This window comes from Cervus canadensis, chromosome 25 (genome assembly GCF_019320065.1).
Source record: "Cervus canadensis isolate Bull #8, Minnesota chromosome 25, ASM1932006v1, whole genome shotgun sequence".
Taxonomy (NCBI): domain Eukaryota; kingdom Metazoa; phylum Chordata; class Mammalia; order Artiodactyla; family Cervidae; genus Cervus; species Cervus canadensis.
In genome coordinates this window covers 22,943,008-23,231,365 of record NC_057410.1, presented here as the reverse complement: position 1 = coordinate 23,231,365, position 288,358 = coordinate 22,943,008, and the positions used below count along the sequence as shown (strand labels likewise).

At 40.6% G+C, this 288,358-nt stretch overlaps 2 protein-coding genes, 1 long non-coding RNA gene, 1 other non-coding gene and 2 pseudogenes across 13 annotated transcripts; 3 read left to right on the top strand and 3 right to left on the bottom strand.

Annotated features, from left to right (window-relative positions):
• Window positions 1-18,597: 18,597 nt before the first annotated feature.
• LOC122427744 lies at window positions 18,598-29,268 on the top strand. The gene is made up of 3 exons (XR_006265534.1): window positions 18,598-18,683; window positions 23,464-25,686; window positions 27,225-29,268. It is a non-coding gene; the product is annotated as an uncharacterized LOC122427744 (long non-coding RNA).
• A 23,689-nt stretch (window positions 29,269-52,957) lies between these two features.
• On the bottom strand, window positions 52,958-55,783 carry LOC122427837 (annotated as a pseudogene).
• A 31,202-nt stretch (window positions 55,784-86,985) lies between these two features.
• On the bottom strand, window positions 86,986-267,246 carry PCED1B (PC-esterase domain containing 1B). Of its 9 annotated transcripts, none has more exons than XR_006265421.1 (8): window positions 266,945-267,074; window positions 242,643-242,719; window positions 240,430-240,502; window positions 155,737-155,875; window positions 142,561-142,731; window positions 129,965-130,167; window positions 91,328-91,450; window positions 86,986-87,584 (listed from the first exon to the last, which is right to left on the bottom strand). XR_006265421.1 is itself a non-coding variant. In XM_043446969.1 (8 exons), the coding sequence occupies exon 8, from the start codon at window positions 116,949-116,951 to the stop codon at window positions 115,635-115,637; it is 1,317 nt and encodes a 438-aa protein (XP_043302904.1). In that variant the 5' UTR covers window positions 116,952-117,002; window positions 129,965-130,167; window positions 134,377-134,530; window positions 142,561-142,731; window positions 155,737-155,875; window positions 240,430-240,502; window positions 242,643-242,719; window positions 266,945-267,074; the 3' UTR covers window positions 115,363-115,634. The 9 variants fall into 9 exon arrangements, 8 of the variants coding, with proteins under 8 accessions (XP_043302904.1, XP_043302905.1, XP_043302902.1 ...); XM_043446969.1 differs by lacking the exons at window positions 86,986-87,584; window positions 91,328-91,450 and adding exons at window positions 115,363-117,002; window positions 134,377-134,530; XM_043446970.1 differs by lacking the exons at window positions 86,986-87,584; window positions 91,328-91,450; window positions 266,945-267,074 and adding exons at window positions 115,363-117,002; window positions 267,157-267,246.
• LOC122427461 lies at window positions 208,979-210,324 on the bottom strand (annotated as a pseudogene). The gene is made up of 2 exons (XR_006265422.1): window positions 209,682-210,324; window positions 208,979-209,452 (listed from the first exon to the last, which is right to left on the bottom strand). The product of XR_006265422.1 is annotated as a dnaJ homolog subfamily A member 1-like (transcript).
• On the top strand, window positions 266,395-270,123 carry AMIGO2 (adhesion molecule with Ig like domain 2). The gene is made up of 2 exons (XM_043446966.1): window positions 266,395-267,214; window positions 267,591-270,123. Exons 1-2 carry the CDS (start codon window positions 266,453-266,455, stop codon window positions 269,217-269,219), a joined length of 2,391 nt encoding a protein of 796 aa, XP_043302901.1. The 5' UTR covers window positions 266,395-266,452; the 3' UTR covers window positions 269,220-270,123.
• Window positions 270,124-280,755: 10,632 nt separating this feature from the next.
• On the top strand, window positions 280,756-280,863 carry LOC122427925. Its single transcript, XR_006265615.1, has one exon. It is a non-coding gene; the product is annotated as a U6 spliceosomal RNA (small nuclear RNA).
• The last annotated feature ends 7,495 nt before the right edge of the window (window positions 280,864-288,358 follow it).

Here is a 288,358-nt window from a genome sequence, read left to right as displayed (position 1 = left end):
GCAATTTACATTCCATTAGCAACATGTGAGAGTTCATGTTTCCCATACCCTTAAGTATGAGCAAAGTTTTATTTCTGCAAGTAAATAAGTAAAAATGTATCTTGTTTCAACCTACATTTCTTTGATTATTTAAAAAGCTGGGGAATTTTTTTATATGTTTGCTATCTATTTGCTTTTTTTTGCTGCACACTGTCTGCTTTTTGACTATTTTTCCAGTGAATCATTTTTTGGTTTTTTTTTGCTAATTCTTAAATCTCTTTGTTATAGTAAAGAAATTAATCCCCTTCCTTAGTTTTAGAAATTGAAATTTTTTTTTTCTATCTTGTGGTTTATCACTTGATTTTGTGTATGGTATTCTTTGTCTTGCAAATTTGTGTAAATTTCTTGATGTTATCTTATATGACTATTGGACCTTCCCCAGTTCAAAATTATGAAAAATTTTTTTGAAAAAAAAATTACCAGTGATTTTTCTAGTATTGTAATTATTTGTCTTACTTGATAATTATTGATCTACAGAGATATTATTTGGGTGTAAGAAGTGAAGTACTTCAGCACTTTTTTCCTAATGGCTTGTTTGTCACAACATTTCTAAATTATTCATATTCTCCCATTGACCTAAAATACCAATATATTTATATTCTAACTTCTCAAAAGTATATGGGTTTTGAGAGAGTCATTTCCTAGGCAGGTTGATAAGAAGTCTAGGGGTCCCCAAGGAGAGAGGGGTCTGGAATTCTCAACGAGGAAGAAAGGACAAACTTTTTCTCCCTCTACATTCCTTAGGATTATATAACAATAATGTATCCTGCTTGAGGACAGTCTCTGGAAAAAACCTTCTGGCTAATCCTGTTATCTTAAGGTGTAAATAATGGGAGTAGGTCTAGTGAGGTCTTTACAACCTCCAGACATTCTTTTGATTCACTGTAATAACTAATTAGAGAGTATATAATTCCATTGCTAATGCTAGCAAGAGGGTACTCTTTCTGCCCCCTTCTGATGCCTATGTCAGAAGCTTTCTCTCTCTCCTTTCAGTTCAGTTCAGTTTAGTTCAGTTGCTCAGTCGTGTCCAACTCTTTGCAACCCCATGAACTGCAGCACGCCAGGCCTCCCTGTCCATCACTAACTCCCGGAGTTTACTCAAACCCATGTCCATTGAGTCGGTGATGCCATCCAACCATCTCATCCTCTGTCGTCCCCTTCTCCTCCTGCCCCCAATCCCTCCCAGCATCAGGGTCTTATCCAATGAGTCAACTCTTCGCATGAGGTGGCCAAAGTATTGGAGTTTCAGCTTCAGCATCAGTCCGTCCAATGAACACCCAGGACTGATCTCCTTTAGGATGGACTGGTTGGATCTCCTTGCAATCCAAGGGACTCTCAAGAGTCTTCTCCAACACCACAGTTCAAAAGCATCAATTCTTCAGCACTCAGCTTTCTTCACAGTCAAATTAAAAGACGCTTATTCCTTGGAAGGAAAGTTATGACCAACCTAAATAGCATATTAAAAAGCAGAGACATTATTTTGCCAACAAAGTTCTGTCTAGTCAAGGCTATCTCCTTTATACTTTAATAAAACTTCATTACACAAAAGCTCTGAGCGATCAAGCCTCGTCTGGCCCTGGATTGAATTCTTCTCCTCCGGAGGCCAAGAATCCCGGCGTCTTTGCGTGTTCAACAACAACATTTCAGTTTCTCTGTGGGATCTCTCTTCTCCACTAACACCTTTTTTATTTCCTGTACTTTCTCTGTAATGTCTTTCTGTTTTCCCATAATTTTTCTATGTATAAAATGCCTTAATATTGGGTAAAATTAGTTCTCTTTCATTTTTCTGTTTATGGTTGTAATGACTATTCTCACTCTTTTATCATTCCATATTAGCTTTGTGTCATTTTGTCAGATTCTCCAAAAAATCCTACTAGTAGTTGGATTAGAATTACAGTTGCTTCAAGGAAAGTAAGCCATGTTGTTTCATTTATCCCATTTTTTTTAAATGTTCCTGTATTAATCAGGATAAGATGGACCGTGCTGCAAGAATAATTAAATCTCTAAATCTCAGTGGATTAATTCTATAAAATTTTGTTTCTCAATCATACAAATTTCAGTGCAGATCAGCTGCTGTCCAGAATAGGTCCTCCCTGTAGCAGCTCCACTGTCCAAGATATTTTGATCTTACAGCTTTGCTCTCTCAAGAGGGGCCTCCATGGACTATGGAAGAGACATTTAATGTCAACAGTTATCCATGTTCTCACTCGAATTTCCAGCCCTTTTGTAGTCAGTGGGGCCATATGATTCTGGCCAACGGGAAAAGCTGAATTTTTCTCTGTGATCTCGTCCCTTGTTGGCTATAGCTGAGATCATGAGCTGAGGTGACAGAGCCCAAACAGACACCTTCTCGATAACAGTCACCTCGTGGGAGGCAGCTGCCCTGGAGACTCATCTGGATCACATCAGAGCTGGGGTGCATATGAAATAACTTTAATTGTATTAAGGTCACTGGGACTCTTAGGGTAAATTGCTACTACAATGAAACAGTTAAGATGGCACTAGCAATAAAGAACCCACCTGCCAATGCAGGAGACAAAAGAGACACTGGTTCGATCCCTGGGTCAGGAAGATCCCCCGGAGGAGGGCATGGAAAGCTACACCAGTATTCTTCTCTGGAAAATCTCATGGACAGAGGAATCTGGCAGGCTACAGTCCATGGGGTCCAAAGAGTAGGACACGACTGAGTGACTGACCAACACCACCACCACAATAAAACAAACAACTCTATCCTGACCAATATAAAAATTAGTACCAAAAGTGATATGCTGCTGAAAAAAAATTATAAAACCCTTAAAATATCAGTTTAACAATCTGTAGTAACATCGAGGAATCTGATATCAGAGGTGGGGAGAAGGCAGAACATCTGGTAAAGGTGCGACTTGTGATTACCTTGAAGGCAGATTGTTTTACTTATTGAGCTTGTAGTTCAGGGAGGAGATGATGGAAAACAGAACCTTCATTCTATATGTGGTTGCTACTAGTTGTGTTTGGCTAAGTATTAAAAGAGAGAGAGAGACAGAAGAGTTGGAGAGGATTGGTGACAAAAAAACAAAGGCATAAAGCTCATTAAGTCCCTCAAAGAGAATATTGAATGTTTCCTTGCTCCCAGAAATGTCTGAAAGCAGATGGACTGGACCTACTGTATGTTTGAGAGAATTATGAAGTAGTGACAAAGAAGCATGAATCTGGTCTAAAAGGCCGGAGGCACCAACCTCCATCCTGGGCAGGAAGTGGCTATGTAGAGCTGTGTGGAGAGGCAACACCCACCATACCCATTTCAGGTGTGACCGAGGATGTAATAGAACAGGAAAGACTTCTCAGAGAAAGTCCCGTTGCCAAGAAGCTCTGGGACTGCCCCATACCCTGGAAATGAACTCCTGATATCAAGTCTGTACGGATGGCCTTGTCACCTGTTAGAGATGCTTAAACCAGCATAAGGCAATTGTCTTAAATTTCACTAATCAGATTCAGTTGGATGTTTGAGGCTGGGACTGACATGTTCCTGTTAATCTGAGATGTTTTCTTGTTCTGAAATAATGAGAACTAAGGGTATTATGGGAGTGGCCACCTCTCATGCATCAAGTTGCTGAGAATTCTGAAGAGAAAGCTGATCTTTAAAAAAAAAGAAAGAAAGAAAGAAAGAAAATGTTTCTCTTGCAGTAGTAGAGATAAGAAGCCATATGTATAGGAGGAGAAGGGAGAGAGAGAAATATGCTTCTGCCTCAGTCCCTTGGAGCTTTCTAGTCCTCTTGGCTACCTGTGGTTCACATCCCTTTGAGGACCAACTGCATTCCTGTGAATTCCAGAGGACACTAGTTATCTCTTTTTCTTATCTAAGTTTGATTGAATTGGTTTCTATTTCTTAAAATCAACAGAACCTTGACTGAGGAAGTTCCCATACCTTATCACAGCAAAACATCTCCAGGAAGGGACCTCCCCTTCCTTCCTGCTGTGTAGGTAGGTTATGGTTGTGGTCACAGCCACGGCAATGAGATTTCTCATCATGGTCAGATTTCAAAGTCATGACGAGGGAAGAAGAGTAGCTGGAAAATTGGCTCAAGCTTCCATGCCCAACTACACTGGCCAATTCTAGAATCACCTTTTAGTAGCAACACTGAAGAATAGTAATATTAAAATGAAATAGAATGATTCCAATTTTTCTTGGAAGAAGCTGCTCTTTATTTCTGTTGTCCGTTTATTCTCCTGCTCTCTGGAAAGGTTCTTTGCTTTCTTGGTTCCATCTGCTTTCTTTTCACACCTGCAACAACCCCTCTCCTTTGACACTCTCAGTTGATGATCTCACTTCCTTTTCCACCGAGAAAAAAGAAATAACCAGAAGACAACTGTCCTATCTGTCCAAAACCAAATCTGCCAAATAACCAACAACTATACCCATTCTCTCTGCACTCCCTGCCTCCCTCCAGTGCTGTCCTACAGAGAGTTCTGCAATGACAGAGATATCCTGACTCTTTGTTCAATGCAGTAGCCACAACCCACATGTGGTTATTAAGCACTTGAAATGCAGCAAGAGCAACTAGGAACTGAATTGTACATTTTACTGAATTTTAGTTAATTGAAGTTTAAATAGCCACATGTGGCTAGTGGCTGCTGAATAGGACAGTGCAGGTATGGAGAAATCCTTTGAAGGGTTTTTCTATGAAAGGAACAAAGAAATGAACTGGATAGTCACAGAGGAATGGGGGTCAAAGCTGCACTTTTAAAAAAGGTGGATAAGTGATACTTCGGCATGGCTGGTGGAAATGATCCAGTTGTTGTTGTTGTTCACTTGCTCTGTCATGCTCCACTCCTTGTGACCCTATGGACTGCCGCACACCAGGCTGCCCTGTCCTTCACTATCTCCCAGAGTTTGCTCAAACTCATGTCCATTGAGTCAATGATGCCACCCAACCATCTCGTCCTCTGTCACCCCCTTCTCCTCCTGCCCTCAGTCTTTCTCAGCATCAGGGTCTTTTCCAGTGAGTTGGTTCTTCACATCGAGTGGCCAAAGTATTGTGGCTTCAACTTCAACATCAATCCTTTCAATGAATATTCAGGGTTGATTTCCTTTAGGATTGACTGGTTGGATCTCCTTGACGTCGAAGGGACTTTCAAACAATGATGAAGCAGGAGAAAGAAGGGTCAATGAAAAAAGTTGGTCTTAGAAGCAGGCCACTATGTACACCTGCAGTGTCTCATATGGCAGCCACCAGCCACGCACGGCTGTTTAAATGCACATTAATTAGAACTTAATAAAACGGTAAATTCTGTTTTCAGTCACACTAGTCACATTTCAAGTAGCTTCCATATTGGATGTACTTTCCATCATTGAAGAAAACTCTATTAGACAGTGCTACTCTATAGTTTATCTTCACTTCATGCTATCATTCTCTTTTTCTAATTAAAGATTATTAAAATCAAATATGAGCTTCCCTCATAGCTCAGTCGGTAAAGAATCTGCCTGCAATGCGGGAGACCCAGGTTTGATTCCTGGGTCAAAAAGATCCCCTGGAGAAGGAAATGGCAACCCACTCCAGTATTCCAGGACAGAGGAGCCTGGCAGGCTCCAAGGGATCACAAGAGTCGGATGACTTAGTGACTAAACCACCACCACCAAAATCAAATACATGTGTGTGTGCATAGTTTTAGACAGCCCAAAAGCTCTGAAACCAGCTTCTCGTTCTTTTCCACATTTTCTACTCTCCAAGCAATCATGTTCAGTTCTTTCCATGTTTTAAGGAATATTTGTATCTGTAATTCTAAATTTTCTAATATGGTTTCTTTTTTTCCAAGTTTTGGGCATGATCATGATTTGTTTATGGAATATGTGGATTTAGTGTTTCTCAATACTACTGGGTGGGCTTCCCTGATAGCTCAGTTGGTAAAGAATCCAGGAGTCCCTGGTTTGATTCCTGGGTCGGGAAGATCTGCTGGAGAAGGGATAGGCTACCCACTCCAGTATTCCTGGGCTTCTCTTGTGGCTCAGCTGGTAAAGAATCCGCCTGCAATGCGGGAGTCCTGGGTTCGATCCCTGGGTTGGGAAGATCCCCTGGAGAAGGGAAAGGCTACCCACTCCAGTATTCTGGCCTGGAGATTTCCAAGGACTGTATCGTCCATGGGGTCCCAAAAAGTCGGACACGACTGAGTGACTTCACTTCAATACTACTAGGTGGCGCTAGTGGTAAAGAATCTGCCTGCCAATGCAAGAGATGCAGACTTGGGTTTGATCCCTGGGTTGGGAAGATCCCTTGAAGGAGGAAATGGCACCCCACTCCAGTGTTCTTGCTTGGAAAATTCCATGGGCAGAGGAGTCTGGTGGGCTGCAGGCCATGGGGTCACAAAGAGTCAGACACAACTGAGTGACTGAGCACAGTATTCCTCCCCCATCACACTGAACACATGTGTACACTTCCTGTTTCCCTATCTCCCAATAGAGTCAAATAATTTTATGGTTAGATCAACATTCAGCATTTTCATTACTAAGAAATACCATTGTTCACCAGTGGTCCATATGATATGTCACGATTATATTTTCTTTCAGATCTTTTTGCTTTCCCTAGAGTTAATACACTTAAAAATTGGCTTAGTTGTGTCAGAATTTATCTTCAGTTTGATGCCAGTCTCTTCCCTAGAAGTGTATGTGTTCTTCCCATATGGTCAGACACATCAGTTTCCTCTTCTTGGAGTCCTTCCTCCCTGCATCTTCTGACCTGCTCCATCTGTTCAGGTCACTCTCTGAGCTGTTGCTCAGTTTGCATCCTGGGATCTCCCACTACCATCCTGGATGTTCTCTTCTCCTCTTTCTGCACTTGGCTCCCCTGTTTCCTGGCTATGCTGTCGCCTATCTTCCCATGCTCCCTCCTCTTGCTATCGCTGTAATAGTAACCATGAAAAGGAAATGTTTGAGGATCTGTGTGTCTGAAAATGTCCTTAGCCCATCTTCCCACTTAAAAGCTTTACTCTATATGGAACTCTGAGTCAGAAATAATTTTCTCTCAAATTATGAAAATGTTTCATTAACTTCCAGTTTCCACTGTTGTTGAAAAGTCCAAAGTTATTCTTACTCTTGTTCCTTGTATATAACCTGTTTGTCTATCTCTCTGTGACTGACATGCAATTTCTTCATGAGACTCCTTATTATGAGTCTATTTTTCATCCATTATGCTTGACTTTTAGTGGGCCTTTTTAATGTAGAAATTCGTGTGACTCAGCTTTGGGAAGTCTTCTTGAATTGTTTGATTTCTTCACTTCTGTTTGTTCTGTTCCATCTTTCTGGAGCTCCTATAATTCAAATATTAGAACTCTTGGACTGATCCTCTGATTTTTCTTTTAGATTTCTGCTCTGCTTTTCTCAATTTATCTTCCAATCCTTTTGTAGAGCTCTCATATTCTTAATTTCCAAGAACTCCTTTGTTTTTATTGTTTTCTTCTTCTTCTTTTTTTTGTGTAGCAACCTGTTTTTGTCTTGTAGATCCAATATTATCTCTTACCTGTGATAGTTTGTTTTCAAGTTTTTTGTTGCTGTAGAATCTGAACCTCCAAGTAACTTCTGTTTGATGATTTTATTTCTATCTTTCATGTTAATAGTTTTCTTCAAATGTTTAGTAGGCCTTGGCTATCTACTCATATTTAAGACTAGGGCACTAAAAGGCTGGCTGGAGTCTTGGTGTGTGTACAGGAATGGGTAATGGGAAGGACTTACTGAGGTTATTAAGGTAAGTTTGGATCTTATCTCTTGGCCTAATCAGAGTCCCCTGAAAACATCATCCTGTTTCAAGTCTGGCTTCCAGCATTTGGGAGAGAAAGGTTGGTGATAGAGGAAGAAGCAGTAGGTATCTTCCCATTGACTATATTGATGTTCATGTAATCCCAGTATCTCCCTCAAGGCTCTTTCCTCTCACGATAAATCCAGTATGTATCTAGTTTATCCTCCTACAGTGTTTGGGAAGGTCTGTTTCCCAGCTGTGGGAGATGGTGGGGGAATTAGGTGTGGAACTCCTTTTCAAACAGCTCTCAGACCCACATTTAGCCTTCACACCCAGTTGAACCTGTAAGAGAAATTCCTGAGCCTTTTAGGTGTCCTATCATGGCATTCAGAGTTAGCTAGGCATTCAGCTTTCACAGATCTGAGTCATCCTATTTACATTTATATCCATGTTTTCCAGCTTCTAAATTGTATTTGGGGAGAGAGTATGTGATTTAAAATTCCCCTTATTGTCATTTAGTGAGATTTTTGGAGGCAAATGCACATATTGGGTCAGCTATCTGTAACCAGAAGACTCCTTATTCCACGCCCTAAAGAGAATTCATCAACCCCCATAACCTAAACTTGCCATTCCTCTTACCTTCCTTTCTTTTGTCAGTGGTTCCACCATCTACAGTGTTGCCCAAACCAGAAACCTGAGAATCGTGGTCTGTTTGTTCCTCTCTCTTACTCTTCACATCCCATCAATCATAAAATCCTTTTCCTCTGACCGACACCATATCACCCACAGATTTATCCTTTCTTTCCTGAATTATTACCTGACTACTTGCCCCTCCACCCATCTTTTCTCCCACCAATTCATGCTCCACCCACCACCAGTGAAATCTGCCTACAATTCGTCAGTGGCTCCTGTTTGCTATAGGATAACACTCAAACTTTTAGGCATGGCATACAAAGCCATTTAAAATTAAATTCCTATCAAATTCCTAAAATTTACATCTTGCCATTTCTCCTTCTTTCATCTCCACCTTGCTCTGACACCACGATTCACACTAGCAACATCACACTTGCACAATGATATGCCAGACATAAATATTGAATAAATATTTCTGAGTCACATTCTCAAAGAAGTATGTTTTTCATGGTTATGCAGGGTCCTCATGTTTCTAGATAAAAGGAGGGTCCTTAGAGTCAGCGTATCTGACGATGACCTCACTTCGGCTAAGACCTCGTCTGAAAGGGGTAGAGCTGTGCATTTTAAGGAACCTATACAGACGGAAAGGATCCTATTTGGTTTTGGGTTCACTGTTTCCAGAGAAGAGGTAAACCTTCATTTTTCAGTCATAGGATCCTCCTGGCACTGAGAACTTCCTCAGGTCACTGGGACTGCCACTGCAAAGCTGACGGTGCTTCCATAAAGAGAGGTCGTATCTGTTTTTTACATTGCTGTAAAGAGTTTTTCAAACAGAGTAGGGAATCTAGTTATTCTTTATAAATCTCAATGGAATAATTAGCACCTATGAGTAGAAGCTACCTTCATGCCTGCTAATTCCTTGGGTTCAATGAAAGGGATATATTTCTGGAACTCCAGGCTCTCCAACAAATGAATGGATTGACTGGAAAGGTAATGACTTACCTATTATTGAGACTATTCAAATATAGCATAAATATCCACTCTATGGTTATCAGACATTTCGAAGGAATCATATATTGCACTAGGTATTAAATCAAAGGAGCACAGATGTCCCTTCCCTACTTTGATATTCTTATTTGTCTCTGAGTCAAAGGATAATTGCACAATCTTCCATTTTGCTTTGGCTGTGTAGACCTAGACTTTGGATAACAGATGGGACAACAGACTTTGAAACTAAAAGCCCAGGAATTATAGTGCCTATTTTTATCAGGTGGTTTTGTATAATCCAAAGATTAAAAAAAAACACTCTGAAGAAAGTTGTTTGTAGAATAAATTTCATCACAGTCAGTATTGTCATGATAAAACATTTTCGTAACCAGTACATTGTCAAACAACAGATGATGAGCAGCTATTATGAATACTTTTCAATACATTAACTAATTTAGATCCTTTCTTGAAGTTTATTGGAGTTTGAGAAGAACAATTTTTCTCCCCCTTACATTCTGTTGGTTTGATTCTATGAAATGAGCAGCTGGGTGTATCCAGATTTTTAAAGCTCTGGGCTTCAAAATAAAGATCATAGAGTAGCTTTAAATTAGCTTAAGGAGTCAAGTGCTGAAAAAGTGTATGTAGTATTGGTCAAGGTCCATTTAGGAAAAGAGAAATCATTTAGGTATTTCAAAAAGAGGGAACTTAACACAACAATTGGTTATGAGGATATTGGAAAGGCTGAAGGAGCAAGAAAAAAGAATCAGGTTACTGAAAGATTAGAAACTGCAGGAAACAAATTTCTCTCTGAAACAATGCCCCTGTGACTTGGGAGTCAGGAGCAGAAACTCCAGGGCTGGCCTGCTGGGCCCTGTGACATTGCTGTGAGCTGGGGCCACCACCCCATCACTGTCCTGGTGACAGGCTGCCCTATCTGCTGCCACTTACCTCCCAAACTGACACCCAACAGGGGGAAGGTCACTTCTCCCTTCTCACCTGCCAGTTCTCCCCAGTGGCCCCCATTGCTTGAATCCAACGGGAAGCCAGGGAACAAGAAGGCCTGGAAAGCATGCCTGGCAGAACCACAGTCTTTATAATCCAGAGCAGTGCTCAGTGGAGAGCACATAAGCAAATGACCAGAGACTGCTCAACATGGTCCTAGTTTTCCAAGAGGAGAGAAAAGTGCTTTCTGTAAACAGTGAACCAATCAGACTGACACCAACCTCTAGCAAGATTCTAGAATGGGTGACTGAGAGGTTGTTTATGAGTCCTTACATAGGGAGGAGATAAGCAGTACAAGCCAGCAGAAGACTACTGATTTATAGTGTTCAATACCTCTGAAAATCAGGTAATTGCAGGGGCTCAATTTTAGCTATTCAGAAAATAGCAAATATGGAATTCCTTTGGAATAAATGTCTGAGAAACTTGTCCAAAATCAGAGAGAGCAAATATTTTAGGTTTGCATAGAGCCAGTCACCTGTTCCATCAAAGTCCTTGTATACACTACATTGCCCAGATGGAGAAGACTTTATTGACCTGAAAGGACCACAGAGATCTCCTTTTTCTCTGTAAAGGCCACTGGGATTCAGAATCCCTGAGTGCCTCGGCTGCAGTCACACAGCTGGTAAATTGCAGAAGAGGATCTGCAGTTCAGATCTCTGAACTTGCGGTTCATGCTTTCCTGGCACCACACCCCACAAAGGACTGACTGTATTATACAGCCTTGGATCATCTTCATAAGGATGACTATTGTCTTTCCTGTCTGGATGGAAGATTTGCAAGGAATCACCCAAACGCTCATCCTCTGGATGCCATGCTTCCAATGGCTAGCCTCTGTGAGCACCGCAGGAGCGAGGCAGGGAGCTGAGTGTCCTTGGCACCAGGCTTATGCCTGGGCACCCTTGAAACTGCTGGTTTCCCTTGCCTCCATATCCTCTTTGTAGTTAAAGTTAGAAACTTTTTTTGAAACTACTGTTTACAGGAAAGGTATAGCTTCCTAAATTTATTGAAGTTTACCTGAATCACTGTTTTAAGAACCTTGTTTACCTCTAGGAAAATCTGATTAAATCACAAAGAAATTTGAAAAGAAAAATGACTATGTCCCACTGTCTTAGTTCATTTGAGATGCTAAATCAAAATACCACCGACTGGGAAGCTTCTAACAATAGCAATTCATTTCTCACAGTTCTGGAGGCCGGAAGTCTGAGATCAGGTACCAGCACAGCCTCTTCTGGGTAGCTGACATCTTCCTGACATGGGGGAAGGGACCACAGAGCCCCGTGGGGTCTCTTAAAAATACATTAACTCCATTCAAGAGAGGTCAACCCTCATCACCGAAGCACCTTCCAAAGGTCCCACCTCCCAAATACCAACACATAGGACATTAGGATTTCAACATATGAATTTGGGGAGTGAGGGGAAACAAACATTCAGACTATAGTACCTATTTAACTCCCAGGTAAAGAATCTGCCTGCAATGCAGGAAACCCAGGTTCAAACCCTGGGTCCAGAGGATCTCCTGGAGAAGGGAATGGCAACCCACTCCAGTATTCTAGCCCCAAGAATTCCATGGACAGAGGAACCTGGTGGGCTACAGTCCATGGGGTCACAAAGAGTCAGACACGACTCAGTGACTAACACTTTCACTTTCAACTCCCATTCACTAAATTACCACTTGGAAATCTGCTGTGTGTCTGGCTCTGATGGTGCATTTTAAATGCATTATTTAAAATCCTTACTACAATCCTAGTATGTATGATGTAGGGATTAATTCAATATTAAGGTTAGGAAACTGAGGTTCAGAGGGCTGTCACACACTAGTAGGAGGAGGAAAATCTGAGAGTTGAACCCAGTCCCTCTGACCCCAAAGGACATGCTCTTCCCACTCTGATATGTACTCTTTGTTTATTCAACATTCCTGCCAACGTGTGTCAATTTTTTTTTTCTAGAAAAATCACAGAATTATACCTCAAGTACTTGTAAAGACATTGGTTAAAGAAATAAAAATCTATTTTCTTTTATTTACTTATTTTTTAAAATTTTTTGTTTGCACTGGGTTTTCATTGCTGGGCGTGGGCTTTCTGTAATTGCAGCTAGTGGAACCTACTCTTTTGTTGCAGTGCAGTCTTCTCATTGCTGTGGCTTCTGTTGTTACAGATCAAGGGCTCTAGGCACACAGGCTTCAGTAGTTGTGGCTCATGAGTCTAGTTGCTTTGTGGTATTTAGAATCCTCCTAGATCAGAGATAGAATCCGTGTCCCCTGTATTGGCAAGCAGACCTGGGGAGTTCTAGAATTTCATTTGAAAACACAGACCAGTGCCATATTCCAATAAAATAAAATAAACTGATAGATCCATTACATGAACTGCTACTTCTAAAATAACCATGTGTTTCCCAGAGAGAAGTTGTTCCTCTAACCATTGATGATGTCCTGGGACTTCATTAGCTTTAATAAAATTAGGTCTGGCTCTTTAAATGAAGCAAGAATAATGCAGAACTGAAGTCAACCTTTGGCCCAGAGTAGGATGTTGCCCGTGGCTGGTGAATGTGTCACTGTGATGACATGAAGTATTTGGAAGAACTAGTGACCAGCCTGAGGTTAAGCGGGAACCAATTATAAGGCTAATAAATGGTTGCTATACTAGGAAACTATCTTATTGAAGACATACTAGGAAACTATCTTATTGAAGACAAATGATTTCTTTGGCTAGATATTTTAAGGATGGAGATTGTATTTTTTTCTTGCTACATTTTTTCTTTGCTTATTCTCCAAAGTATCCCAACTGCCTGCAGCAGAGGAGGACAACCTTTGGGTAAAGGACTAACTAAAGAGTAACTGTGTTTGATGCTGCAGTTCTCAGGGTCTCTGTTGCAGCCATTGGAGCATGAAGCAGCCTTAGACAACAGGTAAGAGAATGGGTTTGGCTGTGTTCCAGTAAAGCTTTATTTGTTCACCCCTGGGCTACAAGGTCAAAGGCACCAAATAATAAATATTCCTTCTACTTATATGCCCCCAAAATCTTGAAATCAAAGAAGCCAAGTTACAGTCATTAATTTTTTTACAGCACTACGAAAGTTGCATCATTCACAGCCAAGACTGAATGTGACATTTCTTTAATGTGAATGTTTACCAGACTTGTTACAAATGATTTGGATGAAATCTTTGGTGTTTGCCTATCTGCTTATTTCTTAGGGGCTCTGCATTCAAGCAGAGAAGGATCTGGATGTGGGTGATGGGAGGGGCCCAAGATGAGCCTCCTGGCATCCAGAAACACACAAGTGGCAGTGCTAGGGTGGTATTTGATGAATAGGTGATGAGTATATTTCTAAACCCGCCATCTCTGGTACTCTAAATTAGTTCAGACTAGTAGCAGGGTAATTTCACTTGAATAAGTTACTGGAATTTTCCATGGTCTAAGTACATGATATGTGTTCTAAAGTATGGGGCTTCCCTGGTGGCTCAGATGGTAAAGAATCTGCCTGAAATGCAGGAGACTCGAGTTCGATCCCTGGGTTGGGAAGATCCCCTGGAGAAGGAAATGGCAACCCACTCCAGTATTCTTGTCTGGGAAATCCCCAAGAGTTGGATACGACTGAGTGACTAACACTTTCACACTTCTAAAGCATTACTTATGATTAAGCAATTGGTCATGAGTGAGTGATGAGTGATAGTTGTTCAGTCGAGTCTGACTCTTTGTGACCCCATGAATTGTAGCCTGCCAGGCTCCTCTGTCCATGGAATTCTCCAGGCAAGAATACTGGAGTGGGTTGCCATTTCCTTCTCCAGCGCATCTTCCTGACCCAGGGATTGAACATGGGTCTCCTGCACAGCAGGCAGATTCTTTACCATCCGAGTCACCAGGGAAGCCAATTTGTCATGCAGATTCCTGATTTTGTTTGTTTGGCTGTTTGTGTGTTTGAACACTAAATGAAATATCATTTTTTAGATAGCGAATAATAGCATATTCAATATGGTTTATGAAGCTAATAAATTAACTCAGTTGCAGTTCTTTTCCCTAGAGATTTTTTTCAGGGTTATGTTCCTTATAAAAGAAGACACTCATTTACATATTTTTCTTAGTTATGATGATAATATGCTAATATGAAACTTTAGTCTCTAATGATATAGAGTGTGTGTGCATGTGTGCTCAGTTGTGTTTGACTCTTTGAGACCCCATGGGTTGTAGCCTGCCAATTCCGCCTCTGTCCGTAGAATTTTCCAGGCGAGAATAGTGCAGTGGGTTGCCATTTCCTACTCCAATGATATAGTGATATAGTACCTCTATGATAATATGAAAATCCAATAATGTATCATTCCTTACAATCTTGGTTATCAATCACATTAGGATGTCATAGCATATTAGATTTTGGAGCTCAGCTTCTTTTTAGGGAAGAGATAGCATTAGCAATTTAAAAATTATTTTGAAGGAAGTCCCTGGTGGTCCAGTGGTTAGAACCGAGCTTCCACTGCAGGGTGCCTGTTGTCAATACCTGGTTGGAGAACTAAGATCCTACAGGCCTTTCGGTGCAGCCATAAAAAAAGAAAAAAGGAAACATCAAACTGTGAATCAACATTAGATTTGTTGCTCAGTTGGTTAAATACAATAACAGGAGAGAACTACCCAGAACAACGGGGGCCTCACAGTAAACATTAGTTTCTAAGAGCTTATTTCTATTATATAAATATTAGCCATACTGTATATTGTGAGGTTAATTGTTAGAAACTGTGCCTGAACTGCCATCAGAGTTAGGAATTCTGTTTTCTAAATGGAGGAACATAGTCTATTTAGAAAGGAAAACAGAGGCAAATATGAATAAAATTTACTTACTGTCAACAAAGGCCTTCAAAGATTGAGGATTTAAAAACATTTTTTAATTTGATTTGTTTATTTTTGGTTACACTGGGTCTTTGTTGCTGCATGTGGGTTTTCTCTAGTTGCAGGGAGCAGGGACTACTCTTTCGTTGCAGTGTGTGAGCTTCTCATTGAGGTGACTTTTCGTGTTGCAGAGCACAGGCTCTAGGCATACAGGCTTAATAGCGGTGAAAGTATTAGTCACTCGGTCGTGTCCAATTCTTTGTGACCCCATGGACTGTAGCCTACCAGGCTTCTCTGTCCATGGAATTCTTAGGGAAAGATTACTGGAGTGGGTTGCCATTTCCTTCTCCAGGGAATCTTCCCGACCCAGGGATTGAACCCAGGTCTCCTGTGATGCAGGGAGACTCTACCTACTGAACCACCAGGGAAGACCTCAATAGCTGTAGTGCATGGGTTTACAACATGTAGTTGTCCAGAGGCATGTGGGGTCTTCCTGAACCAAGGGTCAAACCTGTGCCTGCTGCATTGGCAGGCAGATTCTTAACCACTGGATCATCAGGAAAGTCCCAAAGATTGTTTTAAGCTAAAAACAAACCCCTTATTCTGTATTTATCGACATGCCCATTGCTTTATCTGATTTCAGGTAGTCAGAAATACACATATTTGACAACATCCCTTTGAGCAAAACTAAAAAATAGTACTAGTGGTTGTAATCTGAATGGTGAAGGTGATGGTGAGCAATGAGATTCAATAACAAATGGATAACAATGGATTGTATCAATGACATGTTTGTTGAGAGATTTTAATGAATGCTACAACTGCACTCATCTCGCACTCTAGTAAAGTAATGCTCAAAATTCTCCAAGCCAGGCTTCAGCAATACGTGAACTGTGAACTTCCAGATGTTCAAGCTGGTTTTAGAAAAGGCAGAGGAACCAGCGATCAAATTGCCAACATTCACTGAATCATCGAAAAAGCAAGAGAGTTCCAGAAAAGCATCTATTTCTGCTTTATTGACTATGCCAACGCCTTTGACTGTGTGAATCACAATAAAGTGTGGAAAATTCTGAAAGAGATGGGAATACCAGACCACTTGATCTGCCTCTTGAGAAACCTGTATGCAGGTCAGGAAGCAACAGTTGGAACTGGACATGGAACAACAGACTGGGTCCAAATAGGAAAAGGAGTACATCAAAGCTGTATATTGTCGCCCTGCTCATTTAACTTATACGCAGAGTTTCATGAGAAACACTGGGCTGGAGGAAGCACAAGCTGGAATCAAGATTCCCAGGAGAAATATCAATAACCCCAGATGTGCAGATGACACCACGCTTATTGCAGAAAGTGAAGAAGAACTAAAGAGCCTCTTGATGAAAGTGAAAAAGGAGAGTGAAAAAGTTGGCTTAAAGCTCAACATTCAGAAAACTAAGATCTTGGCATCTGGTCCCATCACTTCATGGCAGTTAGATTGGGAAACACTGGAAACAGTGTCAGACTTTATTTTTGGGGGCTCCAAAATCACTGCAGATGGTGATAGCAGCCATGAAATTAAAAGACACTTACTCCTTGGAAGGAAAGTTATGACCAACCTAGATAGCATATTAAAAAGCAGAGACATTACTTTGCCAACAAAGGTCCGTCTAGTCAAGGCTATGGTTTTTCCAGTGGTTATGTATGGATGTGAGAGTTGGACTATAAAGAAAGCTGAGGGCCGAAGAATTGATGCTTTTGAACTGTGGTGTTGGAGAAGACTCTTGAGAGTCCCTTGGACTGCAAGGAGATCCAACCAGTCCATCCTAAAGGAGATCAGTCCCGGGTGTTCATTGGAAGGACTGATGTTGAAGCTGAAACTCCAATACTTTGGCCACCTCATGCGAAGAGCTGACTCATTGGAAAAGACCCTGATGCTGGGAAAGACTGAGGGCAGGAGGAGTAGGGGACGACAGAGGATGAGACGGTTGGATGGCATCACCGACTCAATGGACATGGGTTTGAGTAAACTCCGGGAGTTGGTGATGGACAGGGAGGCCTGGCGTGCTGCGGTTCATGGGGTCGCGAAGAGTCGGACAGGACTGAGCGACTGAACTGACTGACTGATCAATGGTATAATTTAGTAGGATAATTCTAGTGATTTTTAAAAATTTATACTTTCAAGACCTATAAAATGCCCCCCCCACCTCTTTTTTGCCTCCCAGTTTTTGCAAACTCCTACACATGCATGTGGCTCAAAATACCAGGTATAATTGAAAGTTCCCACATGAGGAAAGAAAAAAAACACAATGCTATTTTGCCGGGAGCCAGCACACGAGATCCCACCCATGACAAGGTCATGAGGAAAAAACCTGACAGGCAAGGCAGATCATGTTTTCAGGGATTCCAAAAAGCTGCCCCCAGCGCTCACCTTAAAGATGATATCTGTCTTTCTGATGCTTGCTTCAATAGACTACTCCCTAATTTCTGTGACACAGGCAGAAGGCCTTCCCCGATCTCTTCCCAAATAAGAATCAATTTAGAACTTTAATCAGTAAGTTTCCTGGGTGGTGGCATTTTATGAGATTATCCAGGGTGAAAGGAGTGTTTCAATTTAAACTCCTTTGCTGGTATTTTAGTTTGTTTGGCAAATGCATTTATGCCCTTGGTACTAATATGCATGACTGCTCATAATACCCTAATCATAAAATAACATAAAGAACCTGATCATATAAAGGCCCTAACAGACATAGAGCCCTTCAGGGGGTGAGGAAGCCCTATTAGAAAACACAAGAAAAATTATTCTAAAAGTAGCTATTGGGTTAACATTTGCTTGCTGTGTTTTTGCTCTTAATGTGCTAAGGTTGTGTTATAGAAACCATTGTTAATATAGTTATAGATCTAGAAAAATAAGAGCTTAGCCCTCGTGTGGAAACAATGAAATGGTTGTTAATTGTCAGCCAGGAGTGCTAGGCAGAGGCTGCCTCACCAAAGTCCCAGAGTCAGTGTGGGGCAAACTTCTTAGATAAACGCAACTGATAACTTCTGCAGAAGGATTAATTTTTGTGTTAACAAGGTTGTACTTCTACTCTGTACTGTTGCCCTATGAGACTGCTACCTTTCAGTTAAGGTCACCATAGAAACAGAAAATAGGTTTACATTCACCTGACTTGCATAAAATGTTAATAGGCCTCAAGGCCAGAAGATAATGTACAAGACCCTCATAAACAAAGAAGTATGCAGAAAACATCCTGGTTTTGTGAAGGACAAGCTGATGTAATGTTAAACTATCCTCCCCTCAGAAATGTACTAACTTAGGGTATAAAAGCTATGGTAAAAAATAAAGCATTGCCAGACTCTGCCAGACCCTGCAAACACCCCCGTCTTGTCATTCTCTCTCTCTCTCCCTCGTAGACTTGGCCCTATCAAGGCTGGTCTCACGTGTCTTCTCTCTCGCTGACGCCGTGCATCCTGAGGGTACCCCCTGGATCCTGCCGAGGCTGGACCCCAGCACTATTTAACACTTATTAAGGTGAAAAAAACAGTAACATGCTTTTTGTTTGTTTTTTGGTAGGTTGTCCTGTGAACTGCTTCACAGTAATTGTTCCTTTCAAAGAATTAAAAAGATAAGGTTTGAAATTCATCTGAAAGGCAGTGCTCAATGATGTGAGCTTCCAAATAGGGGAAAAAAAAAAAAAAGAGAGCCAGTACTTTGTGCTGAAACAGGTCCAGAGTACAGAGTTCTACAAGTGTTCGGTGCCCATGCCTGGCCATCTGGCACACTGGCCAACCCTCTCCCCACACCGGCCACTGGTCATGGGATGAACAGGAGCACTGGAAGGCTCAGCTTCAGGAAAATCTTTCACTCTGGCTGCCCTGGGTCATCTCAGGAATGCAGGGCTTTCCTCAAAATTTTTAACGTTTCTGGGGAGTCCTGGGACCCACTGGGACTGGCGGTGCCACTTGGGTGGAACATCTCCAACCTAGACAAAGGTCAGTCAGTCTCCATCCTTCAAGGCACTGTTTAACGCCTGACCCTGTGTGTGATGTCCCCACTAGCTTCAAGAAGCTCCAGGACTCATGCTGTTGGAGTCAGTCCCTGCCCATGACCTGGACTGCTTCCAGGAGGGTGGACTTCTGAGTTGACCACTTTTTCAGGCTGGTAAAATATTTCTTTCATGAGACTGTGACCCCTCCCAAAGGGGCTGACACTCTGAAGTGAGATGGCTTACTCACACTGGATACAAGAGATGATCAGGACTCTGGGATGCCAGGACAGAATGCCCCCCACACCTAGCTTTAGACTTGAGCTCAAGCAGCATCAATGCTTGCCTGTGCCTGTCCTGACTGTGGTCTCCTCCAATCAACACCCAAGGGCAGCAGGAGGCTGCAGGCATCTCTTACCCTGTGGACCTTTCACTGCTGGACACCCAGGGATAACCCTATCCCTCTGTAAGTTCCTTGCCCAGCTGGGCAGTCCTCTGCGGTGGCCAAGCCTATCTCCTCCGAAGGCTTTCAGATCATTGCTTTAGAACATTGATAGGCCCTTCTGATTTGGATTCTCCTTTGCCCCCAGGGAATTTGGTGGCCTCATGCTCCCCTGGGATAAAGGGAGAACATTTCTTACAGTTTTACTAACTCTACCCACGGGCCCCTGCTGGCTGGTGGCGATGGGTGGAAGGAAGGGGTGGGGTCAGCAGGGAAAGAAGTCACATTATGGGAATGTAGTGAAAGAGAAAACAGAGTTGGAAGTCAAGTTGCTCTCCATGTATCCTATAAAACTCCACTCTGTAAACTGGATATGACCCCCAAATAGATTATTGCTCACATTCTGTGGTATTCTCTGGATGAGATTTGCATTTGTGGTTGTCATCAGTGGAGCACAGTTATTACTTTTGAGAGAGTCCTTGGAAACCAGTACTCACAGCCTACATGACTGATGAGCCAGTATCATACATAAATGATACAAACAGGATTAAATACATGCAGGGGTTAGGAGATCCGTATGGTGTCAATACAAACGTGTTCCAGAGAGTGATGACATTGTGAGTAATACCATGCTACATTATTTTATTGTTGTTCACTTGCTAAGTCGTGTCCTACTCTTTGAGACCCCATGAACTGCAACATAGGCTTCCCTGTCCTTCACTATCTTCTAGAGTTTGGTCAAACTCATGTCCGTTTAGTTGGTGATACCATCCAACCATCTCGTCCTCTGTCATCCCCTTCTCTTCCTGCCTTCAACCTTTCCCAGCATCAGGGTCTTTTCCAATGAGTCTTCTCTTTGCATCAAGTGGCCAAAGTATTGGAGCTTCAGCTTCAGCATCAGTCCTTCCAATGAATATTCAGGGTTGATTTCCTTTAGGATTGACTGGTTTGATCTCCTTTCTGTCCAAGGATTCTCAAGAGTCTTCTCCAACACCACAATTCAAAAGAAACAATTCTTCAGCAGTCAGCTTTCTTTATGGTCCAACTCTCACATCCATACATGATTACTGGAAAAACCATAGCTTTGACTATATGGACCGTTGTTGGCAACGTGATGTCTCTGCTTTTTCTTTCTTTCTTGTTTTTTAATATACGTCAAGGTTTGTCATAGCTTTTCTTCCAAGTAGCAGGTGTCTTTCAATTTTGTGTCTGCAGTCACCATCCACAGTGAATTTGGAGTCCAAGAAAGTAAAATCTGCCACTGTTTCTATTTTTGCCCCTGCTATTTGCAATGAAGTGATGGGACTGGGTACCATGATCTTCATTTTTTTAATGTTGAGTTTTAAGTCAGCTTTTTCCACCTTCCTCTTTCACTGTCATCAAGAGGCTCTTCAGTTCCTCTTTGATTTCTGCCATTAGAGTGGTATCATCTGCATATCTGAGCTTGTTGATATTTCTCCTGGCAATCTTGATTCCAGCTTGTGAGTCATCCAGCCCAGCATTTCAAATGGTGTGCTCTGCGTTTAAGTTCTTCTGGGGGGGTTGGGGGGAGGGAAGGAAAATATGAAATTATCCAAGAATAGCAGAGTTGATGACAAAGAACATGAAGAGAAGATCTCTGGACCTAGACAGAAAAAGAAGGTCCTTGGACATTTGCCACAACTGGACGATAAATACATATCAAAGTATCTCTTGCACCTCTTTCTATCCATTATTCTGAATCTTCATCAATGAATCACTGTACTTTCCAGGGACCCACATGTTTTGTAAAACATATTTTAATCACACTATTTAGTTAGACAGGGCCTTTTAAAAAATAAAGAAGACTGGGACCCCATATACCCCATATAGGGGCAGCTCTGCTTGGCTGTGACATTTTCTTTGAAAGTTAGTATAAATTGACTCACTACATAGTACCATGTTCTGTATCGAATGCCTTGAGGTCATACCAAAAAACCCATGTGATGTAGCCACTGCCCTGGAGAACCACACTCTTGGTGGCTACACAAAATTCAGACATATGAAACACATCAGGAAAAATATAACAGTAGACATTGAATGGTGCTTAATTAGACACATCTGAAAATAAAGGGCAGAAATGGTTACGGCTCAGGACTTTGCAAAGGGCAAGTTCAGTTTGGGCTGGTGTCCCCAGAACCGCTTGGTGGCTCTGGATTCAGGCACTGAAGTTCCAGCTGGACTTGGACTGGCTCAGAAGTATACAGACAGTGGGCTGGGCGGGGGACAGTGGGAATCCTTGAGTAGGGAGACCCGAGGATTCTCTGAACTGAAGAAGGCACAGCCTCCATTTTCTTGGAACTAGGCTCTCCCTGAAGAGCATTTGACTGCCGTGGAATGCGCATAGCGAGTCATTAGGGAACCCTGCCCTGCCTTGCCAACAGGTGATGTTGATGGAATACCCTCTGGAGTAGAAGTCTCTCATTGGGAATAATCTCGGTGGTTTCTTCAACACCAATTTCTTGACATAGACCTAGCCCAACAATCACACTCTTTCCTGTCTCTCTTGCCATCCTGTTGCCATCCTCCTGCCACCCTGCTGGCCCTGGTATGGTTTCTGAATTTGCTGTCTACCCTAGTGTCCAAGCACAAATGTTGGTCTTTTTGTATTCCTAACCCAGCATCGACTCAGTGTTACATGTTGGCAGGAGCCTTGGACTTGATGTCAGAAGACCTAGGGCTGAATGAAGCTGGCTCTGTGACCTTGGGCAGGTCACTGCATGACTCAGAACTTCTGTTTTCGTTCTTTAAAATGGAGATAACGATGCTTCACTACTTACACTATGGGGTGTTTTGAGGAGAAAAATGAAGTGCTTTAGCTTAAAAGAGTAATGTGCTGTGCTTAGTCATGTCAGACTCTTTGCGACCCCATGGATGGTAGCCCACCAGGCTCCTCTGTCCATGGAATTCTCCAGGCAAAAATACTGTAGTGGGTAGCCTATCCCTTCTCCAGGGGATCTTCCCAACCCAGGGATTGAACCCAGGTCTTCTGCCTTGCAGGTGGGTTCTTTACCATCTAAGCCACCAGGGAAGCCCAAGAATACTAGAGTGGGTAGCCTGTCCCTTCTCCAGGGGATCTTCCCAACCCAGGGATTTAACTGGAGTCTCTTGCATTGCAGCCGAATTCTTTACCAGCTGAGCTACCAGGGAAGCCCTAAAAGAGTATTATCTAATACTTAAATAAAACTTATTTTGTGTTGGGCAATTGTATAAGTGTTTTAGATATTTTGACTATTTTAATTCTCACAACAACCCTATGAAGAAGAAGCTGTTAATGTGGCCATTTATGGTGGGGAAGTTTAGGCACAGAGAGATTAAGTAATTTCCCAAAGAGTAACACATTTATTAAATGTAGGACCTGGGGTTTTAACCTGGCACCCTGATACCAGAATCCGTCCTTTGAACAGCCGTGTTATATTGTTTATCTAATTGTTGCTATAAGAGCTAACACTTATATAAGGCTTAATATATTCCAGTGTGTGGGCTCAGTCACTCAGTCATGTCCAACTCTTTGTGACCCGATGGACTTTCGCCCGCCATGCCAGAGATGGTTCCAAATGTCCGGTTAACTCACTTAAATCTTACAGAAGTCCTTGGAGGGATGTGGAGGCAGGTATTGTTGTCATCTGTATTTAAGTCATTTGTAAAAACTTCCCCAATGGGAAAGTGGAATAAGTAGATGTAACTTTCCCTGTTCCTCCCACTAAGCGTAACTGAAAGCCCTGTACATTATGTAAAACAATATGTAAAACAGGAAGGCTCAGAGGGGTGGAGAGAAGGCAGGCTGACAAGGGACTCAGAATCCAAGGAACCATATGATCATGAGTTCCCTGTATTTTTTTTTTTTTTTGCCTCATGTATCCCAGACTTGGAGCTGAAGAAGCTGGCAACTTGGAAATGCCAGTGAGCATGGACAAAAGAAGCCCCAGCAGCCACCTGCTCTCTCCAGCCAAAGGAGCAGCCTAGCAAGACGGAAGCTTCTTAGACAATAATTGCTCTTCTCCAGTCAACCACTACAGCGAATCTGTGGCCCCATTTCCACCCCTGCCAGTGGCGAGACTAGATCCCTGCTCTTGTGAGGCTTATACCAGGAGCCCCATTCTCTCTGCCAGCATGGTGTCAGGAAAGGCAGAATAGAGAGCCAGGACATTCATCCATAGCCCTGGGAGATAATGAAGCCTCCTCCCGTGCTGTCAGTGGAGGTCAGCAGACAGCCATCTGTCACCAATGGGGTGCCCTTCCCCCATCCCCACCCCCGGGGAAAGTGTCGAAGGAGGTCTAATGGGGTGTCAGGATTTCCCCCACTGCCTGGCAGTAGTGAGGTCCTCTTATGTCTGCAGCAACATGTCAGTGAGGCTGTGAGAGGAGCAGTCATGAAGACCTCCAAGCTGCCCACCCAGAGAGATAACATCACTACTGGCCTAGTGCAGAGTCAAACTCCCACCCACACCCAGCAGTAAAGAGGAGTCCCACCTCAGGGGTCCACGAAGGCCAAATGGAACCCTGTGCTACTACCCCCAACTAACAGTGAAGAGGTGGTCCCTGCTTCCCCAATGCCCCCCGCCCTGACACAGTGATGCCACAGGAAGCCAGAGACAAGGAAGGCTTAAATAAGATCAGAGTCTCCTAACAGAGGCTTCCCTGCTTGCTCAGTGGTAAAGAACCCCCTGCCAGTGCAGGAGACGTGGGTTCCATCCCTGGGTTGGGAAGCTCCCCTGGAGAAGGAAATGGCAACTCACTCCAGTATTCTTGCCTGAAGAATTCCATGGACAGAGGAGACTGGTGGGTTATGGTCCATAAGGATGCAAAAGATTTGGACATGACTTAGAGATGAAGCAATGACAACAACAGTTCCTCACAGAATGCCCCATATGTTTTGCTGGAATCAATTTTATTTTATTTTATTTTATGGATTCAATTTTAAAAATCGCTCATCACACCAAGAACAAGGAAGAACTCAAACTAAGTGAAAAAAAGACAAATCGATAGATACCAACACCAAGATGACAAAGAGGTCAAATTATCTGACAAGGATTTAAAGCAGTCATCATAAAGAAGCTTATTTCACTTAACAAAATGCCCTCCAGGGAGGCCTTTCTCAGGAAGGAGAGTAAAAATAAGAAAATTAGGTCCATGTGTGCTCATTTTTTCTTATTTTTCCTTCTAATATCTTAAAGAACTCTTTGACAACTTTCTGAAATACTGCATCCGAAGTGTTCCCTATCATAATGATTAGAATTTATCTAAATCTACTAACTCTTTTAACAGCTTAGAATGTGTGTTATAGAGACAGTGGTTGAAAGATATTTCACCGTTTCTCATATACTGGCTTTTATTTTATCAACAACTAATTTCACACAGTTTCCCTTGCTTATTTCCCCAAATCTCTTTTTCTGACCTTTTTTAATCAAAAAGCAGAATTTAACTATAACGTTGTACTCCTGAGATTTCTGATCATAGTGTCAACAAATTTTCATCCTTTTGTTGCTGCTGTTACCTCTGTTTATATAGATTAATTGGTATCTTTTATCTTTAAGAATCTTTGTTATCACTAAGAAGCTCCTATTTTCCTTTCTGGTTTTGTATCTTTTTCCCACATCTTTCTCAAACTATAATCTTGCTTTGTGTTCTCTTTTCTTCTTTATTTCCATCTGACATTTTACCAATACTTTGTCCCTACACTGGAAACCTAATATTATTTATTATTATTTTTCTTTCTTGCTCTTGTGAATTGAAAATGATAGATTTCAACAGTAAACTTCTTTCTTTTTCTAAATTACCTTAGAACTAGAGGTTTCACATCAAGTGCTTTACACAACAGAAACCTCAAAATCAATTTTCTTTTTTCACTAAAATGAAGGATGACAGAGCGATTATACAAAATCTTTTTTTCCTATCCTCAGGTACTTAGAGAGAAGATCCTTCTGAAAAGGAATGAAATTCAGAAATATCTGGGACTAACATGGGGTCTCTACAGAGTCATGTATCATGGAGTCAGCTGGCCAGACACTCTTGTAATAGATGATTTCAGTTCCCCAACCAGCGCCCGTTGTCAGCACTAAAGCGTGTTGGGCAGTGTGTGTCCCAACGTAAGTGATCTTGTCCTTCATTTTCCTGATGAAGCAGCCTCAGCCATGAGGTGTCTTGGGTAACCACCATATCTCAGGCTGGGAGGGCTCTGAGGTATTTATTCGTGAGCTCTGAGTTTATTCCCCAAAATCCAAGTCAAATCAGCCTAAGTGTAAATAACTCATTGATCTAGGGAGCTTCTGGAACCCAAGGGAAGGATTAGTGTTCCTCCAGGATCTTGGCTTCTTATTCACCCATGGCTGGGACAGCGAGCAAGATAAGATTAGCTAAAAAAAGATGGAGTGATTCTTTTAAAATACTGGTGTACTCTCTGAGGATATTTGTTTATTATAGTCTGGCAATACTTTTCAACAAAGCTTAACATTTGCTCTGGAGGAAAATATTGCTCCCTCACAATTCAGTCTGAGCCAGATGGGGACACTTTATTCCCCCTGGCAATAGAGTCTGTGGAAGCTGCTATGAAATTATGAGAATTGTGGTATTTGGGGGGTGGGATACTTGAAAGAACAATGGGTTGGTGGGTGGGAACCCAACACGATCCCAATTCAGTCTGTGACACTGAGCAAGTCCAGCTTTTTTGTTTTTTGTTTTAATTTGTAAATGGAATTAATCAGTAGTTTTCAGATTTTTACAGTATGAAAACTCTTTTAAATTTCAAAAAGTTGTGGGTAGCATGTGTAAAGGCATCAATTTTGTTGCCTGGTGGGGGGCAGAAAAAAATCTGTAAGTGTATATTAGTTTCAAGACTTGCAGCAACTCCAGTCTCGATAAGTTCAAATGCCACAGACCAGTGGTCTGATTGACTGTGATCCCTTCTGGCTCTGATATTCTGGGATTCAAGTCAGAAGAATTTGGACTCCTTAGAAAACATTCAATTATTCAAGAAGAAAGCTGACATTAAATATTACCAGACTCAAGAGCAGCATTAGAAATTTTGAGAGAGGTGAATTAAGGCAGATTTCAGGGTCAAAAAATCTGAGCTGAGAGAGATGCTGGAAGGAGGGACCAATACTAAGAGCAGTGGGAGGCATTGAGAGAATGGGGAGCCTGTTACATAATGTGGTTCTATTTTGTGCCCATCGAAGCTTACTAAAAAACACTGTTGTGGCTGGACCAGCCTTGTGGTTTTATGATTGCAACACACCCTTCAGAAATAATTATCAGGAAACTTTGAAAGAATAAAGGATTATTACTTACAAGGCCTAGAAATTGCATAGCACATACCTGGGCTCCTACAATGAGGTCCTAGGTAGGAAGAGAATGCTTTTGGGCCTGGGCTTCTGCTTTTATTGGGGGCCTAGGCTTTTGTAGTTCACTTATTGAAATCAACCAAGATCTGTAAAACAAAGGAATCTCCTTGGAGGAGGAGGCCTGGGTTCAATCCCTGGGTTGGGAAGAGCCCCTGGAGAAGGGAATGGCTACCCATCCCAGTATTCTTGCCTGGAAAATCCCATGGACAGTGGAGCCTGGTGGGCTGCCATCCAGAGAAGTCACAAAGAGCTGGACATGACTGAGTGACTAACACTTTCGCTTTCAGGAACAGAGTCAGATGGCATGATGGCTAACCAAAGGAAGCAGAGGAGAAGGCAGTCTTGACTCTCTGACAAGGTGGACCAACTCTTCTGATCTTAAGCAAATATATTATGTAATAATATTTAAATATAAAATAATAATAGAATTAATTATATGTGATAACATTTGTTCTATTAAATAGTGTTTGCATATAAAGGCATCAGGACAGTGGGTAGTATAAAGTAGGCTACTTTCCCTTCTTCTCCTTAATCAGAATAACAGTTGATGTGTTACTTATAGCCTTCTAGTTGTTGCTTAGTCACTGTCACGTCCAACTCTTTGCGACCCCATGGACTGCAGCTCGCCAGACTTCCCTGTCCTTTGCCATCTCCCGGAGTTGACTCAGATTCAAGGCTAGCACCAGTTGAGCTGACATCAAGAAGTTACTGGCAATGTTTGGGGATAATTTCTACAATGTACGTACAAAAGATATGCTCACAGAAAAATACGTCTTTGTAACTTGTCTCTTTTTTATGTTTTCAGTGTTTTGTATGCTTCACATAAAAAAAGAGATTGATTCTCAAAGACATTCTGCCTTACAGCACTCTTCCTGAAATTTTAAGGACATCTGAACTTGACTGTTTTTATTTCCCAGAGTTAAACATAGACTGGGTATTAGGTTGAGGATATCAAGTCACATTTCTACCCAAATAGTCATCTAACTGATGAGAAACAAGACAAGCAAATAGGGACAATACTCAAGAATTTTTTTTTTAATGTTATATATTGCGGTTCATAATTCACTGTTTTTTTAAAAAAAAAATTTGTTTATTTATTTTTACATTTTTGGCTGTGCTGGGTCTTTGTTGTTGTGCATGGGCTTTCTCTAGCTGTTGCTAGCAGGGGCTACGCTTCTTTGAAATACACAAGCTTCTTATTGCAATGGCTTCTCCTGTGATGGAGCAAAGGCTGTAGGCACAGGAACTCAGTCTTTTTGGTGCATGGGCTGAGTTGCCCCGTATCATGTGGAAACTTGCTGGACTTGGGATCAAAGTCCCCAAGTCCTTGGGGCCCCAAACTTGGGATCAAACCTGTGTCCCCTTTATTAGCAGATGGATTCTTAACCACTGGGCCACCAAGGAAGTCCCTTGAGAATTTTTAAAGTTAACAGTTGTCAAGATTTTTAAAGGTTATTAATATTTTTATTCCTATTTTCAAGCAAATATTCCCTTAGAAGAATAGAAACTCCCTCTATTTCTCCAGCAAACTCAAGTAGAAGCTCTAAGAAAAACATATAGCTTAGAACAAAGTGTAGATCCAAATATGAATCAAATTAAATGTGGTAGTGTTCTGAGAAGTTCATGCAATGTAAGGAAAGTAGATCCTTTACATTCTCTTTGAAGTTGTAGAAGTGTACTGACAGAGGAATCACATTCTCTTTTTTCAATGAATCACGTTACTTGATTCTTCAGTGAATAATGATCATATACTCACGTACTGTGGGTGATGTGCTCTGTTTTCACTTTTCAGAATCAACCTTAAAGGCAAAACATGTTTAGGTAACAATGTAAAAGTGTTCTAATCTAAACCTTGAAATCTGTAAATTGATATATAGCTGATAGAAATTGAAAGTGGATACGTGAGAAAGAGGAAATGGAAGTTCCAAACAGAGAAAATAGTTGGGAGAAATCCATCAAAGAAACAATAGAAGACATTTTTCCAAAATAAAGCACACATCTCCAGGTTGAAAGACTGGGCTGATTGCTCAGCTCAATGAATGAAATGTATGTCCACCATGAAGCCACATCATCGTGAAATTTCGAAAGCCCAAGGATAGAGAAAAGATCCTGAAAGCTTCCAGATAAAGAGAAAACCACTTTAGAAGTAAGTCAGACAGAGAAGGAGAAATACTATATGACATCCCTTATGTGTGGAATCTAAAAAGAAATGATACAAATGAATTTACTTACAAAACAGAAAGAGACTCACAGGGTGAGAGAATGAACTATGGTTGCCTATACACACTGCTGTATTTAAAGTGGATAACCAACAAGGACCTATTGTTTAGTACATGGAACTCTGCTCAATGTTACGGGGCAGGCTGGATGGGAGCGGGATTTGGGGGAGAATGGATGCATGTACATGTATGGCTGAGTCCCTTTGCTGTTCGCCTGAAATTATCACAACATTAATTGGTTATATGCCAATACACAATAAAAAGTTAATTCCAGGAAAAAGTAAAAACGGAACAAAAAATGAAAAGAAAAAAAAAAGAGAGAGAGAGAAAGCCACTTTACATACAAAGGACTGGTTTTAATGGCATTATTTGTAGCCTTGTTAATCTTGCCATAGAGATTTTTTTTTCTTCCACTCAAGCCAATATTACTGTTGTCAAACCCTTTCTCCTGAAAGCCTGTCTTCTGAGTTTTACCTCTGAGCTCTTCACTCACTGCCCTTCTTGTTCCACACACTGAAACTCTTCCTACAAGGTTCTACCAAATACCCACAACAATCTCATCTCTCTTTAACCCATTTCCAGATCTGACACTGGGACAGACTAAGTGAATACTGCCCTAGATCTATCTGCCTCTTTGCTGGGAGAGGCATCTCTTCAGCTGTCTTCTGTTCTGGGCAGTACTGAATGTGGATTTCTCACTCCAGGCCAGCTGGCCTCAGCAAGGTTGAGGAGATTGCCTCCAATCTGCTCTTGCCACACCAAGATATTGATAACTTCTTTTTTTTTCTCCTGCTTGGAGCTGGGTCAATCTATAAACACCGTCACACCATCACTAGAATTCTCTCTCCTGATTCCGAAACAGACCAATCTACACAGCATTACTATCAAGTGGAGAAGGTGAGTAGCAAGACTCTGCTTAAACTGACAGCAAACACGTGGGTGGGTGGGCACTGTGCCTTCAGGATTCATGCTTGAATTTACATATTTGTACAAGATCAAAACCCCTTCATTACTTTGTTCTGTCTCTGCTCTCCCCAATTTCCCTGTATTTCTCGCATGAAAGTTGCACAATACTACACCCCCAGGGACCTATTGGCCTCCACACATCTATACACATTCCATTGTGTATGTTAGTTGCTCAGTCGTGTCCAACTTTTTGCTATCCCAAGGACTGTAGCCTGCTAGGCTACTCTGTCCATGGAATTCTCCAGGCAAGAGTCTAGAGTGGGTTGCCATTCCCCTCTCCAGGGGATCTTCCCACCCAGGGACTGAACCTGGGTCTCCCATATTGCAGGCAGATCCTTTGCTGTCTGAGCCATTGGCTTGTTCCTGACTTCCATTACCATTTCATTATTCCATGCATTTTTAGGTCTTCCTGTGTCCTTATAGCCTGCAGATGCCCTTATAGCTTTCTTGTATTTTTTAGTTTTTGATGAATAGCAAATTACCACAAAATTTAGTTACTCAAAATAGCTGTTTTTTAGTTCACGACTCTGCAGTTTGGTCATTTGGACTGGGTTCATCAGGGTAGTTCTGATCAGGTTGGCTGAGGGTTGGCTGGTTGGAGGACTTCAGTTGTGATGACTCCTCTTTTACTTCAAGTGGTTTCTCATTTTCCAGCAGGTTCTTCTGGGCATGATCACCTAGTGACTGCATGGTTCCAATAACAAAATATAGGAAGCTGCAAGGCATCTCCCCCCACTCAATTTTATTGAGAATAATTAGCACATGTCACTGTATAAGTTTAAGTTATACAGCATGATGGATTGATTTATACATGTTGTAAAATGATTATCACAATACATTTGGTTAACATCTCTCATCTTCTATAGGTACAATAAAAATATTTGATAAAAATTTTCTATAGGTACAATTCTTATATACTTTACAGCAGTATTAACCACTACACAGCCATCATGCTGTTCCTTACATTCCTAGTACTTATTTAAATTATAACTAGAAGTTTGTAACTTTTGACCAGTTTCCTCCAACTCCTCTCCACTCCCTTTCTACCTCTGGTACCCACAAATCTGATGTCTTTTTCTGAGTTTGACTTCTTCTTATTATTATTAGATTCTACACATATATATAGTATTTGTCTTTCTTTGTCTGACTTATTTTTTTTTCATTTATTTTTATTAGTTGGAGGCTAATTACTTTACAATATTGTAGTGGTTTTTGCCATACATTGACATGAATCAGCCATGGATTTACATGTATTCCCCATCCCGATCCCCCCTCCCACCTCCCTCTCCACCCAATCCCTCTGAGTCTTCCCAGTGCATCAGCCCCGAGCACTTGTCTCATGCATCCACCCTGGGCTGGTGATCTGTTTCACCCTTGATAATATACATGTTTTGATGCTGTTCTCTCGAAACATCCCACCCTCACCTTCTCCCACAGAGTCCAAAAGTCTGACTTATTTCATTTAACATAATGCCATCAGGGTCCATCCATGTTGTTGCAAACGGTAGGATTTCCTTGTTATTTTATGGCTGAGTAATACTTCATGTATATATATAAGTCCTCAATATATCCTTACTTTACCCATTCATCATTGATAGACGCTTAGGATTTAGGTTGTTTCCATGTCTTGGCTATTACAAGTAGAACTGCTATAATGCAGCTGTGAACATAGTGGTGCACATGTTTTTTTGAGTTAAGGTTGTGGATATCGTCCCAGAAGAGGAATTGCCAGATCTCTTAACCTTATTTTTAAATTTTTAAGAAAGCTCCATTACTGTTTTCCAAGGTCTGTACCAACTTATAATCCCATCAATAGTGTACAAGAATTCCCTTTTCTCCACATTCACACCAGCATTTGTCCTCTCTTATTTTGTGGATCATGACCGTTCTAACAGGTGTAATGTGATGTCTCATTGCGGTTTTGTTTTTCCCTAATGACACGTAATGTTGAGTATTTTTTCATGTACCTGTTGGCCTTTTGTATTTCTTCCTTGGAAACATGTCTACTCAGGTTCTTTGCCAATTTTTAAACTGGACTCTTTGCTTTTTTGCTACTGAGTTGTATAAATTTTTTATAATTTTGGATATTAACCTCTTACTGAATATGTGATTTGCAAATTTTTTCCCCATTCTGTAAGTTATCTTTTTGTTTTGTGATTGGTTTCTTTTGCTGTGCAGAGACTTTTTAGGTTTATGTGGTTCTATTTGTTTATTTTCTATTTTGTAACTGGTACTTTAGGGGTGATTTCAAAAATATCACATCATGGAGTTTTTTCTCCTGTATTTTCTTCTAGAAGTTTCATGGTTTCAGATCTTTCATTTAAATCTTTAATTCATTCTGAGTTTTAATTTTTGTGATTGGTGTAAGGAGTCAAGTTTCATTTTCTTACATGTGAATATCCAGCTTTCCCAACACCATTTATTGAAGAGACTATCTTTTCTCTATTGAGTATTCTTTAGTTCAGTTCAGTTCAGTCACTCAGTTGTGTCCGACTCTTTGCAACCCCTTGAATCGCAGCACACCAGGCCTCCCTGTCCATCACCAGCTCCCGGAGTTTACTCAAACTCATGCCCATCAAGTCGGTGATGCCATCCAGCCATCTCATCCTCTGTCGTCCCCTTCTCCTCCTGCCCCCAATCCCTCCCAGCATCAGGGTCTTTTCCAATGAGTCAACTCTTCACATGAGGTGGCCAAAGTACTGGAGTTTCAGCTTCAGCATCAGTCCTTCCAATGAACACCCAGGACTGATCTCCTTTAGGATGGACTGTTTGGATCTCTTTGCAGTCCAAGGGACTCTCAAGAGTCTTCTCCAACACCACAGTTCAAAAGCATCAATTTCTCGGCGCTCAGCTTTCTTCATAGTCCAACTCTCACATCCATACATGACCACTGGAAAAACCATAGCCTTGACTAGACAGACCTTTGTTGACAAAGTAATGTCTCTGCTTTTTAATATGCTATCTAGGTTGGCCATAACTTTCCTTCCAAGGAGTAAGCATCTTTTAATTTCATGGCTGCAGTCACCATCTGCAGTGATTTTGGAGCCCCCAAAAAATAAAGCCTGACACTTTCCACTGTCTCCCCATCTATTTCCCATGAAGTGATGGGACCAGATGCCATGATCTTAGTTTTCTGAATGTTGAGCTTTAAGCCAACTTTTTCACTCTCCTCCTTTGTCAAATATTAGTTGACTGTATATACTTGGTTTTATTTCTAGTCTCTCAGTTCTGTTTCATTGGTCTATTTGTCTGTTTTGATGCTGATAATATACTTTTTAAATTACTATAGACTGGTAGTATAACTTGAAATCAGGAAGTGTGATACTTCCTGATTTGTTCTTCTTTCTTAGGATTTCTTTGACTATTTAAAGGTCTTTAGTGTTTCCACATAAATTTTAGGAGTGTTTTTTTCTATTTCTGTAAAAAAATGCCTTTGGAATTCTTGATAGAGATTATATTGTGTCTATAGATTATTTTTGGTACTATTTACATTTTAATTATATTAATTATTCCAATTCATGAACATGGGATATCTTTCCTTTTATTTGTGTCTTCTTTGATTTCTTTCATGAATATCCTGCACCTTACAGAGTAGAGAGCTCCAAGTCCTCTTGGAGCCTAGGTTTGGAACTCAAATGTTACTGCTTCCAAATGTTCTATTACAGTAAATTTCAAGGTCATCCAAGATTCAAGGGAACCCTATATCTTGGCAGGAGGAACTACATAGTATTATAGTCACTTTTATAGCACACTGTATTTCAGTGGGAAAAAAAATGGGAGTAAAGGAGGAAAGGGATAGACAACTTTTCATTTATACCATCTGTTTTGTTTGAATTCTTAGAATCATGTATACATACACATTATTTCTATAATAATACTTAAATATAACTTCAAATATTTATTTTATTAATTAAAGTTACATGCCAGTATAATAATCCAGACATTTAGAAGGACTCATGATTTTGAGTCACAACAGCTAATTTAGGATATGTCTTCAGATTTCCTCTGATTGTAAGGTCAAGATTTCCTGAAATCTGCAGCATGGAGCTCAGTACATGATACATGATAAATGCTTAATAAATGTTTCTTGAATCTGAATCTGAATGAGAAGATGGGAGCAAAAAAGATGTACGTATCAGGCAAAAATAGCCTTAAAATATGTCTTAATAACTTAGTTTATATCAGCTTTTATCTTACATCTTAGAATTTAATGGGGAAGAAAAGAGATTTGATTTAACTTCCATACAGTTGCAAGCACGGGCTCCTGGATGAAACAGCAGCATGTCCATTGCTGAAAGTCTCAGTAGTTGGGAATTATAACCTACGGCAGAATCAAGGGAGCTCTTAAATTCTAGTCCTAAAAGTCGCCAGTCTGATTAAAGAAATAATGTACCTTTGCAAATGCCAAGAATGCTCTCAACTATTTCAAGCAGGACCTTGGAAAAGCACCCAGAAGCGCTATTAAAAAAAAGCAACAACAAAATACCTTTCTTTAGCAGCTACAATACACGTTACTAAGAAGCAGAAAGTGACCTGTTAATTTTAACAGACACCGTATTCAGTTTGGTATGGTGCTGTTACTAATCCTCCTGTTTCCTCAAATGAAAAATTGATAAATAAAAACAATAAGAACACATTTGAGAAATTATTAAAGATTCCTTCTTGGCTGATTTTCAGTGTTAGAATGTATTTCCCTAAATCCTACTTATTAAGCAATTGCAAGAGTAGGTTGGTTGGTTATTCATTTAATTACCATTTTGAAACCATCCTTACCCTTCCCAGGAAGGTCAAAGACTAGCCTGTTATTTGAATGCCTAATTTAACTGGAAAAAGGAAATTGCTTTCATCATTTTTACTCTGCCTTTTCTAATTGGATCGAATGTCAGCTTTCCATGCAGTGTTCCCTGACACACACTCATGTTTCTAGTGCAAACAGATTAGGTCCATCTGCATCTGTCTCCATGTACCCTGGGACTGCATACGCTTTGGATACATATTTATTTTGTGGATTTCATTTCCATGTTAATTAGAATGTAGGTTCCTGGAATTTCCATTCTGAGTATGATAATCTTCTTACAGTCAGCAGGATGGAAACAGCTGCATGCTGTTTACTTTGTGAAAGATGGTGTTCCTTGCTCAGATGATCACTAGATATTTACTTTCTAAATCAAAGATTGTGCCTCCATTTCTTCTTACAGATTTATCAGAATATGTCACTTTATTGAGAACTTTTAAACTCAATTATGTTAGGTCATTGTGGTTTTTTGGGAGGCATAATGAACTAAAATTATTGGGAAATCAAATTTACTAATATGCATCTCATTCCTTTTTCTTCTACTCTAAACTCTGCCATTTCTTGAAATAGATTTTTAAAGATTATTTATTTTTCTAATTACAAAGGTTATATATGTCAAGTGAAGGAAATCTGGAAAATAGACAGTCACACTACTGTTAAGATTTGATGGCTTTCTTTTTGCATAAATACTGCAGATTTTTGTAAGATTTATTACTATGTAGATAAGTATGGTATTGGTACCAAAATTCTTTTTTTTTTTTTTTTTACCAGCCATCCTTCTAACTGAATCAAGAATTTGTTATATAATAAAATACAGCAAATTATTCAATTCAATATTACATATGTACTAAAGATTTATTATGGGCCACCCACTTTCCTCTCTCTGGGATGGGTGGGAAGGGCACAAAAATAAATAAGACATAGCCTTGCTTTGAAAAAGCTTATAACTAGAGGGATAAAAACACAGTTAAAAGTAATTATAAGGTAGACTGTGATACTATTAACCATTACCAAGCACTGATTATGTACTTTTATTCCTCATACAGCTCTATGATGGGGGTGCTCTTATTTACCCCATTTTGTAGAAGAGGACACTCAAGCTGAGAGATATTAAATATCGTGCCCAAATCACATAGCTAGTAAATGGTAGAACTGGGATTTGAATTCAGCAATATGGTTTCAGCCAGGTTCTCCATCACTGTGGGAGAGCACTTTAATTATAACATTTCTTTGATTTATAGAAATATATAAAACACTCTCAGGATTTTCTTGACATAAACTATAATATTCCACAGGGTCTCTCCAGTGGTCCTCATTCTAACCTTCTTAAATGAAAAGACCAACAGTGGAAAATTTATTTTTGAGCTTGTAGGTCTATGAAAGCAGTATTCTCATGACAGCAATGGAAAGGATAAGAAAATCAAATAGTTTAAAATTTGGCCATACTTATGTTCTAGGATTATTTTCTCTGAGATTAGAGTGAGTGCAGCTCATGAGATAACTCCTTGACAAAATCCAAAAAGTAGCAGGTGCTTTTCAATGAGGGATTAAATTTGGCTGTATATAAGAGAAAATCCAGATAACAGTGGCTTTTAAAATATAAATGCTTATTTATTTTTGTTGCATAATAAAATTAAAGTAGGCCTCCTGGAGTGGTCTGATGTTTCTTTGATATTTTCAGGGTCCTTGCTTCTTCTATCTTTTCTCCTAGTCATCATGTGCTTGTGGTCACAGGTGAGCTGCTGGAGCTCCAGCCATCACATTCAGGTTCCAGGCAGATAGAAGAGGAAGGGCAGAGGAGAATAAGGGGCTTATGACAAGTGAGTCACTTCCCTATAAAGAACTTTTCCAGAGGTTTAATTTTAAATATGGATGTTTATTCGTATGAATGAATGTTCTACTTTTAAGAAGGTTAAAGTGGGGTACTGAGGACAGACCTTGTCGAGTACCTGGATCTGCAGTAGGAGAACTCTTTATTTTTCAAAAGAATGAGTATATTCATACTACTGTTCCTAGAACTAAGAACTATGGAAATTTTGGAAAAGAATGATGCTAAATAGTGCAAGTTCTATTTATAAGGGACATAGTTCCAAATGTTCCATGAGGCCAAGATAGATATTTCTTTGTAAAGGAAATCTGAAGTTGTCACAACAGATCTTTTTTTGAGTGGTTATAATAAAAAAACACAATGCTCTTGTATAAAAGAGCCTTGGCTAATGCCAGCCGTGAAGCATGTGAGCATGAAAGACACATAAATTTATGCTGAAATTTCTGATTTTAAAAATAAGGCTATTATTTAGCTTTGTTGTAGTCAGTCATTCAGTCATATCTGACTCTTTGCAACCCCATGGCCTGCAGCACAGCAGGCTTCCTTGTTCTTCACTAACTCCCAGAGTTTGCTCAAATTCATGTCCATTGAGTTGATGATGCCATCCAATCATCTCATCCTCTGTTGCCCCCTTCACCTCATGCCTTCAGTCTTTCCCAGCATCAGGGTTTTTTTCCAGTGAGTTAGCTCTACGCATCAGGTGGCCAAAATATTGGAGCTTCAGATCCAGCATCAGTCCTTTGAATGAATATTCAGGGTTGATTTAGCCCTGTGAAAGTGAATTAATATACTGTGAAAGTCTAAAATGCTTTGGAGATGTCCATTGATCAAGGGGCTTTGGGCGACCTGTGAGTAATGATTTCATAACTTGCAAATCTATATTCAACCTGAATATCCAGTAATATTTGACAAAGCCACCAAGTACTTCCTACAACCTCATCCTCCCCACACACTTCTCCCCAACACACATATAAAGTTGATAAAACTGAGGCAAGGTCTGTGTTATCACTAATGTATACCTCTGATTTTCTTTCATTTGACCAACATCACAGAACATCTCTCTTTCAGGACTCATAAAATTTAGTCCTTCTCTCTTGCTATGATCAGATTCGTAACCCATGATGCCAACCAGAGTTCTGTGGGATGGTTACTTATTTATTTGTATCAGTTCAGTTCAGTTCAGCTGCTTGGTGGTGTCTGACTCTTTGCGACCCCATGGACTGCAGCACACCAGGCTTCGTTGTCCATCACCAACTCCTGGAGCTTGCTCAAACTGATGTCCACTGACTCGGTGATGCCATCCAAACATCTCATTCTGTCTTCCACTTCTCCACCTGCCTTCAATTTTCCCCAGCATCTGGGTCTTTTCCAATGAGTCAATTCTTTGCATCAGGTGGCCAAGGTATCAGAGCTTCAACTTCAGCAACAGTCCTTCCAATGAATATTCAGGACTGATTTCCTTTAGGATTGACTGGTTTGATCTCCTCTAGTCCAAGAGACTCTCAAGAGTCTTCACCAACACCACACTTCAAAAGCATCAGTTCTTCGGTGCTCACCCTTCTTTATGGTCCAACACTCACATCCATACATGACTACTGGAAAAACAATAACCTTGACTAGACGGACCTTTGTTGACAAAGTAATCTCTTTTAATATGCTGTCTAGATTGGTCATAGCTTTTCTTCTAAGGAGCAAGCGGCTTTTAATTTCCTGGCTGCAGTTACCATCTCCAGTGATTTTGAAGTCCAAGAAAATAAAGATTGTCATTATTTCCATTGCTTCCCCATCTATTTGCCATGAAGTGATGGGACTGAATGCCATGATCTTAGTTTTTTGAATGTTGAGTTTTAAGCCAGCTTTTTCACTCTCCTCTTTCACTTTCATCAAGAGGGTCTTTAATTCCTCTTTGCTTTATGCCATAAGGGTAGTGTCATCTGCATATCTGAGGTTATTAATATTTCTCCTGGCAATCTTGATTCCAGCTGTGCTTCATCCAGCCCAGCGTTTCTTAGTGTACTCTGCATATAAGTTAAGTAAGCAGGGTAACAATCCACAGCCTTGATGTACTCCTTTCCCAATTTGGAACCAGTCCATTGTTCCATGTCCAGTTCTAACTCTTGCTTCTTGACCTGCATACAGGTTTCTCAAGAAGCAGATCAGATGGTCTGGTATTCCCATCTCTTTCAGAATTTTCCAGAGTGTTGTGATTCACACAGTCAAAGGCTTCAGTGTAGTCAATGAAGCAGATGTAGATGTTTTTCTGGAATTCTCTTGCTTTTTCTATGATCCAACAAATGTAGGCAATTTGATATCTGGTTCCTCTGCCTTTTCTAAATCCAGCTTGAATGCCTGGAAGTTCTCAGTTCATGTACTATTGAAGCCTAGCTTGGAGAATTTTGAGCATGTGAGATGAGTGCAATTGTGTGGTAATTTGAACATTCTTTGGCATTCCCTTTCTTTGAGATTAGAATGAAAACTGACCTTTTCCAGTCCTGTGGCCACTGCTGAGTTTTCCAAATTTGCTGGCATATTGAGTGCAACACTTTCACAGCATCATCTTTTAGGATTTGAAATAGCTCAACTGGAATTCCATCACCTCTACTAGCTTTGTTTGTGGTGATGCTTCCTAAGGCCCATTTGACTTTGCACTCCAAGATGTCTGGTTCTAGGTGAGTGATCACACCATTGTGGTTATCTGGGTCATGAATAGTTTCTGTATAGTTCTTCTGTGTATGCTGGCCACCTCTTCTTAATATCTTCTGCTTCCGTTGGGTTCATACTGTTTCTGTCCTTTATTGAGCCCATCTTTGCATGAAATGTTTCCTTGGTATCTCTAATTTTCTTGAAGAGATCTCTAGTCTTTCCCATTCTATTGTTTTCCTCTATTTCTTTGCACTGACCACTTAGGAAGGCTTTCTGATCTCTCCTTGGTATTCTTTGGAACTCTGCACTCAGATGGGTATATCTTTCCTCTTCTCCTTTGCCTTTCACTTCTCTTCTTTTCTCAGCTATTTGTAAGCCCTTCTCAGACAGCCATTTTGTCTTTCTGTATTTCTTTTTCTTGGGCAGGGTTTTGATCACCACCTCCTATACAATGTTACGAACCTTTGTCCATAGTTCTTCAGGCATTCTGTCTATCAGATCTAATCCCTTGAATCTATTTGTCACTTTCACTGTATAATCATAAGGGATTTGAGTTAGGTCATACCTAAATGGTCTAGTAATTTTCCATACTTTCTTCAATTTAAGTCTGAATTTGGCAATAAGGAGTTCATGATGTGAGCCACAGTCAGCTCCTGGTCTTGTTTTTGCTGACTGTATAGAGCTTCTCCATCTTTGGCTGCAAAGAATAGAATCAGTCTGATTTCGGTGTTGACCACCTGGTGATGTCCACGTGTAGAGTCGTCTCCTGTGTTGTTGGAGGAGGGTGTTGCTCTGACCCGTGCGTTCTCTTGGCAGAACTCTGTGAGCCTTTGCCCTGCTTTGTTTTGTACTCTAGGGCCAAACTTGCCTGTTCCTCCAGGTATCTCTTGACTTCCTACTTATGCATTTCAGTCCCCTATGATGAAAAGGACATCTTTTTTTTTTTTTTTAGTATTAGTTCTAGTAGGTCTTGTAGGTCTTCATAGAACAGTTCAAATTCAGCTTCTTCGGCATTAGTGGTTGGGGTATAGACTCAGATTACTGTGATAGTGAATGGTTTGCCTTGGAAATGACCAGAGATCATTCTGTCATTTTTGAGATTGCACCCAAGTACTGCATTTCGGACTCTTTTTTTGGTAACTAATAGAATAAGGCGAAGGTGATGGAAGGAATTACCTTACATAATCCTGCTCCCATTTCTCTGACTTGTTGGCTTTGAGGGTCACATTGGGAAGGCCCAGGTAGCAAACAGCTGAGGGCAGCCTCTGGCCTGGTCAATATCCACGAAGAGACTGAAACCCTCTGTCCAACAGCCCGTGAGGATTGAAGCTTGCCAATAACCACATGAGCATGGGTCCTTCTCTAGCCTAACCTCAGCTGACTGCAGTGGTGGGGGACCCCAAATTGAAGAACCCAGCCTAGCTTAGCAACCCAGCCTCATCCTGACCCACAGACATGATGAGACAATGTGTGTTCCTAAAGGCTGCTAAGTTTGTGGTAATATTGTTATATGGCAATAGATAACTAGTATAAAACACTTGATAATAATGTCCAGAAAAGAAGAGCAGACAGTGAAATTTTTGCTTTGTCAGACTTCATATTTATAATCTCATCAATAAAATAAATAATAGTAATAAAAAGTAAAATAAAGAGGATGAGATGGTTGGACGGCATCACCAATTCAATGGACATGGACTTGGGCAAACTCTGGGAGATGGTGAGGGACAGGGAAGCCTGGTGTGCTGCAGTCCATGGGGTCATGAAGGGTCAGACACAACTTGTGACTGAACAACAACAACAAAAACTAAAGATAATTAAAAGGTAAAACAGGAAAATGTACTAAAAAATCAAAAGTATATTAATATTTATGAAAAAGAGGACATATTGTCCTGTGGCAGAAATGAATAAATTTGTGGTTTCTGTTTTTAAGCCTTAATATCTGCAAATTTGTCAATGATTTCCTCAAAGTAGGCCTCTTTTTCATATTCATGTTCAACAGAGTATAGGTAGATTTGTTAACTTATCATTTCCCATGATTGATCCTTACATAGGAATTTGTCTATACCACACAAGGATTGGGATGACCAGCAGCACCCAAAGCAAGCTCAGTGACTCTGAACTATATTACAAATTTACTTGCAAACAACGTGTATCATCCTGTCTACTTGTGTCAGGCTGACTGTATAGCTCAGATTTCTCTGAAGTAACTTCCAAGTAGAATACCACGCCCAAGCACTTTCAAGTAGAAGAGCATATTTCTGGAAACAACCAAAATATCCATCAACAGATGAATGGATAAAGAAGTATGGTACATAACATACAGTGGAATACTACTAAGCCATAAAAATGAAGTAATGCCATTTGCAGCAACATGGATGGACCTAGAGATGATCATACTAAATTAAGTCTGAAAGAGAAAGATGAACACCATATGATACCACTTATATGTGGAATCTAAAATATGACACAAAAAGGAGCTTACCTACAAAACAGGAGCAGACTCATAGACATGGAGAACAGACATGTGGTGGCCAAGAGAGACAGGATGGGGGAATGATGGATTAGGATTTAGCAATTACCAGATGCAAACTAGTATATATAGCATGAATGAACAATAAGGTCCTACTGTATAGCACAGGGAACTGTATTCAATATCCTGTGATAAACCATAATGAAAAAGAATATATGTGTGTGTGTGTGTGTGTGTGTTTGAGGAGGACATGGCAACCCACTCCAATATTCTTGCCTGGAGAATCCCCATGCACAGAGGAGCCTGGCGGGCTACAGTCCATGGGGTGGCAAAGAGTCAGACATGACTGAGCGACTAAACACAGCACAGTATGTATGCATATATAACTGAACCACTTTGCTGATTAGCTGAAATTAACACAACATTGTAAATCAACTGTGTCTCAATTTTTAAAAAAGTAGAACACCATGTTTGTGAAAGAATAAATGATTAAAATGTGCTAATTTCAAGTGTGCATTTTAGATGTTTAGAAAAGTAATCATGGCAATTGTCGAGAACTTAGACCAAGGAAAGGTTTTTGTTTTTTTCTTGGAAGAGTATTCCATCATTGATATTTAGAATTCCTGGTGCATAGTGATAATAAAAAGCAGACTGAGTTTGAGTCCGTTTTAGTACTGCTGGTCTGCGCCTGGGGCATATACTTCGCCCCAACCTCAGGGCATGGGTTAAAGAGTAATGAGGGCGCTATTATGCGTGGGGTTTCCAGGAAAGGGCTTGCTGATGACATCATATTTGGGCAGTACTCTAGGGCTTCCCTAGTGGCTCAGACGGTAAAGCGTCTGCCTACAATGCGGGAGACGTGGGTTCGATCCCTGGGTCAGGAAGATCCTCTGGAGAAGGAAATGGCAACCCACTCCAGTACACTTGCCCGGAAAATACCATGGATGGAGGAGCCTAGTAGGCTGCAGTCCATGGGGTTGCAAAAGAATCGGACATGACTGAGTGACTTCACTTCTAGGGAAATGAGGGAATGAGCCGTGCTACTATCTGGAGGAGGATTCTAGCAACCACAACAGTTCTGAGGCCAGAGTGCAGCTGGTATGTTCCAGGAACAGCAAGAAACCGGAGGACTGAAGCAGAAGTCAAGTGGGTGTAAGAGCTGAAGAAGTGAGAGAAGCAGCCAGTCAGGGGGCGGGGAAGGAAGGCACGACTGCTTGAAGCGTGTAGGACTTGTTCCCATCACAATCCTTTACCTTGGGTGAAGGTAAAGGGTCTGGATTTCCAGTGCCCTTGGGCACTTGGGTCTGGATTTCCAATTGAAAACCCCACTTGAATCAAATTTTTCCACTTAATAGAACTGTTGCCCAGTGTAGAAAATGAGGATAATAAAACCTGTCTCGATAGGGCTATTGGGCTTATTAAATGAATTAAGATGATGGTTGGCAAGTGTAAATCTCTGTGATAAGAACCACTCTTTGATGGTTAAATGCTCAAGAATCAGGGAGGTGGAGGCATTCCAAGCTGAGTGCTCTGGACCCTGTTATCCTCTTCCTTAACTGACCCCATCCATTGATTTCCAGCACCCTCTCCACACCTCCCGTCTTCAAGCAGGAGGCCTTGGTGAACACAGCCAGGCAGGCACGCTTCTCATCAGCATGACAGGAGGAGTATAACCACCCACGGTGATAACGTTTAAATCAAGCTAAACAGTATAAGATAACCTTCATTTGCAAATCTGACGAGCAAAATTACAGGGTTTAGCTCTAGTAGAGGGGGAAAATGAAGCTCAAGATCATTATTTCCACATCTAAGATTAGCAGCTGGAAAATACAGTACATCTGTAAAATGACAGTGTCAAAGATACCCTAGTTTTGCATAACAACAGCCTCCACACAGAAGAAGAATCACTTCAGAGAGTAGAAATGGAGACATAGTTCTCCGAGAGGTCATGTCAGATGGACATTTCTGAGTGCTTGCCACATACCAGACCAGGCTACCATGACATCATTTGCTGAAACGACTGATAAAGGTCTTTGAAAAATAGCTGCTTACCCAAAGGAAAACACGAGCTGTCTTTCCATTCTTTATCTCTTTCATGGGTCAGAAGAAAGTGTTCTTTACTTGGAGAAATACTCCTTCATATAAATCAAGTAGGGAAGATGAGGATGGAAGGATTAAATGCAGGAGTAAGAGGTTGTCCCAGGAGAAACTGAACATCTCCCTTACATTTCCACAGGGTATTTATTTCTGCATCATAGTCAGTAATTTACTTGAGTTCTTGGCCCCCAATAGACCTGGGTTTAAAACCTTGTACTCCATTGACTTACGGGACCTGGAGCAAGCTACTTAACATTTCTAAGTTTCTGTTTTCTTAGTCAGTAAGAGGAGATAATAAGCATAGTAGGTAGGTCTGTGATGAGGATTAAGTGAGAATAATAAATGTAAAGCACAGCACAATGTTCAATAAATTCTGGCTATATTGGTACTAGAGGGAAATTATATAAAAGCCATATCAGAGGAAAAAAGCATAAGAATGGGGGGAAAATAATCAACTTTAAAAATCACTGTAGTTTCCTACAGTTTGTTTAACATCCATCCACTGTAACGTTTAATATATGTGAATTGTTTTTTTAAGTCCATATTCTACTTGCTGCTGGTATTAGAAATACAGTTTTTCTTTCCCAAACATTTGCTTATTTATTTTCAAAAATTTCTCTCTTTTGGCTGCACTGTGCAGCATGCACGATATTAGCTCCCCAACCAGGGATGGAACCCATGCCCCCTGAAGTGGATGTGTGGAGTCCTAACCACTGGACCATGAAGGGTTCCCTGTTGTTTTTTTAAAAGGAGATTTTTCAATGTGCATTATTTCAGAATACACTTGGTTTAAATGTCAATGTACGAAGATTAACATAATGTGAATTTAAATTTAATGATAAAGTTAATATTTTTAAAGAAAACATTTAAAAATTACCAGTAGAAATATTTATTTTCAGTACATCTTCTTTATCTGGAGCAATGAGTAAATGAAATATTCATGACACATAAGTAAAATTTCCAAATTACTAAAACCAAATCCTTAAACATCAAAACTTTGAAAATATTTCCTAAATGTATTTTATGTAATTATATCTATTATTTATTAAATGTAAGTATACACATATGCATAAAAGTAACATTTTAGGTGGCCATATTGAACAATTTTTCTTATTCTTGGTATTTTCTTATTGACTTTGCTTCATTGATCTGAACATCATTACTCACAATGCTGAAATATGAATTGCCCTCAGGAGCTCATAAAATAGAAACTCACCAATCTAAATGGCTTTGCACTGAAGAATTCTTCAAAAATTACAATTAGAGTTCCTTTTAAATATTTTAGGAGAAGGAAAATTTTCCCTCGACCCCTGGCTGGGTCTGAAAATTAAACTGACAAAAACAGATTGACAGGAGAAAAGCATACAAATTAATTTAATATAAGTTTTAAGGGACATATGTGCTTTCATAAGAAAATGAAGACCTGGAAAAAAGGTTAAGCCTGAGCGTTTTTATAGCAGGTTTAATGAAGAGTAGAAAGTCGGGGAAAAGCATGGTAGAACAAAAGGTTTAAGCTAGGCTAGCAAACTGGGGGGAAATCATCAAGGCCTGTTTGTTTGGATTCCCTCTCCCTTTGGAGAAGGGAAAATCAGTGTGACCTTCCTATACCTGTTATTTATCTATATTCCCTTAGCTTAAAATAGTCAACTTGCCAAGGTGCCATGTATTGGGGGAACATGTTCTGAAAGCCACCATCATCCTTATCTTCTGGCCAAAAGGGGAGGAAAAATAGAATTTTTAAAAAAACAAAAGGAAAAATGAGTCTCACAGCAGCCCACTCTGTGTTACTCAAGGACAGTCACACCTCTACCCCAGTTTCTATGATCCAGAACTAGAGGATGGTATGTGACTTCCAGGTCACCCCCAGTTCTCATTTCTGAGCTTCCTCCTACTTAGCTATTTAGAGGGGACTTCTATGCTGAAGACTCATTCACAGGGAATGCAGCTGGACCTGAGAGAGGATTCTGACTTTCTTTCCAAGGATTCTGACTTTTCTTTGCCTATTTGAATTCTGCCAAGGTAAAAAATTTGAACTAATAATCATAGACCAGCAAATCATTGTTTCCACGGCCATACACCACTACCACCATCAATAAAGTGGCTCTGACTTTTTAATGACAGCAACATAACAGGTTCTCAATGCATCTTAGTTGAATTGAGTTAGAGAGTGATCTTTCTTTTTAATAAAAAGAGAACATACATAACAGCATGTCCACTTATATAGAACTTACTATGTATTAAGCATTATTGAGTGCCTTACAGATATTAACTATCTGTGAAGTAGACAGATGATGTCACTCCTATTTTACAGATGTTTATTTATGATTATCTTATACGGGAAGATTTTGTAGTTTGCTCAAGATCACACAAGTTATTTTTTGTTTGTTTAATTTATTTTTTCCGTTTGTTCTTTTTTTTTTTTTATTATTAAACTTGTTATTTTGTATTGGAGTAGAGTCAATTAACAATGCTGTGATAGTTTCAGGTGAACAACAAAGGAACTCAGCCATACAAATATACACATCCTTTCTTCCCCAAACTCCCCTTCCATCTGAGCTACCACATAACATCAAGTAGAGTTCCCTTTGTTATGCAGTTGGTCCTGTTCGTTATCCATTTTAAAGATAAAAAGATTACATAAATTATTAACAGTAGAGAAGAAACTTAAATTAAGCAGCATTCATGTTTTTACCACTAATCTACACCAATTCCAATTTTACATATTAAAACTAATGTATTTGTATATAAAATATCTGGAAAATTGTATATGCCAAATGCACAGAGTAATTCTATTAGAGTGGTGAATTTCCAATGTTTTTCTTACTTATTTTTTGATTAAGTGAATTTTCTAATTTTATACTTTTTCAATTAAAATGTTTTATTGTAGTTCTGGGTAAGATGAAATAAGCATACTCCACCGTATGTCGCTATTAAACGTAACTACAGAACCTGGACCTGGACAGAATGCGTGGTACAGCTAGTTCATGATTCTGTAACATAAATAGTGGTAGAAGGATCAGGAATGAAGGCCAGAATTTGAAAGTGCCACCGAATAGACAGTTTGCTGTTTTAACCCTGGTTTCTCCTTGGACTCGCGTAACGCTGAACTTGGACGAGCACAAATAGAGAGAGCTCTAGAAACCTTCTTGCAAGAGGGGTTCTCATGCTCAGAAAGAGCGGAGGAACTCCTGAGGTTTCTTCCTTTTCTTGCTCCCCAGCCCCCTAGTAATCCTGCAGCACTGACAGGGACAGGAACCTAAACTCTTGAGGAAGACAGAATTTCTCTCCAAGGGAGAGGGGTTTCTCTCCAAAAACCCCTGTTGTTTTCTTCATTCTTTCTCTCCCTCCACCAACCTGCATCTTCCTTCTGTGCCAAATTCAGTACAGTCATGGCAAGGGCATGGGGGAACAGAGTAACTGAAGTTCCAGGTTTCTGGCCTAAGGACTGAAACAGAGGCACTTAAGGAACTTAAAAGTACCAGGGAGATTGCAAAGACAGGAGTTCGGAAACATAAGCCCATAAAAGTTCTTTATGAAATCCTGGACTTACCTCTGAACATGGATCCAATCCTGAATACCACCAAAGACTCTGAGAATTGAATTAAAGGAGAGACTCTATCCAAATCCCAGACCAGCTGCTACATGATGCATCCACAGGACACACCTGAACAGCAGCAAAAGCTTTGAAAGTAAAATTGATTGTGAAACCATAACCAAAAGAACCTACAGTCTTTTAAAAGTTGAATCATTTAGGTCAGTTGTCCAAAATAAAAATATCAACATGATCTACAGGATTTAGAAAAGACCTAGAGTCTAATAACACAACATTCAAAACATCCAGTATACAATCCAAAATTACTGAGCATATGAAGAACCAGGAAAATCTCAATTGATGTGGGAAAAAATGATGAGTAGACATCAAAGCCAAGAAGACAAAGGTGTTGAAATTATCTGACAAAGACTTTAAAACATATTTTAAAATGCTCCAAGCAATAAATGCAAATATCCCTGAAATGAATGAAAATAAAAAGTGTCTACAGAGAAAACAGAAAATATATAAAAAAGAATTAAATGGAAATTTTAGAACTGAAAAATAGAATAACCACAAAAGAAAATCTTACTGGACACACTTAATAATGTAATGGAGGCAACAGAAGAAGGAGTCAAAGAGTCAGTGGAACTGAAGATAGAAATTATCTATATATGCAACAGAGATAAAAGAAAAAGAACAGCACCTCAGGGACCTTGCTGTCCTCAGAGATAATACCAAAAGATCTATCATTTATGTCATCAGAATCCCAGAAGGAGAACAGTAAGAATATGGTGCAGGAAAAATGTTTGAAAAAATCATGGTTGAAAACTTCAAATTTGGCAAATAACAAACCTAAAAATTCAAGGAGCTCACAGAATTCCAAGTAAAATAAATGCAATGATATGCTCAAACATCATAATCAAACTGCTGAAAACTAAAGGTAATGAAAAAAGTGTTGAAAGTAGACAGAGAAAAATGATGCCTTACTTACAGACAAAAAGCAATTTGAATGACTTTGAATTTCTCACCAGAAATCACAGAGGCTGAAAGGAAGTAGAACATTTTAAAAATGCTTTAAAAAAGGAAAAAAAAAAAAAAAGAAGAAGACTTTTATATGTAAATATCTTCCAGAAAAGAAAATAAAATAAAGATATTCTCAGATGCAGAAAAATTAAGAGATTTTATTGCTAGCAAACTGACTCTGATACCCAAAGAAGATCAGTATTTAAAAAAGAGCAATATAAGTGATAAATGTCTGGGTAAATAAAATAGACTGAGTTATTTAAAAAGTGTTTGAAGTTTGAAAGCAAAAATTATGAAATTATCTGAATAGTTTGAATATACGTTGATATGTAAGAAAGTGCCAACATAAAAGCAGGGGAGATGAAGGGACTCAAAAGATGGTAGGATTTCTACATTCCATGAAAAGTGGTACAATACTATTTCTAAATGTGTCAAATGTTAAGTATGCCCTAAAGCAATACTTAAAAACTATGCAAATAAATATAGACAAAAAACAGAGTAGACAAGTTAAAATGGAATACTACAAGATATTCAAATAGCTCAAGAGAAAGCAGAAAAGGGGAAACAAAGACACAAAAAAGAAGAAATAAACAGAAAATAAATATTAATATGGTATACTTAAACCCCAACATATCAATATTTACATTAAATATAAAGGCTCTAAATTATAGAGGTTGGCAAACTTTTTCTGTAAAAGGCCAGATAATAAATATTTTCGCTTTTGTGGCCAGGGTGTCACAACTGTTCAACTCACCCACTGTAGCACAAAAACAGTCATAAACAAAGCATAAATAAGTGTTTTGGCTGTGTTCCAGGTATACCTTATTGATTAAACACCAAAAACAGGCAGTGAGCTGCATTTGGCCCATGGATGGGCTGTAGGTTAGTGGTTCCTGTTCCACACAAATTAATTAAAAGACAGATTGTCAAAATAGATAAATAAGCATGGCCAAAGTGTATGCTGTCTGTAAGAAACTCACTTCAAATATAACAGCATAAGTCGACAAAAAGTAAAAGAGTGGAAAAATTATACCATTAATCAAAATGGAGCTGAGGTGGCTACATTATTATCAAACAAAGAAATCTCACAGCAAAAAATTTACCAACAATAAATAGGGACACTACATAGTGATAAAAGGATCCATTCACCAAGAAGACATAATGATCTTCAATGTCAATGAACATTACAATGGAGCTTCAAGATACATGAAGTGAAAACTTGTAGAGTTGAAAGCACAAATACAAAAATGCATAATTATAGTCAGAGATGTAAACACTTCTTAATAAACAATGTAATTATTATAGTAAAATTACCTAGGATGTAGAAGAACTGAACATTATCAACTAATTGCATCTAATTGATGTTAATAGAAACATTACCTGACAGAAATATTAACAACAACCAATTGAATATAGCAACACATAAAAAGAATAATCCACCACGGCCAAGAAGAATTCCAACAGTTAGAACCGGACAAAAAACAATGGACTGGTTCAAAATTGGGAAAGGAGTACGTCAAGGCTATATATTGTCATGCTGCTTATTTAACTTATATGCAGAGTACATCATGCAAAACGCCAGGCTGGATGAAGCACAAGCTGAAATCAAGATTGCCAGGAGATATATGAATAACCTCGATGTGCAGATGACACCACCCTTATGGCATAAAGTAAAGAGGAATAAAATAGCTTCTTGATGAAGATGAAAGAGGAGAGTGAAAAAGCTGGCTTAAAACTCAACATTCAAAAAACTAAAATCATGGCATCCAGTCCCATCACTTCATGGCAAACAGATACGGGAAAAAATGGAAGCAGTGGCAGACTTTATTTTCTTGGGCTCCAAAATCACTGCAAATGATGCCTGCAACCATGAAATTCAAAGATGCTTGCTCCTTGGAAGAAAAGCTATGAAAAATCTAGACGGTGACGTCACTCTGCCAACAAAGGTTCATCTAGTAAAAGCTATGGTTTTTCCAGTAGTCATATGAGGATGTGAGAGTTGGACCGCAAAGAAGGCCGAGTGCCAAAAAAATGATGCTTTTGAACTATGATGCTGGAGAAGACTCTTGAGAGTCCCTAGGACAGAGATCAAATCAGTCAATCTTAAAGCTAATCAATTCTGAATATTCATTGGAAGGATTGATGCTGAAGCTGAAGCTCCAATACTTTGGCCACCTGATGCATAGAGCTGACTCACTGGAAAAGATCCTGATGCTGGGAAAGATTGAGGGCAGGAGGAGAAGGGGGTGACAAGGATGATATGCTTGGATGGCATCATCGACTCAACAGCCATGAGTTTGAGCAAACTCTGGGAGATAGTGAAGGACACACAAGCCTGGTATGCTGCGGTCCACGGGGTCACAAAGAGTCTGACGTGACTAAATAACAGAACACCAGCAACAAGCAGAGTTTATCACAGAAATGCAAAGCTGATTCAATATTAAAAATCAGTCAATGCAATCTACTATATTAACATCCTTTCCAAGAACATTTTGAACATTCACCATGGTAGATTATATTCTGACTGACAAAAGAAACCTTAAGAAATTTTTAAAAACGGAAATCATAAAAAGTATGCTCTCTGACAATAATATGATAAAGCTAGAAATAAATAGGAGAATAATAACAGGAAAATCTCCAAATACTTGGAAATTAAATGATGTGCATCTAAATGAGCCACAGGTCAAAAGGAAGTCTTCAGGAAGATTAGCGAAGATTTAAAACGGAACAAAAATAAAATACAACATAACAGAAACTGTGGGATGAAGATAAAGCAGTGTGTGTGTGTGTGTGCTAGTCACTCAGATGTGCCTGACTCTTTGCAACCCCATGGACTGTAGCTCCCCAATCCTCTAACCATGGGATTTCCCAGGCAAGAATACTGGAGTGGATTGCCATTTCCTTCTCCAGGGGATCTGCCCAACCTGGGAATCGAACCTGGGTCTCCTTTGTTGCAGGCAGATTCTTTAACAGCTGAGCCATCAGGGAAACCCTAGTTAGAGGGAAACTACAGCATTAAATGCTTATATCAAAAAGAAAGATCTTCTATCAATAATCTAAGCTTCCTCCTTTTATATTTATTTATTTATTTATTTTTTTATTAGTTGGAGGCTAATTACTTCACAACATTTCAGTGGGTTTTGTCACACATTGATATGAATCAGCCATAGATTTACACATATCTGAAGAAGCTAAAAAAAAGCAAAATGAACACAAAGCAAGTTAGAGGGAGAAAATAAGGAAGATAATGGCAGAAATCAATAAAATTTAAACCAGGAAAACAATAGAGAAAATCAATGAAACAAAGAGCTGACTCTTTGGAAAGATCTATAAAATTAATAAATGTCTATTAATATTAACTCCCCCAAAAGAAAGAGAGAAAACATTATTTACCAATTGGAGGAATAAAAAAGTTACCACAATTGTCACCAGATATCTCATAACTATTAAAGAAATTGAATTCATAGTTTTAAAACTTCTGCAAGAAGTCTCCAGGCCTAGATAATTTCACTGGAGAATTTTACCAAACATTTAAAGAAATAAAAGCATTCTATGTAATCTTTCTAACAAGTTAAAAGGGGCAAAACATTTCTCAAGTCATTTTATGAGGCCGGCATTACATTGACATCAAAATCAGACAAAGACAGTACAACAACAAAATGCCTACAGACCAGTATCACTCATAAACAAATCCTCAAAAATATTAGCAAATTAAATCTAGCAAAATATAAAAAGAGTAATACACCATGACCAAGTCAGCTTTGTCTCAGGAATGCAAAGCTGGTTCAATGTTCAAAATCTATCAATGTAATTCACCATATTAACAGTCTAAAGATGAAAACTCTTATGGTCATATCAATTAACATAGAGAAATCATTTTAGGAAGTTCAACATTAAGGAAACGTCTTCAGTGTGATAAAGGGCATCTGTAAAAACACACAGCTAACATAATACCAAATGGGGAAAGGCTGATTATTTTTCTAAGATCAGTAATAAGAAAAGACAAGCATAATTTTAGGCATGCATATTAGATGACTGAAACTCTAATGCAAAGCAAGGAGTCTATTATTCAAGCCAGGATAATGGTTACCTCTGGGAAAGGAGATAGAGAAGTGGTTACAATTCAAAGGGGCACAGAGTGGTCTTCCCAAGGTTGGCAATACTGTTGTCTATTTTTTGACCTAATGGTATTTTCATCAGTGTTTACATCACAATTTGTTAAGTCGTGTATTTATCTTTTGCACTTTCCTGTATTTCCATTATATTTTCCAATGACGTGTTATAGAAAAAAATTAATATTTAAAAAATTTAAAATGTTACTTTCTTTAGAATGAATTCTTTCTTTAGAAAGAATAATTTAGTACCTTAGTCCTCATAACTTTATATTTTTATTTTGCTTGGTTTTTTAAAGCCAGAACATTTATTGCTTGACTAATCATTGAAATCCTTAAGATGAACTGGATACTGGGACAGCTGCCCTCTGGGGTTTAAGTGTTGCTCCTCACGGAATCCATGCCTGAATCTGCCGTATACAGATTTTAGGTGCTGCATTCGACCAGTCCCGGTGGTATTTCGTCTTTTAGCTTTAGCACTCCAGCTATACTTTCTCTTTCGTTTGGCAGGACAGCCACATTTGCCGCAGGTTGACTTCTGAAGGTGGCAGGCTTTACGGCCACAGCAGCGGCACAGCGCGTGCGTCTTATTCCGATGCTTTCCAAATGATGGCGTTCCCTTCTGCCCAACTTTCTACATTTTTAATATTAACGCTAACAATGTATAAACACTTGAAGTAAAAAATTGCCCTCTGGAGATTTTATTGGAATCAAACCATAGTTTTGATAGTTAAGCAACTCCTGAGTTTTAGTTTTCTCACCAGCACAGTGAGGGGTGGACTCGAGAGCCTCTTCTGGTTGTGGGTGGGGCCCCCGCGAAGGAAGAACACGGGGGATCAGCTAGTAAGCTCCTTAGTCTGTCCTCAGCCTCAATACAAACCCTTTCTGATTGAAAAAGTGTCAAAACTTGGTCTTAATTACCTAAAAGCTTTTTATATAAGTTCCTTAAAAGATTATTTATAGTAAAGCCATTTAATATCATTAAGGTAATTCCATGTGCATTAAAAAAAAAAACTTATTTTAAACTCCAGCGATGGCTCAAAATGTCTGTCCTACTTTTTTAGGTTTCACTTGCTTAAAATAGTATTTAAAATAAAAATTTGAAGCAAAGGGCCAATAGGAATTTAGAAAAACAAGCGTGGATAGAAAATTAAGAATGTGTAAAAGTCCTGTAACTAAATCCTAATTTCTATCAGTATGATGGAGAAAACAAAGTTATGTAAGCAGCCTTTAGCAAAAGTGCAGATAATAACCTCAATCCTTTTTTTCTAGAATTGGAGAAAACGACTTAAAGCTTGAATTTTTATTATGAATGTTCATGTATTTTAAATTTTTAAAAGGTCTTACTTTGGGAGAGATACGGGGGTTTTCTAAAATATATAGAATAATAGCCTATCTTTGTTTTTTATTATATATGATAAAGTTTTAAATTTGTATGTAGTGAAATGTAGCATTCCCTACTCTGTGATTCCTTTTAATCTTTGCCTAGAAAGTACATCCTCATTCATTTCTCATTCATTTAATTAATCTCTTTCATTTATTTAATAAATATTGAACAGTTAATATGTGAGAGTGTTCTAGGTATACATCAGAAAACAAAATAGACAATATTTCCTGCCCTCTTGGACCTTACTTGTACAGGAAGTAGACAAAAAACATAATTTTTTTTACTTTATTTATTTATTTTTAATTTAAATTATTTATTTATTTTACTTTACAACATTGTATTGGTTTTGCCATATATTGACTTGAATCCACCATGGGTGTACATATGTTCCCCATCCTGAACCCCCCTCCCACCTCCCTCCCCATCCCATCCCTCTGGGTCATCCCAGTGCACCAACCCCGAGCATCCCGTATCATGCATTGAACCTGGACTGGCGATTCATTTCACATATGATAATTTACATGTTTCAACGTCATTCTCCCATATCATCCCAGCCTCGTCCTCTCCCACAGAGTCCAAAAGACTGTTCAATACATCTGTGTCTCTCTTGCTGTCTCGCATACAGGGTTATCGTTTCCATCTTTCTAAATTCCATATATATGTGTTAGTATACTGTATTGGTGTTTCTCTTTCTGGCTTACTTCACTCTGTATAATAGGCTCCAGTTTCATCCACCTCATTAGAACTGATTCAAATGTATTCTTTTTAATGGCTGAGTAATATTCCATGGTGTATATGTACCACAGCTTCTTTATCCATTCGTCTGCTGATAGGCATCTAGGTTGCTTCCATGTCCTGGCTATTATAAACAGTGCTGCGATGAACATTGGGGTACACATGTCTCTTTCAATATGGTTTCCTCAGTGTGTATGCCCAGCAGTGGGAGTGCTGGGTCATGTGGCAGTTCTATTTCCAGAAAAAAACATTATTAATAAGTATATTATATGACATGTTAGAAGGTAATAAGTGCCATGAGGGGAGAAAAAGGTAGCGCAGAGCTATGGAGATCAATAGTGAGAGGAGGTGGGCGATTGTGATTATAAACAGGGGAGGATCAGAGTAGAACTCATTTAAACAGGTGATATTTGAACAAGATACTTAAAGGAAGTGAGTGGATAAGGCACACAGGTATTTGGGGGAAGAATTTTCTAGGTGAAGGGAAAAACATGCACAAACAGTTTCTGAGATCAGAGGTTGCCTGGATTGTTGAAGGAACAGAATGGAGTCCACCATGGCTGGAGCAGAGTGACAAGGTGGGAGATTAAGAGGGGTAAGGGGACTCTCATGAGACACTGTAAGGAGGTGAATAAAACGGGAGCCATTAAAAGGCTCATAATCTAACTTGGGTTTTGACAGGGTCACTCTAGCTGTGCTTCTGAAAATGACTGTAGGGAGACAAGAAGAGAAGCAGAGTGACCTGTTAAAAGATGACTACAATAATCCTGGCAAGGTGTGAGGGTGACCCGGGTCATAGTGTAACAGTGGAAGTAATAACAAGTGGTCAAGTTGTTATTATTATTTGTTATTGTTATTATTATTCCAACGGAAGAATGGATTTTTTATCAGCTGAGATGAAGAAGACTATGGGTGGAGAAGAGATGGATAATATTAGTTCAGTTTTTGACATCTTAAATGAGTTGCCCATTTGATATTACAGTAAGTCCCTTTTGTACACACAAACCTTCAAGTTGAGGACTTTCAAAAATGTGAACATGCGTTCCGTCAGTGCTAGGCATGAATGAAATTGCAGCTTGCCCTCCATGAACTTCCCTGGTGGCCAGCTGGTAAAGAATCTGCCTGCAATGTGGGAGACCTGGCTTTGACCCCTGGGTTGGGAAGATCCCCTGCAGAAGGGTACGGTTACCCATTCTAGTATTCTGGCCTGGAGAATTCCATGGGCTGTATAGAAAGGGGTCTCAAAGAGTCAGATATGACTCAGCGATTTTCACTATTCACTCTGTCTCCTAAGCTGACGATCCTTCAGGTCTACCATCTCCCACCTCCTCTCCCTCCTCTAGTCAGGAACTCTTCTTGCCTGTTCACTTGATGCCAACCCATATATGTCAGCGGTTGTACTATACTACTGTACTTTTTAAAGTCCTGTACTATAAGGTTAAAAATATTTTCTTTACTTTTTGTGCCTTTTTATGTATTATTTGTGTAAAAGTATTAATAAACCTATTAAAGTACAGTACTATGTGTTAGTTGGGTACCTCTGCTACCTTTATTTGACTTACAATTAAGCTGGATTCACGAACACACTTTAGGAACTGAACTCTTTGAATGTAGGGGACTTACCAAAAATGACAATGTTGAGTACTGTACTGGACTGAATAGCATCCCCTCAAAATCATGTCCACTCAGAACTTCAGAATATGGCCTTATTTGGAAATAGGATCTTTGCAAATGTAATTATTTAAATTACATTCATCATACCGGATTAAGATCAGTTCTAATCCTCTGACAGATGTCGTTATATGAAGGTGAGGTGAACACACAGGGACACACAAGGGACAGTACAATGTGAGGACAGAGGCAGAGACTGGAGCGACGTGTCTATAAATTATTAATAAGATATGCCCGAGATTGACTGCAAGTACCAGCTGCTCTGAGAGAGACACAGAGCAGCTTCTCTCTCAACACCTCCAGCAGCCAACCCTGCTGATACCTTGATTTTAGATTTCCGGCCTTCTGAACTGTGAGAGAATAAATTTGAGTTTTATGCCACCCAGTTTGTGGTAATTTGTTAAGGTAACACTAAGTGAGCAAGTGAAAACCTGAGTAAAGTTTAGGGAAAAGATCTGGACTGGAGATATAAATTTGTGTATTGAAATCATATAGATAATATTTAGAGCCTTGAAATTCAATTTCAAGTAAATGATATAATTAGGCTGGGGAAGAGATCCAATTCTGAGCCATGGGGCCTTCAACATTCATAGTTTGAGACGATGAAGAGGAACCAGGTAAAGAAAGTGACCAATGCAGTAGAAGGAAAAGCATGAGTGTGGTATCCTCAAGTTAAATAGAGTCTATTTAGGGACTTCCCTGGTGGTCCATTGGTTAAGAATCTGAGTTGCAATGTAGAGGACATGGGTTCAATTCCTGGTTGGGGAACGAAGATCCCATATGCCTCGGGGCATCTGAGCCAGCATGCCACAACTGCTGAGCTTGTGACCCACTAGAGAGTCTGCACTGCAATGAAGACCCCACATGCTGCAATAAGACTGGGTGCAGCCAAATAAATAAACAAAAGAGTCTATTTAGATGGAATACCATCAGCTAAAACAAGCAAGATGAAAAATTGGAAATCAGCATTGAATTGATTAATACAGTGGTCATTTGACAAATTTCATAAAGAGAGTTTTGTTGAAGTGCTGGCAGATAAAGCCTGATTTGGAATGGATTTAGGGGAGAATGTGGGGAAAAAACTGTAAACAACGATTGTAAACAAGACAAGTAGCAAAACAAAGTAATTTTGTTTTAAAAAAGAAGAGTCAGGGAATGGGTTAAGACTCTGCCCTTCCACTGCAGCGGGTGTGGTTTCAATCCCTGTCAGGGAAGTAGGATCTGACATGCCTCCTGGTGCGGTCAAAAACAAACAAACCAAACAAGAAAACAACAACAAAAAAAGATGAATCAAAATAGAGTTTATGGGAACATGTCAATAAGTGGGGTCATGAGAGGACTATTTTAAAACTGGAAAAATAACAGCATGTTTATATGAAGAAGAGAGTGATGCAGAAGAGAGATGAAAACCCATCCATATAAGAAATGCAGGGAATGAGTGATGTCCTCGGATAGGGGAGAAGGGATGAGATGTGGGACAAAACGGTCCAAAATGGTAACAAGGAACCACAGCTGGCTTCTGAGCACTTGAAATGTGGCAAGTCCTAATTGAGATGTGCCGTAAAGCACAAAATACATACCAGATTTCACAGACTTAGTATGAACAAATGAATGCAAAATATCTTGTTAAAAACTTTAATGTTGATTACACATTCAAATTAAATGAAAGGTACTATTAAAATTATTTTCACATATTCTTTTTACCTTTTTTATATTGGTACTAGAAAATTTTAAATTCCACATGTGACTCACATTACATTTCTTTAAAAAAAAATTTTTTTTTTTTTTGGCTGCAGTCTGTACATGTAGGATCTTAGTTCCCTGACCAAGGATTGAACCTGTGCCCCCCTGCTTTGGAAGCATGGAGTCTTAAACCACTGGATCACCAGGAAAATCCCTCACATTACATTTCTATTGGATGAGCTGCCCTATGGCCCAAGTGAAGGAATTGCCCCTGCAGAGAAGCAGGACAATTTGTCTCAAATAACAAGAGGGAAAGCAGAGTATGGGGGAAAACTGTTGGCTGGTGAGTAGAGGGGGTGGTGGGAAACTGAAATAACTTCAGTTTTCCCAGTGAATGAAGAAACAAGAGTGTCCATAAATGGAGTTCTATTAATTTGTATTGAAGTCATTTTGGTATAGAATATAAAGCAAGAATCTAAATAGATTTTTTTCCCCTCAATAATGACCATTTGTTCCACACCACTTATTGAGTAAGGTTTCTTCCCCATTGATGTGTGATACCCTGCTTTTCATAATATAAATGCGATTTGTTTGGGAGATATCTGTTTCATCAGTCTGAATAGGCTCATACCCATCCCATATTGATTTAATTATTATAACTGTTGAAGGGATTCAGAACATGACACTTCAAATATACCACTTTGGCGTATTGATTACTTTGAGTTGAAGGCACTTGAGAAACACAGATACATAAGGGGTTCTGTGCTCTCCTATTTTCTACCTAAAAGCAGGTCACAAAATTTCCCAAGAGAAAGGTGCCCTCACTGTACCAGGAAGAGAAGCTCATTCATAGACTAGAAAGCCAACACTGAAATGGATCTGTATAAACCTACCGAAATAACCCTGATATTCCATTAATTTTCCCCATACACTTCCTAGTCACTTTCTCACAGCTTATTGTCCCCTAACCCACTTTGTCACTTCCCCACAAATTTCTTGTTTCTTTGTTTAAAAGTATACAAGTCCTCAGTTCTATTTCTTTTTCTTCATGAGACTCCCAGGTACATGCAAAAACAGTGAATACAATTGGTATGTTTTTCCTGTCTGTGCCAGTTTAATTTTCAGGTGCAGGCACAGATCCTGAAAGGGTAGATGGAAGTTCTTCCTCCCCTATACTGTATAATATGCTCTGTTTGTTAGGATTGTCTCTATCCTCCCTTCTTTTTCACAAAAGTATATTCTTCAGTATACTTGCTTGTTGTATAATTCCAAATGAAATTTTAAGATGTTTTTCCAAGTTCCAAAAATTGTAAAGTAGAGATTTTGCCTCAGTTCAGCTCAGCTCAGTCGCTCAGTCGGTTTCGTCAGTTTTGTCATGGTGGAGAGTTCTGACAAAACGTGGTTCACCAGAGAAGGGAATGGCAAACCACTTAAGTATTCTTGCCTTGAGAACCCCATGAAGAGTATGAAAAGAGATTCTGCCTGAAATTACTCTAGTTTAGAAAAAGTGGCATCTCTGCAATGTCCTGTTTTGCCATTCAGTATCTTGGCATACCTTTCATTTTCTTCAAATTCATTTTCTCTCTCTGTAGTTTTATAGTTTCCCTCATATAGGTGCTACACATTTCTTTATATTTCTTGGGATTTTGATTTGGTGCTTGTTATGACTTTTACAAATGTATCCTTTTTTCCCCATTATGGTTTCTATTTGGTAAGTTCTGATGGACTGGAAAGTGCTGAACTTTTATATCTGAAGCTTCTATTTACTCCCTACCACTTGTCAATGACCTATTATGTTCCATGAGGAAACTAAGATTAATTAAAGTACTATTTTAATAGTTTTTTAGTTGATTTCCTGAGGTTTTCTCTATATGCAAATAAGTGATCAGCATAAAATGATAACCGTGTCTCTATCTCTTCAATAATCACATCTTTTACTTCCTTCCTTTGTCTTCTTTCAGGGCAAAGTGAACATCATTTAAACCTCTTTTAATCTCTGGGGCACATCATTATGGAGATAGCAGTAATGATAAATTATATTGGGCTGTTCTACTCCGGGTTGAAACTGCTGCCACTACTGTTAATTTCTCAGGTATCACATCTGTTGTAGTCCCCAGCTACTCTACCTTGCTTGTTCTGTAGCTTCTAACCTGATAAATAATAAATTGTTAAAATGATAGGCTTAATTTTAGACTACTTTCCCATCTGGGTGGGTGGAGTGTTTCACTGGAAAGTGGTGTCTCTGGCAGCAGTTTTATGTGCAGAGACACCTTCCTGCTCACGCTAAACACTTGAAGTTATCAAAAGCACGCCCTCTGGACAAGGGAATGTTCTTGTACGACTATGTTTCATTAAAAAATCACCAGCATGTGAGTTAGGAAACATGGATTCCCAGTTTATTAATTTGCAATAATTTGTCACTTCATCCTCTGGGTCTCTCATCTATCAGATGGCTATGAGTAGGATATAGTATTAATGTTGTCCATTTGTACAAATAGTATGTCACAGGTTTCTAAACTTTTTTCACACACATTATTCATTTTTTCCTTCTAATAACCTGTAAGTGATCAGATCAGGGACTATCATTCCCATTTTACAGATGGGAAGACTGAAGCACAGGAGACTGGGTTATACAGACTCACAGGGGACTGGGTTGTACAGGAGACTGTGTTGTACAGACTCTAGGTTTCTAGATATTGAGCCTGACCGAGAATCTGTTTTCTAGTTCACTGTGTTCTTTGGATGAAAATCCTTAAAATCCATCAGAGCCTATTCCTTTAGTATATCTAGTTAGCTGGTAAATCTACCATTAGTAGATTTGTCAGACTTGCATGGGGATATGCAGGACATAGTTCCCCCTCCAGTACCCCAGACTGGGGTACTCCTAATCTCAGTATAGATCCTTTCCAAAGCACAAACTAGTTCCTTATTCTCTGGGCCTGGGGTGTGGTTTTACTGGGAGAGTGTGTGTGAGGAATTTAGGGCCAACTGAAAAGTGGGAAGGCACAGTCCTCAAGATAGTCCTCACTTCTGACACCAACTGCAAGTTCAAGGGGCTCCCCCAAACCACCCTCTGGTCTGAAATTCTCTAGAAAGATGAACAGAACTCACTGAGAAGTGGTAGATTCACAGTTATGATTTATAACTGGGAAGGGATACATATATTAAGATTAGCCACAGGAAGATACACAGAGAGCAGAGTCTAGGAGGTTTGAAATGCAGAGCTTATGTGTTCCTCTTTTCTCTCTGGGAAGCCAGAGGCATAATAATATCAACATGTGATGATATGCACAGTGTATTGCCAACCAGGGAGGCTGAGGTGTCTGGTTTTTACTGAGGTCCATTACACAGATGGTAGCTCAAATGATAGCTCAATCGGTAAAGAATCTGCCTGTGAGTCAAGAGACCAGGATTCGGTCCCTGGGTTGGGAAGTTCCTCTGGAGAAGGGAACGGCAATCCATTCCAGTATTCTTGCCTGGAGAATTCCATGGACAGAGAAGCCTGGCGGGCTACAGTCCGTGAGGTCACAAAGAGTCGGACACGACTGAGCGACTAACACAGTCCACAGTCCACATTACATAATGGTCAGTGTCCAGGTTCCTGATCCTGGGAGACCCAAAGCCTCTGCTCTGAGTCCTGCGGTTGGTCGTTCTGGTGCGGCCTGCCCCATCCTAAATCACTTTATTGGATGATCTACTGCCCCCAGAAGAAGAAAGACATTGGAAATCACTTCCCAGCAGTTGAGGACAAAGGTCAGACCTCTTGCAATGGAGGTTAATTCTTCACTACACGGGGCAGCTGACAGCTCTTTGCTTCCTGTATAATGAAGAAGAGCGCTCAAGAGCTTCAGCTCAGGGGATCAGATATTTTTGAAAGAGAGTTTGCTTTGGCTGTGCCTGAAATGCCCTGCTCTTCAGTTCTCCAAGGGAAAATGAGCTCACCCCTCATTGAAAAAGCCCTTAACCAATCAGTAGCACAAACAGCATACCCCAGGAGGCCTCAGTTCTCTAATCAGCAACCTGAATCACACTGAGGAAATTGCCCTTAATGTGTCATCCAAATTTTATGTAGACCCAAATGTTTCATTTAAATGTAAAACAAAGATAACAGAGTGTATCTGAGTGAAATGTGCCTCTCTTCCAATAATGCTGCTCTTTCCCTAACACTCAAAATTCGAACCCCACTGAGAAGTTACCCTACATCACCTTCCCAGCCTGCAAAACTCCCACCAGAGAAAGCCAACTCTCCTTGAAATATTTTTCTAGCACGTATCTCCAGATATAAAGACTGTCAGTCAATGACAAATAACCAACTTGGTAACAGGCCCTAGACTAGCACTGTGGAGAACACAGGGGTGAATCAGTGAGGCATCCTGCCCTCTGAGATCTGGCAGTCTAGAAAGGCAAGGAAACACACAAAAATGGCCTGAGGGTGGAGGGAAAGGTGTTGCCAAATAGACTCACAGGGAAGGGAAATAACTTCTCCCTCAGAGCCTGGGACTCAGGCCCATGTCTTGTCCTTTATAAGGCAGAGAAGTCTTTCTCTGTGACCTCGTCCTGGAATATCTATTTTTCTTTGCAACTGAAACCAAGCCGTGGACCTCACAGGACCTGATACTGAGCAGGGCCCTGTGGGGCTCCTGGGCACAAAACCTTTCTGTGTCCCTCATTTCTTAGATTATAGAAAACAGTCTTCATTCAGCTTCCATGACCTTCCCTGAGTTCTAACTGGTAGATTCAAGCAGTTGTTAATTAAGGAAGGGAGGGGAGGAGAGACCAGGAAGAAACAGTCAAGAGCAGTCCTTGGGTAAGATCCTGATTCTCCATCAATGCATACACATATAACAATATCTTTGCATTATTTTGCAAACACTGAAACTCCCTCCAGGTGGGAGAAGTTAATGATTAACGATGGTATGCTGCCCACAAGTATATAGACCAGTTGGACCTGAAGGTTGAAAATTCTCACTCTTACCTACCTCACCACCAACCCATCAGAAGAATGTCCACCATCTGATCACTCCCTCTTTGAACAGTTACTATAAAACTTCTTTGTGGCTGAGTCTCACTATCTTTGTGGCTTTGCTCTGCTAGCCACATGATAGGCCAATAAAATAGGAGAGGAGGTATTGAGGCAAGGAATATAAGTTTATTTGGAAAGCTGGCTGACTGAGAAGATGGCAGACTAATGTCTCAAAATAGCCATCTTATCAAGGTCTGGATGATAGTTTCTTTTATAGAACAGAGAGAGAAGAGGTGAGAAAGTAAAGTAAAAAGGCCATGTATCTTGCAAAATTGGAGGGTGTGTGTTAATTTCTTCTTTTCTGCAGCCATTCACAAGTGGGCTGGGTCAGACTGTCTCTAACAAAAGCACTTTAACAGTCAGATAGAGGTGCTGGGTTCTCTGAGGCAGGCCATTATGTGTGATTAAAATAACAAAAGCAACAAAAAGCAAAGATTAAAGTTAAAGAAACAGATTCAACATGGAAGCAGAATTGGCTTTTCCCAGCAACATCTTCTCCAAACTGGGGCACACAGTTTTGAGGGCATTAGCCTGCTTTGGCTGGAAAGTATATTCTTTTCTACCTCACCAAAAACTCTGTCTCTGAGATTCAATTTGACATCAGTGTAAAGAGAAGTTGAGTTTTCAACATCAGGCCTCACTGAGGTGTTTTTCGACAAAAGTACCTCAGTGCCCCCTGTTTCTTGTTTGAAGATAAAGGCTGTAGCCTTCTTGGTCTTTCCTGAGTTTCAAAGAGCAGACTTAAGCAGTTGCTAGTTAGGGACTAAGAGAAGGCAGAAACAAAGGAAAAGCAGTCAAGAAACAATAGTTCAGTGATAAAAAGGGTCCTAGTTCCTCCTCAGGGGAGGAATAACAATTTGACACATATCTGAATTGTTTTTCAGGAATGAAGGCCCCTACATTCAGATGGGAGGATGGTGACTTCCTGCTAAGCACAAGTAGAGAGACCCCAAACTGGCTGAAATCAGGTTGATGATTAAATAAGAGTCCCATCACCAACAACCAATCAGAAAAAAGTCATGCTCCCTGAATCCCTCACTCCAAATGTTCTTTTTAAAAGTCCTTCCCTGAAAATCATCTGGGAGGTGGAGGCTTTGAGCAAGAGCTGCTTGTTTTCCTTGCTTGACATCTGCAATAAATGCTGTGCTTTCCTTCACTACAAACTGGTGTTGGTAAATTGGATTTTCTGTGCAGCATATGAGTGGATCCAGGTTTGCTTTTAAATCAAAAGCAGGCTTCTTTTTGGAAATTCCAGCCAAAAAGTCCAAGACACATGAATTCTATTAGCTGGAATATGTTTCCATTGGGAGTAGGAGTGAGTTAGGTTTTCTTAGCCATGCATTTCTTCTGCATCTTCAGGGTGTCAACAGTGCCTGTGGTAGAGGGCTTAGCACACAAATGCAATAGGACTAGGGTTGAATGTGATGCTGAAAGCCTAGCTCCTCTGTATGCTGGTGCCAAATCAAATCTTGGAGACAGAGTTTTGGGTGAAGTAGGAAAGGATAGCTTTATTACTTTGCCAGATAAACAGGGGCCACAGTAGGCTCGTGCTCTCAAAACTTTGTGTTCCAACTTGGAGGAGATAGTGAGAAGTTTCATATAATTGTTCAAAGAGAGCATGATCAGCTCATGGACATTCTTCTGGCGGGTTGGTGGTGAGGTAAGTAGGAGTCAGCATCTTCAATCTTCAGGTCCAACTGCTCTGGAGTCTACATGCTTGTGGGTAGCATATCAGTTCAGTTCAGTTCAGTTGATCAGTTGTGTCTGACTCTTTGCAACTGTATGGACTGCAGCATGCCAGGCTTCCCTGTTCATCACCAACTCCCATAGCCTACTCAAACTCATGTCCATTGAGTTGGTGGTGCCATCTAACCATCTCATCCTCTGTCATCCCCTTCTCTTCCTGCCTTCAGTCTTTCCCAGCATCAAGGTCTTTTTCAATGAGTCAGTTCTTCATATCATTTGGCCAAAGTATTGGAGTTTCAGCTTCAACATCAGTCCTTCCAATGAATGTTCAGCATTGATTTCCTTTAGGATGGACTGGTTTGATCTCCTTGCTGTCCAAGGGACTCTCAAGAGTCTTCTCCAACACCACAGTTCAAAAGCATCAATTCTTCAGTACTCAACTTTCTTTATGGTTCAACTCTCACATCTACACATGACTACTAGAGAAATCATGGCTTTGACTAGATGGACCTTTGTCAGCAAAGTAATATCTCTGCTTTTTAATATGCTGTCTAGGTTGGTCATAGCTTTTCTTCCAAGGAGCAAATTACTTTTAATTTCATGGCTGCAATCGCCATCTGCAGTAATTTTGGGGCCCCCCAAAATAAAGTCTCTCACTATTTCCATTGTTTCCCCATCTATTTGCCATGAAGTGATGGGACTAGATGCCAAGATCTTTGTTTTCTGAATGTTGAGTTTTAAGCCAACTTTTTCACTCTCCTCTTTCACTTTCATCAAGAGGTTCTTTAGTTCTTCACTTTCTGCCATAAGGGTAATGTCATCTGCATATCTGAGATTATTGATATTTCTCCTGGCAATCTTGATTCCAGCTTGTGCTTCATCCAGTCCAGCATTTCACATGATGTACTCTGCATTTAAGCTAAATAAGTAGGGTGACAATCTACAGCCTTGATGTACCCCTTTCCCAATTTGGAACCAGTTTGTTGTTCCATGTCTAGTTCTAACTGTGGCTTCTTGACCTGCATACAGATTTCTCAGGAGGCAGGTCAGGTGGTCTGTTATTCCCATCTCTTTAAGAATTTTCCACAGTTTGTGGTGATCCACACAGTCAAAGACTTTGGCATAGTCAATAAAGCAGAAGTAGATGTTTTTCTGGAACTCTCTTGCTTTTTCAATGATCCAACGGATGTTGGCAATTTGATCTCTGACTCCTCTGCCTTTTCTAAATCCAACTTGAACATCTGAAAGTTCATGGGTAGCCTACAATTTATCATTAAATTCTCCCACCTGGAGGGGGTTTCAGTTCCAGAAAAATAGCTCAAAGATATTTTTGTGTGTATCCATTGATGGGGAACTAGGATCTTGCTTCAAGGCTGCTCTTGACTGTTTCTCCCTTGTCTCATATCCCCTCTTTTCCTTATTTAACAACTGCTTGAATCTGTCCGTTAGAACCCAGGGAAGGTCATGGAGGCTGAGTGAAGGCTGTTTCCTGTAATCAAGGAAATGAAGAACACAGAAAGGCCTTGTGCCCAGGAGTCCCACAGAGCCTTCCCAGTATCAAATGAAGCCCTGAAGCTTTCTCAGTTGAGCTGCCATCATCTTTGGGGAGTCGTGGGAGACAGAGAGTGTGTGTTTCTAGAAAAACAAGATGCAGCACTGAGCTGTTAGCAAAGACACTCACTTCTCTGTTTGCTTAATGGATGATAAAATTAAGTTCAAGGGTAAAGAGAGAACTGTTTTACTTATTAAATTCCTCATTAAAATTTGCATGTTAGACGACCTTTCTCAAAGGCCACAAAATGGTTTCATTTTTCTAGTAAAATAAAATGTGGTTAAGGTGGGTCTGAAGCGGTGAGGAGCTACTGCTACTATTAAAAACAAGAGACCCAGAAGCCCTGTCTCAGTCCATAAGCAAATTGTGGGCAGTCGCTTAGCTGCTGCCTCAGTTTCCCCATCTATCAAAAGCAGCCCAGAACTCTGGACACCTACCCCATCCCCACATCAACCAGCCACAACTTTTCAATGCTGTCATTTCCCTCCAGATCAGTCTTTGTTCTTTTGTTTCTTTTTTCTTTTGTCTGTGATTAACATTGCTGTGGACATGTGCTCAGGTGCTCAGTCATGTCCAACTCTTTGTGACCCCATGGACTAGAGCCCACCGTGCTCCTCTGTCAGTGAGATATCCTAAGCAAGAATACTGAAGTGGGTTTGAAGGAGGAAACAGACAGAGCTGGACTCTGTCTTAGGCCAGGCTGCGAACATTAGGCTACACGCATGGTCACCCTCCCAATGGACTCTGAACTTTGTCCCCGGTGTCTATAGAAATGGCCTACCAATGGAAAACCAGACCCCCTGGATAAAAGAGCCTCAGGACTTGTACTTGGACTCTCTGTTGCCTAAAAGAATATGCTAATTATCTCTGTAACAGAACAAAGTGGTAAATTCCATTATGTTTATCGGGATATGACCACAGGCCTATTGATAAATATCCACTGTTTATCTAGTCTTGTGACACATGAATCATGGGTTAGCTTTGATCATATCTCTCTTTTATCTTGTCCAGACTAGTTTCAAGGAATTTGGGGAGTTGGGTTTGAGCAAGTACACTTAGGGTATATAAGGTTTTCACAAAAACTGGTCGGGGTCCTTGGCTAAGAGGAGACTCTGCCTTGGGCCCGCCAGTGTAATAAACTGCACTCCACTATCTGCATTGTCCTTCTGAGTGAGTTTGTTTCCCGGAATGCGTGGCTACAGCAGGTTGCCATTTCCTCCTCCAGGGTATCTTTCTGAACCAAGGATTGATTCTGCATCTCCTGTGGCTCCTGCATTGGCAGACAGATTTTTTTCCCCACTGAGCTACTGGAAAGCCCTTAACATTGTTACTACTGCTTTATTTTTATTAACATTTGCCTCATTGTCTTTTCCCTTCCCTTTATTTTCAGTTCTAAGACATGGCTGACAATGTGCTTCCTTCCCAGGGCTTACATTCAGCTTTCAAGGATGAGCTGCCTACTCACTCAACCCTGTAAATGAACTGGTCCTGTTATCTAAAAACTAGGTTCCTCTCGGTGGGTGAGGAGCCAAGGGACACAACCAAGCTAAAGCACATGAGAAGGAAGGGTTTATTACTATTTGTAGCAAGTAAGGAAAACACTGAGGATCTTTCCCAAAGCAATGTCTCCCAGACAGCAAAACTAGGGAAGTGTTAAGCTAAGAGAACATCCATATTCATGAAAGGGCCTGAGCAGAATTGGGGCCAAGGTCAATAGAATCCAGCTTTAGTTGACTGAAGTCAGAAGGGTCAAAAAGGACTTCCCAGGTGGTGCAGTGGTAAAGAATCTGCCAGCCAATGCCGAAGACATAGTAAATCTGGGTTAGAAATCCCTGGGTTAGAAAGATCCCCTGGAGGAGGAAATGGCAGGTTACTTCAGGATTCTTGCCTGAAGGATCCCATGGACAGAGGAGCCTGGGCCATTTTCTCCTCCAGGGGGTCTTCCTGACCCAGGGATCAAACCTGCATCTCTTATGTCTCCTGCAATGGCAGGCAGGTTCTTTACCACTAGCACCTGGGAAGCCAAAGCTAAGTTTGTTACTATTACCTTGAGCAGGGAGAGAACATCTGTAGGGGTCCTGGGCCTCAGTCTGAGGAGATGGAGAGAGGGAATTCTGGAGCTTATGCTTGCTGATGTTGGGAGCGGAGCGATCCAGGGAGCTGGGCTTGCTGTCAGGAAGCTGGGGAATTCTCTGATGGTTATTTCAGTAGGGCAGGCTAAAGGCAGCCTATAGGTGAAAATGACAAAGAAGCACCATCCCTAATATTAGCTGGGGGCAAGGATGTTTGTATTTTGTCTGTGTTCACACTTGATTGCTGAAGGATCTTGTCCATATCTTGATCCATCACGATCACAGAGGAGCCTTGTCTGATGCCGCCTTTTGGTGTGGTTGTTGGCCTTCAGTGGGAGAACAGTAAATCCTAGCTGTCATTGTGGCCAGCTGAGAGCAACTCTAATTCCACTCCCCAATATAAGGGACTGCTTTCTCCCTTCTCAGCCTGGAGGGGCTTTGTGTTGTCTTCTGCCCAAGTTCATCCCTCCCCATCCTCAGAGCTGGAGAAACAGGAAGTGAACAAAATGGAAGGTGGTGCTTATGGTCAGGAAGCAGCCGTGCCCTTGCCCGACCTTGGCTGGGGATGCTTCCTTACCTGTCCCTCCTGACTCTCCTAGGCTGCCTCACTTCCATCTTGCTCCAGCAGACCTCTGCCCTTCCTTCTTTTCTCAACCTCAATCCTACCTAGACTTCCCAGGTGGCTCAGTGGTAAAGAATTTGCTTGCCAAGGCAGGTTCGATCTCTGAGTTGGGAAGATCCCCTGGAGGAGGAAATGGAAACTCACTCCAGTATTCTTTCCTGGAAAATCCCATGGACAGAGGAGCCTGGTGGGCTACAGTCCATAGGGTCACAAAGAGTCGGACCCAACTGAGTATACACACAAACCCTATCCAGACCAGATAGAGACATACAGAGACCAGTGATGGGGTTCAGGATGCCAACATAAAAATATTGCTCCTTCTTATATTAACTATTTTAAGCTGAAAAAGTTTGAGAAAATGGCCCAAACAAGAATGTTACTCTGAGCTCCTTTCCACCTCATCCTGCTTCCTTGAGACAGGCAAAAAACTCTCCTGTAAGACATTCCCTCCCTGTACCTGGAGGAGAGGAACACGCTTGTCTCCAAAACAAGACAAAAGGATGCCAAAGAGAATCCTAACAAACAGGTCTTGCTAAGTTTCCCCAGTTAGTACACTTACCTCGCACTTCTTGCCCTATCCTATCTCCCATGACTGTCCACTCTTCTCAAAGCCGGCACTGAAATACTCAAGTCTAGCTCTTTCCTCAAGTCTTCAATTCCTTACAGAGACTTCTGTGTCCCATAAAACTTATACTAAATACATTTCTATATGTTTTCTCCTGTTGATCGTCTTTGCCAGTTTAATTTTCAGACCCAGCCAAGGACCCTAAGAGGGCCCGGGAGAACTTTTCCTTCCCTACACCAGAAACAGCTTTCTCCTCTCTGATTGCTGCTGAAAGTTTGGCTTCTCTGTACTCTGGTGCTGTATGGAATCTCAGAGACAGAGTTTTGGGTGAAGTAGATAGAGTTTATTACTTTGCCAGGCAAAGGGGACCACAGTGGGCTAATGCCCTCAAAACCATGTATTCCAACTTGAGGAAGATAGTGAGAAGTTCAATAATAATTGTTCAAAGAGGGTGTGATCAGCTTGTGGACATTCTTCTGATGGGTTGGTGGTGAGGTAAGTAGGAGTCAGCATCATCAACCTTCAGGTCTAACTGATCTGGGTTCTATATGCTTTTGGGCTGCCTGCCACTCATCCTTAGCTTCTCCCACCTGGAGGGGATTTCAGCATCTGCAAAATAGCTCAGAGGTATCGTTCTGAGTATTCACTGATGGGGAAATAGGACCTTGCTCCAGCGCTGTTCTTGACTGTTTCTCCCTGATCTTGCATCCCCTCCCTTCCCTAATTAACAACTGTTTGAATCTGCCCATTGGAACTCACAAAAGGTCATGGAAGCTGAATGAAGGCAAACCATCAAAGAAATGAGGGACACAGAAAGGCTTTGTGCCCTGGAGCCCCACAGGGCCCTGCTTGGTATCATAACTGTGGATGCTGCATGCTTATTATGGCATTCATCCCATAGTATAGTCCCTAATCATTTGCTAACTGCTCTAAAGGATTGGTTTTTCCAGTTGCACTGTAGGTCTTAGTCGGACTGGTTCTTTTTCATCATTCATGTCTCAACTTAAATGTGACCCTGAGGAAGGACTTCCCAGCCCACCTTAAGAAAAATATATTCACCCCTAGGCATTCTCTCTTTTAGTGTGTGCATTCAGTTCAGTTCAGTTGCTCAGTCATATCTGACTCTTTGAGACCCCATAGACTGCAGCACGTCAGGTCTCCCTGTCCATCACCAACTCCCGGAGCTTCCTCAAACTCATGTCCATCGAGTCAGTGATGCCATCTAACCATCTCATCCTCTGTCGTCCCTTTCTCTTCCTGCCTTCAATCTTTCCTAGCATCAGGGTCTTTTCTAATGAGTCAGTTCTTTGCATCAGGTAGCCAAAGTATTGGATCTTCAGCTTCAGCATCAATCCTTCCAGTGAAAATTCAGGACTGATTTCATTTAAGATTGACTGGTTTGATCTCCTTGCAGTCCAAGGGACTCCTCAAGAGTCTCCTCCAACACCACGGCTCAAAAACATCCATTCTTTGGCTCTCAGCTTTCTTTATAGCCCCACACTCACATCCATACATGACTACTGGAAAAATCATAGCTTTGACTAGACAGACCTTTGTTGGTAAAGTAATGTCTCTGCTTTTTAATATGCTGTCTAGGTTGGTCATAGCTTTTCTTCCAAGGAGTAAGCACCTTTTCATTTCATGGCTGCAATCACCATCTGCAGTGATTTTGGCCCCCCCCCCCAAATAAAGTCTGTCACTGTTTCCACTGTTTCCCCATCTATTTGCCATGAAGTGATGGGACCAGATGCCATGATTTTAGTTTTTTGAATGTTGAGTTTTAAGCCAGATTTTTCACTCTCTTCTTTCACTTTCATCAAGAGGTTCTTCAGTTCCTCTTTGCTTTCTGCCATCAGGGTGGTGTCATAAATGTTTGCGTGCTCAGTCGATAAGTCGGGTCTGACTGTTTGCAGCCCCCAAAGACTGTGCCTGCCAGGCTCCTCTATCCATGGGATTCTCTAGGCAAGAATACTGGAGTGGGTTGCCATTTCCTTCCCTATGTGACATTTTCTTCATTCATTGATCACTATCTGAAATGATTTTTACTTATTTATTTTCACCAGCCACCTGAATGATAGTTGTTTATAAAAGTACTATTTTGTCTGTCTTGTTCATCCCTATATCTCGGAGATCTATTTTTAAATATATGATTTTCTTTTCTAATTTTACCAAATTTGTAAAGTTTTAAATTATAAACTGGAAAGAATTCTATACAGGGTTAAATTCCTGATTCTACTGTTTTCTGAAGAACTTAATCTGATGAGGCTGAAATGAAAATAACAATTGTGGGGAGAGGAAGCACTGTCAAATAAAATTTTCATTTGCTTATTTAGGTCTTCCCTTTCCTATTACTGTCTAGAGTGATTTTTTATAGTTTTTTCTGGTCAGGAAGTTCCATTTTCATCAGCTGACCCTGACCTCTATATTGATTCAATTCAACTGCTATTTATCAGGAAAATGTGTACAGAGTTCACAGCACCAAACCAGGCAGGGGCCAAACCATGGACAGAGTGTCTCTGTTCCTGAGATAAGGGGTCTTATCATTCATGGGACTCTTTATACTTTCAACAAATGATTCTTTTGGCCTTTCAATTATCTGCTTAATTGTTTAGCTTTTATTGGCATTCAGTATCTGTGAGTGGGGAAATGGTTGCAGATAGTTTTTTTTTGTTTGTTTGTTTGTTTGTTTTTAATTAGTTGGAGGCTAATTACTTCACAACATTTCAGTGGGTTTTGTCATACATTGATATGAATCAGCCATAGATTTACACATATTCCCCATCCCGATCCCCCCTCCCACCTCCCTCTCCACCCGATTCCTCTGGGTCTTCCCAGTGCACCAGGCCCGAGCACTTGTCTCATGCATCCCACCTGGGCTGGTGATCTGTTTCACCATAGATAGTATACATGCTGTTCTTTTGAAATATCCCACCCTCACCTTTTCCCACAGAGTTCAAAAGTCTGTTCTGTATTTCTGTGTCTCTTTTTCTGTTTTGCATATAGGGTTATCGTTACCATCTTTCTAAATTCCATATATATGTGTCAGTATGCTGTAATGTTCTTTATCTTTCTGGCTTACTTCACTCTGTATAATGGGCTCCAGTTTCATCCATCTCATTAGGACTGATTCAAATGAATTCTTTTTAATGGCTGAGTAATATTCCATGGTGTATATGTACCACAGCTTCCTTATCCATTCATCTGCTGATGGGCATCTAGGTTGCTTCCATGTCCTGGCTATTATAAACAGTGCTGCGATGAACATTGGGGTGCACGTGTCTCTTTCAGATCTGGTTTCCTCAGTGTGTATGCCCAGAAGTGGGATTGCTGGGTCATATGGCAGTTCGATTTCCAGTTTTTTAAGGAATCTCCACACTGTTTTCCATAGTGGCAGATAGTTTTGAGATGTGAAAAATCTCACCTACCTACATCAGTTTAAATGGTTCTAGATTGCAAAGTACTAAATATGGCTGTTCATTCATAAAAAACAATAAAATAGAACTCTCTGTACACAGAGAAATGGGTCTGGAAGTTACCCAGAATGCTCTCTGGGAAAGAGGCAAGACTTGAAAAGGAGAGTGAAGGCTTTTCCTGTGAAGTGTGAATTTTTTTCATAGTCAGAATACTTTTGTATGTTATTTATATAATTAAAATAATTTAAAAAAATAAGTTAGTGAGAGGAAAATTCATGTTCAATGTCCTATTTTCAGATTCTATACCAAGGTTGAAAGTGAGAGAAGATCTCAACTCTCAATGAGATAGTACACAGTTCCATGAAATTCACAACCAGGAGAAAGGAGCGAAGTGATCCTGGTGGTCTTTAGTGATTCTTTTTTTTTTTTTTTTAGTGACTCTTTTGTAAGAAGCTGTGTGTTCCCAGGAGATGTTTTATTGATGACTCATGGTCCGCATCTCATTCCCCAAGCACTTTCAGTTCCCTGCTGAGACTTTCCATATCTTCCCCGATGCTGCTTTCCCCTACTCTACAAAGCTACTATCTTGTACCACTGCCAATTTGTGACCTTTACTACTGCTGCTGACCGGACATTAATGGGAGGTCAGTTTTCATTTTTGTCAGTCATCCTGCCAGCCAAGCCCCTAGGATAGGCTAAGTCACTTCAGTCATGTCCGACTCCTTGTGATCCTATGGACTGTATAGCCCACAAGGCTCCTTTGTCCATGGGATTCTCCAGGCAAGAATACTAAAGTGGGTTGCCATTTCCTCCTCCAGGGGATCTTTCACAGCCCCGGGGATTGAACCCACATCTCTTATGTCTCCTGCATTGGCAGGTGGGTTCTTTACCACTATCCAAGCCCCTATCCCCTCCTACAGACACTAGGTGTACCCTCAGCTCTTCTGGTGACTAGACCAGCCTGAAACCTTAACTCAAGGGTGGTCAAGACATATAGCCTAGTTCACTGTCCATGACACTCTGGCATGAAAAGTCTTTCTAAACAAGAATCAGTTAGCTTCAGCTATCTAACTTCCAGGAATTAGAATTAAGAAACATTGAGAGAAGGGGCAGCTTGCAGTGAGAGCTGTTCAGCTTATGTAAAAACAGGAGGCTTTGAAGTAAAGCAGAGGCTGTGAGAAGCCATGAGCAGGCTGACCTCGAGAGGAAGCAGAATCGATGGGCACACGGATGCTTTAAGAAAACAACAAAATTCTGTAAAGCAATTATCCTTCAATAAAAAAAATAAATTAAAAAAAAAGAGAAAATATTGTGAGCAAATGTGGGAAAGGCAATCAACAGTGAAAGAGAATCAGAGTTGCCTAGAGGAGCAAATCTGCAGACAGTAAATGTGGCATGTTCCGGAAGACACAGAAACTCCATCACCTGACCTCCCAGAAGGCTCTTGGCATGTCCATGAGTTTCTCGTCGCAGTCTCCTCCAGCCTGGCTCTGACACTATTCAAACCTTCCTGAAACCTGGGTGTTCTGCTTTTCTGGGGTTCTCTGAGACTTGACCATGAGGCTGAGATCACTGTTTCCTCATTTTTATAGGATTAAATATAGCACATTGTTCATGACTTGAGGTGATCTGAGTCTTTGGAGAAGGAAATGGAAACCCACTTCAGTATTCTTGCCTGAGAAATCCCATGGACAGAGGCGCTTGGGCAGGCTACAGTACACGGGGTTGCAAAGAGTCAGACACCATTTAGTGACTGAGCACGCATGTGTGAGTCTTATTCTTCAAATCTAGAGAACCTAACTCAAATGGTCCCTTTGCCCTGCAGGTGTCCCCTCAGCACAGAAGGTGGAATGAGCAGCATGGAAAAGGCATGGTTTTCCAAATTCATTGGTCTGAGCTGCAGGCCAGCATCTGCCACAGTGTGTGCTGTGGAGGCTTTGGGTTGGTCACTTACCTACTTTTAGTATTTGTCCTTCCTACCTGGAAATGCCTGTGGTTCAGGATTGCTGTCAGGCCCAAGAATGGTTATGTCAGAAGCTGGCATGATGCCCCACACCGTGCTTGGTACAAGTTCATGCCCTTCCTTCTGTCTAAATGCTTCCCTTCTTGCACAATAAAGCCCCACCCACCCATGGCCCTTCAGGGCAACAGCTATAGTTAAAATTGTCTGCTTCCTGTCTTCCTGGGTTCTGCGGTTTAACTCTTTTGTGCTCACACACTTAAAGAGTGAAAGTCAGTCTGGTCCAAGCCATAAACATAAATTTGAGGTCAGAGTTTGGGCCCATTTCATATGAGAGCTACCGAGAGTTCATTAGAAGAATATGGTTGGAAGACCACTATAATCTAATCAGTTTCACAGGGTATTGGGGACAGGGAGTTACCTTTTTTATACCTACCCTCAGTCAAGCTGCCGTCAACAATTTCTGCACAAGATATGCCAAGATCAGAGGACCACAGCACTGTATGTGATGAACTGTGGCACAGAGTGATTAAATCACAGTTTAGTTCAAATTTCACTTATTTAGGATTTATAAACATATGATGATTTTTGAACAGTGTGATTAAATATTGTAAAGATGGTGTTTAACTCACTTGTATGTGTTGGGGGGTGGGTGGGTGGAGGGAGTCAGTCATGTTTGGCTCTTTGTAACCCCATGGTCTGTAGCCCTCCAGGCTCCTCTGTCCATAGGATTTTCTTGGCAAGAATACTAGAGTGGGTTGCCATTTCCTTCTCCAGGGGATCTTTCAGACTCAGGAATCAAACCCACTTCTCCCAAGTCTCCTGCATTGCAGGCAGATTCTTTACCACTGAGCCACCCAGATCTTAACTAGGACTAATTAAGATTTAATCTAGTGTCTCCTGTATGGGGCCATACTGTCCCGCTCCTAGACAGGGTTAAGGATTTATGGGCAAGTGACTCAATAGCTGCTCTGGCTTTCCAGAAATCAGCAAACATCTATAAATCTTGCTGAGCTCCACCAGAGTATTACTATGTAGAAAAATATACGGTGGTATTGTGTTTATGGTATAGCCAGATTACCCTAAAATCATAACATTCAAGACAAATCTAAACATATATTCTTCCTGAGAAACTAATCTGCCTGTTTTCCCTGCTTGGACCTGTTTTTCCTGCAAACTTTCAGAGTGTAATTTTTTTTAAGGGACCTGTATAAATCTCTCTGGAGCTGTTCATTCTAAATTCTTTATTTTCTAGCAATCTCAAAGAAGTGGCTTTCTGTGCCCTGCTGACCTCCTTCTCTCAGAACAAAACAAAAGAAAACATAGGCCAGAAAACTGAGCATCCTCAAGAATCTAACTAGGCAATGTGAAATATGCACATTCCACAAGTTCCATCAGTTATTTCTTAGGCATAAAAGACAAGTGCAAGTATTCCACCAACTTAAAGACCTGCCTTAAAAAATACAAACCACAGCATCAATAATTTTCTAAGGACAATGAAATGAGGAAATCTTTTATGACAAACCAATGGGAGAACTTGGTAGATTGTTCGTTGTCCTTCCTACCATGCACAAATTTTCCCCCTAAATACATGCTGAGTCAGGGTAAATCCCAGTTTGAAAAGACAATAGCACACCTTCTGCAGGAAGTCCACTATGACTCTCAGCTAAGTGATGTAAAATTAGACAGGGTAGAGATAAATCTAGAACCGAAAATAATATTTCCATCCTCTAGGAAACTTGTCATCTGCCATGTAATATACACGTATGTTCTGTGCCTTTGTCTAGATAGTTGAGCAGAACTTGTATAAATCAGTAAAAATGTTAATTTAATAAATAAAATGATGGACTGACTTTTCAAATGGAAACCTTTTCTGTGACAAGTCTCGTATCAAGGACAATCCAAAATAGCTTGCTTAGGTTGCAACACAAATGCCAGTACTCAAAGGGAGAATATGCCTCAAGAAAAGGTCAAGTTAAACTTGAAGAGTTAAGACATGGCATATAATTACCGTCTCCCCATGTGACATCTAGTTGTCACAGAACTACCATCAGACAAGATAATAGATGGAAAGGAACACCTGAAGGGGAAGAGTCAAAATTAATGAAATTGTTCAATAAATAGAATGATGAGAATGCCGTCTTTAGCAGTGTCCATGAATCCAGTGTCACACCTCGAATCCAGTGTCATTATAATGTTATGCTATATAAAATCCAGTTATTTCTCATGATTAAATGACTTGGGATGGGGACTAAGACATACCATTTTCTCAATCATTTATAAGACATTTTTCTTCCGTCACTGTCATCATTCAACATTGAAGACATAACTGTGTGTTTCATAAGAGGAGGAGCCAGGGGGGCTACCTTCTAGCACAGTAAGAAGTGTGACCCTACTGCTTCAGGCCAAAGTGTTTTTTATTTTCTTTGAGAAAAGACCCATTCTGTTCCCTTTGGCTATCTGTCTTGTTCTGTCCTGGGTTTGGTGTGCTTCATGGGACTCTCATGCCTAAAGTGATTCCTGACCTTACATATATTTTCAACTTTTCTCAGTTCCTCCAGGACAGTGCTGAGCAGGTCCCAGACATTGACGGAAGTGAAATCAATCAAACATCCCATCACTCAGGCTCTCCTTTCATGATTAAGGATGTTTTCCTTCCAGAATCCTGACTCTTCCTTTCCTGTGTCTCAGGAAATGGTAACATCATCTTTCCCATCAAGAATCATTACAATAAACATGACGGATTTTTTTTTTTCTCAGACAAATCACCCTGAGTTTTTCTCTGAAGTCCCTTTGTTTTCTTAGAATTCTTTTGTGTTCCTTCAAGTAGCCTTAAATAACTGAGTGGTGTGTATGCCTGTTTATTGTGCTGTCTCTCTGGCACTCATCTTGTTTCTTCTTGGAGTTCCTTTTGAGCTCAACAGAGTCTCTATACAGAAAGAGTCATTGTGTGTGGATACACACCCTGCCTGGCATGATGAAGAGCTCTCAGAAAAGACAGCCTTTATTTTTCCTCGGAAATTAATCTGTTTAATTGTAATGCCATCATTTTTAAAAAATAGCACCTCCAGGAGACAAACAGAATGAACTAAGTACTGCTTTATGGAGTTTCAGAGTTGCAAAACATTCACAAGACTGATTATAATCTCCAGAAAACTAAAGTTCAGAAAGCAGTTGTTGGCCTCCAGATTGCTTTACTTCCCCTCCATTGGATCATGTAGACCTTGCCTATTCCTCCTGAGGGTCCTTGGCAAGACCCTCTTGTTCATTCTTCTCTGACTATGTGTGGTTATTAATTAATTAGTTCTATTATGTATTAATTTATTCACTCAACACCTCCTCCCAAACCCTGCTGCTCTTTCCAGAAAGGATTTAAGGTAGATTGCCATCATTCTTGTGGGAAAACAAGACGACTGCTCTGTTCCTTGGCGTTTTTTCACAAAGCCCTTGTCCCCAAGCTGGCCTTCTGCTCCTCATCTCTCTCACCTAAGAAGCAAGGCCTGGTCTTTGGAGAAGGGCCCTACTTTTCTCCTCTAAGGCAGTTTTGAAGTATCTGGTTGAACAGTGGCCAGAATATGACTTGCTCTCTGTCTAATACTTCACTTGGAAGAGAAATGGTTTGTATCTCCTTTGAGTTTAAAATCCCATATACAAACTATCTAATTTTTTAAAAAATTGAAGAAGGACTTCCCTGGAGGTCCAGTGGTTAAGACTTCACCTTCCAACGCAGGGTGTGTGGGTTTGATCCCTGGGTCAAGAGCTTAAGGAGCAGTCAAAAAACCAAAGTACAAAACAGAAACAATATTGTAACAAATTCAATAAAGTCTTCAAATTCAGTTTACATAGAAAAAAAATTCTTTGGGAAGAAACTAAAAAGAAGAAGAAATTTCAAGTAGCTTCCGTTGCATAGAGGCAGATTAATTGTCCATGCATTTAAAATGAATCCAAATCATGACAAGAAATATCACGAACTGGGCCCATGAGAGCTTGTTTCAGAAATGGAAACTGATAACTAAAAATGTATCCATACATTTTCTACTTATATTTGTTCATTTCATATGTGATGCTTCTAGAATGTCTGCCATTACAGAAATAGGTGATTTTTTTTTCAGCCCTTTCAATTGTCATAGTGAATTTTAAATTCCTCCCATCTGTGATCCAGCCATACCATACAACTGTTTCTCACGTCCTTCTGTCTGCTTTAGGAAAATGCCTCTAGTTTTCCTGGGGATGTTTTTCCTATAGGAAGAATTCAGAGAGAAAATAACTCAGTTGATAAACGTGATCAAAATGGACCTAGTCTTTGCCATATGGTGGGAATTATGGAGAGATTCTTTATCATCCTATTATACTCAGCTGTTGTTTACTTTTTGTGAATTGAATGTTGACAGTTATAGTTTGAGGGTTTTTTTAAAAACAGCATATGCTGAACAAGATAAAATATTTAGAACAACTTACTCTGGACTTAGCAATTATACTACATTCTTCCAGCCCATGTATGACTAAATTAGAACATTTAGTAATGTTTGGAGACAACTCCTACACTTTGTAAGCACCAAGGGAAAAAAATATAATTTATTTAATTGGTTTTCATTTGAAAGGGAAATAACCCCATTTCAAGCATCTCAGTGTTAGAAAAGGCACTGTGTATTCCCCATGAAAATACACAGATGCTCATACATTTGGGAAATTAACATATATCTTCCACAAGAAAACATATGAAGGTTATTTCATTACATTACAACCATCCCTTTCACCCACATGTTTTTGCAGAATCACTGCCAGTCACCTCGTCTTCCCCTCATATACTCTTTACAGAAGCCCTGAACTTCAGACCAGAGATGAGGCTTTGAAATTATCCTTGGTTTCCAGTGTCACCATTGACAGACATCATTGATTCAACAGGCACTTAAGGAAAGCCTCCTCAATTGTGCCAGGCCTGTGCTGGGCACTAGAAAGAGATAAACTCAGTGTGATCCCTTCTTCAAAGACCTCCTGACTTAAAGGCAGAGTCAAGGAAGAAAATGCACAATTACAATGCTGTAGTGGAGAGGGAGCACAGACGGACACCTCAATCAGCCAGAAAGGGAAATGATGGCAGTGGGATAGTAAGAAATATTACCAACAGCAGGCAATGTTTGGGTGAGCAAGGTGGAGAGAGAAGCTTCATGCAATGATACTCCTGACTCAAAGGCTCAGGGGCAGGAGAAAGCGCCCTGAGTCAGTGATCACTAGTAGTTCATCGGTGAGCTGAGGGAAGAGGGGAATCAGACTCAACAGTTAGGCGCAGAGCAGATGGTGTTGGGTTTTGCATTTGAACTTTACCCTGAAGGCAGTGGGGAACACATGAAGAATTGTGAAATTTCTCTGGTGTTCCATCTGGGACGCCGGTGAGGAGCTGAACAGAGGGCAGTCTATGCTATATGAATCTGAACCAGCACTGTGGCCAAGGACCTGAGTGAGTGCTCAGGGTGGATCACATGTGTCTGATGTGTGGGAAATCTTGTTTGCAGGAGAGCTTAGGTAGAAACACTGGAGAGGAAAAAAAAATTGCTGTGTCTCTGTGGACTTAAAAATGCACACCGTGAGAGATGTGAGTTAAGTTTTTTCTGGGGCAAAATGAAGACTGTAGTCTGGGAGACAGCACCTCAGATAGCTCTGAGAAACTGCTCCAAAGAGGCAGGGGGGACGGACAGTATATATGAGATTTTGGTAAATGGGGAATACATGCAATCCAGCACATATTTTTTTTTGTAGAAATTTCTGCTCATCTTGTGAAGCTTCTGCTAGTCATGAAAAATAGTCATCACCTTGAAGGATTTTAGTGCTTTTTTAGATATGAGAAGATATAAGAATTGAGCTCATAAAATCAGCTTCTGAGAACATCTAATTATCTGAAGACCTGTTCTGCCAGTTTTCTTCTGAGCAGAGGGCTTCATTTCTACTTTCCACCCTGAACTCCTTCAGGGGGTGTTGAAGGTCAGCAGCTGCAGTAGCACATGATTTAATCCTTGTAGATGTAGATGGTAAGCACCCATGGCAAGTACCAATTTGTAGTTGACAAGGCCCCCTCATGGTCATAAATTTGACCATGCTTTGGGAGGTATTTTACGACCATTTTATCCTATAGTGCTGGGAAGGCTCATTTTTGGGTTTGGCAAAGGTTTTACTGAGAAACCACTTAATGTTTGTTATTGGACTAGGCTTTTATAGTCAAAGATATTTGGACACCTGTCTTTCAATATGGTCTAGGAAAAAATTCCCTTTTGCTTTATCTTTTTATATTTAGAGTTATATTATTACATTCATTGATTGCATACAGAACTGTGTATTTGATTAACTGCTTTAAATTGGCTAGTCATCATTATTTTCATTGGAGGTTTAGTTATACATTTGGCAATGAAAGAAACAACATTCATGAAAAATAGGCAAAGTACAAATAATTTAGCTAGCAGTGTTATTAAAGTTATAAGTAAGAGTTAAGCCAAAAACTTTCATTAGGTGTAACCCAGTATATTCTTATGTTATTTGACTTAATCCAGTGGGAAATTATATACTGGCACTGTTTATAATGTTCTAGCCCAATTTTTTAGTGTGCTAGGCTGTTGATTCTTAGTATAATTTAATTGTTCCCAAGATAAAAGAAGCCTTAAATTATAAATGACCATAGCCTGGTGTTAACTACATAAATCTATTCTATAATTATGCAATCCAGCACATATTTTTTTTAAACCTCTATGTAATTGTGAGAGGTTTTATCTTTTTGACTGAATTTTTGCTTGTTGCTTTTATTGAGCTTGAGTTACTTAGAAGAAAATTCATAGTATGGCCAGAGTCAGAGCAGGTATTAATTGGCCAGGTAGGAGGATTCCACCTAGTAATATTAAGAGTCACCTGAACAGGACTGAGCTTTTTTGTAAAATAATTTTTTAAGGGTGATTTAATTAGAGCCTTGGAGTAGAGAAATCCATCAAGGTAATCTAGAGGTACTAGATGCAGGTAACTGTCCAAAAACCAATAATTGGGTTGGTTTTTAAAACTAGCACAGGATCACATCCATGATAGAAAAACATCTGATTTATATGCAAAGGTCTAAGAAGTTAACAAAACATTACGAGTGATCATACAAATCAGGTTCAGCATTTTGGGTAAGGTGCTTACTTTTGATGTCTTTTTTTTTTCCCCTCTGTTCTGGTGCAGGTGTAGCTTTCTTTGAACATTATTTTAAGGTAAGTTTGAGATCAGCAGTTCTCTTTTATAGACCAGTCTGGGATAGTGGCCTTTAGAAGTGAGAATTAATTCAAGAGTCAAGTTCCCTTCAGTTTTACTGTGCATGAGCTAGTTAAGAGCACCTAATAAAGTTTTCTATCCAGGTTGGATACAGCCCATTTGGGTATATATAATTCCCTGTTTGCAGGTCATGGGCATCTGATTTTTATACAAAGATTATTGACACAAGCTTTAGAAACAAAAGAGTGTTGTTTTTTTTCCCAAATAATTGAATTAACTTTACATTAATATAGCATGATAGCAAGGAACTATCTGGGAAGTGAGTTAGTAAATACAGATCTTCATTAACAAAACTGGAATTTAACATTTATTGAAACAATCTTTTTTAAAATTACCCTTATTTTTAGCAGATATATTCAACAAATTAAGACTAATTTGTTGCAAAATAAGTTTGGCTTACAAATTTAATGTTTATTGAAATGTAATTTTATAAAAATAACACTTTTACCAAATATATTTAAATTAAGACTAATTTGCTGCAAAATAAGTTTGGTTTAAAAATTTAACATTTATTGAAACCTAACTTTTTAAAAATAACACCTTTACCAAACATATTTAATTAAGACTAATTTGTTGCAAAATAAGCTTGGTTTAAGAAAAAAACTTGACCTGATAATCTATATAAATATAATTGATTATATAGGCTTTCACCATATTAAAATTTTTAATAAGGAGTTTTAAACTGAAGCTTAAAAAAAAAAACCTCTTAGGGCTAGGAAGCTTACACCAAGGGCTTATTACATGTTTTACCTACAGATCTAAGTGAATTTCTCCCTACAAAGTCCTCAAAAATACCTTGAGGTTTTTGTACCTGTTGGTGAGGTAGCTTTCCTAATTTATCTGAGAAAGTTGCTGAAAACCTAAGAGTTTACAATCTTTGGAGGGAGCAGATAGAGAAAAAAGATTAATGTCTTAACTTTGCTTACAAAAGTATGATTACCAAATTACTATAAGTCATAATTAATTTGAGGGGAAGTTTTTCCTTACATCTGGAAAACACAGATTCAACCCAGTAATTATTTAGGCAGAAACCATGAAAATTATAACCATCTTTACCAGTGTACTCAGCCCTTTTGTTAACTTACTTTTTCTTAACAGTTTATGAAGCCATCAGGTTTCTCATTAGGATTTTTAAATTTCTTACCCAGTTCAGCATTATGGTCTGAAAGTTAGAAACTTATATTTATTTAAAAGTTTTTTTTTGTTAATCTTTTTGAAGAGGAAGCATTTTTTTGCAAAGGCATCAGAATAAAACCATAACTGCATATCAACAAAAGACTTAAGTCACATTTAAATTTGATTACAATACAATCGACAAAATAACTTGGTTACTGCTGTGATATACAACACTTGCAGATAATAACTAGAATTATGACTGATAACATTTTACCAGGATATGTCAGCATTTTAGGAACTCCGTATAAATTTTAGAATATTTATATTAATAACATTTACCATACAATATAACCTGAGATTTATTACTCATTTTATAATACTTCCCATGTAATTTAACATAGCAAATGAACCTAATTAGTTGAATATCTCTCATTGGGATGTTTCAGGAGCACTGTGAAGCATCCCAAAGTTAGCTAGAGGTCAAAAAGACTTCATTAGGATTTGATTTATGAAATTTTGTCAAAGAATATTAAAAGGATTTAGAACAATTAGTCAGTTAAGATCATAAGTTACTGTAAAACAATAGTTATTTACTTAGCCAAAGTAACAATAAGAGATTTCAAAGGTATATACAGAGCAGCTAGCTTAAAAGTAAAAAATTTAAAATCTGATATTAAAGGCAGTTGAACATTTTAAGAAAACTTGTACCATGCACAAAATTTTTTTTTTCGGGGTCCACTTTCCACAAACCTTTTTTCAACCATCACTTAATTTGCCCATCCAAAAACAGTCACCTGTAACTCAGATCTATTTCCTTCTTTTAAAATAAAATGCAATTCCACTCCTCACACCTTCTTTACTGAAAACACAAATCCTACTTTACTTAAGGAACCATGAACTGACCTTTATATTAGCATTTATATTAGCACTGTGAGCATAAATACCAGTGATAGTTTAAAAAAAAAAATTTGCTTTCTTACAGAGAACATCTTAGGATGGCACCAAACATATTTATTAATAGTTGAAATATCTCCAGTTTTTCTGTAAGAGGAAGCCAGTATATAGTTATTAATGTTTTGTATCTTATTTTATTTGGGAGTGACCTAGATGTTCAATGGGCTTCCCTGGTGGCTCAAAAGGTAAAGCGTCTGTCTGCAATGCTGGAGACCTGGGTTCGATCCCTGGGTCGGGAAGATCCCCTGGAGAAGGAAATGGCAACCCTCTCCAGTACTCTTGCCTGGAAAATCCCATGGACAGAGGAGCCTGGTAGGCTACAGTCCACGGGGTCGCAAAGAGCAGACATGACTGAGCGACTTTACTTACTAGATGTTCAATAAACTTCCTTTACTTAATTTAGCACAGCCCTAGAAATTTAATTTAGCAAAATTTAGAAAGACTAAATAGAAATCTTTAAAGCACAATTATTTTTAGTAGAAGTTATTTAAAGCTTTTATTTTACTTACATTTTCTGTCCTTAAAAGTTTCTTTACACTGAGTTTCTTTCCTTGCTAACAAAATTGCAACAGATATAATAAGATTTTATTTAGTTATGCTAAACCTAGGCACAATGAAAGTATTATAATGGATTATTATATTGATGACTTTAAAATATGTTTATATTAGATTGACAAACTTTAACATTAATACCAGGTACTAATTTAATATTGGATATTTTTCAGTTTATATGAAACTGAAACTTATTTAGTTTAATTTTCTTTTTTTTCTTTTTGGTAAAGATTTTTTATTTTTTCTTAATATATATTTATTTTATTGAGGTATCGTTGACTTGCAATGTTTCAGGTATATAGCAAGGTGATTTACTTAACGTGTGTGTGTGTTAGTTGCTTGAGTTGTGTCCAACTCTTTGCGACTCCATGAACTGTAGCCCACCACGCTCCCCTGTCCATGGAATTCTCCAGGCCAGAATACTGGAGTGGGTTGCCATGCCCTTCTCCAGGGGATCTTCCTGACCCAGGGATCGAACCCAGGTCTCCCACATTGCAAGCAGATTCTTTACCGTTTGAGCTACCCTGGAAGCCCCAATTCAGTTACACATATACACATATATTATTTTTGAAATTATTTTCCATTATAGATTATTACAAGATATTGACTATAGTTCCTTAAGCTATAAAGTAAACCTTTGTTTCTTGTTGCATATCTAGTTTTTTAAAATGAGAAATCTAGCATTCTATTCATACTTTGTCAAACAAGTGGGATCAAAATGTCATAAATTTTTCAGCTAGGCAAAAATTCATAGTTTTTTCTAAAATATATATTATATACATACTTTATATATATATTTGTATACAAAAGCTTTTTTTACTATTCTTGATAAAGGCTTGAGTAAGAACGTTAAAAAAAAGAAGAGATGGAGAAATTGAAAAAAATGAAATGGGAGCACTGAATATGAAACAGGAAAAGTGAAACAAGCTAGATAAAAGTAAAAGATCATCATATAGTCCAGTTGTTTTTAAACATGGTTGCTCACTAGAAACACATCTAGAGCTCTGGAGAAAAAGAAGCAATACCCGGGCATTTGTATTTTTCAAAAAAGTTCTGATATGCATATGGGTTTTAAAAAGTGATTATAAAAAAAAAGTGATTATAGGTTTTTCCATTAGATCCTAGTTTTGGTGATATAGAGGTCTATTATTTTTCTGTTGACCAATCATGACACAATGGTCTTAAGAGATTAATAGTTACATAATCACAATAGCAAAAAATGCTTATCGGTTTTCACAATAGCCAGACAAAAAATAAAAAATAATTATGATTACAAGCCATAATGGGATAATGATTAACCTAACAATATAAAATACTTGCATACAATTTGGGGAGTCAAGCAGAGTGATGTGGTAAATGGAATTGCATAAATGCATGTGTATTCGTCTTCCCAGCCAATCTATGTCTTTTGGTTGGTGCCTTTGGTAATTATCAATGTGTATCTCATTACAGTTTTCTTAATTGTCTTGGGTTTATTTTCTGTAGGTCTTTTCCATCTCTTGTGTTTCTTGTCTAAAGAAGTTCCTTTAACATTTGTTCTACAGCTGGTTTGGTGATGCTGAATTTTCTTAACTTTTGCTTATCTGGAAAATTTGATTTCTCCATCAAATCTGAATGAGAGTCTTTCTGGGTAGAGTGTTCTAGGTTGTAGGTTCTTCCCTTTCATGACTTTAAATATATCATGCCATTCCCTTCTGGCTTGTAGAGTTTCTGCTGAGACATCAGCTGATAGCCTAATGGGAGTTCCCTTATATGTTATTTGTCGTTTTTTCCTTGTTGCTTTTAATATTTTACCTCTGTCTTTATTTTTTGTCAGTTTGATTACTATGTGTCTTGGTGGGTTCCTCCCTGGGTTTTTCAGCTTGAAGTGAAGTGAAAGTTGCTCAGTCATGTCCGACTGTTTGCGACCCTGTGGACTACACAGTCCAGGGAATTCTCCAGGCCAAATACTGGAGTGGGTAGCCTTTCCCTTCTCCAAGGGATCTTCCAACCCAGGGATAGAACCCAGTTCTCTCGCATTGTAGGCAGATTCTTTACCACTGAGCCATAAGGGAAGCCCACTTTTTCTTTTATTTACAATTTTCTTATATTTTTTTCAGCTAAATTTTCTTGTATTTAAAATTGTTTGATTTGTAAATGTTTACTTTTTTCTGGGCCAATAAAGTTGAGCTCATTTACAAATTAACTTTGGCAATACTGTCCAAATGTTAGGGGAAGAACACTAACTAAAACCGCCCACCTTGGCCAGGCACCATAATAACCATTTACATGAGTTATTTTATCACAGGAGTTCCTAGTAAGGAACATGGAACTGATACGCCACCACCAACCAGAAGAGTTCAGGAAAGGTCAAAAGGAGACACCGTGTGTCTGACCACCTCCCAGAATCCTTCTTGCTGGCATCCATCTTGGCTGAGCAACGCATGTGCCACCAGGAAGGACTCTTGAGTCAGAATGACTGGCCAAAGAAAATCCAGAAACTAATTCCATTATCATCAAACCCGAGACTGTGAGCCATGAGGCAGAGCAGTTCTCCTAGGTTCCCTTACCCCACTGCTCTCCACCAGGGTGCCCTTTCCAATAAAATCTCTTTCTTTGTCAGCTCATTTGTCTCTTCAGACAATTCATTTCTGAGTGTGAGATGAGAACCCACTTCTGGGCCCTGGAAGGTGTCCCCCATCCTGCAACACAAAGACAAAGAAAGACACATACTGAGACATACATATATTCAGACAGACACGGCAAGAGATCTGGCTGTATTTTTTTAACTTAGTTTTGAATTAGGTATCTTAATATAAAACTCACTAACTTATAAGAAAGATTTTAAAATGCTTTCTCTGTTCTGTTTTGCTTTTTTCAGTTTTAGGATTTAGAGATGGCCTGGGTGGCACAGTGGTAAAGAATCTGCATGCCAATGCAGGAGACACAAGAGATGTGGGTTCAATCCCTCCCCTGGAGAAGGAAATGGCAACCCACTCCAGTATTCTTCCCTGGAAAATTCCATGGACAGAGGAGGTCTGGTGGACTGTAGACCATGGGGACATGACTGAGAACACATGCACAAGTCATAGATAAGGTAAGTGATCATGTTCTCCTCATTTGGACTTATTCCTCTAGGCGTCTGTGTGTGGGTGTGTGCCCATGCTCAATGGTGTCTGACTCTTTGAAATATTATGGACTGAAGCCCACCAGGCTCCTCTCTCCATGGGATTGCCCAGGCAAGAATACTGGAGTGGGTTGCCATTTCCTCCTCCAGGGGATCTTTCTGCCCAGGTACCAAACCCACACCTCCTGCATTGGCAGTTGGATTCTTTATCACTTGAGCCACTTGGGAAGCCCATATTCCCTTAGTACATACATATATATATATATATATATATATATATATATATATATATATATATATATATATATATTTTAAGCCAACTTTCTCTACTGGTTGGTTCCAATCAGTAGAGAAAGTTAGCTTGAAAAAAAAAAGGAGATCATTCCTGGTTGTTCATTGGAAGGACTGATGTTGAAGCTGAAACTCCAATATTTTGGCTACCTGATGCGAAGAGCTGACTCATTTGAAAAGACCCTGATGCTGGGAAAGATTGAGGGCAGGAGGAGAAGGGGATGACAGAGGATGAGATGGCATCACTGACACAATGGACGTGGGTTTGGATGGACTCCGGGAGTTGGTGATGGACAGGGAGGCCTGGCGTGCTGAGGTTCACGGGGTTGCAAAGAGTCAGACATGACTGAGCGACTGAACTGAACTGAAACTGGTTGGGGGTTGGTTAACCTTTGACTGGCATTGTGCACTTATATTGGTGCAATTAAAGGTTGATAACTTTTATAGATACCCCCTTTTCTTTCTTTTAATGGTTCTGAAAAGTTGGTCAGCCAGTGTAACAAGCATTAATGTGTAACACAGACAAACCTAGATTGTTTTCTTTTGACTAGAGTAGCCAAATCCTCATCTAAGCCTTCTAAGAGGCAGACTAGTAGAGGTGATGGAATTTCAGTCGAGCTATTTCAAATCCTAAAAGATGATGCTGTGAAAGTGCTGCACTCAATATGCCAGCAAGTTTGGAAAACTCATCAGTGGCCACAGGACTGGAAAAGGTCAGCTTTCATTCCAATCTCAAAGAAAGGCAATGCCAAAGAATGCTCAAACTACCACACAATTGCACTCATCTCACACACTAGTAAAGTAATGCTCAAAATTCTCCAAGCCAGGCTTCAACAATATGTGAACCGTGAACTTCCAGATGTTCAAGCTGGATTTAGAAAAGGCAGAGGAACCACAGATCAAATTGCCAACATCTGCTGGATCATCAAAAAAGCAGGAGAGTTCCAGAAAAACATCTACTGCTTTATTGACTACACCAAAGCCTTTGACTGTGTGGATCACAACTGTGGAAAACTCTGAAAGAGATGGGAATACCAGACCACCTGACCTGCCTCTTGAGAAATCTGTATGCAGATTAAGAAGCAACAGTTAGAATTGGACCTGGAACAACAGACTGGTTGCAAATAGGAAAAGGAGTACGTCAAGGCTGTATATCATCACTGTGCTTATTTAATTTATATGCAGAGTACATCATGAGAAATGCTGGGCTGGATGAAGCACAAGCTGGAATCAACATTGCTGGGAGAAATATCAATAATCTCCGATATGCAGAAGATACCACCCTTACGGCAGAAAGTGAAGAAGAACTAAAGAGCCTCTTGATGAAAGTGAAAGAGAGTGAAAAAGTTGGCTTAAAACTCAACATTCAGAAAACTAAGATCTTAGCATCTGGTCCCATCACTTCATGGGAAATAGATGGGGAAACAGTGGAAACAGTGGCAGACTTTCTTGGGGGGGCTCCAAAGTCACTGCAGATGGTGATTGCAGCCATGAAATTAAAAGACGCTTACTCCTTGGAAGGAAAGTTATGACCAACCTAGACATCATATTAAAAAGCAGAGACATTACTTTGCCAACAAAGGCCCATGTAGTCAAGGCTATGGTTTTTCCAGTAGTCATGTATGGATGTGAGAGTTGGACTATAAAGAAAGCTGAGCACTGAAGAATTGATGTTTTTGAACTGTGGTGTTGGAGAAGACGCTTGAGAGTCCCTTGGACTGCAAGGAGATCCAACCAGTCCATCCTAAAGAAGATCAGTCCTGGGTGTTCATTGGACGGACTGATGCTGAAGCTGAAACTCCAGTACTTTGGCCACCTGATGTGAAGAGTTGACTCATTTGAAAAGACCCTGATGCTGGGAAAGATTGAAGGCGGTAGGAGAAAGGGACAACCGAGGATGAGATGGTTGGAGGGCTTCACTGACTCAATGGACATGAGTTTGAGTGGACTTCGGGAGTTGGTGATGGACAGGGAGGCCTGGTGTGCTGCAGTTCACGGGGTTGCAAAGAGTTGGACACGACCAAGCGACTAAGCTGAACTGAACTGAAGAGGCAGACTTAAGTAAAGGATCATTTTGGTGGTTAGAGAATGACTTAGATGTCAAGTCAGAATATTGTTTCAAAGTTTTTGTTTTGTTTTAATCCTCCTTTCCTGGGGACAGGGGAGCAGCAGGAGGTAGAAGAGTTGGGAGAGATAAAAGAGAGAGAGACAGCATCTGGCCAAGCAATTCAGATTGAAGAAAATATGAGAGTGAGAGACAGAATCAGTGACAGACTGTTAGCAGCCTTTTTTTGTTCTGCAGTTTTAAGAGAAGCTTCTAGATACCAATCAAAGTAAGCATTCCATCCAGTCTGTTTGACATTATGACCAGCTTTTTCTAACTCTGTGCCCGTAAATATTAATTTTGGAATATCAAAAGAACTCCAATTTGGTCATTTTTGGTTGGGATCTCTTTTAGTATAATTTCCCCAAATAAGTAAGTACTTGCAAGTATAAGTTTTGTACATACATAACCCTGGCTGAGGTTTTAGTTAAGAGGCTGGCTGTCTGATGCCCCTTGTAAAAGCATCAGATCAGCCTCTTAAGTGACCATTCAGCACCGACAAGTCAGTCTCCTACAGCTGAGCAAACCCTGGTATCTTTCAACCAGCCCCCACCAGTATATTTTAATGGAATGTGTATTCCTTGGCCAAGCCCAAGCCAGTATCTTTCCCCTGGATGATGGGTGGGGGTGGTATTCTCCTAGTATCTTTCAACCAGCACCCGCTCAAAGTGTCTTTCACTTCCAACTGGTCATATATTCCTCAGTATCTTTCTACCGAGCCCCACTCAGTGTTTCCACACTGAGTTTCCACACTGGATTTCCACACTGAGTTTCCACACTCAGTGGGTATGCCCCAGTATCTTTCAACTGGGCCACCTGCAGTATCTGTCAGCTGAGAAGAGGGCAGGTTATCTGCTCCACTACCAAATAAAACTCAGGATCATCAACCAATACCGGAAATCTGAGAGCCAGGAGATACTTACCCAATTTGTCTGGACTGTCCAAGGAGGCAGATGGGCAGATGGTGCCAAGGCTCTAGTTCCTCGAAGAGTTTAGGTGAAGGGAAGTCCATTCTGGGTCCCTTCGTCAGTTGCCATAACTGTTCACTTAAAGGAAATTGCAACATGAGAATTGCGAGTTAAGCTTTATTTGGGGCAAAATGAGGACTACAGCCTGGGGGAGCAGTTTCTCAGGGCTATCTGAGATGCTGTCTCCTGGACTGCAGTCCTCATTTTGCCCCAAATAAAACTTAACTTGCAACTCTCACATTCTGCATTTTTTAAAAGTTGACATTCCCTTTCCTTGCTGCTATGGCTGGGCTCCAGGACTACAATGGAAGGATATATTTTGCTCTAATAGCAGTTGATTATCTAGCACTTACTGTGACCAGACCTGGTGCTAAGCACTTTTCATCGAAGGGGATCAGAAGATGCCAGTTTGGTATAAGGATTATTTTGAGCTGAAAGCAACTGAGATGTAGCAGATGTGGAAAGACTTCTCTGTTCTTCCTTGTCTGCCTGAAAGCAGGGCACCAATTTCCCATTATGAAGGTGTCCTCCCCCACCAAGAAGGGAAGAGTAACTCTAATCTCTGGAGATGGAGAGTGACATCAAGATGAGTCTGCATAGACAGACCTTATTAAAACACCCTTTATCTTCCATTAGTTCCCCCATATATCTCCTAGTTACTTCCCCACAGTTTATCATCCCCTGAAGCTCAAGTCTCCTTTCCTTTGTTAAAATGGGTGTATAAGACCCCAAGTCTAACCAATTCTTTGAGTTTCACTTCTCTTCTGTGAACTCATATAAATATTAATAAAAAAATTTTCTTTTCTCCTTTTAATCTACTTTTCATTAGTTTAATATTGCACAGCCCCAGGCAGTAAACCTAAGAGAGTAAAGAAAAAGGTTTTCCTCTCTGACAAAATATATCATCATGTCTTTGAATCCTCATCCCTCTCAGTAAAGAAGGTTCTATTATCCCAGCATGAAAAGTGAAAGTGAAGAGTGTTAGTAGCGTCTGACTCTTTGTGACCCCATGGACTGTAGTCTGCCAGACTCCTCTGTCCATGGAATTCTCCAGGCAAGAATACAGGAGTGGGTTGCTATTCCCTTCTACAGGGGATATTCCTGACCTAGGGATTGAACCTAGGTCTCCTGCATTGCAAGCAGACTCCTTACCATCTGATCATCTGAGCCACCAAGGAAGCCCCAGCATACTGATACAGAAACTGACCTAAGAAATGTTAAGGAACTGATCCAAGGTCAAGTAGCTAATAGGGAGCAGGTCCAGAATTAAAAGACTCAGGTCTATATGACTACACAGCCTCTTCATCTAACAATTATGCTGTAATCCCAGCATGATGGTAAGATAGTCTAACAGTGCCAGTAGACACAGATTAGGGTGCCAGGAACCCTGTAACCTAATACTGTCCTGCCACTATCAACAATAAAGGTAATCATGTAAATGTTTGTGCTGTTTTCTGTTCTGTTATTGTTCAGTCACTCAGTCGTGTCCAACTCTTTGAGACCCCATGGTCTCAAAGCATGCCAGGCTTCCCTGTCCTTCACCATCTTCCGGAGCTTGCTCAAACTCACGTCCATTGAGTCGGTGATGCCATCCAACCATCTCATCCTCTGTCATCCCCTTCTCCTCCTGCCTTCAATCCTTCCCAGCGTCAGGGTCTTTTCCAATGAATCAGTTCTTCGCATCAGGTGGCCAAAGTATTGGAGTTTCAGCTTCAGCCTCAGTCCTTCCAATGAATATTCAGGACTGATCTCCTTTAGGATGGACTGGTTGGATCTCCTTGCAGTCCAAGGGACTCTCAAGAGTCTTCTCCAACACCACAGTTCAAAAGCATCAATTCTTCGGCACTCAGCCCTCTTTATGGTCCAACTGTCAAACCTGTACATGACTAAATTGCATGAGACAAAGTATGGCTTTGGATTATGGGCTGAATTTTATTTCCTCCAAAATTCTTATGCTGAAGTCTTAACTCCGAACACCTTAGAATGCTATTTTATTTGGAGATAAGATCTTTAAAGAGGTAATTAAATTGAAAGAAAGTAATCGGGTGAGTCCTAATCTAATCTGACCAGCATCCCTTTAAGAAGATGAAATAAAGACACAGATTTACATAGAAGAAAGACCATGTGAAGACAACCAACTATACACCCAGTGGAGAGGCCTTAGAAGAAATTACTCCCGTAATACCTTGATCTCAGGCTTCTATCCTCCAGAATTGTGGGAAAAGAAGTTTCTATTGTTTAAACCAGTCCATCTGTAGTACTTTGTTATGGCAGCCTTAGTAAATGAGCACAATCATATAATCTATCTGCCTTATCAACACACACTTTTAAAATTCCTGTTATGTCCTAGGTGCTATTCTAATTTCCTTTATCTATCTTGAAATAGCAATGATTACTACCTTCCAGTAGTGAGCCCACAAGCCAAACCACAGATATTTAAATTCTGTGGTTACCAGAAAATGAAACAGAGGTCCTTTCAGTTCTGTTAAATGCAAAACAAATACCTATGCAACCAGGTGTGGACTGCAAGGGCTGCATTTGACATGAACCAAGTTGGTCAACTGCTTTAATTTGAAAAAGGAAAAGTAAGCAGCAGATCTCCTGCTGATGGCCTTATTTTGAGCAGGTGAATACTCTCTTCTTAGTGTGTAACTCAGCTGGCTCAGACTTGACAAAACTGCAATGACCAACTTACTGTTTGCATGCATGCTAAGTTGTTTCAGTTGTGTGTGACTCTTTGCGACCCTATGGACTGTAGCCCTCCAGGCTCCTCTGTTCATGGGCTTCTCTAGGCAAGAATACTGGAGTGGGTTGCCATGCCCTCCTCCAGGAGGTCTTCGTGACCCAGAGATCAGATCCACATCTCTATATCTATTGCAATGGAAGGTGGGTTTTTTTAAATCACTAGGGCCACCTGGGAACCACCCAACTTACTATTTACCCAATCTCAAAGCACTAAGCCACTGAAGGAGGCCCCATGGAGAGCCATCTCTGATAGAGAAGATGAGAAGAGGGTCAACTGAACTCCCCAGCTTATGTGGAGAAGGTTCAGGAGAATGTTGTGGGTGAGATGAGGTGGGAAGAAAAGATGGAGAGAGACACATTAGCTATGGCAGGAGAGAAATGTAAAGAAATGGTAGAGACATTTAGAAAGGTTTTTTGGTGTGCGATGTTACAGCCTAGAGATCTCTTCAAGAAAATTAGAGATACCAAGGGAATATTTCATGCAAAGATGGGCACAGTAAAGGACAGAAATGGTATGGACCTGATAGAAGCAGAAGGTATTAAGAAGAGGTGGAAAGAACACACAGAACTGTACATAAAAGATCTTCATGACCCAGATAACCATGATGGTGTGATCATTCACACTCACCTAGAGCCAGACATCCTAGAATATGAAGTCAGGTGGGCCTTAGGAAGCATCACTACAAACAAAGCTGGTGGAGGTGATGGAATTCCAGTTGAGCTATTTCAAATCCTAAAAGAGGATGGTGTGAAAGTGCTGCACTCAGTATGTCAGCAAATGTGGAAAACTCAGCAGTGGCCACAGGACTGGAAAAGGTCAGTTTTCATTCCAATCCCAAAGAAAGGCAATGCCAAAGAATGCTCAAACTACCACACAATTGCACTCATCTCACATGCTAGTAAAGTAATGCTTAAAATTCTCCAAGCCAGGCTTCAACAATATGTGAACCGTGAACTTCCAGATGTTCAAGCTGGTTTTAGAAAAGGCAGAGGAACCAGAGATCAAATTGCCAACATCTGCTGGATCATCGAAAAAGCAAGATAGTTCCAGAAAAACATCTATTTCTGCTTTATTGACTATGCCAAAGCCTTTGACTGTGTGGATCACAATAAGCTGTGGAAAATTGTGAAAGAGATGGGAATACCAGACCACCTGACCTCCCTCTTGAGAAACCTGTATGCAGATTAAGAAGCAACAATTAGAAATGGACGTGGAACAACAGACTGGTTCTGAATAGGAAAAGGAGGACGTCAAGGCTGTATACTGTCACCCTGCTTATTTAACTTATATGTAGAGTACATCATGGGAAATGCTGGGCTGGATGAAGCCCAAGCTGGGATCAAGATTGCCGGGAGAAATATCAATAATCTCAGATATGCAGATGACACCATCCTTATGGGAGAAACCAAAGAAGAGCTAAAGAGTCTTTTGATGAAAGTGAAAGAGGAGAGGGAAAAGTTGACTTAAAACTCAACATTCAGAAAACTAAGATCATGGCATTTGGTCCCATCACTTCATTGCAAATAGGTAGGGAAACAGTAGAAACAGTAAGAGACTTTATTTTTGGGGGGCTCCAAAATCACTGCAGATGGTGATTGCAGCCATGAAATTAAAAGACGCTTGCTCCTTGGAAAAAAAGCCATGACCAACCTAGACAGCATATTAAAAAACAGAGACATTACTTTGCCAACAAAGGTCCGTCTAGTCAAGGCTATGGTTTTTCCAGTAGTCATGTATGGATGTGAGAGTTGGACCACAAGGAAAGCTGAGCACCGAAGAATTGATGTTTTTGAACTGTGATGTTGAAGAAGATTCTTTAGAGTTCCTTGGACTGCAAGGAGATCCAACCAGTCCATCTTAAAGGAGATCAGTCCTGAATATTCATTGGAAGGACTGAGGCTGAAGCTGAAACTCCAATACTTTGGCCACCTTATGCGAAGAGCTGACTCATTTGAAAAGACCCTGATGCTGGGAAAGATTGAAGGCAGGAGGAGAAGGGGATGACCGAGGATGAGATGGTTGGATGGCATCACTGACTCAACTGACATGAGTTTGAGTGGACTCCATGAGCTAGTGATGGACAGGGAGGCCTGGCGTGCTGCCACCCATGGGGTCGCTAAGAGTCAGACATGACTGAGTGACTGAATTGAACTGAACTGTGACATACAGATTCCTCTTTAATCTGTGTACAAAAACATTAATAAAGCTCTTCCTTGTTGAAGGGTGCACTGGCTATCAGCCTGTTGACTCTGGACCCATTCCCTGCCTGTGCTCTCTCTGACTGTCTTGAGCTATGAGGTCCAGGCGCTCTTGACCACCAACTCTATATTAGGTTTGCCAGTGAGAGGCACTGGTGGAGACTGGAGTTTGGGAAGAAAGGAGAAGTTAAGGTATTTCTCATCTTTTCGTCTGTATTGGGAGGCATGCCTGGCAGCAGCTGCAACTCCTATATATTAATAACTCCAGCTCTTGCCCTAATAGAGCCCTGATGATTCTAGGGTTTACTGAGTGGTCCCAGCTCCTGGGCTCAGGTAACACTACCTTTTCTATTTATTCTTCTAGCCCAAAGACTGGGTAGTGGCTTCCCAGTTGCTGATTTGGGAGCTGCCTCATCTACCTAGGTTGATCTTTCAACTCCTCTAAGACTTTTATAACTAATTCCCTCTGTTTAATGCCCTCTGTTTAATAACCCTGGTGTGGATTTTGTTTTCCTGGCAGACCCTGGTTGATACAGAGGAGAGACATCTTTTCCCTTGGTTTCTATAATGAGCATTTCTCTAAACACAGGCTTTGTCTCTTGTTGCCCCTTTACTTATTCCATTCCTGGGACTCTGGAGTGAGTAATCTGATTATAATTTTGGAAGAGTCACTGGGCCCGTCGGATCAGTTCTGCTTATTCCTTTTCCAAGTGAGTCTTCCAAAAGAACACAATGTCTCTCTGTACTGAAAATCTTGCCTGTGCAGGCCTGCTCTGGTCCAGCAAGTGTCTGCCTATGGGCAAGTCTGTCTAGTTTCAGCCCATTTGACCACCTGACCTAAAGCCTTGTCTTCTAGCCTGGTCTCTAGAAGTAACAGAGGTGACTCCATTTGCCTTAACTTTATTTCCTCAACTTGCTCCACATGGGAAAGAGGAATACTGTTTATTGAAGCTTCTTCTGAGACCCTAACATTATTCATCAATTGTTTCAGAACTGAGTTTATAGAGTTTTTTATTTTTTTTTTCTTTAAAGATGCTACAAGAATAGGGCAAGACCCAGAGGTGTGGGCACCTGGGCTTAAGTGATTGGCCAAAGTTCCCCTCCTCAGCAATTTTTCTGAAACTCTCCAGCTGGACTCACATGTGTTCCTGAATCAGCCCTACTTCTTGCTCACTTTCTGACTTTGCAGTCCCTCACCTGACAGGTCTAGAGCTATGCCATTGAGCGAGAATATATTTCCTTACGCCATGTTGGTGTGTCTGTCCATGAAGTTGGAATCCCACCATATGTTGTTGCTGTTATAAGCGGAGTCCTGCTGTATTTGGGTATCAGTAAAGCTGACATCTAGTGTAGGCTTCTCCTGATTTCTAGAATCACCGGTACACTGAACTCCCAATACTAGAGTCCTGCCTCTCTTACGACATGTTCTCCTGTAGTGGTCCCTGTTGTTCTCCCTGTAACCTAGATGCTTTGGAACCATCAGCACACTTTGAATACATACACACATGCACATACACCCTTAATCCCATAGGGCATACTTTGTTCAAGTCTTTTTCTTCATAGGCTTCTCAGCTCTCATGTATATCAAGGATGCAAATACATGAACCAGGGAGTATAATCTCCAAAATTCACTCTCCAGAACTATCTGAGCCTCAGCCATGACCTTGTGTTTGTGTATGTTTTAAAACTTGAGCCCCAGGAGAAATGTCCTGCCTTCTGGATACCCCTTGGACTCTTTGTCCATTCCCCATTTTATTTGATTAATTTACAGGAGTATAGTGGAAAAAATATGAGCTCTTGGAATAAAGTCAGAAAAGACTATCTTACAAAAAGAGCATATTTCTTCACAGTTCTATTTAAGTCCCATGGTGGGGCTAGCCTTCCAGGTCAATAGGTAGCTAAACTGAGGAACAGATTAGTTAAGGAACCCTTGTGCACCACTGGTGGGAATGTAAATTGGTACAACCACTATGGAAAACAGTATAGAGAATCCTCAAACAATTAAAAATAGAGCTACCATATGATCCAGCAGTTCCCTCCTGGATATTTATCTGAAGAAATGAAAACAGTAATTTGAAAAGATATATGTACCCCTATGTTCATTGTAGCATTATTTATAAGAGCCAAGATATAAGAGCAACCTAAGTGCCAATCAATAGATAAATATATACAATGGAATATCACTCAGCTATAAAAAAGAATGAAGTACTGCCGTTTGCAGCAATGTGGACACTTTTAGGGAGTATTATGTCAAGTGAAATAAGTCAGACTGAGAAAGACAAATACTGTCTGATTTCACTTATATCTGCAATCTGAAAACAAAACAAATGAAAAAACATAAAACAGAAACAGAGTTTTCGATACAGAGAACAAATTGTTGGTCTCCTGAGGGGAGGGAGGTTGGGAGAAGAAAAAAATATGTAAGGGAGATTAAGAGGTACAACTTCCCAGTTGCAAAGTGGGTGAATTACTAGTATAAAATGTACAGTGTGGAGAACATAGTAATATCTGGGTAATATCTTTGTATAGTGACATCATAACTAGACTTACTGTAGTGATCATGTTGAAATATAGAGTAGTATCAAATCACTATATAGTGTAACAAGAACTAACACAGAGTTGTAGGTCATCTACACCTCAAAACAAAACCAAACAAACCCATATAAAAGGAAATCAGATTTGTGGTCATCAGAGGTAGTGGGTAGGAGGTAGAGGGAAGGGGAAATGAATGAAAGCAGTCAAAAGATATAAACTTCCATTAAAAGACAAATAAATACTAGGGATGTAATGTACAACATGATAAATATAATGAACAATACTGTGTATTATATATGAAGGTACTGAGAGAGTTAATTCTTAGGTAGATTGATAAGAAATCTGGGGTCTCTGAGGAGGAAAAAAGGGTCTGGGGCTCTCAAGGAAGAGAAAAGGACAAACCTTTTTTTTCCCTCTAAGCCCTGAGCTAATGATTCCACAACAAAACAACTCATCTTGCTGAAGGATATATTTTTCCTTAAACTCTGTACCAATGATTATATAACAGCATGTATCCTGCTTGGGACATGCTTCTCCTTCTTAAGACCCTTCTGACTAACCCTGTCATCTTAAAATATATATTATGGGAGTGGGTCTGGTAAGACCTTTACAACCTTGAGATAGTCTTTTGATTTACTGCAATAACCAATTGTAAAAGTACATAGCCCCCTTGCTAAGACTAGAAAGGGGGGCACTCTCCATCCCCCTTCTGATGTCTATGTCAGAAACTTTCTGTCCCTTTTTCACTTTAATAAAACTCTGCTACACAAAAGCTCTTGAGTGATCAAGCCTGGTCCCTGGTCCCGAAGCTAAAGCTTCTTCTTTGGAGATCACAAATCCAACACTGTAAGCTATCAGTACTAAGTAAATCCTAAGAGCTCTCATCAAAATGAAATTTTTTTTTCTATTTCTTTAATTTTATGTCTGTATGAGATAATGGATGTTCACTAACTTATTGTGAGAATCATTTCATGATATAGGTAAGTCAAATCATTATGCAGTATACCTTATACACTGCTCTATGTCAATTTCATCTCAATAAAACTGGAAGAAAAATATGCACAAAATGCCAAAAAAAAAAAGAAAATCCTCCCAAAACAAAACCTTAACCACAAAATAACTATCACATTAAAAAGAAAAAGATTTTACTAACATGAGATATCTAGTTAATGTTTAAATTTCTCCAAATTTAATTTTTATAGGTATTTGATCAGATTAGGATCCAAATATGATGCATTACATTGCAATTAGTTTGTATGAATCTTTTAATGTATAGTTTCCATGTCTCTTTTTCTCTTTCTCATTTTTCTCAACTAACATATGAAGGAAATTAAGGCTTGTATGTTCATTTCCCCACAGTCTGGATTTTGCTGATTGTGACCCCATTGTGTCATGTAACATATTCCTTAGGTCTTCTGTTTTCAAAATGATTTGATTTAAGAATCCTGAAAAGACTTGATTTTTCTAGCAGAGAACACTTCTTAAGAGGTAATAAGCTGTACTTCTATTAGGAAGAGCCTGTACATCCCTTTTTGAGAAGTTTCATCCTTTGATGACCATGGCTTAGATTATTTCCTTGAGGGTGTCAAAATTATAATATTCTATCACTCATTCAGCTTCCCAGGTGGCACAGTGGCAAAGAATCTGCCTGCCAATGCAGGACACATAAGAGATGGGGGTTAAATCCCTGGGTCTGAAAGATCTCTGAGAATTAGAAATGGCAACCCACCAGTATCCTTTCCAGTATCCTTGCCTGGAAAATCCCATGGACAGAGGAGCCTGGTGGGCTACAGTCCATGGCGTTGTAAAGAGTCAGACATGACTGAGCATAGCACAGATCACTCATTCATTTATTAGTTGAAGTTCTCCTAAAATGAGACATTTCCCCTCATCTGTTATCCTGAAGTACAGTTTATACATATAAAGGCAGGATAAATGCTTGATTCTTCTTTTGCCATTAAAAACAAAAATAGAAGCCTGGTTCTCTAGCACTGTCCAGAGGTTACCAGGGAGGGTGTCTGTTGTGGTTGTTTTATTTGATAGGTTGTTTCTGAGCATAGACTCTGAAGCCCAATTCTCTGGGATCAGGATTCCAATTTAGCTGTGTGACTCTAAGCTAGGCATGTACCCTCACTTTCCTTATTTGTATATTGGAAACTTAAAGGTGTCTTCCTTCGTCACGGGGTTGTTCTGAGGATTAAATGAGAATCTACATAGCACTTGGAAAAATGCTTGTCAGCCCAAATATAAGTGTTCCTGATCATTAGTGCTGTTCTTATTATATTTAAATAGTCTTGAGTGGATTCTAGGCAATGGTATTTTGTAAAAGGTCCCCAAGTAAAGCCAAGTTGGGAAACCACAAGATGGTGAAGTTTAAAGAGATAATGTTTACAAAGCAGAGAAGATGACTGTATTTGTTTTTGGGTGTTTTTAGAGTTAAGATTAGGCTCAGGGTTAGAGTTCTGTTTCTAATTTTAAAAGACAGCCTAGGAATTAATGCCCTGCTCCCGTCCTCACTAACAGTGTGAGGTTTGACAAGCAAATTAACATCTCCAAATCTCCAAGTTCTCATGGGAAATAAGATTAATGACAGTGCAGGGCTCATGGAGTGGCTGTGAGGATCAGTGATCCTGCACAATGCCTGGTTCATAGGAAGTGTTAGCGGTGATGTCAGAAAACTTCACCAGAGACCACTGTCTGTGCCCAAATGACACTCTTCTCGCTGCCTAGATGTGTCTCTCCATAGAACTAGTTTTTCTGCCTTTTCACCATTTCTTTATTCAAACAAAAAAAGCAAGCATTAAAACTTTGACAAAAATATATTCCACACAAATAGTTATACTAGAAACTATTTCATGTTCAGGGCAATGAAGAGCTATATAAACTTATACTCCAGTAATTCATAGTAGAACATTTTAATTTAAATGATAGTTTAAAAGAAAGAATCTTCAGGGCTTCCCTTGTGGCTCATGGTAAAGAATCTGCCTGCCAATGCAGGAGACACAGATTTGATCCCTGATCCGGGAAGATCCCACATGTTGCAGAGCAACTCAGCCCTTGCACAACTATTGAGCCTATTGAACCAAGAGCTGCAACTATTGAGCTCACGCACCTCTGCTCTGCAACAAGAGAAGCCACCACAATAAGCCTGAATATTGCAACTAGATAGTAGCCCCACTCGCTGCAACTAGAGAAAAAGCCTGAGCAGCAATGAAGACTCAGCACAGCCAAAAATAAAATAAGTAAATAAAATTATTTTTTTTAAAAAGAGAATCTTCAAATCGGCTAAACACATAAATGAAGGCCCTTTGAACACAAGTCCAGATGGATTTTCTGTTACCTTATTTATACTTCCTGACTTATCAGATCTTTCTTCCTTCCGCCTGTTGCATAGCTTTATTTGTTTTGGTTATCTACACACTATAAACTTGGCATTTCATTTGAGATGCTGTGTGCTTTAAAAGAAGGTATTTTGTTTTAAAAACAAACAAAAAAAACAAAACAAAAAAATAAAAGAAGGTATTTTGTTTTCCCAATATCCTAACTTGTCATCCATAAAGACAATAAACAAGACAGTCTTTAAGAGACAGATGTTAAGGGATGAATTATTGATCAAATCATAAACAAGTTAGAAGATGAAATAATTTGCTAAATCAGTTTTACTTGAATCTTTTCCAAACTTTTCATCCTCCAACCCTAGAGATGTATCAGTAATAGAGAAAAATGCCATAAACATAGGTGGAACCAACTAAAATAAACAGAGGCCCTATTTTTTTAAGGCAGTGGTTTCTAATATGGAGATCTCTTTTACAGCTTTCCATCCCCATGAGTCCTATGCTTTGAAAAAAGCAAACACACCAAACTGCACTTATCAATATTTAATTTATCTTCCCATTTTTTATTAATCAAAGTCATCTATAACTGCCAACCAGAACATCCAATTGGTATGAGACAACCTGGGTTACTACACTGAATTGCTATAATTCTAGCTAAGAGCAAGAAATTATTTGAATGGAAAGCATCTTTAATATGAAAACAGACATTGTGTTTTCTCCCCCAGCACGAAGAATGGAGATAGGAATCTTGATATTTCAGGTTAATCTTGATATTAATCTTTGATTCCAAACTCTGATAGGCAGAATGGCCCCCAAAATGTCCCCATCATATTCCCCAGAACTTGTGAATGTTAGATTTAGTGGCAAAAGAGAATGAAAGTTGCAGATGGAATTATGGTTACCAATCAGCTGATTTTGAGATAGGGAGATTATACTGGATGATCCAGGTGGGCCCAATGTAATCACAAGGGTCCTTAATTAAATGTGGAAGTGGGAGTCAGAAGAGACAGTGTCAAAGTGCTGTGATGTGTTATGAGGTGAGAGACTCAATTGGCCCTGAGTCTTGAAGATACATGGGGCCAGGAGCCAAGGAATGTGAGCAGCTTCTGGTTGGAAGAGGCAAGAAAGGCAAAAAACTGCGAGGACTTCCCCAGTGGTCTAGTGGCTAAGACTTCAAGCTCCCAATGCAGGAGGCCTGGGTTTGATCCCTGGTCAGGGAACTAGATCCCACATGCCACAGCTGAGTTCGCATGCCACAACTAAAAGCTCTTGCATACTGCAACAAAGATTGAAGATCCTGCAGCCTCAAGTAAGACCCAGCAGAGTCAAATAAATTAAAAAAAAAAAAAGGCAAGAAAGTGGATTTTCCTTTAGCACCTCCAGAGAGGAACACAGTCTTGCTGACACCTTAACTTTGCCCAGTGAGACGAATTTCAGGCTTCTTGCCTCTGGAATCATAATATATTTATGTTACCTTAAACCACCAGTTTGTGGCAATTTGTCATAGCAGCCAAGAAAACTGCTACCTAATCTCTTAAATGTGGAATCTAATCTCTTTCCTCAAATTATTGACCTCTACTCTCCTTATGAGGCCTATGTTCTGGGCAAAGTGACCTCATCAGCTGTGTGCCTGGGCGAGGTTTTCCATCCCCTCTGGATTCTTTTTTATGCTCTCCCTCATAAGGATGTCACTCCACTTCATTGCAGCAGAGGCAAATCCTGTCCCTCCTTCAGGATGCATTTCAGATGCCTCCCCTGCTGCAAGCTCCATTGTCTGCCAGTTGCCTACAATCTCTCCTTCCTTTGAAATCCTGCAGTGTTGTAGTTGTCTCTCCCTGTCCTGGCACTGACTGCACTTTTTCCTGAAATAAACTTATTCATTCACATACTGTATCTTCTCCACCAGATTTTAAGTTCTTTGATGACAGGGCTAGTGTTCGACTCATCTCTAAATCTTCTATAATATTTAGCCCAATACTTTATGTCCTATGAACTTTACATGTAATCACAGTCCTGGTACTAGGGGTAAAGAATTCACCTGACAATGCAGGAGATGTAAGAGACCCAGGTTCAGTCCCTGGGTCAGGAAGATCCCCTGGAGAATGAAATGGCAACCCACTCCAGTATTCCTGCCTGGGAAAGCCCATGGACAGAGGAGCCAGGTGGGCTACAGTCCATGGGTCACAAAGAGTCGGAGTACATGTGGCTGAGCACACACACACATACACACGTGTGTGTTTTTAGTAGCTCAGTTATGTTCGAGTCTTTGTGACCCCATGGACTGTGGCACACCAGGCTCCTCTGTCCATGGGATTTCCCAGGCAATAATGCTTGAGTGGGTTGCCAGGACCTGTGCATATATGTTCGTATGTATTTATGTGTGTATATACATGTATGTGTGTATATGTGTATGTACATATAGGTAAACGACATTATAGAATGTCATATAGGACCGTATGCCCTCATAAGAGTAAGAGGAAAAAGAAAACTAAGGTTTTTCACTAGCTGCCACCCAAATGGCAAGCATCCCAGACACATCGTTTGTAGGAATAGCCTAAACCCTTGTCCCTTCACAGAACGGTTATCAAAGAATGGATGAGTTACTCGAAGTTAATCCCCTGATGGAGGCGATGCAGGGTAAAAATGGAGAGCTGTGCCTGAGGGACCCCTGCGTTCGGGAACTGGATCTGAACAAACAGAGGAAGGGGAGGTCCATGAGCAGGAGTAAGGTCTTGGGCCAATACCATATTTTTACATTTTATTTGGGATTCAGCTATCCTGAAATTGCATTTCAGAAAAAAATGCAAAACGCTGTTTTTTCCCCCATGCAGATGTTGATCAATATCTTTCTAGAAAGAAAGAATCTAAGAATGAAACTAAAAAGCCACAACATCAAATAGCTGATGATGCACTTGGCTTGTACATCTGTGAGACAGGGCCATTCTTTTAAAAATAATAAATGTTCGGTTTCTAAGATAAAGAGGTAGCTTTGTGGCACTCTAAGTTCCAGTTCTGTGAAAATAGAAAATTGTTGTTGTTTATATTTTGCCTACTAAAGCAATTACTTTAGCTATTTTTTTCCTAGCTTTTGCCCTTCTAAAATAAACATTAGGCCCAAGAATACACATCTCTCCAAAGACTATTCTAATTCTGGTACATTTTTAGTTCTTTTCCTCTTAAGAATCAGGAAATGATAGATCACAAATGCACTTTTAATTGTTTTTTATTCCTATATGTCAGATATTATGCTGAGTGTTTATAGATATTCTGCCATTTAAAGCAAGCTAACAATTGCTCCCTGTGTTCATAGCAGCATTTTTTCAATTGCCAAGATATAGAAGCAACCTGAGGGTTCAGCAACAGATGGATGGATAGAGAATATGTGGTATATAAACAAAATGGAATACTATTCAGCCACAAGAAAGAACAAAATTTTCCCATTTGCAGCAACATGGAGGAACTTGGGAGGGCATTATGCTAAGTGAAATAAATCAGACAGAAAAAGAAAAATACTAAATGCTATCACTTATATGTGGGATCTAAAAAACACAATCGACTAGTGAATATAACAAAAAAGAAGCAGACTCAGAGATACAGAGAAGAAACTAGTGGTTACCAGTGGGGAGAGGGAGGTGCAAACTACAGCTGCAGGAGAGGCTACTAGAATGTATTGTACAATATGGGGGGTATAGCCAATATTTCATAACTGTAAATGGAGTGTAACCTTTAAAAACTGAATAAAATTTTTTAAAATTAAAAAGAAATGAGCAATTCTGTGAGGTAGGTATTATTATTCTTATTTTAAAGTTTGGAAGTTGAGCCATAAAGAGTTTAGGTTCTTATACAAACTCTGATCACCAGTAAAGGCCACGAGACTCCATGTAACTCAAGGTGTCTACCCCGTCAAGCCCATGTTCTTGACCTCAGTCCCATCCAGAACCTCCCTGCGGGCTACTTACCAGGCAGAGGAAGCAGCTACATCCTTCTTGTGCCCAGAGGTCAGTGTCTAACCTTAGATATTAGAATTTAATGAAATTCCAGGGCAGAACTTTCCAAATTTTTGGACAACAATCCATAATAAGAATTAACTTTTAACACCTAATCACAGAACACACACATTTTGAAACAATATTATTACTACTGCATAATGAGCTCTGATATATTTTATTCTGCTCTTACGTTTTAATAATTTTGGTCAGGTACCACCAGATTGTTATCATAATTCACTAATAGACTATTACCTTTATTTTAAAATATGCAGTACATAGATAGTTTACCTTACACAACTAATTACCTTTATAAAAATATATGTTTATTTTTGGCTGTGCTGGGTCTTTGTTGCTGTGCACAGGCTTTCTCTAGTTGCAGAGTGGGGGCTACTCTCTAGTTGTGCTGCAGGCTTCTCACTGCAGTAGCTTCTCTTGTTGAGAAGCACAGGCTCTATGCCTGTGGGCTTCCGTAGTTGCAGCAATCAGGCTCAGCAGTTCTGGCTCATAGCCTTAGTTGCCTGGTGACACGTGGGATTGTCCTGGACCAGGGATGGAACCCGTGTCCCCTGCATTGCAAGGCTGATTCTTAACCACTAGACCACCAGGGAAGCCCCACAATTACCTTTCTGAAGAGAGATTTATCATCTTAGGCAAGTTACTTAATTTCTGAGTCTCCAGTTTCCTCATCTGCAAAATGAGAAGATTGGACCAGATTTGTGACTCTTAACCCTGACTGCACATCAGTAATGTTTAAGAGCTTTTATATACACTTTTGTCCAGGTTTTTGACCCCAGAATCTCTCATTTAATTGTTTTGGGGTGGGGGCCTGTGTACTGGTTTTTGCTGTTATCTTATTTTTGCTTTTTAACTCCTCAGGTTATACTAACTAGCCACCAAATTTAGGAATTACTGAATTAGATGATTGCTAAATTTTCTTTCAGCCAAAAATGTTAGACTATCTCACTGGTGAATGGGCCCACATCCAGCAGTTCTGTGTACATCAGGGTGGGGCCACACACTTTGTGCATTTTTAACAAATACCTGAGTGATTCTGATGTGAGTCATCTCAGAAACACTGCTCTGAGTCATTATCTCACCAACTGTTTATTGTTTCCTCAGGCCAGCACTTACCAGGGCCTGTGGCCGGTGCTCTGATATGTCTGCTAAGTGGCTGCCTCACCAACCTGCCTGGCCATTCCACTGCCCTCTGCCAGGGCCATGGCTTCATGCCCGTTTTCCTCTGTTCTTTGATCTCTTTTCTAACTTGGGTCAAGTAAAATCACATTCTCCTCTTTCTTCTATTCCAACCATACTTATGTCTTTCAATATTAAAAATACAGCAACTAAATGCAATATTTTGTATTCACCTATAATGATACTGAGCAGGGTTCTGGGGGGCTCTTGGGCACTAAGTCTTTCTGTGTTCCTCATTTCTTTGATTACAGGAAACAGCCTTCATTCAGCCTCCATGACCTTCCCTGAGTTTCAGTGGGCAGATTCAAGCAGTTGTTAATTAGGGAAGGGAGGAGTTGCAAGACCTGGGAGAAACAAATTCTCCAGGGCAGCCCTTGGGCAAGGTCCTCTTTCACTACGGAGGTGAAACACACAATATCTTTGAGCTAGTTTGCAGATACTGAAATCCCCTGCAGGTGGCAGAAGTTAAGGATGAATGATGGTAGGCTGCCCACAATCACGTAGACCCCAGACCAGTTGGACCTGAAGTTTGATGAAGCTGACTCCTACTTCAGTTCAGTTCCATTCAGTCAGTTAGTCGTGTCTGACTCTTTGCGACCCCAAGGACTGCAGCACGTCAGGCTTCCCTGTGCATCACCAACTCTTGGAGCTTGCTCAAACTCATGTCTGTCGAGTCGGTGATACCATCCAATCATCTCATCCTCTGTCATCTCCTTCTCCTCCTGCCTTCAATCTTTCCCAGCATCAGGGTCTTTTCTAATGAGTCAGTTCTTCGCATCAGGTGGCCACAGTATTGGCGCTTACCTCATCACCAACTCATCAGAAGAATGTTCATGGTCTGATCACACCCTCTTTGAACAATTACTATAAAACTTCTATCTTCCTGTTGGGACCCATGGTTTTGAGGGCACTAGCCCACTGTGACCCTCTTTTCCTGCAAAGCAATAAAGCTATACTTTTCTGCTTCACCCAAAACTGTGCCTCTGAGATTTGATTTGGTACCAGTGTCCGGGGAAGCCGAGTTTTTGGTCTCAACTGGGGAAAAGAAGCTGAAAAAAATAGATATATATGTATGTATAACTGAAACACTTTGCTGTATATCTGAAACTAGCACAACATTTTAAATCAACTATACTTCAGTTAAAAAACAATACACTCAAACTAGGTTACTCATACCCTGAAGGTGATTATACAGTGGTAGCTAAAATAGTAGGATGAACTTGGACAGATCTTTAATTTTATCTAACAAATAACAATCACAGCTCTTAAGACTTTATAAATATTAACTTTGTTGATGTACATAATCATCCTATGAGGTAGGTGCTACCATCCTTCTATATTACAAATTAGGACCATAAATCCCACTTCATTTTTGTAGCACTGATACTTATTTTGAAGAGCATTATTTTTTATTTTAAATTATACAGACTTGAACATAGTATTTCAGTTAATATTTTATTTTTTAATTTTTATTGAAGTTTAGTTGATTTACAATGTTTTCAGATGTACAGCAAAGTGATAACTGAATGTATATATATCTATATATATTTTTTGTTGTTGTTCAGTCACTAAGTGGTGTCTGACCCTTTGTGACCCCATAGACTGCAGCACACCAGGCTCCTCTGTCTTCCACTATCTCTTGGAGTTTGCTCACATTCATATCCTTTGAGTTGGTAATGCTATCTAACCATCTCATCCTCTGCTGCCCCCTTCTCCTTTTGCCTTCAATCCTTCCCAGCATTAGGGTCTTTTCCAATGAGTGAGCTCTTTGCAACAGGTGGCCAAAGTATTAGAGCTTCAGCTTCAACAGGAGTTCTTTCAAAGAATGTTCAGGGTTGGTTTCTTTTAGGATTGACTGGTTTGATCCTTGCAGTCCAAGGCACTTTCAAGAGTCTTTTCCAGATTTTGATCAATTCTTCTGAGCAATATAATGATATCAATATATATTAATCCTGAGAATACACACACACATATATATTCTTTTTCAGATTCTTTCCTATTATAGGTTATTACAAGATACTGAATATAGTTCCCTGTACTATACAGTAGGTCCTTGTTGAATGTTATGTTTACTAGGGTGTATCTCTTAATCCCAACTGTAAATCTGTGAATCTGTTAATCCCAACCATAACTGTAAGTTTGTTTTCTATGTCTATAAGTCTATTTCTGTTTTGTAAATAAATTTATTTATATAATTTTAAAATTTTCACTAATTAATAGTATGAGATATGAAATTAATTTAATTTGGGGGGTAGCCTGCTGCAAGGAGATCTCCTATAGATAAAGATTTAGCCTCTTCCACTATTAGAGGTTTTTAAGTGGAAACATGAAAACATAGTATTAAGGAATTACTTAATAAAGCATTCTTAATTCACCCAGTAGTAATTTCCTTGAATAACTTTACAGAATATGACTTTTTCATCAAGATGTTTATCTCTAGTCATGAAAATTTAACGTATTGTCCCACAAACATTTTTATTAACAAATATGTATTTGTCAATAAACTAATAGTGTATCATTTGTTAAGTTACATAGACAAGTGAACACCCTCACTCTGATGTGTAGTCATTTATTGGTCAATTAAGTAAGATACAATATCAAAATGAAGATGACTTTACATGCAAAGGAGTTATTGTCCATTTATTAACTAACACATTGGATAGGTTGTATAGTCTTACAAACTAATCCCCAAACTTTGTCTCCCTTCCATCTGCAAAACCAGAACCATTTGTCCAATGTTTGCAGTTTCATCTCCACCTGGTCTATATCCTTGGTGTTGTTCTACCCTGAGCTCATTTTCCAATGTTGATATTGGGGCTTTTATTGGGTTGTTTCAAATACCTGGCTTCCATCTAGAATCACATTTCCGAAAATGTGATCATCATTTCAGATGATCAGTGTTACGGCTTCTCCTGTGCAGACACAGGATCCTTGTCAACAGAGCTCTAGCTGATTGATGGAAGGTGGGGTGGGCAAAGGGGTCTGAGAATAAAGTCCAGTTGTATCCATTATCATGTCTTATGGTGACCAGGCTTTTCTGTAGGAAATGTATCTCAGAATAAGCAGATAGCACCCGTGGATGGAGAAAATCTCTTCTTTACAAAAGAATGCTGAACTAAGAAATGTGTAAGCAATGGTAAGACTAGAAAAGTCACTATTTTTCTACCCCTAATTAAATCTCCTTTTCATGTAAGAATCATCCACGTGTGCTAAAACCATTTAGTGAAAGATTGATGAGGAACTGGAATATTGACTTTGTACCAATTCATCACTCATAAGACACTTGCTGGTTGCAAGTGGGAAAATATAACAATTTTTTGGCCACACCTCACAGCATGTATGATCTTAGTTCCCTAACCAAGCCCCCTGCATTGGAAGCACAAAGTCTTATAACCACTAGACCGCCAGGGAAGCCCCTGAAAAACAGAACTTTAAAATGAAAGCATCCGACTGTCACTTTTTACTTGGTGCTCAATCTCAGCATAGAACCCTGGGAACCATCTTATATGTCCACTGTGGCTGTACAGTTTGAAGCTCACTGCCTTGCCTGTGAACTATTCTACCAAAAATACTTAACTTGTGTCTAAATCAAGCCTTTGGATCTAACATTTACTTTATAGGAAACATAGGAGATAGAGTAAAAGTTAAATGACATCATGAAGAAATCATTAGACTACCTCAGATAACGGAATATTCTGTAGGACAAATGTTTTCAATGAGTCACTGCCATGAAAAAAACAAAAGAAGGGAGTGTTTGGGTTCTCTTCTAGATTAAAAGAAATTCAGAGACATAATAACTTAAAGCAATGTTTGATTCTTAGTGGGTCCCAATCTGAATAGCTATCTCAGTTCAGCTGCTGTAACCAAATTCAGGAGTTCCACCTTGCTGGCAGGGCATGCGTTCCAAGACCCCCAGTGGATATCTGAAATTTTGGATAGTCCTGAATCCTATATATACTATGTTTTTCTCTATTCATACCTATGACAAAGTTTAAAAATTGTAAGTTTACAAATTGGGCACAGTCAGATAATATCCAAATTGCTAGCAATATTCCTTTTGTAGTTTGCGCCATTGTTAAGTAAAATAAGAGACACTTGAACACAAGTACTGCAACAGAATGACAGTTGATGTGATAATCCAGACTGCTACTAAATGACCAACGGGCTGGATACACTGGACCAAAGGATGACTCACGTCCTGGGTGGAGTAGAGCCAGGGGAGTTGGGGTTGGATGAGAAACTTCATCATGCTAATCAGAGGGGCACACAATTTAAAACCTGATTTAAATCTTTAAAGACCTGCAGTGCCAGGTCTTAGCTGCAGCACATGGGATCTTAGCAATCTTTGTTGGGGCATGTGGGATCTAGTTCCCTGACCAGGAATCAAACCCGGGTCCTCTGCATTGGGAGGATGGAGTCTTAGCCACTGGACCACCAGAGAAGTCTCCCACACATGTTTTTTAAAGATATGAAAATGGTCTGTGGTTAAATAAATCTTGGAAATCTATATTAAACACCTTTAACCAAGTTTATTTCATACAGAACTACTCAGAGCCTCTAATATATTAAAAGTCATTTCACATGGGCTGACTATAGAATGAATTCTTTTGTAAGCATCTGTACCCATAGAATTCATGAGGAGTAGAGACCATGGCTCAAAGGGACATGTTTTAGAACATGTTTCTTTAAAGATTTATCAGTAAAGACTTGTGAAAAATTATATTTGTAAATTAAGAATGCAGTGATAATGGCTTTCCTTAAAGTTGTGACATTGAGAATATTGTTTCTAGTTTATAGCAACACACATACGGGAGTAGAAAAATAAGGGTAAATTCTTTCTCTGATATGATCTAAGGTTTCAAAACAACTCACCTTGGAGATCTGTGAACTGAAGTTTCCACAGATGGAGCTGCTGCTACGTATACCTCCGGAACCTAATATGAAACTTGCCTCAGGCTGTCAGGCAATGCAGGCGGTGGGAGGTGGGGAGGTGGATAGGGAGTGGGGTGGGCTGGCGGGCGGAAACAAGAGCTCTGTGGCTGACCAGGAACAACCAGGCTGATCCTGATCCTACAGGAGAATGTAAGGTTCCATTTGTTTTCAAATGCTGGGCTTTGCTTTGCTTATATTTATGGGAAAATAGAGTTACAGCTTTCAAGTTTTGGCTTTTGGTATAATGTATTACTATATCTTATTATAGAAGATTGTGAGAAATATGCTGCATGGATGTTAATTTCATCATTAAATTTCCTTTTTTTTCCCCCAGAAACCTTGAGACAAGAGTCAAATATAAAAAGCTGTCATTTCTGGAGACTAAAGATTTGACCAAATGCACCCTTAATTCTAAGTCTTAACAATAGAGCAATAATTTCTCTCATAAATGTTGAATAATTTTGGCTCTTTTCACCAGACAATAGCTTGATTGCATTGCATTGCATTTCTTGTCTTAAGGAGTAGGAGGACAATAGCAAAAAATGGGCAAAGAAAAAAGCGCTAGGCTGGAAGATAAGGCTAGGGTATGTATGAAATTAACTGCAAGCACCCACTGAAGGTGCCCAGTGGGGGTGGGGAAGTCCCAGGGGTGTTAGCTTTCCAGATGACTTAGGTAAAGCTATGGGAGAGTTCCATAGAAAAGTAATCAAATACAGCCTCAATTCTGATTTAATCACATTATTACTTAAGGATACAATGTGAAGTGATTGTATTCTTGAACATTTAACTAAACATGCTTGAACACCTTTGTCAGGTAACACACTAGTAGCCATTTGGAATTCAACAGGTGAAAAAGACTCCTGCAGAAGCTAACAAGCAAGCAGCCACTGATGCCCGTGAGTGGGGAGCAAAACAAAGGAAGTAAGAGTGTGTTATGATGGTCTCAATAGCACTTTTAGATTAAATGGTCATGGACGACCTCTTAGGAGATGACTTGGAAGGTGCAGGTGGAAGAATGAAGAGTTAGATATCCAAAGAACTAAGGGGTAGAGGATGTAGAACATTCCAGGCAAGTGCAAAGACCCAAGTTAAAGAAGAGCTTGACATGCTATATAAACAGAAAGAAGTCTTGTGTGGTTGACAGTGGAAAGAACAATCAGAGTTCTGGAAGATAACACTTCAGGGACAAACAGAAGCCTGATCTTGTAGGACAGCACAAGACATAGTAAGGATTTTACTCTGGGATAATGGATTTGGACTTTTGAGCTCCAGAACTGGGAGGGAATAAATATGTGATGTTTTAAGCCACCATCTTTGTCATATTTGTTACAGCAGCCATAGGAAATACAGGCGGGAAGAAGATTGAGTTTACGTGCTCTCAAACGTCTAAGAGAAATAGGACTGTTAAGCAATTGATGTCATTTAATTCACAACATAGTGGATTCATCACTGAGTCAGTGTCTGGTGCTCAGCATTGTATATCTAAGAACTCATTCTCCTTGATTCATCAGTCATGATTGGATTAAGGAGAATGAAAAATATTAACTCACAAAAGAGATATAAACCATACCACCAACTCATTGGCTTATTCATGGAAGTAGAAATACTAAATGCATCAGCTTACTCAGATCAGCAGCTAAGTGCTGCTTGACTTTGCTTGGCAGTTGTAAAGCCAGAACGATGGCAATGAGCTCATTTTATTGCTTAAAGTTACCAAATCTCATAGCCTGCTGCACTCATCTCTATGGGATGAGAACATTTACACTGGCCAGACGAATCCAATCTCTCCTGACTATGCTGGGACATTCTGACAAATTCTGGCTTGTAGAATTTTCTTTGTAAAGAATTTGTAGAATCTTCTTTGTGAAGTCCTCAAAGATTCCTTCTGAGTGCACCACAAGGATTAAATGTCAATTTACATCATCTCAGGTAGTCTCACCAGGAAAAAACATACTTCACTTCATCTTTCACTCACTTATTCTTTCAAGAAATAGTATTCAGAGCTTACTAAATGCCAGATACTGCACTAGGATTTCAGACACAAAGTAAGCTAAAAGCCCTATTTTTATTTCAGTGGATTAAGAGTTTCTATATATTTCTTCTGTAAATAGCAGGTCTCACTCATGTCTTAAGATTTCATGAACTCCATTTTTGCAGAATAATGTTTCCTTACCCTCATTGCCAAATCTAGGGATGATTCAACTGAGTACCTATAAAGCAGTCAAATCAATTCAATGAAAAACCCTATAATCTGGACAGTTTTAGTTATGTCCTATTTTGATCATTTTATCTAAGTAGTAATATTTCACTATCTAGAGTGAAAATTTCAATCTCAATAATTTTTGCATTCCTACAAAACAGAGAAGAGATGGTTGTAGCCACCTGTGCAATTTGCAAGAAAGGGATGTGTACACTGGGTGGTGCCTTGCACCTCCTCGTTTTACTCGTGATACACTGCCACTGAGTGCAACTTAGTTTTTTCAAGTCCCAAACTAAAGACTATTAAAGAAATCAGAAAGTCACAACCATGCCATCCACTCTGGTTTACATACAAAAATTACCTGCACATCTAGCCAATAAACCTCTGGTTATGGAACTGTAGGGGTTTTTCATCATCTCTTCCATAGGAAGACCATGTTTGGTAAACTTCCCTTCTTGGTTTGCTGTGGTATAAATCAAGTTTGAAAATTAATATAAACTTGAAACTAGTATAAACTACAAAGGAGTAGTGGAGAAGTGATTTTTCTGGGTGACCTACAAGAAATCACTCAGCTCCTGGCCTCAGTTTCCTTGTTTGTAAGTGTTAAATTTTATGTCTTTAGTTTTCTCAGTTCTAAGATTCCATGATTTTTTGAGACTCTCTGGTAAATAGCACCACAAAAAGTTAAAGTTATTTCGTTTATTTATAAGGAATCAGATCTATTTTATGGAAACCCTTTGGTGAAATTCCATTTTGAGTAGTTTTGAGGCCATAACCATACAGTAGATATTGTCCCTGCTGTTATGAAGTGTTCAATAGAAGGGAGAGGCATCATTAAATACAAACTCAGGAAATCCACAATGACTTTTATGAAACAACTTTTTAATTTCAATTGTATATTTACAAATAGACAAAGAATAAGCAGCAGGAAGGCAGGAATGACGCCTGGCCACCTCCCAGGCATCTGGGAGTGCAGAAAGAGGCCATGGACAACATATATGTGTCAGACTGATCTTCCCTGCCATCATTGATAACAGCAGTGGACAAAAGGCTTCAGTGAAGGAGGTCAGTCTATTTGGGAAGAGGCAGACCATGTTCAGTCCATGTGCGAGAGGAAGAAGGCCCAAGTCAGTCTATTGAGGTCTTGGCTCTTTATAGGCTGAGGCCCTTCTCTTGGAAGTTTTAGGCCGCCTTCTCCAGGGCATGTAGGGGTCAGGGGGATGATACCTGGGAAAACCCCTATGGACCTCAGGGACCCGTTGCTCATAACAGGGTGGAGGGAAGCGGGGCATAGGCGGCTGGGGACCATACCGAAAGTCACCTTGGGCAGCAAATTCTGTTTGGGTGGATGGGGGGACATCTGAATATAAATAGTTGAAGGAGGATTGATCCGATTGGAAAGTATGGTCTGAAGAAAAACCGGTATCCTGGGGGCAGAATGGGAATGGGGGCATCACCTGGTGAAAGGGTCTGGGATGAGGTTGTGGGGACAGCAGTGGAAACAGGGGTGGGCGGGGAGACGGCGTGGGGAGCAGGGGTTGGCGCCCCGGGAGAGGCAAAGGTCTGGGCGGAGGGCAGGCCGGCTGATCTCCGTAGACCAGGGGCTGCCTCTCAAGCCTCCGGTCAGGTCTTCCTCTCCCAGGGCCATCCGTGATCCACTTGCCCACTGGGTCTCGCTGGGGCAGCTCTACCCCCCAGGCGTCGGCCACGTGGGCCAGCAGGAGCTGGGAGAGGTGGCGGTGTGCGCGCTCGTTCCAGTGCACTCCGTCCGTCTGCAGGAACTTCCCCGTGTGGCGGCGGAAGTGGAAGTGCAAGTCCAGCACATCGAAGCCGTGCTTTTGGGCCTCGGCAGAGCTGTAGAAGTTGGCTTCGATCACCCGGCTTTTCACGGAGGAGGACGCTAACCGGATCTCGGGCGGGACGAAGCGGTTGGTGATTCTGTCGCCCACGGGCATGGCCGTGTTCCACACCAGGAGGCACGACTCCGACAACACCTGGCGGAGGTGCCCGAAGAGCCTCTCCAGGTTCCGCCGGTAACTAGGCCAGAAGTCCTTCTCGTACCTGGTGATGTCCCAGAGGCACGAGTTCATGATGACCAGGTCCGGGTGATGCTCGCCGGCCTGCAGCTCCTCCAGGACGTCCTCCAGGTAGTCGTTGTACACGCGCGTCAGGAAATAGAAGCGCACCAGGTGCTGGCCCGAGCAGAACTGGCGCACCTCGCGGTAGTGGGTGCCGTTGTGCATGCGGCCCAGCTGGCCCCCGCGCACCAGCTTATCCTGCTCGAAAGTGTGCTCCCCCTTGGCCTTGAGCTGGCTGGGTGTGAGCAGGCAGTCCTTCTGCAGCAGAAGCACCAGATCCTTGTACACAGCCCTCTGGACCGAGTCCCCCAGGACCACCACGAACTTGTTGTGGAGCAGCTGCCGCACTTCGGAGGCCAGTAGGTGGACCATGACGCCAGTGCCGCCTAGCTCCTTCCTTTCACTCAGCGGGTCTGCGGAAGGCTAGGACAGAAGGAGAGAGCGCATGGGAGGGACCCACCTCCCGCAGGACGGAAGCAGGAAGGTGGGCCCGCCCCGGGAGTGGGCTGGAACTCTGGCCTGGGGCGTCTGAAAGGCGGGGCTCCACTACCCTCCGCCCAGAGAGAGGGGAGCCTGGAGCCAGAAGCCCTGGTTGGCCCAGAGGAAGTTTCTGCCTGAGACTTGACTTTGAATACCCAGAAAACCCAGGTCCCATGGCCAGGAAGGGCCCCGCCCTCCCCGGCTGGAGGTGCCACTGCCAAAGACACCCCATCACCCGCTTGGAGACATCCCGGATGCCTGACAAGTGGAGAATGGTTAGGTAAACTTTGCAGAGGTTAAATAATGAGAATGATGATCAAGCAAGAACACAGAGCGTGATATACTGTCAGCTGAGAAAGTTACATACCATATATGTGGCCGTATCACTGAAATGGTGTAAAATAGATATGAATGCTAAGCTGCTTCCCACCAGGCTCCTAGGGAATTCCCTAGGCAAGAATACTGGAGTAGGTTGCCATGTCCTCCAATAGATATGCATAGATAACATTGAAAGAAAATACACAAAACCAGCTTTAAATAGGATAGTAGGATCATGGGTGACTTGCTTCCCCCCTCCTGTTTTTTGTAAATATATTTTACATAGTCTTAAAATCAATTTTAATAATAACTTAATGTTTCTTATCAATGGGACTTGTAAAAAATAAAATTAGAAATAATTTACAAGTGCTTCAGCTGCAATATTCTTTGTTTTTCATTTGAAGGAAATTGGCTTTGGCGTAAGAAATATATTGAGCTAAAGGCCAATGAGACTCAATAGAAGAGTTCTCTGTCCTTCCCTCATGTACCTAAAAGCAAGATATAAATTTTCTGAGTAAGGTGACCCTTCCCCCACCAAGGAGATAAGAGTCAAGAAAGAAGACAAGGAATTGTCAATACAAAGATGAGTCTGCATAAACAAACCTTACTAAAATAAAATAGCCCTTATTTTCCTTTAGTAACCCCATATATCCCCTTCTCTACACTTTATTATCCCTTGAAACACAGTTCCCTTTGTTCTCTGTTAAAATGGTCAAGTCTAACTAGTTAAAAAGCCCAAGTCTAACTAGTTAAAACTTTGAGTTCCATTCCTTTTCTGTGAACTGTTGTGCACATTGATATTAATTAAAAAACTGTATGCCTTTTCTGTTAATCTACGGTATACTCTCTAAGAGTATAGAGAAAAAGTTTTCTTCCCCAGAACACTGAATAAGCTGTTAAAAGTTGTGAAACTTGTCTTCAGAACTTCAGATTGAGTTTATTTCAAGTTGCCATTTACAGCAATATCCACTAATGAATAAAAGGTGGAAACACATTAAAATACTACTAAGTGTCACATGGGGAGGAACATGGCATGCCCTTCACACACTTACAAAGAAGCTGTTAAAATCTGCTGTGGCTTGATAGTTGTAGGCTATCATGCATTAGAAAAAAATTTTAATAGGCGTGGTGGACAGCTATTAATAAATTACACATTTGGTTTTTAAAAGCTATACTCATGGTTTTAAATGAGTATGAGCCCAAAAATAAAAACATGAAGATGGGTAGAATACAAAAGTGTTCCCCTAAGAACAGTTACAAATATTGCCTTATTTGAATCTTCATTCAAAAACATTTGCTATCAAATAAAAAGCTTAAAACCAGGATTTTGCTCTTTGTGGTACAACAAAATTAAACATAATTAAACTCCAAATCCTACTGGGGCTCAGGCATATTCTCTAGTTTATATTCACTTTTTTTTCATCCAACTCACACTTACTAAGCACTCACTAAATGCTCCACATGGGGCTTTCCTGGTGGCTCAGAGGTAAAGAATCCGCCCACCAAGCAGGAGACATGGGTTCCATCCCTGGATAGGGAAGATCCCCCGGAGAAGGAAATGGCAACCCACTCTAGTATTCTTGCCTGAGAAATCCCTTGGACAGAGGAACCTGGTAGGCTCCAGTCCTGCTGCTGCTGCTAAGTCGCTTCAGTCATGTCCGACTCTGTGCGACCCCATAGACGGCAGCCCACCAGGCTCCGATGTCCCTGGGATTCTCCAGGCAAGAACACTGGAGTGGGCTGCCATTTCCTTCTCCAATTCGTGAAAGTGAAAAGTCAAAGTGAAGTCACTCAGTTGTGTCCAACTCTTCGCAACCCCATGGACTGCAGCCTACCAGGCTCCTCCGTCCATGGGATTTTCCAGGCAAGAGTACTGGAGTGGGTTGCCATTGCCTTCCCTGGCTCCAGTCCACGGAGTCGCAAACAGCTGGACACAAGAATAACAAATGCTCCACATGGGCGATATAAAGATGTGTAAAACCTGGTCTTGCCTTTCAGGAGCAGATCAGATATATTCATTGATAACTGTAAGACAAAGTTGAGAATGCTACAGTGTTAGTCGCTCAGTCATGTCTGATTCTTGCAACCCCATGGACTGTAGCCTGCCAGGCTCCTCTCCAGGCAAGAATACTGGAGTTGGTTGCCATTTCCTTCTCCTGGGGACCTTCCTGCCCCAGGGGTCAAACGCAGGTCTCCTGCATTAGCAGGCAGATTCTTTACCATCTGAGCCACCAGGGAAGCCCATAGACAGATAAACAAAGGATGTGAAACTGGTTTGTAAACAGAGCTGGGCTGCTGGGACGATAAGGAATCATGTCTGTGCACAAGTATGCCAGGGTGTCTGTTCATGTCCGGGTCAGGATGTGGGTCTGGAGGTCTGCCAAGGCAGAGTGAGATGCAGGCAGAACGGAGCACTGAGGCGGGCAGTCAGGAGGAACCTTTGTATCTGTATCTGTCTTTGACTGGCTGTGTGACCCTGGGCTAGTCCCTGCCCTCTCTGGTGCCAGGGTCCTCTCACGTACGCTGACAGCCCTGGATTTCGTGTAGCAGACACCCCAGTTTCACCTTCTAGGCCAGGCAGGGCTGGTCCTCTGTGCTCCCTGGGATTCAAGTGTGCAGTGAGGAAGAGAGTCGAGAGAGAAGAAATCATCAGAGAAGGGTTGGAGTACAAAGGAAATGTGCAAGAGGGGGTGTGTCAGAGCATCTGGAGGAGCAGACCCAAGGCCCCGAGCCAGGACGGGAGGCGGCCAGAGGCTCTAGGTCGGCTACCTTCAAGTGCCATGAAAACAGAATGAGCAGGTACAGTGGACTTTTAGGGATCTTTGCAAACAGGACTCCTCTATCCCAGACCCAAGTCTCCAAAGTGTAAAGTGAAATCTTTTCCCAGTGTTTTCAGGGTTCCCGTGCTTGCTCTCTGGAAGAAAAGCTATGACAAACCTAGATAGCATATTAAAAAGCAGAGACATCACTTTGCCAACAAAGGTCTGTATAGTTAAAGCTATAGTTTTTCCAGTAGTTGTGTACAGATGTGAGAGTTGGACCATAAAGAAGGCGGAGCACTGAAAAATTGATGTTTTCGAATTGTGGTGTTGGAGGAGGCTCTTGAGAGTCCCTTGGACAGCAAGAAGATCAAACCAGTCAATCCTAAAGGAAATCAACCCTGAATATTCATTGGAATGACTGATGCTGAAACTGAAGCTCCAATACTTTGGCCACCTGATGTGAAGAGCCAACTCATTGGAAAGGATGCTGATGCTGGCAAAGATTGAGGGCAGGAAGAGAAGGGGGTGATGGAGGATGAGATGGCTGGCTGGCATCACCGACTCAATGAACATGAGTTTGAACAAACTCTGGGAGATGGTGAAGGACGGGGAAGCCTGGCATGCTGCAGTCCATAGGGCTGCAAAGAGCTGGACACGACTGAGTGACATCAACAAACGCTACCCCAGTTCTATGTGCCCTCTCTGGGTTGGACTCTGGTCATACTCTGTCCTAGTCCCCTAGGGTAGAGGACACCATTCCTTTCCATTAGAATTCCCTCCCCTAGGGTGGCAGATGTGACAACCGAGTGCTGTCTCCTTCAGCGGTGCTGTGTTTACATGGCCCAATACATTCCTTCTGAGTGTGAAGTGCCCTGGACTTGAACTCATGGATGTGAGTCAAATTCACTGCTTAAAAAGTTGTGGAGAATGGAGGCACTTAAGTGTATTTGTGAAGAACAATGCTTTTCATCTGTGATTTTCCTCATCTGTAAAATGGGACTTTTAGCACCCACTTCAGAGATTTGATCTGAAGAAGTGGTTAGAACAATGTCTTGATAAATAGGGTGGATATGAGTTACTATTTGTAAAGCAAGTTCAAGAACACTCGGATAATCATCTGTAAATGAGGGTTACACTATTCATGCTGTAAAGATCAAATGACAAGTGAGATTTAGAATAAAACAAAACTAATGTTATTTGAACAGATACGGATGCCAAATACTTTGCAAATGTTACCCGATTTGTGAGATAAGAAGGATCTTCAAGTGATGGATGTGAAGTGAAGTCACTCAGCCGTGTCCAACTCTTTTTGACCTCAGGGACTGTAGCTTGCCAAGTTTCTCTGTCCATGGAATTCTCCAGACCAGAATACTGGAGTGGGTAGCTGTTCTCTTCTCCAGGGGATCTTCCCAACCCAGGAACTGAACCCAAGTTTCCTGCATTGCGGGTGGATTCTTTATCATCTGAGCCACCAGGAAGCCCACCAGAGAAGATTTAAAGCTACTGATGGCAAACCGTCCCTGTGGGAGATAGCCCTTAGAGCTGAACCCCCTGCAGTCTGAATCCAAAAGCTCAGGCTGAGGTCAGGGAGATATTTGAGGGCGAGATGGAAGAAGAGTGTTTCAGTGTTTCATAGACAGGAAATCCTTTGGGCTTCCCAGGTGACTTAGTGGTAAAGAATCTGCCTGCCAATGCAGGGGACTCAGGTTCAATTCCTGGGTTGGGAAGATCCCATGAAGGAGGGAACGGCAACCCACTCTAGTATTCCTGCCTGGGAAATCCCATGGACAGAGGAACCTGGCGGGCTACAAGCCATGGACTCACAAAGAGTCGGACACAACTCAGTGACTCAACAGTAGCAGCAGCAACAGGTAATTGTATTTATCTGCCTGCTCAGGGGAGATGATCCATGTGATCTTAGGGGTTGGGGGGCTGCAAGTGAGGATATAGATGTTGGGTTGATCAAAAAGTTCCTTCGGGTTTTCCAAGGCTATTGTGGATAAACCTGAAGGAACTTTTTGGCCAATTCAATAGATATAGATATGATCTCAAGCAAGAGACCTGCAAAAATTAAAAGACCTGGGTTCTAGAATAACCAAAACAAATTTCTACAGATTTCAGAGCCTCACAGTATTTGAGAAATTTTGGCTGCCTTATATGCTGACCAGTGAACCTAATCTACCCAGATACTGTTACAAGGGCTTAGAGCCAAAATCAAGCAAAAATGTCCAGCTGTTCTTGCTGTTCTTCTGCAATGTAACATGCAGATTGGACTGTAAGAAAGAAGGGAGGAGGAAGTGACTGGGAAGAAACATTCCAGTTAGAAGCTGAAACTGAAAGGAAATTCATGAAATTCTTGATAAACTTCCTGTCACAACTGTAACAGGATTAACAAATCAGACCTCCTCAGGACCGTGGGAAAAAAATCATTTAAACTAAGATGTCAAGCATTAAAAACAAAACCTAACAAAAACAAAGTAATTTTTTCGGGGGTGGGGTGAATGAAGAATAATTTGGAGAGTCGAATCTTCTCTGGTCTAAAAAAAAAAAGTTGGCAAGTTTCATTTTCAAAACTCCTTTGATTTATAAAAATGAAACAAAAAAGAGATTTGAAAACTATCAGTTCAGTGATTTTTTTGGCCTAAGGGTTTTTCTTTGCTTCAAACTTGCAAAAACTTAACAGCTATTTTATAGATTAATTGACTCATCATTAAGGAATTTATTGAGAACTAGATATAATGCTAGGTGCAAGGAGTAGATATAAAAAGGCAGTCTCTTTCAAGAGGATGGGTAAGAGAGTGGACACATAAAAATATCACTTAGAACTGACATATATAAATGAAATATCAAAGCTGGTATGAAGAGTCAAGGAGGAGGGAGGAGGAGATAAATGGATGATCAGTGCAATCTGTGAGTCCAGCCTCAAATTAAAATCGATTTTTAAAAGTTTTATGATCATTCCTCAAATTTTAATTGTAAGTAGTTCCATGTTTTTCTGTTTTCAAAGTAAAATTTGGGCTTTGGCTAATGCTCTGACAGAAATATACATTATTAATGGCTACTATTGATGCTACAATAAATTATTTTGAGACATCTTGCTTGGATTTCTGTTCGGGGATAATTAATTTTTAATGGCTTCATAAACCATCATTTATAAATCATTGACTATTGCTTTATAACTATCACAAACCGAACACACAGCATTTGGTTTTTTATTAATCAGTGTGTTGTAGAAATTAGGTTAGTCTTTTTTCTTTTCTTATTGATTTTTGGTAACAGGAAGAGTGGCAAAGCTATATAGGCCAGTTACTCCAGAGACCCTACGAAGAAGTCTTAAATCACAGAGGAAATCACTAACAATTAGGATGCTGTCTTGATTAGTTGTAGAAGTACTTTACCTAGTTCAGAAGTTTCTTGCACATGACCAACCATCTTAATGCAACATTGTACTAGGCATATTAAATAGATCATTTCCTCCTAACTGCATTTTTGGTGATCAAATTTATGTTTGAACTATCCAAGATTCCCTTAAATGTTAATAGAACAGATGGTGCAAATAAAATTATTTTTCGTGAACTCACCAGTACAGTATACCAGTTCTTGATATTTGTTTAGTTTTCTAAGTGGAATTTAATGTTGTCAAAAATTAAATTGGTATCATGTCAAGTTTTCAAAGAAAAGAGAAAAGCAAAAGATTCAAACTTCTCTTCTGAGGACGGGGATTTCTCAAGAGACTGACCTTTTGACTTGGGGCAAGTCACTCCTCTATAAACATGAAAATGGAAATCATGCCGTCCTATTATTTTAAAAAGTGCTTTTAGGTGAAAATTTTAAAGATACATGAAAGTACTGTGAAATACTATGATAAATAAAGCAACGGAAAGTTGTTTTCCAAATAGTAACCATTGGAAAGACTGATTTTAATGCCCCACCCCCACCAACCGAATGTCCAATATAGGCCTTAGCTCTGCAGTTCATTAATTCAGAAAAAATACAGAAAACACTTTGTATACCTTGGTCTGTGAAGTTGTCATTCTGTAAGTTTGGCCACCCCCACCAACCGAATGTCCAATATAGGCCTTAGCTCTGCAGTTCATTAATTCAGAAAAAACATAGAAAACACTTCGTATACCTTGGTCTGTGAAGCTGTCATTCTGTAAGTTTGGCTCACATCCTCCAACAACCCTCATGGCTCCTCTGCCCCATCCCAACACATGTCATATGACCCATATTTCTCACTTGGCTATTAGTTATATACCACAGCCAAAATCTCAGAAACTTATGGTATAAATGGAAAATTGAATTTAGACTAATGATCTTCAAACTGGGCTCCACATAACCATTAAATTCTCCTTGTGGAGGCAAGAATCTCTGTGGACACATTCAAATTTGTATCCATACCGTCTTCACTGTGCCACAAACTTAATTTGTGATTTTTTGTAATAAAATATCAACAGAATTGCACACATTTGAAGAGTTTGAAAATTGCCAAGTTTAAAAATCCTTAAGGCAGCATATTTTTCGCATAGTAGTAGTCTAATATAAAAAGTTTTCTATGGACTATACAAAGAAATGCAGGAAACATCCTTTATGCATGAAATCCTCACTATTAGGTTCATAGTACCTGATAGGCAGGTAACTTCTATAAAATTCTATAAAAGCAAGAAATAAACTATGGAGACTTTATTCAAAGAGCCCCATTAAACAAACAAAAAGCAACAAACAAGCAAAACCCACAAAACTTGTGTTTTACCAAAGACTAGTCTAAAAGCGGAAAAAAAAAATCAGAGCAAAAAAAATCAAAGCAATTCAAATAAACAAAATATGGTTTCAGTCATGTACAGCCATTGACAAACTTCCACATTCTGGTCTCGAACCATTATTTAAACCACATTTGCTAATTCTCTACCGATTAGTCCTTGAACAGGAATGAGAGATACTGAAAGCCAGTGATCCCGCTTTCACTTCCAGGAGAGGACAGTCAGAAGTGGACTCTGGCCTTGAACGGCTGTGTGCTCTGGGATGGCTTCCCCCTCCCCCACCCCATCCCCCCCACCCCTGCGCCACGATTTTTTCTGTTGTCAAAACGGGGTAATAGCCCCCCACTTCACTCCATAATAGTGAAGATGAAAGATCCACGTCAGCGTCCATCAAGGGCCTAGGACAATACCAGTCTTGCATTAGGCACCTTTCAACCCTTAGCACACCTCCTCCCCTGGGGAGAACTCTAAACCTCTAAGGACAGCAGGCGCTGGCTCCCTGCCTCACACTTCAAACCCACAGCCCCCTTCCTCCCTCCGGCAGGGGCCAAGGGGTACCTCCTCCGGTGTGAAGGCGATCCCTCAACTCAGCCGGTCTCCTACATCCTCGGGCACTTTGCTCCAGGAGGTCCCTCAGAGAGGGGAGAATTATGCATTCCACGTTTTCTTCCCTCTCCCTGGGCTGGCTCCTTTCTTTAAACCTTAAACATAGTCTAGTTTCTCGCTTTAAAAAAGAAAGGAAACTTCTTTGACTCCACCTCCAGGACGGTCCTATCTTTTGTTTCCCCTTCAAGGCCACTTTTTACAAAGTTGTTTGAACTGGCTGCCTGGGTCCTCACCTCCCACTCACTCCTCCGTTTACTTGAAATTTGGCTTCCAGCTCCACCAAAGCGAAGAAACGTTTGTCAGCAGATCCCCAACGATTTCCTTGTTCCTTTCAGCGGCTGCTTCTTGGGCCTTATCACATCTATAGCCTTCCTAGTTCCCCGGGGCTGGGGCACTGCGGAAGATTCCCCTCTGTGACCCTGCCCGAGTCTGACACCGTGGCCGCCCGTCTCACCTCCCCCAGTATATCGTTTGTGAGTTTCTCTTTCTCTGGCGATCCCCAAAGGTCGGTCTTTCTCAAGGCCCACTCACTGGCTCCCTCCTTCTTTTCTTCAGCATTCTTTCCCTCGGTAAATTCATCCACGCTCTCAGCGTCCACCCGTAAGGTGAACAGAAAGCCCCCTTTGTCCCCACAGTTCTGGTTTACCTCTGTTTCTCCAGCCTAGTTGTTTGTTAATCGCCACCCTTCTCCTAAAAGTCCTAGTTGGGATGGAAACAGACGAGACAGTCCCCGTATCACTTACTATTTGTATGCAGATGACTCCGAATTGGGGCCTTAAAGCACAGAGGCTGAGAAGGTGGGCCCTTGAGTCAGCCCCCTGGGTTTAAACTCTGCTCCACTCCATTAGCCTCTGAGACCCTGGGGCGATAGTGTAATCTCTCTGCACTTAAGAAATCTTACCTAAACAGGAATACTACAATGGACTTCTTTTAGAGTCGAGGGTTAAATGAACACATGTGAAGGCCTTTGCATAAGGTCTACCATATTTTTAAATGAATAAATTTATCTATCTCAAACTTGTCCTGAGTTCCTGACGTTCTATCGAGTAGAATAAGGTGAGTTCAGGTGAGATTTCCTAGAGGGGGGTGGGGCAGGGGAGGAGCAAGAGGTGACTTAGTCTGTGTGGGCCTTTTATCACTGGTAAATTCTCTGGATACCACTATCCTCCCATCAAACTGTGGCTGAATTCCTCAGAGAAGGCTCCTGTGACCTTTGAACAATCTTTCCAAAGGTAAATACCGATCATCCATGGGAAGGACGGTGGTCTATTTTTCTGTGCACTTTCAGAGAACTGCTATATAATTTATGCTTAACATTGGCTGGGGATAATTTGGTGGAAATAAACTCTGCCTCTAAAATGTTTGGGTCAAGTCATTTTTATTTTTCATGACTGTGGCCATTTCCACCATTCCTAAAACATTAAAATCCTTCAGTGAGTGACAACTTGGATATGGATCAACTCAACAGTTTCTTGGCAATTAAAAGGAGGAAAAAAAAGATGTAATTTTAGAAAATAGGAATGAGAATGTTGCTATATATTTTATGAAACTGAGCAGTTTCACCTCTTTTAGATTTTATGGCTAACTTTTCTACTTTCCATAGATTTCTGATAATCCTTAAGGAAGTGTGTCTTACTTTGAAACTTTTCAAAATAGGAGAGATTTTATTTTATACATGTTTTCTCATATTTCTCAATTTCATATCTTCATTTTCATATGATACACTAGCCTAACTACAACAGTTTGCATTTATAGACTTTGTTTTTTAACCCAGGAGATGATCCTTCCTTCTGTGCATCTCTTCAGAGCTTGTGGATGAATTACAGAGCTCATGTATACCCAGAGGGCTTTTTCTTACCTGTTCCCTGCTTGCTCTGTGACTCAGCATTGTGTTCCCTAACCCCCTCCTCTCCTGAAATTCTGTTCCTTCTTTAAGACCCAGTTTAAAATACAGTTCTGTCTGAGAGCCTTCTTTAGTCCCAGAGAGAAAAATTCCCCCCTTCCTCTGACAGACATCTCTGTTTAGCCCTTGGTTCTGACTTCCCTGGTGGTTCAGATGGTAAAGAATCTGACTACAATCCAGGAGACCAGGGATCGATCTCTGGGTTAGGAAGACCCCTGGAGAAGGGAACGGCTACCCACTCCAGTATTCTTGCCAGGGGAATTCCATGGACAGAGGAGCCTGGCAGGCTACAGTCCATGGGGTTGCAAAGAGTCGAACATGACTGAGTGACTTTCTGCCTTATTGTATAATTAACTGTCCATATGTCCTTCTACTCCAGTACATCCTAGTCCTGGGGGGCAGCAATGGGTCTCAACCTATCCTTGTACCCCTCATGGACCAGTGTCTGAGGCAGAATATGGTTATTACCCATTGAGCATTTACCCTGTGCAAGGCCTCTTCTATACTCACAACCTAGTGAAGAAGGAACTATTATACCCATTTTACAGGTGAGTAAACTGAGGCTTGGAGAAGTTATGTCAATCATCCAAGGTTGTACAGCTGCTGAGAAGAGACAGCACTCATCCCTTATGGACAGTGAATCTTCTGCTTGATTAGATAAGCATAAGATTTTGTTTTGCTTGGCTCAGATGGTAAAGCGTCTGCCTGCAGTGCGGGAGACCTGGGTTCGATCCCTGGGTTGGGAAGATCCCCTGGAGAAGGAAATGGCAGCCCACTCCAGTACTCTTGCCTGGAAAATTCCATGGACTGAGGAGCCTGGTAGGCTATAGTCCATGGGGTCACAAAGAGGCGGACAACTGAGCGAGTTCAGTTTCACTTTCACTTTCCATACCTATTTAGTGAAATCAAGAGGAAAAAATAATTTTATCTAAAAAAAAGTTGCATGTAGTTTTCCTTTTTTATTCTCTGTTGATAAACAAAACAAAGCAATGCTGGGTGCACAGCTTTAATTTTTCTTTGTGAAAACAGGACAAGTATGAAGTCAACCTAGTTGTTTTTTACCACTTAGAGTTAGCAATTCCTCTGAGTGAGTCGGTGGGAAAGTCAGGGCCGCACTAAAGCTACATTTCTGTTTCCAATGTTTCTATACTTATATTGACTACTCTAGATTATAACTACTCTAGATTCAATGGTTGAGTAAGAAGTTTCCATGATTGTAAAGGGTGGGGGTGGGTTGCTAATAATGACTAAATTACTTTCAACTGATGAACAGGTTGGATATTGAAAATTCTGTCTCCAGGAAGGGCCACAGAAGCCCATTTAACCAACGATGAGAGCACTGGTCTGAGTCAGCGGGCCAAAGGTTTCTGCCACCACCAGTGCTGACTTTACCTCTGTGTGTTTGAGCTTGAAATAGAAGAAATGGCCCCTGTGTTCCCCTAGGGAGATTGTCCGGAAGAGCTTTTAAAATGATATTATTTTATTATTGCTGTTGGTATTATTTTTTAACAGTATTATCTCATGTTCAGATACTAGGTTTCTATGGGGAACAAAGGTTTTGAATGGGAAAATGGCATTCTAAGAGCCAGATTCTGTCTGCTTCCTACCAACACTATTTGGTAGAAGCTCTGGGTTCCCACTGCTCTGCGTGGGATTTCCCTAGGTTTCAAGCCCAAGGCTGGGAACAAGAGGAGGGACCAGGTGCAGAAGGGGAGAGGGCCAAGGGAACTGAACCCGCCACCACACCAGGCCTTTCCCAAGTCCTGCTTCCCTCCCTTCAGAGCTGAGTTTGGGCCTAAGAGTTTGCTCCCATTGTGTGTTCAGCAGAGCTTATCCCTTATTCCTCGGTAACAAAACTAATCCAACGGCACTGCCTACCTCAGGGTTAATTGTGGAAATGAAATGCTCTGTAAACTCCATGGATGTTAAATGTTATTCTGAGTCATCTCAGCATATTTGGGGGATGGGACTTAGCAGTTAAAGAAACTGTCCAGTGATATGAAGTTTTATTACTTAAAAACTTAACTTATTATTTAGTGACATTGTTTAGTACCCTCTCAACAGTATGCTCAGTGTTTTGTCTCCTCTATTTATTCCTCTTAAGACCTGGATAAAATTGGTACTTCATTTTCTCCATTTTACACATTCAAAAATTAAAAGATTGAGTCATCTGCCCAAGGTCATCCATTTTATAAAAAAGCAGAGCTAGGAGTCATAACTGATGCCAAGCCTTTGTGGTCAACCACAACATACAAGATTACACAGACAATAGAAGCCTCGTCTCTTTTCTCCAGTTCACAGCTCACTGTTTCCGTGCACTGTATGCTTTTAGAGATTTAGTAGCTTATCAGTCACGCACCCTTATTAGACAATATTACAGTAATAATACTTGTCTCTTTAGGACTCTTCAGTTAAGTGGAGGTGGGGCGGAGTAGACTAGGATGGTGATTCCTTCCTATACATTAAGTGCCCCCAAAATGAGGATCCTGAGAAAGGCTGGTCAGAAATGTGAAATAGTAATGCTTAAAATAAAATGGGAAAACTGAAAGTACTTACTGATTAAAGTATCTGGTGATTTAGAAATGTGCTTCTCAGTTGGTCCTAGATCTTTTCCCTAGAGAGACTCCTTTTTCGGCTGGAGGTTGAAGTGTCAGGTTGGAGAGACCAGAGCCTGGGCTGCAAGGCAGATAAATTCACCTCTGGGGGCTGCTCTGTTTGTGAGCCAGCGGCTGGGGAGAGGAGGCCATTTCCGGTGGCATCTGGAGCAAATGACACAGATCAGCACTTTCTTGCGTTAGGAAGTGGAAGACTAATGACAGAAGCTTTAAGAACTGGGCAAATACGGAAACAAACTGATAAGTAAATCAAACTAGAGCTTCTTCCTGAAATTTGGCTCTTAGCTTGCTTTCATTTCACATTTCTAAGTAATTTGGGTGCAATGTCTATTGACTCTTGCTTTGTTTCATTTTAACAATTCAAACTCTGGGTTCTTATCACCCTTATTTGTGTGGTTTGTTCACAGCTGGGACAGCTATTAGAAGGGGAAAGGGGGAAAGACAGGGGACTGGAAGCGGAAGTGAGAAGAGAGATATGAGAAATGATGAGAGGAAGACTGGTCCCTTTTCTAATTAATTTTTTAAAGTCAGAATCCTGAATTTTTGTATGGGGGCATTAAAGAGTTTACAAGCCACTTTCAAATCACTTCCCTTGCTCCTCCCACCTCCTGTGGGTGGAAGGATAGACCATTCCGGAGCTACAGAAAGCAAGGGGTCTCAGCCACAGGCCTCTGGTAAACACAAAAAGGCAAAGCCTCCTCTCCTGCCTCACTGGAAACCAGCAGGTGACAGGAAAGGGAAATGGGAAGTGGTTCTCTGATTGATTAGATAAGCTCAGAGCTTTGTTTTGTTTGGGAAGGATCTGACTTGGAAGAGGAGGAATATCACTTCTCCTACAGATGCCAAGAGGAAAGAGAAGGAAGAAATAAATCAGAAAAAAGAAAACAAAAAAGAGGAAATGAAGTTTTAGAAGTTTTCTCCCAATAGCGAACCTTATAAAGTATGTCAAACACTTTAGGATAAGGTATCTCTCCATTGCTTTAAATGGTGTAAGATACCCAAAGAACAAGAGTAACAGATTCCAAAATAGTGCTGAAATAATGTCCTTCATCCCTAGATTTTTTAAATTCTATGTTTCAGGTAAATTGGCCTATTAAGTGATGCATTTATCTTTTCTTGAAAAATACTACTTTACTTCACTGACTGCTCAATGTATGGCTTAAAAATTAATCTCACACATTACACTTTGTTTTTATCCTGTTTTCTATAGCCACAAATCAAATTATTTCACACTTTTCCCATGAATTTAATTAGAATCATTATTGTGTCTCAAGGCAGGGCTGTATCTAGAACCCACCTGATAACTTTTGTATTTTAAACTTCAGAGTGGCTTATGACATCACTTTGAAAATGTGCCATTATTTGATTCTAGCTATTCTACAAATGAGTTCCAAATCTAACTTTAGTATTTTAAAATTCAGAGTAATCTGTGATATAACTTTGAAAACTTGCCATTATTTTGAGTCTAGCAATTCTGTAAATGAGTTGCAGATCTTTCCAGTTCTCTAAATTCCAGCTAGTGTGTACATGGTGAGAATAAAAGAACAATTTAGAGGATGACTAAAATTCACATAATCATCCTAAGACCAGAGAACAGAGGAGCTGTAATAATGCAAATGCTAATCTCACTTGCACTCTTTAAATTCAAAATGAATTTTTTTGAGACCAAGCAACAGATTATTTCCCACAGATTTTCTTACTTCCAAGAACTTATTATGATATATGGAGAGAGTTACAATTGCTGTTCTGGCCCCATTTCATGTTCTGTAGCTCAGTGAGCTGGCTTTCTCACCCAGCTTTTTCCTAAAAGATAATGAGAACTATGCATGTATAATGTTTTACACTTAAAATGTGCTATCTCACAATAAATCCTGGTTTACAAAGTAAGGCAAGCTCTCATTATCTTCACTTTGCAGATGGTGAAACTGAGGCGCTGGGAGAGCTGAAATGACATAAATCACCTTGATGGATCAGCACAGGATAGAGCACACCTGACCGCAGGCGGTCGTCTTCATGGCCCTCTGGGGGGGGAAGTCAGACAGGGCATACTGTCCTCATTGTCATCCTTACATCATTTTGCTTGTTTCTAGAAGCTACTTAATGCACAGCGTGCAAAAGTTCAAAAGGTGTATGAGTGAGAAGTAAGTTTTCCTCCCTTCCTTGTTCCCTAATCCCTTGCTCTTCTTTCTAGAAACAATACTGTCACACCTTCTTGTCTGTTCTACCAGAAATATTCTATACAGATATTCTATATCTCTCTGAAATATTTTATTCTTTCTTTTGAAAGAGTCAACTTCCATTTTTATTAAAGGCTCTGGGAAAAAATACAAACGCCACTTAGAACCGATGGTAAAATGCAAAAAATCTGGTAAATCATAGATTGTTGCAAGCACTCAGATGTTTGAAATGCCATAGAAAACTCGAGATTCACAACAGCCTATAAAAAGAGGTGGGCTACTGTCCTCTTGGGTTTGGCCCTGATATCCCATCTGGGGACCACTCAGAAACCTTGATCTTGATTTGTGATGTGGTAATTGCATGTCTTTTGATGAAGAGGACTGAAGCCAGAGCGATGATACTATGAAATAAAGTGAACTGCTGGATGTCTGACTTTGAGGCCAAACAGACTTGGGTTTGAAACTTGATTCTTTCACTTTGGGAGTCACTTAACTCCTCTGTGACTCTGCAATTTTCTCATCTGTGAAATACGGATAATAGTAACAACCACTACATAGAGGCATGGGTTTAATGAGAAAATAGATCCAAGTACCGGGTACACTGCCGTGGATAGTAAAATATATCTATGTCATTAGCCATGGCTCATTTTATTCAGTCTTTCTTTCGCTCATTCATTCAAAATAATTGTGGTAGGCACTGTACAAACTGCTGGGAAGAAATCACTGTGAATAATACATGGGGGGAAAAAAAAACCCAAAATACCTTGCCCTTATAGAGTTGATCTTTGTGTTGGGGGAGGCAGGCAACTAAAGAGCAAGTGAAATAATATGTTAGATAAAAGAGAATAGGAACATGATTTCTGGATGGGGCAAAAGTAAGGACTGTGGGTTGGAATTTTAAATAGGGTGGTGATGGGGTTCATGACGCTCTACCCTAGAATGCAGCACCTTGACATGTTAAATATTTTAAGCGAAAGAATGTGAGAAACGGCAGGTACTGGAAAGACTCTGACCACCACCCCCACCCCTCCCCATCCCACCCTGAAGCAAGTCTTAAGACCCTGTGTGGGAGAAGCCCTCTCCATTTAAGAAAGGAGCATCCTTGGACCTCCCTGATAGCTCAGGTGGGAAACAATCTGCCTGCAATGCAGATCCCTGGGAAGATCCCCTGTGGAAGGGAATGGCCATCCACTTCAGTATTCTTGCCCGGAGAATTCCACAGACAGAGGAGCCTGGGGGCTACAGTCCAAGGGATCAAAAAGAGTTGGACATGACTGAGCATCCTACACGTACACAGCATCCTTATCTCTGAAGACAAAGGGACCCCAAGGAATTCCAATAAACAGGGCTGGCTAAGTTCCCTCAGTTCACTGCCCTTTGTCCTATTGATCTTCAAATCCAGTTTGAAAACATTCAGGCCTATTCTGTGGATGTGAGTTCAAACAAACTCTGGGAGATAGTGAATGACAGGGAAGCCTGGCAGGCTGCAGTCCTTGGGGTCTCAAAGAGTCAAATTGACCCAGTGACCCGAACATCAGCAATCCTCCCTTTGGGTCTTCATTTCCTTAGAAAGGCTAATTTGTAACTTTTCTCTTGTTAATTTGTCTTTTGTTATGGAGATCCTGCTAAGAAACTTGCAATGGAAGTAAACAATCTTGGTCTGGAGGAGGCTGCCTTGGGAAGTTGAGGGTGGGGATGGGGGGATGGAGCAAAACTTGTGAAAATCTGGTGGGAGGAAGCTCCAGGCGGAGAGAACAATAAAGAAGTGAATGTGACTGGGCTGGAGAGAACAAGGGAGGAACATACAGGAGATGGACTCTCTTCACACTGAGAAGAAAGAGAGGCAGATGGTGATGGAGTCCTTGGGCCCAGAAAAGAAAACAACGGTCTCAAAGGCCCTTGCTGAATCATCTAACTTCGGGGAAAACAAACTGCTCCGGAACTTATCGCCTCCTGCCCAGGGGACTTACCACCCCCTGCCTAAAACCTCCCACCCCCTGTTCAACTACAAATGCCATCTCAACTAAAGGTTACTGAAAAAGTCCCACCTGTCTAACATTTCCCTTATCGCTTCCACAAACATCCCTTTAAATATGAAGCCTCCCTATCCCTTTCACACTCAGCCTGGTCCTTAGGCCGACTGTTGCCCCTCCTTGCCTGAATAAAGGTAACCTACCTCCGTTGAGGTCGTCTCCTTTTCTGCCTTGGCCCGAACTATACCTCACAGATGGGAATTCCCTGGTGGTCCGGTGGTTAGTTAGGACTCCATGCTTTCATGCTGAGGGTGCGAGGGAGGGCTTGGGCTCCATTCCTGGTGGGATCCTGGAGAACTAAGGTCACATAAGCTATGTTGTGGGGCAAAAAAAGTCAGGGAGGGGGGCAGATTATGAGTCATTGAAAGGACCTGGGCTTGTTATTTGAAAGCCATCGTAAGGGGCTTGAGCAGAAAATTAACACCCATCTTAATGAGACTGGGATGTGAGGGAAAGCAGGAAGACCAATTAAGGAAGTTACCAAGTAATGCAGGAGTTGAGGCTTAAATCAGAGTGACATTAGCCAAGGAATAAGAAAGGATCAGATTCTGGATATATTGTGAAAGCAGAGGTGACAGGATTTGCGGAGAGCGGATGAGGTGTGAGAGAAGGGGGGAATACAAAGCTAGCTCCATGCCTCTTGGCCTGAGCACAAGAGGGATGAAGTTACTGAGATGGTGAAGCTCTGGGAGAAACAGGTTTGGGGGGGCGGTGGATGGCTTGTTCCCTTTGAGATTCCTTGTACACATCTAAAGTCAGATGTGGGGTGGGGATTTGGCACTGGGCAGAGAGGACTAGTCCAGGGAGAACAGTTTGGTTTGGGTTTGGATGCCGTCTCCAATGGAGATGGTGAAGCTACAGAAGAAAAGAGGTCTGAGAATTCCTGGGAGGTCAGGAAGAGGAGAAGGAACCTGGAAAGGGCCTGAGAAGGAAGAGTCAGTGGCAGTAAGAAGAAAGTATAAGGTCCTGGAAGCCAAGAGGAAAACGTGTTTCAAGGGAAGAATGGTCTCAGTCAGAGATAGGTGATAAGTCAAGTGGGATGTTTGACCATTGGCAGGACATTGGGTGACCTAGACAGCGTTGGGGACAGCTGCTGATTAGAGTGGTTAAGAGAATGAGAGGAGAATTAGTAGCAGTACCACCCTCGAGGAGTTAAACTATAAGTAAAGGGAAACTAAAGATGAGGGGAAGTGGGGGATGAGAGATTTTGTTTCTTTTAAGATGGGAACAACAGTAGCGTGTTTGTACACTTACAGGAGTGATTCCTTAGACAGGGGAAAAGATGCTGCAGGAGGAATGGGAGAGAATTCTGGAGCCATTCCCTTGAGTTGGTGAAAGGACTGGTCTCTAGGGCCCAAGTGGAGAGGTTGGCCTTGGATAGGACGGTGGACATTCAACCAAAGAAATGCCAGGAAAGACCCAGGATGTGGTGAAGGCGCCAGCGGGTAGGGGTTTTCCTGACTACTCTTTTCTCAGGGAACTAGGCAGCAGGGGCCAGGTCACCAACTGAGAGTGAACCTGGGGAGGGTGGTATTAGAGGTCTGAGGATGGAGAAGTGAAAGTGAAGTCAAAGTCATTCACAACTCTTTGCAAACCCATGGACTATACAGGCCTTGGAATTCTCCAGGCCAGAATACTGGAGTAGGTAGCCTTTCCCTTCTCCAGCGGATCTTCCCAACCCAGGAATCAAACTGGGCTCTTCTGCATTGTGGATGGAGAAGACAGTATGAAATAGTCATCTGGGGGATGAGGAGGCTGTCTTCTCAATAGCATGGGGGCCCACTCAAAGCTAGGAGCCCTTACTTGAATGGACTTCCTTGAGTGGCTCAGACGGTAAAGAATCCACCTGCAATGTAGGAGACACAGGTTCAATCCCTGGATCAGGAAGATCCCCGGGAGAAGGAAATGGCAACCCACTCCTGGTAAATCCCATGGACAGAGGAGCCTGGAGGGCTACAGTCCATGCTCAACAGGGGTGTTTGGTTTTCTCTAGTCTGTTTCAGCCACATGGGTGCAGGTACAGAGTAGGCAAAAATAATATTTAGTCAAATTGGAGTTTTGCCTTTCAGTTTCTGTTTATGTTAATGTGTCATTACAAATTTATAATTTGTTTTAAACCATAATTTATTTAAAAGCAAAGTCACAAAAGCCCAATATTATAATTTAGTGAAAATATTCTGAATATAATGGCAGAAATGATCTTTCTTTAATAGGTCTGGCTGCAGATTTATTTAGACTTAGCTCTAGATGAGCTGTTATCATTTTATCTACATTTTCTATTTTAAGGAACACTTATTTTTCTTATCTTATTGGAACGGAGTGTTTCAAATGGGCTAGAAATCAGCCCACTAAATACTTACTTATAAATGCACTTATTTCAGCCAACTGGCATGGCGTGTGTTTGTGTACAAATCAGTGACTGGCTACCTTAAAAAAGAGGACCAAATTTGGCAAACCACAACTCTATGTGTTTTCTTCACTTGTATGATTTGAAACAGTATACATTTTTGATCATTTCTCTTCAAATCATTTGCATTTAGCGCTTTCAAGCACATATGAATAATTTGTTTCTTTGGGGGCACAAAGTCTTCTCAGAGTATGTTAAGAATTTTGAGACTGGATCAAAACTTCTCATGAGTTGAATTTAGTAACTGAACTAAATTCTGCACTAATTCAGTACATGCAAGCTTTTGCATTATAGAGGAGCAAGGCCAGAGTTGCTAGAGTTTGGGAGCTTACAGGTTGACAAGAGCCCAGTTGGTGGTTTCACCAGGATGAGAAAGGAATGGAATTTATAAAGACCTCATCCTGTCAGGATTGCTTTAACTTTTCTGCAAACCTTCTTTAGAATTTTTGTTTTATGCAATTTCTCTATTCTGCTCCAGTGTAGCTTCATAGTTCAGAGCATGGCCTTTGGAGGCCAAAGAAATGAGTTCAGAGTCTGAAGTTTGTAATCTGTGAGCTGAGTGACTTTGGGAAAGTTACTAACCTCTCTGGCCCAGTTCTGCTTGTGGAGATTGAATAGACCAAGGGCTAAGCAGAGTGCTTAGCAATTAGTCTATGCTCAATTTATTCTAGGAATTAGTATACATACATCCATGCTTTAGTAATACAAAATAATTACTAAGTTATCCTAATAAATTAGCAGTATAAAAATAGGTTTTTAAGTGGCTAACCATGGAGTTTGGACCAAGGACTTGGCCGCCTGAGTCTTGGTCCCCTAGTCCCAGAGCCATGGTCCATAAATTTCAGGAAAAATAAAAGGTCATAAACCTTTTCACAAAGAATAATTTAATACACTAGGAGGATTGTATCTTGAATTATTTAGCAATATGCCTTACCTTTAAATAGTATTAAACTTGATTAGAAGATCACTGACTTAGTTTTCTGACTCTAGTGTTTCTCCTTCCCCCACCCCCCTCCCCCTCTCTCATGTTACCATCTTAACCATTTCCAAGTGTACAGTGCAGTACTGTGAGGTATATTCACACCGTTGTGAAATAGAGCTCTAGAACTTTTTCATCTTACAGATCGGAAAAACTCTATCCACTAAACCATATCTTTCATTTTGCTGCTCTTCACAGCCCCTGGGAACCACCATTCTACTTTTCTGTTTCTGTGAATTTGGCTGCTATAGACACCTCATGGGCTTCCCAGGTAGCTCAGCTGGTAAAGAATCCGCCTGCAATGTAGGAGACCCTAGTTCGATTCCTGGGTCAGAAAGATCTCCTGGAGAAGGGATAGGCAACCCACTCCAGTATTCTTGGGCTTCCCTGCTGGCTCAGCTGGTAAAGAGTCCACCTGCAATGCAGGAGACTCCAGTTCAATCCCTGGGTTGGGAAGATCCCCTGGAGAAGGGAAGGGCTACCCACTCCAGTGTTCTGGCCTGGAGAATTCCATGGACTGTACAGTCCATGGGTTTACAAAGAGTTGGATACGACTAAGCGACTCTCACTTTCACTTTCAGACACCTCATAGAAATGGAATCACACAGTATTTGTCATTTTGTGTCTGGCTTATTTCACCTAATATAACATCCCCAAGGTTCATCCATGTTGATGTAGGTGACAGGGTTTCCTTTTCAGGGTGAATAATATATATTTCAGGGTGAATAATAAAATAATAATATTTCCTTCACCCTATTATTCACAAGGTGAATAATATTCCACTTCCACTTTGCTAAAGTTCACCAGATCACCATATCTGTAAAAGCACAGTTTTGTCCAAACCCAGGCCAGCTCTCAAAGACACTCATTTTGAGATGTTTAAGTCAGTTGACTTAACTATTTATTGGTGACAACAAAATTTCCTTTCCACGATCCATGTTGGCATAAACTATGCAAATAAAGAAGCTATATTTTAGACCTGCAAAATGCTAGGAGCATCATTTTTTTTCTCACCCAGAGAGGCTGGCAGAGAGTCCTCTTTTACCTTTCACAATCATCATCTATGTTTGAAAATTTTCTCTTTAAAATGGCTTTTACTTTTCAAGTTGTCATATTGGAGGGGGCTATTCACAACACTGTCAGTTTAAAAATACCTGGGTATTTTGGGACTGTAAGCTGGTGCAGTCACTACCATATGATTCAACAGTCTCATTCCTGGGCATATATATAGATAAAACTATAATTTAAAAAGATACATGCACTCCAGTGTTCACAGCAGCACTATTCACAATAGGCAAGACATGTAAACACCCTAAATGTCCACTGACAGATGAATGGATAAAGAAGATGGGGGACAGATACACAATGGAATATTACTCAGCCATAAAAAGGAATGCATTTGAGTCAGTTCTAATGAGGTGTATGAGCCTAGAACCTATTGTATAGAGTGAAGAGAGTCAGAAAGAGAAAGATAAATAGCGTATTCTAACACACATATATGGAATCTAGAAAAATGGTTCTGAAGAATTTATTTACAGGGCAGCAATGGAGAAACAGACATAGAGAACAGACTTATGGACATGGGGAGAGGGGAGGAGAGGGTGAGATGTATGGAAAGAGTAACATGGAAACTTACATTGCCATATGTAAAATAGATAGCCAACAGGTATTTGTTGTATGGCTCAGGAAACTCAAACAGGGGCTCTGTATCAACCTAGAGGGGTGGGGCGGGGAGGGAGGTTCAAAAAGGAGGGGATCTATGTATACCTATGGCTGATTAATGTTGAGGTTTGACAGAAAACAACAAAACTCTGTAAAGCAATTATCCTTCAATAAAAAAATAAATTAAAAAAAAAGACTACGTGGTACAGCTACAGAATGGAATACGACTCAGCCATAAAAAAGATGAAATAATGTCATTTACAGAACCATGGGTGGACCTAGAGATTATCATACTAAGTGAAGTCAGAAAGACAAGGACAAATACCATACGGTATCACTTATATATGGAATCTAAAATAAGACACAGACAAACTTATCTGTGAAACAGAAACAGACTCACAGACATAGAGAGCAGATCTGCAGTTGCATCAGGGTGGGCTGTGGGGAGGGATGGATTGGAAATTTGGGATTAGCAGATGCAAACTAATATATAGAATGGGTAAAAAGGGAGATCCTACTGTATAGCACTATATTCAATATTCTATGATAAACTGTACTGGAAAAGAATACGAAAAAGAATGTATATATATGTATAACTGAATCACTTGTATAGCAAAAGTTAGCATAATATTTTAAATCAACTATACTTCAATAAAATAAAACTTATTTTTTTAATGCATGCTTTTAAGTGGTGTTATATGTTAATTCTAAGACTGGTAACATTATTTGCTGAAACCAAAATGCTCACCCTTCATCTGTGTGCATGGAAGATTATGGATGCAGTAATTTATTTTCAAAACTATCTGAAACTTGGTCATACCACATTTATAGAGGCAAGCTCTAATATCTTAAATATTAGATATTTAAATATTAACTGCAAAATTCCTGACCATGAAATTGTCTTCTTATGGAAGGTAGAAATTGCTTAATGTTTGTGATGCATGCTACTCGTCCTTTCCTTTTTTTTTTTTAGATAAATCTCGATGAGTGCCTCCAGAGCCAGGTGCAGGGCCTGACACCAGTGGGTACAAGGTTGAGGAAAATATAGTCTTCTTGTTCAGGAGCTCCCTGTCAGCCAGGGAGAAACACAGAAGCAGAGGATTATAATTCAGTGTTGGAAATGCGGTTACAGCCCTATGTTAGGGCATCACTTCTATCACTGAAAAAGGATTTGAAACACCTTAATGAAGACATGAAAATGACTGAAAATAGCAGTGTGAAAAGTGGCTTCTGGTTAGACTCTCTTCCGAAAGACATTTGCTTTGTAAGATAGAGTGCCCCCAACAGCATCATTTGTTTCGTATGTCACTTGTGCATCACTGTTCCACTCTACCAGTAAAATGGTAGACTTTTAAATATTTTCCCAAATTATCATTCACAAAAATCACGCTACTGGTTACTTCTCCTTGCCTTCCTTTCTTTCTCCTTTAGGCGGTTTCTTTCCTTAACACATTTTGTTGTTGAATCTCTGAAATACATTTAAATAAATGAAAACAGAGAACTACAAATTGCTCCTATTTCTCTGATGTTCACCAGTTTAACCTATGAGTCATATGTCAACATTCTGTTTTCTTTGTCATGATTTCTAACTGTTGTATAACTGTGGACTTAGTCACTTGGTATATTGGTATCAGAAGAAAAAGATTCTGTGTTTATGTTCCATATATGCATTTATTCTTGGTAATGGAAGCTAATTAAATCTCAGAGTAGTTTTAAAATACAGGACAAAAATTGCTAAGAAGAAAGAAATCTCTCTTTGCTGCTGGTTGAATAAACTTGGAGACTATGCAAGGATCCAATTTAAAATCAGTTCTAAACTAATGATCTTATTCCCCAAGTGTGTTGTTCTTTTCAGTAAGTGAAGCCAACATTCACTTAATTGCTCCACGACAGAAATTACAAGGTCATCTGTGATTTCTCCCTTGCCTTCATCCACCCAGAATAGAGTAGATTCTACCTGTTGAACCACACTTGGGTTAGTCTCCTGCTCTCCCTACAGCCTGGACCTCAGCTCAGATCTGCAGTCCTGCTGTGGCTTCCTGATTTATCTTCCCAGCTATATTCTTTTCTTCCTCTGCCCATTCTCTGACCTCCTGTCTTTGCTGTTTCTAAGATGTAGATAATACACTTTCACTTCCCTTTCATAGGCTGAATTTAACCTGCTAAATCGTGTCAAAATTTTTCTGAAATCAGGCATGTTAGCCAAATACATAGTATTACTTCTGTGAGGCATGCAGATCCCAAAGTGACAAGGCATCTGGGTTTCCTTAGATCACAAGAATAAATAATAAGGGACACTTCCTGAGTATACTATTCTGAGTACTTTGAGTGGATTAATTCCTTTTACAAAGTCAACAATAATAATCACTGCCATCATTTATCAGGAATCTACTTTCCATCCAGACATTAGATGTCCATTAGCTGTCACCTTTTACCTTGCTTTTTTGGCCATGAGACATAAGGGATCCTAGTTTTCTGGCCACAGATTGAACCCATGCCCCCTGAAGCGGAAGTACAGTCTTAACAGAGGAACCACCAGAAAAGCCCCAGTTGTTCTCTTTTAAACCACTCTGCAGGGTGAGTTCCTATCTCCGGGAAGAAGATGAAATGAGGGGAAGGATTTCTTAGAGGGTCAGGTGTTGCCTCCAGGCCAGTCAGCTAGGAAGTAGCAAGGTCCAGAGTGAGCCCACACCCCCCAGTCCCTGCTCCCTGCCCACCCTCTGCCCTGGGCACCGCACCACTTACATGCTTGTAGTGGTGTCGCATCAAGGAGGGTGATGGGGATGGAAATTAAAGCACTGTGACCAAGACAGGCAGGCTGTTTTGACTTAGGACCTGCGGGGAACAAACCTGGCGCTGAACTGACTTCACCAAGTCCCTCACTTAACGTGTCACTGTTTTGGTTTTGGGCTTGTGTCTGGTTACGGCAGGCTCAGAAGTCCCGGACCTTTGGTGGAGTCATAGAATGTTAGCCTCCAGGATGAAACTGTCTCTTGCAGAGTGTGATTAACCACAGACAAAATTTTAGGAGGAAGTAGGCTAAGAAAAATCTGCACATCTTGCCTGTCGTCTGCTGAGGCTGTCAAACAAAACTAGATGAGGAGCTTATCATGTCTTTAAGTGGGAAGCCCCCCGCCCCCAGATGTCTTGTCTGAATAAACTCTCTCGGTGGATGCCTTAAGAACCAGTGGTGTATCCTTCGTGGCGGGGGACCAGCTCACCAGCCTGAGGTAAGTTTTACCTTGGCGCTGTGTCTGCTGACGAGGAATGCGTACTTACAGGTTCAGGCAAGGACGAGTTCCTTATTGTCATGTCCAGTCATGGCTTAGTCCCAGAGGAGGAAGGAAGAGAGGTCAGGGGGCATACCACACTGTCACGCGTGCTAAGAGGAGAAGAAGACAGTGGGGAGCTCCTCTTGGCCACTTGCTGATCTGCTGGGTCATCCTCCTCCTATCAGGAGAGAGACGGCACTTCCGTCAGCGGGCTTGGGTGGGGGCAGCACCTCAGCCAGCTGGAGAGCGTGGCCCTGTGGCCTCAGGCTGCTGGGGAGCTGGCTCGGGCTTCCTCTTTCGTGGAGCTAATTACACAGAGTCCTGACCCTTTTCTGTGCTCCGGGTTGAGCCCGGCTGCCGGCTCCCCACTTCATCTCAACCAATCCCACCCACTTCCTCAGACCAACGCTAGGATTTCCTAATCATTTCTTTTACATTTGGGGACAAAGATCTAAACTAATTTAGCCCTCAGTCTCTCACTTTCTGCTTTAAGTCATTTTTCTTGGTGTTTGGACCACAGGAGACCATTCAGGACCTGAAGAGATTTTTCCCTGAAGGTTCTCAGCCAGAGAGCACCAGGGTCACCTCGGTCTACACCTTTTCATCATGAGCTTTGGGTTCTCTGTTTGCTGGCATCCCATTCAAAGTCCTTGCTGACCTGAGCCGGGAGACATTTTGTCCGGATGCAAATGAAGTTGGCTCCAGTTCTTCAGGATGAATCTATCAAAGTCCCTGGCCATTAGGACAGACATCTAGTTACAGGGGAGCAGACACTGCTAAGCTAGCTAGTCCTCTGGAAAGTGCTGGCATCTGGGGACATCGAGGGGAAGGATGATGACTCCACTCAAATCTGTTTTTTCACTTTCTTTTCCAACATACCAGGTCCTTTAAAAAACTAGGATTTTTAAAGTAATTAATATAGAGTGCAGAACATGAAAATGCAGTTTTGCCTTGTCTCCAGGAGGCTAACGGAATGACCAAGGAGAGAAGATATAGAGTAAAACACCCTAGGGCTTATGCCATCTATTGATCATATTATGGTTCACATTTACTAAGACCTGTTTCTGTTCCTCTTCCTGTCTGCTCCCTCCTCTCTGATCTCCCTTTCCTTCATTTTCATAAAAAAAAAACTATTGGCTAGGGAAACTTCCCTGGTGGTCCAGTGGTTAAGACTTCACACTTCTACTTCAGGGGGCATGAGTTCGATCCCTGGTCATAGAACTAAGGTCTGTATGCCACACAATGTGCCCCTCCCCCAAAAAACACTATTGGCTAAACGAATTGCTTTTTATAACAACCTATGCTGTGCCGTGCTCAGTCACAGTCAGTTGTATCTGACTCTGTGCATGCTCAGAGAAGCATGCTCTTCTGTCCATAGGATTCTCCAGGCAAGAATACTGGAGTGGGTTGCCATGCCCTCCTCCAGGGGGTCTTCCTGACCCAGGGATCGAACCTGTATTTCTTATGTCTCCTGCATTGGTAGGCGGGTTCTTTACCACTAGTGCCACGTGGGAAGCCCATAACCATCTACATCTAACCTCAATTACAAGGAAGGTGAAATGATTAGGGAGGTAACTGAACTGGGGCTCAGTATTTTGTAGATTCAATAGATAGTATTCACTATATAGTATTCAACATATAGTATTTACTGCTAAATTAGGAGGAAATGTTATGGCTTGACTGTGGAAATTAGCTCATTTGTAGACAATGAGGCGAGTAAATGAGGAAGAGAATTAGAGCCTTCAGAGCCTTTACCTTTAAACGTCTGACCTGCCTGTCTCAGTCTGTAGGCTCTGGGGGATTAAGGAAACTAGGCAGCAAGTAAGGACAGGCTAATCCAGAGCCTGCTACATACTCCAGGAGCACTTCTATGCTTGAGAGGTATAAGCTCCAGTGGCTATAGGGATCAGATGTGAGATGGAAGAGGATGAATGAGCAGGGCCTATTCTTTGGATGGACACCCATTTTGCATACTAAACATGTGGGAATAGTCTTTGTTTCTTCTAAGAATTGTATAGCCAGCCCTCTCGTTTCATGTGTTCCATCTACACCCATGGATTCAACCAACTAAGAATAGAAAATATTATTAAAAAAATAAGAAAGAAAGAAATTCCTGAAAGTTCCAAAAAGTAAAACTTGAATGGCCCATGTGCTGGCAGCTATTTATACAGTATTTACATTGTGTTAGGTATTATAAATAATCCAGAGCATTTAAAGTATATAAGAGGATGGGCATAGGTTATATGCAAATACTATGCCATTTTATATGATGGACTTGGTATCTTCTGGGGGTCTTGAAATCAATCCCCTGTGGATACCAAGTGACTATACTGTACTGAAAAAAAAAAAAAATTCTTGAACCTCTTAGATCTCTTATTTGCCACTTCTGATAAATATATAGGCTCAGAGAAATACCCCTCTACCATAAGGAAAAAACAGAAATGAAAGTATAATGGCAAAGTAAAAACTTAATATGTAGCTTCACTGTTGGAGACATTAGGGAATAGTGGGGATTGTGGCATGGAGAACACAGGTATCATCTAAAAGGGCAGAAGCCACTCTGCTCTAGCAGATTGCTTCATGAGAGAATAGGGCTCTAGTATCCTTTTTTTTTTTTTATAACTTCTGTCTAGATAATGAGGGAGTCAAATTTGAGAAAATATAGAATCAGACCAAACAGGAGCAGCAGGTAGAAGACACAGGAACAGTGAGGACTGCAGGAGCTATAAAAGGGCCAGAGAGAGAGAATTTTGGAAATATTCTTGCCTTAGAAACAGACACTTTACTTTCCCTTCCAGCTGTAGCAGAAACCAGTGACAGTTTCCCAGGCAACATCCAGTCTGGCATAGCCTGATAACTCGTGTACTTTTGCAATGCAGAATAATTTCTTGATAGGCAAATTCTGGCACCATTTCAGAGTCCTACCAACCCAAGAATGGAAGGTGAGATACTGCTATTGGGTAGCAATTCCCTGTCATGACAAATTTTAACCCTTCTGTTAAGTTTAGAGTTCTTAATGGATTCTCATTTCTTTGTCTTTGTAGTTCACAGAAATCAAATTCCCAAAGTCTGACTGCCACATAAGAATCTTCTACATGTTTTTATTTTATCTGTGGTGCTTAAAACAAATATATATATATATATAATTAGATATTTATAATACCAATATGCTGATATTGTAGTAGATCTAAATGGATTTTAATATTTCTTCACAGTTGGGTACAACTCAGTGGCCTGTTTTCAGGTAGAGGGTCAAGTTTACTCAAAGATGAACTTAAAAATATCTGTTTTCTTTGTCAAGGAATAATAATGGTAATAAAATACTGTTATGTGCTTGTGGTCAGTTGTGTCCAACTCTTTGCAACCCCATGGACTCTAGCCCACCAGGCTCCTCTGTCCATGGGCTTCTCCAGGCAAGAATACTGGAATGGGTTGCCATCTTCCCGACCCAGAGATCGAACCTGCATCTTCTGTGTCTCCTGCATTTCACGCAGATTCTTTACTTCTGAGCCACTGGGAAAGCCCTAATAAAATAGTTAGGGTAGTATTAATAACCATACTATCTAGGACTTTAAAAAGCCTTCCAAGTAACTTCAAACAAATCTATACTTTGTTTTTAAGAACACTGGGGAAGTAGAATTTAAGTGAATAGCTGTGCCTTTTAATCTACATCTCATGGGCCCTTTACTGTTTAACTGTCCTTATTATTTTTTCTACCTACTCTCTAACAAGCTGAACTGAGATGGACTAGAGTTATTGGTCTAAGAGCAGGGGAAAGCTATAGGCATGTTGTTTCCTGAAGTCAACAAGGCATTTGGCAACACCTATCTTTGTAGCATTGTATATAAGAGGGAGAAATATGCATGAACTAGATGATCGCACATTTTAGGGCATTCACAGTCATCTACATTCAACATATCATGCAACAGTGATTTAGAAAATAGTGAGTGTGCCTACAGACTAGGCACAGCTCTAGGTCCTACAAGGATAGGAATGAATATGAATTTTTTTGTAGAGGACATTGAGAAGCAAACAGAGGTTTCAAAGAACCACACATACACACACACAAACACTATATGTATAAATACATATATAATTAAAAAACAGATAACTCTAGACTTGAGTAGAGAATAGACTTCATCCTCAGTGGATAATGCAATATAAAAATAATTTTGAAATGTCATAGGTGAAAAAATGTTAATTATATATAATGATATATCAAAATATATTCATAGGCTATTAAGTATAGAGTTCTCATATACACTCCGCCCATCCCCAAAGATTCCCCTATTATTAAATTTCACATCAGTGTGGAACATTTGCTATAACTGATGAACCAATATTGATATATTATTTTAATTATAGAAAGAGAAAAAGAAAGTGAAGTCGCTCAGTCATGTCCAACTCTTTGCCACCCCATGGACTGTAGCCCATCAAGCCCCTCCATCCATGGAATTTTCTAGGCAAGAGTACTGGAGTGGGTTGCCATTTCCTTCTCCGGGGGATCTTCCCAACCCAGGGATCGAACCCAGGTTTCCCACATTGCAGGTAAACACGTTACCATCTGAGCCACCAGGGAGTTTTGACTAAAGTCATTACGTTACCTTAGGGTTCACTCTGTGTTGTATATTCTATGGGTTTGGACAAATGTTTATTTGCATCCATCATGTTTCATGGTGTCATGTATTATTATGTATCTTCATATCATGTATGCATCATTACAGTATCATATGGAATAGTCCTAAAAATTCTCTCTGCTGTACCTAGAGCACATCCTCCTCTCCCCCAGAAGCCTTAGCAATCACTAGTCTTTTTGTTAGCTTTATAATTTGCATCTTCCAGAATGCCATATATTAATAGTTGTAGTCATTCAGTAGGTAGTCTTTTCTAATTATTAGGCTTCTTTCACTTACCAATAGGCATTTAAGGTTCATCCATGTCTTTGTGGCTTGATAGTTCATTTTATCGCTGAATATTACTCCATTTTATAAATGTACCACAGTTTGTCTATCCATCCACCTACTAACAGACATCTTGGTTGCTTCCAAGTTCTGGAAATTATGACAGAGCTATTATAAATATTCAAAAGCAGGTTTTTGTGTGGCCATAATTTTCAACTCATTTGGGTAAATACCAAGGAATATAAATAATGGATTGTGTGGTGAGACTAAAAAAACTAAAAGTTTAGCTTTGCAAAAAACTGCCAAACTATCCCTGAAATGGTTGGACCATTTTGCACTCCCACCCAACAATGAAAGTTCCTCTAGTTCAAGGTCTTCTCCAGCATTTGGTATTGTCATTACTTTGGATTTTGGTCATTCTAATAGGTATCTCATTTTTGCTTTAGTTTGTCATTCCCTAATGACAAATGATATTCCCTGGTGGCTTAGACAGTAAAGAGTCTGCCTGCAATACAGGAGACCTGGGTTTGATCCCTGAGTCAGGAAGATCCCCTGGAGAAAGAAATGGCAACCCACTCCAGTATTCTTGCCTGGAGAATCCCAAGGACGGAGGAGCCTTGCAGGCTACAGTCCATAGGGTTGTAAAGAGTCACACACGACTGAGCGACTTCACTTTCACTGACATGATGTTGAGGATCTTTTCATATACTTATTTGCCATCTATAGCTTTTTTCTTAAGGTGTTAGATCTTTCGCCCATTTTTAAAGTTAGGTTGTTTGTTTTCTTATTGTTGAGTTTTGAGAATTATTTGTACCCTTTAGATACAAGTTCTTAATCAGATACATGTCTTGTAAATATTTCCCCCTAGTCTATGACTTGTCTTTTTAATCATTTAAGAGTATCTTTTGAAGAGCATACATTTCCCCCACTCCCTAAGTTTTTAATTGTAATGAAGTCCCAGTTAATTTTTCTTTCATGGATTGCACTTTTGGTGCTGAATCTAGAAAATCATTGTCAAGCATAAGATCACCTAGATTTTCTCCTTGGCTTATGACCCATTTTGAGTTAATTTTTTTAAAAGGTGTGCGGTCTGCATCAATTCCTTCTTTTTCCCCTTTTCCTGTGGATGTCCAGTTTTTCCAGCGCCATTTGTTGAAAAGCTTATCCATTGTTCACTGAATTGCCTTTGCTCCTTTGTCAAAGACAAGTTGACTAGATTTGTGGGGGTCTATTTCTGAGCTATTTATTTCATGCCATTGATATATTTTTGCCAATTCTTTTGCCAATTCCACATCACTGTAGCTAGAGTAAGAATTAAATTTAGATAGTGGCAGTCTTCAAGATTTGTTCTTCTTCAGTATTGTGTTGGCTATTCTGGGTCTTAAGGTTCTCCACATGAATTTTAGAATCAATTTGTCACTAGCCACAAAATAACTTGCTGGTATTTTTATTAGGATTGAGTTACATCTATAGATCAAATTGTAAAGAACTGATATATTGACAATATTCACTCTTGTATCCATGGAATATGTCTCTATTTATATAGATCTTTTATTTCTTTCATTAGAATTTTGTAATTTTCATCAGGCAGATCTTGTATTTATTTTTAAAGACTTTTCCTTAAGAATTTCTTTTTTTTTCCTTTTCTTTTGTAAATGGTGCTAATGTGAATGGTGTTTGTTTTACCTTTCAAATCCAACCATTGTGAATGGGTTTTGGATTTTTTTCAAATGTGTTTTCTACATTTACAGATATAATCATATTATAACGTTTAGCCTGTTGATGTGACAAATTACATTAATTGATTTTCAAATGTTGAATGAGCCTCATGTACCTGGAATAAATCCTACTTCATCGTGGTGTGTATCTTTTTATACATTGTTGGATTTGATTTGCTAATATTTTGTTGAGAATTTTCACACCTATGCTTATGAGATACATTGTTTTCTTTAATGTTTTTGTGTGGTTTTGCTGTTAGGGTAATGCTGGACTCAAAGAATGAGTTAGGAAGTTTCCCTCAGCTTCTATTTCTGGAAGAGATTGTAGAGAATTGGTATTATTTCTTCCTTAAATGTACGGTAGAATTCACCAGTGAATCCACCTGGGCCTGGTAGTCTCTCTTTTTGAATATCATTAATTACTAATTCAATTTCCTCAATCAGTTCAGTTCAGTTCAGTCGCTCAGTCATGTCTGACTCTCTGCAACCCCATGGACTGCAGCACGTCAGGCCTCCCTGTCCATCACCAACTCCCAGAGTCCACCCAAACTCATGTCCATTGAGTCGGTGATGCCATCCAATCATCTCATCCTCTGTCATCCTCTTCTCCTCCTGCCCTCAATCTTTCCCAGCATCAGGGTCTTTTCAAATGAGTCAGCTCTTCGCATAAGGTGGCCAAAGTATTGGAGTTTCAGCTTCAACATCAGTCCTTTCAATGAACACCCAGGACTGATCTCCTTTAGGATGGACTGGTTGGATCTCCTTGCAGTCCAAGGGACTCTCAAGAGTCTTCTCCAACACCACAGTGCAAAAGCATCAATTCTTCAGCGCTCAGCTTTCTTTATTGTCCAACTCTCACATCCAAACATGACTACTGGAAAAACCATAGCCTTGACTAGACGGACCTTTGTTGGCAAAGTAATGTCTCCGCTTTTTAATATGCTGTCTATGTTGGTCATAGATATCAATAGATATAGGCTATTCAGACTGTCTGTTTCTCCTAGGTACGAGTTTTCATAGATTGTGTCTTTCAAAGAAATGGTGCATTTCATCCAAGTTATCATATTTTTTTGGGCATAGAGTTAATAATATTCCTTTATTATTCTTTTAATGTTCATGGGATCAGTAGTGATTGCCCTTCTTTCATTTCTGGTATTAACAGCTTGTATCTTTCCTTTGATTGCATATCATTCTATTTTAATGTGCAATTTTTATTACAAGTGAAAGCAGATATGTTTTCATATAGCCAGTTTTGGGGGGTTGTTTTTGCTTTTTTTGTTGTACCACCTGGCATGTGGGATTTTAATTCTTCAACCAGGGATTGAACCCATGCTCCCTGCAAGTGGAAGTGTGGTCTTAACTGCTGGACTGCCAGGGAAGTGCCCATACAGCCAGCTTTATTTGTTTTATAAGCTGTACAATGTATGTACTTTGTTTGATTTTCTCTTTTATCCAAGGCTATGATATATGAAGTGTTTACCTTATGCTCGCTCATTCACGTTGCAAATGTTTTTATCCCAGCTTGTTATTTTCCTCTTAATTTTATGTTCATATTTTTTCATGCATAAGCTTTAGATAAAGTCTTTCAGTATTTTAAAAATTGTTTCTTTGTTATCACTGTTGTGCTAAGTAATACCTAACATTCACTAAGTATTTACTATGCATCAGGCATTATATATTTACCTATATTATCTATGTTAAACTTCAAAGGATCCTTGTGGTAGGTACTGTTATCTCCATTTTATGGAAGAGGAGACTGAGGCACAAAACAGTGAGTATGTAATTCCAGGTGAGCAGTGCCAGGATGTGAAGCTAGACACTCTAATACCAGATGTGTGTTGTGTGTGTGTATGCTCAGTCATGTCTGACTCTTTGTGATCCCATGGACTGCAGCCTGCCAGAGTCCTCTGTCCATGGGATTTCCCAGGCAAGAATACTGGAGTGGGTTGCCATTTCCCTCTCCAGGGGATCTTCCTGATCTAGGGATCGAACTTGCATCTCCTGCATTGGCAGGTGGATTCTTTACGACAGAGTCATCTGGGAAGCTCCTAATACCAGAAACTCAGCTCCTAAGCTTTACTGCTTCCAAGAGAAGTCCTGCCAGTTGAGGATGGTATGATCTATCTATATTTTTAATGGTATACATATTTTTTAAAAGAACACTCATAACCACTCTGCTTTTAAAACGTCAAGATTTCCCAATTTTATAGCATAGAGCTATATGTCACAGCTCTTAAAAATTTTAAAGAATTCATTTGTTTTGGAACTGGAATTGATACATTATGTAGTTCGACCTTGTGGGAAGTTGGATTGATAGAATATTGGAAGGTGTGAGATAAATTGAGACAAATGAAACAAGTAAAAATTTTTTAAAGGCAATTACTATAGGAAAAAAGCAAATGATTAAAAAAAACAAGAATGGTCAGAGTACACACAACAATAAGTTGTGGATGCTATTTGCATGGACATAATAAAGTGAAAAATGAATATTTAACTGCACAAGAAAAGTGAATGAAAGGTGAGGAAGTGGAAAACGGAGAGAGTAGAACAGACAACTCTAGTTTTGGGGAGATGCTATTTTCTAAATGAATTTAGAAGAACAATCAGAGGAGGAAGAAGGGAATAGCCTTACAGCCATTAATATTTTGATGGAGCTGAAGATAAACGTAATGAATATGGAGAGAGATTATTTCACTTTCTCATGATCTCCATTTTCTCCCTTGAGACATAGTGAAAAGAAAGTGAAAGTTGCTCAGTCATGTCCAACTCTTTGTGACCCCACGGACTATACAGTCCATAGAATTTTCCAGGCCAGAATACTGGAGTGGGTAGCCTTTCCCTTCTCCAGGAGATCTTCCCAAACCAGGATTGAACCCAGGTCTCCCACATTGCAAGTGGATTCTTTACCAGCTGAGCCACCAGGGAAACACAAGAATACTGGAGTGGGTAGCCTATCCCTTCTCGGTGGATCTTCGCAACCCAGGAATCGAACTGGGGTTTCCTGCATGGGAGGTGGATTCTTTACCAACTGAGCTATGAGGGAAGCCCCCTTCAGACATAACTCTGTTTCAAAAAGATTTTTTAAAGTTTTTTTTTTTTCTCTCATTCAAGAATACATCTTCACTTGACAAGTTAAATACATAATGCTAATAAATAATTCATAATACTCAAATGAAGACAATAACTTTAAATGGAATTACAAAACAGAATGCACAGTGTTATTTTTGAAGAGAACAATTTCATATACTATCAAGTTTTGCCACATCTTACCTTTCCCTGTCTCATTAAAACCCTAGCCATGCTTTCCCATCTAAGGAACATCCGATCTTTTAATAGCACATGGAACTCCTACCAGAGTGACCTTTCTTTTTGGCAGGTCATCTGACGATATTAACGAGTACTTTCTTCCCAGAAGAGCAGGAAACCTTAATATTCAGAGAAGCTTTATTGTTGAAACGATCTGAGCAGACTGCCAAAATGACTGACTTCCTTTGCTCTGAAGAAGTTTCTCTTGTGTTTGCAATAAGTAGATATCAAAGGGACATTTATGGGTCTAAGCAAGTTCCAGTACTTGTAAAGAGGGCCACCCTTGAGATGAGGCAGGCAGTTGGGAGACAGATCTGTTTCAGGGGCATGGGAGGAAGTTTTCTAAAGGATGCTGGCAGCAAAGGGCCAGCAGCCAGAACTACAGGGAGGTCTTTAACGTGACCAAGTATCCCTACCTGTGACAGATCACAGCCAGAGCATATCAGAAGCATGTGATAGTCAAGGTCAAGGTAGGAAGGCAGGAAACCAGGAATGCAGTTTAGAGCAATCTAGGCCACAGCCCCAGAGAAAATGAGCAATGAAATGAGTTAAAAACAACTCAGGAAGGCAAGTGCAGTGATCAGAACTGGGTCCCCAATGGCAAACTCTGAAATAGAGTGGTAAATGAAATCAATAAACAAGGGTAGAATCTTGGAAACTATCCAGTTGCCTCATATGACTTATAGGACTACAGAAGTGTGCTGATCCTCACACCAAAATTTATGTTACAAGGTGAAAACACAATTCTAACTTCCCAGTGAACCATGATTTAAGCTCCACAAGGCTGAGTGCATGGAAGTATGTCTTTGTCTCTAAGGGAGATTATAACAAATGCTTGCAATTTAGAAAAGTCACCCATAATTTTTAATATTTTTTGTTTTTGGAGATAAGCCAAAATTCCAAATCTATACTATCCATTGCAGTAATCGAGATGAGTGAAGGAGGTGACGATGGAGGGAATGGGGATAAGGAGATGGACTGAACAGTTACAGGAGGGGAGTAAGGGATGGGCAAGGATCACAAGCAGGGAAGTGCTGTAGAGAATGGATCCTTGGTGTTAAAAGATAGACTGAGGCATATTAAAATTTCTTAGCTTCTTTGAGCAGAAATCAGAACGGAGCAGCACCAGGCCAGAAGCTGTTGAGACCTCCACCAACAGGGGCTCCAGAAAAGACTTTAGAGAAGGAAGGTGGAAGCAAAGCAATAAATTATTGGTTGGCTATAGATTGAAGCCTCATTGGCTCCTTGTGGTTGGTTGTCCTTAGGTCTTGATTTCATAACCACAAGGCATTTCCAGACTTTGATTTGGGTTTGCTTACATAGGCAACCACTGGCATTGGTGCCACCTGTCTTAATGGTTTCTCTGTAGAGTTAATTTAACACTGGTTTCTGGATGGTCTCAGACAACTGAGTGAACAAGGATGCCAGCACAGAGTAGGGAACAATCTGATGCTTGGAGTCAAAACCTGACTAGTTCTGTGTGAACTTGAGCCAATTACTTAACCTCTCTCAGCCTTTATCTGTAAAAAAAAAGGAATAATTCTACTTACAAAGTTGTTATGAGAACTAAATGAGATCATACCATTAACTTGACACATATATTGAGTGTCATATTAATTGCCAAATCCTGAATTCAAAGTCCAGTGTGCTGGAAGAGACATGCAAAAGCAATCAACACACTACAGGGGGGCAAGTGATAAGTGCTAAAATATCAGTGTCCATAGAGTGTTCAAGGAGCCCAGAATCAGGCACGCACTGCATGCAGATGTGGTGACAGGGGATTGGGTATTTGAATGAGGCTTGAATGAATATATTCAACCAAAATGTATTTCCCTTGTGACCTTGAACAAATTAATCGCCTCAGTTTCCTCATTAGAGATAATAGCAACCATCCCAAGGAGTGATTATGAGGGCTAAGTGAACTAATTCCTGAAGAATGCTCACTACAGGGCCTGGTACATAGCAAGCACTCCATCAATGTTGGCTGTTTTTTATTAACATTATGGCTATGGAGAACTCTGGGAGTCAGCATCTCTGATGAACTCAATGATATATCAAGGTCACAGCTAGTTAACAGCAGAGACTAGACTAGAGACCAGGTCACAGTTTTATGCTCAAAATAAAAGTAGAGTTCTAGACTCATCCATCCTGCTTTTTCTCCTGGAGATTCTAAAGAGAGTGCTGTAACATGGAGACTTTGGCAACTGTTCCCAAAGGGAAGTTCTGAAAGAAATCATGTAACACTTGAATAAGCTCATATATAAAAGGATTGCCCACTTTGACAGGCAATCAGCCTGCAGTACATATAAATTCACTTTTTCTTGTACTGGACATCTTTGGTTTTGCTTTTGTTTTCTTTTTTCCCAGTCTACATATTTTTCTCATTTCAATCTTCTAACCTCATTCTCTCAAGCCTGTTTGATTTTCATATCAAAGGAAAATTAAAGCCAGAAGAATAGGTTCTACTTGTAATCAACACCCATTTACTGTCTATTGTGGTTCAGAAGCTCTTTGCCAGGACTATGGAAAGAGGCAAAGGATAGAAAGATAGCTTCCATCTTTGAGACAGTTATCATTTTAAGTAAACCAGATCTATAGGCAATGAGGAAACAACTAATTCTATAATAACGGATAGATATTCCATGGTCATATGGGGTAGGTTGGAGACAAAGTCAACTGGTGTTGTATTGGGCAGGAGTAATGAGGATGTATGGAGAAAAAAGAATCATGTCTTTGCCAGTGCTGTGCTGGGAATTCTGTATAGTATCTGGATGATTCTGAGTCAGCCCTAAAGCAAAGAGAAAGGCAGGCAGTGGTTTTCATTAGGATCACCTGATACGGACAAACAAACCTGCACCCAGCCTCCACCCTCAGAGATTCTGCTTCCTTCTCCCCCGGGCAGGGAGCTCAGGTCTCCGCACTTTATGAAAACTCCCAGGTGATGCTACATTCAACCAAGGCTGAGAATCTCTGCATTGAGGCAAAGACTAGATGTCTGTATAGAGAGCTAATGCCTCTGAGTGTTTTCTAAATCATACAATACTGTGGGAATAAAGTCTCATCATTGTTTTTCTGTGTGGAGTTTATACCGAGAGAGTTCCTCAAATGACATTGAACTAGTGTACTTCAAGTGTGCTGTTTGTACACTTCAAGCACGATTAGGAGTGTACTGTATTGAAGCAGGCATGTGGGTTTGTGGGGAGGAGGTGGAGGGTGACCAAAAGAAGGGCCAGGCTAGGGCTGGAGGAGCTGACTCACGAGATCGCTTCTGTGGATTCCAGGTCTGCAGCAGCAGAAAGTTATGCCCAGGGCTTGCCAGACATCTCCAGAGCTTTCTGTTTGGAAATTTCAAGGCGGCTTATTTTGTCGTGGAGCTAGTTGATGGGAAAATGCCAAGCTGGAGAGAAACAAAAGATGGGATTCAAGAGTTTGATTCATAGTCCATGGTCATTAAGTGGTTGCTGAAATGAAGACAAAATGTGGGATGACAATGTAGCACTAAAAAGAAGAGATGGTCTAGCAAATTAGATCAGCCTGTTTGGATTTGATGCTACTAGCAGCAGAAAGCCACCATGTAGCCTTGAATTGTGCTTAAGGACCTGTAAACTACTGAAAACTGAAGAAATAAATGTGTCCCATTTTATTCATCCCTTGAGAGGACTTTAAAGAAGAGTATTTTCATCATGAGAATAGTGGTCACTCTAATGGTGGTTTATTTAGGCAAGATTATGGACTCTTGTTTTCTGAACAGGGTTGCACCTTCCGGTTAGGCAGGCTGTTCATGGCACAAGAGATGGTCCTAACAATAGAGTTGGTCCTGAAATCGGTCTGTCCGGAGCCACTAGGGGTTCACACAAAGGCACCCCATGGAGTAGTGGCAGCCCATCTCTAAAAGTCTGAAGACAGCATATGCTCTTCTGCTCAGGCAGCCTCGTAAGGTTGCTTCCTGACTCAGGTAGGAAGCCAATGATGTGAAAAATAAAGTGGAAGAAGAGGAGAAGAATGATCAAAATGTAAGAAGAAATGAAAAAGAATAGTAGAGTGAAGTCCTAAGATAAGTGGAGACTCTCCTTACATCTTCTGTGAGTGAACTCGGAGACAAACTTCACCATGACCTATTAAATGGCAGAAATGCAAATGGAGGCATTTTGCAATGAGAAGTAACATGAATCTGGGACCTAAAATCCAGTGATTATATAACCAGGTCTAGAAAAAGTCCATTTTACCAGCAATAAGTCTCTTTTTAGGGAGAACATGTAATATGAATATGCTTCCAATGTTCGTTTTGCACTTCTTTTCGCTTTCACCCCAAATCCCTTCCTCCCCAGCCCACTCCAGCACCACAGTGGGACAGCGTGGCTACCGCTTATGTCCCACATGTTAAGTGTGGATGCTGGGTTTCCATATGATGTTCACATCTGCAACACTCTGCCACTCTCACCTCTAGGTGCCAACTCTTCTGGTACACAGTGAGAAAAGGAAGTCCTTAACTCTCACAAGCAGTTTGGTCTTGAAACTATCTAAGAAATGTCTCAAGTTCCTTTCCATTTCTAAGGAAAGCAGAATTTGCACACTAGAAATGGAGCTCACAATACCTAAGGAAAGAATTCCATCAAGATAAATCAGGTTAGTTCAAAGGATATTTGCCTTATGGCTCACAGTATATCCCATGCTTTTCCAGAGACCAAGAGGGCCTGTGGTCACCCCTCTGGATTCCTATGCCTAAGAGGCTTTTGCATGGAACATCACTGATTCTTACAGTTCCAGCTGAGGAATTTATAACATGATCTGTTTCCCCTGGGATTAGCCTTTAAAAATTTATTTCTTCAGCCAACATTTAATACATTCCCCAACTGTGTTAGATGCTGGGAACACAAAATTCACTAAAGAATGGCTACTGCTTCCAAAATCCTTATTTAGTAAGGGGAGACAGACATTTAATTTAATAAATGCCACAAAATGCTCTGGTGCTGTGAAAGATGTTATGTCTGGGAAAGAGAGGGGACACAAGGGTGAGGAGCAAACGGTGGAAATAAAGTATCCGTGGGTCAAAGAGCTTGATGCAGATAGAAGGAAGAAAGATGCAGGTAGATCCAGTTGACCAACTGAAGTCCTATCCTTGGAGAAGGTGGGATGAAGTATAGGTCCAGGTAGAAGAGGTGGCAGATGGGGCCAGTGGAAATGTAACCCATGAAGCCACAGTCTTTACAAAACTTGACCTCCACAGGATGAGTCTATAATTCCCAGATATGCCTGCAAGGAAGCCGATTTAATGTTTAAGAGGAATTCCAGAATGCTTAGAGTTGGGGGTTGCTTGGGAGATGGAATGCTCAGAAAACTACTCCCCCATCACCTCTGGTCCTTGGAACTGAATTCCTGAGCATGTTTAGTCTCTGTCTTAGCTGTGGAAAAAATAGATTTTAAGGCACTGATTTTTAAACATTTTACTGTTTGAGGCTGGATTTAACTCTTTAAGCCTGCCACTGAATGAAGATGAAAAATACATCTCATCTATATACGATGCTGCCAACAGTTAAACCAACATCCCTGTTTCTCTCTTTCTTCTTTACTATCTCCCTTTTTGTAACTGGGTTAATAATTCCCTTGGAGTAGGGATAGGAGATTTTCATGAGTACCTGATCATTTCACCTGTCTTTTCTTCCTGAGATTTCCAGTTCCCTGACACTTGATTTTCTTTAAAATTTCCATCCCTCTCTCAGTTTTTCACATGCGCCCATGATCTGTCTCTGCAAACACTAATCTTCGCTTTTCTAACTTCTTACCTGGAACCCTCTACCTGGATCCCTTACCTAAATTTTTCTTCTTTCCATCCATCCTTTCTTTCTTATTGAAATAGAGTTGAAATACAATATTATGTTAGTTTCAGGGTACAATATAGTGATTCATTTAAATGCATTATGGATGATCACCACAATAAGTCTAGTAACCATCTGCTCCCATAAAACACTATTACAGTACCATTGGCGATATTCCCTATGCCATATAGGACATCCCCATGACTTATTTATTTTATAACTAGAAGTTTGTACCTCTTAATTCCCTTCATCTATATTCATCTATTTAGCCCCACCCCCCCTCTGGCAACCATCATTTTTTTTATGAGTCTGTTTTGGTTCTGTTTTTTAGAGTCCACATATGAGTGAAATCATATGGTGACTGTCTTTGAGTTATTTCACTTGGCATAATATCCTTTAGATTTATCCATGATGTTGCAATTGGCAAAATTTCATTCTTTTTTATCGGTAACATTCCAGTGTGTGTGTGGGGGGCAGGGGACATCTTCTTTATCCATTTCTCTGTGGATGGACATTTAGGTTGTTTCCATGTCTCAGCTATTGTAAATAATGCTGCAGGGAACATACAGGTGCATGTATCTATTTGAATTAGTGTTTTGTTTTTCTCAGGGAATACACAGATGTGAAAATGCTGGATCATATGTAGTTCTATTTTTAATTTTTTGAGGAATCTCCATGCTATTTTCCGTGGTGGCTGCACCAACTTACAATCCTACCAACAGTGAGGCTTCCCTTCAACACATCTTCATCAATAATTATTTTTAGTTGTCTTTTTGTTGACAGTCATCCTGAGACGTGTGAGGTGATATCTCACTGTGATTTTTATTTACATTTGCCTGATAATTAGTGATGTTGAGCATCTTTTCATGTGTTTGTTGTCCATCTATATGTCTCCTTTGGAGAAATGCCTATCCTTTGCCCATTTTAAAATTAGACTTCTTGTTTATTTGTTGTTGGGTCATATGTGTTCTTTATATATTTTGGATATTAAATCCTTTTTTGGATATGGATGCAGATCTTTTTTCAAGTGCTATTTGTTCTTTTGGATTGATCTCTTTATCATTATGTAATACCTTCTTTCTCTTTGTCCAGTCTTTGTGTTAAAGTCTATTGTGTCTGATATAAGTAGTGTTACCCAGCTTTCTTTTCATTTTTATTTACATGGAATATCTTTCTCCACTCCTCACTTTCCATCTGTGTGTCTTTAGATTTGAAGTGAGTTTCTTATAGGCAGCATATATGTAGGTCTCTCTCTTTATTATTATTATTATTTTCAGCCATTCTATCTCTTTTGGGAGCATTTACTCCAGTTGTATTTAAAGTAATTATTAATACATATATCATTGCCTTTTACGGCCATTTTGTTTGCTTTTGCAGTTCTTCTCTTCCTTTCTTCTTCCCTATTCTCTTTCCTTATTATTTAATAACTGTGTCTAGTGTTACATTTGGATTCTGTTCTCTTTTTTTTTTAAAGAATTTATTTATTTGACATGTACACACTGTTGCATTTATTTATATTTATTTTTGGCTGCTCTGGTCTTAGTTGCTGCCTGCAGACTTTCTCTGGTTGCAGAGAGCAGGGGTTACTCACTCATTGCAGTGCATGGGCTTCTCGTTGCGGTGGTTTCTCTTGTTGCAGAGAACGGACTCTAGCTTACGAGCTTCAGTAGTTGGAGCGCGTGGGCTCAGTAGTTTCAACTTGCTGGCTCTGGGGTACGCCAGCTTCAGAAGTTGCGGCACAGGGCTCATTAGTTGTGGTTTGCAGGCCCTAGAGTGTGCAGGCTTCAGTAATTGTGGCACATGAGCTTAGTTGCTCTGTGACATGTGACATGTTTCCAGACCAGGGATCAAACTCGTGTCTCCTGCGTTGGCAGGTGGAGTCCTATCCCCTGCATCACCAGGGAAGTTCTTTATTTTTTGTTTATCTTTGCAGGTTGTTTTATTTGTGGTTACACCATTAGGTTCATGAATAAGAACCTATATATACAGAGAGATATCTCCTTTAAGTTGATGATCTCTTAAGCTGAACACATTCTAACAGCTCTACGTTTTTAGTCCTTTCATTATGCTTTATATTTTTGACATCATATTTTACATTTTAAAATTTTTCTGTATCCTTTAACTTATTGTAGGCATTGATAATTTTACTACTTCTGTTTTTTAACCTTCCTACTATCTTTATAAGTTGTTGACCTTTACTATATGTTTGTCTTTACCAATGAGACTTTCACAGTTTTCTTATTTCTAATTGTGGCCTTTTCTTTTCTGCCTAAAGAAGTTCCTTTAATACTTCTTATAAGTCTGGTTTAGTGGTGCTGAACTCTTTTAGCTTTTGCTTGTCGATAACACTCTTTATCTCTCTTTCAATTCAGAAGGATAACCTTGCTGGGTAGAGTATTATTGGTTTAAGTTCTTTCCTTTCAGCACGTTGAATGTATATCTCCTCTCCCTCTGGTCTGCAGTGTTTCTGCTGAAAAGTCAGCCAATGGTCTCGTAGTACATGCTAAGGCGCTTCAGTCATATCTGACTCTTTGCAATCCCGTGGACCATAGCCCACCATGCTCCTCTATCCATGGGGATTCTCCAGGCAAGAATACTGGAGCAGGTTGCCACGCCCTCCTCCAGGGGATCTTCTCAACCCAGGGATCTAACTCATGTCTCTTACATCTCCTGCATTGGCAGGTAGATTCTTTACCACTAGTGCCACCTGGGAAGTCCAGTCTTATGGGAGTTCCCTTGTATGAAACTTGTTGCTTTCTCTTTCTGCTTTTAAGATTCTCTGTTTATCTTTCACATGACATTGTAATTACAAAGTGTGTTGGTATGGTCCTTTTTGGGCTCATCTTATTTGAGACTCTGTGCTTCTTGGACCTCAATGTCTGTTTTATCACCCAGATTAGGTAAGGTTTCAGCTATTATTTCTTCAGATAAGTTCTGTGTGCTCTTATGTTTCTCTTCTTCTGAGACCCCCATAATACAAATGTTAGTATGCCTGATGTTGTCCCAGAAGTCCCTTCAAGTACTTTTATTTTTTTTTATTTTATTTTATTTCTTTTTTTCTGTTCTGTTAAGCTTGGTTGATTTCCACTAATATGTCTTCTATATCACTGATCCATTCTTCTGTTTAATCTAATCTACTTTGATTCCCCCTTGTGCTTTTTGATTTGTTTTTTAATTATTGTATTCTTCGTCTCTGATCTGTTCTTCTTCTTTTTAATGTGTTCTGACTGTTCTTTAAAATTCTTACTGTGTTCATCCATTCTTCTCCTGAGATCGGTGATGATCATTACCCTTAATATACTGGGTAGGTTTCTTATCTCATTTCACTTAGTTCTTTCTCTGAGGTTTTATCTTATTCCTTTGTTTGAAATGTATTCCTCTGTTTCCCTATTTTGCCTGGTCTCTTATTTTATTTCTGTGTATTACGTAGGTCCATTTCATCTCTTTTTTTAAAAAAATGATTTTATTTATTTATTTTGGCCGTGCTGGGCATTCATTGCTGCTCAGGCTTTTCTCTAGTTGTTCCTGTGTGGGTTTCTCATTGTGGTGCCTTCTTTTGCTGCAGAACATGGGCTCTAAGGTGTGTGGACTTTAGTAGTTGTGGCACCTGGCCTTAGTAGTTGCACTTTCTGGGCCCTAGAGCACAGGCTCAATAGTTGTGACACAGGCTTAGTTGCTCTGCAGCATGTGGGATCTTCCCGGGCCAGGCACAGGACCCGGTCTCCTGAATTGTCAGGCAGATTCTTTATCACTGAGCCAGCAGGAAAGCCCCCACACTCCCATTTCATCTCTTGATCTTGGAGAAGGAGCCTTATATGGATGAGGTCCTATTTAAAATACACTCATATCCACTGATACCTGGGGTTAGGACTTCATCATACCATTTTGGAGGACACAGTTCAACCCACAAGGCTTTCTGTCCTTGTCACTTTATCTTCTTGGAAGTACAGTAGCTATCTTATGACTATGAGGCTGTAAGTATGAAAAGAGTTTACAATCTAAAGAGAGTGGAAAGGAAAGCTAAGGAAACAGCAGGTACCTAACAGCATCACAGCAGTCAAACTACCATTTACTTCTAGACCTCTTGAACTATCAGAAAATGATTCTGAGCTATTAAGTCTCTGTCAGGTTTTCCGTCACTTGTAGTAAAAACCAGGCTAATGTCTACGCCAAGATTTCCCTAGTTCATGACAAAATTAGAAAAATAATTAAGTTAGTAAAATTTTCATAGAGCTAGGCTCATTTAATATAAAGGATTTTAAACATTCTGAAGTTAAATCATTCTCACTTTTTTGTTGTTAAAATATCCTTTCTTTTATGGAATGAAGGTGATTGTAGAATGTTATTTGTTTTTAGCATCCTTACTTGGAGAAGGAAGGAAGAGAGGGAGGGAGGGAGAAATGAATGAATGTGTGAATGAATGAGGGAGAAAAAATTTTGGAAATTTAGTCATTCTTTAATTTTCAAAAATTCTTTACATTTTGCTTTGGAAATCCAAAAGTCTGAGAAGAATGCTGCTGAACTTTCCTTGAAACTAGAATTAGTGATGTGCTGGAGCCTCAGGCACCAGTTCATGAGAGTAGATGGTTAAATTTCCAGAAGTGGCTTAACATCACCTTGGTAACTTAAAATCTGACATGGTGGGAGTATTTACATCATAGACATCTGCAAGTGCTATAAATCCAGTCCCCTTTCCCCCGCTGGTTGTTTTTCAGCACCGTATTTCCCCAAACCTGCCTCTTACACGTGTCCAGGGGATAAGCATGCAAGGGACAATTCATACAAACTAAAACACATATGAGACTGAGACAGACCTAATTTACCAATTTAAAATTTCATAATGTAAAATATCCTGTGCCATTGCTTGTTGAGTTATCTGACAGTCCATTTCCCTCATGAAAATATTAGCTCTGCTTTGGAAGGAACCACATCTGTTCTATTCACAGTATCCTCACTGCCTGTCACAGCACAGTGGGCTCTGGGGGCCTCATTATCTTAGGAATCATTATCAGATATCCCACAGTAACCAGATGCTTAGGGAATCAAAAGTCATCGTAACATAAGAATATTTACCAGTGAGGGGTCTGTAGGCAGACAAATCCTTGTCCTCACCAGGTGCACATTCTTAAGATGACTGAGTGGAAAATGCAAGTTAACAAAATTACTGTGTAATTTCAAACAGCAGAAGTCATGAGACTGTGAATTTTAAACAATCTGCTATAATATATGTTCAGTGAAACACTGGTTCAGTGGAAGACTGAAAAAACTTTAAATGATTCTGCAGCCAAAACATGTGGGGAATTTTGGTTAAGCCAAGTTAAGTCAGTGTCTTTATTGCTAAACTTCTCAGAACCTTTAATATGACACTGTGAATCTTTTTTTTTTATTAATTTTTATTGGGATATAGCTGCCTTACAATGTTGTGCTCATTTCTGCTGTAGAGCAAAGTGAGTCAGTTGTACGTATACATGTATCCCCTCTTTTTGGATTTCCCTCACATTTAGGTCACCACAGAACATCGAGGAGAGTTCCCTGAGCTAAGCAGTAGGTTCTCATTCATTATCTATTTTATACAGTGTATCAATAGTGTATATATGTTAGTCCCAATCTCCCAATTCATCCCACCCTTCCTTTCAATACTTGATGTCTGTACATTTATTCTCTACATCTGTGTCTCTATTTCTGCTTTGCAAATAAGATTATCTATACCATTTTTCCAGATTCCACATATATACGTTAAGAAGCCCACATTTGTTTTTCTCTTTCTGACTTCACTCGGTATGACAGTCTCTATCTAGACCCATCCATATCCCTAGATACTGTGAATTTTCATTGTGCTTATGAATCTTTACTTTGACCATGAAATCCGTTTTTGATGTATCACCTATAATTAGTGTTCCATCACCTATAAATTGTCGTTGTTGTTCAGTCACTCAGTTGTGTCCGACTCTTTGCGACCCCATGGACTGCAGCATGCCAGGCTTCCCTGTCGGTCACCATCTCCCGGAGCTTGCTCAAATTCATGTCCATCGAGTCGGTGATGCCATCCAACCATCTCATCCTCTGTCGTCCCCTTCTCCTCCTACCTTCAGTCTTTCCTAGCATCAGGGTCTTTTCTAAGGAGTGAGCTCTTTGCATCAGGTGGCCAAAGTATTGGAGCTTCTGCTGCAGCATCAATCCTTCCAATGAATATTCAGGATTGATTTCCTTTAGGATTAACTGGTTGGATCTCCCTGCAGTTCAAGGGACTATCAGAGTCTTTTCCACACTACAGTTCAAAAGCATCAATGCTCAGCCTTCTTTCTGGTCCAACTCTCACATCCATACATGACTACTGGAAAAACCATAGATTTGAAAAGACGGGATTTTGTGGGCAAAGTAATGTCTCTGCTTTTTAATACACTGTCCAGGTTTGTCATAACTTTTCTTCCAAGCAGTAAGCGTCTTTTAATTTCATGGCTGCAATGACCATCTGCAGTGATTTTGGAGCCCCCCAAAATAAAGTCTGACACTGTTTCCACCGTTTCCCCATCTATTTCCCATGAAGTGATGGGACCAGATGCCATGATCTTAGTTTTCTGAATGTTGAGCTTTAAGCCAACTTTTCACTCTCCTCTTTCACTTTCATCAAGAGGCTTTTTAGTTCCTCTTCACTTTCTGCCATAAGGGTGGTGTCATCTGCATATCTGAGGTTATTGATATTTCTCCCAGCAATCTTGATTCCAGCTTGTGCTTCATGCAGTATGGCATTTCACATAATGTACTCTGCATATAAGTTAAATAAGCAGAGTGACAATACACAGCCTCAATGTACACCTTTCCCAATTTTGAGCCAGTTCATTGTTCCATGTCCGGTTCTAACTTTTGCTTCTGAGAGGGTAACAAGAAGGAAGGCCAGACGTCCTCAAGTGGCAGGAGGAAATAAACTGCAAGTGGCAGACAATTTTTTTTTCCCTTCTCTACACAACACTAAAAGAGGCTTCTTTTAATTCTGTGTTGATGACACCTGGTTCTGCCTTGAGCTAACCAATGTGTTTTTCCTATGGAAATATTTATCTTAAGCTATGTTAATAAAACTATATATTTGTTTTGGAATTTCCCTTTCTTCAAAATGGTTACACCTAAGACTAACTTTTTTTCTTTTCTCAAACCTTGGACTAATAATGGCTCCAAAAACCAGTATTCCTATCAATTGTTTCATGGCCAAGGGATGACACACCACATGTTATCCTATCTCAAAAATGCATATTGTGTGCGAGGGGCCTGGTGAAACTCCCTCAGCCTCGAGGTGTCTCTCTTATCTGACTAATAGTTTTCTAACAGATATAAAACACTTTTCTAAAAACTAGCAAGGAGGCACTTGTTCTGTCCCCTTCTGATGTCTAGGTCAGAAGCATTCCCTATCTCTATTATACTTTAATAAAACTTTGCTACACAAAAAGCTCCAAGTAGTCAAGTCTCATGTCTGACCCCAGATCGAAATCCTCTCCTCCAGCGGTCACCAATCCCAGCGTAACACACACCTTCTACTTCTTCACCTATAACTAGTTTCCTAATTTTAGAACACATAAATACATTGTCATCTCAGATTTCTTGAAAGGTTTATACCAGTTTCCTTGAGAGTCGCTTCTATAAGGCATTAAAGCAAAATATATTTAGGAATCCTACCCCCAGACAAATTACAGAATTTTCTATGTGTATTTTGTCCATCTTTTTACAGACACAGAATGAGATGTGAACACTTACCTACTATAATTTTAGAGTATAGTAGTTGTAGGTACTCCATTCTTCCTTAATTTGGAAGAGTTCACTCTCTAATTGGGTAATTAACACTGCCAAGGTATCAGTCAGATATGTTATTTAATCATATTTTTAATTTTCTTTATGTTAACTTCCAAATGGTATAATGAGCAAAAACCATCTTTTCAATCATGACCAGAAAGAAAGAGACCTCAAGGCCATTTTAAATTTGTGTTTGTGGCAACCTACTCCAGTACTCTTGCCTGGAAAATTCCATGGATGGAGGAGCCTGGTAGGCTCCAGTCCATGGGGTCTCAAAGAGTCAGATATGACTGAGCAACTGCACTGCTTCAGGCAGACCTGAATGCTCTCCATCCCAATAAGACACAGACATTTCATTTCCATTTCCAATCTCTGGAGTGATGAGCATCAAAATCTAATTTATTTACATGGCCTCATTTTTTCACATCCTTTTAGACAACTGAATATTTCTGCTCCTAAGGCAGCTCAGTGTACTGATGAAGAGCTGAGGCCCTAGACACAGCTTGGGTTCAAGTTCCAGCTCATCCATTACTAGCTATGTGGTTGTGTGCAAGTTACTTGAGCCTCAGTTTTCTTCAACTGTGCAATGGGAATAATAGCAATAACATCTGCTTCCTGAGTTTTGAAATTCTTAAAAAAGATAATATGGATAAAGTAGTCAACATAGTATTACTGTAATTTTAGCTCTGTTAGCACTTAGATCTATTGGTGATAGTGACTCACTGCCATGCACCTTTGATTTTTGAGTCCTCTCTTCCTCAACTAAGTCAAAGAAATAAATTCGGTGCCTCTAACAGCTCTTCAGTAGGGGGATCTCCCAAGCTTTCATCCATTTCAGCAGCTCTTTTCTGAAGGAGCTTCGTTTCACTGGTTTTCTTTAGTTTTAGTATTTCTAACTGAGCTCAGTGCTCTGAAAAATGCCTGCTCAGAGAAACAGAACCATTTGTGACTTCAAAATGCCTCAAACTGTTCTTTGAAAAGATTTGTGAAGACTTCAGCCTTTCCGTTGTCAGTGGGAGTGGACTATTATTAGCATCCAGTTTTGCACGGATCTTCTTGGATTCAGTTCTGATTTTGAAGGGGGGAAATTACAGGATGTTTCTCATGACAGGACTAAGATCGCAGAAGGGTTGGAATGGTTGGTAATGATGGTCTGTCTTCTGTTTAGTGCTGACAAAAAGTTGAGTTGTTTTACTTTTTTCTTCAGGAAAGGGAATAAACTAGACCATGAAGGTTAAAAAAATTCCAGGTTTTTAAAGAATTTAGAGATCCAGCATTCTTTCTACTGTATATGGTTTTTCTATCTCACTGTACTCAATCAAGAGAAATATAGTGGAAAAGATCTTCACTAACCAGAACCCAACTCCCAGAAACTATGATTTAAATAGACTAGAAACATAAACTTCATCAGAAAACATCAAATAACATCAAGCTAACTGGCCTCAGTGATTAATCAAAAATCGACAACAAGGATATGTCTGTGTATAAGTTGTCAGTCCAAGCTCCTATTCCTTATACATATAACACTGTATCAAAATTTAATTTCCATGAAAGAAGAGATGTTTGTTTTATTTTCTGTTATGCCCTCAGTCTCTAGGAGAGTACTTGGCACATAGTAGGCATTCAGTCAGTATTTATCAAACAGACTGATGAATGAATGAAAACAGTATGTTTGGTGCTAAAAAGATGAAAAGTGATGGTCTGAGATTATGAAGCAGAGGTATTGCAAGGTCTGTAGTAAACAACATAGTATCTGTGATGTTGGGATGGAACTATAACTCCTCAAGCAGAGCAGTTGACTTATAAAGCATTGAGAAATACACTGACAAAGTACTGACTTTTTAAAAGAAATGGTTAACCAGAAATATTATTTCATCTGAACAGTCCACCAATTCCAAAACCTCCAGTTGAGGTTTCAAATGTAAGAATAACAGTGCAGACTTTGCATTTATTAATACTACTTTATGAAAATCCATCCTTCAACTAGATGGATCCTTCACCAGATGTTCTGATAAGATTTGTTGTTCCCTTGTTTCAACTTTGAGAGGAGGCTATTTCAATTGAAGCTCCATATTAATTTTCCTGCATTTAACTGAGACTAGCTAACATTGGCACAGAGGTCCTAACTGAGCCTTTCTGAGATGCAGAAGATGAGAAGCAGAGAAGGGAAGATGGCGATTAGGATCTAAACTGTGGTTGCAACATCATGGTAAACTGAGCGAGTCCTTCATAAAGCAAATTATGGCAATGTTCCCATTTGTAATTTGTATTGCCTGGATACAACTTTCTATCATTAATCCTTCTTTACTTTTCAAAATTAAAAATGAGAGGCAATTGCCTTGGGGGCTTTTGTAAACAATGGTATTTGCATTTTTACATCCCAGCATGAAGAGAGTCAATCTTTCATTGACTTCATGAGTACATTTGAGGTGACTTCCTCCTTTTCTAAGTTTTCCTTTATTTTTTGAGATGGTGGCAGAGTTCTATGGGATATTAGACTGTTGCCATTGCATTATTTGAAAGTGTTGTTCAGTTGCTAAGTCATATCTGAGTCTTTGCAAACCCATGGACTGTGGCATGCCAGGCTCCTCTGTCTTCCACTGTCTCCCTGAGTTTGTTCAAATTCATGTCCATTGAGTTGGTGACAATATCCAACCATCTCATCCTCTGTCAACCCCTTCTCTTCCTGCCTTTAATCTTTCACAACATCAGGGTCTTTTCCAATGAGTTAGCTCTTCACATCAGGTGGCCAAAGTGTTGGAGCTTCAGCTTAAGCCATCAGTTCGTCCAATGAATATTCAGGGTTGATTTCCTTTAGGACTAATTGCTTTGATCTCCTTGAAGTCCAAGGGACTGTCAAGAGCCTTTTACAGCACTACAATTTGAAAGCATCAATTCTTCGGCTCTCAGATTTCTTTATGGTGCAACTGTCATATCTGTACATGACTACTGGAAAAACCACACTTTTGACTATGCAGACCTTTGTTGGCAAAGTCATGTCTCTGCTTTTTAATATGCTATCTAAGTTGGTCATAGCTTTTCTTCCAATGAGCAAGCAGCTTTTAATTTCATGGCTGCAGTTACTACCTGCAGTGACTTTGGAACCCAAGAAAATAAAATGTGTTACTGTTTCCACTTTTCCCCCATCTATTTGCCATGAAAAAATGGGACCAGATGCCATAATCTTGGTTTTCTGAATGTTTAGTTTTGAGCCAGCCTTTTCACTCACCTCTTTCACTTTCATCAAGAGGCTCTTTAGGTTCTCTTTGCTTTCTGCCATAAAGGTGATATCATCAGCATATCTGAGATTGTTGCTATTACTCCCAGTAATCTTGGTTCTAGCTTGTAATTCATCCAGCCTAGCATGTCACACGATGTACTCTGCATGTAAGTTAAATAAGCAGGGTGACAATATAGAGCCTTGTCATACTCCTGATCTAATTTGACCTCATCAGTCTGTAGAATTTCCTGTAGCAGCACTCCATCCTCTCCAAGAGAAATCTAACATCCCCTCTCTCAATTGCCCCTGTTTATTTTCAGTTCAGTTCATTTCAGTTGCTCAGTCATGTCTGACTCTTTGCGACCCATGAATCACAGCACGCCAGGCCTCCCTGTCCATCACCAACTCCCAGAGTTTACTCAAACTCATGTCCATCGAGTCAGTGATGCCATCCAGCCATCTCATCCTCTATCGTCCCCTTCTCCTCCTGCCCCCAATCCCTCCCAGCACCAGGGTCTTTTCCAATGAGTCAACTCTTCGCATGAGGTGGCCAAAGTATTGGAGTTTCAGCTTCAACATCAGTCCTTCCAATGAACTGATCTCCTTTAGGATGGACTGGTTGGATCTCCTTGCAGTCCAAGGGACTCTCAAGAGTCTTCTCCAACACCACAGTTCAAAAGCATCAATTCTTCGGCGCTCAGCTTTCTTCATAGTCCAACTCTCACATCCATACATGACCACTGGAAAGACCATAGCCCTGACTAGACGGACCTTTGTTGGCAAAGTAATGTCTCTGCTTTTTAATATGCTATTTAGGTTGGTCATCACTTTCCTTCCAAGGAGTAAGCGTCTTTTAATTTCATGGCTGCTATCACCATCTGCAGTGATTTTGGAGTCCAAAACAAATAAAGTCTGACACTGTTTCCACTGTTTCCCCATCTATTTCCCATGAAGTGATGGGACCAGATGCCATGATCTTAGTTTTCTGAATGTTGAGCTTTAAGCCAACCTTTTCACTCTCCTCTTTCACTTTCATCAAGAGGTTTTTTAGTTCCTCTTTACTTTCTGCCATAAGGGTGGTGTCATCTGCATATATGAGGTTATTGATATTTCTCCCGGCAATCTTGATTCCAGCTTGTGCATCTTCAAGCCCAGAGTTTCTCATGATGTACTCTGCATAGAAGTTAAATAAGCAGGGTGACAATATATAGCCTTGACATACTCCTTTTCCTATTTGGAACCAGTCTGTTGTTCCATGTCCAATTCTAACTGTTGCTTCCTGACCTGTATATAGGTTTCTCAAGAGGCAGGTCAGGTGGTCTGGTATGCCCATCTCTTCCAGAATTTTCCAGTTTGCTTGACCCACACAGACAAAGGCTTTGGCATAGTCAATAAAGCAGAAATAGATGTTTTTCTGGAACTCTCTTGCTTTTTCAATGATCCAGCGGATGTTGACAATTTGATCTCTGGTTCCCCTGCCTTTTCTAACACCAGCTTGAACATCTGGAAGTTCACTGTTCACGTATTGCTGAAGCCTTGCTTGGAGAATTTTGAGCATTACATTACTAGCGTGTGAGATGAGTGCAATTGTGCAGTAGTTTGAGCATTCTTTGGCATTGCCTTTCTTAGGGATTGGAATGAAAACGGACCTTTTCCAGTCCTGTGGCCACTGCTAAGTTTTCCAAATTTGTTGGCATATTGAGTGCAGCACTTTCACAGCATCATCTTTCAGGATTTGAAATAGCTCAACTGCAATTCCATCACCTCCACTAGCTTTGTTCGTCGTGATGCTTTCTAAGGCCCACTTGACTTCACATTCCAGGATGTCTGGGGACCCCCAAAAATGTGCTTCACATTTACCTACGGACCCGCCTGTCAGAGACAGTTATCCCATGGCATGGCATCTACTGCGCAGTCTTCCGTTGGCTGCACTTACTCATATTGTTGGGTTAAGTTCATGTACCTGATGCACAGGGAGGTCTAAAAAACTGAAATGTCGGAGTTTAGAGCAGAGAAAGATTTATTGCAGGACCACACAAGGAGATGGGTGGCTCATGTCCTAAAAAAAACCTGAGCTCCCCAAGGGTTCTGGCAAACACTTTTTAAAAGCCATGTTGGTGGGCAAGAATCACAGGATATGTGCTCAGATTGTGCAGGGTTCTCTGACTGATGGTGAGGTAACAGGGTGGTGTCACCAGGGTTAACATTATTGTCCTTAGGCTCCAGGAGGCCTGGGGCTATGTGCTTAGGGTCATCAAGTAGTTAACACCTTTCATCTGTAAAACAGTTCAGGAAATGTGCATCAAATACTATTAGCCAGGTACTTCAGAGAGGAATTAAAGCAGTAGATATTCAGGAAGGCCTGTCCTGGGAAGACCCCATGGGGTCCTTACAATGTCTTTGCCTTTCTACTTCTGTACAGCACTTAGTCACTGGGCCCTTAAGGAGATCTGATTACATCTGGAGTTCTTCCAACTCTGGCTTCCACCCTCACTCAGCATGTTACAAATTCTGTCATAACAATAATTCTGTCAGTATGTGGCACTCATTCCTTAGCCAGAATTGTTTTGAAAACATTCGCTAAATTTCTAGTTGCCATTCCCCTCCCAACTCCCACCCCCGACTGGGGCTAAGACATCACCTCGGGCAAAGAGGCCACAATCCTCATCTCTTCCCTCTCCTCTGGCGTTCGCTCTCCAACCAAAGTCAGTCACAAGCAGAAGCTCCATGGGCCTCCCTGGTACAGAGAGGTTTAGTGTAAATGGGGCAGAAGCTCAGTGATGTGATGGGATGAATGTGTACTCTAGCAACTGGTTAAATGCTCTCTTCTGTAAGGAAGAAATCCTTTTTTCTCTGATTTCTGAAGTGGTGAGACAAAACCTAACCACCTTGGGCTCCACACACCATTTCCTTCAAGGCACCGCTCAGGTGAGTGCCTCCTGCCAGCCCTTCTGGTGTCTGGGGCTTAGTCATTCCTTTGTTGAATATAAAGGGTCTTTGTGGAATTTTTCTTAAGGACAAGGAGTCCTTCACATGCCCCCCAAGACTAGGGTTTGTATTTGTTTGGTGCCCTGCAACTGGTAGCATCCCTTTTCCTTTGTGAGCCATGAGGAACAGGTCGTCAGTCTAAGCGGCTCTCCCTGCTCTGAGGCTCCTTGGGGTTCAGAGCAGACACTGCATCCCAGATTGCTCTAAAAGGACAGTCTCTTTGTTTTCTCTCCTCCACCTCTTTCTTTACTCAGCTTCGATTTCATTTTCTTGCTATTCTCACTGGGCACAGCTTTGACTTCTCTTCCTCGTGTTTTCCTGATTTTAGCTGGTCTGGGATCCAGATGCTTTTTAATAAGGAAAAATACTGAGCAATAATATTATTTAAAGAGTCATTGGCTAGGACACACCAATATTAAAAGGAACAAACAGACAGGCTTCTGAATTCCCAAAAGGAATTTCTATGCACTAGCAATGTCTGTGACCCAACATTTAAAAACCGTAATATTCTAGATAATGACCAGATAAAATTATGAGGCTTGGCTCCTTTGGAAAAAGCCCTTGAACTAATTTAATTCATGCCTATGAGGATACCATGCAAGTTAATATTGATTTACTAACTCAAATAATACAAAAGTCCAAGAGTGAATAAATTTTCATTGAACTTGGTTTTGTTGCCCAGATATTATGGGCAGTTGGCCCACTCTGCTTCGAGGATAAAGTAATGTGAAAAAAGAAAAAGAAAATTTTATTTTTGATTCCTAAGCTAAAGCCAGTACCATATGTTAACTGTAAATATTCCACTCAACTAAATTCAAAACTTCTCCACAATTTGTTATTCAATCTCCTCTAATAAACATCAACAAAAACAACAACAAAAAAACATCAACAATGCAGAACTGGAGAAATTTGATTAGGGTAATAAAGGGGCCTTTTTAAAATAATTCTGAAAAAAAAAATAAATAAAATAAAATAATTCTGTTACAGTAGCTAGATATATAAAGCTATGTGGCATATAGTTATACATGATATGTGATAATAACTTTCATTTTTGGGGTTTACTGTATGCCAGATACCTTGTCAGACCTTTACTTACATTATCTCATTTAATCTATGCAGTAGTATTTAAAAAATTTTTTTTGGAGTATAGTCAATTTACAAAGTCGTATTAGTTTTTGTTGTACAGCAATGTGAATCAGTTATACATATACATGTATTCACTCCTTTTGGGATTCTTTTCTCATATAGATCATTACAGAGTATTGAGAAGAATTCCCTGAATTATACAGTAGTTACCTATTAGTTTTCTATTTTATATATAGTAGTGTGTATATGCCAATCCTAAACTCTCAATTTATCCCTTCCCCCATCCCACTTTCCCCCTAGTAACTCTAAGTTTGTTATTATGCAGTAAGTGTGTTAGTCGCTCAGTCGTGCCCCATTCTTTACGACCCCATGGACTGCAGCCCACCAGGCTCCTCAGTCCATGAGATTTTCCAGGCAAGGATACTGGAGTGGGTTGCCATTTCCTTCTCCAGGGGATCTCCCCAACTAGTTTTAATATTCATTTTATAGATCAAGAAGCTAATGCTCAGTGATATGAAGAACTTTCCCAAGTTAATACCATCTGTTAGTGGCAGGATCAGGATTTGAACCTACACGTTTGACTCCAGAGATTATACATTTAACCCGTGTGGTATGAGGCAGGCGGAGAAGGCAATGGCAACCCACTCCAGTACTCTTGCCTGGAGTATCCCGTGGACGGAGGAGCCTGGTAGGCTGCAGTCCATGGGGTCGCATAGAGTCGGATACGACTGAAGCGACTTAGCAGCAGCAGCAGCAGCAGCTATGAGGCAGGAGGAGAAAGCCACTTAAAAAAATAAAAGATTAAATCTTAGTGCACTCTCATAAAATTGTGGTGTTGGAGAAGACTCTTGAGAGTCCCTTGGACTGCAAGGAGATCCAACCAGTCCATCCTAAAAGAAATCAACCCTGAATATTTATTGGAAGGACTGATGCTGAAACAGAAGCTCCAATACTTTGGCCACCTGGTGCGAAGAGCTGACTCATTAGAAAAGACCCTGATGCTGGGAAAGATTGAAGGCAGGAGGAGAAGGGGACGACAGAGGATGAGATGGTTGGATGGCATCACTGATTCAATGGACATGAGTTTGAGCAAGCTCTGGGAGAGCCTGTTGTGCTGCAGTCCATGGGGTTGCAAAGAGTTGGACACGGCTGAGCAACTAAACAACAAAAACTGTCACATTCATTCAAACTAGCTAAGAATCTGAAAAAGTAAATGCTGGAAAAGATGAGAAACCAACAGTAAGAGGGGTTGATGTATGCCAGGACCAGTGGGTGGAGTACGCCAAAGGGCAACAGCAGAGAGCACAGAGGAAGCAGAAGTCTGAGGGAGCCAGGAGTCAGTGCACAAGGGTGAGAAGGGCAGGAAGATGCTACTGCCGGACATCACATAGAAGATGGTGGGGAGGGGTTGCAGGGATAAGAGGGCAACAGGAGTACCCAGAGCAGGAGCATGCACTACGGCAGCTGACTGCGGATGTTCATATTGAAGCTTTATATTTTCTAAGAATTCCCCGTGTCAATGTGCTATGTGCGCTCAGTCGCTTTAGTTGTGTCCAACTCTTTTCAACCCTATGGACAGTAGCTCGCCAGGTTCCTCTGTCCATGGGATTCTCCAGGCAAGAATACTGGAGTGCCATGCCCTCCTCCGAAGGATCTTCCCAACTCAGGGATAGAACCTACATTTCTTACAACTCCTGCATTGGCAGGCAGGTTCTTTATCACTAGCGCCACCTGGGAAGTCTCCCCATGTCAATAGCCAGTCCCAACAGAACCCCTCTAGGCTATATGGCCCTGGAGTGGGATTAGGCAGTTTGAGGCACTAAACTGAGGCAGAAGGAGAATCACAGCGTCTGTGCAGGAGAAAACAGTGACTAAAGGCTGCATTTTACAGGTTCCAGGTAGAAAAGTACCAGGAAGTTGACATTCAAGGGGCTTTGCTTCTTCAACCCCGTAATCCTCACTACTTCTAACAGAGTTCTATTAGATTATGCCCACATGTCTCCCAAGAGCAAAAACCAGCTCCTAGAGACAGCTCAATCTGAGCCCACAAAAAAACACTTTCTTAGCTACACTGCAAATGACAGGGCCCGTTCTCACTCATTAAATTCAGTGAGTCAAAAATTATTCAGTCATATACATATCATGGGTTAACCCTCATCTATTGCCACCTTACTGCACATGTTCTAATTGCAAATTTTCCCCTTGGAATGTAGTACTAGAAACTGCATGTTTCATTCTATATGTGGCTTGACCAGCAGGGAATATAATGAATATACTACTTACTTGTCATTTAAATTGCATTAGCCTTGTAAGCTGCCACATTACACTGGTATTGAGTTCATGGCCATTGAAAACTACTAGATCTTTTTTACTTAAATAGCCCCTATCAAGCCAGATAGCCATCTTATATTTAAGAAAACTCAGTTAAAAATAACTTTTAAAGGGGTTTTTGTCTGCTATTTTCGTTAATTTCTTTGTGGTTTTTAATAGCCCGACACTCCAAATTGCTGAAAGCAGGTTGAATTTCAGCCTGTTTATGACATCAAAATCAATGGTTTCAGCTCTTCAGACTTTGTGATAGCCACAGCTATGACAAAATTTCTTCTATGTCTTCAGCAAATTACATAATTTTCAATCAAAATCAATAGATATTTCATCAAACATATGTCCTGAATTAGCCACTTTTCTAAACGCGAGGATGAAGGAGATGTATTGTAGATGTATAGATGAACTAGATAGAACTAGTACCCAAGAGGCTTGCAGAACTTGGAGGAAAAGGCATGAGTACAACTAAGTGCAATACGATATGAGTAAAGTCCTATGAAAGCATTGGAAATTAGCAATTTACTGAATCACTTTAGCCATTATTTCAGTTTCTTATACACAGTTGTCTGTTGGTATTCATGCGGGTCTGCTTCCAGGACCCCACAAATCCACAAAACCTGTGGATGCTCAAGTTCCTTATATAAAATGGTACAGTCAGGTCCTCTGTATTTGCAGGTTCTGCATCGGCAAATACAGGAGAATCAACTGTAGGCCATCTTCACTGAACCTGTTCTCACATTTCCAATTGGTTGGTGTGGTACTAATTCAACCCGAAGCTAGGTCTGCATGAAGCAACTAAACCAAGTGATTAATGCAGACATCGTCGCACCGAGCTGAGCACAGTAGAACGTGTGAATTCAAATGTATTAAGAATGTTGATGCACATGACCAATTCATTAGAAACACACAAATATCTCATCATATCAACACTTTCTGTGATTTTAACTTTAAGACAACAACAATGAGAAAGATAGTGCACAAGACAGACGTGTCTCACATATGCTGCCTCTTCTAGGATGCAAAGATAGCAACAAGAAAGCAATAGAAAACAGACTTCCAAAAAAAAGAAAAGAAAACAGACTTCCACCTGCAATGCTGAACGGAAGCCTGGCCAGTGGCTCACTTACCACATCTCTGTATCTTGTAGCCAGCCACCAAGGTTGGCCACACAATTTTTGGTAGCTGAGGCTAGAAGAATTTATTTGGGTGGTTTGACTAATTGTTCCCTTCTCTTACCTTTCAGATGGAAGGAGGAAGAGGAAGAGGAGGAGGAAAACTTTCTGCTCACGCTTTTTACCAGGCTGCCAAATCTACATTGGGCTTGTTCACATTTACTAACGTCTCAGCAGGGACAAGAGATTACCTATTCAGTTGTGGGGGCTTTTGGTATTTTACACTAAAAACAGTGACTCAAACCTGAATATAACCGAAAGAAGAGAGATCGGTTCCATAGCATCTAGACTCCAATCAGAGCTTTCTTTTCTCTTTTGATACCCTCTGCCCTGCATGCATGCATGTTAAGACATTTCAGTCATGTCTGACACTTTGCAACCCTATGGATTGTAGCCCATCAGGCTCCTCTGTCCATGGGGGTCTCAAGACAAGAATATTGGAGTCATTGCTATGCGCTCCTTCAGGGGATCTTCCCGACCCAGGGATCAAACCCGCATCTCTTATGCCTCCTGCATTGGGAGAGCCTTATGCAGTCCTGCTCAGGCTGTCCTGGCCCCCTTTCCTGAGACAGGCACCTAACTATGCCTTCCCCAGCTGGGACCCCAGGCTTAGACCTTTTCTGGGCTGTGTGTGAGGTTGGTGGTCCCCTCAGCCAGGAGGCAAGCCAGGGCCAGCAGCCCAGAGATTTTCAATTGAGTTTGTCTGTCTTGCTTTTTATTTCCTTCCCTCCCTCCCTTGCTTCCTTCCTAAGTCATTTGAGTATTTTATTACTAACGTCCAAAACCCAGTTCTTGGCCAATGCAAGTATGAAACACAATTTTTGAAAGATGTAATAAAGATGAAGTAAACTGTTCATAGAGAGCCAGTGAAGCAAATGGAGTCAAGGAGTTGAAAAATGGTGCTGGAACAGTTGGACATTGATATGCCAAAAAAAAAAAAAGAAAAGAACCTTGACTATTCCTTGAACCATATATAAACATGAACTCAAAATGTATCATAGACCTGAATGTTCAGTGTAAAACAATAAATGTTCTAGAACAAAACATAGGAAATATCTTTGTGACCTTGGATTAGTCAGACTTTTTGGATATGACACAAAAGCACAAATAAAAAAATGAAAAACAAACAAACGATTAATTGGACTTCATCACAATTAAAACCTTCTTTTCTTTGAAAGACACTTAAGAAAATAAAAAGACTAGCTATAAAAAAAAATAAAAAAAAAAAAAAAAGACTAGCTATAGACTGAGGGAAAATACTTGCAGAACACATAGCTAATCAAGGACTTGTAGCTGCAGTATGTAAATAACTTTCCAAAACTCAGCAATAAGGAAAAAAATGACCCAGTTTAAAAAGGGAGGGGGTCAAAAGATTTGAAAAACTTTCATCAGAGATGATATACAGATGGCAAATAATTATGTAAAAAGAGATTCACATAAAAAGATGCTCAACATTGTTAGTTATTAAGTGTGAAAGTGTTGCTCACTCAGGCCTGATTCTACGTGACCATGAACTGTAGCCCACCAGGCTCCTCTGTCCATTGGATTTCCCAGGCAAGAATACTGGAGTGGGTTGCCATTCTCTCCTCCAGGGGATCTTCCTAACCCAGGGATCAAACCTGGGTCTCCTGCATGGTAGGCAGATTCTTTACTGTCTGTGCTACCGGGGAATTAAAACCATAGTAGCGATACCCCCTCTCAGAATGGCTAAAATAAAATTAAACAAACAATATCAAGTGCTCAGGTAGTTGCAAAGCAACTGAAACTCATGCACTGTTGTGGAGATATAAAATGCTAGAGTCCTTTGAAAAACAGTTTGGTAGTTCCTTACAATATTAAACATATACTGACCTTATAATTCAGCAATCCCTTCCTAGATATTTACTCTGGATGAATGAAAATCATATTCACCCAAAAACTTGCACTCTACTTTTATAGCAGCTCTATTTAAAATTTCCAGAAATGGGAAACAACATATTTTCAGGGTAAATGGATAAACAAGCTGTAGTACATCCTTATGATAGAATACTACTCAGCAATGAAGAGGAATGAACTGTGGATATAGGCAATGACATGAATAATTCTCAAGTGCTTTGTGCTAAGTGAAAGAAGCCAGACTCCAAAGAGCACATATTATATGAGTCTATTTATGTGACATTTTAGAAAAGACAAAACAATAGCAACTGAGAACAGATTAGTGATTGCCAAGGTCTGGAAGGAAGGAAACTGACTACACAGGGGCACGAGTGAACTTTGTGGATGTCAGAAATGTTTATATTTTTATTGAGGTGGTAGGTGGGCTTCCCAGGTGGCGCTAGTGGTAAAGACCCTGCCTGCCAATGCAGGAGACCTAAGAGAGGCAGGTTCAGTCCCCGGGTTGGGAAGATCCCCTGGAGGAAGGTATGGCAACTGACTCTAGTATTCTTGCATATAGAATCCCGTGGACAGAGGAGGCTGGCAAGCTACAATTCATGGGGTCACAAAGAGTCAGACATGACTGAGGTGACTTAGCACTTAGCATACATGCACAGAGTGGTAGTTATATGTGTGTATACATACATAAAAATTCATTAAGCTGTACTTTAAGATTTGTGTATGATCAGTTCAGTTCAGTTCAGTCACTCAGTCGTGTCTGACTCTTTGCGACCCCATAAACTGCAGCACGCTAGGTTTCCCTGTCCATCACCAACTCCTGGAGTTTACCCAAACTCATATCCACTGAGTCGGTGATGCCATCCAACCATCTCATCCTCTGTCTTCCTCTTCTCCTTCCCTTAATCTTTTCCAGCATCAGGGTCTTTTCCAATGAGTCAGCTCTTCGCATCAGGTGGCCAAAGTACTGGAGTTTCAACTTCAGCATCAGTCCTTCCAATGAACACCCAGGACTGATCTCCTTTAGGATGGACTGGTTGGATCTCCTTGCAGTCCAAGGGACTCTCAAGAGTCTTCTCCAACACCATAGTTCAAAAGCATCAATTTTTTGGTGCTCAGCTTTCTTCACAGTCCAACTCTCACATCCATACATGACCACTGGAAAAACTGTAGCCTTGACTAGATGGACCTTTGTTGACAAAGTAACGTCTCTGCTTTTTAATATGCTGTCTAGGTTGGTCATAACTTTTCTCCCAAGGAGTAAGCATCTTTTAATTTCATGGCTGCTATCACCATCTGCAGTGATTTTGGAGCCCAAAAAAATAAAGTCGGCTATTGTTTCCACTGTTTCCCCATCTATTTGCCATGAAGTGATGGGACCAGATGCCATGATCTTAGTTTTCTGAATGTTGAGCTTTAAGCCAACTTTTTCACTCTCCTCCTTCACTTTCATCAAGAGGTTTTTTAATTCCTCTTCGCTTTCTGCCATAAGGCTGGTGTCATCTGTATACCTGAGGTTATTGACATTTCTCCCGGCAATCTTGATTCCAGCTTGTGCTTCTTCCAGCCCAGAGTTTCTCATGATGTACTCTGCATATAAGTTAAATAAGCAGGGTGACAATATGCAGCCTTGATGTACTCCTTTCCTGATATGGAACCAGTCTGTTGTTCCACATCCAGTTCTAACCACTGTTTCCTGACCTGCATACAGGTTTCTCAAGAGGCAGGTCAGGTGGTCTGGTGTTCCCATCTCTTCCAGAATTTTCCAGTTTGCTTGACCCACACAGACAAAGGCTTTGGCAAAGTCAATAAAGCAGAAATAGATGTTTTTCTGGAGCTCTCTTGCTTTTTCAATGATCCAGTGGGTGTTGGCAATTTGACCTCTGGTTCCTCTGCCTTTTCTAAAACCAGCTTGAACATCTGGAAGTTCACTGTTCACGTATTGCTGAAGTCTGGCTTGGAGAATTTTGAGCATTACTTTGCTAGCATGTGAGATGAGTGCAATTGTGCAGAAGTTTGAGCATTCTTTGGCATTGCCTTTCTTAGGGATTGGAATGAAAACTGACCTCTTCCAGTCCTGTGGCCACTGCTGAGTTCTCCAAATTTGCTGACATGTTGAGTGCAGCACTTTCACAGCATTATCTTTTAGGATTTGAATTAGCTCAACTGGAATTCCATCACCTCCACTAGCTTTGTTCGTAGCGATGCTTCCTAAGGCCCTCTTGACTTCACATTCCAGGATGTCTGGCTCTAAGTAAGTGATCACACCATTGTGATTATCTGGGTTGTGAAGATCTTTTTGTACAGTTCTTCTGTGTATTCTTGCCACCTCTTCTTAATATCTTCTGCTTCTGTTAGATCCATACAATTTCTGTCTTTATTGAGCCCATCTTTGCATGAAATGTTCCCTTGGTATCTCTAATTTTCTTGACGAGATCTCTAGTCTTTCCTATTCTATTGTTTTCCTCTATTTCTTTGCACTGATCACTGATGAAGGCTTTCTTATCTCTCCTTGCTATTCTTTGAAACTCTGCATTCAAATGGGTATATCTTTCCTTTTCTCCTTTGCTTTTTACTTCTCTTTTCACCATTATTTGCAAGGCCTCCTCAGACAGACATTTTGCTTTTTTGCATTTCTTTTTCTTGGGGATGGTCTTGATCCCTGTCTCCTGTACAATGTCACGAACCTCCATCCACAGTTCTTCAGGCACTCTATCAGATCCAATCCCTTGAATCTATTTGTCACTTCCACTGTATAATTTTAAGGGATTTGATTTAGATCATACCTGAATGGTCTAGTGGTTTTCACCACTTTCTTTAATTTAAGTCTAAATTTTGCAATAAGGAGTTCATGATCTGAGCCACAGTCAGCTCCCGGTCTTGTTTTTGCTGACTGTATAGAGCTTCTCCATCTTTGGCTGCAAAGAATATAATCAATCTGATTTCAGTGTTGGCCATCTGTTGATGTCCATGTATAGAGTCTTCTCTTGTGTTGTTGGAAGAGGGTGTTTGCTATGACCAGTGTGTTCTCTTGGCAAAACTCTATTAGCCTTTGCCCTGCTTCATTCTGTGCTCCAAGGCCAAATTTGCCTGTTACTCCAGGTGTTTCTTGACTTCCTACTTTTGCATTCCAGTCCCCTATAATGAAAAGGACATCTTTTTTGGGTGTTAGTTATAAAAGGTCTTGTAGGTCTTCATAGAACCGTTCAACTTCAGCTTCTTCAGCGTTACTGGTTGGGGCATAGATTTGGATTACCATGATATTGAACTGTTTGCCTTGGAAACGAACAGAGATCATTCTGTCGTTTTTGAGATTGCATCCAAAGTACTTCATTTCAGACTCTTTTGTTGACTATGATGGCTACTCCATTTCTTCTAAGGGATTCCTGCCCAAAGTAGTAGATATAATGTGTATGTTACTGAAGCAAATTGTTTCTCAGTTAAAACATCTAAGAAATGAAGATGAAACAAAAATATTTTCAGATAAAGGGAAACAGACAGAATTTATTGCCAGAAGATCTTCCCTGAAATATAGCTACTAGATGGGAACTTGGATCTTCAGGAAGGAAACAAGTGTATTGAAAATGGTGAATATGAGGATAAATATAGATACATTTCCTCAGTTTTCCCTTCATTTAGCTTTAGGTGGGGGTAGGTTGAATAGAAAGCACCTTCGCTAAGAAGGGGGTTGGTGGGGGGATTTTTTTAGGAAACAAGAAGAAAGCCACCAAATCAATTAGGGATTTCTAGCTCCTCAAAATTTGGTTCTAGCTTAATGCCATGATGCAGAGTAGATTCAAACTAGGTCTTCATGATGCCAAATAACCTGGTGAATAAAACAAATCTGAGTCAATTATTCCCAAACACTGCTAGTTGGCTGTTTGGTGTCTATGATTTGCTATAAGCAGATACTAAAAAATGTTGTTAGGTAATTATAACTTCTAAGCGACCCACTCCAGTATTCTTGTCTAGAGAATCGCCATGGACAGAGGAACCTGCTGGCTACAGTCCATGGGGTTGCAAAGAGTTGGATATGACTTCACTTTCACTTTCACTTTTTCTTCTAGTATCTCAGAGATCAATCCTATTCATCCCAAAATAGTGACTGTGAATCTTCTTTGACAGGATGGCTCAAATTCCATGATAAATACAGACATTCTGCCCCACTTCCCCCACCATGTTCAAAGTGGGGGGATTTATGTGTTTGTGCACAAAGTTAAAGAAACAATAAATAATTCTGAACTTTCCAAAGGGTACTATAAATTATGTATTAGCTTTAGGGTGGAGGGTACCTGTTTACAACTCTTCTGATGGTTGGTTTCTTCCTTCTACGACATGCCATAGTTTAAATCATCCAATTTAAGGCCTGATGGGTCATTCTGAGCCCCTTGCTCTGTCTTCCATACAGCTCACTCTGACTCAGAAAAAGGCAAAATTTTTAGTGTTGTCTTTCTTCACTCTTTCAGTTCCTTATCCTCTCTTTACTGTCCTGTCTTACCCACTGTCTATTTCAATGACTTATCTCCCCTGCAAACCGCCCCTACAAACACACAAATACAATTTGGTGCTTCCCAGCTTTGTCTGTTTCAAACTTATTTCCTTTGGCCACCTCCTCAATACCTTCCCCCCCGTGACACGCCTGTGTCCTCTGGGTTCTCAGGAGACAAGTCCTCCCTTCTTCCATACCACCAGGAAAGGGAGGAGAGGAGCTTGCTGTATGCCAGTTCTCACCTTCCCCAGATATGATCTCCTAGCAAGAGCTCTGGAAGAAGGCAATGTCGTCTCCATCTTCTAGGACAAGGGTCAGAAAGGATGCAATTTGCCCAAGTTCACAAAGCCAAGCTAATGTAGAATTGAGATTTACACCCAGGTCCTTCTGACCACAAAAGTCATGCTATTTCACTATGTTATCCTGTCCTCTATGACCTACGGGATCACACTCAAAGTTGATCAGTCTAGCACTCATATATATTCTAGATCAGGATCCAGTTTTGTGCAGCTAGTTTTATATTAGCCCAAACTCCATCCAGGCTCTACTGATTTATGTCTTAAGGTTTCCCTTTTGGAATCTTTCATTTTATGCAAGGAATAGTTGAGATGAACAGAACATTATTTCAAATTCTCTTACTAGAATGTACTGTAAATCACCAGCTGTCTGGACTGTGGCCAGTAGCCATTCGACCATACTTAATTCAGAGACTGTTGCTATGACATGTTTCTGAGGTCAGCTACAAGTTTCCAGGCATCCATATTTTAATTCCTTCAAGTTTTGGGCTGTATGCATTAAGGAAAAACAAAGCTGGACGTTAGTTGAAGGTAGTTTAAGAACAGCCTTTCTTCAGTAACTACTGCAATGGGGGAAAAGGACTTCAGTAGAAAACCAAACTCAACTCTGATCCACGTAGGGATGTAGAGATGGAGTGGGGACTTGAGCAAAGTCAGGGAAGTGGAAAATTACAAAAAGCAAGTGAGGCGGTGGGGGTGGATTAATGTAATTAGGCCACCTGGGATTATTAACTGGCCCTGTGGAAGTGAGACTCTTACCTTCCCACAGACACTGGAGAAAAGGGGCCCTATTCAGGTATTGGCTGGAACAGATGGTGAATTCTTTAGTCAGCCTTGAATTTCTCCAGACAGGAACTTAAGGGGGATTGTGTCATTCCACGGACATGGCCTTGAGCTGTTAGAAGACATGTCAGTGTTTGTTCAAGGTCTTAGTGTGTGTGTGGGGGGTAGACAAAATCATTTGTGATGAGAGTAAAGAACAGTTTTCAGATGTAGCCTAAAGAAATCATGCCATAATAATGATCTTAATATATACAGCTATTAACATATGATTTCTTTTTGTCACTAAATTTATAATTTCATTTACTAATATAAAGCCAAATGAATACTACATATGAACTATGCAATTGAGTAAAGGACTAATTGCACATTTTGCCCCAGCAGCCCCTGAAAAGATTCCTAAGTAACAGCATAATATGTTCACAACCATCTCCAAAAGATAGCCCGGAGTCAGCCATCTGAATCAGTCTTTTAAGTGAAGGAGCAACGTTTTGTCAGTGTATAACTCAAATAGTCTACTTTCACCCACCAACTTTAACAAAATCAAGGAATTAGTCATAAAAGCCTATAAACAGGCACTTGAACAAATAAATAAGGAATGGAATTTTTTATGATTCCTTTCATTGTAGAAAAAATATTGAAATAACTGACAACAAATGATCTATGTTCTCTCTGAAGCTGTTAAAAGAATATATGCCAACAGGCTGGATGCGAGGGGGGGTTTGGGGAGGAATGGATACATGTATATGTAAGGCTGAGTCCTTTCACTGTTCACTTGAAACTATCATAACATTATTAACCGGCTATACCCCGATTCAAAATGAAAAGTTTAAAGTTGGAAAAAAATAAAAAATAAAATAAAAATAATATGTGCCAAATTACTTATCAGAATGTTTTTCTGGTACACACACACACACACACACACACATATACACTATATACATATAGACACACACACACATTTTTACACCTATATGAAAATGTGAAAACCTCCATAAAGCTAACAAAAATGAAAAACAATTCTATAAAAATTGCCTATCATTCATTCATTACTGGTTGTAAAACTGTCTTATCTTTGCAGTAACAAGAAGTATTAGATGGGAGAATATGTTATAGGAAAAGGAATAAATATTTCACTAAATCACATATTCCCCTGGTGAGGTTGGTTCTGCACTATATGCTAAAGGTTCAACAGGAAAAAAAAAACACAAAACTTCATCTTACTACAGATCACATTTGGACTTAGATGATGGCAGTAGATCTGGGAGAAAACTGAACAAAGCGGTTTGGGGTAGGAATTTGCAAACCTGTAGTAAAATACCTAGTACCTGGAACACAGTGGGCATTCAGGAGGTATATGTTAAGTGGAATTTTCAAGGTATGTATTTTGGCCACATGTAAATAAAGTATTTAAGATACTGAGTGATAACTTACATTTTAAACTGTTGAATCACTCTGAACAAGCATCTATTTCAAAGAAATGATAGAGAAAAAGAACCTCTGTTTGTTCAGTTGCAAAGAAGCCTTATTATTAATACCATCCTTTCTCACTGTTGCACAGAAGTACTGAATTTAATTGGGTATTCCTGGCACCAAATCGTCCCTCGAAGAAACAGAGCTGAGACCGGAGAAAGAAGCCAGGGTGCCCTGTAAAGAGCCAACTGAAGCTCTTGGAGTCAGAGCCGGCAGGTTTAAAGCCCTTATCACAGAAGAAGCACCCCCAGCCCCCAATCGAAGTTTAATTAATCTCATGTAGCACAGGACTTAAACAATTTTGTTTATCTGGTTTCTCTTCCACAAGCTAGAAGGGTTATATACAATGTTAATTTCCTGGGGTAGAATTTTATAGCCATCAAACTTTAAGAAATAAGAGGTCCCTCTTTGGGGTTTCCCTGGTGGCTCAGACGGTAAAGAATCTGCCTACAATGCAGAAGACCTGGGTTTGATCCCTGGGTCAGGAAGATCTACTGGAGAAGGGAATGGCTACCTACTCGAGTGTTCCTGCCTGGAGAATTCCATGGACAAAGGACCCTGGAGGGCTACAGTCCATGGGGTTGCAAAGAGTTGGACATGACTGAGCAGCCAAGCATACAGCACACAGGTCCCTCTTTGGAGCCTATTTTTATTCTGAGTCCTATATCAGGACTTCTGCCTCTGTCCCCCAGTTGCTTCCTTTGTATAACTGTTTATATCTCTAGTTTCTCTTGTAGGGTAGGTACTTACTATGTCCAATTAATGTTTGTATTTCTCGTTCATTTAAAACTTTTCCCCAAACCTTGACACAGGGTATTCGATAAATGCTTGCTAAACACAATGAATCAAAACAGAGAATGAGGAAGAGTTGATGCTCTGTTGGATGAAGCAAGAAGTCACATATGGTGGGTGACCGTGTAGGAAGAAACTAAAATCAAAGCGCTGATGTATGAGGAAGCCCAAACACAAACATGTGGAGCCCTTCCGTGTAAGAAGAAAGAGCTCCAAGTAGGCAGAGTTCAGAGCCCTGGGGAACTGCATGGAGATTCAGAGGCTGCGGCACCTGCTGCTCAGAATCACCAAACGGAGTCTTCCCAAGGTTTAAATGAGGAGTCATGTGATGGGTTTACAGAGACGGGGAAAAATGAGATGTCATTTTTCTATCTATCAAATTAGCAAAGCTGTTTTCTTAAGATCGAGCTAGGGCTGCTAGGGCACAGTAAAATGGGTATGATCATAAATTGTTGCCCCTTCATGGATCACAGCCTTGTTGTGGCGACAGGGCTTGTATAACTCCATGAAGCTATGAGCCATGCTTTGCAGGGCCACCCAAGACAGAAGGGCCATAGTGAAGAGTTCTGATAAGACATGGTGCACCAGAGAAGAAAACGGCGACACACTCCAGTATTCTTGCCTAGAGAACCCCGTGAACAGTATGAAAAGGCAAAAAAATATGATGCTGGAAGATGAGCGCCCCAGGCCAGAAGGTGTCCAATATGCTACTGGGGAAGAGTGGAGGGCAATTATGAACAGCTCCAGTAAGAATAAAGCAGCTGGGTCAAAGCAGAAAAGATGCTCAGTTGTGGATGTATCTGGTGGTGAAAGTAAAGTCTGATGCAGTCTGATGCTGTAAAGAACAATATTTCATAGGAACCTGGAATGTTAGGTCCATGAATCAAGATAAATTCGACCTCATCAAGCAGGCGATGGCAAGATTGAACATCAACATCTAAGGAATCAGTGAACTAAAATGGAGAGGAAGGGGTGAATTTAATTCCGATGACCCTTATATCTACTACTGTGAGCAAGAATCCCTCAGAAGAAATAGAGTAACCCTCATAAATAACAAAAGAGTCAGAAATACAGTATTTGGATACAATCTCAAAAAATGACAGAAAGATCTCAGTTTGTTTCCAAGGCAAACCATTCAACATCACAGTAATCCAACTCTATGCCCAAACCACTGATTCTGAAGAAGCTGAAGTTGACCGGTTCGATGAAGACCTACAACACCTTCAAGAACTAAAACCCCCAAAATACATGTCTTTTTCATCATAGGTGACTGGAATGAAAAAGTAGGTAGTCAAGGGATACCCAGAATAATAGACAAGTTTGGCCTTGAAGTACAAAATGAAGCAAGGAAAAGGCTAATAGAGTTTTGTCAAGAGAACATGCAAGAGAACACAGTCATTGCAAACACCCATTCCCAACAACCCAAGAGACAACTCTATATATGGACATCATTTGATGGTCAATACCAAAATCAGATTGATTATCTTCTTCGCAGCTAAAGGTGGAGAAGCTCTGTACAGCCAGCAAAAATAAGACCTGGAGTTGACTGTGGCTTGGAGCATCAGCTCCTTATTGCAAAATTCAAACTTAAATTGAAGAAAGTAGGGAAAACCACCAGGCCATTCAGGTATGACCTAAATCAAATCCCTTATGATTATACAGTGGAAGTGATGAATAGATTCAAGGGATTAAATCTGGTGGACAGAGTGTCTAAAGAACTATGGAGGTTTGTAACACTATACAGGAGGTAGTGACCAAAACCATCCCAAAGGAAAAGAAATACAAGAAGGCAAGTGGTTGTCTGAGTAGACTTTACAAATAGCTGAGAAAAGAAGAGAAGCAAAAGTTAATGGAGAAAGAGGAAGATTTACCCAACTGAATGCAGAGTTCAGGAGACTAGCAAGGAGGGATAAGAACGATTTCTTAAATGAACAGTATAAAGAAATAGAGGAAAACAACAGAATGGGAAAGACGAGAGAGCTCTTCAAGAAAACTGAGGATATCAAGGGAACATTTCATGCAAGGATGGGCACAATAAGGGACAGAAACAGTAAGTAGAAGAGATTAAGAAGAGGTGGCAAGAAAACACAGAACTATACAAGAAAGGTCTTAATGATCTGGATAACCACAATGGCGTGGTCACTCACCTAGAGCCAGACATCCTGGTGGGTGAAGTCAACAGGGTCTTAAGAAGCACTGCTAAGAACAAAGCTAGTTGGAGGTGACAGAATCCCAGCTGAGCTATTTAAAATCCTAAAAGATGATGCTGTTAAGGTGCTGCACTCAATATGCCAGCAAATTGGAAAACTCAGCAGTGATCACAGACTGGAAAAACTAAGTTTTTATCCCAATCCCAAAGAAGGGCAATGCCAAAGAATGTTCAAACCACTGTACAACTGCACTCATTTTACATGCTAGCAAGCTTATGCTCAAAATCCTTCAAGTTATGGTTCAACAGGATGTGAACCAAGAACTTACAGATGTACAAGCTGGGTTTCAAAGAGGCAGAGGAACCAGATGTCAAATTGTCAACATTTGATGGATCATGGAGAAAGCAAGGGAGTTCCAGAAAAACATCTACTTCTGCTTCATTGACTAGGTTAAAGCCTTTGAATGTGTAGATCACACCAAACTAGAATATTTTAAAAGAGATGGGAGAACCAAACCACCTTACCTGTCTCCTGAAAAACCTGTATGCAGGTCAAAAAGCAACAATTATAACCAGACATGGAACAACTGATTGGTTCAAAATTGGGAAAGGAGTATGACAAGGCTGTATATTGTCACCCTGCTTATTTAACTTAAATGCAGAGTACATCATATGAAATGTTGGACATAAGCTGGAATCAAGATTGCTGGGAGAAGTATCAACAACCTCAGATATGCAGATGATATCACCCTAGTCGCAGAAAGTGAAGAGTAACTAAAGAGCCTCTTGAGAGGGTCAAAGAGGAGAGTGAAAAAGCTGCCTTGAAACTCAACATTAAAAAGATGAAGATCATTGCATCTGGTCCCATCACGTCACGGCAAATAGATGGGGAAAAAAATAGAAACAGTGGCCAGATTTTATTTTCTTGGGCTCCAAAATCACTGCAGATGGTGACTGCAGCTATGAAGTTAAAAGATGCTTGCTCCTTGGAAGGAAAGCTATGGCAAACCTAGACAGTGTATTAAAAAACAGAGACATCACTTTGCCAACAAAGATCCATATGGTCAAAGCTATGGCTTTTCCAGTAGTCTTGTAGGGTTGTGAGAGTTGGACCATAAAGAAGGCTAGGCACTGAAGAATTGATGCTTTTGAATTGTGGTGCTGAAGAAGACACTTGAGGGCTCCTTGACCTGTAAGGATATCAAACCAGTCAATCCTAAAGGAAATTGACCCTGAATATTCATCAGAAAGACTGTTCTGAAGCTGAAGCTCCAATACTTTGGCCACCTGATGTGAAGAGCTGACTCACTGGAAAAGACCCTGATGCTAGGAAAGATTGAGGGCAGAAGGAAGAGGGGTCGACAGGGAATGAAGTGGTTAGACAGCATCACCGGCTGCATGGACATGAATCTGAGCAAACTCTGGGAGGTAGTGGAGGACAGTGGAGCTTGGTGTGCTACAATCTACGGGGTTGTAAAGAGTCGGACAGGACTTAGTGACTGAACGACAACAACATGAACTCTTGGGTTGTGCAAATAGTTTTGTTTTAAAAATCTTTATATTGTTTAAAAGCAACTTTTAAAAGTTTTAACCACAATGCAAGATGCTTGCAAAAATGTATGACATGGGATGTCTACTGAAGCATTAACACTATGAAATAGAGAAAGACTCATCAACAAAGATTTGTAAAACATAAAATTGGAATATTTCTACATAATATAAATGTATACATATGCATTAAAAGGATGCATGTGCACATGAAAGGATATAGATTAATGTATTAACAGTGGATGGTAGGCTTATAAATGGCTTTTATTCCTTCTTTATGGTTCTGGTTTCTACATTTTCACCAATAGATATGAATTCATTTACTAATTAGAAACAAGAAGAAATTTTCTATGTGTGTGTTCAGGGGTAGGCTTTAGCTATATGTAAAATTCATTTATGTATAGAAAGCTTGACGATACTGTTCTAGACTTGTAGGAAAGTTCTTCTATGTGTCTGATGTTATGCTGCTATATGCTATTTGGTAGGTCCTTAAGAAGATAAAAGACATGGTCCCTGCCCTCATGGAACTTAGACTTTACGAGGAGACAAATTTTCACTCTAACATTTACTGAATATTCCTCGGTGCTAGGTATTTAACTTAGATTATTTCATTAAATCTCCATGATGATTCTTTGAAGTAAATATTTTTCTTCTCATAAGGAGAAGTTGAAGCTTAAAGAGGTCAAGTGACTTGCCCACAATCATAGCTAGTAAGTAATACAGGAGAGCTTCAAACCCAGGCAGACCAGTTCTAGACACTCTTCAGCAAGACTGCCTCAAACAACTGTAATAAAGGAAATGCAAGCTAGTTCAGTCCAGTTCAGTCACTCAGCTGTGTCCGACTCTTTGCAACCCCGTGGACTGCAGCACGCCAGGCTTCCCTGTCCATCAACAACTTCTGGAGCTCACTCAAACTCATGTCCATCGAGTCAGTGATGCCATCCAACCATCTCATCCTCTGTCGTCCCCTTCTCCTCCTGCCTTCAATCTTTCCCAGCTCACTCACTCACAGGCAGGTCTGGCTCAGTCTCTGTGGGGTCTCCTGGTACGCACAAGGATTTGTGTGAGCCCTCCGAGAGTCTCTGGTGGGTATGGGGTTTGATTCTAAATGCAATTTTGCTCCTCCTACCATCTTGCTGGGGCTTCTCCTTTGCCCTCAGACATGGGGTATCTTTTTTGGTGGGATCCAACATTCTCCTGTCGATGACTGTAATTTTGGAGTTCTCTCAGGAGAAGATGAGCGCACGTCCTTCTACTCCACCATCTTGTAAACTAGTTATTGTTTACAAGTTTCCCCCACAGTCTCTCCCATTAGGAAGCTTCCATGAGCTTCTTATCCTTCTCCATCAGAGGACAGACAGAAAGAAAACCACAATAACAGAAAACTAATCAAACTGATCACATGGACCACAGCCTTGTCTAACTCAAAGAAACTATGAGCCATACCTTGTAGGGCCACCTAAGACGGACGGATCATGGTGGAGAGTTCTGACAAAACATGGTCCACTGGAGAAGGGAATGGCAAATCACTTCAATATTCTTGTCTTGAGAGCCCCATGAACAGTATGAAAAGGCAAAAAGATATGACACTGAAAGATGAACTCTCCAGGTTGGTAGGTGCCAAATATGCTACTGGAGAAGAGTGAAGAAATAAAATATAAGCTAGGATGGAGGTAAATACAGAGTGTTACTGGAACACTTAGGACATGTTTCTAACTGATAGTGGAGAAAAGGATGGGGAAGGCTTCCTGGAGGAGGTGTCATTTTCATGGAGTAGAATGTTTAAAGGAGATGGGGTCTATAGATACGAGCAAAAGTTGGTTCCAGGCAGAAGAAGCCATATGTACTTGTACTCAGAGGGCAGAGACAACAGGGCACACTCAGGGAACGCACTTGGCTCCTTAGGTTGGAGCAAGGGTGCAAGGGGGTGTGAGGATCCAGTGAGCAAGGCTGGGACCTCAGAACAAAGGGACATTCTTGCCTAATCCCACACTACTGCACAAAATAGAATCTTTCTTTAAGTTTGCACTAATGGGTAAGAAAAAGGGTTAAGCAGGCTTTAAAACTCCCATGCTTGTTTGACTGATTACTGCCATGGTAACCCAGCGGCAGCCAACACCTTTCAAGGCCTCTTCTTTAGATACAATAATAAACAGTGATAAAACATTATCTCAAGGCTTTATATTTTTGCCATCAGTTAAAATCCTGTTCTTGGCTATGGTGAAGATTTCTTCAAATCACAACCAAAAAAAAAAGAAAGAAAGAAAGAAATGGGAAAGAAGAGAAAAGAGAAAAGAAAGCAAGAGAGAGAAAGGTATATTTTTAAATAATGTACTGGAAATGCTTTATGCATATGCTTTAAGAATTCAAAGCCCTTAACATTTTAAGCCCTTGAAAAGGCCAAAAACCTTATGAAGGCAGAGAGTTCTGAAAGGGCTTTCTCCCTCCTAAGAATGAAGACTTGACAGAGGATAAACAATGACACTGCATTTTGTAGCTTTGCAAAGCATTAGCCCCATTATGTCTGTAATGATTTCTGTGGAGGTGAACAGCCACCCCCTCACCCTTCCTTTCCCTGGTAACTCTTGCTGAAAGAGAGGAGCCCAGTCTCCCCATTATTGCTGTGTGACAGCTGTGTGATGGGTGGGAACTTGTTTCTAAAACAATCCACAAATATTTAGATTTGGTACCATTCTGAAAGCTACTCTCAACTCAGGCAGCCTCTTCCAAGAGGCAACTCCTCAGAGTAACTGCGCTTCTCAGCTGGAGAGGAGACATAGCTGGGTGCATCCTCCCCTTCAAACCTTACCTAACCTCCAGGAGCTCAGCTTTCCATTTTGTGAATGGGTTTTCTACCTCTTCTATGCAATAGAGGTAGAAAAGTAGAGTTAAAAGGTCTGGGGCTCACGAATACACACATATATCTTCTACAATTGGTAGCTATTATCATGCATTTAGAGTCACAAACTCAAACAATATGTTAGATAATAAAACACTGAAATAGCTTAGGCAAAAAGCTTGCAACCCTTAATTCATGTATCATAGTTCATACATTCTTAGCTATGCTGTTTCTTGTGTTTTAATATTTCTGAAATTGGGATGTGTCTTAACAATTGGCAATACTTTTTCTTTCTTAGAAGATCACAAAACAGTGGAGCATCTTACTGTTGAGGAAGTCTGAGATTAGATGATTAAGTAGTCCCTTTCAGCATATGGAGCGTTTGACTCTGGTTCAAGGCCAATAGATAAAAGAAGGCTAGCCGTTACTCCTATTCAATAAATCTCTGACAGAGAAGATAAGATTCATGGCAAGGACCTATCTCATCTTTCTGAGCTGTTGCAACCTGGCAAGACATCTGTTCCTAAGAGAAGACATATCAGAATCATCCATCTATTCAGTCTCCTATGTGATCCATACCACCTGCCGCACCTTTTGGTATCTCCTCAACTGTCCTCCCCACCACATAAGCTGCTGCTAAAACTAAACAAAACATAAAAAGACTTAGTGTGAGATTTTCAAAGCTCTTTTTAAAATGAAACCAGGCAAGAATGTGATGAATGTAATTTTCCAGGCTTGTAGAAACACGTTGATCATAGCAGCAAAGCTTACTGTTGGGGGAGGAAGTAAGAAAATGTTCATGTACACACACACATATACAAGGATCCCTCTGTCCCATAATATGGAGTTCTGCCTGAAGACTTCAAGAACCCCCAAAAACAGCACTCTAAGGGAATGTAGGTGGGTGGGACCCTAGAGTAGCTGGTGTCACCTGTTTTGGAAAAAGAGATGCACACATACACACACACATACATATATGTTCTTATAGGTAACAGAACCAGAGTGTGAAATGGGTTAGGAGGTACTTGCCTGGAAAACCAATCTGCAAGGGTGCTAAAATATCACTGGCATAAATCAGAACTAGGAGACCTGATAATTTAGATGCTTGAGAGCAACTCTACATGGTGGCTGAAACACAAGTTGGTTCTGTGCCCACTAAAATAGACTCTGACTTCTAGGATAAATAGCTCAAAAACAAAAACTCCCTACAGGTGCTAAACTTGTTTGAAATGTGTATTTGGGTGGTGCTTATGGGCCAATTACATAGTGCAACTATGGGATGGAGCACCAGTCCTAACATCCCATGCCTGAAAGTAGGACTTGGCATCAGTAAGTTCAAATGACTATCAAGAACTCCCAAGGGCATGAGATTTCATCTTCCTTGAGAGCTAGAGAGTTAGCCTGCCACCGTTTCATGGACGCTAGTTGATGATACATGCAGTCTATGTGTGTCAGATGGTTTGGAACAAAGAGCAGTCAATGCCTGGCTCACAAGAGGTGTAGAAATGGGAAAGACCCTGGAGAACTGTCTCCCAGCAGCAACACAGCAATGTCACATAGTGGAATATAGTAGAGTCGTTCCCACTCCACTAAACAAACATAGTGAACAGTATATCAGAACAAACGAAACATATACTGAAAGAAGACCCGTGTGAAGAGGCACAGATTACAGCCTGCCTAGGAAGTTCACGTGGTCCAGCTCTGGTCTGGAGCAGGGCAGGCTAAGTCTTTTCATGGGAATGAACTTGAATGAAAGGTCAATTCATGGAGAAGGAAATAGGACAAAGGAAACAATGAATAGTTCTTTTTCCTTTTTATTCAGAGACATTTCTATTATGTAATTCAGTGTAATTCAGTGGGAAGAATAAAGTTGGATGCTTAAAAGAAGTTGGAAAAATCTCAGTCTAAAGGCAATGCAAAGTTTCAAAGTTCAGCTATGAAGAGTTGTTCTTTTTCCTCTTTCAGCACAGATGGCTTTCTCTTTCTTTTGGCTATAGCTAGCAGTTCCTGGTCCTTGTGTTATACTTAAAGGACTTGAGTTAGTGGATAACCAGTTATCAGATTTGAGATGACTGGAACTCCAATCATTTTGAATTTATGTATCAAGTTATCTGGGGCTTCCCCAGTGGCTCAGATGTAAAGAATCCACCTGCAATGCAGGAGATGCAGCAGACAAAGGTTCGATCCCTGGGTTGGGAGGATCCCTTACAGGAGGGCATGACAACCCATTCCAGTACCCCCGCCTGGAAAATCTCATGGACAGAGAGGAGCCTCGTGGGCTCAAGTCCACGAGGTCACAAAGAGTTGGACACAACTGAAGCGACTGAGTACGCACATATGCATCACGTTATCTATAAAATATATATAGAGAGAACATTTTGTATAGTTTTAAAGTATGTAATTAAACTTTAACTTCAATTCTAAATTCTAAGCATTTTCTCCTTTTCCTAGAATTAGTACATTTGGTTACAGTCCTCTATGTAATAGCCATTTTCTTTATAACTTTTATTAACTGGTAGTCTAATGTTATTTGAGAAGGTCACATTGATATAGTAGTCCTCTCTCAGTAACTGTAGAGGTTGGTTCCAGGACTCCCCTGGGATACCAAAATCTGCAGATGCTCAAGTCACTTACAGAAAATGGCATAGTTTTTGCATATAGCTTAAGCACATCCTTCTTATACCTAATACAATAGAACTGCTATATAAATCACTGCTAGCACACGGCAAATTTAGGTTTTCCTTTTGGGGATTTTCTGGACTTTTTCCCCCAAATATTTTCAATCCACAGTTGGTAGAATCCACAGATATGGAACCTGTGGATCTGGAGCACAGACTGTACAGTTAACTAATTTTCAGACCTTTTTCCAATATCTCCAATTGTCCTCTTTCAGGTCCAAACTTCAATTCAGGATCCCATATCACAAGTAGTTTTCATGTTTCCTTAGTCTTCTCCAATCTGAAACAATTCTTCAGTTAAAAAATAAAATTTCCATGACCTTGCTATATTGAAGAGTTCTTCAGTTTGAGTTGGTTTAATGTTTTTTCCTTATGATTATAGAGATTACTCATTTTTGTCAAGAATACTACAGAAGTTATAATACATCTTCTTAGTGCAGCATATAAGGAGGTTTATGATGTCAAGATGCCTCATAATTGATGATGTTGACTTTGATCCTTTGGTTATGATTTCTCCACCATAAAATTATGATTTTCCCATATAACTAACAAGTAATATCTTATAGGGAGATACTTTGAGACTATGCAAACATCTTATTTCTCATTATAACTTTGCCCACTAATTTTGCATCTATCAACACTGCTAGCCTGCAACAGTTGTTACTGTTTACTTTGATGTTTACCAAAAAGTGATTTTCTATTTACATTTTTTCCCCAGCATTTATTAATTGGAATTCTACTATAAAGAATAGCTGAGTAATTTATTTATATTAGTTCATACTCAGGTACATTTATTTTATTTTCTTGCTCAATTTGTTCTATATTTGGCCCTTGGTAGCTCCTTCAAATTGGCTCTTATGGTATTTTGACATACTCCCATTATTTTTTTAAAGCACTGCCATAATTTCTGGGACCAAGATAGTCCAGGCTCATCCTTTATTTCTCCCCTCCAGCCCTGGCATTGACCATTTTTAAGAGGATCTTTGGCTCCTTTTATTAGAGAATGATGGTTAGAAATAAAAACCTGTGGGTGTCAGGTGTGCTCATTATTACTGGGTGTCATCACTTCCAGGCCCTTTCAGCAAACAGAACTAGGATATATGGATAAAGGTCCTTATAGTCAAAGCTATGGTTTTCCCATTAGTTATGTATGGATGGGAGAGTTGGACCATAAAGAAGGTTGAGTGCCAAAAAATTGATGCTTTCAAACTACTGTGCTGGAGAAGACTCTTTAGAGTCCCTTGGACAGCAAGGAGATCAATCCAATCAATTCTAAAGGAAATCAACCGTGAATATTCATTGGAGGGACTGAAGCTGAAGTTCCAGTACTTCGGCCACCTGATGAGAAGAGCTGACTCATTAGAAAAGACCCTGATGATGGGAAAGATTGAGAGCAGGAGGAGAAGGGGGTGACAGAGGATGAAATAACTGTTCGATGGCATCACCGACTCAATGTTCATGAGTTTGAGCAAACTCTGGGAGATGGTGAAGGAGAGAAGCCTGGCATGCTGCAGTTCATGGGGGTCACAAAAAGTCAGACACAACTTAGTGACTGAACAAAAACAATACACACACACACACACACACACACACACACACACACACATCTACTTATCTATCCCTCTATCTATCTAATCTAGAACCAAGATTCTCATTGGTATCCCTGATTCTAGTACAACATGGCAAGTTTCCTCATAGCCCCCCCGCCCCCCGTCCCCCGCCTTTGTAAATTCTTTCTCCTTGGGTCGGGAAGATCCTCTGGAGGAGGGAATGGCAACCCATTCCAATATTTTTGCCTGGAAAACTCCTTTGGACAAGAGGAGCCTGGAGGGCTACAGTCCATGGGGTCACAAAGAGTCAGACATGACTGAGTGACCAATACACACACACACACTCTCTCTCGCTCTCTCCCCTTAATTAAGATAACTCATTCTCATTATCTCTGATCTAGACATTTAAAAAAAATTCATTTATTTAACTGCAGGTTAATTACTTTACAATATTGTAGTGGTTTTTGCCATGCATTGATCTGATGCTGAAGCTGAAACTCCAGTACTTTGGCCACCTCATGTGAAGAGTTGACTCACTGGAAAAGACCCTGATTCTGGGAGGGATTGGGGGCAGGAGGAGAAGGGGACGACAGAGGATGAGATGGCTGGATGGCATCACCAACTCGACGGGCATGAGTTTGAGTAGACTCCGGGAGTTTGTGATGGACAGGGAGGCCTGGCGAGCTGTGATTCATGGGGTGGCAAAGAGTCGGACACGACTGAGCGACTGAACTGAACTGAACTGATGTGAATCAGCCATGGGTTTACATGTGTCCCTCTTCCTGAACCCCCCTCCCTCCTCCCTCACCATCCGAGCCCTCAGGGTTGTCCCAGGGCACTGGCTTTGAGTGCCCTGTTTCATGCATCGAACTTGGACTGGTGATCTATTTCACATATGGTAATATACATATTTCAATGCTATTCTCTCAAATCATCCCACCCTCATCTTCTCCCACAGAGTCCAAAAGTCTGTTCTTTATACCTGTGTCTCTTTTGCTGTCTCGCATATAGGGTCAACATTACCATCTTTCTAGATTCCATATATATGTGTTAATATACTGTATTGGTGTTTTTCTTTCTGACTTACTTCACTCTGTATAATAGGCTCCAGTTTCATCCATCTCATTAGAACTGATTCAAGTGCATTCTTTTTAATAGCTGAGAAATATAATCTAGACATTTATTTGTACAATTTTATAACATATATAAAGTAATTTCAGAGTTACTTAATCCATACTTCTGTGAAAAACAAATTTATCAATTCAAGTAAAATATTTCTGCATAGTTCTTTTTGCTTTTACCCTAATGGAATATGATGGTTAATTCTATGTATCAATTTGACTAGGCCATGCATGGGGTAAGAAAATGATTTCTAGGTGTGTCTGTAAGGGTATTTCTGAAGGAGATTAACATTTGAATTAGTAAACTGAGCAAAGCAAACTGCCCTCCCCAGTGTGGAGGCCAGATGCAATCTGTTAAAGGCCTGAACAGAACAAAGAGTTGAGAGAAAGAATTCTTCCTCACTGCCTATCTTTTAGCTGACTCATTGGTTTTCTCCTGCCTTTAGACTGAGACTCAGACTAGAACTTACAGCATCAGCTCTCCTGGTTCTTGGACCTTTGCACTCAGACCACTGTTTTTCCTGGGTTTCCAAGCTGCGGTCTACAGGTCCTGGACTTCTCAGCCTCCATAATCACATGAGTCAATTCCTTATAACAAAGGATGGATAGATAGATAGACCTCATGGTAGCTATCTATCTATATCTATCTCCTATTGATTCTGTTTCTCTGGAGAACCCAGATTACTAACATTCAGTATATAGTCAAAATACTATCTTCCAAAATCACTTGGGTTAATACTCTTCTTTTGTACTCCCTTCATTGTGGTTCTATTGTTCATCTGTAATTGTACATTTCTTACCTTTTATATTCCTTTAAAAAAGTGAGATCATTTCTGCACAAAACCCTCTAGGACATTCCCTCTCACTCTAAGTCAAACTGGAAGGCCTTTCCTGACATAAGCCGCACATGGCCTGGCCTCCTGCTGCCTCTCTGACTTTATCTTCTTACCCTCCAAACATTTGCTCACTCCTGTCCAGTCACACTGGCCCCCTTGCTGTCTGCCAACACCCCCATCTGCTCCGATCTCATCACGCTTGCGTGCGCTCTCCTGCAGACATCAGCATGGCTGAGGCCTCACTTCCTTCGGGTTCCTGAATGCACTTTAACTACCGATTTCTTTGTATCTCAGTTATAAGAATGTGAGTTCCTTAAGGGCTTTTTTCTGTTCACTGACATACTTCCTGACCTAGGACATTACCTGGAACTTAGTAGGAACTTCTATATATATATATATATACATGCATATGTATGTACACACACACACATACATATATATTTTCAGGGCTTCCCGGGTGGCTCAGACAGTAAAGAATCTCCCTGCAATGCGGGAGACCTGGGTTTGATCCCTGGGTTGGGAAGATCCCCTGGAGAAGGGAATGGCTACCCACTTCAGCATTCATGCCTGGAGAATCCCCATGGACATAGGAGCCTGGTGGGCTACAGTCCACAGAGTTGCAGAGACATAACTGAGAGACTAACAAACATACATATATTTTTGTATATTTGAATGCTTGTTGAATTAACCTGCTTCGTGTTTCTTTAAGAAAATATCTTCAGTACTTTAGATGTCAATGATGAGTGTCAACTGATGATGAATTGCCAGCATAAGGACTAACAATCTGTATTTCTCCCTCACAATCATGTTCCAGTAACCGTGCCAGTGCAGACTGTGATTCAGTCTTATTCATTAGAATGTTTGCCTTCAATATACTCCTCCACATCTCTTCTAATAGCTGCCTGTCCTTACATAAAGGAAATATGTTTTTTTTCCCTCCAAATTCTCTGAAATAAACATACATTATTTTAAAATCGGAAAAAAAAAAATAGAAAAGCTATTTAAAGAAGCAGCTCATAATGTTAAAGTGTTAAGTCCTCACCATAGAATTATTCTGATGCCCTTTCCCTCTCTTCATGCTCCTGAGGAATCTTTTCAGCAGACAGGCTCCAATATCAACTTTTAAAGCATCTGTCTGAGAAAATGATCCTAAAGCATATTTGCTCCTACAGATAGGCCACCTACTATTGTGCAAGCCAGCTTATAACAAGACAGTTATTCCCAATCATTTATTAGGGAGTGGCAGAATAAGGAAATAATAACAGATAGGAGAAAGTATGAGGCTACTATTGTGCCAGTTCTCAGGCAACCTGACAGAGAGAGAGAGGGGTGCGAAGAAAAAGCAGCTGAGCTCGAAGGCAGGTGAGGATGTCAACATCTCTTCCTGCATTGACACTCAATGACTTGGGGGGAGCACTCTGGAGGGCAAGCACTTAAGAAAAGTGAAATGTATGGTCAGTTCTAGGTTTAGCGTGTTTGGAAGCCAGATACAAAATACCAAATTATGAAAGCAATTGAGTGAGGTCTAAGCTGAGAAATAATAGCTGGCAAGTTGTTTCCACCACTTTAGAAAGCAGATTTATTTCTGTAAATTGAAAAGACGGGGAAGAGCTAAAGGGATTGTTAGTTCCATGGGGGAAGATTCTCAGCAAACTCCATTTCCAGATGGCATGTTACCAAACCTTAAGGTGTGTGGACAATGGAAAATGAAAGGGGCCAGGGGAAGAGAAAAAGGGGACAGAAAGCTCTAATTGTGTAAAATCTCGTGGGATAAGGAAAAGACTCTTAAGGGGAACAGATGTTGAAAACCGCTGTGGTCTGTCTGATAACAGAGAAATGTCTGAGATTTAAGGAACTTGAGTCAGCTGCAGGAGAATCTGGCCAATGAGGTAGGCACATCTGAATTAATGATGAAGAAATCTGTGAAACAAAGTAGAGGGTTTTCTCTTAGGGAGAACACCTGGATAAAAATGGGAAAATAGAGCTTATATGGGGCTTCCCTGGTGGCTCAGTGGTAAAGAATCCATCTGCCAATGCAGGAGACACAAGAGATGTGGGTTTGATCCCTGGGTCTGGAAGACTCCTTGAAGGAGGAAATGGAAATTCCATGGACAGAGGAGCCTGGTGGGCTACAGTCCATGGGGTTGCAAAGAGTCAGACACCAGTTAGCATGAACACAAGAGCTTGTGTGAGCACAAACACAGCTCTTCAGGGCTTTTTTCTTTTCTTTTTTTTTGGCTGTGCCCACACCATGTGGGATCTTGGTTCCCCAACCAGGGATCAAACCCATGTCCCCTGCAGTGGACCACTGGACTGCCATGGAATTCCCCAGGACTGTTTGTTTGTTTGTTTTTTTCTTCTCCTAGGAATCAATTAGTTCCAGGAAACTGAGGCAACACAAATGACCCTTGGGGCTCCCCATGAGGACTAGGGATTTCAGAAGCTGCAGAGAATTGCCTCTGCTGTGCGCTTTCTACTTGGGAATTTGCTACAGCAGACAGCTCTGGTTGCCTATCCAATAGCGAAGCCCTACTTAGCGTTTCCCTGATGGCTCAGATGGTAAAGAATCTACCTGCAATGCAGGAGACTAGGGTTCGATCTCTGCATCAGGAAAATCCCCTGAAGAAGGGAGTGGCTACTCACTCCAGTATTCTTGCCTGGAGAATTCCATGGAAAGACGAGCCTGGAGGGCTACAGTCCATGGGATCCCAAAGAGTCAGACACGACTGAACGACTTTGACTTTGACTTTCACTCAATACTTTCCAACCAACCCTGAATTTGACCCTGAATGATTTTCCAAGAAACCATAGGCTTTAGGTAATGCTAGTCTCACTCTAAGTCCTGTGTTTGCTTATATTAACCCAGCGCAGGGGAAAAAATTTCTTTGTTTAACAGTGATTAGGAAGAGGCAGTTTTGGCCGGCAGAATAGAGGAAGCTGATAAAGGAGGCTTCTGGGAAAGGTTTCTTAACTCTCTAAGAGACACAAGGAAAAGTCCCATTTTTGTGTCTGCATGATAGCAACGGAACAACAACAACAACAATGGAATGTGACAGTATGATGCCTGACCTTGCCATAGCCAGTTTTTCCTTTGTTTTCTCTTTAAAATGTGTTTTTTAAATTTTTATACAATTTCCTGGTAGCTCAAGCAGTAAAGAATCCACCTGCAATGCGGGAGACCCGGATTCGATCCCTGGGTTGGGAAGATCCCCTGGAGAAGGAAATGGCAACCCACTCCAGTATTCTTGCCTGGGAAATCTCATGAACAGAAGAGCCCGGTGGGCTACAGTCCAAGGGGTTGCAAGAGTCGGACACGACTTAGTGACTAAATAACCAGTACAAAGGTTACGTTCCACTTACAGTTACCACAAAATATTCCTTATCTTCCCCGCATTGTACAACACGTGGTTGTAGCCCATCTCACACCCAGTAGTTTGTAGCTCCCACTCCCCGCCCCCATATTGTCCTCCGCCCCACACCACACACACATACGCACAGTGGTAACCACTGTAGTTTGTTCTTGCTGCAGCCATTTTCTAACCATCAGGAAATCTAACCAACGGGTCCAGGATGGAAGAAAGAACTTGGGTTTTTTATATTGCTGTCAAGGTGCCAAATTGAACAACCCTGGGGCTGTGTTCCTTTTGGTGAAGGAGGAAACAGACAGAGCTGGACTCCGTCTTAGGCCAGGCTGCGAACATTAGGCTACACGCATGGTCACCCTCCCAATGGACTCTGAACTTTGTCCCCGGTGTCTATAGAAATGGCCTACCAATGGAAAACCAGACCCCCAGGATCAAAGAGCCTCAGGACTTGGACTCTCGTTGCCTAAAAGAATATGCCAATTAAAAAAAAAAAAAAAAAAGAATATGCCAATTATCTCTGTAACAGAACAAGGTGGTAAATTCCATTATGTTTATCGGGATATGACCACAGGCCTATTGATAAATATCCACTGTTTATCTAGTCTTGTGACACATGAATCATGGGTTAACTTTGATCGTATCTCTCTTTTATCTTGTCCAGACTAGTTTCAAGGAATTTGGGGAGTTGGGTTTGAGCAAGTACACTTAGGGTATATAAGGTTTTCACAAAAACTGGTCGGGATCCTTGGCTAAGAGGAGACTGCCTTGGGCCCACCAGTGTAATAAACTGCACTCCACTATCTGCATTGTCCTTCTGAGTGAGTTTGTTCCTGGAACGCGTGGCTACAACAATATGAGATGATAAATCCATTAGCTGTTTCAGTCATGTTGAGTTGAGGTTTTTGTTGCATGAGTCCTACCTATTTCTTACTCTAATAACGAAATTTTGAATATGCTAGCAAGAGAATCCTTACTTGAGAGTAGATTGTTAAGGCCTCTCTACCTTTCACTCTGGAGGTCTCCCAGAGTGGGGGCGGTGTGATGCTTCCAAAAGTGAGAAAGGGCCCAGAGTCAAGACAAGATCTCCCAACACCGCTAGGGTCTGGCAGACCTTCCTGGTTCCGGTAACCCACTGCAAACACTGGAACACCCATTGGCTCAGAGGACTGATGCATGGACCAGATTTAGAAACTGGTTCACATTTGGGCTGAGTCTGCCTCTGAGTTGCCTCTGGTTGTGCTCTAATATCTTCAGGAGGCCCAGACACTATGCCTCAGCTTTGCAGTAGAGAGTTAGCTCAGTAGAGTTGGTATGCTCAAACCTTGCACATTCTGAAGAAAGGATTGGCCTTAACTGGCCCCTGGGAGATAACCTGAGAGCCCTTGAAATATCCTTGCTGATAAGAGAATCTTGGTATTACTGAGACCTTGAGTCATGTCAGATAGTTTATGTTAACAGGGTGATTCATGGAGAACGCCTGCGTTGTTGACCTGTGGCCCTGAACCAGGAAGTATCAGTGTGACCTGCGGAAGCTGAACACTGGGTGGTTCAGGTCAGCCACTCAGGTGCTCCACGCCTATGTGACTGATCTCCAATAACAGCCTTGGACACCAAGGCTCAGGTGGGCCCCTTGGTCGGCGATGGTACTTTGCGTATTATCACATATTGTTGCTGGGAGAATTCAGGGCTGCCTGTCTAACAACTCTGAGACAGGACAACTGGAAGCCCATGCCTAATTTTCCTTAGACTCTGCCCTCAGCCTTCACTAATTTTAATATGTATCCTTTCATTGTAATAAACCAGTACGATGTGTGTAACAGCTTTTCTGAGTTATTCTAGATCAGTGGTCCCCAACCATTTTGGCATTAGGGACAAGTTTCATGGAAGACAATTTTTCCGTGGACTGGTGGCGGGGGGTGGAAGAGGCGGGATGGTTTCAATATGACTCAAGCACATTACATTTATTGTACACTTTATTTCTATTATTATTACATTGTGATATATAATGAAATAATTATACAACTCACTATAATGCAGAATAAGTGGGAACCCTGGTTTTCCTGCAACTAGACAGTCCCATCTAGGGATGATGGGAGACAGTGACACCCAAAGTGCGTTGCTTATGTCCAATCTACTTACTTGCCACCACAAAACCTGCCACTTGATGCAGGTTAATTGTCACTTGCCACTCACTGATAGAGTTTTGATATGAGTCTGAAAGCAATTGATTTATTATGGTCTCTGTGCAGTCAAATCTCTCTGCTAATGATAATCTGTATTTGCACCACTCCCCAGAGCCAGCATCACTGCCTCAGCTCTGCCTCAAGTCATCAGGCATTAGCTTCCCATAAGGAGCACACAACCTAGATGGGGAGCAGCCGTAAATACGGCAGCTATAAGTACAGCAACCTTCACTCACTTGCTACCGCCTACTTCCTGCTGCGGGGTTTGACTCCTAAGAGGCCACGGACTGCTTCTGGTCTGTGGTCCAGAGGTTGGAGACTCCTGTTCTAGTGAATCACTGAACCTGAGGGTGGTCTTGCAGGATCCCCCAAACTCCTGCTACACCAAAATTAAAAAAATTGTTTGGGAATCTCTTAGATTCTTTTCAGAGTCACATCTCAATTCAATACTATACTGAGTTAATTGGTTTCCTGGAAAGGGCACTGAGACACAGCAGACCTGAATTCACATCCTGGTTCCATGATATGGTGGGGGTGGGGGGCCTTGCAGGAGGCACAGATCTTCTCTAACAGGCCCTCTTTTGCCAAATGGGACAACATCTGCTCTATTACAGCGGGTTGTTGTGTGGAACCCATCAGATAATGCATGTGACAACTGCATGGATGTTTAATCGTTAGGCGTTCTACATACTTTTAATACTAGACACAAAAGTGGAATCTTAATAGCTAACATTGAAGGCTGAATTTGTGCCAGACATTTTCATACAGTGACTCATTTAATCCCCACTCTACCATCAGCCTCATGTTATATTTGTGAGAAACTTTGTGAGGAGGATATTAAACAACCTTTCCAAGGCTCTATAACCGGTAAAGAGCAAACAGGAACTGAAAACAGTCTTCTGATTGCAGAGTTCAAGTGATCAACCACGTTACAGTGAAATTCCATCCTTTCAAGTACCTCCAGCTCTTAAATATGAAACTCCTTAGAGATGTGGAGTCTGTCATCTGAAAGTACTGAGAATGTCTTCAAAACCACCCCTAGATCAAGGTCACTTTAGGAAACACACCAGTCTCAAGAAAGTTGTGTTTTATTCTGGGTAATGATACTTAGCAAGTAAACATATGTAAAACTTTGGCTCAATTAGGGACATACCAGTCAACAACATTATAGGAGAAGGGGGACTTATTGCCTTTGCTCCCTTTTTCTGTTTATCCAGGGTATTTTGGACAGATTTTTCTTTTCGCGTACAACTGCCACAATCATGACAAGGGGAAAAATCTGTTTTATCAACTGTCAAATATGTGAAGTATTTTCCACTGTCTTCTGACATAACTGAAGTCTCGATTGTGAAACATTTTCAGTATTTCAATCTTGGTTGTGTTTTCTCTGTGGGCCTAGATGGAGACTAGATATCACTGCATTTCACTGACTAAATGAGGAAAGAGGTTTTGGGTACAGATATTAATGTATAAAACAGAGTTGAAAGTGACAACATATTTTGTTGTTCCTGACACTCTACTACAAATTTCTTGGCAGCCCCAGATGCCAGGGGCATAAGAGACTACATAAGGTCAAGAATCCTTCGGCTTTCAAACCCACCTGTTAACCAGAATTAAAAGCAAATAGATTTTAAAACTCTCTACTTATTTAAAATGTATTACTGATTTGTTTTGGAATCTGTGCTTTGCTGCATTATGTGTTGAAAATGTTGTCAGGCATAAAATTTCAATGATTATGATGATGTAGCAGAAGCAAAAGTGTTCTTTTTCAGAAAACATCAATGAACTATTGAAAACATGGACTGTTCAATAAATAAATTCCTTATGAACATGGGCTTCCCTGGTGACTAGTGATAAAGAACCCATATGCCAATGCAGGAGACATAAGAGATGCGGGTTCAATTCCTGGGTTGGGAAGATTGCATGGAGAAGGAAACGGCAACCCACTCCAGTATTCTTGCCTGGGAAATCTAATGGACAGAGGGACCTGGCGGACTACAGTCCACGGGGTCGCAAGAGTCAGACAGGACTTAGCAACTAAAACAACAAAACAACATGCAGTAACCTAGCAAGGTGGTCTTTTAATCCTGTGAGCTTCTCAGAAGGAAACAAGCAGAGAAAGAATGTTTCTTTCCTTTTCAGGCTGAGGTTTTCAAACACCCTGGCTGGATGAATTTTGACTAGGTTTTGCTGCAACAAGAGTAAGTAATTTTAATACACCTATGTACCATCATGCACACACAGGTCCCCCTACGTATATTCCTGTCACACCAAACACACCTGCACATATGACACACCACACGCACACGACACCACATGCATATATACACAACACGTACACACACATCACACACACGCAGGACTTCTCCACAAATGCACCACACACACCACACCACACATACCTTCCCTCTCACACCAAGCACCTCTCCTGCACTCTTCACAAATGCAGTCTGGCTACTGGCTACCCCCGACCTAACTTCCAACTCTCTCTTCCTGATTACTGTACTTCAGGTACACCCTCCTCCTTAGCCCTTCTTGAACATGCCAAATACACTTCTGTCTTTGCATCTGCAGTCTCCTCTCCTGAGTTTCTCTTTCCTGGACTTACTTTCCTGGCTTACTCAGCTTTCCTCAGAAAGCCCTTCCCTGACCCCATAACCAGAGTAGCACACAGATTTTTGTGTTGGCTCAAATGGAGAAGAAACTTGTCCAAAATTACACAAATCATTCATTTATCCATTCAGCAAATATCTAGTTAACTTCACGTGCCTGACTCTGTTCTAAGTACTAGTTATCAGAAGGGTATAAAAAGGGGGAGGAAACTCACATTCTATTCAGGGAGGCAGATAATAGACAAACACATAGTGTAATGTTAGTAGTGATAAATGCTTTTTATATATAAAAAAAAAGAAAACTAGGAGGGAGGAAACAGGAGCCAGATGTAAGAAAGAGCCAGGAACAGTTGAGAAACATTATCCCAAAGGCACATGTTAAAACATCTGTTCATTCAAGATGGTAGCCAGGTAGTAGGCTAAAATATGAATACAGAAGGTTTAGCAAGAGGCTCCGTCGCATTTGAAAAGGAGGCATAGTTTCCGAATTGACCTTCAAGGCAAGAATAGTATAAAAGACCCTTAGAAGGTCTAATGACTTTCTCTGCAGCAATAATTGCAGTTAAGATAATGGCGGAATCTGGAGTGAATCCATTCAAAACACAGTGCAGAACGAACTGCCACAGATACTCTTGTTAATGTCAATTACTGATAGTGACTCTAGCTGACTTGGAATCCAGCAACACAAAAACATCTGAGAAAATAATCAACAGTCTAAAAGGGAGCCAGGCTACTGAAAGGTGGGAAGTCAAAGGTGATCATGCACAAGGCAGGATCAAAATCAGACTACTCATCTAGGAATGTCCCAATATATACTCACTCTGGAAGATAACACTGCACTGGTGCCACCACAAGATGCGGCAAAGTCATATAAAGGCTAAGAATGAAGACAAGATCTAAAAAAAAAAAGACCAGAAGCAATGAAAAATAACCTCTTTCTCTCCTCATGCTTGAGGTTCTATAAAGGAGATAGGCACTAAATAGAAACATCTGAGTGTGTGGGTGCACCTATGGCTGTGGGTGCATGTATGCACACGTGCATGTGTGTGCATGCGTGCATGTGTTGTGTGTGTGTGTGTGTGTGTAAAAGAGAGGAAGGAACAGACATATTTTGGAGGAGTACCTACATGCTTAATGATATGTCCTGTCTGCTATGTCCGGCACATTTAACCCAAATCATTATCTTTTTGAGAAAGAACTTTTATGCTACATGAACCTCCAGAATGAGAGCTGCTTCTCATATCATCAGAATGGGCAATTTCAACAAAATAGGCCATTTGCACTTAAATTACAGGGCCCTCTTCAGTGACAAGATTTGAGGGTTTCTGAATAATGTTTCAAATCTCTGAAGTGACTCAAATCTCTCAGCTTCAGTATAAACATCTCTGAGTACAATGTAGATTTTGGGACTATATAATCCTTGTAATGTTAAGCATTAAAAAGATTCCTTTTTTGAAAGACAGAAAAGCTTTCCCTAAAAGTTTAGGAATTAGAACAGGAGCATCTTAGAAATAATTTTTTTTTGAGCTTTTATATTTGAGTTTATTCTTCATTTAACTTTTAAACACTACTATAGTTGAATATTAAAGCAAAAGCAAGTAGTGAGCATATTATGATTATAGTCCTTCACTCAATCACTACTGCAATAAAACCCCAGCAGTGAGTGTTATTCATGGGCCTGCTAAGAGGTCTGACACTGAACACCACCCCCGAGGATGATGTTCATCATCCTCATAAGCTTCTCCATTGTAATGGTGCCGTCTTTCCTGATTTGGATCAAAGTTCACTAATTCTACCTGGTCCATTTCATCAGTCTCTTCTACTTCCTTCCTCTCAGGCAGAAGTTTTTCCAGCAAAGAGAGTTTATCAGGATAGAGAAAGCCATTCTCAGGGAAGTTTACCTTAAATTCAATGATTAGGCAACCCTTTGCATATGGCCTACGATAAATTGGCATGCCGTCATTTAGCACACACTTGATATCTCCATGCTTGACGATCTGACCTGGATGAGAAGTGATGACTATGGTTTGGTTGTCAAGAGTAGATATTGGCTTCTGGAAGCCACACAACGCCTCAACCAGCTGTATGTCCATACACATGAAAAGATCTTCTCCTCATAGAGTAAAAACAGCATGGTCCTTCTGATCTAAAACAATGATATACTCCTGGCTTCAGTCCTGGTTCTTGGTCTCCTTCACCATGGAATGTTATCTTCTGGCCATCTTTCATGCCTTTGTCAATACGAACTTCTAGAATTTTCTTTTCTCGAACTATCTTCCTTCCGTTGCAGCTTTTACATCTATCTTTAGGGCTGATCCGCTCCCCATGGCCCTGGCACTCCATGCAGACAGACTGAATTTGCTGAACCATTCCAGGTCCTATCTGATGAATTCTCATTTGCATCCCAGTACCTCGGCAATTGGGACAGCATTCTACCTCTCCTTTCTTACCACCTCGGCCTTCACATTTGTCACAAATCACATTCTTTTGCAGAGCTAGTTTTCTTGTTGCACCATTATATAAATCTTCTAAAGTTACTGTAAGTTGATGCACAACGTTTTTACCTCTCCTCTCTCTCTGCATCCTGCCTCCTCCTCCGAAAAACATATCAAAGATGTCCATGGGGGAGCCAAAGCCACCACCTGCTCCACCTTCTTTAATGGCCTGTTCTCCTCCTTTGTCATATAATTCCCTTTTCTTTGCATCAGAAAGCACGTCGTAAGCTTGACAAATCTGTTTAAACTTCTCGCCTTCATTTGGATTCTTATCAGGGTGGTACTTCAAGGCCAGTTTCCTGTAAGCCTTTTTCAATTCTTCTTGGGTGGCATTGGGTTTGACCCCCAAAACATCGTAGTAAGTGGTTTCTTTCACCATTTTCTACAGCCGGTGAGCCGGCCGAGGCCGGTGTCGGGGAGCGGGAAGGAGCGCGTTGCTCGGGCAGCCGCCACTCCTCCGCCTTTCACCGAGGGTTCTGGAAAGTTCCCAGAAATAATTTTTATATAGAAATTTATCTAATAGCACTAAATATTTCATTTCCCATAACAGACCAAACATTTTTGAAAAGGGCTGTTTTGAATTTGTTTTTGATTCTAATTCTGATCATTCCTATATTTGAAGATGTATACTGAATACAATAACATAAGAAGTGAAAATGTGCACATTTGATCAAAATATGCCATTGTTTAAATATGAAGAAAATGAAATGAAAGCAATGTTGATAACTATTTCATGAAAAAAAAATTTGTACTAAGTTTTGTAATCAGTACCACAATTTTTCACAAGTCAGAGAATAATCAGGAACCCAATGAGACATTGTAGAACATAATCCACAGATCTGCTATTATTCAAGTTAAAGTAATTCAGAGTGTTATATGGATTACACAATACTTTACCATGAGTTCTTTTTTAAACCTGATTTTTACAGGAATATAGTCGCTTTATAATGCTGTGTTAGTTTCTACGGTACGGCAAAGTGAATCAGCTACACATATACATGTATCCCCTCTGTTTTAGATTTCCTTTCCACTTAGGTCACCATAGAATACTGAGTAGGGCTCCATGACTTCTTTTAATTTACAAAATGTTTTATTTGATATATAGAATGATATTATTTTCATTTTGGAGATGAGAAAACTGACACAGAGAACCCGAAGGAGCTTCCCAAGCTTCCATGGCAAGAAAGTGACAGAGACAGGTCCAGAATCTAAGCTTACTGACCCTAATCATGACAACCATCCTTCAACCTGCCTGTCCTGCTCTACTAGGCCTCATCTTCCAGAGCAAGTTGATACTATTTTGACTTAAGGAATTGCTTAAAATGATTTTACAATGATACCAAGATGCTCAAAATAGAACTTAAAATTTGCCAGAAACATTACTTAAAATTTGGAACATTCAGGCTTCTGAAAGATATTGGAGAGCTACATGAAAGATACTCTCTGAAGTTGTGGTGTGCACGTTTTATGCAGATTATAAAGGCATGAATATTTGGTTGCTTTCCCAACTCTGATGGATCAAATTTACCTTGGGGACATCATACTGCCTTCTTACTGCTTACTTATCCTTTAAAGTAAGTGATAGTTTGGCTTTTGTCATCTCCCATATCTCATTTTTAAGTGGCACCAGGCTGAAATTCTTTTTTTTTTTTTTTTAAAAGGGGGCTTAATAATTCCATCTGCTAAGAGGAAGGAAGATAATAATTTATTTTTACCATTAAAACTTTTGACAGATGGACAGCCTAATTTTCTTGATTTATAAAGAGCTCATTCAGATAAATTAAAAGGTGAGCAAACCAGTAGAAAAATGGACGAAAGACATGACCATGAATCTTACAGTATAAAAACACAAATGGCCAATAGATATATGAAAGATGCTTGTAATAAAGGAAATGAATAGCAAAACAATGAGGTACCTATCTACTTGGGAAAAAAAAGTTGGATAGTACTCACTCCTGGTGAAGGTATGAGGGGGAAAAAAAGTCTTGAATCCTATTGATGAAAGTGTAAATTTGAATGCCCTTCTGGGGGCAATTTGTCATTATCTCTAAATTGCATATATCTTTTAAAGGAACAATTCCATTGCATGCATCTTACTATATGAATATATTGATGGAAGTTCATCTAGATCTACAGATCTCACACTTCATTAATTACAGCATTACTTTGGCTTCCCTGGTGGCTCAGATGGTAAAGAATCTGCCTGGAATGCAAGAGACCTGGGCTCGATCCCTGGCTTGGGAAGATCCCATGGAGAAGTGAATGGCATCCCACTCCAGTATTCTTGCCTGGAGAAACCCATGGACAGAGGAGCCTGGTGGGCTATAGCCCATGCGGTCGCAATGGCTTAGACACAACTAAGTGACTAACACTTTCACTTTCACTTTGTAATGGCAAAAACCCCTAAACAACCAATTCTTATCAGTAGAGAGTTGGTGAAATAAAAAAAAGACAAATCAAAAAAAGGGGGAAAAAAAAAAAAGAGAGAGAGATAAATCCATGGAATTTCCTGGTGGTCCAGTGGTTAGGAGTCTGTGTTTTCACTGCCAAAGGCCTGGGTTCAATCCCTGGTCAGGAAACTTAAGATCTCCCAAGTCTCCAAATCCATCAATCAATCAATCCATAGATGCAAATGTGTGTGCATGTTCAGTCACTCAGTCGTGTCCAACTCTTTGTGACCCCATGGACTGTAGCCCACCAGGGTCCTCTGTCTGTGGAATTTTCCAGGCAAGAATACTGGAGTGGGTTGCAAATACTGGTCGCTAAAAGATGTAAATATGTATGTGGAATGATTTTCAATATTTGGCAATAAGTTAAAAAAGAAGTAAAGAGATGTGAATAGTACAATCCCTATTCAATAGGTTAAAAAAGAAAAACATAAAAATACACATGAACACTCGCACATGTGTATATGTATATGCCTCCGTATATGCTTTTGTTTCATGGGTGAATTACAAGATACTATTCAATAGCAGTTACCTTTGGGGTCAAAGATTGGGTGAAAGAAGAAAGTGATGTGGCTCAGTCATGTCTCACTCTTTGTAATGCTTGGACTGTAGCCCACCAGGATCCTCTGTCTTTGGGATTTTTCAGGCAAGAATACTGGAGTGGGTTGCTATTCCCTTCTCCAGGGGATCTTCCTGACTTGGGGATTGAACCTGAATCTCCTGGATTGCAGGTGGACTCTTTACTATCTGAGCCACCAGGAAAGCAAAAGATTGGATGGGAAGGAGTCAAGTTAGAAGAGGAGATTTTCATTTTGTGTAGTTTTTGTCCTGTTTTAGTTTTGCATTTTCTAACCAGACATACATGTTATTTTCTCTTTGGTTTAAGTGTTAGTAAGAGAGGTCTTCTCTTCAATTATCTGAATTGGAAAAAAAAGAAAAAAGGAAGGTAGCAAAAAAGAAAAGAAGGAAAGCATTCTATGTTGATAAGGAAAACAAACATATAAACAGCTCTATCTACAAAGTAAATCTACAACCTCTCCTGTCCTAAGTCTCCTTTTTATTTTCTAAATCTCCTCTGTATTTTCTCACAACATATTTTCCCACATGATAGGCACAACATGCCCATCAGGTTCTGGAACACATCCTTGAGCATCTGAAGATATTCTCACTTCTGGATTGACCATTCACCTCGTGAAACAGTCAGGGATCTGCTGGAAATTAGATTTTGAAAGTCACCACAAGGATTTCCTTTCTTTTCCTTTCCATGATAACTAAGATGTCTGCTGGGAAGCATCCTATGCTAGAACTGTGATACTGGTCTTCAAGGAAGAGTGGTGTACTTCATGTGCAACAGGATTTTATTAGTGGAAACTCTAAGCCACGACAAGGGCTGTCTGCTTGACCAAACTGTGGTCAAGCTCCTCTGATGCCTCTTCTCAACTGGACTGCAACGTTGGCCTGTAAAACCCACAGATTCTCTGCATGAGTGATTTTGTCCACTCTGGCCCTGCCCTTCCCAGCACCAAGAGACTGAAGCAAACGCTAGTACAGTTTCTAACAGCTCCAGCCTGCACTCCTTAAATTATCTGCCTGAAAAAGCCCAATGCTTCCAGGAGAATTTACTGTTTGTTACTGGCTAAGAGGGTGGCAGAGGATGGGATGGTTAGATGGCATCACTGTGGACAAGAATCTGAGCAAACTCTGGGAGATAGTGAAGGAGAAGGAAGCCTGCTGTGCTGCAGCCTATGGGATCGCAAAGAGTTGGACACCACTTAGCTACTGAACCACAAAACCTAGTAATAAGCAGACGGGCTCTTGCACACTCTCTTGGAGAAGATACTTCCTTCTCTTAGTACAATCCCAACTTGAGAAATCATGGCCCTTGAGGTACCTGGAAAGTGTGTTTGCTGATGTCATGTTGTCGTACTCAGTTTAACTAATCAAGAATGAATTCCACGTGTGTAGATGTATAAATAGGAGAAAACAGTCAGAAAATGATTTTTGTATCTTAGTGATTTAAATTAACTTTGTACTATTTTATGGAACTACACATAAAGAAACATATCCTCTAAAGTCTCCTTTATAAGAAAGATAGGGAAATTAATTTTAAACTGTCTTCTTAAGCTTTAAATATGAAAAGCTTTAAACACCTATAAAAGTAGAATAGTATATACTCATCAGTGTTATGGGATTACCATATTGCCATATTACTATTTCTTTCATTTCCCCCCCCTGAACGTACTGTATTTCTAATGATTTGTTGCTGTTCAACTGCTCAGTCGATAATCTTCAACAAAAGAACTTCTAACTTATATTCCACAGATGTTGATTGTGCGCCAGCTGGGTGTGGTTCTCCTTTGGTACTAATGCTGTTATTCAACTTCAAGAGGATATTGCTTGCCAACCTTAGGTCATGGTTTGGGTTTTTTTCCCAGTAACAAGAGGACTGAGTCCCCTCCAGGCTCCTTTCTAACGGACAGCACAGATTCGGACATAGTTGGATATGGTGAAGAGTGTAGTTAAGACCATCTGGAAATTGACTTGCAACACACTACAATGACTGAATTGACTTCACTGTCAGTTGAAGGCTGCCCCTTAGCCTGACAACCTCACATAGATCGTGCTGTGTGTGAATGTTGTTTTCCTGATAATATAAAGATGGCTTCAAGCTTTGAACTATAAATCCAAGGGTAAGTCATTTAATTCTTCCTTTGCACTAGGACATTTTTATAGGGGTATTTGTCAGAAGGAAAAGTCTTACCACAGTTATATTAGGGCCTTATTTTTAGTTTGGATAAACTAGGTCCAAGCTCCAGACTGCAGGCTTAAGCACACATAGGAATAAAAATTAATTAGTGCAATATGTTTATGGCATGGTTATTTTTTCCCATAACAATGTTTATGCATATCCATTTCAATAAATCAAGGCTCCATTTCAACTGATTGTTTAGAAGCTCCTATGCAAATAAGAGCTCATAAAAAAGAAAGGAGTGATTAATTATTTACTAATGTGACGACTGGCAGCCAGTTATTGTTTTATTAAAAAAGAAAAGACATTGGAAAAATCTCAACGTTTCCACTGTTGTTAGTTGTCCTTGATGCCAATGACTTTCCACGTAAGTTCATTATTGCCCAGGACACTTAGTTTCACCCCAACTTCCTCATTTTTCATGTAAATATGAAGTAAAACACTACAAGAAGGTCAGCACAATCAGGAAGTTGAATAAAACTGGAAATGAGTCATGGAGAAGAAAATAACCCATGTCCAAGGTGCTCCTTCCAACTGTCCTTCCCTTTTGCTATTAGCGGTTTCTGCAGTGAGAATTCTCTGGTGTAATCCTAGTCAGGACACATGACGCACACAACCGCAAACATTCACGCTAACAGTTAAGTTTCTAGGAAATAAAACTAGTTGAATAGTTTTCTGCTTAAACCACAGACACACTAAGATGTTCAGAGGAAGAAAAGGAAGGCTGTGGTCCTGCATCAGTTTAACAGGGCATTTGAAGAGCATTCTGAAGAGCAGAATCTGTGTTTTTATTCAGTCTATGGTGTGGAATGCTTAGGAGGAAGTTTTAGATAATTTCGTCATTTTAACAAGTAACAGTGGCTTGACATTTTATTGGATGAATCAGTCCTCTTTTAAGTAAGTAACAGATATTGGCATGTCCCAAGTCATAGAACAAGGATATGGTTCCTCACTTATAATTGTAATTCAAGTTTATAAATACCATCAAGCTGCCTTCAGTTTTAAAAAAAATTTTCTTGCCAGATGACCATTCTATGCTACAGACATTGATTGTGCGCCAGCTGGGTGTCGATCTTCTTTGGTACTGATGTTATTATTCCACTTCAAGAGGATGTTGCTTGCCAGCCTCAGGTCACGGTTTGGGTTTAATTAAATAACTGGAGGGCTGAGTCCCCTCAGTCTCCCTTCTAACTGACAGCACAGTTTCTGACATAGCTGGGTAGCGTTGGGTAGTCTTCATTAAGACTGAGCGTAACAAATACAATTGTTATGATAAAATGTATGCCTTGATTTAACATAGAAGGAATGTGTGTGATAGCTGTGAGGCATCCTACATGGCTGTTAGCATAACTGATGCCATCTTGGGCCCTTATAGTTTCTCCTTCCTTCCACTGACCTGATCCAGGACTGTACTGTGTAGTAAATCACTTCTCCAAAGCCAAGAGCTTTGTAGTTAAAAGATAATGTTTAATAATCATTAGGACCAGATGGCTTCTATTCTCTGTTAGCCCCCAAACAATGATGAAAATCTTCGCTGACCTATTCCCAGCCCTCATGAGACTAGTGACCCATTCATGAATCTTGACTTATGAATACACGTCCCATTTCCAAGTTCCTACCCCCATATGCTGGGTTAACTGTAAAATTGTCCTAATGGCTCCTTGACTGTTTGGAGTGCCTTTGCAAATGTATCCAGATCTTGGTCTGTTGGATCCTCATCCCAACTTTTGAGTAAGTTACCCTATAAAAAACCGGTCCATTGATTATACAGAGCTGCCTGCCTCATTTTTTCATCTCAAGATGCCTTCTCAGTTCAGTGGACACATCGTTTCCTCTGTCCTCCAACACATCCCCATAGATCACAAGTAGTTAACTGTTAATGCAACTAGCACTTAATATAGATTTTTCTGTATCTGTAAACTATATCAACCAAGACAGCTTTAATAATATGCTGCTTTTAACCCTTTGAATTTGTAATCTACTTGTTGGTATAAAAATTTTTATCCTACTGATGAAATAAATATTTAAAATCATAATTAAACACTTTCTCATGATAATATCTAAGACAAAAAAAAAACCCTGGGATTAAGAAAGTAACGTTAAATAACCTTGTTCTATTTTCTTTTTACCCTTCTCAGAAGCATTTTTTTTTTCCAGAAGCATTTTATAGAAAACTGGGTAAAATACTTCATTGATATTTTATATTTCATTGTATATCTTAGTAACATTTATTCTTTAAAAATAAAAGTGTCACTATTTTAAAAAAATTATCCAAACAAAAGTTTTTCTGTTCCTATAGCTCAGTGGCTCTCAATTCACTATTTGTTAACAAAGGAAGGTTCATTTCAAGTAAAACTTTACTTGAAATTCCAACATGTAAAAATGAACTATATGAAATTGCTACGGTTGAAAAAGGGCATGGGGAGCCTACCTACTAAGCTTTTCCTTTGGGCAAAGCTTAAGACTTCCTGCTAAGCATGTTGGAAAACCACACCTTTAGCCCATCATAAGGATGTTTGTTCTTTATGTGGCATCAAGCAAGTCCAGTTGGTGTTCACCACGCTGCGGGACAGGGCTGTTGTGATGGACAGGCTAAGGCTCATGCCTGCCAGATACAGCGCCTCCTGCTGGAATCCTTCAGAGTTCCTGCCAGACACACGGCTCCTTCTCCATCCTTTGTACCTGGTGATTCGTCCACCTTAGTCATGCACAGTTAGGCTAGGGGTGGGTACCTGATCTAAGGACAGTTATCTACAGGCTGCCCCATGACATGTAAATAACCTGCCTGGAGAATTCTGCCCAAGAGAACACTCCATTCTGGAATGACAGTTGACCTGTCACTCTCTGTGGGGGGTTTGAACTTGAGATGTAAAGAGAGAAATGGAACCAGGAGATATACAGAAAGAAGGCAGAACGCAGAAGCCTTGAGGTAAAGAGAATAGAATTTGTTAAGGCTGGAGCGGTGAAAGAAAAAGAGAGAGCTGCTAAGTTATCATGCTGGTGGAGCACTGGAGAAGTGGGTAGCGGGTCCCTGGTTCAGAGTCCCCTTGACAGGTCACTGGGACTTCTGACATGTTGTGAAGGAAGTTTGAGGAGGACAGCTTGTGCTTCCTCACTGTCCCATGTCCCTTACATAAATCTTTATCCTGCAAGGCTACCTATGGATTCTCTGTTGATTTCAATTTGGAAAAGTCTGATGATTGTCATTGTATGGTTTTCCCAGTTTGTCAAACATATTCAATTCAGGACAGGTCATGTGAAACCAGATTTAGACACTAGATATGTCAATATCTCAGACCCAAGAATATCAAATGGGTGGCATGTACGCTTCCACTTTCCACACCTGTGCCTTAGGCAGACATCAGTGATTAAAATGGCCCTTTGAATCATTCATGAGACAGAAATAAATTCCAGACAATTTTTTCAGATAGTTCACTAGGCTGGTTACCAGTTCCTATTGTTGACTCTCCAATACTTTGGCCACCTGATGCGAAGAGCTGACTCATTGGAAAAGACCCTGATGCTGGGCAAGATTGAGGGTAGGAGGAGAAGTGGGTGACAGAGGGTAGGATGGTTGGATGGCATCACTGACTCAATGGATGTGAGTTTGAGCAAACACTGGGAGATAGTGAAGGACAGGGAAGCCTGGTGTGTTGTAGTCTATGGGGTCACAAAGAGTTAGACGTGGCTTAGTGACTGAACAACAACAAATTGTTGATGTGAGTTGAAATCTATTTACAATACCACTTCAGTAAATATTTTGAATGGAATCATCTATTTTTCTGCTTGGTTAGTAGAGTAGGTAGGCAGGTCTTTGGTTTCCAATATTCTCCATGGTGTCTGAAGCCTGCAGCTGAGGTACCAGAGCTGGTGCCCTTGGGGGAAGGAGAGTGTGGCCCAGAGTGAGGCTGGACAATTGAAGTTCAAATAAAAGAGAAGCTATTTCATCTTTATATCTGTATTGAAGTTCTGATAAAATTTTATTTGATGGAAGTTTTCTACAACTGAGAAAATAATTTTTGAAATCACTAAATTATACCTCATCATTTGGATCAGAGTCTTCATACATAGCGTTTAAGTCAAGCAAAGTAAATTCTGTTACTACAGTGAAATTAAATTAGAAATCAATAACAGAAAGATAATTAGAAAGTACCCAAATGTTTGGAAATGAAATAACACATCTCTAAATAACCCCTGGGTAATAAAATGAATCAAGGGAAATTAGAAAGCATTTTGCACTAAATGCAAATGCAATCAAAACATATCAAAATTTGTGGGATGTAGTGGGATTGAGTTGACACAGTTATTAAAGGATAGTTTCTAGAAATAAAATGCCTGTATTCAAAAAAAAGTTTCCAAAACCATTGACTTCAGTTTTCACTTTAAATATTAGAAAATAAACAGCAAAGAAAACTAAAAGGGAGCAGAAGAAATGAAATAATAAAGATGACAGTGAAAATCAGTAAACTGGAAAACAAAAATAAGAGAGAATATGAATGAAACAAAAAAACCCAGTTCTTTGAGAAAATCATTAAAATTGATAAACACTCTAGCTACTCCAATCAAGAGAGAAAAAAGTGGGAGAATAAATAAGTGACTAACATTAGAGCCGAGACAGGTAACAACACTATGGAATCAGTGGATAGTGACAAGGATAATAAGGGAATATTATGAAAAACTTTATGCCAATAAATTTGATAACATAGATGGAATGTATGAATTTTTCAAAAGACACAAACTATGAAAGTCGATTCTATAAAAAATAATAGCCTAAGTTATCCTACATCTATTAAAGTAATTGAATTTAAAATTAAAACTTTCTTACAAAGAAAACTCCATGTTCACATGACTTCTCTGGTGAATCTTAACAAGTGTTTAAGGAAGAAATAATATTAACACTAATTCTACAAAAAATTCTTCAAGAGAATTGCACCCCGATATCCTTCATGAAACTTAGTGTCAACACTCTTAACAAAAGTTTAGCAAATTGAATTCAACATTACATAAATAGCATAATACATCTTGACAAGTGGGGTTTATCTCAGGAATGCACAGTTGTTTTAATATTATAAGCCAATCAATATAATTTACCGTATTAATAGACTAAAATGAAAAGCATCTGATCATCTCAGCAGACACAGAGAAAACATTTGGCAAAATCCAACATACATTCCCTGTTTAAAAAATACTCAAAGTATAAATAGGACTTCCCCAATGGCTCAGTGGTAAAGAATCTGCCTGCAATGCAGGAGACATAGGAGACACATGAGACACAGGTTCAATTCCTGGGTTGGGAAGAACTCCTGGAGGAGGAAATGGCAACCCAGTACTACAATATTCTTGCCTGGAGAATTCCATGGATGAGGAGCCTGGCGGGCTACAGTCATAAGGTTGCAAAGAGTTAGACATGACTGAGCACACACAGATGCAACTTTAAAACTGTATGTATAAAGATGTTCATGCTAACACCAAAATGTCTAACAGTAGGAAAATGGTTAAATTAATAATAATGTATTCATAAAATATAATTATCTTGCAAGCATTAAAATATTTTCAGAAGAAATTAAATAGCACAAGAAGAGTCATGTTACAAGGCAAATGTTAATAAAAAAGAGAATTCAAAATTACAAATAAGCATTATCATGATAATCCTGATTTTATAAGCTAAAATATAAAAGAAACAAAACAGGAAGAAAACTGTTGTTTAATACCTATGATTCTTTGAATCTATGGCTTTTGACCATCTATGTTCAAGTTTGTTCTTGTTTTCTTATATGTGCCTAGCTTTTGCTTGAATATAAATTATAGTAAGGGAAGGGAAAAGAACTGACATTAATTTTTGGATATCCTAGTGGACTTATAGAATTTGGGTGCACTGTTTAATTGATTCTAATGAAAGTAGAATATATATATAAATAAAAGAGGCTGTGCTCACACACTGTTTAGAAGGAATCATGCTAGAACTCAAATAATGCTGTCATACCTTAACTGCAGTGTTTAGAAACAGGAAAGCATTTTTAACCCAATAAAAGAAATTTTCTTTTTTCTTCTACAAGAAAATTTCTTTTGGCACTAATTGTAATGGAATATGGTTCCCTTTGGGCTTCCCAGCTGGCTTAGCTGGTAAAGAGCACACTTGTCAACGCAGGAGACCTAAAAACTGTGGGTTCGATCCTTCGGTGGGGAAGATCCCCTGAAGGAGGGCATGGCTTCCCACTAGTATTCTTGCCTGGAGAATCTCATGGACAGAGGAGCCTGGCAGGTTATAGTCTATGGGGTTGCAAAGAGTCAGACACAACTGGGGCAACTTAGCATGTGAACGTGCATGGTAGTACCTTGTTTTGTGGAAAACTATTTGGTCAAATAAACTAGACTACAACATAGCTACAATTATTCTAGAGAGTAAGATTTCTCAGTCAGCAAAGTTAAATTCTTCATTCTAATCTAATGACCCAATTTTCTATATTCTGCTTCCTATACTGTGCTATGCTTCCCATGAAACAAAAATGTCTCCCACTAATGAGAATATAGGAAAATAAAATGGGCATATGTTATTTGCTTTTGATTTACGGGGTTATAATCTCCAGGTCAGTAACTAATTCTTTTGTGACTTCTCAAAAATGGACAGGACATTTCAGAGCTCTTAGTAAATCTGTAATCATAGAATAGATTTTTGACAAGACTTGCTCTGTACAGCTAAGCTCTTACAAAGGAACAAGATAAACTTGTAAATCATTTATCCAAGCACCAAGTATTGTAACCATCTCCAAATTCTCATTTTCCAGATCTGAGGGACATAACTAGAACCTACAGGGAAGCCTTGAGGAAAATGTTCATTTTCTAAAGAAGAATGACAGATGCTGAGGGCAGAGGTTGCAAGGAGAGAAACACCATCAATCTAACCATATATTTCTGTACCATATATCTTGACTAAAACATTAAGGTGTTACAAGATGTTTAATGACTTTCTATTCCCGAGGACACAAGGAAAGCATTTGTTTTTCACACTTAACAAAATGTGGCTTGAGCAATTATGATGTAAGTCACACCCCGACAAAGTGAAATACTAAGTTCTGGAACCAAGTAAATGTGGTTGGCTTTCTGCCCATCTTCAGGGAAACATTATGTTGGCTCCAGTTACAGATGAAGCACATTTTCTGTGGTGTAAATACTTAAGTCCATGGCAAATCTGCCGTGATACTTAAAAAAAAAAAAAAGAGGGCCAGTGTGGTTCACTAGATTATACATAGTCCTCCAATAATAGAATGCTTATTATGCCAAGTGAAAAATGCCTAACTAAAAAAAAAAAGATGAGACACATTTAAAATGATTATTATATGCTAAATATACCCATTTTATTGTTTCAATTAATTATAACTTCACTGAAGACTGAATTATAATCATACCCATTTTACAGATCAAGATAGAAAAAAGTTGAAAGCAGCTTTTCACAATTTGTCTTGACAGAGTCAAGAGAGATGCCTAAGTCAATGGTGCTCTTAACCACTTCTCTACCACCCCCAGTCAGCAGGAACTTCCTGAGACAGGCTAGCCAACTTAACTAAAATATTCTCTTTGGACATTCAATTAGACTAAATTGTTGTATTAGACATTGCATAAGAACATGTTAAGTATGCATTTTTGTTCTTGTACATTGAGTAAAAATTACAAAGGAAGTTTTCTTAAAAACAAAACTCCAATATTTTGCAGTAACTAAAAAATTGAAATTACTGGGCTTCCCAGGTGGCTCAGTGGTAAAGAATCCACCTGCCAATGCAAGGGACCCAGGATCCTTAATCCAGGAACATCCCACATGCTGCGGAGCAACTAAGCCCATGTGCCACAATTACTGAGCCTGCGCTCTGAAGCCTGGGAGCCAAAACTAATGAAGCCTTCATGTCCAAGAGCCTGAGCTCTGCAAAAAGAGAAGCCTCTGCAATGAGAAGCCCACATTGCAACTAGAGAGTAGCCTGCTTCAACTAGAGAAAAGTCTGAGCAGAAACAAAGAGCTCACATAGCCAAAAAAAAAAAAAAAAGATTACTATGGGCTTCAGTTTTATGTATACATACATACATATATACATATATAAATGTATGTATATATGTTTTTCAGATTCTTCGCCATTATGTGTTATTACAAGATATTGAGTAGAATTGTTGTTGTTAAGTTGTCAAGTCGTGTTCAACTCTTTGCAACCCTGTGGACTATAGTCCGCCAGGCTCCTCTGTCCATGGAATTTCCCAGGCAGGAATACTGTAGTGGGTTGCCATTTCCTTCTCCAGGAGATCTTCCCAACCCAGGGATCAAACCTTTGTCTCCTGCATTGGCAGGCGGATCCTTTACTGCTGAGCCAGCAGGGAAGCCTATTGCGTAGAATACCCTGTGCTATATAGTAGGCCTCCGCTATTCATATATTTTATATCGAGCAGCTTGCATGTGTTAATCCCAAACTCCTAATTCAACCCCTCCCCCACCTCCTGCCCTGATATTTGATGGTGTTCTTAGATGCACAAAGGTTTTGGTTTTGATGAAGTCTAAGTTATCTACTTTTACTTTATGGCTTGTGCTTTTGGTGCTATAACTAAGAATCCATTGCCAGATATGAGGTCATAAGAATTTAACCCTATGTTTTCTTCTAAAAGTTTTATGGTTTGGTGGTTTAGTCACTAAGTCATGTCTGACTCTTGTGACTCCATGGAGTGTAACCTGCCAAGCTCCTCTGTCCATGGAATTCTCCAGGCAAGAATACTGGAGTGGGTTACCATTTCCTTCTCCAAAAGTTTTATAGTTTTACCTTTCTAGTTTAGGTCTTTGATCAATTTTGAATTAATTTTTGTATATGGTGAGAGGTGAGGGTCCAGCTTCATTCTTTTGCATGTGACTATCTAGGTGTTCCAGTACCATTGTTTGAAAAGATTATTCTTTCTTTTTGAATTGTTTTGACATCCTCGTCAAAAATAAGTTGACAACAGACATACTGGTTTATTTCTCGACTCTCAATTCTATTCCACTGATTTATATATATGTCTGTCACTATACAATGCCAGTACTGAAGTTTTTCAAAGAATAAAATTTTATAAATATTCATGATTGTCACAGTCCAGGACCTCACAATGCCAATATTTTTAATCAAAAATTACCTAGCCTTGAGATTGGCAAATTATTTGGCTCAAATAACCCAACTACCTATTAAGACTTACACTATATCATTAGAGAACTGTTAAAAAGTCACCTGCTTTCTACTATGTTTAGGATGAAAATATATATGACAAAAATAAGCCACGTTTTCTGATCTGACTGTGCTTTTTGAAAATGAAAATCTCAAAATAAAGTATATTACACAATTTTGGAACCGAAAACACAGACCAATCTAGGCCAATCTATTTGTGTTTGTTGTACAGATTAAAAATTAAACCTTGGCTCTTTTCATAATAAAGACGTCACCTTACCCAAACTGTGACCTATAAAGCATCTCCTTCATTACATTTATTTGCAAACTAGAAATAATTCAGGTGTTTTGACAGACTGTGTACCTCTCCAAAGGGAACAAACAATTATTGGTGTGCACAGAGCTTAGTCAACGTTACTTTTGTAGTCAAGACTTGTCACACAGTGGTTGTGTCAGTAAATATTTAGATAAAAGAATTTTGCATTTGCCTTCTGGATACTTGGCATTATGTAGACTCAAAAAAAAAATCTTATTAGTAAAGATTATTTTAAAATGGAAACACTGAGAGAACAACATCATGTTTTGAAACAAAATGCTGAAGAAATCAACTAATAAATCACGGAATGACTGATTCAGAAATAGTTTTGTATCCTACATATCTTATATATTTAAATTTTGTTAATACAATTAATAAAGATTCATAGTGTGTTACTTTACAGGAATGTGGCTTTACTGATGTTTAATAAAAGTTAAGGACTGTTAAGAACTGAATTCTGTCTCCCCAAAATCCATGTGTTGAAGCCGTAACCTGCAATGTGACTATATCTGATGACAGGGCTTGTGAGGAGGTGATTGATACAGGTTAAATGAGGTGGAGCCCTAGTCCAGTAAGGCTGGTGTTCTTATAAGAAAAAGAACAGACACTAGAGCTCTCTTTCCACCATGTGAGGACACAGCAGAAAGACAGCCATTAGCGAGACAGGAAGAGAGTTCTCACCAGAAACTAAATCAGTCAGCAACAAGATATGGACTTCCCTGCTTCCCAATTGGAAGAAATACATTCCTGTTACTAAAGTCACTCAGTCTATGGCAGCTTGCTATGGCAGTCCAAGCTGACAACACATGCTCTTATTGCTGAAAACCAGTCTATACAATTTCTTGGGACTGGACCCTAGCATAGCAGTTCACACTGTATATACAATTGTTTTTCACTGAAGTTACACATAAAAGGATTATAAGAAGATGGAAGAGGTATAAATCTGAAAGGGATTCTCCCATCCACTAGAGAAAATCATCATGTCACTTAGAGAATAAATGCTTTCACATTAGATGAATACCAAAGTGAAGACGCTCAGTCATGGCTGACTCTTTGTGACCGCATGGACTGTAGTCCATCAGGCTCCTCCGTCCATGGGATTTTCCAGGCAATAGTACTGGAGTGGGTTGCCATTTCCTTCTTAGGGTATCTTCCCGACCCAGGGATCGAACCCAGGTATCCCTCATTGTAGACAGATGCTTTACCATCTGAGCCACCAGGGAAGTCCGATGAATACCAAACTTGATCTCTAAGGTGAATAAGGAGATTCAATCCGTACCACATTTTTAGTAGCAAAGAAACAGATTATTCCCTAACTGAAATCTTTCTGGAAGAAGGAGAGGAATAGGAATAAGATTAAGGAAAAGAAGACTAGGAAGAAGTAGAAGAGAAGGAGGAGACCAAGAGAGAAAGGAGAGAAAACAAATAAAGCAGATAACTTTGTTTTTTGTTGGTTTGTTTGTAAATATCAGAGGGCTATACCTTGGAAAAAGTTTAAAAGTACATTGACTATTTAAGCAGAAATATAGAAAAGCTGATTCAATAATATTAATGCTGTACATACACTTAGGCTGAGAACTTAAAAATGTTTCACATGAGATCATGCGTGGTTGACATAAAAGAGCCCCAAGATTGGATATTTTTAAAGAAATTTAATCTATACTAAGAAAAATAATTTTAATCTTAAAAAGGATGCTCTTTCTGGAACTTCTACAATGTACTTGAATGAGTGTAAACAGAGGAAGAATCTTAATCTTCAAAACTCTGGGAGCTAAACGCCATTTAAAAGTTCTTCAAAATATTAAAGATTTTAAATTCTCAGCCAAGTTGTCCTTAAAAGGAATTTAAGACTGTACAGGCCAGTTGAATAAAGCTATCCTACATACATTCCTTAAAAGCTTTATTCATTCATGTGTTAATCCATCTGCTTACCAATTGTTCTGGGAGACTTTGGTTAAATTCCCCCTCAGAGACCTGACTCCCCTAATACCCAGTGAGTGAGAAACATTATCTTCCACTGTGAGAAACAACCAGGATTAACAAATGGGATCTTTAATTGCATTAAAGTTTCATTAACACATTTCTGGAGGACATTAAAACATATGCTACTTGTGATAGAACTTATGGTCCTTTAAAATTCCCACTAAAACTCTTTCGGTGTCCAAGACAGAGGCTTGATCCTTGAGCTCATCTCCAAGGAGGTTAGAGGATTCTGAATAGTTGTCTTAGACCTCATCATCCTGCCAAGAGGAGGTAATCAGTGTTGACAATACCTTCCTTTTTTTGAAGCAGTTTCTAGTTGTTCCTTGTGAGCATGACTCTATGGCTTTAGGACAAACCTTTCTGTTTCCCCCGAAAATTACAAAATGGAAAGTGCAAAAAGTCACAGACATTGAAGGAGTGGAGGAGACTGGGAAGTCAGAAGAAACCACATCAGCAGAGGCCAGAATCCAGAGCATGTCTCACCAGAAAGTGGTTCAATATTGGTTTTGGTGGAGAATAAAGGAACACTGTGGGCTTGCCAGATGGTGCTTGTGGTAAAGAACCCTCTTGCCAATGCAGGAGACGTAAGACACGGGTTTGATCCCTGGGTTAGGAAGATCCCCTGGAGGAGGGCATAGCAACCCTCTCCAGTATTTTTGCCTGGAGAATCCCATGGACAGAGGAGCCTGGTGGGCTACAGTCCATGGGCTCGCAAAGAGTCGGACAGGACTGAAGCAACTTAGCACACACACACACACAAAGGAGCACTAGAAGAAGACTAACTGTTCCCTGATTCTTAGTCTGAAAATTCCTCTATCATTATTACACAGATTTCAAATTAAGCCTAATCCAGAGAAGTTTGACCCCGTTGATTTTCACAAGGTCTTAAAACCACCATCCATTTGCTCACTTATATTGTATACTAATACAAACACATATTGATAACCTACGTGCCAGGTTTTACTATGCTCCTTAAAATAAACCGGTAACATCATATTATACTTAGATCACAGGGATTGAGATTTGGACTGACTTATTGTGCAATATTTCTTCTTTATTATTTTTGAAGATGATATCAACTTTAGAGTAATTTAAACAGTGTTACAGTTTTCACTTGCACAGTCTAACATCCTAAACCTTCCTCCCACCTGCATCTTCAGACTCTGTGATCATACTTTGCTTCATGAACTTCAGGAAACATGAAAGAAGATTCTCTTAAAACTTGCTGGGTCTTGGAGTAACATGCTCACAATGGAAAGCCAGATGCTGGCACGATCCAGCTCTTAAAGATTTACCTTCAGGCCCATTGCTTGGTGGCAGTCTCTGGTAATAGGCGCCTCCATTCCTGCTGTACCTGGAGGGCTGGGTGGCAACGACCTTAAGCCTTCTGAGATAAGAACATTTGCTTTTTTCTTGAGAAAGTTGTATGGGTCAAGTGATGGCAGGAGTAGAGTGGAGGCAGCCTCTGCTAATCCAGGGCAATGTAATCTTGAGCTGGAATCAAGGTCTGTGCATATATCCTACGGGCCCGACACAGATGTATTCCCAGGGGTAATGTTCTCTGTCTCTTATTCAGTGTGCTAAGGAGACAGAATAGAGTCTAGAGAAAGCTGCATGTCCAGTTTTGTTGGACCAGACTGTAATTAGCTGAAAAGCTTTTGTCTAGATCTCCACTTCTAAGTCAGAAGCCGCCTGTGGAGGCAGAAGGCCTTCATGTGAATCTAAGTTCATCACTTACTATTGGGTTGGCCAAAAAGTTCCTTTGGGGTTTTCTATATGAACTTATGGAAAAGCCCAAATGAGCTTTTTGGCTGACCCAGTAATTATCTGGGCCTCAGTTCTGTCGTGTGTCAATTGGAGGAGATTAGCATCTGTCTCCCAGGTTTGCTATGAACATAAAATGGTAGAAGACAAGCCTCAAAGTTAACAGTATGTGGGCGCTCAGAAAGGCATGCTGAATCTGAAATTTGGTAGCTGCTCTCTCCACCGAAGAGTATCCCTCTCTTTATTTTGGCTTTGTGTCTCTTCTTACCTCCAGCAGATCTTCAATAAAATTATTAAAGTCTCAAGCTTACTTTTTTCCCTTGTAATTGGAATCACAGGAGAAGGCAGAATTATACAAACATACAAAGAGCTTTCTCTGTGTGATTCTCAAAATAAAATACATGACTCTCAAAAGCACACTCTTAAAAAATCATTCCATTTTTAACTATCCTTTGAGCACGTGCATTTCCTCTGCCTACACGTCCCACAAATTTCTGATGCCAACTAGAAGGTAGTTCAAATCTGATAAAAGTTGACTGAAGCCTTCCAATCTTTCTCCTTATTTTGGGGGGTTGGGATCAGGGTCAGGACAGGACATAAGGTAGGAAGTGTTACCAGCCTGGATTAGTGCAACGAAAAGGATGAAAGCTGAGTGAACAATCATGTATGGACAAGTCTTGGTGTCCTCACTTCTAAATTAGGGGTAAAATGCCTAAGCATATGAGGGATGTGAGAACTGAACTAGATAATTCATGAAAGCTGCCTAACGCAGTGCCAGATACAAAGTATGTGTTCAAGTCAGTTATTTCCACTCCTAAATTCAGAGATGTGCCCATCTTCTGAGTTCCCACAGCCTTCTCGTTCCCATGCATTATGTCCTGGGCTGCATTATAATAACGGAATAGACATCCTCTCCCTGGTCCTTAAGGACAAGTATTCTGTCTGATTCCTCAGTACATTCCAGAGAGCTAAGCCAGTCATGAAAAACACTTACTTATGGAATGAATAAGACATCCCATATAATTCAGAGGGTCTGTGTATGATTTTAGAGAAAGCCACCTCTATTTGCCAGTTATCAGTATTAGACTGTAAAGGCAAATGTGCCAGAGAGCAGGAATATTAGTTAAGAGGAAGGGGAAGGATTTTCTACCTGGTTTTGCAGCCAGCAGGGCAGGAGGTTGTGCCCGCGGCAGATCAAAGACTGTCTCTTTTCCAGGAAGCTCACTGAAGATTGAGGCTCTCTGCTGTAGAAATGAAACTTAAGTCTCCCGGGTGAGGGGAGCGTGTGTGTGTGTGCTCCGTCACTTCATTTGTGTCCAACTCTGCAACCCTGTGGACTGTAGCCCACCAGGCTCCTCCCTCCTTGGGATTCTTCAAGCAAGAATACTGAAGTGGGTTGCCATGCTTTCCTCCAGAGGATCTTCTTGATCCAGGGATAGAACCCGTGTCTCTTGCATCTCCTGCATTGCACGTGGATTCTTTAATGCTGAGCCACGGGGGAGGCCCCATTGAAGGGAGAAGGTACTTGCATATTCCAGTACTCCCTGGAGCCCAGGGGAGAAGGGGGACCCTTTCAAAAGGCATAAGAGAAAGGAAAGTATTATGTCTGTTATAAATATTGGCAAGTAATGGGACACTACTAACTTTTCAGTTAAAGGATTACAACATTGGGAGATATCCTGGTAATGTACTCTGAAGTGACTTTCTATGAAGAAAACACAGATTTCTATTTGCTAATGTCTAACACATAGACTGTGATTAAAATCACTAGATAAACTTTCAGCCAAAATTACTATTTTGTTAAATAGAAACCACAATGGATGTAGTGAGTAGAAATGGTTGCTTCATTTTCTGCTCTAACACCATGGAATATGGAGGGATATATTCTCCTCCAAGACAGAAACCTAATGAACTACAGTGAAATGTGCCTCGAGACTCTTACTGAAATAGCACTTAAAAAAAATTCTACAGCAGAGCTTTCAGAATTTAAACAATCATGACTGTATTTGAAAGGCGTGAGGAAATGAGACTACTGTTCATTGGACTGGAGGAACTGATCTCCTGTAGCAAGTTTGGCAGAACTGTCTCTTGTATAACAGAGACTTTATCAAATAATTCCAGGTTTATGCTGGGCTTGGTGCAGTGTTGGCCACATAACAAGTGTTAAATAAAATAATAGCAACATGTGACATGGGAGCCTGATTCTCTCATTCTTGCTGCTAAACCCACATACCAGATGGTTATACACACCCGTAATCAAGTGCAGAGCCGTGTGGGTTGGGGGCTGGCGTGGCAGCTCTGAGTCAGACCGGCTGCCTTTTCTCTCCCTTTTGTGGAAGAGCTTCACGACCTCCACAAACAGTTACTAGGAGCCATGCTGAGGTCCTTGAGAGATCATTGAGCCTTGTACTGTGCTGCGCTTAGTCCCTCGGTCATGTCCGGCTCTTCTGCCACCCCATGAACTGTAGCCTGCTCCTCTGTCCATGGGATTTCTCAGGCAAGACTACTGGAGTGGGCTGTCATTTCCTTCTCCAGGAGATCTTCCCAACCCAGGGATCAAATGCGAATCTCCTGTGTTTCCTGCATTGCAGGCAGATTCTTTACCCTTGGAGCCACTGGGGAAGCTTTGGATGGGTTCAGACAATTCCTGAGTGAGGCCAGTTTCCCTCAGCTATGCACAGAGTATCTTATCAGTACCTCTTATCATTGAGAGAAGCAGCTTCCTATTAAGATCTGTAGCCACCTTGGCTAGGACGAGTACAATGGATTGTTTATGAGTACTTGAAAATATCAGCTCTCTAAAAAACTCAACCTTGAGGACACTACACTGAATGAAATAAATCTGTTATGAAAGGACAAATACTAAATGATTCCACTGACATGAGGTCCCCAGAATAGTCAAATTTATAGAGACAGAGAATAGGATGGTGGTTGCCAGAAGCTGGGGAAGGAGCAATGAATGGGGAGTTATTGCTGAATGGATGCGGAGTTTCAGTTTTACAAAATGAAACGAGTTTTGTGATGGCTGCACAACAGCGTGAATGTTCTAATGCCACTAAAGAAAGTGAAAGTGAAAGTCGCTCAGTTGTGTCTCTTTGTGACCCCATGAACTATACAGTCCATAGAATTCTCCAGGCCAGAATACTGGAGTGGGTAGCCTTTCCCTTCTCCAGGGGTTCTTCCTAACCCAGGGATCAAACCCAGCTCTCCCGCATTGCAGGTGGATTCTTTAACAGCTGAGCCGCAAGGGAAGCCCTAATGCCACTAAACTGTACACTTAAAAATGGTTAGAATGATAAACTTCGTTATGTGTATTTTGCCACAATTTAACAAAATATAAAGACATATAAATTAAATTGAAAGATTCACTGACATAGAAGTCAAATTTATGGTTACCAAAAGGGAAAGGGCAAATTATTGTTGTTCAGTCACTAAATTGTGTCCAACTCTTTGCGACCCCATGGACTGCAGCACGCCAGGCTTCCCTGTCCTTCACCACCTCCTGGAGTTTGCTCAAACTCATGTCCATTGAGTCGGTAACGCCATTCAACCATCTTGTCCTCTATCTCCCCCTTCCCCTCCTGTCCTCAATCTTTCCCAGCATTGGGGTCTTTTTCAATGAGTCGGCTCTTTGCATCAGGTGGCCAAAGTATCACAGAGAGAAAATCAGGAATTTGGGATTAACAGATACACACTACTATGTACAAAGTGGACAAACAACAAGGACCTGCTGAATAGCACAGGGAGCTATGTTCAATGTCTTGCAATAACCTATAATGGAAAAGAATCTAAAATTTATATATATAGAGAGAGCTATATATACATAAGACTTTGCTATATGTCTTAAACATTGTAAATCAGCTATACTTCAATTAAAATAAATATAAAAAGATATATACATATAAATAAAAATCTAATAAGCATTTATTTCTTCTGAGGGTCAGTGAAAACCATAGAGATGCTCCTTCTATCATAAAAAGCCAGCACAGGCATGTTGAAGCATTTAAGAGGCGGCCCTTCACAACACTCTTTTGTGGGGGAGCTGATTCTCCCTAGAGCGAGTCCTTCTAGGTCAATGTGATACCATCTTCATCTTTGTGTCCTTGTGGCTCAAAATATGAGGTTCACAGTGTCCCTGGGTTTATATTACTAAGATAACCCAAATGCTAAGTGGACTCTTCAGTTCTACCAAAATTTAATAAAAAAAAAAAAAAATCAGACTACTTCTAAAGCAACTGAATTCAGTGGGAGGAAAAATGCATTTCTCTTTGAAATTTGAAGTTATATAAGTCAAACTTCAAAGAACATGAGCACATTCTTTCATGCTGCATTTTTTTTTTTTTTTTGGTGGGTGGGGAGCTGAAGAGCTTAAACCTTTGCTGCTCTGACCTCATGTTTCACTGAAACTGTGTAGCCTGGGAAATCAAACTTCACACTGGACCAACCTCTGCCATGCGTTGGTTATTGACTCACCTGAGAGCAGCCTGGTCAATAATTACCTGAAAGAAAATGCTAGTTTGATCTAAAAATGAAGCTCGTGTTTTCATGATGAAAGCAGCTTCTCAGGGAGAAGCGTACCGCACATTGATTTTACTCCCAAATGGAGATGCAGAAGGCTCCCGAAACCTTCCTCACTTGACTTTCACGTGAGGCTGCTTCTTTTATATTTATAAGTCTCTGTCGTGTAGTCATGTCCGACTCTTTGCGACCATGTGGGCTGTAGCCCGCCAGGCTCCTCTGTCCATGGGATTCTCCAGGCAAGAATACTGAAGTAAGTGGCCATGCCCTCCTCTAGGGGATCTTCCCAACCCAGGGATTGAACCTAGGTCTCCCACATTGCAGGTAGATTCTTTACTGTCTTTAGCCACCAGGGAAGCCCTTAAGTCTCTACCAGGCAATAAAGAGGAGTGTTATGGAGCATCTTTTGTGTCTTCAAGGTCTTGTCTCCCCAGTAGTACTCAAAGTTCCTTGCGCAGAGAGTATCACATTTTGTTAGTAAAGTTGGGTCAGAGTCGATACTGGACACATTGTTCTTGTTAACTGCAAGCTATTACCCAATACTTTCTGGGTGAAATGTGCTTGCAATTCATAATCAAGTGATTGGCTGAATGTCTATTGTTTATTGAAGTGGATCTTAATGCAAACACAACTTCCCTCTTCATTGACAACCTTACCTGCAAAACTCACTTTACACGCTCTAAACTCAACCAGGTGGGGACAGAAGAAGTGGTTGTTGGCCATCCTCTGAATCAGTGATTGACATGATTGTTCATTTACTTATCTCTCTTTGTTCATCTACTTAAAAAATGTTTTCTATTGCAGTAAAATACACACATACATAACATTTACCATCTTAACCATAACATCTTAACCATAAGTGTGCAACTGAGAGGCGTTAAACACATCCCTCATGCTGGGCAGCCAACACCAACATCCATGCACAGAACTCTTTTCATCTTGCAAAAGTGAAACTACGTACCCACTGAACAATACCTCCTCCCATCCCCAGCATCCCCCTAGCCCCTGGCAACCACAGTTCTACTTTCTGTCTCTATGACTGCAACTCTTCTAAGTACTTCATGTAAGTGGAATCATGCAGTTTTTTTTCTTTTTGTAACTGACATTTAATGTAGAAAATGCCCTCAAGTTTCATCCATATTGTAACATACAAAGGAAACAGAATTTCCTTCCTTTTTAAGGCTGAATAATATTCCATTATATGTATATACCACATTTGCTTATCCATTCTTCTGTTGATGGACATTTGGGTTGCTTCCACATTTTTGCTATTATGAATAATATTGCTATGAACATGAATGTGTGTTTACCTACTTTTTAGCTCAACAAAAGCCCATAGTAACAATTCATTTAGAGGCATGAACACCATAAGAGGATTTGTAAAAGCAAAAGGATTCTGAACTATTTCAGCCATGAGCAAATATCCCTCAAGCCATCTGTTTAAGCCAGTTCTAAACTCCATTGCATTATGTGGAAAATAAAGTAGAATCTCCATTTTACTTGGTTAAAAGTCACTCAAGGGTTCTACACACTGCTCAACTGTTTTAGGATCATAGAAATGTTTACTAGAAGGGATATATATACAAGACCATTTAGTGATTCCCATTCTTCGTTGTCCATCAGAAGGCTCTTGATAAAAATACTGATGCATAGATCCCATGCCCAGAGATTCTGATTTAACTGGCCAGTAGATAGGCATCAGTAGTTTTCAAAGTTTCTCAGGTAACTAATGTATAGCCAGAGTTGACAATCACTGATACAGCTTAACCCTCCTCCTCACTCCCATTTAGAGAGAGAAAGGGGAATGATTTGCTGAAAGTAATACAGAAATTGGCGGAATGATGCAAACAGGAATTTTAATATCCTAAATCTAGTACTCTAAACCTCTTGAAACTTCTTTATACAGTACTCTGCCTTCAACTCTGATCTTTACAAAGTGCAAACACATAAAGTACTATCAAGTGGATGATTTTTATTCAACCAAGAAAGATTTAAATTGAGATTAAAGCCAAATTGGCAAGTTTATTTTAGTTTTCATTTCAGTATCTGAATGGTGATGAATCCAAAAGATGAAAGGATTCTGCCTATTACCAGAAATCTGCCAAAGGAAGACAAAGTCTGTGTGGGCTTTGAGGTATTATACACTCCTAAAAGAGGTTCATCAGAGACAAAGTTTAAAGCAGAGGAGAAAACAGAAATGAAATAACAGGAGAGATTCTAAAGATGATTATATTCTGTTGTAAAAGTCAAGTAATGGAAATCTAAGAGGACATACAAATGGCCAATAAACATTTGAAAAGAGCCTCAGTCTTACCAGTGGTCAGGAAGCTGAAAATTAAACTACAGCTTGATTTATCAGATCAGGAAATGTGAAAAATGGATAACATGCAGGGCTGGCAAAGATATGGGGAAAAGGGAACCCAAGGCATATTTGGGACATGTGTTGCTTCCAAACAGCCTCTGAGGAGGAATGTACAAAAGGCCCTGGCAAGGAAGTCATTGGGAAAGATCCACTGTTCTTCATTAACTCCGTTATTTTGCTTTCCACTCAGATCCTTGACAAAGAGAATACCAAGGAGGGAGTTCCTCGCTTTGGATCAATCTTCTGTTGCTTTTTCCATGCTTCAGATACAGGAGACTTAAATTCCTATCTCCAATTCAAGTGAGTTTGAATCCATTTTGCTACATGCTGTTGATGAGTCCACATTAATACAGAAAGTAAGTTCTTCATGTAAGTTTCTTAGGTTGACTGGGCTGCTGGGCTGTATTTTCCAATGAACCTACTGAAGCTCTGATTTTCTTTCTCAATCTCCTTGAAGCAAAATTTCAGTACACAAAGTACCTAATTCTTGTCTAAGGTCTTCGCTGAGTGTGTATGGATCACTGCCTGAGAAGCTCAGCAGTGTTTGGGCTACTCTTCCTCCCATGTGCTCTTGCATGCATCCAGAGCCCACTCCAGCAATGGATCTGAGTCTTCTCAACTGCAGAAAGCAATGCTCACCCACTCCCCACCCTGGGCTCCTCCTCACCAGGTTGCAAGTCCTCAGGTTCTATATTCCTGGGTGGTAACCGTTCCACCAGCTCAGCTGCAGGCTGTGCGTCTCACACTATTTCTTGAGTACCTGCTGGTACCAGGCTAGCACTTCATTCTCTCATGTTTGCATTTTAACCTCCAACAATCCAGTAAGATAATTATTATTTTTATTCCTATTTACATATGAGAAAGATGAGGTTTAGAGAGTTCAAATGTCTTTCGTGAGGACATGTAGCTTGTAACTGGCAGAACAGTGTCACCTGCATGTAAATGAGTTTTGAGGAGTGAAAACATATTCTTCCACCAGTCTCCTCTTATAGGAGACACTTATAGGAGATGTGTGAACACATCTCTCAGGTACCAGCTAATGTGTGGGATGCTGACCCCAGGCTGGTGGCTCCAGTGACCAAGCCGAGATCCCTGAGCGACCTTCACTGGAGGGAGGCCGCTCCTGTCACTGCTGCCCCCTGCTGGAACCTGATCTCTCTGCCAAGCTGAATTCAGGGGCCATGCACGCCTGTCCCTGATGCTCTAACTGGATCCACTGCACCCTCTTTTTCTTCTGGGAAAATGGTCAGAACCTCGGGGAGTTTGCCCCCAGTATATCTTCTGAAATTGGGACCCTAAAGGCTGCCAGCTATCAGTTCCCCCTGTATCCCTCTGGGAAGAAGAGAGAACAACCTCCTTGCTCCTAGAGCAGAATACTTGCAATCTTGTCCCACAGACTGTCCCAGAAAAGCAGGCAATGCTCCATGGAGATGAGCAAGACTCGGACTCCACGAAGATCCCCAGCCTCCAGGGAGAAGGTCGGGGGTGGAACGGGATAGTTAGGAAGCTTGGGACGGACATGTACACACTGCTATATGTAAAATGGATAACAAAGATCTACTGTACAGTATACGGAGCTCTGCTCAACGTTACATGGCAGCCTGGATGGGAGGGGAATTTGAGGGGGAATGGATACATGTGTATGAATGGCTGAGTCCCTTTGTTGTTCACAAGAAACTAGCACAACATTGTTCGTTAATTGGCTATATCCCAATACAAAATAAAAAGTTAAAAAAAGATTCCCAGCCTCTTCATATGATGCAATATGGTAATTCCTTTGACACCTGGCATGGGCATTCACCAATCAGAACTTCAGGAATCTCTCATGAATATGAATCAACAATGAAGACTTGATCATCAAGACTGATGGCATCCCCTTCCGCCCACTGACCTCAGACAAAGAATTTGTGTACTTTGTGTACAGTAATTTTGCTTTAAGGAGATTAAAGATGGAAATCAGAACTTCAATGGATTCATTGGATGATATTCCCAGGCAGCCCAGCCACCTTAAGACAATTTTACAGCATGAAGTGCTTGCTTTCTGTTAATGTGGACTCATCATTAGCAAGTAGCAGAAATGGGCTCAAATTCACTTAAGCTGGAAATAGGAATTTACAGTCTGTATCTAAACCATGGAAAAATCCATGAAGACTGATCCAAAGCCATGAACCCCCATTGGGATTCTCTTGTCTTTGCCTCTCTCTGCAGGCTGGCTTCACTCTGTCCAAGTTCAGAGGTGCCAGGGGAGAACTTGAGGGGAGAAGAGGAATGAGCATGGAAAACAGCATCTCAAACTCACATCCCCTCCCCTCTAAGACCAATAAGGAGAAAGCCTTCCCAGCAGCAAATCCTGGAGAAGGATTCAAATTGTCCTCTTTTGGATCACATCACCATTTCTGAGAGCTTCAGTGGGCTTTGTTACCATAAGAAATAGAAAGAAGTGCTGGGCAGAAAATGAAAAATGGCCATTACAGTAAAATGAAAATGTGTTTGTAAGATTTACATTTGTCTTGGTTTTCATAAATTTTAGTTTTTTAAAAAATAGTTTAAATAGATTCCCAAAGAGAATCCTAACTAATAAAATTGTAACCATTGGAAATTAGATCTTAACTTACCCGTATTTTTTTCCCCTTTATCCCATTTGTCACTATTTTTAAGCTTATTGTATGATCATTTGATAATTGCTTGTCTGCCCAACCAGAATGTAAACTTCATGAAGGCAGGGATATTTTTTTATTCACCATGATTTCCATAGCACTTAGAACATTCCTGGCATACAGCTGGCATCCACCACATCCTGTGAAGGGCTGAATAAAGAATCAACTCAACCTTTTCTAGGCTCAATGTAAGTCACCACCAGATGATTCCAAAGTTAGCTGAAGAATCATAGGTTAAGAAACACTGACAGAAAGAAAGAGGAAGTGAGATGAATACCTGGCATTAGAAGATCCAACTAGCCTCACCATTTATGGTCTGACAGGAAACTCCCAGAACAGAAACACGATAATACCGAAAAACAATGATCTGATGAGCTAAACATGAAAAATTTAAGATGGTCATAAAGGAAAAGGTTCAAAATTCTAGCTAATTCTGAAAAATTTAAAGTTTACAGAAAAAGCTAATATTTATAATATGTGAAAAACCAAATTTGGCTTAAGAAACCTACCACCTATCATTATATTTCTATTTGGTCCAATTTTTGGATGGAAATACCATTAAGCCAGACATCCAGAGAGATCTCATTACTGGCCTGTGTTTTATGGGGCAAAACACTCATGAAAACACACCACTTGGGTACTTTAGTGGGTTGTGCTAAAAATTATAGCCTTTCAAAGACTCTTGAATACACATGCTCTTGCCCTATGTACACTTTAATAAAGCACTTTAATAAAATACAACTGTTTGAGTTTCTGTTAATTCAGCTGACAGCTTCTGGTGACCAGAACTTCCTGTGCCTGAGGCCAGGCCAGGTCACTGGCTCCTCAGTGTGGCTGTTAACATGCAGAGAGAAGCATGTTAAGAAAGGCGGAGAATGGGGAATTTTGAGGCTGACGGGTACCCTGTAGGAAACCAAGATTTCTGTGAGGTCAGAGGAGGGGCCCAATGATATTGTGATTTATAACAGGAAATACATATTTGGCCTTTTCCCCCATCCCTGACACAGGGCTCCTAAAACCCTTGTAAATTCATCAGTGACAGGCACACTAGGGGCATCTTTATTTCTAATGGGGCGACTCTGGGTGGCTCCTGAATGGAGACTGGTCACCAGAAAGAGCAAGCCATGAGTAGACGCTTCGAATTTTCAGCCCACTCTACCACTTCTCTAGAGAGGGAAGCAGGGCTGGAAGTGGAGTTCATCATTGATCTTGTTATGTGAGGAAGGCTCCACAATATAAAAGCCTACTCATATAAAAATAGTAGGGGGCCTGAAGAGCTTCCAGATGCGTGAGCATGTAGAGATGAGGGGAGAGTGGCAGCCTTGGAGAAGGCAAGGAAGGTCTGCACTCTTTCCTCATAGCTTGCCCTAAGCATTTCTTCCATTGGGCTTTTCTTGAGTTATATCCTTTTATAATAAATTGGTGATCTAGTAATTAAAGTGTGTCTCCGAGTTCTGTAAGCCACTTTAGCAAATTAATCGAATCCAAGGAGAGGGTAGTTGGAATCTCAGTCTACAGCCGATGCATCAGAAGCCCAGCTGACAAACTGGACCTGTGACTGTCATCTGGAGAAGATGAGTGGGAGGTGGGGGGTGGCAGTCTTGTAGGACTGAGCCCTTAGCTGTGGGGTCTGATGCTATCTCCAGGGAAACAGTGTCAGAACTGAGTTGAGTTGTAGGACCTCCAGATGGTGACTGAGAATTGCCTGGTGGTATGGGCTTCCCAGGTGGCACTTGTGGTAAGGAACCTGCCTGCCAGTGCAGGAGACTTAAGAGATGTGGGTTTGCTCCCTGGGTCAGGAAGATCTCCTGGAGGAGGGCATGGCACCCATTCCAGTATTCTTGCCTGGAGAATCCCGTGGATAGAGGAGCCTAGCTAGTTACAGCCCATAGGGTTGGAAAGGGTTGGACATGACTGAAGCAACTTAGCACACACGCACACACACACACACACACACACACACACACACACACACACACACACGGGAAACCCCATCCCACGTTGGAACTGGTACTAGAATCATCTTAGGCCCCCATGCCCCTCCTGCTAGAGACTCACATGGAGGGGAGGGGGCAGTGATTGACACATGTGACTCCCTGGCAGGCAGCTCCATGCTTCCCTCCAAGGAACTGGGATGACAATCAGTATGGACACAGGTGAGCTCAGGGCCAGCATTTTGCTGATGCTTCGTCACCTTGCCTGACCTCAAGCACCAGTCGAGAGGGCTGGCCAGGACAGTTTCCCATACGAATCCACCTTCCATCCCACCATGTAACACCTCCATAAGTCAAGGTATGTTCAACACAAGGATTACTTCACAATGAAAGACTTAATTCCACGAACAGGAGAAAAAGTGATGCAGTACGGAGAAATGTGAGGAATTTATCTGATAAAAGAGTTCTTGACTTTAGAAAGAGAAGATGGAAAGCACCAACTCTTCCGCGTCAGCAATAAAATGGCCTTTGGGGATTCAGGCAGCAAAGCAGAAAGAGCTCAGACCAGGCGGCTGAGCAGTTACCTTGAGTGATGGGTCTGGTGCACACAGCTCAGCGGCTTTCCAGGTGGGTTGCCCTCTGGTTCCGTCTCCCTGTCTGTAAAAGAATGAAAGGTTATCTAAGTTCTCATCCAGGTTTAATTTTTTGACTTTCATATAAGTTTTTCAGTTAAAAATGATAACACTTGCTAACTGTATCATTGTTAGGATGTTTTTCTACTCTTTAAGGGACGATATAGGGAGTATTTTCCAACATTGATGGGGGAATGAAATGACTACGAGACTGTACTTGTCTCATTAAGGCAACAAGTCGTAGCGTGTTCTTTCAAAAGACACCTGTACTTTGTCACTCTTTCAATCACTCATGCTCTATTCCCCTTCCCCTTGTGACCTTTATTCCTCCAGAAGCAGTTTTAGAGCTGCTTCTTATGAGAACCTTTTTTAAAGAGGAAAAATATTCTTCTTACACAAATCCAAATAGGATTTACTAAATGATAAATTTGACTAAAGCATTGACAAAATTGGGCTTCCTTCATGGCTTAGTGATAAAAGAATCTGCCAGGCAGTGCAGGAGACAGGGTTAGATCCTTGGGTGGGGAAGATCCCCTGGACAATGGCAACCCACTCCAGTATTCTTGCCTGGGAAATCCCATGGACAGAGGAGACTGGTGGGCTATAGCCTATGGGGTTGCTAAAAAGTCAGACATGACTTAGCGACTAAAACAACAATAACAATTGACAAAATCAGTTTTTAAATTCAGTGCTGAGCAGTGGTCTCCATCACCTTTGCATATAATCATATTAGTAACCCAGTGTATCTTATTTTCTTTTTCATTCCCAGGTCATAGTTACCCCAGACCCCAGGCTCCTCCCACCAAGCTAAGCTCCTCCCATTACACATGCACATCACAACACACTTTGCTTCCACACTCCAATGTCTTTATCCTGACTGTTGGATAAAGTCTAAAGATTGGACTCAACCCCGGAATCCATTTGCACTGGTTCACGTCTGTCTGAGCACCCTAGCTACGATTACTCCCTTACACAGTCCGTGGTCCTGTCTCTGGGAAGATTCCCAGTTCCAGGCACACCCCAGGCCCTTCCCACTTTGCTCATTCTCTTTACTGACTTGGACCATCTTCCCTCCTTTTTTCTGGCATTTGAATCCTATCAGTTTTCCAAAACCCAGTGGAGATCCCCTTTTCTCTATGGAGCTTTCCCAGAACTCTGCATCTTGGAGGGCACTATCCTTACCTTGTATAGTCCACTGCCTGGCAGAGCAAGAGAAGTTACCTCAGTAGTCTCGAAAGTAATTCCTCACAGGGCTGTGATCTCCTTAGCAGGGCTGAGTCCGCTTTTAGTCAGCACTTAAAAGCTTACAGGCCCCCTAAAGCACGGTCAGGTGAGATAGGACTCAAAGTACAAAGGTACCCTGACGAGTCTCAACAGAATAGGACTAGGAGGCCCAAGGGTGAGCCAACTTCCAGTGAGATGAAGAACCCCAAGAAGGCCAGAGGCACCTTCTCTTACCAGATGCAGTCTTCTGAGTCCTGAATACAGTGTCCTTCTATTTTTTACCACTGGTTCCTTCCCCCTCTCTCCTAATCTTTTGGAGTGATTAGAAGGGGATTGGCAAAAGTTGAATTCCCTAAGACCTGGGTTTTTTCTCCTGAGCCTAAGGCAATTTAACCTAATTCTTGCCCCAGTGGGTCAAAGTGACCCACTGTGACCCAGGTGTGAGCAAAGTCTCTGCAAGTAGGGGTTTGATGGAGGCCTGATAACCACAACATTCAGAAGGTGATTTGCTCAGGGTGATAATGAAAGTGACAACATAATTCATTCACATTGTTATCTTTTTTTTTTTTTTTTTAGCCACACCACACCATGCAGGATCTTAGTTCCCTGACCACGGATTCAACCTAGGCCCTTGGTGGTGAAAGCATGGAGTCCTAACCACTGGCCCACCAGGCAAGTTCTCTAATTCATTCACATTGATTGAACTCTTATCCTGTGGCAGGCCTTCTTGTTTGCAACTTTCATTCATGCATTTAATTCTCACAGCAGTTGTCTAAGTTGGACATTATTCTCTCCCTTTTACAATGAGAAAAACTTTCCTGTCCAAAGGTGAGCTGCCTTCCCCCAAGTCACACAGCTAGTGAATGGCAAAGTTGTTTTCACTTAGGGGAAGAACCTTAGCTTAACTTACTTTACCATAAAACCAGAGGAGAGAAACTCACGTTTGCAGGAAGCAGAGTCCTCAACACATTCCAGACTTCTCCAATGGTACCTCTGGGATCTCAGGGCCTCTCATTACCTGAAACAAGAAAATGGCAAAAGTTTAATTACGCATTTTCCATCACCCTTAATGAGGGGATTAACTGCCATGTGAAACAAAAGGAAATAGTCTGACCTTCCAGGCTGTCAGGAAGTGATAATTAACTAAAATCTCTAGTCAGTGGAAACAGACAAATGAAAGTGTTTTACTGATCTTGATGCAAATGAGCTGTCAGGGTCACTAACTGAAGTCACACAATAGAGCAATGACAATGAAAAAATAAACACATGCCCCAAACAGACATTTTCTGAAGCACAGTTTGTTTACAGATGCTCTTCAGGAGTTTCCAAAACTCTGCTGACTCACCTTATGTCTTAGGGTTTTGAATATCTTGAAGGGGTAGGGTTTGCAGGACCCTAGTTTGCTGGGAGGGCAGCGAAGGGGAGGCTGTGTGCATGGGGGGGTGGGGGGTGGGGGTGGAATGGAGGGAAGTTGTCAACTAAAATAATCAATAATAAGAATAGAAAAGAGTTTTATTTGAATCAAACTAGCCCAGAAGTCAGCTTCCCAGATTATTCTGGAAAAACTGCTTCAGAAAAGCAAGGTTTCCAGCACGTTTTTTTATCTTGTCAGAACAAAGAACATTAAACAAGTCAGGGTTACATTTTTTTCAAGGTTTAAAAAAAAAAAAACAAAAAAATGGAACAGACCAGCATGTACACAATGAGTCAGTATGGCCTTGGCTCCTGGGAAGGCAGTCTTCTCATAGAAGGAAGACCAGAACTGCATCCCAGGATGGGGGGCATTAAGCCTTAATTTTTAACATGGACATTTTTTACCTTTGGTCAATGTGCCCTTTTCCTTAATAATTAAAGTCCATGTGCAGTGTACGTTTGATAGGCCACAAACAAGCTATTTTGGTTAGCCTCAAGTTTAAATTAAATCATGGGTAAGCCAGAATGACTTCCCCAAACCGCAACATGTGAACATTTCTCAGAGTCTGTTTAGCCTCAGATCTGAGGAGCATCAAGTAAGTGGAGACTAATTTGGAGACCTGTTCATCTCAGCCTCAGGATCAACCGGTTGGTTTTTCATGACTTGGTTGATTGGTTTGACCAAAAGTTACTGCAGGAATGATTCATGGAACCATTCTGCTGCACGGCATGTAAACACAGCCTTCTAATCTAGACTTTAGCTATTAAAATGGTCATAAATAGCTGCAAATTACTACTGTTGCGTAACTGGTGACTTCATCATGGCTCCGGCCGAGCAGATGGAGCCGCGTTCCAGGCAGTGCTGCAGGGCCCGGCCGGTCCTCAGCCTGTAACAAGTGCAGCCTGGTAGGTGTGACACGGATGACAACATGGCATCTCCTTGTTCCAGAGGAACACATTTTTCAAAAGGCCATCAAGCCTTCAAAGCCTCACACATGCTGCATGATATATAAGTATATAACTGCCCCAAATATGGCAAAACGAGTCGCTATTAATAACCCTAAGAGTCATGGGGATTTGGGCAGTCCAGTTCCTCTGCCAAAAGTTAAGAATGTTTGCTCAGTGTTTTGATTTTTTTTTTTAAACTCTGTTCTTGATTTGCTTCAGTACCTTTCCTATTTAGCTACTCCACTGAGTATATGTCAGACTTTACTGTGACCTTACTAGGACATGCCAATGAATACAGGATGGGAATGGAAGGCCGTTTAAAGCTATTGGGGCTTTCAAAATCATGTCTAGTAAACATTTTCCATTTCTCTCTACCATAGTGACTATCACCGTTGCCATATATGCAGAAATTGCTAAAGGGCCAGGGAAGAAAATCCCTAAGTTACTTATATTGATTATAATATTGTATCATTAACTATTTATTGAACATTTATTCTCACCAGACAGTGTTTCTATACATTGCTAAGCTTCGCATCAACCTTCCAAAGTGGGTGTTATTCCTACTTCACAAACCAAGACTCAGACATTAAGTAACTGCCCTGAGCTGATATGCAAGTGACTCAGGGCTGGAATGCAAACTCAAAGCTCCTTGACTTGAGCCATATGAAACTGCCAGTGGTCAATCATTTCTGACCATCAGTGGCGATTTTATGGTTTAGCCCATTACGTGTCGGTTCTGAATGGAAATCTAGAATCTCCTTCTGATATCACCACTCATTTGAATGGAACTTTTTCAGTGCAGAACTGAGAGGAGAGGGAGGGGAAATGGTCAAATTATCTATTTTCCTTCCATTGATGATTATTATTATGACAAGTAAAGACATAATGTGAAACTGCACCAAAAAAAAAAAAAAGGCAAAACATGTCAAAAGCTCTCTGTTCTACTCACATTCTCTGATACATTCTATCTAAAAATCCCCACATGGAAATATGCTCATCAGACTTTTCCAAGCACTGAAATGATTTCTAGCATTTAAAAGCTAATGATATTAAGATACAATTTTGATAGATCATGTGTTTTAGTAAGCAGGTAGGCTATAAGTCTATAATACCTATATATTGAAAAGATAATTTGGCAAGAGCAATTAAAGTTTCTTGGGAATTACCAGAAAGTCAATAGCATAGTGGCTTAGATAGGAGCTATTGTCTATAACAAATTATTTCTCTGAGTTTTTTAAATAAATAATTCATAATAAACTCTTCCTTTTAATTCACAGTTTTCTCTAATGATAAAGTAAGAAAAGGAAATATTATGGCAACCGATAATAATTATTGCATTTATTCACGGGGTCACAAAGAGTCGGACATGACTGAGCGACTGAACTGAACTGAAATATTCTCTTGTTTCAGCAATCTTCACTGTATCTTTACTTGTAGATTCCATCTCAAGAAAACAGTTTCTTTTTGCTCATCCATAAAAAACAAATCCTTATCCAGTAAAATTTTATCATAAAAATAAAGTTTTTATGATGTGCAGTGCAAAAAAAAAATAATTATTGCATTTAATACAAGATAGCTACTGAATAGTAAATTGTTAAATGCATCATAATTGGGATGTTTAGTGTCACATGTTAGGGTCAAAAGAGAAATAATAAAAAAAAGGTTAGTTTCAAGTCAAGGAGCCTTAGAGTGAGATTTCAGTCAAAGGAAGAACCTCATTTTACTGAAGGGGAAACTGAGGCAGAAGAAAACCAAATTAAATAGCAGAACCATTCAACTCATTGGCAATACCTCAGTGACAAGCATTCAGTTCTCTTCTCAATAATGCTTTCCCTCCCTAAAATCACAGTCTGGCTCTATGTAATATTGTTTATTGTACTCTACATTTCTTTTCCTTGAAGATATCTGGAACAAATAATGAGATGTGCCTAACAAGTTAATACATTAAAATGAACTCAATATCCTGGGTGATTATATTCTAAGATGGGATAAACTAGATTCTTATTGAAACAAGATGATCAAATAACTTTAAAAGTAAATTCCTATAGATCTACTACTAGCCTTCAAAGTCTGATTGGTCTTTCTCATGGCCAGAAAAAGTTTCCTTTCTATCTGAACCGTTCCAGACTCTCTGTTTATCTGTCATATGGGAGGCATCTGATTCCAGATACTGGAGGATTTAACATGACTCAAGGTTTTGAATCAATATTATGAATAGAAATCTGAAACATCACAAAGTTTATAATAGCTTTACCATATTACTTTGTGAACCAAATGACACAACCAAATGGGATAAGTACCCACAATGAAACAATTCCTAATATTTTTCTAAAATAATAATAAACATATAGAGAAAGAAAAGGGAAATAAGTGTATTAACTGATGGATGAATAATTCAGCTTCTACCTTAACAATGACTCAGTCTGTAAAAACTGGCATGTTTACAAAATAAATCATACTACTGGAGCAGAAAAGACAGGCACATAATATGCAAGTGAACCAAACATGCTCACAAAATAATTTTCTTTTATTTCCATACATGATTTTCTTGAGTGTTCTGAATATCACTCTGGCCTTTAATGACATGGAAAAGAGAAATAAAATGTTAATGATTGCTAGAAAAAACAGTCCTTTATGCACGAAAATAACTTGCCTTAAAGAGTATTTATGAATAGCACTGGATTCAAGAGTTTCTATTAATAATCCTTCATTGGCCATAGGTCAAGTCTGTGAGAATGGCCCCTTTTCCAAGGAAGGAGTGGAAAAATTGCACAGTGTAGCCCTTCCTTCGGAGCCACTGGGTTTATGTGCTGACACCTGCATTGATGAACATGTGCTGAATGTCCTAATTGGAAATTCAGCTTTACGACTGGTAGGTAATGGACGTGACCTTGTGGATTTATGGACCGATGTTGGGAGTGTACGGATGGAACAGGAGCTTGTGCTGACTCAGAAAATCCCTTCAAATACCTATATTGGCCTCATTAATCATGGCCTTGTGACTATGGCTGGGCCACCTCTAAATCTTTTCCTGGGCTAAGTAATCGCTGCTTTCCTGTCTTTCTCATCCTCTTCAAACCATTCTAGCAAAGTTCACATGGAAGTCCAGAAAGAATAGCAAAAGGGGAAAGGAAAGTTTCTTAGAATGTCAGTTCTGACACTCTAAAATTTAAGAGAGGTGGAGAAAGAGGATTTGTTCAATTTATGTATATGACCAGTATCCATCCAAGTGGATGCTATAGGGGTCAGCCTTCATAAAGTACATTCATATACTAAGGTGTCAAGTATGCAAAGATGGTGAGGACATAATCCTTTCCTAGTCTCAGGCACTTACAATTTGATAGAAGAGTTTTGTATGTGTGTGAGTATGCATGTGTGTGTGAGTGTGTGTGTGTGTGTTGTAGGGGAATAGAAAAATGTTTCTGCATAATGATAAGCAGCTCTTTTAGGCAGAGAGCATGGTCAGCTACTGAGATAAAAGAACTTGCTCTGGGAAGATTCCTAAAATATATTCTAACTGATGCCCAAAATGGTATTGGGAATTATTATCCCTTGGTGTCTAACGCTGCATTCTCACAGAAGTGCTTTTTAAAGATATTGCTGGAGAAGTCAGACAATTTGATATAGGAGAGTTTTTCAGGTCATCTTCTTTCCTCACAGGAGAGAGAAGGACTGCACCAAAGCAGGGTGCTGGTCGGGAAGAGGCTGTTGGTTGCCAGGAATCTAATCTCATGTGAATTAACTCAAATGAAAAAGAGGAGTTACCTGTAAAGATAAAACTGGCAATCTTATGGACATCCAGAGGCAGGAAGCAAAGTCCAGGTGGATGTCATAGCAACCTAAGCTGGGAACTAGAATGTCAGTGGGTCTCTGATTCTCTCTCTCTTTTTTTTTTTGCTCTTTCTCTTTTGACTCTTCTCCCTGTTTTTGAGCATATCTAATGCCTTCCCTCTAAAGAGTTGGCTTCCTCTGATTATTTATAATTTGGCTTTCAAGTAACTCTGATTGTATTTGACTTTGGCATGCACTGGTGCCAACCTCAGTCCAGACTGGATGTGAGCTCTGAGCAGGAACCCACAGCCACTGATGGCCATGTCTGTAATTCGGTTCAGATTTTGGGAGAGTGGTTGTCCATGAGGCTGCTCCTGGTCTATTCAGATTGGGGCGAGATGGACATGGGGTGGGGTCAGGGCCACGAAGGCCTGTCCTTTACCGCAGAGACTGTGAACAGCAGCAATTCTCAGAGGCAGGAACTGGGGAGAAGGCACACGTGTCCTGCAGAGTGTCAACCACTACGCCAAATCAAATGTTTCCTTCTCACAGTGTGGCAGGGGGCAAGCCTCAGTGGAGAGGAGAGGAACCCTGTCTGCTATGACACAAAGCTGAGCAGGACAGCATTTGGAGCATGGGTACTAATGTGGTTTCTGAGTCTGCATCCTTTTCTCCCTTGACCACAAATTTAACAGAAGGTAATCGCTGTTTCAGCGATGGTGCTGCCCTCCCTGTGAATGGGGCCAAGAGAATCTCTGGGTAAATTGAGGAGACACACACAGCTAGATGAGTAAGTAAGAAGGTGTTAGTTGCTCGGTCTTGTCTGACTTGTTGTGATCCCATGGGCTATAGCCCGCCAGGCTCCTCTGTCCATACAATTCTCCAGGCAAGAATACTAGGGTGGGTTGCCATGCCCTTCTCCAGAGGATCTTCTCTACGTAGGGATCGAACCCAAGTCTCCTGCACTGCAGGCAGATTCTTCACTGTCTGAGCCACCGGGGAAGCCCCCATGCAGCTATATACTGAGGTACTTTTCATTAATTCATTCAGTTAGTTAATGTTAGTAAGTACCTGTTCTGCCTTGTGCCAGAAGAGCAGGAGAGCCCTATATACTCCAGAAGTTTATTTTATTAATGGTTCTTTGGGGTATGTATTTGTTGACTTTCCACTGAATACAGTCTAGATATCACCAGTGAGAAGTTCCCAAAATACTCTTGGGATCTATTGTATCTAAAAATTTCTAAAAGCAAAATATTAATAAATACAGATATATAATCAAGGCTCATTACTGGTTCTTAAAACTAAGTTCAGTCCAGTGCCTGGAAAGAAAAACTAAGCAGAAAGCCTAAAATAAACATAATATAATCCACCTCACTTTCCCTTTCTCGCTTCTGCATGGATTTAATATGAGCTTCTAACTGGGAGGAAACTTACTATGTTTGCTACAGGCAGATGTTTATGTGTGTTTTGAGTTTTCAAAATTAGATAAGGAGCTATAAAAAGAAGGAAGAGGGTGTTCATTTAAGAAGTTGTCATTACATTGTATGTTTTGAGGGGTGTATTTTCCAGAGCCACACTTTTCTTTATAGACATATGAGTTATTTTAGGTATTCCTAGTTGATACAATAGTCAGAAACCTGAACCAGGCATCAGGGGATTTGGGTTCAGTGTAAGGGGTGTAAATCTAAACGAGTCTCTTTCCTCCCAGGAGCCCCACTTTTTTGTCTTTTTGGCTTATCTATCCAGTTACTGGGGGCTTCCCCAATGGCTTAGAGGGAAAGAATCTGCCTGCAATGTAGGAGCAGGAGACTTGGGTTCGATCCTTGGGTCAGGAAAATCCCCTGGAGGAGGATATGGCAATCCACTCCAATATTCTTGCCTAAAAAATCATGTGGACAGAGGAGCCTGGCGGGTTACAAAAGGAGAAGTCAAAAGAAGGGGTGGCAGAGGATGAGATGGTTAGATAGCATCACCGACTCAGTGGACAGGAATTTGAGCAAACTCTGAAAGATAGTGGAGGACAGAGGAGCCTGACAGACTTCAGTCTATAAGGCTGCAAAGAGTCTGACACAACTTAGTGATTGAAAAGTGAAGTGAAAGTTGCTCAGTGGTGTCCGAGTCTTTGCGACTCTAAGGGCCTGTACAGTCCACGGAATTCTCCAGGCCAGAATACTGGAGGGGGTAGCCTTTCCCTTCTCCAGGGGATCTTCCCAACCCAGGGATTTAGTGACTGAACAATAACACAATCAAGTTATTAGCAGTATCAACTGAGAGGTAAATGTTAACACTCTTTGAAAACTGGAGAATACCATTCAGTAAGTATTTGAATTTGACTGAGTAAATTCAGAACTTTACTGAGAAATCAGTATTATTGCCTGACCTTGACACTAAAGTTGTCTTACCCAAACTTACAATCTATTTTTGGTGATTATGTAATCAAAATTCCATCTCAAATATATTTAAACTAGCATATTTAACTCACATAGTGGCTGCATTACAAGTCTATTTTCAGAAAAAAAATGCTGGAAGGAACAAAAAACATTGAAAAGGATAAGTACATGAATATTTATAAATTCCTATTAACTGTGCAAAACAATAATTTTAATTTTTTTTGGAGAGTAAAATCTATGTAGAACTAAAATGCAAAACAAGAACAGAAAAGGCAGGGAGGTTAAACAGCTCGAGAGGTTTAAGGATATAAAAATATCAGAGGAGTGGTAAAAATAATAATTTCTATAATTCTGTAATAAACCTATATGTTATAATCTCTAGGATAACTATTATCAGCATAAGAAACTAATGTATTATTTGTAAGTTATTAAAATAAAAACATTCAACAGTTTAAAATTTTTGAATAATCTAAAAAAGGCAAAAAAAGAGGGAAAAAAAGCATAAAACAAGGAGAAAAGGAATATGAAAGAGGAGAGCCTAATAGAAAATGAAAAATAAGATAATATCTAGAACCTAATTATGCCAGCAACTACAAGGAATGTAACTGAACTAAATTTGAAGTAAAAGACTATGACTTTCAGACTAGGTTTAAAAAACCCAACTGCATGCTTTAAATATATTAACAAAGAAATGTTTAATGTAAAAGGAAAGATAAATATATCATGCAACACTAACAACAACGAAAATAATTATATAAATCTACCAGTATCAGGCAATGTGAACTTCAAAGCAAGAAATATTACCAGAGATAAAGAGAGGTCAGTCCAATAGGAAGATATTAAAGTCCTAAGATTCTATACACCCAATAGCATTGTTTCGAAATAAATCAAACCAAAATGGACAGAATGAAAAGGAAAAATGAAAATCAACAATCACAATGGGCAGTATTAGCATAACTTTCTCAACAGCTGGTAGAATAAGCTAAAAATAAAAAATCAGTAAGGATATAGAAGATAATAACAGTATAATTAGCAAACCTGATTTAATTGCTTTGCACATAAAATTACACCTACTAATGACCGTTTCATATGCATTTCAAGTGTACATAGGACATTTATTAAAACCAATGTATTGTAATATAAGTTCAGTCGCTCAGTCATGTCTGACTCTTTGCAAACCCATGAACCGCAGCACGCCAGGCCTCCCTGCCCATCACCAACTCCCAGAGTCCGCCCAAACCCATGTCCATTGAGTCAGTGATGCCATCCAACCATCTCATCTTCTGTCATCCCCTTCTCCTCCTGCCCTCAATCTTTCCTAGCATCAGGGTCTTTTCCAGTAAGTCAGCTCTTCACATCAGGTGGCCAAAGTATTGGAGTTTCAGCTTCAACATCAGTCCTTCCAATGAACAATAGTCTCAGCAATTTCAAAATGTTGAAATATTTAATAATACCTTCTCTGACCACCTTGAATTGAACTAGAGATTAATGATGGAAACAGAAAAAACCCAACTTATTTATGTATTAATCTCAATAAACTAGAAAAAGAGTAGCAGTCAAACCTAAGGAAATAAATGATAGAGATAAAAACCAAATCAAGGAAATAATAATCCAACATATATAATACAGAAAATCAACAAACTCAAAAATTGGTTTTGAAAAGATTAGCAAATGTAATAAAACCAAGACTGATCAAGAAAAGTAAAAAGAAACCCAAAAATCAGCAACGACAGCAATGAAAGGGAGCTATCACTATAGATGGCACAATAAAAGCATGCTAAAAATAACTTTATTCAGAAAAACTTGACAATTTGGGTGATATAGACAAATTTGTTAAAAAACACAACTTTCCAAAGCTGAGAGAAAAAGAATATATGACTAGCTCTGTGTATGTTTTAAAAATTTGAACCCATTATTTAAAAGCCTTTCCCCAAAGAAAAATCTAGGCCTAGAGAGCTTATCAATGAATTTTCTGAAAATTTAAGGAAAAATAACCCTTATATAATTTAAACAGAAGCAAAACTTCTCAGACTTTAAAAAAAAAATAGCATAAACTTGATTTAAAAACTCTGATAAGCATTCTGAGAAAATTGCAAACCGACCCTTCTCATAAACATTGTTGAAAAATTCTTAACAAAATATTAGGAAATAAAATCCAGTGATATAGTAAGCTGAGCGCTGTTTAGTCTGGGTTTGCAAGTAGGTTTGACATTTAAAAATCATAAACTTAGTTAACCACATTCACAAAAAGAGTAAAATCACATAATCATCCTGAATGCAGAAAAAGTTTTAAATAAATTAATTCAACATTCACTTGTGATAAACATTTTTAGCCAACCAAGAATAGAACTTCCTTAATGTGATAAAGAATATCTACAAATTACCCACAGCAAACATCATTCTCACTGGTAGAATACTGAAATCTTCTCCTTAATGCTGGGACTGGGTTAAGCATGCCCACATTGTAACTGGGCTTCCCTGGTGGTTCAGTGGTAAAGAGTCAGCCTGCCATTGCAGGAGATGAGAATTCAATCCCTGGGTCAGGAAGATCCCCTGGAGAATGGAACGGCAACCCACTCCAGTATTCTTGCCTGGAGAATCCCCAGGACAGAGGCACCTGGTGGGCTACAACACATGGGCTCACAAAGAGTCAGACACAATTTAGCAACTCACAAAACAAAACAACAAATAACTAGAGGTCTAGCCAGAGCAAAAGGCAAGTGAAAGTGAAAGTGGCTCAGTCATGTCTGACTCTTTGCGATCCCTTGGACTATACAGTCCATAGAATTCTCCAGGCCAGAACACTGGGGTGAGTAGCCTTTGCCTTCTCCAGGGGATCTTCCCAACCCCGGGATTGAAACCCAGTCTCCCACATTGCAGGCAGATTCTTTACCAGCTGAGCCACAAGGGAAGCCCACAAAAGGGAAGGGGAAGAAATAAAAATCATGGAGACTGAAAAGGAAGAAATGAAACTGTCATTTTTAGACAATAAGATCATGTACATAGAAAATTTCTAAAGAATTTATAGATAAATTCTTAGAAATAATAAGAGAATATAAGAAGGACACTGGATATAAAATCAACATGCAAAAATTAGCTGCTGTAGAATGAATGTTTGTGTTCCCTCCAAAATTCGTGTTTTGAAATCCTAACTTCAACGATGAAGATATTCGGAGATGGAGTCTTTGGGCTCTGACCCCATGAGTGGGATTAGTGCCCTTACAAAAGTGTCCAGAGGGATCCCTGACCCCTCTACCACGTGAGAACACAGAAAAAAGCCACTGTGTATGTATGAAGAAGATAGCCCTCACCAGACACCAAATCTGCCGGTACCTTGATCTTGGACTTTTCAGCTTCTAGAACTGTGAGATATAAATTTATGTTATACATTTATAGCTCAGTGGGTAAAGAATCTGCCTACAATGCAGGAGACCCTGGTTCAGTTCCTGGGTCGGGAAGATCTGCTAGAGAAGGGATAGGCTACCCACGCCAGTGTTCTGGCCTGGAGAATTCCATGGACTGTATAGTCCATGAGGTCACAAAGAATCGGACACAACTGAGTGACTTTCACTTTCATAAGCCACCAGTTTATGGTATTTTATTTAGCAATCTGAGCTATGACATAAGTCATATTTATTTGTGTATACTGGCAATAAACAAATAGAAAATAAAACATTCATAATAGTATCCCAAAACTCAAACACTTAGAAATAAATCTAATTGAAGATGTACAGGACTAACAATTACAAAATTTTATTGGGAAAAAATAAAGGAAAGCTAAACAAGTGGACTTGTTATGGATTGGATGACTCAGTACTACAAAGATATAAGTTTTCTTTAGATTATTATATACTTCCATGCAATCTCAACCAAAATCCAAGATGTGGGATTATTTTTTTTCCCAGCAATGTACAAATCAATACAAATCAATTCTAAAATTCATACGGAAATGCAAAGGCCAAGAAAAGACAAGCTTTTCTTAAAGAAGAATAAATATGAAGGACTCACACTATAGCAGGAACTATTATTATAAAGCTATGGATAATCAAAACTGTGTGATACTAGTATAAGAACAGATAACTGTCCAATAGAACAGAGCCACATATATATGATCACATGATTTATGACAAAATGGCCATGAAATTCTGTAGGGAAAAGGGTCTTTTCAATAAATCATGCTGGGTCAGTTGGATATCCATATGGAAAAAAATGTTTATTGACTTCTACTTCACATTATACACAAGAATCAATTCCAGATGTGTCTTAGTCCTTTTAGGTTGCTATAACAAAAATACCATAAATTTTGACATCTGGTGAGGGTCTGCTTCCTCATTCATGGATGATGTTTTGTTGCTATGATCCCACCTGGCAGAAGAGGATCTCTCCTGAGTTTAATCTCATTCAGGAGGGTTCTGCCCTTATGAACTAATCATCTCTGCAATGCCCCACCTCTTAATACCACTACCTTGGGGATTAAGATTTCAACATATGAGTTCAGGGCAGAATACAGATATTCAGACCATAGCAATATCAGATTGGAGAGATAAACTGAAAGATAAAACAATACCCTTTTAGATGGAAACATTTTCATAAACTTGGACTAGGCAATGCTTTTTAAAATAGGAAGTAAAATGTGAGTCACACAGTGGAATAAAGGTCAGCTTTCATTCCAATCCCAAAGAAAGGCAATGTCAAAGAATGTTCAAACTACCACACAATTGCACTCATCTCACACTCTAGTAAAGTAATGCTTAAAATTCTCCAAGCCAGGCTTAAGCAATACATAAACTGTGAACTTCCAGATGTTCAAGCTGGTTTTAGAAAAGGCAGAGGAACCAGAGATCAAATTGCCAACATCTGCTGGATCATCAAAAAAGCAAGAGAGTTCCAGAAAAACATCTATTTCTGCTTTATGGACTATGCCAAAGCCTTTGACTGTGTGGATCACAATAAACTAAAGATTCTGAAAGAGATGGGCATACCAGACCACCTGACCTGCCTCTTGAGAAACCTGTAAGCAGGTCAGGAAGCAACAGGTAGAACTGGACATGGAACAACAGACTGGTTCCAAATAGGAAAAGGAGGACGTCAAGGCTGTATACTGTCACCCTGCTTATTTAACTTATATGCAGAGTACATCATGAGAAACGCTGGGCTGGAGGAAGCACAAGCTGAAATCAAGATTGCCAGAAAAAAAATCAATAACCTCAGATATGCAGATGACACCACCCTTATGGCAGAAAGTGAAGAAGAACTAAAGAGCCTCTTGATGAAAGTGAAAGAGGAGAGTGAAAAAGTTGGCTTAAAGCTCAACATTCAGAAAACTAAGATCATGGCATCACTTCATGGGAAATAGATGGGGAAACAGTGGAAATAGTGGCTGACTTTATTTTTCTGGGCTCCAAAATCACTGCAGATGGTGACTGCAAATTAAAATTAAAAGATGCTTACTCCTTGGAAGGAAAGTTATGGCCAACCTAGACAGCATATTAAAAAGCAGAGACATCACTTTGCCAACAAATGTCTGTCTAGTCAAGGCTATGGTTTTTCCAGTGGTCATGTATGGATGTGAGAGTTGGACTATTAAGAAAGCTGAGTGCCGAAGAATTGATGCTTTTGAACTGTGGTGTTGGAGAAGACTCTTGAGAGTGCCTTGGACTGCAAGGAGATCCAACCAGTCCACCCTAAAGGAGATCAATCCTGGGTGTTCAGTGGAAAGACTGATGCTGAAGCTGAAACTCCAACTTTGGCCATCTCATGTGAAGAGAGGACTCATTGGAAAAGACCCTGATGCTGGGAAAGATTGAGGGCAGGAGGAGAAGGGGACGACAGAGGATGAGATAGTTGAATGGCATCATCGACTCAATGGACATGGGTTTGGGTAAACTCTGGGAGTTCATGATAGACAGGGAGGCCCGGTGTGCTGCGGTTCATGGGGTCACAAAGAGTCAGACACAACTGAGCGACTGAACTGAGCTGAACTGAACTGAACATTCAAAAATATGGATGAAACTCTCAAGCACAGAGTTGAGCAATAAGAGCCAGACAAGAAGAGCATATATTTCATGTATATAATGTGTTGTAACAGGCAGAACAAATCCAGAAGTCATGAGAGTGGTTATCACTGGGCAGTTAGTGACTAGAAGGGAACACGGGACCTAGTGGGTGCTGGTACATGTTCTGTTCTTTGATTTGGGGGACTCTGCCCCTGTTTTGTTAATCCTCTTCTCTGTGAGCTACACGATTCTTATCTCAAACTGTCTTTGCGGGAACTTTCTTTCTCCAAAATTGTTGGACAGACCTCAGTTTCTGCGTGTGTAATTATTCAGTTTACTTTCAATAGACATGATGTAGCATTGTGTTTTATTGAGGTTCTGCAAAATGTCTGCTTCTCAGGATTATTTCTGGAGACTGACTTTTTTTTTCCTCCAGGTAGTTCCGTAGCTTTCTGAGAACTCTTTCTGATAAGAGTTCTGTGTTCTCTGTCCATCTGCCTCTCTTCTGCACGATCACCACTCTGCCTTCTTTATGATGTTGTTCTGCTTTTGCTACTCTGTTATTATCATATTGTTGAAGAAAGAGGAAGAGATTGTCTTTAATAGAAGGAGTAATTTTCTGATTGGGGCAGCATCATGATGCCACTGTATTTCTTGTGTAATTGAAGATTTCACTGATTAATGGCTTCAGCAGCCTGCCCAGGAATGACAGTGTTGTGTCCAGCCAACCTGAATATGTGGTCATGTTAACAGACATACCTCTCTTAGGGCAAGAGGTTTGTTATGCTATAATCATTTGGTATCACTCAACATTAAACTCATCAAACTAACTACACTTCTCTATTATTTCACCCTCAGCAAATTTGTTTGTGATTATAAACTTGGCTTTCCAAAGCTTTCTAACAGGCAGAGTTCTGATCCACTGGATGTTTGCTTTAAATTCATAGATAGGTGTTCTTTTGGCTTATGTTATAAGCTATTCTCCACACATCAAATTAACGCAGGGGCATTAAAAATATCAAGCTTGAAGCTAACATCTTGGAGTATGTTGATATTATCAAGGTAGTCTACCTGGAGAAGCCACTATTGAGCTTTCCTCCTAGACATACCCTGTTGTTGTTCAGCTGGTAAGTTGTTTCCAACTCTTTGCAACCCCATGAACTCCAGCACACCAGGCTTCCCTGTGCTTTACTATCTCCCTGAGTTTGCTCAAACTCATGTCCACTGAGTCAGATGCCATTCAAACCATTTCATCCTCCGACAAGCAAACAAACACATATGATATCGATCAGGTCAATATTATTCTGCTTATGAAAACAGAATTAAGGTTCTCAGCACCTTCCCAGAAAAGGGGATTTAGGAAAGAGGAATTCAGATGTCCATAAATTCTAATAAATATCATTGAATAAGTGAAAAATTCCACTTTGGAGATCAATGTGGACAGCTGCCACCCTAGTTTGTTTTTCCATCATCTAGCTGTTTCTCCAAAGGAGGAAATGTCAGTGAGCAGACTCATCCTCCAGCAACTTGTTCAGATTTGCACATCACCTCTCCTACACAAGCCTTCCTTGGTCTCCTACTGTGCATTTCTATCACAATGCAGGAGGCAAGCAGCAGCACGTCAAAACTGCTCTCTGGAGAGTGATGATTATTGTTTTTTTAATTTTGTTTTTCCCTATAGTTCAGAACCCCTCTGGGGACTCTCCACTGTGTCACTGACATTGCCAGTCATCTCTCCTAACTAAAGGTCTTCACCCAGGATGCCCTCCGTAACCTGCCAGCTTCAAGTCCCCTGGGGCTTTGGGCGGCCCAGGCATGCAGGCTGGTGGCTCGTTCCCATCTGCAGCAGCTGGGAGCTCCGTGGAGAGGAAGGCAGGGCTGAGCCAACAGCAGGTTCTCCAAACGAGGACCAAATGAGGACCCGCTGTGCTCCGATACAGCCTGGCTCAGGGGAGCCACATACTTAGTCCAAACATCACTGTGGTGTGATACCTCTCCAGCTCTGTTTATTTTGTACATAAACCTGGCTTCGGTTCCACTGGGTTCAACAAACATTTGTTAAACATCTGTGCTGTGTCAGATCACATCCAAGGCACAAGGGCAATAAGGATGAAGAACACACGCATAGGACTCACTCTAATACCCTTTTACAGCTTTAGAGCTCCCAAAGCACTTTTCACATGTCTCATCTCCATCAATCTTGTGAAATCAAATAGAGTATACATGGGTACTGCATTTCCATTTCACAAGTGGGAGGGTTGAGAATCTGAAAGACTTGGTCAGTTCCCTAAGACCACACATTTAATAAATGTTAAGTCTGGCACCAGAACCCGGGGATTCGAGTCTTTATTCAATGCTCAATTTCACCATTATTGCGCACCTCCCCCCCCCCCCCCCTTTTTACACATTGTCATTTGGCATACAGTTAGAGGATGTTTCAGACCATTTGCATGTGCCAGGAAAGAGAGACTACTTTTCTGGCTTATAATTCTCCATTGTGAATGCCGTGGATAAAATGAGCCAGGATTCATACTGTTGTTTAGTCACTAAATTGTGTTCGACTCTTGTGACCCCATGGACTGTAGCCCGCTTGGCTCTTCTGTCCATGGGATTTCCCAGGCAAGAATACTGGAGTGGGTTGCCATTTCCTTTTCCAAGGATTCACACTATCATTGCTTTATTCTGAGAGATCATTTTCATCCCTGACCACTCAAATAGTTTCTTCTAAATTATGTTTTTGTGTGCATCCAATTCAGTTTGTTGAATCAGCTACTTAGTCAACCAAGAAATGATTGACTTATAATTAGAAGAAACGAGTAAGACCTAAAATTTTGCTTGTACTGGAATTTTCAATGCCCAAAGTACATATTTTCTGTTGCGAATATTTTAGCTCTTGGTTATATCCAATTTGAAATTGAATTATATACTGTCTTATATCCTACAATTATTCTAATAACACTACAAATTCCTAGAGGAGAGCAACCATATCATGGGTCTGGGAATGTGGCCAGAACTAACAATATTTGCTGAATGGAATTTAAATTATGGCTGACCATTCTACTCCCTAACAGGAAGTATCAGAGCTAATGGTTGAGATCAGAGTGGGACAGACTTGGGTAAGAGATCTGGTTTGACCAGTAATCTTGGGCAAGTTAGATAAACCAGCTAAGCTCTACTGCCCTCCTTAGAAGATGGGGATGTTAATGGTCATTTTGTAGGATCTTTGTAAGAATTAAATGAGAAGCCTGGTAGACACTGAGAATGAATGTTTGGTCTTATTATCAAACCCGCTTCCTTGGATCTTTCCAGAGGTCCTTCTGTCTTCCTCCATTTAAATGCTATTTTTTTTTTTTTTTCCACTAGCACAGACCAAAAGGTCAGAGTTCCAGAGCCAATTATTACTCATGGAGCATCCACCACAGAGGGCCTTGTATTTGCTGGTTATATAATAGAGTGTTTATTATATTCTCTCAATTTTATTTTACTCTATTTTGTGTAAATGTTGACTAGCAAATAATGATTGCTTCCAATCAGATAGTTCCTTGAATAATCATATATCACCTTTACAAAGGTATGATAAATTAATTACTGCTACAGGAAATCATGTTTTTTTAAAAGATATAAAATTGGATTCTGAATGCTTCATGTAGTTCTCTAAACTGAGTTTGTTAAAAATTATCCATATTTTTCAGAGAGATAAAATTAGCCCCAGTTTTGAGAAATATAACAGCATTTAAGAATTCAATTAGATGATCCCTTCAGGCTAATAATAAGCAAATGAAAACTAGAGCACCTACCATTTACAACCAAAATCATAAAAGGAACCATAATGCTAGATGCATGGCTTTAAGACTGAATTTTATAAAGCAAATTTTCATCGGCTTATTTCATTCCTAAGGCTGAGAATTCAGAGTATTAAAAAAAAGAAGAAAAAAAAAAAAAGGTCTGTTTATTTCTCTTGTTATATAATTATGACAAAGAGAAAATCATCCTTTTGCAACCTTCTCAGGTTCCCCACAACAAATGAATTTATTCTTTCAGCAGAAATAAAGTTACCAGTAAGATTATAAATGGGCTCCCCAGGTAGCACTAGTGGTAAAAAACCCACCTGCCAATGCAGAAGACCCAAGAGACACAGGTTTGATATCTTGGTCAGGAAGATCCCCTGGAGTAGGAAATGACAACCTGTTCCAGTATTCTTGCCTGGAGAATTCCATGGACAGAGGAGCCTGGTGGGCTACAGTCCATGGGGCCACAAAGAATCAGACACGGTTGAGTGATTGAACACAGAAGATTATAAATGACATTCTCTTGATTCTTCACAGTTTTTCTGTATCTTCCACTTTTTCTACAAGGAGTACATAGGATGAAGAGTACATAGGATGAGGAAGAAAGGTTCTTAGTTGCTACTTTTATTTTTGTTTCTCAATGAAAAACCAGTGCTGTGTTTTCAGGGCAGGGGACCAGGCTCCCTTCCAAAGGCTGGTCTAGGAATGTGTTATGAGAGGAAAGGATTCACAGCTGCTGGGAGTTGATACAACCAAGAATGCTGAATTGCAAACCTGGGAATGGGGATGACTGGCCAATAAGAAATAAGTGACTACATGTGCCTAATCCTAACGTGGCTTGTGAGCTACAGCAGCTCGCATGTATTGCTAAAATTCTCAGATTAACAGACAACACCCAGCACTTAGCAGGCGCTCAGGAAATATTTGCCAGATAAATGACAGCTGTGCTAAGAGGGGACAGCAATTATAGCACCTCAAATCAGGGGAAATCAGAGTCACTTCCTGCCTGAGAAGTCAGAAGAGTGTTCGCTCTCTGAAACTGAACTGTTAGTCGCTCAGTCGTGTCCAGCTCTTTGCGACCCCATAGACTGCAGCCCGCCAGGCCCCTCTGTCCATGGGATTCTCCAGGCAAGAATACTGGAGTGGGTTGCCATTTCTTCCTCCAGGGAATCTTCCCAACCCAAGGTTTGAACCTAGGTGTCCTGCATTACAGGCACATTCTTTCCCGTCTGAGCCACTAGGGAAACTAGAGTTGCTGAATATTAAGTCAGAGTCACAAAGAAGAAATACTGATGCACATGACTTAATCGTCAATAACCTGAAACAATGATAAGTTCTCACTGTAATTTTTCTTATCACAAAAGCATTGCAGAGAAATAGAAAATGCAGATAAGAGAAGAAAAAATTTAAAACCACTGTTATAAGTATATACTCTTTCAGACGATCTTCTATACATATGGATAATTCATATACATGTATATTTTCTTTTGTAAAAAGTGGAAGAACACTTTTTGGTAATTTTTTGTTATGTCACAAGAGATATTTCTCTGTTATGTTATTTTTAATGACAATACAGCACAATGCCGGATGGATGCACAATCATTTATTCACCTACATCCTAGTTGGATATTAAGGATGAATCTTTGTTTTTTTTTTCCTTTGAGAAATGATGCTGCCCCTTTGTGATCGAATACTTAATAAATTAAAGTGATGTATTTGACTATAGGCAACTTGCTCTCAGTTACTTTTCCTGAAATAGCAATGACTGACATCACTGGAGAAAAAGGGGAGTTTGTGTCTACCCAGTGCAATGATAACTGACCCAGAGGAAGGAACAAAACCCAGATGGGCTCTAACTGGTTAGTACCTCTGTTCTAATCATCTGTCTTCCTGGGGCCTGGGCAACAGCAGATCAGAAAATCAAACTCATGTTTTGAAGTTAAAAGGAACCTAAGAAGTCATTTTTGTCATGTCCTTAATTGATTCTTAGGTTTTATGGAGAGATTAAAGCATTTTTGCCCAGGACTAGAACTTAGATTTTCTCAACTCAGAAAGCTGCTAGTTTTCTGTAATCACACAGGGGCTTGATACTTTCATAATTGAAGACTCTGAATAAGTAGAACTTTGGGTCTCAAGGTTGACAATAGCAGGAGCAGATGGCCCATGTGTAAGCTCAAGTGCAACAAAATCAACTATGTATGACGTTCAAAGGGATGATCCCAACTGGTTCTACAACCTTTCCCTAGAATAGCCCATCCAAACTTGAAAACAGTATGCTAAGTGAACGAAGCCAGACACAAAGGCCACATCTTGTATGATTCCATTTATGCGAAATGTTCAGAATAGGCAAATCCATGGTGACAGAAAGTAAATTAGTGGTTGCCAGGGGCTGGGAGGAGGGAAATGGGAGTCACCGCTTACTGGGTCCAGGGATTCCTTTCGGGAGTAATGGAATTATTCTAGAGTTAGACACTGTTAAACAAATAACAGTATATTTTCGAATGGTCAAAATGATGAATTTTGCTTATGCAACTTTTATCTCAACTAAATGAAAAACAACATCAACAACAATAAAAATTCTATCCAGTCCATGTCAGTGAAGACAGGCGATAGAACAGATGGGGGTTGGGGGGGAGTGGTGGTTCAGTGGTTGGGACTCTGTGCTTTCACTGCAAGGGGCATGGGTTTGATCCCTGGTTGGGGAAATAAGATCCTGCATGCTTTGCAACCTGTCCCCACCTGAGCCCCCCACCCCCCAAATAAAGGGAGGAGCAAATGGGTAAGTGGTGATTGCTTAAATAGTTGCCCCACATGGGCTTTCCCTGGGGAAGGCATGTGGGTACTTGCTGCATGTTCCATCCCCACTCCCTGCCCGATTACTAGCTTAGGGAGATCCAAAGAACCCAGCCACAAGGTGACCCATGCCACCTGCAGTTCAGAGCACAGGGGTTGGAGCTTGAATCTGCATACAGCCAGAAGCATAGTATTAGGTTCAAGATCTGGTTCAATCATAAATCTTGGAGAATTTACAAAAACCAACTGGAGCAGGCCAAAAGGTTGTGGAGCGGAGTGCACTTGCAGAGCTGGTGGGCAACGTTATGTGTTTTCTGTGACCTAAGCTGCAGTCACGTTGCAAAATCCCTACCAAGAGGGCTGTCCCTAGAGTGTACTTTCAGCAGAAAGCTTCCACTTGCTACAATCAGGCCCCTGCAGAGCTAGATACTCTCATGAGCTGTCCCTGAAAACCACTCAAAAGTACTCTCAGGTTAAAAAGAAAAAGAGGTAACTCTATTATTATTATTTTAACTTTTAGGCCACACCAGGCAGCATATGGGATCTTAGTTCCCTGACCAGCGATCAAACCCACACCCCCCGGATTGGAAGACACAGTCTTAACCACGTCATCACCAGGGAAGTAAAAAAAGAGGCAACTTTAGCTTAGAGTCCCAGCTATACCTGATCACAGGATGTGTGCTGGAATTAAATGAGATACAGAATGTGAAAGCCCCTCATAGCATATAAAGTTCTATCAAAGTGTTCATTAGTAAAAATGACTCCAAATTATCAAATTAGCCCTATAACAATTTTTTGTCTCCTAGCTCTAATTCCATAAGTCTTTGATTACAACCTGAGAAATTCTAGAAATCACAGGGCTAGAAGACCCCTGAGATTTCATTTACTCAAATCCCTGCCCCCAGGCAGGAGTTACTTCCAACCCCAGCCAAAGGACCACACAGGCTAGATTCAGAATCCCATCAAATGTCAACCCACTTTCTCCTATCCTGGAGTCATTACTGGTCAAAAACAAAACAAAACAAACAAAAAACAAAAAACTGATAGATTGTGCCATGTAGAAAAGACCAGAGAAATATCTATCCGTCCTATTTTAAACTCCTGAGAAGGCAACTCAACCATCTGTCTTGGCAACCCATTCTAAGCTGGAACCACCCTGTCAAAAACATCTCTTTTGGTTTAATCTAAATACTTCAAATGGAGCCTCAAGCTAATTTTGTCCCATTCCATTTTCAAATAATTTGGAACACAGTTGTTTACCATCTGAGTTATAGGATTATACAATATCACAGGGTTTTGCTGAGCAATAAATGAAATAACGCATATAAAACACAGAGCTCATATCTGACACATAGTAATAGCTCAATACATACTTGTTTATTATTACTATCACATATACTAGGATTCTTGTTTCAAGTGACATGAAACGCAACTCAAAATAATTGAGGAAGAAGAACAGGAAGAATAAGAAAGGAAAAAGAAAAAGGGATGTGGGTATAGAATGTAATTAGAAGGGAAATAAAATTGTTCAGTGGCCTTCAGGCACTACTGGATCCAGGACTCAAATAATGTTCACAGGGCTCCCCTTTCCCTCTCTTTACGAGCATCTGAAGTATAGACAGTAGGAGGGCAATGAGTAGATTCACACTGCCTGAGATAGGTTCCTCATTCACCAGTCAATTCATCAAAAATTCCTTCAAAGACAAGTAAGTGGCAAGCACAGTTCTAGAAACTAAGAACAGAGCAGTGTTCAAGATAAAACATTTCACCCTTGTGGAATATACCTTCTAGTGGAAAGGGTGGATCTGGTAGAAGAAGGGATTCCAGAAAGATAAGTTATCCTCCACAAAGGAAGGTCCCACCTTATACCATCATTAAGATCAACTGTTGGCCTTCTCTCACCAAGTCAAGTAAACCCACCCTTTTCAAAACGCTTTTCCTCTTGGTAAATGTGCAGAATCCCCAAAATCAGGTCTTCAAATGGGTAAATAAACTTGCCTGGGGATTCTCAGTGCATTTAGTTTATTTAGGCTGTGTAATCTTTGCACAAAGTTTCTAAGATGTGCCTGCAGCCCTAATAACATAACATTCTGCTTCCATTTTCAAAAGCTACTTTTCTTTTTAGACCATTTTTGTTTGAAATACAGGTCTTTCTCCCATCTTCATTTTTTTCCCCTTTGAATAGGATGTTATTTGGTAAAATACTGCAAAAGCGTGGTCATCTATTAGTCGTTTAAAAAGTGTTCCTCTGGGTAATTTTAATCTATTTCTCTGTGTTAATCATTCTAACTGTAAAAATGAAGCCCTGGACACTGTTTTTTTTTTTTTGAGAACCCAAAGAAATGTGGCCTAAACTTTAGAAAATCTCAATCTCCGCCTTTCCCCTGGGAACTTGCAGTAAGAAATGTTTCCTGAAGCATTTCAGACTGTATTATGATAAACTTCAACTTTTCAGAAAACTAATCTGAATCAAGCTGCTCTCACCTGAAAAACCTCAATTTACCAGGGCTATTTCAGATTCATTCCACAAACAGCCTAGCTAAATTAGTGATGCACACAATTCTATTTACGTTTGACGCTGGCCTAACAGATCTGTGCCACCACATGAGTCCATTCATTGACAATGTAGAGACCAACGAGCAGTAAACTCAAGGTGACTCAAGTGTGTGTGTATCGGGGCCAGGAATTGGTCGTCTCCGTCATCGCTTCTATTTCTCAAGTACAAGTTATGTGCCCTGCCCCCAACTGTTTTTTTCTCATACGGTGCGTTTCAATGTCCCTGTCCCTTCTGCTTGGGTTAGTATCTCTTGTCAGGGCAGTAATTTAGTTCTTTAAATCCGGATATAATGTATAAATGGGTCATTTGGCTCAGTTAAACCCCATCATTAAAATTGATCTCCGAATTAAACAAAGATGGATTTTTAATTGAAAAGCTCATCAGCTGCACCCCCTGTCCCCTCACTTTGCCCGGCCTTGTCCACCGGGTCTCGCACCTTTCCTAGGTTGCCTCTTGGGAAAGGATGAAGAACCTCGGCAGACACCCCTCCCAGGATCAGTCGTCCGGCGCGAACACATTTTGGAAAAAACAGAAAACAAAAAACGACTGGCTTTGGGGTTTGTTTGTTTGTTTGCTTTTAAGCTTAATACTCTTATCTTTGCCTTCCAGGCGGAAGGTCAGCTCCAACCCTTCTTTCCTGCGCTTCTCCTTCGCGAATGGGGCACGATCCCTGATGCTTCCTCCCGAATTAGGAAAGGGACCGAACTTCCCCAGGAGGTGCGCAGCGTCCCCGCGGCGCTTTCGTGGCTCCGTCCCCCCAGTAGGAGACCCTGTTGCACCGGAGGGAACGCGCCGGATTTTTCTGCTTACCCCCCGCCCCGCTTATGAGGGCGGAGACCGAAGCCGGCTTCGGTGTTTGTTTTGCAAACCTGTAAAACCCACTGCACTTAGCGCTGTGCGAGGCCCCTGGGCCTTCGCCCAAAGAATGGTAGCGATAAGAGGTCAAGGAGCTCAGCGGACTCGGTGGGAGAAAGACGCGACCCACGCGGTCGCGACACGTGGGTCTTCAAGGCTGCGACCTCTCGCTCCCGGGCTGGCCGTGTCTCTTAACCTCCCTCGAACCCACCAGCCCGCGGGTCGGGGCTGGGCTCGCGGATGCGGTTGGCAGCAGTGCGCGAGCGGCGTCCTCACCCCGGGGGGCGCGAGCCCGGCCTCCAGTGCGGGTCCCCAGCCCCGCCGCGCGGCCGCTCTCCCGGACCCAGAGGGGCAGGAAGAGGGTGGCGGCCGGGCCGTGGGGTGGGGGTGCGCCGGCCGCCGCTCGGATTGGCTACACCGTCGCCCCCTCCCCGCGCCGCGTGTACCCCGCCGCGCGCCCAGCCGGCTCCCGCCCGTAGCCCGGGAGCAGGTTCACGCTGGAAGGAGGACGCGCAGGGGCGGGACTGGTCTCCCCGCCCCGTACCCGACCCCGAGCGCGCGGGGATAAAACCCGGCCGGTGGCGCCGGGGAGCCGGGGCCCTGCTGCGTCCCGTGAGCGGAGAGGCGGGGCCGGGTCCGATCCGCTTCCCGCGCCCCCGCCCCTCGGACCCGGCTCCAGGAGCCGGGCGCCCCGCGCGTGTGCACGCGACGACCGGAACCCCCAGGCGGTACCTTCAGCCGAGCAATGAAGAGAGCCCGGGAGAACCAACCGGAGCCGGTCGAGACGTTTCCTGCGGCCGGGGCTGCTGCTGCTGCCGCCGAAGCGGCGGCTTGAAACTCACCAAAGTTGCTAGCCAGCGAGAGGCTGCCGCCCGCCGGGAGCAAAAGGGAAAGGAACTCCTAAGATGCCGGAGTGACAGACAGAGACAGACGGACGCACAGACCTGCAGAAGACACCACGTCGGCGGCCTATCCCCGGAGCCCGTGAGGCGTCCCAGCTCTGTGAGTTGCTTTCTGGACGGGTGGCTTGCTAAGTATTTCCCTGTAATTGTTTATAAGACGCGTTTGTTATTTTTGTGTCTCCTGGAGAGAGTAAAAAAAAAAAAAAAAAACCCAAACGCAACAACGCAGGGTGCACCTTCAAAAACAATTGAGTTTCTGATAATGAGAAGGTTGTGCCGATAGAGTGGAACTGTAAATGCCTGTAAGCAGGAATAACCCAGGAAAAATTGGCATCAAATATAGACTCCCCAGTGTGAAAAAACCCTATTTTAAAAAGTTATTGGAAAGAAAGCCAGATATTACTCTTAAGGGTTAACTAGTGCTAGTGAATTTTTTTTTTTTTTAAACCCCTCTTTAAATATTGATTGTTTACCAGGTTCACTGGTGGGAGGCTGAGCTGGTGGAAAAGGCGCCTGGAAGAGACTCAGAGGCGACCATAATGTCTTTACGTTTACACACACTGCCCACCCTGCCTGGAGTTGTCAGACCGGGCTGCAAGGAACTGCTGTGTTTGTTGGTTATCACGGTGACTGTGAGCCGAGGCGCCTCCGGGGTGTGCCCCACCGCTTGCATCTGTGCCACTGACATCGTCAGCTGCACCAACAAAAATCTGTCCAGGGTGCCTGGGAACCTTTTCAGGCTGATCAAGAGACTGGATCTGAGTTACAACAGAATTGGGCTTCTGGATTCTGAGTGGATTCCAGTATCCTTGGTAAAGCTGAACACCCTCATTATTCGGCACAACAACATCACCAGCATTTCCACGGACAGTTTTTCCACCACTCCAAATCTGAAGTGTCTTGACTTGTCATCCAACAAGCTGAAGACCGTGAAAAGTGCAGTGTTCCAAGAGCTGAAGGTTCTGGAAGTGCTCCTGCTTTACAACAATCACATTTCCTATCTGGATTCTTCAGCGTTTGGAGGGCTCTCCCAACTGCAAAAACTGTACTTGAGTGGAAACTTTCTCACGCAGTTTCCCATGGATTTGTATGTTGGAAGGTTCAAGCTGGCAGAACTGATGTTTCTAGATGTTTCTTATAACCGGATCTCGTCTCTGCCAATGCATCATATAAATTTAGTGCCAGGAAAGCAACTGAGAGGTATCTTCCTTCATGGAAACCCCTTTGTCTGTGACTGTTCCCTCTACTCCTTGCTGATCTTTTGGTACCGTAGGCACTTCAGCTCAGTGATGGATTTTAAGAATGATTATACCTGTCGCCTGTGGTCTGACACTAGGCACTTCCATCAGGTGCTTCTGCTCCAGGATAGCTTCCTGAACTGCTCTGACAGTATCATCAATGGTTCCTTCCGTGCCCTGGGCTTTATTCACGAGGCTCAGGTCGGGGAAAGGCTGATGGTCCACTGTGATGGCAAGACTGGTAGGGCAAATACCGATTTCATGTGGGTCGGTCCAGATAACAGAGTGCTGGGGCCCGACAAAGAGATGGAAAACTTCCATGTGTTTCCCAATGGAAGCCTGGTTATAGAAAGTCCTCGTTTTGAGGATGCTGGAGTGTATTCCTGTGTTGCAATGAATCGACAACGTCTGTTAAATGAAACTGTGGATGTCACAATAAACGTGAGCAATTTCACCATAAACAAATCCCATGCGCACGAGGCATTTAACACAGCTTTTACCACTCTTGCAGCCTGCGTAGCCAGCATTGTTTTGGTACTTCTGTACCTCTATCTGACACCGTGTCCCTGCAAGTGTAAACCCAAGAGACGAAAAAATATGCTAAACCAAAGCAATGTCCACGCATCTATTCTCACTCCCTGCCCTGATAGCGAGGCCCCCACTGATGAACGGAAGGCAGGGGCCGGGAAAAGAGTAGTGTTTTTGGAACCCCTGAAGGATACTGCAACAGGGCAGAATGGGAAGGTCAGGCTCTTTCCCAGTGAAACGGTCATAGCTGAGGGCATCTTAAAGTCCACGAGGGTGAAATCCGACTCAGATTCGGTCAATTCAGTGTTTTCAGACACACCCTTTGTGGCGTCCACTTAATTTTGTGCCTGCGTTTGTACTATGTAGTGATTGAATCTCTTTATACTCAACTTTGTGTGTGGTCTGCAAGAATAAACAGCAGGGCAGAAATGGGGTTGTTCTGTGTTTCAGAAATAAAACCAAAGGGTCTCTTTCACTGGTTCATAAGAAATGTAATAAAGCACTTAGGTTCATGCCAGAGAAAGATGGAGTTGTATTTCAGAGCTTAAGTTCTAGATAATACCTTCATCTTTAGTACCACTGATAATTTCAAAGCTGGCCTGGAGGCGACCTGACTGACATTGTCCTTTCACTCAGGATTCTTGAAAGAAAAGCTAAATTTTAGGTATTAGAGATTTTACTAACTTATTGGGACCAAAGTTGAGTTATGTTAAAGAAAAGTGTTCATTTTTAAAAGATGCAGAAGGAAGAACCAAGCAGCAGTTGTTTATAAAGCACAAAGTAAAGTTAGATTTGGGGGATACTTCAGTTCATGTTATCATTGCAGACCAGAGTAAACAGACAGTCCTGATCAAATTTGCTGAGCAGTGCCACATCGCATATGGTGTTAGAGAAATAGTACAGTAAAGGTGCATTTGTTTGACTGTCTTCTTTCCATTCTGTACATCTCCTATCCTTGTACAAAAGATCTTATTGAAAGTTTAAAGCCATCATCATTTGTTGCCATAAATATGTAGGTGTCAATGCCAAAATGTCTGAGTAACTTCTTCAGCCTTTGTTCTAGGAGACTAGTTATTTGTCTATATGCTTGTGTGTGTATAAGTCTCAAATTATATGAACTGTTAAAGAGATGCCACTATATTGTACTTTGGACATTTGAATTAATGTAAATACATGTGTTCTGCGACTTGATGTTCTGTTTTATTTGGCTATTTAAAAATATAAATCTAAGATGTTTTATTGATCTGATTGTGCTGCTTTGTGTTAAGCACCATCTATTGCAAATTACTCTCCAAATTTCTTATACAGTATAGAGGTTTTTTAAAGAGGAGAAAAGGCTATGGAGTGTCTTACACAGTGTATACCTTCAATATCCCATTTTACCTGATACCATTATGCACTTCAGCCAGGTTTGAATGTCACTTAAGCTCTGAATTTGGTACATGTAGGAGCCTCCTTATTCCCATCTCTACTGTGAGATAATCAACTACCCACTTTGGACCTAGGTTTTCTCAGCTATGAAACTGAGATTTCAGAGGTTCCTTCCCACCCTGGAAATGATGACTTCCTGGTGGTCTTTGCTCCATCACAGACTTGCACTGGCTTTGCAAATACACCACATACTGATAGAGGACAGGAATGGGATTAGGACAGACTAGCGTAGTACTAGCCTAGGTCTGAAGGACTATGATTTTGGATTATCAAGTCCAGCTGCTTTACTTTCTCAGGGATAAATGAAACCCAGAGAGGGCTGTGGGTTGTCTAAGGCCACACAGTGAGTTAGTGACAGGGATTCAAGGAGAGCTCAGTTTCCAGGTTCTTCCTGGTGAAGATAAGAGAGTCAAAAAGTGGCTATTTTTAATGATAAGGATGGTGAAGTAGCCAAAGAATGAAGCAAAACAGTGGTCAGAAAATGACAAAGGAGAATGAATCAGGGAGGTGTTGTCACCAGGGCTGAGAGAGAAGATAATTAAAAGATGGAGGTAGGCCACAGTAACAAGTATTTGGAGAACTGGAGAATGAGATGAAGAGGAAAGACTGACTTTGGTAATGGTGGTTTTGGGGGAACAGTGGATCCTTGGTGACAACTTGATAAGTGCCAAGCCAAGCACCTAGTGGCAGATACTGGTCAGCTGTGGGTTAAGGAGTGGGTGAGTGGTCAGGATGTGTGCATAGGAAATAGGATAGGATGTTACCTGTTGCTCAGTTGACTTGACAGTTCCTTATTGCCTAGTTGGTGTTGAAAACACTGCCTCTACCTTTTAAACATAGACCTCACCTGTTAGATAAGATCCTTCAGTCCCAAGGATATTACAGGAAAACATTTTATTCCAGTTCCTGCCATTTAAGCAATTAGGAAGAATTCTGTGATCTGTGTGATCCTTAAGATTGTTACTCTTTCTTCATTCATATTTGGATGAAGAGATGCTGTGGTTCATTCAGTGTCACACAGGGAGTCAGGACACAGGGGAAAACTCCTGAACCACAGACACTTCAGCAGGGGGAAGGGCTGCCTCCAGGGGCCATGATCACCAGGATGCTGAGTGTGAAAGAACATGGCCAGCAGTGGGGTTGCAGAAGATCTCTGAGTTCAGCCTTTTCTGGGGCAGATCTCTAGGGTCTTTCAATTCTCAAACCCTTGATCCTAGGAAATGCATGTTGCCTTTGGCAAGGGACCACGGTCAGTGCTGGCAGTGGGGAGTTTGGAGAGCCTGATTTTGGCTGGTCCTAATCCTGATTCTTGGTTAAAGGATGAGTGGAATTGAGATCAAAACTAACATATTTACAACTCAAAAAAACATGCATATATACATATACATGTGTATATATATGGATGTATGTATGTATAACTGAATCACTTTGCTGTCATCTGAAACTAACACAACATTGTAAATGAACTATATTTCAATAAAAAATAATGCAAAAGCAAATCCTGAATGCTGCAAAGCAAAGTTTTGTTTTGGACTGAAATATGGAGGCATGGTGATGTAAAAGCATAGAACTGAATGCTATGCTGTGAAATTTTAACTTCTTAAGTGTATCTTTTCTTTTTTGAGGGGGTGGGGAGGGTAGAAGCCTGGGCGCTTCCCAGGTGGCACTAGTGGTAAAGAACCTGCCTGCCAATGCAGGAGACACAAGACTGGGGTTTGATCCCTGGGTCAGGAAGATCCCCTGGAGCAGGCATGGCAACCCACTCTAGTATTCTTGCCTGGAGAATCCCATGGACAGAGAAGCCTGGTGGGCTATAGTCTACAGGGTTGCAAAGAGTCAGACACAACTGACAAGACATAGCATGCACATAGAAGCCTGATCACATGTATTTTAAATGTAGGAACAGAAGTGATTTGTGCATTATAAATTTGTTTCACTCAAAACTTTTATATAATTTTCCTTCCAAGTAATAATTTGGATTTATGTACCTGGGTTATTCTTTTAAGGTACTTAGTATTTTTTATTACTCGGTTATGAGAGAAGTGGATACTCTGGAAAGATCAAACAAAGATCACATATGTGAAATTTTCCTGGGCTTACAATATTTTTTCACTATAATTATAGGATACTAAGTTGATGATAACACTCTCTATTAACCATGAGTTACATTTTAAAATATACTTTCAAGACCTATTATCTGAACTAATGCCCTAAAACATTAATTTATAGTCCACTTCTGCATGAATCCTCACTGTTTGGCTTAGAGAGATTTAAATATGTTTATTTTTAGCTTTAGTTACTTGATTTATTTGCCTGGAAAACATTTTTTTTGTTTGTTTTGTTTTTCATTTCTCTAAATAAACCTTTTTCTAAAATGTCAATCAGAAGGGACATAGGTGAAACTTACAGGGATGGAAACATAAGAGGGACAAGAAGATATGCTGTCAGTCCAGATTCTAAAAAGACATCTGATTTGGATCATCCTGCTAAGCACTGTTAAAACAGTATACAGCCTAAACATCCTCCAATGTTGCTGGCTTTTCCTTGGCTATGACTGCTGCTTGCTGATTGTCACCTTTTAGTTTCATCTGCTTTACTGAGCAGTAAGTAGGTCTAAATCAGAGCATCTCCATGGGATCACAGGGGAAAGTTAGATAAACAGGGGTTTCTAGTAGCTACCCTCTATACACTCCCCAACCAGAAGTTCTGGTTCAGGCCATCTAGGGTAAGGCCTGCATGTGATTATTTTTTTCCCCCTAAATAATTATGCTTCTACTTATTTTGTTGAAACATACCGCTCCACCGCGCCCCCTCCCCAAAATGAGGCTGTAGCAAATTTTGTGTTTGGGGCTAGGTCAAAATACATTATTATTACTTGCTAATAGATTTGTTAATAAAAAGAAGAATTAGTGCACACAAATTCTAATATGTTGGGAAAATGAAAGAGTTTGATTCTCTGTTACTAAATAAACTCTAGAGTAAATTGTTGGCTATAATTTATAATTTATGATTTTCTAAATTATGAAACACAGAGTAATTACTTTGAGATCAGTAGATCTCTGATTCTTTCATTTTTTAAAACTATTTTTGGCTTGAAAGCAGCGACGACAGATCCGGTTCATGACAATGAGCTTTGGGGCTTTCAAATTTGATTAGATCGTAGTAACGTGAAGGCATATCCCAAGGATATCTGAGTGCAGATTTCAGCTGCAGAGAACAAACTTCTTTGTTTTTTTCAGTATATTATTAGAATACTATTTTTAAAAGCTAGTACTGAAATTCTTTTCATTGTTCTCTATACCTCTTTGCCCAAGAACCAGCCCCCAAAGCCATATTTTTAAAAAATTTTTTATAATATGAAAGTTAGTATGGAAAGATGATGGTAGTTCGCCTTTGCAAGTATTATTGGGTGGTAATACATAAAATGTGGAATCTAAAGCTCTTATGATAACCTCCTGACTGATTCAGAGGACTATTTACGGGATCATTATTATTTGTGAATTGATTCCAGAAGGGGTATCCTCTTATAGTGAGGGTCAGAGTAAACAGTATGAAAACACAGATCCTTTTATAAATTGTAAAAGGTGATATATCAATATATGTGTATATTAAATATTAAGTGCCTGTGAAGTGCCAGACATACAGTGAGAGATGGTGCTTATTATTCCTCATCACAGAATCTCTGAAATGGAAAATATTACCACCCCCTTCATTTCAGACAGGAAAAAGAGGCTTAAAAGGGATAAATAATTTTCCCAGGTGACTCAGTTAATAAGTCATTTTCATCATGAAAATCATTTAAAAAATATCTGCACAGAACTCTTAGAGATGTTTTACCAACAGAATAACTACATGACGCACAGGTCATAGTAAACTTTTATAAAAGTAATTAGCGCTCCCAGCAAATCTGGGAGAAGAATGGAGTGTCGGGATCAGAAGTCATTCAAACATAATAAAGGTAGAAATTATTGTTTTTTCCCTTAAAACACAATGTGTCACAAGTAGCAAAGTTAGAAGTCCATCTGAAAGGATTTGGTCTCATAGGTGAAACCTCCCCAGTCTGCAGGGTCTTTTCATTCTGGTTGCTCTTCACACATGAAATTGCTTAATATGCAAAGCAGATATCTGCTTTATTATTATAACTGACACATTCAAGATTTTTAAGTGAGTAAGTGCTTAAAATCTTTTTAAAATTAAAAATGGTCCAAATTACAGGATAAATATTTCTGATGTAAATGTTTCTGATAATTTATTTTAAATGTCTGGAAGAATGGTGGAGGTAACTCAAACCCAGTAGGGGATATTTTCAACCAGTTTTCAAATTAGATTTCTAAAAATTATTAAAAAATTACCGTGTAAGGTAGCTTCACCAGCTTACCTGATTAAATTTCTCTTTTGGGTAATATGTCAACAGAGTATCAAATATCAAGAGAATTTTGCAGTGTCTATCAGTGTTGGAGGACAGAGGGAACGAAAAGTACCCACCAAACTGAGAAGGTATCTTGAGACAGAAAAATGAGGCAGGCTGCTCTATATAATCAGTGGATTGGTTTTTTTATAGGGTAACTTACTCACAGGGTAGGATCGGAGTCCAGCAGGCAACTATGCAGAATCAGAGCCACACTCTGCACCTCCAAGGGGCCACTGAGGCAATTTTGTTGTTAACCCAGGGTATGGAGTAGGTGCTTGTAAACAGGACGTGCATTCCTCAGTCAATATTCACAAATGGGTCACTTAGTCTCATGGGCGCCAGCAATACGTCAGTGAAGATTTCAATCATTGTTTGGGGACTAACAGAGCATAGAGGCCACCTGGTCCTAATGATTTTAAACAATACCTTTTAACCACAAAGCTCTTGACAACAGGGAAGTGATTTACTGTACAGCACAGTCCTGAGTAGGGTCAGCAGAAGGACAGGAGAAGCTGTAAGGACCCCAAGATGGTGTCAGTTATGCTAACAGCCATACTCTTAAGATTTTGGTGTCATGGAGTCAAGTGTCATAAGATCAAGGGTCAAACCCTTGATGATGAATGGCCAGTGGTAACCAAGAGAAGATTATTAAGTATTTCTAGGTATTGTGAAGGCCATATGTGTTACATAATAACTACCCTCTCCCCTTAAGGAAGATTATAATACAACTGAGATGAAACGCAAAAACCTGAAACAATTCAAGAGTAAGAGTTGATTTGTCTACTAGTGACCAAACTGGCAAATAGGAGATGAGAAATGGATGATAATTAGCAGATTGCTTTACCCAAATGAGCTAATGTGACACAGGCTTGAACCCTAGATAGCCATCCCACAGATGCTCTGAATGTTACCATAACTGGGATCCTTACCTCCAGAAAGGTTATACCTTAAGGAAGTGGTTCAAACTAGTTAACAGTGTTCTAAATTTTATGTCATAGACTCTATTTAAAATTTGACTGTTCATCTATTATCATTTGTGATCAAATCTAGAGGAGAAAGAGACTTTAATACTTAACACTGGTCCTCTACACTCACAACTCCAAACTTCACCTCCATTACAGTTAGGATGAAGACTCTGAAATGTCCTAGCTGTCTTGAGAAATGAGAATGCTAACAATAATAAGAGTTTGTATATTTTGTCTTATACCTATGAGAAAGTTATTATTTTTACATCCATTTTACAGTGGGAGAACTGAGGTACAGTGGGAGAACTGAAGCTTAAAAATGATTTGTCTAAAGAGCATTGGATCATTGAAAAAGCAAGAGAGTTCCATAGAAACATCTACTGCTTTATTGACTAAGCCAAAGCCTATGACTGTGTGGATCACAATAAACTGTGGAAAATTCTGAAAGAGTTGGGAATACCAGACCACCAGACATGCCTCCTGAGAAATCTGTATTCAAGTCAAGAAGCAACAGTTAGAACCAGACATGGAACAACAGACTGGTTGCAAATTGGGAATGAAGTACGTCAAGGCTGTATATTGTCACCCTCCTTATTTAACTTATATGCAGAGTACACCATGAGAAATGCTGGGCTGGAGGAAGCACAGGCTGGAATAAAGACTGCCAGGCATAATATCAATAAACTCAGATATGCAGATGACACCACCCTTATGGCAGAAAGTGAAAAAGAACTAAAGAGCCTCTTGATGAAAGTGAAAGAGGGGAGTAAAAAGGTTGACTTAAAGCTCAACATTCAGAAAACTAGATCATGGCATCTGGTCCCATCACTTCATGGCAAATAGATGGGGAAACAGTGGAAACAGTGGCTGACTTTATTTTTGGGGGCTCCAAAATCACTGCAGATGGTGATTGCAGCCATGAAATTAAAAGACACTTACTCCTTGGAAGGAAAGTTATGACCAACCTAGACAGCATACTAAAAAGCAGAGACATTACTTTGCTAACAAAGTTCCATCTAGTCAAGGCTATGGTTTTTCCAGTAGTCGTGTATGGATGTGAGAGTTGAAACATAAAGAAAGCTGAGCACCCAAGAATTGATGTTTTTAAACTATGGTGTTGGAGAAGACTCTTGAGAGTCCCTTGGGCTGCAGGGAGATCCAACCAGTCCATCCTAAAGGATATCAGTCCTGGGTGTTCATTGGAAGGACTGATTTTGAAGCTGAAACTGCAATACTTTGGCCTCCTGATGCGAAGAGCTGACTCATTGGAAAAGACCCTGATGCTGGAAAAGGTTGAAGGTGGGAGGAGAGGGGGATGACAGAGGATGAGATGGTTGGATGGCATCACCGACTTGATGGACATGAGTTTGAGTAAACTCTGGGAGTTGGTGATGGACAGGGAAACCTGGAGTGCTACAGTCCATGGAGTCACAAAGAGTTGGACACGACTTAGTGACTGAACTGAACTGAAAGAATGTTTATTAAGAATCTGGATTTGAATCCAGTTGTCTGGATCCATCCAGAGCTCAGCCTCATAATGTCTGTACTGTAATATACTACACTGTATGCTTTCCAGCTCCATAAGAGGGCTTTACTCTTCATGTCCCCTTTGCTGCTAAGTCACTTCAGTCGTGTCCGACTCTGTGTGACCCCATAGACAGCAGCCCACCAGGCTCCCCCGTCCCTGGGATTCTCCAGGCAAGAATACTGGAGTGGGTTGCCATTTCCTTCTCCAATGCATGAAAGTGAAAAATGAAAGTGCAGTCGCTCAGTCGTGTCCAACTCTTAGCGACCCCATGGACTGCAGCCTACCAGGCTCCTCCATCCATGGGATTTTCCAGGCAAGAGTACTGGAGTGGGGTGCCATCGCCTTCTCTGCATGTCCCCTTTGTCCTCCTGCTTATCTGGCCTCAGGTGACCTTTCCTCCAGTGTTCTGGCTCTGCTTTCAAGACTCTGAACCCTTGTCCCTCTCTCTGGCACACGCTGCTTTGACCCTTAACCAGTGCTGGGCTTTTATTGTTCTGTCTCTATTCAAATTCCTCATCTTCCTGACCAGATCCTCAGCTGCTCAAGCAGATGTTGTCTATCTCTTTATCAGCATCTAGCCCATAGTAGGTGTTGGCATGTCTTAGCTGTTCAATTATATTCATTCATTCGAAACACGGTATTGAATACCTAATATGTGCCAGTCCCTGAGCTTGACTCAGCGATCCACAACCGTCCTGCTGTTCCCAGTGTTTGAAGAGAGGCAGAAACACAGTTTTAATGAGGCAGTTAAAAGGCAGTGCCCAAAGGCAGGGAGGTCAGGGAAGTCTCCTGGAAGAAAGGATGCCCCAGCAAAAGTTACAAGGAAGTCTACAATTGGAGAGGTCTGGTTAGCTTTCCACAGCTGGACATATAGACAGGGTGGACGGAAGGACAGTGAAAGTACCCTGGGCCCTGAACGTTCAATCAGCAGCTGAAGGAAACAGCACTGGTGTCCTAGGAACTACCCGGCAGTATGCTCTTCAGCATCTTGATCACCTGGTCCTCTGGATGTGGCCCAGTGTGAACCTTTCTTATTCCAAATTCCACCCTCAATGAACATGTAGCTGCAGCATAGTCCTATTTCATAGTTCTTCAAGAAGGATGCATAGTAAGTTGGCTCATGTAAAGGCTTATAGTGTATTTTACCGGGCTAAAAAGAGTTAGAAATAATAGCGTCTCTTGTGTAACAATGTGGGCGTAGTATGGTAATGGTGAAATAATGCTACTTAATTCAGTTATCACTCTATAGACCAAGGAATATCTCAGAGCTAATGTTTATCCAAGCCTCACTGTAATTAAATTCACATTGCTAGCCTAGATATTGATTTGACTAAGCTGGTTTAATAAGAGTAAATGATTTGGATGGGAAGAGAGAGAAAGATGCGATTTTCAAGGGAAAAGAAAAAGAAAGACACAACAAACTGACCTGCAGAATTAAATTATAATTCTGGCTGCTTACTGGGCATTTGTGTGCATTTTTGCCTCAACTCTGCCTGGTTAAATACTTCTCCAAAGCTTTCATACTTGAATGAGTCTGTCTAGAAGTCTAGACTTCAAGAGCTATGCACAGGATTTTCTTTTCTTTTTTTGTTTTTTCCAACATATTCATTTTTCCAAAGAAAAGGATCTTGCCCGAGGTACAAACATAATGAAAGGTCTGTGATGTGACAGTCTGAAAGAAGTTGTTTATTTTTTTATGTGTTCTCAAATTTTTAATATTCATACTTAATTACAACCTTAGGGAAGCCTTGAGCTCTCAATCTGACCTACTTCAAATCAGTGGAGAAAACAGTTATATCTCCCCTAAGCAGCCATTTCTAATAACTTTGACTCTTTCCTAAAACCCAGAGGAAATGTCTGTCTTGATCCTGGACCAAGTTTGTCAGGAACTATTTGTGTTAATAAATCTTGTTCATGTAAGGATTCAATCGAAAAAATCATATCATTAATCATAATATATAATTTGAAGAAGGAACTTAAAAAGAACCTTAATTAGCTATTAGTGTGAAGTGATTTGAATGACAAATGTGTTACTGCATTTTTTTTTTTCTTGTTTAATTGGTCAGTGTTACACATCTTAGGTATTTGGCAGAGTTTTGGAAAATGAAATTATATGCAGCCCTGTAGAGGATCTGGGGTGTCCATAAGGAAGTCGGTTTAGGTATTGCTGTTTTCAGTTCAGTTCAGTCACTCAGTTGTGTCCAACTCTTTGCAACCCCATGAACCGCAGTACACCAGGCCTCCCTGTCCATCACCAACTCCCAGAGTTTACCCAAGCTCATTTCCATTGAGTTGGTGATGTCATCCAACCATCTCATCCTCTGTCTTCTCCTTTTCCTCCTGTCCTCAATCTTTCCCAGCATCAGGGTCTCTTCCAATGAGTCAGTTCTTCGCATCAAGTAGCCAAAGTATTGGAGTTTCAGCTTCAACATCAGTCCTTCCAATGAATATTCAGGACTGATGTCCTTTAGGATGGACTGGTTGGATCTCCTTGCTGTCCAAAGGACTCTCAAGAGTCTTCTCCAATACCACAGTTCAAAAGCATCGATTCTTCGGTGCTCAGCTTTCCTTATAGTCCAACTCTAACATCCATACATGACTATTGGAAAAACCATAGCCTTGACTAGATGGAACTTTGTTGACAAAGTTATGTCTCTGCTTTTTAATATGCTATCTAGTTGGTCATCACTTTCCTTCCAAGGAGTAAGCATCTTTTAATTTCATGGCTGCAATCACCATCTGCAGTGATTTTGGAGCCCCCAAAAATAAAGTCAGCCACTGTTTCCACTGTTTCCCTGTCAATTTGCCATTAAGTGATAGGACCAGATGCCATGATCTAGTTTTCTGAATGTTGAGCTTTAAGCCAACCTTTTCACTCTCCTATTTCACTTTCATCAAGAGGCTCTTTAGTTCTTCTCTACTTTCTGCCATAAGGGTGGTGTCATCTGCATATCTGAGTTTATTGATATTATGCCTGGCAGTCTTTATTCCAGCCTGTGCTTCCTCCAGCCCAGCATTTCTCATGATGTACTCTGCATATAAGTTAAATAAGGAGGGTGACAATATCCAACCTTGATGTACTTCGTTCCCAATTTGCAACCAGTCTGTTGTTCCATGTCTGGTTCTAACTGTTGCTTCCTGACCTGTATACAGATTTCTCAGGAGGCAGGTCAGGTGGTCTGGTATTCCCATCTCTTTCACAATTTTCCACAGTTTGTTGTGATCCACACAGTCATAGGCTTTGGCATAGTCAATAAAGCAGAAATAGAAAAAAAAAAAAAGCAGAAATAGATGTTTTTCTGGAACTCTCTTGTTTTTTCGATGATCCAGTGGATGTTGGCAATTTGATCTCTGGTTCCTCTGCCTTTTCTAAAACCAGCTTGAACATCTGGAAGTTCACCGTTCACGTATTGCTGAAGTCTGGCTTGGAGAATTTTGAGCATTATTTGGCTAATGTGTGAGATGAATGCAATTGTGCGGTAGTTTGAGCATTCTTTGGCATTGCCTTTCTTAGGAATTGGAATGAAAACTGACCTTTTCGTGCTCGCTTCGGCGGCACATATACTGGAATTGGAACGATACAGAGAAGATTAGCATGGCCCCTGTGCAAGGATGACAACGCAAGTTCGTGAAGCGTTCCATATAATAAAAAAAAAAGAAAAAAAAAAAAAAAGAAAACTGACCTTTTCCAGTCCTGTGGCCACTGCTGAGTTTTCCAAATTTGTTGGCATATTGAGTGCAGCACTTTCACACCATCCTCTTTTAGGATTTGAAATAGCTCATCTGGAATTCCGTCACCTCCACTAGCTTTGTTCATAGTGATGCTTCCTAAGGCCCACTTGACTTCACATTCCAAGATGTCTGGCTCTAGGTGAGTGATCACACCATCATGATTATCTGAGCCATGAAGATCTTTTTTGTACAGTTCTTCTGTGTATTCTTGCCACCTCTTCTTAATATCTTCTGCTTCTGTTAGGTCCATACCATTTCTGTCCTTTATCGAGCCTATCTTTGCAAGGAATGTTCCCTTGGTATCTCTAATTTTCTTGAGAGATCTCTAGTCTTTCCCATTCTATTGTTTTCTTCCTTTTCTTTGCATTGATCGCTGAAGAAGGCTTTCTTATCTCTTCTTGCTATTCTTTGGAACTCTGCATTCAAATGGGTATATCTTTCCTTTTCTTCTTTGCTTTTCTCTTCTCTTCTTTTCACAGCTATTTATAAGGCCTCCTCAGACAGCCATTTTGTTTTTCTGCATTTCTTTTTCTTGGGGATGGTCTTGTTCCCTGTCTCCTATACAATGTCACGAACCTCCGTCCATAGTTCATCAGGCACTCTGTCTATCAGATCTAGTCCCTTAAATCTATTTCTCACTTCCACTGTATAATCATAAGGGATTTGATTTAGGTTATACCTGAATGTTCTAGTTTCCCAGAAACCCACCTGACAGTCAGGAGACTCGAGAGACTAGAGTTTGATCCCTTGGTTGGGAAGAGCCCCTGGAGTAGGAAATGGCAACCCACTTTAGTATTGTTGCCTGGAAAATTCCACGGGCAGAGGAGCCTGGTGGGCTCCAGTTCATGGGGTCGAAAGGAGTCAGACATGACTGACTAAGTATTGCCTGCCTATCGTGTTGAGGTGGCTGACTAACTCCCCTGTTATCTGTCACTGAGAGTATTCTCTATTTCTGTTCAGTTTGCAGTACCACACACTTGGGGAGAAAGGAGAGGCATCTACCAGTGTCAAACATCCCATACATCTCTTGAATTTAGGGCCGTTGCCAGGATTCCTGCCAGGCAACGAAGCCTCTTCCCACAGAGTCCTAAAGATTTAGAGGAGATGGCGGCAGAGGCATTTATGGGAAATTTTTCCTGGCTATGTTTTCATCGCCTCTATTTATTTTTGGAGAATGCTTAGAACATGCGTTTTTATTTGCTACCAGACCACGTTAAAGATACTCTACTTTGGAAACTTGCCCTCCAGCCCCACCCCACTCTGTCTCTCTTAAAGGCATTCTTGACCCCTAGAAAGTGCCAGGTGTGGAGCACTTTACTATCTATGGGCATTTCCATGCAATGTGTTTATATTTGACCTAGAAATGCTTTCTGGGTTGTCGCATAAATGTGATTCTTCCCATAGTCTTTCTCATTTCAGTCAAAGGCAACCCCATCCTTCAAATTGCTCAGCCCCCAAACTTGGTGTCATGTTTGATTCCTCTTTGCTTTCAAATCATAAATCAGTGTTCCCCAACCTTTTTGGCACCAGAGACCAGTTTTGTGGAAGACAATTTTTCCATGGACCCCAAGTAAAGTGGCTCAGATAGTAAAGAATCTATCTGCAATGCAGGAGATTGGGGTTTGATCCCTGGATCAGGAAGATTCCCCTGGAGGAGGAAATGGCAACCCAATCCAGGATTCTTGTCTGGGAAATCTCATGGAGAGAGGAGTCTGGCAGGCTACAGTCCATGGGGTCACAAAGGGTTGAACACGACTGAGCAACTAACGCATGGGTGGGGGATGGGGGATGATATCAGGATGATTCGAGCACATTACATTTATTGTGACTTTATTTCTATTATTATCATATTATGATAATTTGGTAATGCCAGCGATGGGGAGTGGCTGTAAATGCAGATGAGGCTTTGCTTTCTTACTTCCTGTTGTGGGGCCTGGTTTCTAACTGGTTCTGGGGATTGGGGACTCCTACCCTATATTTATACCATCAGGGGGAAAATGCCCTTGGCTCCACCTTCAGAAACAGCTGGAGGAATCTGACCTCTTCTCATCACCTGCACCCCATCCTCACCCCAGCACCCTCACTGGATCATTATCGTACCCCACCCCCATCTCCCCACTCCCACCTTGTCTTCCTGCCTTGTCTGTTCTTAAAACTTCAGGCCACTGTGACCCTTCTGAATCATAAGCCAGCTCCTGTCCTTCCTCTGGACTCAGTGTAGCTCAAGCCCTGACTGCTGGAGGCACACGTGGGGACATGGAAAACGCTCTCAGGCCTGGGCTCCATCTATGGAGACTTGGATTTGCTTGGTTTTAAAAGTTCCACAGGTGACTGCAGAGCCATGGCTGAATCCTCAGGAAGATCTTCCAGCCTTCCCCGCCCTCTGCCAGCTCTCTGGCCTCATTTCCACGTCTCTCTCCCACCCTCACTCTGTGCACCCTCTCTTTGGCCTCTCTGCTCACCAAGAATGCTCCCACTTTGTGCTTGGAATTCTCTTCCCAAGTCCTGCCTGACTGGCTTTGTTTGCCTCCTTCAGATCTTCACTCAAATGTCACCTAAGCGAGGCCTCTGACCAGTTGATTTATTTATTTATTTATTTTCATTTATTTTTATTAGTTGGAGGCTAATTACTTTACAATATTGTAGTGGTTTTTGCCATACATTGACATGAATCAGCCATGGATTTACATGTGTTCCCCATCCCGATCCCCCCTCCCGCCTGACCAGTTGATTTAAAATCAGATCCCCTGGACTGCCCAAGCCCACCCTCCCTCTCCCTCTTTCCTGTTTTATTTTCCTGCCTTGCCTTCATCACCAGCTGACATCCCTTGTATTTTGATTGTTACTATGGAGTTCCACGAGGGCAGGAATTTTTAGCAGGTTTTTTTTTTTTTTTTGGAGTTGTGTTCCTGGTGCCAAGAATAGCAGAAATAAATATTTGCAAATAAATATTCAATGAATGAAGCACATGCAGGAAGGCGCTGTAAGGCTGCCCACCGCGGTGAGGAAAGGCCAGGCCAGGCAAACGGTGCTGACAACGACTGGCTTCCCTGAGGCACGCTTTCTACTTTGTCCCACAGTTTGTGACCTTCTTCTTCACCCCCAAAAGAGCACGAGAAAGGCTTGGCCATATTACATCTAAGTCCCATTTCAGACATTTTCCTTTTATTTAAGGCATCCTGTTTGGTGTTTACAGAACGATGTCCTGCTGGGCACAGGAGAAGCAGGAAGCAAGCCTGTCTCCTCTCAGCACCTGCTAACCGGGTGAGTGATGCCAATTAGTGGTGTGTCAAGGGCCTGAAAAGAATCAGACTGGGCTTAAAAGGGATCAGGCAGTAAGCCCGACACAGATTTAATAAGCTGTCTCCTACCTTTGGAGCAGGTTTTTAAAAAAATTTTTTTGAACCTACTTCCGTCAAGAGGCATCCCGACTACTTTAGTGGATACCCAGCAGAGATGCTATATTTACTCAGTGACTCCCGAGTGCAGTCAAAGATGACCTCTGGGGGGGTCATGTGGTCCAACAGGCCAATTAACTCTTCTCCTTGTCCATACGTGGAAACTTCCCGCAACTCCCATGGCAACGTATTTTCTGCATTAATTCCTGGTATGAAAAAAGTTACCTTACCACAGAGAACACCAGGCAAAAGGAGAAACCTGAAAGGCGTGGGGTGGGTAACACGAGGCTTGGTCACTCAGAAAACCCGCCTACTCCAAGGGACGGTCAACTGCGTGGTGGTGGATGGGAGGTGCTTGGTGAACTTGAAACACAAGATGGCCTTGATGATCAAAGATGGTGGCTGGGCCAGTGGCTGCCCAGGGTAGGTCGCCCCTGCGCAGTGGCCCCCTCCTCCATCAGTGTTTTCCAGAATCTCTCCTCCTTCCTTCTCTGCCTGGACTCTTATTTCTGCTCCATTGAGAGTTTGTGTAATGCTAAAACCAAGAGAGCAGAGGCCAGCGCACTGCTTTTGGGAGATGATTACTTCTCTTGCCATTTTATACTCTATATTGTTAAAGCACTTTTTTCAGGTCTGCGCCATGTCATCAACTTAATTTCTGGTTATTAATACTAACATTGAGGAATAAGCAATGATGATGTGAAATGAATAGCTAACATTTGGTGAGCACTCGCCAAAGCACAGCCTCTTTTTTAAGTGTTTTCCAGGTAATCCTCCTAACGACTTCTGAGTTAGGGATTACTTTGAAAGCCCCTGGCCTGCTCTCAGACTGAAGCACAGAAATTTAGAAACTTGCCGAAGGTCATCCAGCCGGTCAAGGGTAGAGCCAGCGCTCATACACATTTCATTTAATCTAGGCAACACCACACTGAAGTAAGCACTGTGAAGCCATCTTACCTAGGAGAAAATTGAAAGAAATGAATTACTCACCTAAGGCCATATGGCTATTAACTAAGAAGTTAAGATCCGAACCTGTTTGTCTCGCTTCAAAGCCCTTGGCTGTACTTTAATTGGTTTCTTGGGTAAAGCCAACCCTTTTTGATTCATTATTAGTATTCTGAATTTGGTATTACCATAAGTTTTGCAGCAAACAGGCATCCAGATATCCCTAGATATTAGGTAAAAAGTCTATCATTCTTAGCTTCATTTTAAAAACAGCCAGTCATCAAAGTCTGAGTAGCAGCACCTTTGAGTTGAAAAGAACAATGACTCTAGGCACCCGAGACTGGTCTGTGACTGGGCACAGTGCCAGGTTCTTGCTGATAGTGCAAAGAAGTGCACCTCCTCTGTGAGGCAGGCATCAAAAGACCCATTCTCAGATGGGAAAATTTGCCTGAGGCTACGTAACAGAGCTTGCGCATAGCTGAGAGGGGATATGATTTTATATCCCTCAACCAAAGCACATGGTCCTCTTTCCACCTGTGGTTTGTGCAAAAGCCATGTGCTGCAGGGTACCCCAGGTATCTTAGCCACATCGTTATTTTTTCTTTATAACAAAAGAACTAAGAATGCTTGTCATTGTATTCGGGCGCTTTTGAGTATGAATCCCTTTCTGGGCTTGTCTGAATCCTTCTGAACAGGCAGCAGGGTGTTCACTGGTCCCAGGTAGCCATCTCAGGAAACATGCTACTATTGGCCACTAGGAAGCCTCTTGAAAATTGAAGGTATTCATCATAAACCTAGCTTTTCTGTTGGGAAACAATTCTGACACAAACTAGGTCTAGGAACACCTGGATTCCTGTGCCAAAAAGCAGATATGGAATCCATTTGGCCCATAGGCCCTTCTTTATGCTCATGGATGGATGAAGTTTATTTATTCATTGTTTTAAATGTTCATATTCAATTCATTTTCTGGAAACTTCCAGAAAGTGTTTATTGACAGCTGGATAAAAATCAACTGAATGTGTCCAATAAACGTGTTTCTGAAAATATAAGCAGCATCTTTTTCTTCCCATGTCCCTCCCTCCCTCCCTCCCTTCCTTCCTTTTTCTCTCTTTTTCTTCTTTCTTTTTAAATTAAATCACTACATGTTTAATAATTTGGTTCTAGTCTAGAAAAGCTTTAGTACTACTCTCCTAGACTAATCTATTCTTTAGAATCTCATTTTTGGACTCTGCTAACATATGCCATTTATAGTCTGAAAACACATTGTGTTTTATCATTCAGCTCCATTTCTAATGTTAAATTCAACTCATTACTATCACTGGTCTTTCTTTTTTATAATTTGTTTTATTGAACTATAGTTGATATACAATGTTATTAGCCTCTGCTCTACAGCAAAGTGATTCAATTACACATACATGTGTATGTATATATTTTCATATTCTTTTCCCTTATGGTTTACTACAGGATATTTAATATAATTTCTTCTGTTATACAGCAGGACCTTGTTTATCCATTCTGTATATAATAGTTTGCATCCGCGTCTATCCTAAAGGAGATCAGTCCTGGGTGTTCTTTGGAAGGACTGATGTTGAAGCTGAGACGCCAAAACTTTGGCCACCTGATGCAAAGAGCTGACTCATTTAAAAAGAACCCTGATGCTGGAAAAGATTGAGGGCAGGAGGAGAAGGGGACAACAGAGGATGAGATGGTTGGATGGCATCACTGACTCAGTGGACATGAGTTTGGGTGAACTTGGGGAGTTGGTGATGGACAGGGAGGCCTGATGTGCTGCGGTTCATGGGGTCACAAAGAGTTGGACAGGACTGAGCGACTGAACTGAACTAAACTGAACTGAATTCTAAACTCCCAATCCATCTTTCCCCCACCACCCCCCGTCTCTCGGTAACCACAAGTCTGTTCTCTATGTCTGTGAGTCTGTTTCTGTTTCATGGGTAAGTTTACTTATGTCATATTTTAGATTCCACATTTAAGTGGTATCATATGGTATTTGTCTTTCCCTTTGTGACTTATTTCACTTTGTATGATAATCTCTAGGTCCATCTATGTTGCTGCAGATGGTATTATTTCATTCTTTTTTATGGCTGACCACCTGTCTTTCTTTAATGGTATCCAACCAGTAGAGATCTCCTTTCCTGTTTCCTAAAGTTGCTGCCTCGTCAGAGCGAGGCAGAACGTGCTGCCTCACTTTCACTCGACCTCCTTTTCACTAACTCAAATATTCCTTTAGATATCATAAAATATCCCACAATATTGTCACAATCCACATTCAAAATCATGATAGCTAATATTTGATATGTTCCTGAGAAACAGTTATTATGTAAACCTGGTTTACAAAATATGTAGATCATTAGCACACTATACTCGGGTTTTGTTTGTTTTCAGGAACAAGATGGATTTGTTGACTGACTGACATAACCCAGTGGAAGTCCTTCCATCATTGTAGGTCTGAAACTTTAATCCAGGCATTCCTATTCTCAGCTCATTGCTTTAAAAGCCTTTAAGAATAATAACAGCATCTGTAATAACTCAATCTTTCCCAGCCTCAAAGTAGTTTTAAAAATTAAAAATCACTGGCTTTAAAAATTAAAAATCACAGCCAGTCACAGATGATCTGTACCATTGAGGGGAAATGTTCCCTAATGCAAATGATTTATTTTTGTGGCACAAAAGGCATCCTTCCCTGAAGCCTCTGATAACCAAGGTTTGACATGATGGAACAACCTCTTAAACAGCATATTGGTTTCTCTGGAGACAAAATTTTTGTAACATTTTTTTTTCTTTTTAAATAATGACACATTCTCTCTAATATATCCTATTTTTATTGGTTAGATTCTTCTATAAGAATATGATTATCTTATAATGGTACTGATATACATTTAAAAATTAAGCACTCAAACAGGCACTGGCTTCTGGGTAAAGATGAAAGTAACTGATAGTTATCTTTTAAACAGTGTTTCCTAGGTCAGTCTATATCTCAGTAATTTTCATAGCAGAACATTAAAATTGCGGTTCTTAGAATTATTTTGAGCTGCTCCCTCAGTTTTCAT

What these genes read in the sequence shown, in the direction of transcription:
- AMIGO2 (XM_043446966.1), top strand. Translation starts at nt 266,453, where the DNA reads ATGCGGTTGGCAGCAGTGCGCGAGCGGCGTCCTCACCCCGGGGGGCGC. An exon ending in CCGTGAGGCGTCCCAGCTCT is followed by an intron (nt 267,215 to 267,590) that starts GTGAGTTGCTTT and finishes ATTGTTTACCAG; the next exon opens with GTTCACTGGTGGGAGGCTGA.
- PCED1B (XM_043446970.1), bottom strand. Translation starts at nt 116,951, where the DNA reads ATGGTCCACCTACTGGCCTCCGAAGTGCGGCAGCTGCTCCACAACAAG.